The 240,012-nt window shown below is 39.0% G+C and overlaps 4 protein-coding genes and 1 non-coding gene across 8 annotated transcripts; 2 read left to right on the forward strand and 3 right to left on the reverse strand.

Moving 5' to 3' along the window:
• Positions 1-35,174: 35,174 nt before the first annotated feature.
• Positions 35,175-148,435, reverse strand: PARG (poly(ADP-ribose) glycohydrolase). 4 transcript variants are annotated; one of them, XM_046653786.1, is made up of 19 exons: positions 148,247-148,435; positions 142,195-142,261; positions 141,697-141,832; positions 140,575-141,561; positions 138,980-139,163; positions 134,434-134,556; positions 134,223-134,306; positions 129,204-129,278; positions 100,187-100,279; positions 96,161-96,318; positions 84,935-85,014; positions 81,106-81,166; positions 78,702-78,777; positions 73,524-73,671; positions 57,730-57,808; positions 56,088-56,196; positions 47,846-47,951; positions 37,047-37,175; positions 35,175-36,374 (listed from the first exon to the last, which is right to left on the reverse strand). In XM_046653786.1, the coding sequence occupies exons 3-19, from the start codon at positions 141,702-141,704 to the stop codon at positions 36,220-36,222; spliced, it is 2,655 nt and encodes an 884-aa protein (XP_046509742.1). In that variant the 5' UTR covers positions 141,705-141,832; positions 142,195-142,261; positions 148,247-148,435; the 3' UTR covers positions 35,175-36,219. The 4 variants fall into 4 exon arrangements, with proteins under 4 accessions (XP_046509742.1, XP_046509740.1, XP_046509739.1 ...); XM_046653784.1 differs by lacking the exon at positions 141,697-141,832; XM_046653783.1 differs by lacking the exon at positions 141,697-141,832 and having other exon boundaries at positions 147,967-148,435.
• Positions 148,436-148,521: 86 nt separating this feature from the next.
• On the forward strand, positions 148,522-183,247 carry LOC124234957 (mitochondrial import inner membrane translocase subunit Tim23). Its single transcript, XM_046652663.1, has 7 exons — positions 148,522-148,767; positions 151,081-151,139; positions 164,285-164,378; positions 164,600-164,684; positions 167,134-167,192; positions 169,029-169,139; positions 182,664-183,247. Exons 1-7 carry the CDS (start codon positions 148,662-148,664, stop codon positions 182,777-182,779), a joined length of 630 nt encoding a protein of 209 aa, XP_046508619.1. The 5' UTR covers positions 148,522-148,661; the 3' UTR covers positions 182,780-183,247.
• On the forward strand, positions 166,438-166,641 carry LOC124236590 (small nucleolar RNA SNORA74). The gene has a single exon (XR_006887813.1). It is a non-coding gene; the product is annotated as a small nucleolar RNA SNORA74 (small nucleolar RNA).
• Positions 183,248-183,801: 554 nt separating the features above from the next.
• On the reverse strand, positions 183,802-204,558 carry NCOA4 (nuclear receptor coactivator 4). Its single transcript, XM_046652662.1, has 10 exons — positions 204,330-204,558; positions 191,688-191,842; positions 190,408-190,548; positions 190,128-190,216; positions 189,722-189,830; positions 189,071-189,160; positions 188,414-188,557; positions 186,308-187,324; positions 185,742-185,882; positions 183,802-185,376 (listed from the first exon to the last, which is right to left on the reverse strand). The coding sequence occupies exons 1-10, from the start codon at positions 204,541-204,543 to the stop codon at positions 185,371-185,373; spliced, it is 2,106 nt and encodes a 701-aa protein (XP_046508618.1). The 5' UTR covers positions 204,544-204,558; the 3' UTR covers positions 183,802-185,370.
• A 2,201-nt stretch (positions 204,559-206,759) lies between these two features.
• On the reverse strand, positions 206,760-215,567 carry MSMB (microseminoprotein beta). Its single transcript, XM_046648575.1, has 4 exons — positions 215,461-215,567; positions 211,098-211,203; positions 210,075-210,180; positions 206,760-207,012 (listed from the first exon to the last, which is right to left on the reverse strand). The coding sequence occupies exons 1-4, from the start codon at positions 215,461-215,463 to the stop codon at positions 206,883-206,885; spliced, it is 345 nt and encodes a 114-aa protein (XP_046504531.1). The 5' UTR covers positions 215,464-215,567; the 3' UTR covers positions 206,760-206,882.
• Positions 215,568-240,012: the final 24,445 nt, after the last annotated feature.

Below are 240,012 nucleotides of genomic sequence, written 5' to 3' on the forward strand. Positions count from 1 at the left end.
TGACTGGCTTAAGCCAAAAAGGAGTTGATAGGAAGGTTGTCTGCAGGACAACTCACAGAATTAGAGGAAAGCTGAAAAATTAATCTCAGGACGCAGGGCTGAGCCAGAAATGGACTGTCTCTTCAGGCTTTTATGGTATTCACAATTCAAATTCCAGGAAGAGAGAAGCTAAATGATCTGACTTGGCCCGAAGTGGGGAATAGGAGACCTGGAGTCACCCATTTGAAACACACACGGATTGAGAATCAAGGCAAATGGTTTATGGGATGCTGGTACCACAAGAAATAGGAGTGAATGCTGGAGAGGAAAAATCAACACATGTGCACTAAAGACCTCCAGCAGGAAAGCACCATGTGCAAACGCAGAGTTGTATGAAGGGGATTGGGAACAGCCTGGGTGAGTACAGGGAACTGGTCCCCGAGGCCACGTGGGACCAAGCTTTATATGCCATATTAAGGGGGTTGGACTCTGTGCAATAGGTCATGAGACACCAGCAGCATCGTAAGCTGTGAAGCACATGGTCAGATTTGCTTTCATAAAGCTTCCTCTGGCAACTAGAGGGAGGATGGAGTGGTAAAAGATGAGAACAAAAATATATCCAGGTGAAAGGCAATAATGTGCTGGCAGTAGAGATAGAGAAAGGGGGACAGATCTGAGCGACATTTAGGAGTCAGTTCCATAGAGTTTTGTGGTTGACCAGGCATGAGTGGGGGGTGACAACTCACAAATTTCTGGCTTTAAGTGACTGGGGAGACAGTGGAACCTCTCAGTGATCTGGGAAAGAGGAGGAGATGCAGACTGGGGAGAATGACAGAAAAGTTTACAAGTTGGAACCACCAATCAGCCACTTAAGAAAGATGAAGAGTGTGACATGGAGCAGTAGGTAGGAACAAAGCCCTGGCAAACTGAAAGGCTCCACAGCCTCCCAATTGCCCACATCATCTTCAGCGTCAGGAGACACCCATGGAGGGAGAGAGAACCAGGCCGTGGAGGGAGGCTAAGTCACGGGACGGGTGGGGCAGACAAGGACAGAGCCACTGCTGTGGGAGCTCGCAGGGCTGGCAGGCCTTCCAGCCTAATTGATGCTCTGCTAATTACACTGATTAAAGCAAACATTTGGGGCAATCAAGGCCTCCATGAGGGTGGCTGCCATTCTTAGAAGACTGAGAGAGCTTGAGGCAGTGACTGCAGATCTTCAGAAAGCAGGCAAGTTTCTTTTCTTACTTGCCTTTGTGTGTGTGCGCGTGTGCGTGTGTGTGAGAACATGCAAGTTTGTATTTATTCTGGTTGTAGAGAATTTAAATAAAACAGAAGGAGACAGAACAAAACATGAAAATTTCCCTTCCACCTGCCCCAACCTCACCGTTGTCCTCCTCTAGAGATAACTTCGGGCCACAGTTTGGTGACTGTCTTTACAAAACTGTCTACATATTTACATACGTCTACTTTACAAGACAACACTTTTTAAAACATAAAATGGATCCACTAGACCATAGTTGTGCAATTTGCTTCTTTTTTCCCTTTGTCTTAAAGATCTTTATTTTAATCTCCGGACATGTAGGACCACCTCGTTCATCTTAATGCGTATAGTGTATTTGTTGTAGGGTGTATGACCAGATTTAACTTCTCCTATTGAATGGGCATTAACATTCTTTTTGACATTTTCAACAACAACAAAAAGTCTTCCTACACATATCGTTTTGCACACATGCAAATATTTTGGTAACATTGATTCCTAGAAGAAGTTAAAGGATATATATACAGTAAATTTTAATAGGTACTGTCTTCAGTAAGAATATTCCAATTTATGCTTCCCCATTAGCATTTGAGAGTTTCCACTTCCTTACATCCTTGCCAAGACTTATCATTATCAGTCTTTTTAATTTGTGCCAATCTGATCAATGAAAAAAACCTCACTTGGTTTTAGTGTGCATGAAACTTGATGAGCAAAGTTGCGAATCTCCTTATACGTTGATTCTTTTGTATTTTTCTCTTCTGTGAATTTCCCAGTTGTGTTCTTGGTCCGTTTTTCTATTGGGTTGTTTACATTTTTCTTATTGATTCATCCAAACTATATATTCTGGATAAGAATAATTTGCATGTTATAAATGTTGCAAATATTTATTTCTCCTCGTTTGTCACTTGTCTTTTAACTTCCTTTATGGATGTTTTAGCCATGTGGTAGTTTTTGCTTATCACAGGCTAAACTGTGTCTCCTCAAAATTCCTATGTTGCTGTCCAAACCTTCAGTGCCTCCGAATGTAATTGTATTTGGAGACAAAGAGGTAATTAAGTTAAAATGAGGTCTTTAGGATAGCTCCTAATCCAGTATGACTGATGTCCATGTAAGAAGAGGAAATTTGGACACAGACATCCGCACACACGGAGGGAAGAGCACGTGAGAACAGAGAAGGCAGCCATCCCCAAGGCAAGGACAGATGCCTCAGAAGAAACCAACCCTGAGGGCACCCTGATCTTGGATTTCTGGCCTCCAGAACTACAAGACAATAAATGTCTGTTGTTTAAGACTCCAAGTCTGGGGTACTTTGTTATGGCAGCCCAAGCAAATGCATACAGTGCTCTTGTGGGAGGCTCCATTCCCCGATTTGAGAACCGCTCAGGACTCCAGGGTTTCCCCTCAGTTCCAGCTTCTCCTGGGTTAGGGCTCCTTCTATCCTGAGGTGGGCTGGGGGTTGCCCCATTTACCCTCTCAGACAGCTCCCCACTAAAGTCTGCTTGCAGTTTACAGTACGCTTTTCTCCTTTTCCTCTCCCATCTCGTTATATTATTATTTCGAGGAGACATATCAAAGGCTTGGCTCATCACCCAGAGGCAAATACTTTTAGATTGGGGCAGATTTTATCCTGACTTTTTAAAATGTATCTTTTCTACACACAGGTGAGATAATACTCTATTTACTTAACAGGATAACTTAAGCATTTCCCATGTTATTAAATATTTATAAACCTGATTGACTGCAAGTATATAATGATATACTTTTTGGGGTGTTTACTCCAGTACAATATTTTTTAAATTCCACCATGAGCCATTCTCCATCTGTGGCCTCTGACCAGACCTCATGCTGTTTGCTTTGTTACCACCAAGATAACCACTCCCACCAGAGGGCCGGGTTAGGTGTCATCTCATTTAGTCTTCACAACATTTAAGAGATGAGGAAACTGCCACTTGCAGAGGGCACTTATAAACAACCTAGGCAGTGGAGGCAGAGTGAGGCTCTGTGTATCGATGACGAAATGTCAGAGCAGAACTCTGAGACTTCCAGCTCCAGTCTCAACACCATCTAATGGAGCTGGAAGCAGAGCGCCCATCAAGGTCCTGGTATTTGCACAGCATCACAGAACACAGCCAGATGCAAGGGCCTGGCCTCCTGCCTCTTCACCCCGGCTCTTTCCATGCACCAATCTGCCTTCTCACCTGCTTCCCACCCTCCCATAGAGAGGGCACAACGCAGCAGGCGCCGGCTCCTGAGGACTTCTCCTAACAAGAGGAGTCCGACCTGCCACCTCTCCAACTCTTTCCTTTGGGGGTTGATGGGTGGTGATCTATAGACGACAGCTTCATTAGTTCGGGTCACAAGAGTTCAGAATCAGTCTATCATCATTCCATTTCAAGAAATGTTCAAATTAACCTCAAGAATCTATGCACACAGTTATTTTAAAGCAAATGTATTAACATCAGTGATATGGCAAGAAGATATTTTTAAAATGAAACTTATTTTGAGAAAATTGTAGATTGATTTCTGGTTGTAAGAAATAACACAGAGAGATCCTGTGTATCCTTTACCCAGTTTTCCCCAGCGGTAACATCTTGCAAACCCATAGTACAATATCCCAACCAGGATATTGACATTGATACAGTCAAGATACAGAGCATTCCCGTCGCCACAAGAATCTCTCATGTTGCTCTTTTATAGGTACATTCGGTGTGGTCGCTATTTTTTTTAAATTTTAGCCATTCCAATAGGTGTACATCTGGGAATATCTCATTGTCATTTTATTCTGCACTTCCCTGATCGCTAAGGAACGTCTTTGCGTGTGCTTGTTTGCCATCTGTGTGTCTTCTTCAGGGAAATGTCTCTTCATGTCTTCTGGTCTTTTTCTCATTGGGTTGCCTAGTTTTCTACTGCTGAGTTCTGAGAGTCCTTTACACGCTCTAGGTACCAGTCCTTCGTCCCATATGTGGTTTGCAATTACTTTCTCCCAGTCTGCAGCTTGTCTTCTCATCTTCCTCACAGGGTCTTGCACTGAACAAACGTTTTCAATTCTGATGAAGACCCATTTATCCATTTTTCATTTTGTGTCTCCTGCCTTTGGTTTCTGGTCTTTTTTTTTTTTTTTTGCCCAGTCCTGGATCCTCAAGCTTTTCTCCTCCATTTTTTTCTTAAAGTTCTCTCCTTTTACAATTTATATTTAAGCCCGTCATCCATTTTGAGTTCATTTTTGTTTAAGGTCTGAGACTTAGGTTGAGGTTCATTTTCTCACTCGTGGATGCACAATTGCTCCAGCACCATTTGTTAAAGAGGCCATCCTTCCTCCACTAAATTGCGTCTACACCTTTGTCGGAACTCACCTGGTCATATTGGTGCGGCTCTGTCTTTGGGTTGAGCTTTACTGAGATATAATTCACATAGCATACAATTCACCCGTTAGAGTGAACCATTCCATAGTTTTTAGTATATTCCCAGAGTTGTGCAAACCATCACCACAATCAGTTTTAGAACATTTTATCACCCCCGAAAGAAACCAAAAGGGAAACTTTTAGCACCTTAAGAAAAACAAGTTGTTCCAAGACTTCTGGCATATTACGAATTATTTGTGTGTGCCCCAAAGTGGAGAACGGGCCCCTGAAAAACCAGGGATGCAGCGGAGTCTAGTTACAGGCCTGGAGTGGTCAGCTCTACCGGAAGGCCCCAGAAGCACTGTGACAAGTTCCCCACAGTCAGAGCTCCTCCCACAGGCCTCATCTGCCCCAGCATCGGGCTTTCGCCCCCAGCCTCCTGAGGAAAGCCAGAATTTTCATCCCCAGAAGATGGAAGCCCTGCTGCCGAGCCTCTGCATCAAGTCTCCACCTCCAGCTGGCCCTTTACACTCCACCCCAGGCCGCGTGGGCCGGACGGGGAGCCTGCGGTGGCTTGGGCTTCTGTTTGTGGCAGCAGGGTGACAAATACAAGCTCAGCCTCCAAACCCCTAAGCCTCCTCCCCTGCAGCAACTGAGACCACCCATCTCCCAGAGCAAGTGCCCAGGGGAGATCACAGCCAGGTTACTGCATGAAGGAAACAACCTTGCAGGCGTTGCTCTCCCTCCAGGCTCCAGCACCTGCTGCCAGGCCTTGCTCAGGCATCCCTGCCGGGTCCCCTCACAGGGGGCTGCACCTCGGGCCCCTCTGTCCTAGCCCTCGGGCTTCTGCTCCTTTGGGTCCTCTTCAGCAGAAGCTTCCCTCTGAGCAGGCCTGGGGCAGTCCCCTCCTGGGGCGTCTAGAGGGAATGGGGAGCCCGTGGCCCGTGGCAGGGCTCCCAGCCCACTCCCTCATCACCACCACTACCACTGGTGGCGTTTTCCTCTGCCACTCGGGGTGTGGACTCCGCGGGGCAGGCATCCTGCGGGTGAACCACTGTCATCTGGGACGAGCTCATGGCCGCCACCTACGTGCTGGTCTCAGGTGGGCCAACCGATATCAATCGGTGTAACCGGGAGCTCCGGGAGGCCCTTGTGGGATGAGGTGGGGTGGGGAGGTAAGAAGGCCTTTGGGCTGGGGCCCTGAACCGTGAGTAAGAGTTTTACAGGCGGTGTACCGGGCGAACGCAGGCAGAAGCAGCAAGAGGGAAAGAACCGGGTGGCGACCATGCCAGGCTGTTTAAAGGATGCTCGGTGGTTCCTGGAGCGCGGGTTTTGGAGGAGGAAGTGAAGGGATCGGAGGCTGTAAAGGCAAGTTGGGGTCACTCATTCCCTCCCCCACGTATGTGTGGAGGGACGCGATGCAGGGACACAGCTGCAGGCGGGCCGAGCCGCGGGGACCCGGGCTGGAACCCTGCGCGGCGCCTGGAGCTCTCTGGGGCCGGCCTCGGGCCCCCCCTGGCGGTGATGCGCCGCAGTGCGCCCGGGCCTCCAGAGCCCTGCGCCCCAGTGATGCCCCACCGTCCAAAGTAAAAAGACCCCTCCCCGCATTCCCGCTTCCCCCTCCTTCCCCTCCGCGTTCCCCCCACCAAGCGCGCCCGGAGGAGAGTGCCCCTCTGAGGATGCTCCGAGCGCGGGCCCCGGAACCACCGCGGCCGCGTGGCCCCCCAGCCTCACGTCGAGCCTCCGGGCCGCGCCGCAGCCCTCCCCGCTCCGAGCTGGGGGCGCCGCTTTGATGGGGGCGGGGACGGGGACGGGGACGGGGGCGGAAAGGTGCCGATCGCTCGTCGAAATGGAGGCAGCCTCGCGCCCACCCTGATGAGCTTCCTCAGGGGCTATCCCAGGAAGGTCCCATACAGGCCCCTGATGTGGGGGGACGTGGCCTCGCCTTCAGAAAGCCACGTCTCTCATAAAACGGGCCTGAGCTTCCTGGAAGCTTAAGATCCCGCACACCACGTGAGCACCTGGGTATGAGGTCCCTCCCCGGCGGGGCCAGACAGCCGGACCCTGAGCTTGCCCTCTTGGGACTGGGGGGTGAGGACAGATGTATCAGGGAGGGTTTCCCGGACAAGAAGGAAAGGATGCTGGAGCGAAGGGAAGCGTTGTGGGCAAAGGCCTGGATGGTGAGCGAGAGTCTGGCAGGTGAAGGGTCTGGGGTGGGGGTGGGGGTGGGGGTGTCTCCAGAGCAGGGCTTGGATTTAGAATGGAGCCCTACAAAGGGCCTCAGATGCTACCTGACACTGGAGACCGTAAAGCTCTGCGGAACCTCCTCAGGGTTTAAGTAGGAGGCACGGTCAGGTTTTATTTTAGAAAAATTATTCTGGAAGGTGGGGGAGGACTGGTAGGAAAGAAGGCAGAGGCGAGGAGGGGACCCTCAGTCGGGGAGAGGGCGCTTTGTCCCGTGTGAAACGCAGTTCCACGAGTGGGGCCCGGGGAGGAGGGACCCAGGCAGCGTGTAGATTGTGGGATGGAACAACCCAACATGAAGTATCGGACGTGCCTGGGGCATGAGAAAGATACTGTTTGTAGTCATTAAGATCTGATCACTGCTGCTGCGCATGGGTCGCAGATGTACGATGGCTTCTGCTTTGATGAATTACGGTTTTCTTTGCTATCTGAGAATATTGTAGCTTAGCTGTGTCTGAACACTAACGCCAATTTAAAAGATACATGAGTCATCGTGGAAGAGACCCGAAGAAGGAAAACAGGGCTTCATAAACTAGTTCCTGGGTTGGAGCCTAACAGCATCCTTCTCCAAAGGGCTGGCTAAGTCCGCAGCCAGCCATTAGTCATGACTGTTAACAGGCTGCCTGCGAAGGTGGAATGCCACCTGAACCCGCTGCGGCTCTCCTTTTCCTAACAAAGAGGTTCTCACTTTACTGAGCCTCAACTGCGTGCCAGATCCTGTGCTGGGGAGAGTGAACGTGACACGACCCCCGCCCTCAAAAGACTCACAGTCTGTGCCGGGGAGACAGATAAGTAAACAGAAATTATGACCCAGGATAAGTCACGTCTGATGGAAAGCGCAGGGTCCAGCGCCTGAGAAGGGAGGCGTTAAAGCTGGAGTAAAAGCCAGCAAGAGAGGAGTCAAGAGGGGAAGAACAATAGAAATCTTGAGTAAATGGTGAACCTAAAAAATAAAAAAAGGAAGAATCAGCTTGCAGAAGCCAAAAGGGACCCCAGAGTCCCCGAAGTGTAATGCAGGGGACTGGGCCTCACTATCAGATTCAGGAGCAAGGGCTTCGGATGCAGAAGGTGAGTTACTGGGGGTCCTGGTTTCAGGTCCTGGCTTGGATTTTCTCTCCGCCTGCTTTCTCTGGGTCAGTTTCTCCATCTGAAAATAGGTTTAAACCAGGTGATCTCTGCCAGCTTCTGCCCAGGAGGAACATCCTGCGGTTGCTTAATATTTACAGTGGGCAGAGCTGCCTCATCTCAAATGCTTCCTGCAAGTCATTTCCCTGTGTATGTTGTATCCCTTTATGACATAATTTAGCTTTGCTTGGGTACCCATTGCACAGATCAGACTACAAAGGTGTGCACGTACAAAAAGAAAAAGACAAGCCAGAGAGAAAAGGAGAAAGAGAATGGCTTGGGGATGAGACCTGGGGTGAAAAAATGAGACCCTTTAATTCTTGAGTGCTCACCATGCAAAGGGAACCCAAGACTGTCCCGGGACAGGAGAGATGAGGGGCAGTCATCCTTCACAAACGTTATCCTTCTTGCTCCATCCTCAGGGTACAACATCTAAAACCAGGATACACATTAGTTAACTGGAATCTAAGGAGGATGAAATCCAGGTCGCACCTCCATTGGATCCGAGCCATACTCACGCAGCAATGACAAAAGACATGAAGCAGGCGGAGTGAGAACTGAGCACGGAAATCGGGCGCTGGAATCTTGGAGGCACTCAGCAAAAGAAGCTGCCAGCCTCTTTATCTTAATAAAGCCTGCCAGACCAGGTGGTTTGTATCTTTTCTCTAAGTGTCTGTTTCCTGAGTTAAAAATCAACCAACGGCCTGTGTCTGCCTTAAAAATAAAGTGAACACCGAAAACGAAAGATGTGCCACGAAGAAAAAGAAGAAAGACAGTAGCATCAAAATCTATGAAGTGGTTGTAAAGATGGAGGAGGGGAAGCTGATGTTAGCACGTGTGACAGGGAAGAAGTTCTCATTCAACAAACACTTAGGGTTCTGCTGTATGCTCTGCGCTCAGTGCTGGGCACTCAGAGATGAAACAGCCAGTCTCTGTCTTGCTAAAGCAGAAAGAGGAGACACACAGATACATAAATAAGAATGAGAGCCTGTGCTGAGAACCTTAACCACTCAAAGAGTTGCCATGGACCAGCAGCATAGTGTCACCTGGAAGTCTGTTAGAAATGCTCCAGAATCACAATCCGCATTTTTACAGGAACCCCAAAGTTTTAGAAGCACTGGTCTATATGGTGGGGGGCTGTGGGGAGCATGGATTTGGGAGGAGAAGGGCTCACTCTGCCTAAGAATGTCAGGAAGGCTTCCCCGAGAAAGTCACATTTGGGCTGAATCTTCAAAGATGAGTAGGAACCTACTGGTTTGAAAAGAGGGGGAAGGAAATTCCAAGTAGCGGAATAGGTAGGATGAAAAGGCAGCGGACTGAAAGAGATAAAGCTGAACTGGAAACACAGGCTGGAATCTAATTTTGAAGATACTTATCCACCATATTAAAGAATTTATGTCTTTTTTTCCTAAGAATGGAAATCAAGGAAGGAGGGCGAACGTTCTCCAGGCAGCGTGCTGAGGTTAATCAGCGGACGTTGCAGATTAAACGTACTGATGACCTTGTTCACAGTGGAAATATGCTTTCAGGGGGAAAAAAATCAGAACAGACTAGTGCCCTCTAGGTTTGCTCACAGAGGGTGGAAGTGTCCATAAATTTGAAGGGAAACAGAATATTTCCATCTAAGGACTTTTTTTTCCTGAAAGCAATAAAGGCAAGGAAATGATCAATTCCTCTAAATGGTATTAAACCAAAACACGGTGCCAAGGGACTGGAAATTAATTTTTCTTAGAGGCAAAGTAGCAATTGTCGTCTTTTAAACAGCCTCAGGAAAAGCCAAGGCAGAGAGAGCGTGCTTGTGTCACTTTAGCTGAAACTTAGTTCTAACTCAGTCTGGTGTTCTGATGAGGACAGGCGATCAATGTGCCAGATCAATTGTTCAGTCATTGCCCAGGATCCTGGCTCTGGGTGTGATTACTACCCCCAGGCAGGCCCGGGCCTTCCTTTATCTTCCAACTGGCTGGATCCTCTCAGCAACGAGCCAGAGAAAGCCACGGGGCAGAAGACGTTCGTCCTACTTTGCTATTATAATGACTATTGATTTCTTAAGTGGTCCAATGTGTGTGGAATAAGATAGTGCATCAAATCTAGCGAGGGTAATTCAGATAGCTTCCACTTTTAGAGATAAACTTGTCTCGGCCTCTGAAGGCGCCTTAATGTAGCAAGTCCTTGGGCCACTGAGACTGTTAACTGGAGGATAAAGTGTGTGAGAAGTAAAAAGCAGAGCATTAGCAGGCAGGGCTAAATCTCGCTGCCATATGTAGAAGTGGCAAAAAAGTGGAGGCTTCTGGCACTAGCCCCCACTCGATGCTGGCACTAGGATGAATGCTTTACAGTGCTCACCTCTAATTCGTTCCATGGTCCTACCAGATAGCTGTCATTAGCCCCAGTTTCAATCGAGGAACCTGGGCCTCAGTGAACGTGGCTGTTAGGGCCCTGCAGCCCGGATGCCCAGAGCTGGGGTTCAAGTCTAGGTCAGACTCATTGTTGCCCATGGCCCACCACCCCCCACTTCTTGGAGTGAGCTGCACTGTCACTCAGCAGTCTCTAAGAGCCCGCAAGTTTGCTGCAAGTTTGTCTAGCCTTCAGGAAATTCATCAAAAGAACAAGACAGACAAAAATCCACACAGCTAAAACAGATTATTGAACAGTGATCATTAAAGTATATAAAATTTGTAAACTATATATAATCATATACAATAATGATCGTTTTACTTTTAAAAACTTCACATTACAAAAGGCTTCAGCATAGTTTTTACATACCCAGCTTCTAAATGCACTTAAGATCATCTGTTTACATATTTAGTTTGTCGTTTTTCCTGAACACAGTTTTCATGTCTCTGTTTTACAGGTGAATGAGGATTTCACATAAATGCAAATCTGTGGATGCATTTGGTTCCTTGAGACACCAGTAATAGTAACTCAGTAAGCATTTATCTATCACTTATTCTGTTAAAGATGCTGCGCCACATGCTGGAAGAGAAACAACGAGGGGCATAGGTCTACTGGAAAGAGGCCTCTCTCTGGCAGGGGAGACAAATCGGACAAGCGGAGAATTAAGTAAAAGAGGGTTTGGTTTAGTTTGTATTTTAATATTAGTGACAATAGGAAAAAAAATTAGAGAGAAAGAGAAGTAAAGGTTTTACCGGCCTAAATGGTATTCAGATGACACTCGTTATAGAGACTCAGAAAGGAGTAATGGGATCAGGTTAGGGAAAGCTTTGCAGAGCCAAGACTTGTTGCTGGGTCTAGAAAGGAAACAAAGGTTGAAAGGGAAAAAGAGAATGTATTTATCAGGCCCAAACAAAAGTATAGGGGAAGAGGTATTTAGGGAAGAGTTGGCAGACTAATTGGAATTTGAAGAAACATTTGTGAATGGATTAAAGACTTCAATCAGAAAAAGCAAGACCCAGTAGCAATCCGGATGGCTCTCTTTACATGTAGCAGCCACCAAAGGTGTTTTGTTTTGTTTTGTTTTCCAAATCCAGTATACCCCTTCACTCATTCCTTAGCCTATTTGTCATCTTTAAGTAGGACACATTTTTCTTTCTTATTTTTTCTGTTTTGTCTTATTTTTTTCACATACTTAGAATAAAATACCTTAAACTAACGGGAGAAAAGCAAATATTATCAACAGTAGCATTCTAAAGTTTGTCTTAAGACATTGTAGTAGCCTTACATGAACAGCTATCTCACATTTTTCTTTTTGTTTATGACTTTTCAGAATTACATTGATCTTTCCCTTCAGTCACCAAGATGTCTCAAGGGTTGCACTTCTTCCGTTTCTGAGGATGACTTCTCTCTGCTTCTCTTTACAGTGTTGGATTTCTCCTTTGCATCTCACACCTCTGTCTGATTTTAAGTCACATTGATTCTTTCATATGAATCAAAAATTTGCAGTTGACAACTATTAACCACATACGTTTTGGGTGGAAAATAATTCTGTCTTATAATGTGACTAAATTTTTCTTTTTGTTATTGTGTTGTAAGAGTTATTTATATATTCAAGATACAAATCCCTTATCAGAAATGATTTGCAAAATTCTCTCTCATTCTGTGCATTGTCTAATCACCTTCTTGATGGTGTCTTTTGAAACAGAAAAGTTTAAAAAATTTTTAACGTCATTGATCATCAAGAAAATGCAAATCGAAACTACACACCCAGGAGGATGTATAGAATCAAAAAGTCAGATAAGGAGTCAGCCCCGGTGGCCTAGTGGTTAAGCTTAGCATGCTCTGCTTTGGCCCAGATTTGGTTCCCGGGCATGGACCTACACCACTCTCTTAGTGGCCCTCCTGCACTGGTGGCCCACATACTAAAAAATAGAGGAAGATTGGCACAGATGTTAGCTCAGGGCTAATCTTCCTCAGCAAAAAAATTTCGTTTATGCATCTGTGAAAAGACTGTGAATTTGACAGTGCAAAGACATGTTTAAAATAGGCATCCGTATATGCTTTGAAGAGGACTTCACCTCCTGGAAAACTGCATGCTAGCAAGAGAAGCAGAACGCATTTGATACCAGCGGCTGGTAGATCTAAGAGGTAGATCTTACTTCGGGAATCCTTCTCAGCTGATTTACAGAGAATCTTGTTCTGAAAGAAATGCTTTATTTATTTATTTATTTATTTTTGAGGAAGATTAGCCCTGAGCTAACATCTGCCAATCCTCCTCTTTTTGCTGAGGAAGACTGGCCATGAGCTAACATCTGTGCCCATCTTCCTCTACTTTATATGTGGGATACCTGCCACAGCATGGCTTGATAAGCAGTGCGTAGGTCCACACCCGGGATCTGAACCGGCGAACCCCGGGCCCCTGAAGCAGCGCATGCAAACTTAACTGCTGTGCCACCAGGCCAACCCCAAAAGTTTAAATTTTGATGAAGTCCAACTTATCTGTTTTTTTCTTTTACTGTTATGACTTTTGTCATATCTGTTTTTTGTCAGATATGACAAAACTTTATGACTGCTTTGTCATAACTGAGAATCGTTTAGCACATCCAAGGTCATGAAGAATTTTTGAGTTCTCTTTCTGTAGGTTTGTTATTAAAGTATAGAAATGCAACTGACTTTTGTAAGTTGATTTTGTACCCTGCACCTTTAATTATTTCTAATAGTTTTCCAATGGATTCTTTGAGGTTTTCTATATATAAGATCATGTTGTCTGCAAACAGCGAGAGTTTCACTTCTTCCCTCCCTATTTGGATTCCTTTTATTCCTTTCTCTTGCCTAATTGCTCTGGTCAAAACCTCCAGTACTATGTTGAGTAAGAGTGGTGAGAGTGGGTATCCTTGTCTTGCTCCTGTTCTCAGGGGGATGGCGCTCAGTTTTTGCCATTGAGTATGATGTTGGCTGTGGGTTTGTCATATATGGCCTTTATTATGTTGAGGTAATTTCCTTCTATCCCCATTTTGTTAAGAGTTTTTATCATAAATAGTTGTTGGATCTTGTCAAATGCTTTCTCTGCATCTATTGAGATGATCATGTGGTAAGAAGTTTTCAATTTTATTTTTTTACTATGGTAAAATATACACAACATAAAACTTAGCGTTTTAACCATATTTTAAGCGTACGTTTCAGTGGCTTTAAGTACATTCATGTTGTTGTGCAACCATCACCACCATCCATCTCTAGGATTTTCTCAGCATCCCAAACTGAAACTTTGTCCTCATTAAACAGTAACTCCCTATGACCCTCAGCCCCCAGTCCCTGGTAAACACTGTTTTACATTCTGTGTCTATGCACTTGACTATTCTAGGTACCTCATATAAGTAGAATTGTACAATATTTGTCCTATTTACTTGGCTTATTTCACTTAGCATAATGTCCTCAAGTCTTATCTGTGTTGTAGCATATATGAGAATTCCTTACTTCTTAAAGCTGAATAATATTCCACTGTATGCATATATCACATTTTGTTGATCAGTTCATCCATTGATAGACATTTAGATTGTTTCCACTTTGTGGCTATTTTGAATAATGCTGCTGTGAACATTGTTGTACAAATATCTGTTTGAGTCCTTACTTTCAGTTCTTTTGTTTATATACCCAGAAATAGAATTGGTGGATCAAGTAGAAAATCAATGTTTAAGTTTTTGAGGAACTGCAAGGTCATCAAGCTTTACCCCTATATTTTCTTCTCAGAGTTTTATAGTTTTTGTTCTTTCATTTAGGTCTTGGATCCATTTTGAGTTAATTTTTATATATGGCGTGAGGTAAGGTTCCAGTTTCATTCTTTTGCATGTGGCTATTCAGTTGTCCCATCCCCGTTGTTGAAAAGACTATTCTTTCCCAACTTAATGGTACTGACACCCTTGCAGAAAATCGGTTGATCACAGATGCATGAATTTATTTCTGGACTTCCAATCTATTACATTGATCTATATATCTGCCCTGGTGCCAGTAAGTTTTCAAACTGGGAAATGTGAGTCCTCCTACTTTATTCTTCATTTTCAGGGTTGTTTTGACCATTCTGGTTCCCTTGCAATTCCATATGAATTTTAGAATCAGTGCATCAATTCCTATAAAGAAGTCAGCTAGGATTCTGATAGGGATTACAGTGAATCTGTGGATCAGTTTGGGGAGTACTGCTATCTTAACAATATCATCTTTCGATGGGAAGTTTTTCCATTTATTTAGATATTCTTTAATTTCTCTCAACAATGCATTGTATTTTCAGAGTATAAGTTTTGTACTTCTCTTGTTAAATTGATTCCTAAGTACTTTATTTTTTTTTGATGCTATTATAAAAAGAATTGCTTTCTTAATTTCACTTTCAAATTGATCATTGCAAGCATGGAGAAATACCTTTCATTTTTGCATATTGATCTTGTATCCTGCAACCTTGCTGAACTCATTTATTCATTCTAAAAGATTTTCAGTGGGTTCCTTAAAATTTACTACATACAAGATAATATCATCTGTGAACAGAAATAGTTGTACTTTTTTCTTTCCAATAAAATGTCTATTATTTCTTTTTCTTTCCTAATTGCCCTGGATAGAATCTCCTGTGAAATTTTGAATAGAAATGTTGAAAGAATACATCCTTGCCTTGTTCCTGATCTTAGAGGAAACCACCCTGTCTTTCACCATTAAGTATAATGTTACCTGTGGGGTTTTTGTAGATGTCCTTTATTAGGGTGAAGAAATACCCGTCTATTTCTAGTTTGTTGAGTACTTATAATTATGAAAGAGTGTTAGATTTTGTCATATGCTTTTTCTGCATCTATTGAGATGATCACATAATTTTTGTTTTTATTCTATTGATATGATGTATTACATTAATTGATTTTTAGATGTTAAACCAACATTGCATTCCTAGGATAAATCCGTCTTGGTCAGGGTGTGTAATTCATTTTATATGTTTGCTGGATTTGATTTGCTAGTATGACAATTTTTGCTTCCATATTCATAAGAGATATTGGTCTGAAGTTTTCTTGTACTGTCTTTGTCTGGCTTTAGTATTGGGGTAATACTTGCCTCAGAAGGATTTGGGAAATGTCACTGACTCATCTAGTTTTTGGAAGAGTTTGTGAAGAATTGGTGTTAATTCTTTGAATCTTTGGTAGAATTCAGCAGTGAAGCCGTCTGAGCCTGGGTTTATCTTTGTGGCTAGTTTTAAAAAATTATTCATTCAATCTTTCTACTTGTTTAGATCAATTCATATTGTCTATTTCTTCTTGAGTCAGTTTCACTAGTTTGTGTCTTTCTAGGAATTTGTCCATTTCATCTAAATTTTAATTTGAATCTTTTCTCTTTTTTCTTTGTCAAACTAGATAAGGGTTTGTCAATTACATTGATCTTTTCAAAAACCCAGCTTTTTGTCTCATTTTCTTTATTGTTTTTCTAGTCTCTATTTTATTTTGTCTGCTCTAATCTTTATTATTTCCTTCCTTTTACTTGTAGGTTTAGTTTGTTCTGCTTTTTCCAGTATCTTCAGGTGGAAGGTTAGGTTATTGATTTGAGATCTTTTTCCTTAGTGTAGGCCTTTATAGATATAAATCTGTCTGTAAGCACTACTTTAGCTTCATTTCATAAGTTTTGGTCTATTGCGTCTTGACTTTTATTCATCACAAAGTATTTTCTGTTTTTCCATTTGATTTCTTCTTTGACTCACTGGTTATTTAAGACCACTAATCATTTAGAAAATATCTATTTATATATTTCCATTCCTATTTCCATTCTTTGAATGATTATTCATGAAATTTTTTTTTTTTTTTTTTTTTTTAAAGATTTTTATTTTTTCCTTTTTCTCCCCAAAGCCCCCCGGTACATAGTTGTGTATTCTTCGTTGTGGGTTCCTCTAGTTGTGGCATGTGGGACGCTGCCTCAGCGTGGTCTGATGAGCAGTGCCATGTCCGCGCCCAGGATTCGAACCGACGAAACACTGGGCCGCCTGCAGCGGAGCGCGCGAACTTAACCACTCGGCCACGGGGCCAGCCCCTATTCATGAAATTTTTAACATACATATTAAACATGTCTCATACCACCACTTGAAAATACAAGAATGCCAGAACATTATTTCTGATCACTTCCCTCCAAAATTCCATGCTATTACTATCCAACATTTTACTTTAGTCTTTGTTTTTAACCTCACATGTTAGGCATTAATGTTATTCTTGTTATACCAACAATGTTTTTAAAGTTATATTTATACATACATTACTAGTTTATTTGTCCATCACGCCTTCTCGTACTTTGGACTATCCTTCTGAAATCATTTACTTCTTCCTAAAGTATATTATTTTACAAGGTGCTTTAGTAAAAGCATGACAGACAAACTCTTAATTTTTGTTTTATCTAAAAACGTCTTTATTTTCATTCTTGAAAGATGGTCAACTGGATTAACAATTTTTCCTCCAGCATTTAAAGATATTATTTCATTAATTTTATTCACTAATATATTATTCACTCATTATTATTATAATTTATTATATAGTTATGATAATTTGCAGTGAATAAATATCAAGACACAATATACCAAAACTTATTAAAATTAGAATAACACAAGTATAATTATATTATAATAATATTATTTCATTAATTTTTTTTCTTTATAGAGTATCACTCTTTTCTATCTTCCTGCTTTTAAGATGTGCTTTTAGTCTCTGTTATTTTGCAATTTCACTCTGATGTGTTTAGGTAGGTATTCATCAGTCCTAGAAGATTCCTGTCAAATATTGCCTCTTCTCCATTTTCCCTATTCTTTTCTGGAACTCTGATTAGACCTATTTTAGATTTCATTCTTTCCTACACTTACAAATGACGTTATACAAAGTAAAATCTGACTCACCGTGAGAAAACTGCTTACATTAATTAAATTTAAAATGTTTTTCCACATAAAATCTCAATTGCTTCCACTTGGTCCACATTTTGGCAAAGTGTCTGGGTGGTGTATAAGCAACTGCCCTGAGGATAAGGGCAGATGTTCAGGTGGAATCCCTGAGGCCAGGAGAATGCAGTAGTGCCCCTTGAAGGCCACTGAGTTCAGGAGGTCTTGAATCATGCTTGAAAGTGAGTCTTTCAAAGAGGGACCACCCAAGCTTGGCCAGTGGAGGTTGGTCGGGTAGACGCCCATCTTCTTTATGAGTTTCACTTCCTGCTTTAGGAAGTAGTTCTTCAGGAAGTCACACACATGAGGGGCTGTGCTGGCAGAGCCCAAGGAGGCAGTTCTAGCAGGGATAATTTCAGATTCTTCTCCAGAACCATGAAGCCCTCCAAGGCATCCAAAGTATAATCTGAGTCATAGTGAGAAATCTTCTGCTTATCCTCAAAGAAGGCACTGTCATCACACTGGTTTTGCAAGGAGGCACTTGATGCCCTTATTGTTTTGCCTTGCTAACTCAAAGAAGTGGCACACACCCTTTAGGGCCACATGTTGCAATTCAAATACTAGCCCAGAGAGAGTTAGATGTTGAAGGTTCATAAAAGCAGGTTGGCCAGGTAGTGAATAGTGGCCTTGGCCTCATATGAATAATTCCAAGAATCTGGAAGCTCTTGTTGGAGACAAGGCACTGACCACAAAATACAGTGTTAGCTGGTCTTGGAGGCACAGGCTGGTTGAGAGGTAATCTAGAGGCTGAGGCTGGACAGGAGATTAGAGGGTGGTCAGAACCTGGAAGGAGAATAGTCCTAGGCTACCTTCCATCCAAACACTGTTGAATCAAGAAACAAATCCATGGGGTCCTTCAAATGCACCATCTCTTAATTAATTAATTAAATCAATTATTTATTTAGGTCATAATAGTTTACAACATTGTGAAATTTCAGTTGTACATTATTTTTTGTCAGTCACCATACAAATGTTCCCCTTTACCTCTTATGCTCACCCCCCAAGCCCCTTCCCCTCGGGTAACCACTAATCTGTTCTCTTTGTTCATGTGTTAGTTTATCTTCCACATATGAGTGAAATCATATGGAGTTTGTCTTTTTGTTTGGTTTATTTCACTTAACACATTACCTTCAAAGTCCGTCCATGTTGTTGCAAATGGGACAATTTTGTCCTTTTTATGGCTGTGGTCGTATTCCATTGTATATGTATACCATATCTTCTTTATCCAGTCATCAGTCAATGGGCACTTGAGTTGCTTCCTTGTCTTGGCTATTGTGAATAATGCTGCAATGAACATAGGGGTGCATAAGTCTCTTTGAATCGTTGATTTCAAGCTCCTTGGATAAATACCCAGTAGTGGGATAGCTAGGTCACATATTATTTCTATTTTTAATTTTTTGAAAACTTTCCTTGCTATTTTCCATAGTGGCTGCACCAGTTTCCATTCCCACCGGCAGTGTATGAGGGTTCCCTTTTCTCTACATCCTCTCCAAGATTTGTTATTTTTTGTCTTGGTGATTGTAGCCATTATAACAGGTGTAAGGTGATATCTCAGTGTAGTTTTGATTTGCATTTCCCTGATGGTTAGTGATGTTGAACATCTTTTCATGTGCCTATTGGCCATCTGTATATCTTCTTTGGAAAAATGTCTGTTCAGATCCTCTGCCCATTTTTTGATCAGATTGTTGGGTTTTTTCTTGTTGAGTTGATGAGTTCCTTATATATTTTGGAGATTAACCCCTTGTCAGATATATGATTTGCGAATATTTTCTCCCAGTTGGAGGGTTTTCTTTTCGTTTTGTTCCTAGTTTCCTTTGCCTTGCAGAAGCTCCTTAGTCTGATGAAGTCCCATTTGTTTACTTTTTCCTTTGCTTCCCTTGTCCAAGTAGGCATTGTATTTGAAAAGATCCTTCTAAGACGGATGTCAAAGAGTGTACTGCCTATATTTTCTTCTAGGAGTTTTATAGTTTCATGTCTTACCTTCACACCTTTAACCCATTTTGAGTTAATTTTTGTGTATGGCAAAACATAATGGTCTACTTCCATTCTTTTGCATGTGGCTGTCCAGTTTTCCCCACATTTATTGAAGAGATTTTCCTTTCCCAATGTATGTTCTTAGCTCCTTTGTCAAAGATTAGCTGTCTGTAGATGTGTGATTTTCTTTCTGGGTTTACAGTTCTGTTCCATTGATCTGTGTGCTTGTTTTTTAACCAGTACCACTCTGTTTTGATTACTATAGATTTGTAGTATATTTTGAAGTCTGGAATTGTGATGCCTCCAGTTTTTTTTTTTTTCCCCCTCAGAATTGCTTTAGCTATTTGGGGTCTTTTGTTGCCCCATATGACTTTTAGGATTCTTTGTTCTATTTCCATGAAGAACGTCATTGGGATGCTGAGTGGGATTGCATTGAATCTGTAGATTGCTTTAGGTGGTATGGACATTTTAACTAAGTTTATTCTTCCAATCCATGTGCATGAAGTATCTTTCCATTTCTTCACGTCATCATCAATTTCTTCCAATAATGTCTTATAGTTTTCATTGTATAGGGCTTCCACCTCCTTGGTTAAATTTATTCCTAGATATTTTATTCTTTTTGTTGCAATTGTAAATGGGATTGTATTCTTGAGTTCTCTTTCTGTTAGCTTCTTACTAGAGTATAGAAATGCGACTGTTTGTTGTAAGTTGATTTTGTTCTCTGCAACTTTGCTGTAGTTGTTGATTATTTTTAATAGTTATCTGATGCACTCTTCAGTGTTTTCTATATATAAAATCATATTGTCTGCAAACAGCGAGAGTTTCACTTCTTCATTGCCAAGTTGGATACCCTTTCCTTTTCTTGCCTAACTGCTCTGACCAAAACCTCCAGTACTATATTGAATAAGAGTGGTGAGAGTGGGTATCCTTGTCTTGTTCCTGTGCTCAGAGGAATAGATTTCACTTTTTCACCATTGTGATGTTAGCTGTTGGTTGTTGTATATGGCCTTTATTATGTTGAGGTACTCTCCTTCTACACCCCCTTTATTCAGAGTTTTTGTCATACATGGATGTTGGATCTTGTCAAATGCTTTCTCTGCATCTATTGATATGATCATGTGGTTTTTATTCCTCATTTTGTTAATGTGGTGTATCACATTGATTGATTTGTGGATGTTGAACCATCCCCACATCCCTGGTATAAATCCCACTTGATCATGGTGTATGATTCTTTTAATGTATTGTTGTATTCAGTTTGCCAATATTTTGTTGAGGATTTTTGCATTTATGTTTATCAGCGATATTAGTCTGTAATTTTCCTTCTTTGTGCTGTCCTTGTCTAGTTTTGCAATCAGTGTGATGTTGGCCTCATAAAATGTGTTAGGAAATGTTCCATCTTCTTCAATTTTTTGGAATAATTTGAGAAAGATAGGTATTAAGTGTTCTTTGAATGTTTGGTAGAATTCTCCAGAGAAGCCATGTGGTCCTGGACTTTTATTTTTTGGGAGGTTTTTGATTAGTGTTTCAATCTCTTTATTTGTGATTGGTCTATTCAGATTCTCAATTTCTTCTTAATTCAGTTTTGGCAGGTTGTATGACTCTAAGAATTTATCCATTTCTTCTAGATTGTCCAATTTGTTGGCATATAGCTTTTCATAGTATTCTCTTATAATCTTTTGTGTTTCTGTGGTATCTATTCTAATTTCTCCTCTGTTGTTTCTAATTTTATTTATTTGAGCCCTCTCTCTTTTTTTTGTAGTGAGTCTGGCTAAGGGTTTGTCAATTTTGTTTATCTTCTCAAGAGCCAGCTCTCAGTTTCATTGATCCTTCCTATTGTTTTTTTTTTTTAAAGTTTCTATTTCTTTTATTTCTGCTCTAATTCTTATTATTTCCATCCTTCCACTCTCTTTGGGCTTTGTTTGTTCTTTTTCTAGTTCTGTTACATGTAGTTTAAGATTGCTTATTTGAGATTTTTCTTGTTTGTTAAGGTGGGTTGTATTGCTATGAATTTCCCTGTTAGCACTGCTTTTGCTATATCCCATATGAGCTGGTATGGTGTATTTTCATTTTCATTTATCTCCAGATACTTTTCGGTTTCTCCTTTAATTTCTTCAATGATCCATTTGTTGTTAAGTAGCGCATTGTTTAGTCTCCACATGTTTGTCACTTTCCCAGCTTTTTTCTTGTAGTTGCTTTCTAATTTCATAGCATTGTGGTCAGAAAAGATGCTTGATATGATTTCAATCTTCTTAAATTTATTGTGGCTTGCCTTGTTTCCTGATATATGGTCTAGCCTTGAGAAAGTTCCATGTGCATTTGAGAAAAATGTGTGTTCTGCTGTTTTTGGATATAGTGTTCTATATATATCTATTAAGTCCATCTGGTCTACCTTTTTGGTTAATTCTACTATTTCCTTGTTGACTTTCTGTCTGGATGATCTATCCATTGATGTAAGTGGGGTGTTAAGGTCCCCTACTGTTATTGTCTTGCTGTTAATATCTCCTTTTAGGTCTGTTAATGGTTGTTTTATGTACTTTGGTGCTCTTGTGTTAGGTGCATATATATTTATTAGTGTTATGCCCTCTTGGTGGTGTGTCCCTTTTATCATTATATACTGCCCCTCTTTGTCTTTCATTGCCATTTTTACCTTGAAGTCTACTTTGTCTGATATAATGATGGCAACACCTGCTTTCTTTTGTTTGCCATTAGCTTGGAGTATCATCTTCCATCCCTTCACTCTGAGCCTGTGTTTGTCTTCAGAGCTGAGATACGTTTCCCAGAGGCATACTGTCAGGTCTTGTTTTTTAATCCATCCAGCCACTCTGTGTCTTTTGATTGGAGAATTCAATCTATTTACATTTAGACTAATTACTCATATATGATGGCTTAATGCTGCCATTTTACCACTTGTTTTCTGCTTGTTCTGTATTTCCCTTGTTTCTTGTCCCATGTATTTCAGACTGTCAATGCAGTTTGGTAGTTCATTATGGTGGTCTTCTCAGTGTTCTCTTTATTTATCATTTGTGTCTCTGTTCTGATGATTTGTTTAGTGGTACTGTGAGGTTTGTATTTAAAAATCTCGTAAATAAGATAGTCCATTTTCTGACAGGCTTTTATTTCCTTAGTCTAAGCAGTTTCCATCCCTTGCCTCTTTCCATCCTAAGTTACTGTTGTCACAGCTTATTCCATTTTCTGTTGTGAGTTTGTGGTTAAAGTGATGAGATTACAGTTATTTTTGATGTTTTCCTTCCCCTTATTTCTAATGTTATAATTAAGTGCTTGCTAACCTATTCTGATAGACAGTTGCAATTTTCTGATTTTGTCTGCCTATTTATCTCCTTGCTCAACGCTTTATAAACCCTTTCTCTTTTTTTTTCAGGTATGAGGGCCTTCTTGATCATTTCTTATGGGGGTTAAGTCTTGTAGCAATGAACTCCCTCACCTTTTGTTTATCTGGGAAAATTTTTATTTCTCCGTCATACCTGAAGGATATTTTCATGGGATAGAGTATTCTTGGCTGAAAGGTTTTGTTTTTCAGAACTTTAAATATCCTTTTGTTGTTGTTGTTGAGGAAGATTGGCCCTGAGCTAAAAGCTGTTGCCACTCTTCCTTTTTTAATTATTTATTTAAAAATTTTTTTCTTCCCAAAGCCCCTGTACATAGTTGTATATCCTAGTTGTAGGTCTTTCTAGTTCTTCTGTGTTGGGTGCTGTCTCAGCATGGGTTGAGGAGTGGTGCTAGGTCTGCGCCCAAGATCCAAACTGGTGAACCCTGGGCCACTGAAGTGGAGCACAAGAACTTAATCACTACACCACCATGCTGTCCCATTCCCCTCCCCCCATAATTTTGAATATATCATTCCACTCTCTCTTAGCCTGTAAGGTTTCTGCCGAGAAATCCACTGAAAGCCTGATATGGGTTCCTCTGTAAGTAATTTTCTTCTGCCTCACTGCCCTTAATATTTTTTCTTTATCACTACTCCTGCCAGTTTTACTAATATATGCCTTGGAGAAGATCTTTTTAAATTGATGTAATTAGGAGTTCTACTAGCTTCTTTTACTTGTAATTCTAGTTTCTAACTTGGGTTTGGGAAGTTCTCAGCTATTATTTCTTTGAACAAGCTCTCTGCTTGTTTCTGTCTTTTCCCTCTGTAATACCTATTATCCTTATGTTGCGTTTCCTAACCGAGTAGGATATTTCTCAGAGAATTCCTTTCTTTTTAGTCTTACTTCTCTCTCCTCCTCCATCTGAAGCATTTCTATATTTCTGTCCTTCAAATTGCTAATTCTGTCGTCCATAATATCAGCTCTGTTATTCAAGGATCCAGATTTTTCTTTAACTTATTTATTGTGTTTTTTATCTCCCAACATTTCTGATTGCTTTCTCTTTATAGTTTCAATCTCTTTTGTGAAGAATTCCCTCTCTTCATTAATTTTATTACTGGTTTCATTAATCTGTCTTTCTGAATTTTCTTGTAACTCGTTGAGATTTTTATGATAGCTGTTTTGAATTCTGTCATTTAGATTGTAAATTTATGTGCCTTCAGGATTTACTTCTAGGTGCTCATAACTTTCCTTCTGGTCTCGAGTATTAATATACTTCTTCATACTATTTGATGTGCTGAATTTGTGCTTTTGCACAATGATAGAATCTGTATTCTGAGTCTGCTGCAATCCCTGGCTTCTACACCTGTCCTTTGGAATCTATGCTGAAAGGGCCTATCTGCAATTGCCTGCTCTCTGCTGCTGCTTCACAAACATATGTGCATGTGCTCTGGCAGGGGTCCCTTGCTCTGGCCGACTGGCTGAGCTGGTGTGCCGGGCAGGGGGAAGGGTTGCTTTCTTTCACATGCATGATTCCTGGGGCATTCTTGTTCTGCTCTCACTATCTTCCCTCCTGGGGTGCTGGCTTGATGAAGTGCTTGGCCTCCTCTGTGTGGAGCTTTCCCATGGCTGGTAGGCAACTTGGAGAGTGAAGGCATTTCTACAGACAGCTGCCCTTCCCCCCATCTCCTCTCAGAGTTGCACACAGTCCCATGCCCTAGGTTGCTGCCAGGGAGGGAGCGGAGATCCCCTTACCTCCTCCCACTTCTTTCCAGGGGTCCAGCACCTCCACCTTCAGATGTATGGCTGCATGGGTCTCTCAGATGTCTATTGTGTTGTGTGGATGCCCCGTGTTGGTTTATGGTCATTTTCAATGTATCTTAGGGGAGAGAGTCTAATGGAAGAATTCACTCCACCATGATGATGATGTCACTCATTTCTTATTTTTAATTTTTATCCATTCATTTGCTTCTCTGTATCTCACTTTGGGTAATTTGTTCAGATAAATCTGCCAGATCTCAAACCCTCTCTTCAACTGCATCTAAGCCATTATTTAAGCAATTTTCTTTTCCATTTCTTTTCTTGGTTTATTCTTTTTCTAATCTGCCTAGTCATTCCCACTTCCTCATTGGCCCAAAGTTTATTAATGTAAATTATATTGCAGTTATTGGCAACTGCCTGCAGGGCAATGCTGTCTCTCCCATTTGCTTACCATCTATTGTTCCTGGCTTTAGTTTTAACTCACTTGGGGGGAGATGGAAGGGAGGTGGGACTTTTCAAGAACAAAAAAGCTGTAAAGGTATGTTATATCTAGAATATAGCTGTTTTTAGCATTTACTCCAGAAGCAGAATTCTCTTGGTCCCTTCGTATCCCCGAGGTCTGGTAAACTCTAAAATCCAAGTATATGGAGTGAACGTTTATTGAATTTAGGCTTACTACTTTAAAAAAAAGGAAGGAGGAACTGACATTTTCATAGATACATAAAGGTACAGAGAACTACATTTCAATAGACTACTGAAAAAGTCTCATGACCTTTATCCTCATTACAAGGCCCAGAAATAGCAAGTGTTCAATCAAAGAACCTTGACACTGGGCACTTAAGTCCTATCAGTGTCTCCCCATTGTGCTTAGAGACTGAAATCTTCAATGCAGCTCAAAGCCATGCAAAGTCTGGACCCCAAATTAATTCATAGTATTCTCTCTTTTTTTAAAAAAGACTTTATTTTTGAGCAGTTTTAGGTTTACAAAAAGTTGAGCAGATAGTACACAGAGTTCCCATATCCCCTCCCCAGAGTTTCCCTTGTTCTTAGCATCTTGCATTAGTGTGGTATATTTGTAACTAATAACGATACATTATTATTAATAAACTCCATAGTTTACATTAGCCTTAGCTCTTTGTGTTGTACAGTTCTACAAGTTTTGACAAATGCATGATGTCATGTATCCACCATCAAATTATCATAAAGTATAGTCTTATTACTCTAAAAATCCCATGCTGCAACTTTCCCTTCTCTCCCCACTCCAAACTCCTGGCACCCACTGATCTTTTTACTATTTCTATAGTTTTAACTTTTCCAAAAGTCATATAATTGGAATCATACAATACACAGCATTTTCAGACTGACTTCTTTCATTTAGCAATGTGCGTTTAAAGTTCTTCCATGTCTTTTTGTGATTTGATAGCTATTTATTTTTATCACTGAATAATATTCCACTGTATGAATGTACCACAGTTTGTTTATCTATTCACATATTGAAGGACTTCTTGATTGCTTCCAGGTTTGGCAATCATGAATGAAGCTGCTATACACATTCACGTGCAGGATTTTCTGTGGATATAAGTTTTCATCTTGCTTGGGTAAATATCTAGGAATGTGACTGATTGCTGGATTGCATGGTAAGACTATGTTTACCCCTGTAAGAAACTGCCAAACTGTCTTCCAAAGTGGATGTACCATTTTGCATTCTTACCAGCAATGAATGAGAGTTCTTGTATTCCCATATCCTCACCAGCATTTGGTATTGTCAGTGTTGTGGATTTTAGCCATTCTAATACATGTGTAGCAGTATCTTGTTGTTTTAATTTCCAATCCCCTACTAATAAATAACATTGAGCATATTTTCATATGCTTATTGGCACCATCTGTGTACTTCTTTGGATTAGTGGTCTGTTTAGATCTTCTGCTCACTTTTGGGTTATTTTTTTTAATAGACTTTTTAGAGCAGTTTTAGGTTACAGCAAAATTGAGTGGAAGGTACATAGATTTCCCGTATACCCTCAAGTCCCCCCATATGCACAGTCTCCCCCTCTATCAACACCCTTCACCAGAATGGTACATTTGTTACAGTTGGTAAATTTACATTGACATATCATAATCACCCAAAGTCTATAGTTTACATTAGGGTTCATTCTTGGTGTTATACATTCTATGGGTTTTGACAAATGTATAATGGCATGTATCCACAATTACTGTATCATACAGAATAGTTTCACTGCCCTAAAAATCCACTGTGCTTCAACTATTCATCCCTCTCTCCCACTTAATCCCCGGCAACCACTGACCCTTTACTGTCTCCGTAGTTCAGCTTTTTCTAGAATATCGTATAATTGGAATCATGCAGTATGTACCTTTTCAGAGGGCCTTCTTTCATTAGTAATATATATTTAAGTTTCCTTCATGTCTTCTCATGGCTTGATAGCTCTTTCTTTATAATGCTGAATAATATTCTGTTGTCTGCATGTAGCACAGCATATTTATCCATTCACCTACTGAAGGACATCTTGCTTGCTTCCAGGTTTGGACAATTATGAATGAAGCTGCTATAAATATCCATGTGCAGGTTTTTCTGTGGACATAAGTTTTCGACTCCTTTGTGTAAACACCAAGGAGCATGATTGCGGGACCACATGGTAAGAGTATGTTTAGTTTTGTAAGAAATTGCCAAACTGTTTTCCAGAGTGGCTGTACCATTTGACATTCCCACCAGCAATGAATGAGAGTTCCTGTTGCTCCACATCCTCACCAACATTTGGTGTTGTCAGTGTTTGGGATTTTTGCCATTCTAACAGGTGTGTAGCAGTTCTCCCACCTACTTTTTAATTGGATTGTATTCTTACTGAGTTTTAAGAGTTCTTTGTACATTTTGGATACAACTTTTACCAGATATGTGTTTTGCAAATATTTTCTGCCGTCTGTGACTTGTCATTTCCTTTAGAGTGTCTTTCGCAGAGAAGAAATTGTTCATTTTAATGGGGTCCAACCTATTTATTCTTTTCTTTCATGGATGGTGCTTTTGTTTTTGGTATCTAAAAACACATCACCAAACCCAAACCACCTAGATTTTGGCCTGTGTTGTCTTCAAGAAATATGTTTTGTGTTTTACATTTAGTTTATGATCTAATTTTACATAATTTTTGTGAAAGGTGTAAGGTCAGTGTCTAGATTAATATTTTTGCATGTGAATGTCCAGCTGGACAGTTGTTGAAAAAACTATCCTTTCTCCATTGAACTGCCTTTGCTCCTTTGTCAAAGATCAGATGACTATATTTATGAGATTCTATCTCTGGGCTCTCTATTCTGTTCCATAGATCTATTAATCTGTTCTTTTGCATATATCACGCTGTCTTGATTACTGTACTTTATAGTAAGACTTGAAGTCAAGCACTGCCAGTCCTCTGATGTTGCTTGTCTTGTTCAGCATTGTGTTAGCTATTCTGGGTCTTTTGTCTTACTGTATAAACTTTAGAATTGGTTTATCTATATCCAAAATTATTACTGAGATTTTGATTGAGATTGTGTTGAATCTATAGATGAGGTTGTGTCATCTTAACAATATTGGGGTCTTCCTATTCATGAACATGGAATATCTCTCCATTCATTTAGACTGTCTTTGATTTGTTTCATCAGTTTTGTAATTTTCCTCAGACAGATCTTGTACATATTTTGTGAGACTTATACCTAAGTATTTTATTTTGGGGGTGCTAATGTAAATGGCATTGTTTTAATTTCACATTCCAATTGTTTATTGCTCGTATATACCAATGCAATTGATTTTTTAAAATATTAACCTTGTATCCTGCAATTTATAATAGCTTTTTAGTTCCAGAAATTTTTTTTATCATTTCTTTGGGATTTTCTATATAGATAATTAGGTCATTGGGAACAAAATCAGTTTGATTTCTTCTTTCCCAACCTATACTTTTTACTGTCATATTGCATTAGCTAGAACTTCCAATGTGACATGGAACACGAGTGGTAAGAGAGATCCTTGCCTTGTTCCTGATGTTGACAAGAAAGCACCTAGTTTCTCAATATTAACTATGATGTCAGCTGTAGATTTTTTTGTGTGTGCATAAAGTTGAGGAAGCACCCCTCCATTCCTAGTTTGCTGAGAGGATTTATCATGAATGTGTCTTAAATTTTGTCAAATGCTTTTTCTACATCTATTGATATGACTATATGACTTTTCTCCTTTAGCCTGTTGATGTGATAGATTACATTAATTGAACCAGCCTTGCATACCTGGGATAAATCCCATTTGGCCACAGTGTATAATTCTTTACTATATTGCTGAATTCTATTTGCCAATATTTTGTTAAGGATTTTGCATGCATATTCATGAGGGATACTTGTCTGTAGCTCTGTTTGTGTTTTCACTGTCTTTGTCTCGTTTTGGTATCAAGGTAATAAAATGAATTGGGAAGTTTTCCCTCCTTTTCTATTTTCAGGAGAAGATTATATAGACATGGTGTTAACTCTTCTTTAAATATGTGGTAGAATTCTCCAGTGAAATCATCTGCTTTACGAGAGTTATAAAATCACAAACTCAAATTCTTGAATACTTACATGGTTATTCAAATTATAAATTTGATATGGGTGAGTTGTAGTAGTTTTTAATTTTTGAGGAATTGGTCCATTTACTCTAAGTTGTCAGATACATGTGTAGAGTTGTTTGCAGTATTCCATTATTATCCTTTTAATGTCTGCAGGCTCTGTAGTGACATCCCTTATTTCACTCTCGATATTAGTAATTTGAGTCTCCTCTATGTTTTCTTTCAGTCTTGATAGGTTTGTCAATTTTATGGATCTTTTCAAAGAACCAGCCTTTTGTTTCCTTTGAGTTTCTCTTAATTTTTTTCTATTTCAGTCAGTTTTGTTCTTTATTAATTTCTGCATTCTGCTTGAGTTCTTTCCCCCTGGTTTCTTGAGGTAGGAGCTTAAATTGATTGAGATTTTTCCTCTTTAATATATGCATTTACTGTCATAAATTTCCCTTTCAGGACTGCTTTAGCAGTGTTCCACAAATTTTGATGTTATATTTTCATTTTCATTCAGTTTAACAGCATTAAAAAAAATTTCCCTTGAGACTTTAACCCATGGATTATTTAGAAGTGTGCTGTTTAGTTTCTATGTGTTAGGAAATTTTCCTTTTATCTTTCTGTTATTGATTTCTAATAGATTCCATTGTGGTCAGAGGACATATTTCATATGATTTCAATTCTTTTAAATTTGTTGAGGTTTGTTTTATGGGCCAGGAATGGTCTGCCTTAGCATATATTATCCCATAAGTACTTGAAAAGATTGTGCATTCTACTGTTGTCGAATGGAGTGTTCTATAAGTGTCATTTAGATCTTGTTGATTGATGGGATATTGTTGTTGAGTTCTATATCCTTGCTGATTTTTCTATCATAGTGTTCTATCAATGTTTAAGATGGGTGTTGAAGTCACTAAATGTAATTGTAGATTTGTCTATTTCCCTTCATTTCTATCAGTTTTTGCTTCACATATTTTGCAGCCCTATTGTGCATAAAGACTTAGGATTGCTGTCTTCTTGGTGGATTGACACTTTTATCATTACGAAATGTCCCTCTCTGCCCCTAATTTTCTTTGAAGTCTACTTTTTTTATATTAACATAGCCACTGCTGCTCTCTTCTAATATTTGCAAGGTATATCTTTTATTCCATCCTTTCACTTTGAACCTACCTATATCATTATATTTGAAGTGAGTTTCTTACAGACAGCATATAGTTCATATAGTTGCCATGTTTTTTATCCACTCTCCCAATCTCTTTTATATTTAATGTCTTTAAAGTTAATGTAAATATGATGTATTAGTGTTTAAGTCTGCCATTATTTTTTAATTTTCCTGTTGCTTTCTATGTTTAAATTTTTCCTTTTTATTTTCCTATCTGTGGGTTAACTGAACATTTAAAAAAATTCCCTTTTGATAAATCATAGTGTTTTTTATTTTTATTGTTTTGGTGAGGAAGATTGGCCCTGAGCTAACAATCTGTAGCCAATCTTACTCATTTCGCTTGAGGAATATTGCTTCTGAGCTAACATCCATGCCAATCTTCCTCCATCCTGCATGTGGGACACCCTCACAGTATGGCTTGATGAGCAGTGTGTAGGTCTGTGCCTGGGATCTGAACACGCAAACTCCAGGCCACTGAAGCAGAGCACACAAACCGAAACAGTACGCCACCAGGCTGGCCCCACTATAGTGTTTCTGAGTGTTGCTCTTTCTGTAGTCTTTAGATTGGTTGCCCTAGGGATTACATTATAAACACATAATCACATTATAATCACAATCTTTATGTCAACGTTTGAGTGAAGTATAGAAAACTCACCTCTTTATGCCCCTTCACTCTCCCATTTATAATTGTCTTAATTATTTCCTTAACATACATGAAAACCAGAAGTTAGTATTTTTGCTTCAATAATTTCAAAAACTCAAAAAAAGCGTATTGTATTTATCCATATTTTTACTCACTTCTTCCTTCCTGATATTCCAAGATTCCTTCTTTTATCATTTCCCTTATGTTTCAATAACTGCCTTTTATCATTCTTTTAGAGCAGATCTGCTGGAGACAAATTCTCTTAGTTTTCCTTCATCTGTGAATGTCTTGATTTCCCCTTCATTCCTGAAGCTTATGTTTGCTGGATATAGAATTGTTGGTTCCTTTCTTTCAACACGTGAAAAGTGTTGTGTCACTTCCTTCTGGCATTCACTGTTCCTGAGAGGAAATCCATTGTCATTTAAATTGTGTTTGTCTTATAGATAACGTGTTATTTTTCACTGCTTTCAAGACTTTTTCCTTTTCTTTGGTTTTCAGAAGTTTGACCATGTGCTTTGTTTGGCTTTTTGGGTTTCAACTCTCTTTGGAGTTCATTCAGCTTCTTGAATCTATAGGTTTATGTCTTTTGCTAAATTTGGGAAATTTTTAGAAATTATTTCTTCAATTTTTCAGCCCCTGTGCTTTCTTTCTCCTCTCCTTCTGTGACTCCAACGACATGAATGTTAGATCATTTTTTATAGTCTCAAATGTCTCTAAGGCTCTATTTATCATTACTTTTCAGTCTATTTTCTCTCTGTTGTTCAGATTGGCTAATTTCTATTGTTCTAGCTTCAAGTTCACTGATTCTTTCCTCTATCCTCCATATTTTGCTGTTGAGCTCATCCATGGAGATTATTTTTTTTTTCAATTTCAGTTATTGTAATTTTTAGTTCTAAAATTTCCATTTAGTTTTTCTTACATCTTCTATTTCTTTGTTGAGACTTTCGATTTCCTTGCTGAGACTTTTTCATCTGTTTCAAGAGTGTTCATAATTGCTTGTTGAAGCATTTTTATGATGACTACTTTAAAATCCTTGTCAGATAATTGTAACATCTGTGTCATGTCAGTGTTGCTATCTGTTGATTACCTTTCGTTATTCAAGTCAAGATCTTCCTAGTTCTTGGCATGATACATGATTTTTCATTTAAAGTTGAACATTTTGGATATTATGTTATGAGACTCCAGATATCATTAAATCTTGTGTTTTAGCAGACCACTTCTAATACCTGCTTCAGCTGGCCTCTGATACTGCTCCCCTTGGGGAATAAGACATTGCATTACAGCCAGCTGGAGATGGACGTTTCCTCTCTACCTCATTTGACATACAAAGGGCAGGGGTTCCTTGCCACTTCTGGGTAGAAGTTGGAGTTTAGGCTCCACAGCAGGCTATGTTGATATAATCCTGGCTAGGAAGAGGAGCACTGTTATCCCTCCCCATGTATCTTCCACTGACAATGCAGGATGGTGGATGGAAGTGTGTGAGAGGCCTCAGTTCTGCTGAGCAATGGTGAAAAGTCTCAGCTAGGCTTCCTCTGACAATGCCCATGGGAAGGGAGAGGGCATTTAATGGCAAGGGGGAGTAAAGCCCTGTTATCCCCAGATGGTGGTAGAAGTCCAATGTTCCCATGTGTTCTCCACTCACACTGCACTGGAGAGAGAACCTCTTTACTACACGACCAATTACAGCACTTTGTTATAATCTGGAGATGGGGGAAGTCTAGGCCCTACAGCTTGTCTTTGCTGGCGGGACCTCACTTTTTCCTGTGGTGTTTGGCTAGAGTAGAACAATTATTACATAAAAGCTTTCTGTCTTGTTAGGCTGCCTCTTTCCTTATCCTTTGGCTAGAGAAAGCAGACTTTTCTTGGGCCTTTATCTGCACTCAGAATTTCCAGGTTGCTGCCTTCTCCTGTAATCAGTATGGGATATATGGGATAATAAGGAAATCCAGGGAACTCACACTGTATTGTTCCTTAGTTCCCCAGATCCTCCTGGCCTTCTTCGCTTCCACCTTTCAGAGTCCTCTTGTTTGTATTTTATATCATATTCAGGATTTTAAGCTGTACTTAGCAGGAAGAATAGGGAAAACTCTGCCAACTCCATCTTTTGGACTCAGAAGTCCTTTATTATTCTAATGTGTATGTGTGTGTGATGATATTGTGGTACTGTCTTTTGGCGACATTGATTTACAGATGAAATATAATGTCTGGGATGAACTTCACAATAATTTGGGGTAGGTAATGGGTGGGAATATAGAGCAAGTGAGAATAGCTATGAATTGTTGAAGATTAGTGATGAATATAGAAAGGTTCATTACCCTATTTAATCTTTGCATATGTCTAAAGCTCTCCTTAAAAAGAAAACCATTTCCTGACTACCCACTCTAGTCATATTACAGGCTCTTGTCTGTGCTCTCTGCTACAGTACAAACTTGATGACAAGGACCCAGTCTATCTTGGTCACAGTTACAGCTCCAAAGCATTAAAGGGATGGCATATAGTTGGCATTCAAATTACCATGTTTCCTCAAATATAAGATGACAGATTATAAAATACCTTTATTTTCTGCACCATTTAAAAGATCACTGTAAATTAGACTATAGCATACCATCAATTCTTAGAAGTGTTTGGATTTCAGATGCTACAATGTGAAAAAAGTGTTCATTTTGGAATTAATGAAATACCATACCTGGAATAAATGAATACTCTGAAATATTGTGAGGTCAAGATTATTGTGAAGATGCTTCAGACATGTTCAAGAGCAGATAAGGGTATATTTTTAAGGCTGTTACCAATTCTACAGTGAATATATTTCTTCCTAAGTATTGAAATTCTATGTCCAAGTTTATAGGTTACTGTTATAAACCTTAATAGAAAATGCAACATTCTGACTTACTCTATCAGACCACCACAGAGTTGGCAGAGTAAGTCTCCTTTCATAATGAACTCCTGGAGGCTGAGATGGTATTCCCCAACCTCCAGGTTAACTCATGGGAAAAATGGGCTAAAGTAGGTAAAGCAACTAGTACAGTACCTAATACACAGTAGGTGCTCCATAAATGTTTCCTGACCTACTATAATAATTGACATTTATTGAGCACCAACTATATGCCAGATCCCACAATCACTGCTTTGTCTGTAGTACCTCCCGATAGGTGCTAATAGCCCATTTTCTACATGAGTTAAGTAAGGCTCAGAAATTCAGTATATTTAGAGAAAGTTAAAATGTTAGCTAGGAATGTGGCTAGCACCTGAACCCAGCCTGTCTGATTTAAAATCTCATGCCCTCTTCATTACTCCACAGCGCTTCCTTAAACTGTTATTGTATATTTGAGTGAGCCAGATAGAAAGTGAAGAGAAGTGAGTGATATTAAAAACCTAAGAATTCTAAACTAAAAATACCCTTTCATGCCTCAATAAATTAAAGAAAGAAGGGGTAAATGACATGAAATAAACAATAAACTCCAAACGAAAGAGAATAAAAAGGTGCTGTTAAATGTCTTAGAGTAGATACAAATGTTAATTAGATGTCTGGTTTTTTTTCTCTTTTTACAGAAGGCCTTTAAGAACAAAGTAATCATATTCTCTCCACCTTCCTCCCTCCTAAAAAAATGGATGTTAGTTCTCTTCACGTTCCATCTGATTAAACTGTTCCAATCCCAGAAGGTCCTGGGACAAAGAACTAGGCAGGTCTTATTCTTGGAAAGCCCTCCACAGCAAGAGCGGCAGACAGGCAGGTGGCCCAGTCTCTAAGCTTGTTCAGCACTAAGAGCTCAGTCTCAGATTCTACGTCTGGAATATTAGCTGGGTGATCTTCTTACCTGAACTTAACGATTTCTCTACCACATGAACCATCCTATACTGTTCATGCAATTGTTCACTTAGTCTTGGGGCTGAATAAGTGGGAAAGAATATGGAGACAGAAAAAAGAAAGAAAATACAACCATGAATGCTTACCAAAGTATAGAATGGGTTGGTAAGGAAAAAGAAGACCTCAGTACTAGCAGAAATAAAGCCAGACACGTTGGACTTAAGGAGACAATTAAAAATCTTAGTTACTATGGTAAAGAATGCCATCAATGGTAAGGGGCTGCCTTCAGGTGCCAAATTCCATTAACCTCTCAATCTCTGTATGAACAAAAACAGTTACAGACATTGGCCAAGGCCTCAATTTTTCTTGACAATACTGATACCAGGAGTTTGGACCAGCTACCAAAACTCCTTATTAATAGGATTTGACCTCCAATAGCTTTTCCTGACAGTTGACTGTAAACTAGAAACTTCAACAGTATGGTTTAGGATTATTTTAGAAACATGAATAAGTGCTTTTGCAATTAAACTCTACTTCAATTAACACAGAATTGGTATTCGCTTTTACTTTAACTTCCAAAAGACATTATTATTTATGTTTGCTGCCAGTTTTAAATGGACACAATTGTAAATAAAGGATTTAAACAGAGCCCCTGATACAGCCTAAACCTAATCATTTTCCACAAGTCCAGTTTTATTTAGATTTTATGTGCTTGTACATAGACACACTTAAAGAACATGTATTTATATATATAAAATATAGATGACATGGGAGTTTCTGACAAATGATTTGTTAATGAAAATTTATTAACTATATAACCTTTGAATACCAGAGAAACTTCAATATGTACAAATCAGCATGAAGTTCCCAGTTTCTAAACTTTGGTTATATGAATATGCCTCAAGCACCAAGGAATAAAACAATAATTCTAATTTAAAAAGAAAAAATCCCAAGGAACAAAAAAATTTTTCAACTCTCTTCAGTTTGTTTGTTTTTCTTTTAAACATCATTTGGGAAAACTCTCTTTTATTCTACTTTCCTTCCATCTTGGTTAGTTTCCAAAAACAGTATATTATCAGGGGAAAAAGGACAGTCAAACCATTACAGATAGAGATGATGTCTCAAAAGGACTATCTCTGGAAATTATTCTGTCTTAAATACAAAATTGTTTTAACCTAGGAGATTTGCATTATGTAACATGTGTGAAAAACACTCCAACTCTTAAATTTCAAAATTCAAAAACTTAAACAATGCAATTACAACAAGAGTTGGGGGTGAAAGACTCACAGGGAGATCTTTAGCAAACCCAGTTAAAAGAGATCTTGGATTTCAACTTCTTCCCTGGCATCACTGGTGTCTGCTAGCTGCAGAGGCAATTAATATATAGGCATCAAAACAGAGACCTGATGGGCTGACCACAACCTCTCATGAGATTTCACAAGAAATCTGATGGGCATAAGAAAGAAAAATCAAAGAATGAAGACTGAAACAGAAAAAACGGAAACTAAATACATCTAAGCCTGTGTAAGTCAGGATGGAGGGGGCTTAGATGCACAAACTGACAACTGCATGTATATGGAAGGGATTGCATCCTTGCCTACAAATGTGAATTATATACACATTTATATTAAGTTACGTCAGTTCATATATTACACCTGACAATTCAAACAGGATGTCTCTGGTGAGAAGTGGAAGGAGGTTCTATTCACTCGGTTCCTCAGGCCCCGGTCCTTTGTCCTGGCTGGCTGCTGGTCTCTGCACTGGACTCAACAGCATGGTATATGAATGGATAAAGCTTAATGTCTGGTCCAGGGGTGGAACAGTTTCTGCATTCTTCATTGTAATATCGTAGCAACAGCTTATATACTTCTCCTGGAGAGTAAAAGGCCAGACCGATTTGCACATTAAGATATGTAGATGGATAAAACTACTAAAGACTCCGGTTTTATCTTAATCTAGTAACATAAGCTCAAATTTGGCTTTTGAAAATAGAGCATGAATTTCATATGCCAGGAAGGCTTTCCTGACATAAAGTGAAACTTTTAAAAAACTCGCTAAAGAAACTACTTATGAGCTCATGATTACAGCAGGCTATACATGGTGCATCATGCACGTGTCGTTCTGGGAGTCTGTGGCAACTCTAGTTCTACATTCAGCTCCACGGGAGCGAGGCCTTTCACATCCAGCCGAAACACGGCAGACGAGCCTGCTGATATTATGACTCAGAGTGAGGCCTCTTAGGTTTGAACTTACCCTCCTATGCCTTCCCTCTTTTAGTTTTCTATATGCACAAAAGTAAAAACGGACACTAACTCCAGCTTCTTGACTTTAATAGGCTGACATACTCATTCAAGACTCCAAATGAAACTTTGCCAGAAAAAAAGATTCTGTAAATGTTGCCCCTCTAGGACTTTGTCCCCCTCTCTCAAAGTCATGCTCTCATTTTTTCTCATGCACTGTGATCCATTCAGATTTAGCAAGTGTTCCTCCTGGATGGTGTACAATCCATCTAGATACCATGTGTCAAGACTACCTCCTACTTACCAACAGTCAGTTTCCTTTCAGTAAGGAAAGTGTGCATGCTGTAAATGTCTCTCATCAATTCTGAGTCCCCAAAGGTGAAATAAACCACATCTCGCTCAGTTACAGCAGCTGCCAGTATCTGTATTAAGGCTGTAGCAAAGAGAAAAAACACAGCTATATTACGACACTTCCCATCAAGATACCTTTAGTTCTTTCAGCCAGCTAAATTATAGCTGGCGTGCCATAGCTTTACCTTGGATTAAAGATTTATAAACCTAATATATGTGTTATTAGAAATGGCAAATACAGGATGGGTATAAATCATCTAGTTGTGTGAGTTTCCAGACATGCTGCCAAGAATATCATGAAGCCACAGACTTCCTACACAGGCACCTTTTCTAGATCACAAATAAGGGAAGGTACATTTGAGTCAGCAGAGTCAAGGCACTAAGGTGATATTTTTTTCACTTAGACTCATCTGGAACTAAAATTTTTGTGTTTGCTTGCTTGATTTAATTATTTTGTCTTATTACTTAGTCGCTGGTCTTTTATATCAGAGGAGCTTCTGTGATTTTCTCTGACCAATGCACTGGGCAGGCTCTAATGCTCTAATGAACCCTACAGCAAGCATTCTCAAAATAGGTTAGAGAACACACCCTTGTGTGCTCCCTCCTACCCTCCCCCCTGCACCCAATCACTGCAGTGCAGAGTGAACGTTACTGAAGACACTGGACATTAACTCTAGTGTGCTGAAATGGCAAAATCATTGAGAACCACTTTCCCTAGGAATCAAAGTTACAAATCAACAAGCGTGATGCATGTTTCCAAAACTTAAGTTCTTTATAATCTTAATCTCAGTAGACAAAATTTATTTTGAATAGCAACAACAAAATTGAACATAGGTACAATAAATGCCCTTTTGCTAGTTATATATCTTTTCCTTCATAAAAGGGGAGGTGGGAATTAAATTAAAACATTACGGAGGACAAGTTTTGTTATGTTTTTGATTTTTGAGAGCATGTTAATATTCTATGTATTCAAAAAATAAAATTAAAACAATAAGAATGGGAATGGTGAGGAACCTATAATTGAAAGCAAACTAAAACAAACTGACTCTAATTTTAGTTCAAAAGTGTAACATAACTACACTGAGGGGAAAGGAAAAAGGAAGAATGAAACAAAGAACTAATCCAAGTAACTTATGAGCATAGTATTTGACTCATATCCTTAGTCTCGAGCAATGAGGAAAGAATTGCAAACAAACCCCCAATTCCTTTTACTAGGTTTGCTTAGCAGAATAGCAGAGGTGAAGCAGTTTTGAAACTAGTTTTAAATATATTATAGGATTGAGCAAATGAGTACATATGTTGATACTGTTGAGAGCTGGAGTTCTCACTGTGGAAGAGGGGACACACAAATGCAGAATGGGGAAGACAAAAAATAACTGTGGGGATGGACTGAAATGCAAGGAACTGGTGTGTACTCATGACTTCTAAAATATGTACATTACTATGTGTGAGAGTGTTTATGTGTAATGTATGCATTTCCTAGCTTGTCTGTTGAAAGGCCAAAAAGCAGACATTCCAGTAGCAATTAGCACACCTAGTGCCCAGATCTTGGTCTCTAATACCACTCTCCCTAAAAGGAACTGGATTCCTCAAGCAAATGCCTGGTTCCGTGGTTGAGTCAAGATAGGGATAAGATGAGCCCAGTGCTCAAAAAAAAGATGGGGGAAAAATAGATGGGAGCTAATAACACAGATATAGGAGCTAGGTCTGAAGGAGTTCCCATTAGCCAAATCTGGACAAGCTAACACCAAAATATTAAGCACAGTTATAAATTACAAACCATTGAAAAAATATGAATTCCTGAGTCCATAGTGATAATAGATAACAAATAAATAGAGCAGAGGAAGGAGGGCTCTTGCTCACAGGAGAAAGCTGAAGACTTAACTAATAAGTGTGGAGGGAGTGCCAGAAGAGGAAAATCCTCTTTTTGCAACCATTATGGTAAACATTGGGTCACATAAAAATCATTAAAGGAGTTAAATCTAGTGGAAATTTTGTCTTAAAATGTCTTCCTACAGAATGCTTATTAGCTACAAGGGAGAAAAAAACAATATCTATACAGTGGGCAAATTGGACAACACTTCGACTAGGTGATCAAAATTAACATCACCAATGGGGTCAGAGGGCCATCAAGTGCCTCTAGACAATATCATCTACGCACTACTCTAACAGAGAATGCATGACCTCAACCTAATTATAAGGAAACAGCAGACAAACTCAAAGAATGTTGTATTTTTCAAATATGTCAATGTCCTAAACGACAAAGAAAGGCTGTGGAAATACTCTGGATTCAAAAGGAGGCAAAATGACAACAACTAAATGCAATATCTGACCCTGGACCCTGTATTGGAGGGCAAAGAGGTAGCAAGATTTTATTAGGGCATGTGACAAAATTGGAACATAGATGACAGAGGCAGACAAAAATATTCTATCAATGCAGATTTATGAATTTAATAACTGTAATGGGTTTATATAAGAGAATATTTTATTCTTAGTAAACACACTGAAGTATTTAGGAAAAGAGGCACAATGTATGTAATTTAAGCTCAAATGGCCAGAAAAATATAGTGTGCATATGTATATACATACATATATATATACACATACAGTATTTTTACTTTTTGTAAATTTGAAATTCTTTTCAAATAAAAAGTTTTAAAAATTATGTAGGAAAGAAAAATACTTTTAAGTTGAACTAGTAAATTTGATAGAGTTGAGTATCCCCAGATTTGGAAAAGAATCTAAGACATTATAACACATGTGAGATTCTAAAACACCAAAGCATTTCCTAATTTCCAAACTAATATTTATTGAATATCCACAACATGTGAGGTACTATGACTAGGCCTTATTAATTTCAGAGTGTTGAAAGTAATTACTCTCAAAATAGAGATAAGTTTTAATTAAAACTGCTCAACCAATTTACGCGTACATTAAAGCTTCAGTACACACAATTTTAAAAGGTTCCTAATTAACCTAAGCAACATATAAAAATAGAAACTAATGAACTGTCATCTTCCTCTACCAAGAGGTATCATTTCTTACCTTTTAGTGAGAATGAAAATTTGGCTTTAAATATTTCCTACTAAAGTAGAGAGAGACTCAAAGGAAAGTCCTTTTAATCCTATTTCTTCCTTAAATACAGAAATACTAGATCACTGGTCATCTGCCATTTATGAAAATGAAATATTAATAAAAACATTTAAAATAAAAATTTAAATTTTATTAGTTTTAATTTTAAATTAAAATTTACTAAGTTTCAATTAAATTTTATCTCCCTATAGAATTTATTTTATAAATGCTTCCCAGGCCATTTTGTCACTGTGGATAGGCTCTTGGGTCTAAGCTTGTCAGAGCTACCAAAAAGATGCTGGATCCTGTTAAGAGAAAAGCAAAAAGTAAAACCAATTCAGATTACATTCTTTTTTTTGAGGAAGATTAGCCCTGAGCTAACATCTGCTGCCAATCCTCCTCTCTTTGCCGAGGAAGACTGGCCCTGAGCTCACATCCGTGCCCATCTTTCTCTACTTTATATGTGGGATGCCTGCCACAGCATGGCTTGCCAAGCAGTGCCATGTCCACACGCAGGATCTGAACTGGTGAACCCTGGGCCGCCCGAAGCGGAACATGCACACTTAACCAGTGCGCCACCAGGCCGGCTCCCAGATTACATTCTTGATTTCACACCCACTTCTGTTTGGGTGTACACTGTTAACATAAACATGTGCAGACAGGTTGGGACAAGAGGCAGGAGACCTGAGTTCAGTCCTCGCCCTCCAGTTAGCTATACAGCTCTAGGATTTTGGCCAACTCACTTAACTCTCTGCCCTCACTTTACCCAGCTATGCAATGAAGGAGTTAAATCAGATGGTCCCTGAAGACTCTTTCAAAGTGTAGAATTCCATAATCTCTGCTATAGCTTTTCTCCTTGCATTGGATATTAGACTATAAATAGACAAATGAAATTTTCAGAAATATAATTAATCTTGACCCTAGATACATCAGTAATCACTGACAAAAGATCATTTTAAACAGAACCATCATCCCCAAGACCTCTGCAAATCTAGAGAATTCTGTCTCTTGATTTAAGTGAACGCTCTTGCATCACAAGTTGGATGAGAATAAATCGCAAATCTAATAGAGGGTGTGGACTGACTCCAAGTATGATACAAAGCATCAAATTCTAACTTCCAGCACAACTAGGTGCCAAAATAATCACTTAAATTAACCCACAGGGAGCTTAGTTTTAATTTTCTTTTTTGGCATCAATGTCAAGCTATGAAGAAAATACAAATACATATGAATAACATCAAAAAACAACTCATAGTGTCCTCCTGCATCAAATGAACCAAACAACAAATGAGTAAAATGATGGATACTCACACCACAGGTGTGGTCTGAGGCCATCAGCATGTAATATTAGTAACAACTGCTGACGCTGGGCTCTTAGAGCATGCTGAACTGTTCTGGCAGCTTTATAAGCACTAACTCAAGACTTACAAGGACTAACTCACTAAATCTTTACAAAACCTGAATAAGGTAAATGTTAGTATAACCTCCATTGTGAAAATAAAGAAATACAGGCACTGAAAGGTTACGTAATTTGTCTAAGGTCACAGAGCCAGAAAGCAGTTGGAGGTGAGATTTGACCCCTAGCAGCCTGACTCAAGGACCACGGCCTCAGCCACTATGCTGTAACGCTGCCAGACCAAGCCATTCTGCTCTATGCCAAGGAACTGTACCATACGCCGGCCAGAAGAATTGCCTCAAAAAGTTTATACATTATTTAAATGCATGCTGGCAAGTAGGCTAAGATAGTATAGATTTAAAGTACCACCGAGGTCCTTCTAATGAACCCCAAGGTGTTTTGTGAGCTCTCATGCCCCTACGGCCCTGAAAGCTCAAGCACGGCTACCAGTCCCCAAAGCTCGTGCCCACTCTAATAGGCCAACTCTTATTCTCTAATTGGTCTTGTCCTCTGGCCACTGTTTTTAATCTTGACACCACCTGCCCCTTCAACCAAGGATATAACTAAAGGCTCAATCTTTGGTCCTTTTACTTGCTTTAAATGCACCCTCTCTTCAAGAATGCAACCACCATCTCTAGAATGGCAACTCTCAAATCTAGATCTAGACACAGAGTTTGTGGCCAATAACATAGTTAATAGCAAGAGCCCAGACACTGGGCTCTTGGGCATCAATCCCTCGTTTGAATCCTAGTCCTGCCACTTGCTATCTGTGTGACTTCAGGCTATTTACTCACCTCTTTATGTCCCAGTTATCTCAGCTATAAAGATAAAAATAAAACCTACCTAATAGGCTGCTATGAACTAATACGTGTAAGGAAAGCACTTACTACAATGTCCTGGAACACAGAATGCATTCAATACGTTCTCAACTAATAATAAAACATATATTGGTTTTTGAAGAAGACAAGCCGAGTTTGAATGTTGGTTCTGACACTTACTAGCTGTCTCTCTTTGGGCAGGCTATTAGCCTCTCTAGTTTGCCTTGGTTTCCTCATCTTAATGACGAGGCTACAAATTGGAGGGTAGCTATGCAAACCAAAGCAGAGAATGCAGTGATTCTTAAACCTGGCTCATCATCAGCAACTCCCAGAGTTAGGAAGACATTCCTAAAGCCATTTCCCAGATCCACCAACTCAGCAGCATCTCCGAGGTGCTGAAAACAACCATTCCACTCACTCCAGAGACCCTGAATGCACTATCATGTAAGACCCCATTCTAGGCACTGAGCCCACGGAAGAGGACAACGCGGAAGTGTTAAGGGAGGAATATTCTTCCTCAAGTGTGTAGGAGCATGGCCAAGAGAGAAACGGAGAGTGATAGAAGGAAGCAAAGTGACGAGGAACCTGTGGTAGACAAATTGAGGTGATCTGGCCCATAATTCTGTTCTTCTACCTTCAATTTTCTATTGATAGCCATATGTCTCACAAACCCCACCTAAAGGGATAGGCTAGGCCAACCACAGCATGATAGAAAACGATTCATCAGCATCGTCCAGGTTCCAACCCTTTCCAGATCAATGATTTTTCTGGAGTTTACCTATCTCGATTCCAAAACACCAAAACACCAGCAAAGATACTATTTAGGTTTGATATAAATGGGACATAGATTGTGAAAGAAAATGAATTTACAAAAAATTTCTGTAATCTCAGAAAACTTTTCACTTAATATAAATATGCAATAAAAATAAACTGGAAATCCTCTTAAACCTCATTAGAGGATGGTCAGTGTTTACTGACTCCCTTGGCTACCATGATTTGGTCCAAGGGACAGGAAACTGATCTAAATTGGTCCAATTAGAGTATTTCCATAGAATTTTTAAACTAAGGAGTCCTCCTTTCCTCTAGGGTCACTCAAGTGCAATACTATAAACTTGGAACTATTTGGTCCCAGCTCCTGCCAAGCAGAGATAACCAATGAAAATAGAAGAGAAGGAGGCCATCATCTTGGGAGAAGCAGGCAGGAGAGGAACCAACACACACAGACTAGAGGGAGCATCTGATCCCAGGACAGTCATCCCTGAGGCTCACCCCACTCTTCCCTTCGCAGCCACATCAGCTAATAATACCCTTTAGGCTTAAGTGATAAACTACATTAGTGTCTCTTGCAACTGAAAGAATCCTAACACAGAACTTTTTACAGGGGTCAGAGGGTTGGAGGGGAGAAGAGAGATTTTTTTGGAAGAGTTAACACTATAGTGGAGTCTTAAAGGAACAGAAAGAATTAGATAGATATAGATAGGCAGTTTCAGAACAAAGTGCAAAATCTTAGATTAATAAAGGCACACAGAGGTTGTTTAACAAATTTGTTAAATAGAAGTTCATTGAGCATATATTGTTTGCAAGTCATTTTTAGCTAGTGAAGGCATGGAATGGGGATAGAAAAGAAAATGTACAGGACTACAACATCAAGATAACTTTTAATTACGGTAAATTAGCAATGGCATAATCTTTTCACAAGTCAGGTAACATAGTATAGAGATGTATAAAAAATAAACACTGAAGGAAATGCAAGGAGAAATTGACAAGAACACAACAGAAAGAACTTTAGAGCACCACTCAGTTCCTTCACAACACAAGCAGATAAAATCTGAAGAATATAGGGTCTGATCCAACAGGTACAGAAGCTAATCGATATAGAATAAGTTCTACACCCTTCAGAGACTTACCATTTCAAGTGCCAACATAATACCTACGACAATGACTATGTTAGGCCACAAAGAGAAGCTCAAAAACCTCCAAAAAGCAGAAATATTATCTACATTCTTTGATTACAATGAAATAAAATTAGAAATGAGATAAAACAACATTTTTTTTAAACAGCCATTTAGAAATGGTTTTAAATTATCTCCTAAAAATCTCATGGGTGCCTGGCACCTGGTGGCACCCTTAGGGCAGGAGCTCACTCCACAGTCTCCACTGAGATGGGATGTAGAAAGCTGCAAAAACACTGCTTCCACCCAAACAATTAGAAAAGGTCAAGTAATCTACAGAATCATAACTTTTCCTCAGTCTAGCAGAGAGCAGAGTTTGCAAGGCAACCAAAGTATGACAAGACCCTCCGAGAAGAGACGAAATATATAAACTATTATCTTTGAAAGAGCACAGGAGAAAGAAGTGGCCACCATACAAATGGGTAAGAATAAATCAGCTAAAACTTTAAGGAAATTTTAAAAGCCAAGTGTGGACTAAGGGTCATTTTGGAGTAGCTAGGAGCACCAGAAATAAGGAGCGTGCACATTCACTCAAAAGTCCTTTCCCGTGGGCCTCTGCAAGGTGCTTAGAAAGATGGGGGGCCAGGCACCAAGCCCTTCCCTCTTCCCCATGTCCCTTCTTTCCTACCCTCTGGATCCTAGGGCCACTGGTTGCCTGAGGCAGAAAGTTGTTAGTAAATGTCTGTTGAATGAACGGATAAAGAAAATATTCTCTTAATAGCTGTCAGAATAATGCATTATAAAAGCAGTTCAAAATTAAATTGTTGTACATTGCAAAACTGATGCACAATTAGGCAACAAGCATATTAAAAAATATTTAGTCTTATTTCTAATAAAAGATATAAAACTTTAAGGATTTACACATGCCCATGTTTCTCCCTCCATGAAAATTTTTTGATAAGATTTTTGTAACAAAACAATAAATGCTTACAACAAAAAATACAGATTAAAAAGAAAATAAAGAACATTTCTTTTTCTCACCTAGAAACAGATAAAAATAGAGAACCTCAAGTGTGTGTGATATTTTTTATTCATAATTTATTTTTAAAATGGTAATATTGCATATATTATTTGTCAGCATTCCCAAAATATCCTCCCATGTCAGCAGATATATGTAGGCCTGCATATTTCATTACATAGATGTACCTTAATTTCTTCCTTTCCAAAATCAGTTTTAGTAAACAATCCCTCACTGAAGGACATTAAGACAACTTCTAATTTTTTAATGAGTATTCAAGCCAATGAAGGGGAGGGAGTTGTCAAAAAGTCACTCCAAAGTTTAAATCTCGATAGTTGAGAAAATAAATTACATAAAGAAAATCTTTGAATACTATGCTTGAGAGTCACCTGAGGAGCAAAGCTGCAGTCTGAGAGAAAGGCTTTTATGCCACAAAGAAAGAAACGAAACAAACACATTTATAAAGCTTCCCAAATTGTCCATCACAAATGACCACGGCTCATGGCAGACCTGACTTCTGGATTGATGATGTGAATCTACTCATTCATTTTACTTAAGAGAAAAACAGAAAAAAAGTATCTGTCATAAGATCAATAAGTCCTGAGTGAAAAACAGGTTTCCTCAAACAAATTCAGGATGATAAAGAATTTCATAAAATAAAAACCAGAAATTCTTTCTTCTACAGACTTTCAAAACACTAAAAATAGCACCATGCAGTTCTTGTTTTTGAAGATGAAGAAAATGTGGGTGAAAGTCTTTAGAATGAAGGAATAGGGAAGATTTTTCTAAGCATGCCACAGAAATGTGAACACATAAAAATTAATTCTGTATGACAACAACCCAACAAGCTGAAATAATTGAAAAAAACTGAAAAAACCTGTAACATAAGACAGTTTAATAATTAATATTTCTTAATATACAGTTATTACTAGCCAATGAAAAATCCAAACTACTTCCAAAGAGATAAATGGGCAGAAGACAAGCAAAGGAAATCAAAAAACAACTTGGGGTCTGCCCAGTGGCATAGTGAAGTTCATGCACTCTGCTTTGGTGGTCCAGGGTTCGAGCGTTTGGATCCTGGGTGCGGACCTACACACCGCTCATCCAGCCATGCTGTGGTGGCATCCCACACATAAAATAGAGGAAGATTGGCAAAGATGTTAGTTCAGGGACAATTTTCCACAAGCAAAACGAAGAAGAATGTCAACAGAAAGAAGAAGAAGATATTAGCTCAGGGCCAATCTTCCTCACCAAAAAACAAACAAAAACAAATAAAAATGGTCACTAAACATACACAAACTATTCAACCACAGAGAAATTACAAAGATTGACAAAATGCCATCTTGGTGAGGTTGCTCATGCAAAGACAATGTAAATTGATAACAGTCTTTCAGAAAGACAATTTGCAACAAGTGGTTGGTGAACACATTGATGTTCCAGGAGGTTAAGGTGCCCTGACACCCTGGGAAGAGGGCATGGAAGCTCTGTATTCCTTCCCAGGTCTCACCCTATGTGTATCCTTTATAATAAAACTGTAATAGCTCTGTCCTGAGTTCTGTGAGTCATTCTAGTGAATTATCAAACCTGAGAAGGGTAATGGGAACCTCCTGGGTTGGTAGCCAGTTAGTCAGAGGTATGGGTGGCCAGGGGAACCTCCTGCAGCTGGAGCCTGACAGAGGGACCATCTTGTGGAAGACTTTGCCCTTAACCCAAGGGGTCTGCACTAACTCCAGGTAGTTACTGTCAGGATTGTATTGCAGCACATACAATTGGTGCTGGACCAGTTTGGTTGACACAGAACATTAACCATCTCAAGTAATGGTAAAATATTATTTTCTATATAACTGACACTTTGGAGAGTAAAGCAAATGTCATAATCCGGTAAATGGCCAAATAGCTTATTGATCAGGTTTTGTGACTTTTCTACCATAAACAACAAAATGCAAGAAACGTTTATCCTTCTTGGGTATCCAAATGCCTCCTTATCTGTGCCACAGGCAGCTCTCTCAAGCTGAACTCCCATACACTGCGTGCCTCTATTAAAGCACTCATTACTGTGTGCTGCGTTTGTCTCTGCCTCTCTCACATGATGCACTGTGAATTCCAAAGCAGGGAGCACATCTTATTCACCTTTGTATTGTCAGAGCCCACCACAGCGCCTAGAGTATGGCAGATGCCCCATAAGTTTGGTGAATGAAGGAGTAAATAAAACAGCTCTGTCCACAAAAAGCACTCCCGTGAAGCAAAGTGCTTGAGTGGGTGCTTTGGTTTGAAACTTCAGTCATTTTGGACTCTTCCCTCTCCATATTTAGTTAAATACTGTGTCTGGTAGACCAAAGAGATAAGTGACCTCTGCAGGGAAATAGTAAGTAAAAATAAGAATTCCTTTAAACACAATAAGAAAAAGGAGGAGAGTGTCAAATATTTTTTTTCTCTTCTCTTAGATCTTTGTGATCTCTTATTATGATCGGACATGAGAAATCCAATATATGAAGGACTAAGTTTTCTTCCCAGTGAGAATGCTATTATCCTTTTTATGACAACTTATACACTCACCTTTTAACCTAGCATCGCCCCCAAAGGCACCACAGCCCCAGTTTCCCGTGGCCACTGCAGAAAGATTCTCTGAAGAAACTCCTGGACGGAGAAATCCACAGTAAGCCTGCAGGATAAGAGAAATAACAAGCACAAGAGTGACTAGACACTAGCAAGATTTCTGACTGATGTGCTAGGATCAGCATCCAGTATCAAGCTTATGTTATCCCTCTGTTTTTTTTTTCTCAGGGGCCAAAGTAGAGGGAAAAACAGAAAAGCCTCGGATTATACAAGGAAGAGAGTAAGAAAAGATCAATTCTAATATTTATTTGTTTTCATGCTGGGTAAATCAAAGCCCTTAAACCAATACATGATTCAGTTTCTTTTTCCAATTCAAACAAATATAAATGGAAATGCCAGATATTTCAAGAACTTATGGGATCCCAATTACAAACTACCCAGGAACTAAAGGGAGGAAAGGCACTTAAGACACTGTTTTATTTGAAGGCTTTTTGACCACCTTTCAATCAAGGTAAAGACTTATTACTATCATGCTTCCTCAGCATGCTCTCTGAATTACCTGGACTAGATTAATAACTGTGATTAGCTTTTAAATGTGCTTCCTGCCACCGAAATGCTCAACAATGAGCAAGCAACTATATATGAAAGGGATTCCTACACCTGGTTACAAAATAACCTTTAAGATCCCTTCTAGCTCCAGGATTCCCTAGTTTCACAGCTCCGTTTTCAGCTAGACTATTTAAGAATTTGCCAGTAACCTGAGAAAAGTACAATATATCCTGAGGATGCTGACTAAGTATTAACTAAACAAACAGCTCACTTTGCATATGAGAAGGCTGTGGGCCAAGGCCCCAGAGCTTCTGATCTCCATTTCTTTTTGTTAGTCTAGTTGGTCTTTCTGCCTCCTAAGGGTTCTTAGTTTTCTGAAACTATCAGACTACCTTAAAAGGTTTAATATAATAGCGAAGTGAAATCCCCTGGGTTCTCTCAAGTACCAAACAAAACCTAAAATATAGCTTATGTATAATAGTAAATAAAATGAAAAGAATGATCTATGACAAATGTTCCCAGAGAAAAAGCAAGGATAAAGAAAGAGGCTTCTATGAAACTCACACATAGAACTATAGTAAATTGCTCTCTGAAGTCTCCACAAAGGTATAAAAATTTATTTTACACACTGTCTGGATGGATTAACAAGGCTATTCCTTCCACCCCCATCCTAGGCTGTAAATCCTGAGAGATATTAATTATGAGTTGGCACCAGACCATCATTCAATGCTGTGCCACAGAGCTTACACTAGAACTCACAAATTACCTGTATAATCAGATGCACGGAGCTTCTGAAAATCTCTTTCAGGTCAAAAATATCAAGAAGCTGAATGTTTTGGAGCAGGCTCTTGAAAGATACAGAGTCTCTACCTTTATGCCAACAAAGGGGAGAACAAACTCTCCATCGGAACACACATAATTTTGCCACCTGGGATTCCTGCCCAATTCTCTTAACATGCCTAGATGAAGAGGAACATTGCTCGACTTCCCAGTTGTCGTCTCTGTTTCATACTGTCAGAATGGTTTTAGTCTCTTCTTCACTGCTGTCTCTACATATCTGGGTTAACTTTTCTTCAAAGAGTGAAAATACCTTAGTGAATCTAAAGTCTAACAACAGAGAATTTGAAATATTTAGATTATCAGAAGCAAAACCTAACATGAAGTATTAATCAACTTTATTAAAAAATCTATCTTGAAAAGTGGCAAAAACAAAAACATACTATAAAACTAAAATTAATCTGCATTTGGTGTTTTGATAAAAGAAAATCAAATTAAACTTTAAAAAGTTAATCAGATAGAAATTAAATGATATAAAATATTTACCTAGTAATTAGGTATAAAGAATAACTGTTTATAACGATTAAATACAAAATTCTTTTATTTTGTTAAAACCAAGCATTTCCAAGATCAGAAATAAGAGAGAAGCAGCAAGCTCCTCTGAGTCCCTTTTAGAGGGACAACTCAGGCTTCTCCCTTCCCCAGTAAGGAGAAAGATGCTCAAATGCTGGAGACCAGGGCAGGGCCATTAATCAGGGAATCATTTCCTTTTACAGTAGTAATTGAGCTCCTTTAGTAAGAAACAAAGATAAGGATAGAGATCTCAAAAAAGTTGCCAAGATCTCACTTCACAGGAAAAGGTACCAGGAGTTCTCAAGAGCTCCACATTGGCAACAAATACTTTCCTTTTTCCTCACCCTGAGCCAGAGCACTTGAGGCGATTAATCAGAGCAGTAAGAGTAAAAAAAGCCAGCTCAAACTCTAGCCACATCCTGGTCTGACATTTATCAATGACAGAGCTATTTATTTTTCTTAATAAACAACTCTAAAGGGGGAAAAAGAGGAAGCATTCATAGCTCAGGACAATAAGGAGAAGATATCAATGAACATTCACGTCACAGAATGAATTTTGACGGTGAGGGAAGCAGAGAGGGATGGCAAGGGTAATGCTGGAGTCCTGAGGTTGCAAAGGGGAGCTTTGAGAAGAGGCAGGAGGGAAATACTGGTATTTACAGTCAAAAACCAAAGACCGACCAGGCAGTGATGAAGATAGAGATGTAGGAAGGAAGCAAATAAAGTGAAAAAGGAAACAAAGAAAACAGTTGTAAAAACCTATAGGCCTTAAAGTGGGTCCAGGAAACAGGTGGCACTCAGGGGAATAGCCTGTCACAAACACCCATGTACACGTATGCATGAGCACACACACAGCCTTAAGTACGAACCGAGGCTTCAGCAGCAATTTTAGCAAGCCCAAGCACATATAATTAAACTTTGTCTTTCATTGTCATGTAAATAATTATACTGCTTGCTAGATTAATAATTTAACAATTACTGTTCCTAAAGAGTTACTTATTTATATGAAGTCAATCTACCACACTTGTCTAGCTTAAATTAATACACAATTGGTACTGATACTCATTTCCTGAAGTTTTAGAATATTGTGATTTCTTAAAAACAAACATAATATAAAAAGATACTTAATCTTTTGGAAGAGAATAATAATATTAATTAAAAGTCTTAAAATTATGCTAAGATTCAGTAATAATTCTGTAAATTTCTTTTGTTATTTGATTAACAACTGCACAAAGATGTTTATTACTACATTACATATTATAGAGGAAACCTTGGGATCACCTAATTGTTCAAAAACAGTAGTTAAGTCACAGTATGTCAGTCCAACCAATTTTATGGCCATTAAACATTTTATTATGAAGATTATGAGAAAGCATGAAAACATTTACAATATATAGTTAAATTAAATAGCTTAAATACAAACTTATGGGTAACTTCTGAGCACATTTATATGAAACTAAATATTCATGTAGAAAGAACTACAAAAATGAAAACTATTTGAGAGGTAGGATTATACATGACTTTTTGTCTTTAAAATAATTATAACAGTAAATTGCTTTTGCTTTTTAAAAATGCAATATAAAATGAAAGTACTATGCAGATCTTAATTTCCTCATGTGTGAAATCAAAAGACTGGATCAGGTATCTCTACGGTTACTCTAATTCTGTTTATTGAGAGACTTAAGGGAAAACTTACTAAGAAGGATACATTCTGAACTAATATTCCCAGAAAGTAAAGTGACATATATTTTAAGAAAAGATTATAAATGTTCCAATACTGAACTTCTTAGAAACATCAGGAGCAAGTAGTGATTGGTTTTGCTAATCAAGCTCTGGTTTAATAACAATCTCCTTCCACACCCGGTGATAGGTAACAACAAAAAAATCAATACACAAATCAATTTCTAAAAGGGTAGATGTTGGTGATCTTCTGCTGGGGTGATCTCTTCACTTTGTTAAATTTCTGATCCAGAAGCCTCCATGAAATATATTCATTACTTAATCTTAGCTGAATGAGTCTAACACGGGTAAATACAACTTTTCACAGATGATTTCTTTCTTCCCTTGCTGAGCTATTTCCCACTTTTGCAAGTTGGACTCATAAATCTTTCCAACCACAAAGATAATTCTCCTCTAGAATGTCACCCAGCTGATCTCTCACGGAATTAAACATTGCTTCACAGTATCAGTTAGATAAAAGGAGACTGACTCCTTCCTTTTAAAAACCAACTCTACTTGCGGGTCAAGATGCGGGTCCAAAAGGAGCGCTGGAGCGCGCATGGGGCAGACTGTTTCCAGAGGCAGTAAGGCACTCTGTGGAACTGCCCTTTCACTTATTATCTGGTGAGTGACGCCTAAAAGTAGCAAAGAGGACCCCAGAGTTCAGAGATCCACACTGAATTCTGGTGGTGAAAACTGGTGTTAGGCTCTGTTGCTTGATTTAGAAAAATAAAGTTTTTCTATTCCTGCCTACTTTCTCTCTGGTGTGCAAAAAAAAAGAGCAAAATCATGCAAGTCATCTCTAAAGTGATTTAATAAAGATTCTGCTTTAACTCTAAGTTTACAAAACACAAGGAGATGTAAAACCTTTAAGTCAATATTCTCTCCAGGTTGTGCTGTCAGCTTATGTAAACCCCCTTTTGCTCGTACTAAATTCCTAACTCTATTTCAGTAGGTAAATGTAACTAATACATGACAGAATGCTTTAATTTAGAAGGCCCAAAGTTACCTGGATTAGTTTTCTAACTAAATTGTCAATGACATTTAACAAAATCATTTGCTTTTTTCTTTTTTTTCAATGAAAGAATTAGAAAACTAATGCTTTGCTAAAAGAGCAAACGTTCTGGAATACAGTAGTGAATGAAACAACACGCATCTTTCAAATGCCTTCCCGTGCGCAGGCCCTGAACGAGGTGCTTTCTCAACACAGCCCATTTGTTGAGGGGCTACTTCGCACCTGGGCTACTTCACTGTCTCATGGGAATTTAAAAACAGGCTGGGGGGGAAAATCCTTAAATTTCCTTGAAAGAGTACAGCAAAACAGAAAGGAATATGGAGAAAAGTATTCCACTGGCAGTTTGCTCACAGTATAGGATTATGACTAAAAGAGAAGAGGTAACCCAGGCATACATGCTTATGGGAGATCACGTGTTAACCAAACGCAGGAATATTCTTAATGATTTAAGACCGAAACAGGTAAAAAGTCTGGAAAGACAGATCTAGTTAAAGTAATCTCTACGTGGGAGGAGCCACATTTTTAAAAAGTAATTTGAAAGCAGGGGAACCTAGATTCAAGTCCTGGCTTTGTCACTGCCTATCTGTGTGACCCGGGCAAGTTATTCAACTTCCCAGGGCTCAGTTCACTGTCTCTAAATTGGAGATAAGAACTGCATCTACATCTCCCTGGGTGGTTAGGATTAATCAGACCAAGCATTTAAAGTGTTAAGTAGAGTGCCTAGCATGTAGTAAATAATCATTTTATATTAGCAATTACTTTCACTATCATTACTTGTAAAATTAAAAAAAAATTCTACCTGCATTTGACTGAAAAAGTCTTTTATGAAATAGAAATCACACAAATGCATACTGACATAAATAATGGCAGGTTGAAAACAAATAGGTAACTGCATTACTATACATTGAAAATCAATCACTCTGCTTCCTATGGTATCATCTACTCCACGCCTGAAGTGACCCTGGACTTCTTAGGCTTTCTTTAGCACTTGAAGAGTATTTAGGAAATATTCATAAATCTATAACATTTTGAGTGATTTGAGATAACGTATTTATAGCTAAAAAGTTTATCTTAAAAAACTGTATTAGCAATATCTAGAAAGTTTAATTAATCATTGACTAGTTCATTTAACAAACATTTTTGAGAAGTGCCCAGAAGCAAAGCAATGTGCTACGCACTGAGTGACTCGAAAGAAATAAAAACTTCTGTTGCCAGGTTACTTAAAGACTCATTTTTTATTGTATAAAGTGTGTCTCATAAGGACTCTATATTCTACAAATAAATGTTTTTCAATGCTACATACAACTAACTACATTCTACAAATAAATGTATTTCAATGTTATTTACAACTAACCTAACCTATTCACACATACCAAGGCTTCACGTCTTTAAAATTCTCGTGTCTTTGAAGACAAATAAACTGAAGGTTAGTGCTATACAAGTAAATATAGAGAACATCAACTGGCCATGGGGAATTAAAAAAGAAAACACTTACTTATGTCCAGGATTATCTTTTAAAAAGATCATATTTGCAGATAATTTCTAAAAGTGAATGATCTAGTTCCTACAGAAAAGTATTTGGGGGAATATAGACTTTATCCATGAAAAAAGGGAAGCTTTAAATTTGTATTAATGTACGATTATGGTTAAACACATTTCCTTTTCATATACTTCTCTCCAAACTACCTACAACTTAAGTAAATATCTTCTAGATACATATCAATGACCATGTGACAAATTCATAACATACACATGTTTGATAAATAATATCTCATCAAAATCTAAAGATAAATCTTCCTATTCTACTTGATATGCTATATAATAAAAACATCACGTGCTTGGAGACAACTGCTTTAAGGTAAGAGTCCTGAACAGTGAAAGCAGGCTTACATTTAAAACGTACCTAATATAATAAAGATTATTATCAGCGCTGGCAAATCTCTGACTTCCAGAGTTAGGTAAAAGAGAAAAATTATAACTGTTGATATACCAAAGAATAGTCTTTCTGGATGGCTTACATCCAGAAAAGCTGGACAGCTTTTCCAAGGAATTACTTAAAAAAAAATTAAACATCTGTTATTTAAGTTCAACTTTGGAAAATAGTGCATTTATTCTTCAAACTTTTTAATGAGATTTCTTTGAGAACTCTAAACATTAAATACCCTAATGGGGACCAGCCCTGTGGCGTAGTGGTTAAGTTCAGCAGGCTCTGCTTTGGTGGCCTGGGTTCGCAGTTTCGGCTCTCGAGTGCAGACCTACACCACTTGTCAAGCCATGCTGTGGTGGTGACCTACATATAAAGTGGAGGAAGATGGGCAGGGATGTTAGCTCAAGGCTAATCTTCCTCAAGCAAAAAAAGAGGAATTTTGGCAACAGACGTTAGCTCAAGGTTAATCTTCCTCAGCAAATAAATAATTAAAATTAATTAATTAAAATAACCTAATAAATTATATATAAGAAAACATGTTCAACAATAAATTAGATTCTGAGGTAGATTACATAGAAGATAATACATGTAATTCAAAATATCTACTAAGTTGTAAGTGTAGTAGAAGCCTTCCTGGATTGGTTGGTTGTTTATATATACATATAATGTTTATAATATTACTAGCAATATGAGAGGCAAGGTGGTTGAGCTGGGATAAACAGAGCACCACAGACAGACTGCTCCTGTGGTGAGACCCCAGGAGATGTGAAGATGACATACTGAAGGCCACACGTGCTGATCCATAGGCACTCCCAAGCCCCTTGTAATGGTACACCCAGTGCTATCATTATCAGAAGTCTGGGACTGGCAAAGGTATAGCTATGTAAAACCACAAACCTCATTATCTTAACAAACAATCTCATAATCAAATCCTACTTGTGGGGGTTAACCAATGGTTTTTCAGAATTGGGTCAGTCTTCTTGACTGTGAGAGTAATCTGAAGAACTAAAGAAAATATCAACCGTTTTGGTAAGGTCCTAAATATAGAGAATAGAATCAGCACTCTATTGTATGATCAAGTTTATTTATTATGGTTAACAGTAGTGAAAATTTGAACTAACCATGGGTATGGCTCATTTTTGTATTTCTGTAATACAATAAAAAAAAAGAAAATGATTATAGGAGACAGCACTAAGCATCCCAGAAAATCACAGATTCCATCATAAATATGTCAAATTACCAAATCAATAAACAATTTACATGTGAATCTTATCTATAATAGAACAATATTAACTTGACTTTGATGGTTTATCTGTTTGAATCCTGATAGCATACCTTGCAGAGACAATGTCATTTGGCAAGTTCTGAAAAAAATTATCAGGGCTCATTCATTTTTATATGGTTTTACAATGATAATGTTCCAAAGCAGCTAAAAGTGTTTGATGAGATAAATGCCTGTGTGGGGCTTAATACCAAGCCACAGTCTATCTGGCATCAGTAATCAAACAATTACGAAATGGAAAGTACATCTTGTACAAGCTGACAGACCCATTAAATCAAGAGAGTTGTGGGCAGACATACTGACACTGCAAGAATTACCAGAAAGCATTAATTTCAGCATTAATAAAATGGCAGTGAATAGATGACAGCTGCCAGATGAACTAAGAAATAAGGTTACTGGCCTTGTTAAGCTCGCGTCTGATTTTCTCAGGCACAAACTGGTCGAGGGAGCGTCTGAAGTGAAGGGCATCGATGGCAACAATTTCAGTGCCGCGCCGCTGCCAGTCGTCCCTAGGTCAGGACAGAGGGGGGACCGATGAGGAACGGAGAAAGGCACTCACAAAATAAAACCCTCACGGGGCCGGAGTTTTCAGACATTGGCAGGGTTAAAATATTAAAAACAAACAAACCAACCAGTGGCTATAGGTCTCAGAAAAAAAGGAGGGCAGGAAACACCATTTTATTTTTAGATTCCAAAGCATACAGATTGTGGACTGCCAGGCATTAAACAGTAAAATAAAAAATTATCGAGACAACAAATATGACATATTGTAAACAGGTATACATCGTTTACAGTGAGTCTCAGAGGTTGAAGGATTTAGGGGCAAACAAGAGGAACTTAGTTCTTTGTTCTCCTCTAATGCTAAAGACCTGGCATTTGTATTTCTACAAGAGCTCATTCCTCCTTGGTTTTGAAAGACTTGCTCTAAGTCACTGGGTTTCTAACATTGCCATATATTGCCCAAGAAATAATCCCAGGAAGTCACGTTACAAAAAATGTGTAATGATTCAGTACAATATTCTACCTACTGTGCTCAACTGCTGGTGCCCAGAACTGTTTTTAAAAAGACAAAGATAGCAAAGCAGACAATAACATATTGCTTGTGGAAACAGGAATGACTAGGTGAGATGATGATTTTGGAAACATTAAATTCCAAATATTTCATCTCTCTATAAACTTGCACATAGTGATATACAAAGCAACTTTTCACACTGAAGAACAGCAGTAGAAACCTTCAGGTTAGTTTGTAAATAATTATCAGGAATTAAATATCCACATAGATAATTGTTGCAATCACATATTTTAACCAAAAGAAAGGGAAAGAGACCAGGGGCTGGGCTTGAGATATTACAAAGAATAAGTCTGTATGGGTACATGGGCAATAGCTGATTCTTTCTGCCATTAAAACACACAGACACACAAACACAGACACACACACACACAAGCTTTCAGGCACCACTTCTGTAAAAATTTACCTGTGGTAAACTAATTTAGTGGGGATGCAAAGATATCAAAGTATAAAAATATATTTCAATAAGAAAGAAAAGACAGCAGCAGCAGAGTTCATTGTAGGTTCTACTGTCAACTGTTTTGTGGCATGAGGCAAATTGTCCCAACATAGGCAAACTGTCCCAACATAGGTTCCCCCCACCTACCGAATCTCACAGAAAAGTTAAGGATAACTAAATAAAGGCTACTTAAAGGCTTTGAGCTCAAATTAGAACCTATTCTAAATAAGTTTGGCCTTGGAAGTTAACTTCCACTGACTGTTTACAAATGGCAGCTAAGAGGTAAAGAACTCTAGAGAGCTCTGCCCTTCTTGTTCTTGGTTTAGACTTCCGGCTTTTATTTCTCTGTTCTTCCCTTTGGTATATGGAAATGGTAATACTGTTTTAACTACTTATGAACTTGTAATACTGAATCTCAAAAGAAAGTTAAATTTCTGAAATAAGAGTAGATGGAAGACATAATGTACCAGGGTCAAGCACATAGACACTCCTTGGCTTTTGGCCATGTGATACTAAAGTCAGAAAGGAACTCACCTTTCACTCCCATCTTCATGGCTCCTGGCCCAACGATATGTTTCAGCATAGCCTGTGTATTCACTATACTGTTCAGTACCTGAAACAAATAATCTGCCAATATTATTTTTCAGAAAGATTTTCCTTAAAAGCTGTACCTTCTAAAGGGTCTTTGTTAATAAACTTATTCCTCCTTTGTGGAAATATCTCACTGGCAAATGTCAACTAAAAAACACAAAAAAACAAAAAAAAACCCCCAAAACACCACTGTCCTTAATGACTTATTATTTCCCACAGAGAAAAACTGATGCCTCCTAAAAGCCATCACCATGTTTGTAACACAGTGACTGAATGTCTCAATCAACATAGAAAACAAAACATGCCGTCATAGGAGTGACATGAGCATCATAGTGGAGTGAACTTTCCCAAGACTCTCCCCTCCAACATACAATGAATAGGAGCATCCATACTCCAACAGAGGACATCCTAACACAGCACAAAAAACGTTGGAGAGACTTGAAGCCACATGATGGAGGGTGGAGAGGCTGGACCCCCGCCCCCCCCAGAGGAGCTGGAACGGGGTAAGAGAGAACTTCGCTCCCTCCCCTAAAGACTGAGGTCGCTGCCCAGGGAGGCTCAGTGAAGGAAGGAGTGGGGGAGGGGTTGCTCATTTGCGGGATCACCAAGGACTCCCTAGGGCCCTTGCAGCCTAGAGGGAAGCCCCCTAACGGGGAAAAAGCTTTCGGGGGGGGGGGGGGGGGGGGGGTGACCTCATCAAGTCAACACTCCAGGAGACCAGAGAGCCAGAACGAGAGAACCCCGAGAGCACACAGGAGAAAGCACCCCTCCCCACACCCAACCAGCATGGCTCCACTGCCTGGGATCTCGGCTGGAGGCAGAGGGCTCGGAATACGCAGCTCTCAACCCCCACCCAGTGGTGATAGGTGGTAACTGCAACCAAATAATATCAGAATGCGTAAGACCCAACCTACCTCCTCTAACAACATCAGACACTACATCAAATATCCAGACCACAGAGAAAACGACAAGCACTCAGAATTCAGTCCTGAGGACACAGAAATATGTAAGCTAAATGACAATGAATTCAAAATAGCTGTCATCAAAAAACTCAACGAGGTAAAAGAGAAGGCAAAGAAACAATTCAACGAGTTCAGGAGCTACTTCACAAAAGAGATTGAAACTATAAAGAAGAATCAATCAGAAATATTGAGAGATGAAAGACAAAATGGAATACATAAAACAAAATACGGATTCCCTGAATGCTCTAGTGGACATAATAGAGGAGCATATCAGCATAAGCGAAGACAGACATGTTGAAATGCTCCAGGGGAGGAGAGAGAATGAAGGCTAAAAGAAATGAAGAAAGTGTCCAAAAAATATCCAACTCAATGAGGAAATGCAACATAAGAATTATAGGTATTTCAGGAGAATGGAGCAGAAAGCATGTTCAAATAATAGCAGAGAACTTTCCAAACCTAGGAAAAGAGAGGTAAATTTGTGTGCGAGAGGCTTCCAGATCTCCTAGATTTGTCAATGGAAAAAGACCTACTGCAAGGCATATAGTAGTAAAACTGGCAAGAATGAATGACAAAGGAAGAACACTAAGGGCAGCAAGGCAGAAGAAAATAACCTACAAAGGAACCCCTATCAGGCTTTCAGCAGATTTCTATGCAGAAACCTTACAAGCTGGGAGAGAATGGAATGACATATTCAAATCTTTAAAAGAAAAAATCTTCAGCCAAGAATACCTTATCCAGAAAAAATATCCTTCAGATATGAGGGAGAAATAAAAAATTTCCCAAACAAACAAAAGCTAAGGGACTTCACAACCATGAGACCTCTCCCCTACAAGAAATCCTAAAGAAGGCCCTCATACCTGGGGGAAAAAAAACAGAGCAAGGGGTCACAAAACACAGAGTAAGGAGATACATAGGTTTTCAGAATCAGATTAGGATAGCAAATACTCAAGAATAGCATTAAGCTAAAGGGAAGGAAAAGACCAAAAACAAAGATAATCCTGTCATTCTAAGCTCAAATTCACAACACAAGATGGAATAAGATATGAGAAAAACAACTTAGGAGGGAAGGAGGAAAGGGACTGAATTGGTTTAGACTAAGGAAATAGGAGGCCATCAGAAAACGGACTATCTTATACACCAGATTCTGAATACAAACCTCAGGGTAACCACTAAACAAAGAAGCAGAACAGAGAAACAAAGAATAAATAAGGAGAAAACAAAGAAACACATCATAAAAAACTACATAATTCAATGTTTAGACCAAAACACACAGGACGAGAAACAAAGGAAACGCAGCGTGGAAAACGAGTGATAAAATGACAGCATTAAGTCCTCATATATCAATAATCACCCTAAACGTAAATGGACTGAACTCTCCAATAAAAAGACACAGAGTGGTAAGAGGGATTAAAGAACAAGACCCAACAATATGCTGCCTCCAGGAAACACAGCTCAGCTCCAAGGACAAACACAGGCTCAGAGTGAAGGGATGGAAGACAATACTCCAAGCTAATGGCAAACAAAAGAAAGCGGGTGTCACAATACTTATATCAGACAAAGTAGACTTCAAGATGAGACAGGTAAAGAGAGACAAAGAGGGGCAATATATAATGATCAAAGGGACACTCCCTCAAGAATAAATAACATTTACAAATATCTATGCACCTAACACAGGAGCACCAATGTTCATAAAGCAACTATTAACAAACCTGAAAGAAGATATTACTAATAACACAATAATAGTAGGGACCTCAACACTCCACTCACATCAATGGATAGATAATCCAGACAGAAAATCAACACAGAAACAGTGGAATTAAATGAAAAGCTAATCTAGTTGGATTTAATAGACATATATAGAACACTCCATCCAAAAAGAGCAGAACACACATTCTTCTCAAGTGCACACAGAACATTCTCAAGGACAGACCATATGCTGGGAAACAAGGCAAGCCTCAATAAATTTTAAAAAATTGAAATAATAACAAGCATCTTCTCTGATCATAATGCTATAAAGCTAGAAATGAATTACAAAAAAAAGCTGAGAAAGGGACAAAGATGTGGAGCCTAAACATGATATTGAACAAGCAATGGATCACTGAATAAATTAAAAGAGAAATCAAAAAACATCTGGAGACAAATGAAAATGATAACCTACCATACCAACTCATACAGGATGCAGCAAAAGCTATATTAAGAGGGACATTCATCGCAATACAGGCACACTTTAAAAAACAAGAAAAATCTCAAATAAGCAATCTCAAATTACACCTAACTGAATTAGAAAAAGAACAAACAATGCCCAAAGTCAGCAGAAGGAGAGAAATAATAAAAATCAGAGCAGAAATAAATGCCACTGGAACAAAAAAGGCAGTAGAAAGGATCGATGAAACAAAGAGCAGGTTCTTTGAGACGATAAATAAAATTGACAAACCCCTACCCAGACTTACAAAGAAAAAAACAGAGAAAGCTCAGATAAAATTAGAAATGAAAGAGGTGAAATAACAGACACCACAGAAATGCAATAGATTATAAGAGAATACTACAAAAAACTATATGCCAACAAAATGGATAACCTAGAGGAAATGGATAAATTCTTAGACTCTTACAAGCTCCCAAAGCTGAATAAAGAAGAAACAGACAATCTGAATAGACCAATCACAAGGAAAGAGATTGAAATAGTACTCAAAAGTATCCCAAAGAATAAAACCCCAGGCCCAAACAGCTTCCCTGGGGAATTCTACCAAACTTTCAGAGATGATTTAATATCCATCCGTCTCAAGCTATTCCAAAAAGTTAGAGAAGATGGAATACTTTCTAACACATCTTACGAGGCCAACATCACTCTGATACCAAAGCCTGACAAGGACAGCACAAAAAAGGAGAACTACAGGCCAATACTGCTGATGAACATAGATGCAAAAATCCTCAACAAAATTCTGGCACCCTGAATTCAGCAATATATCAAAAGGATCATACATCATGATCAAGAGGGATTTATACCAGGGATGCAGGGATGGTTCAACATCTGCAAATCAATCAATGTGATATACCACATCAACAAATTGAGGAATAAAAACCACATGATCATCTCAATAGATGCAGAGAAAGCATTTGACAAGATCCAACAGCCATTTATGATAAAAACTCTTAACAAAATGGGGATAGAAGGAAATTACTTCAACATAATAAAGGCCGTATATGACAAACCCACAGCCAACATCATACTCAACATCAAAAACTGAATGCCATCCCCCTGAACACAGGAACAAGACAAGGATGCCCACTATCACCACTCTTATTCAACATAGTACTGGAGGTTTTGGCCAGAGCAATTAGGTAAAAGAAAGGAATAAAAGGAATCCTAATAGGGAGTGAAGAAGTGAAACTCTTGCTGTTTGCTGATGACATGATCTTATATATAGAAAACCACAAAGAATTAGAACCACAAAGAATCCATCAGAAAAATAATAGAAATAATTAACAACTACAGTAATGTTGCAGGGTACAAAATCAACTCACAAAAATCAGTTGCTTTTCTATACTCCAATAACGAACTTAGAGAAAGAGAATTCAAGAATACAATTCCATTTACAATTGCAACTAAAAGAGTAAAGTACATAGGAACAAATTTAGCCAAGGAGGTGAAGGATTTACACAATGAAAACTATAAGACATCACTGAAAGAAGTTGATAATGACATGAAGAGATGGAAAGAGATTCCATGCACATGGACTGGAAGAATAAACATAGTTAAAATGTCCATACTACCCAAAGCAACCTACAGATCCAATGCAATCCCAATCAGAATCCCAATGACATTCATTATGGAAATAGAACAAATAATCCTAAAATTCATTTGGGGCAACCAAAGACCCTGAATTACTAAGATAATCCTGAGAAAAAAGAACAAAGCTGTAGGTGTCACAATCCCTGACTTCAAAGTTTACTACAAAGCCATAGTGATCAAAACGGCATGGTACTGGTACAAAAACAGGCACACAGATCAATGGAACGGAACTGAAAGCCCAGAAATAAAACCGCACATCTACACACAGCTAATCTTCAACAAAGGTGAAAAGGACATACAATGGAGAAAAGACAGTATCTTCAATAAATGGTGTTGGGAAAAATGGACAGCCACATGCAAAAGAATGAAGGTAGACCATTATCTCACGCCATACACAAAAATAAACTCAAAATGGGTCAAAGACTTGAAGATAAGTCCTGAAACCATAAAACTCCTGGAAGATAATATAGGTAGTACACTCTTTGACATCGAACTTAAAAGGATCTTTTCGAATACATTTTCTCAAACAAGAGAAACAAAAGAAAAAATAAACAACTGGGAGTTCATCAAACTAAAGAGCCTCTGCAAGGCAAAATAAACTAGAATCAAAACAAAGAGACAACCCACCAATTGGGAGAAAATATTTGCAAATCATACATCTGACAAGGGGATAATCTTCATAATATATAAGGCACTCACACAACTGAACAATAAAAAAACAAACAACCTGATCAAAAAATGGGCAGAGGAGATGAACAAACATTTTGCCAAAGAAGATATAGAGATGGCCAATAAACACATGAAAAGATGTCCAACATCACTAATCATCAGGGAAATGCAAGTCAAAATTATGCTAAGATACCACCTTACACCTGTTAAAATGGCTATAATCACTAAGACTAAAAATAACAAATGTTGGAGAGGGTGTGGAGAGAAGGGAACACTCATACGCTGCTGGTGGGAATGTAAACTGGTGCAGTCACTATGGAAAACAGTTTGGAGATTCCTCAAAAAACTAAAAATAGAACTACCATATGACCCAGCTATCCCACTACTGGGTCAAATAATTTGAAATTTCAAACAATTTGAAATCAACAATCCAAAGTAACATACGCACCCCTAAGTTCATTGCAGTACTATTCACAATAGCCAAGACATGGAAACAATCCAAGTGCCCATCGACTGATGATTGGATAAAGAAGATGTGGTATATAGATACAATGGGACACTACTCAGCCATGAAAATAGACATTCATCCCATTTGCAACAACACAGAAGGACCTGGAGGGAATTATGCTAAGCGAAATAAGCCAGACTGAGAAAGACAAACACCAGATGATTTCACTCATACACGGAATATAAACAAACACATGGACAAAGAAAACAGTTCAGTGGTTACCAGCGGAAGGGGGTTGGGGGTGGGCGCAAGGGGTGAAGAAGAGCTCTTATGTAGTGACAGTCAAGAAATAATGTACAACTGATGCAAACTATTATGAACTCAATTAAAATTTCTCAGTACATAAAGACTGTTATATAGGGTCGACTGTCTTCAATGTAAGTAATCTGATGGTAATATTTAGTTCGAATTGTTGAGAAAAGAAATTTTACACAGACATTCCCTGCTAAGAAAACTGTCATTAAAATTAAGTCGAGGATTTGCCTGTCAACAGGTTAGGTACTTTAAAGGGCTTTGTAAAACCAGGATATTACGGCATAAGAAGAAAGAGAGGGAAAAAAAGCATAATTAACATTCATCTGAGGAGAACATGCACCAAGGTAGCTTGCCACATAACATGGATTTCTAATTCATCAGACCTGGACATATCAGGAGGGATGGTGTCAAAAGTGTTCCACTATTTAACTAAATAAGCTCATTTCAATTCCTATGGTCAATTCAGTAATCACTTGACTTGTCAAGAACCAACAAAACAGTAAAATGAAAAGCTAAAAACCTTGAGCAAGATACTACTTTTCATATATAAAAAAAGAAAAAAGAGGAAGAAACAAGACACCACTGAGAACTAAGATTAAAGACTATTTTTGAGTACAACTGCCCTAGTTTTGCCAGTAAATAAAATATAAGCAGACTGACTCTTTCAGGCAGCTGAACTACTTTTTGTTAACAAATGACCACTCACACAATAAAAGTCCAATACTGAAAATATTTATGACAAAGATGTAATATTCATGGGAAAAATGACTCCAGAAAATACAGTATTTAAGAAAATATAAATTTATAAAAAGAGGACATATTTAATAAAAATAAAAGAACACAAAATCAAATCATGACATGCTAATTATGAACTATCAGTTCTTTATCCAAAACCAATTTAATTTCATTTTGGGGGTCAGGTTAACTTTTTACATGTTTACTTAAACAACTCTGAAGCTTTGGTATACAAAGAATAATAATGTAGTGATCAAGATTACAAATGGCATCTACCTTTAACTATCAATTCATAGACAGAAAACAGAGAAACATGTTAATGATGGAGTTAAAAAAATTATCAATGTGTGCTAAAATTAGTGGGTGAAAGTTTGATGAGGGCAGGATATTTAATTTCAAAGTATATAAAATAATTACAGATTATAGTCATTCATTGCTTAATGACAGGGACATGTTCTGAGAAAAGCATTGTTAGGCAATTAAGTCATTGTGCAAATACAGACTGTACTTACACAAACCTAGATAGTGTAGCCTGCTACACAGCTAGGCTATATGGTACTAATCTTATGGGACCACTGCTGTATATACCATCCATCAGGGACCAAAACATTATCATGCAATGCATGACTGTGATTACAAAGGGAAAAAGAGTAAGTTGACAGTGGAGAAACCAGGCAGATTCCTTCTTAACTACAAGTCATAATACCTAATACCACAAATATTGGGACAAACAGGTATTACTTTCCTCCTCCAAAGATACACTAAGAGATATCACTTCAGTGGGATTCCTACCGGAATGAATAAACTGAATCTAGTTATGAAGAATCATTGGGAAAATCCCAAATAAGCGACATTCTAACAAGTATATTTATATACTTTAAATGTCAAGGTGAAAAAAACAAAAGGAAAGGTTGATAAACTGTCCCAGATTAAAGAATACATGACAACTATATTCAAGGTGTGATCCTGGATTGGATTGCAGACTCGGGGAAAAAAAATCACTACACATTAGGATATAATTAAGATAAGTGACAAAATTAGAATATTAACTAGGGATTAGCTAATAGTACTTTATCAATGTTAGACTTCCTGATTCTGATAACTGTGCTGTGCCGATGTAAGAGAATGTCCTAATTCTAAGGAAATAAACAACAAAATATTTGGGGTAAAAGGGCATAATGTCTCCAATGTACTCTTAGTTCAGGAAAAGAAAACAGAGAAAGAATGATAGAGCAGATGGGGGAGAAATGTAAACTGGTGAATCTGGGTGAAGATTATATGGAAATTCCTTGCGTTATTTTTGCAACTTTTCTATTAGTCTGGAATTTCCAAAATACACACAAATATAAAAATATATATACAATATAAATATTAAATAAAGCTATGAAAAATACAATTCTATTTTCACATATGATTAAAATTTTCCAGAATAAAGACTTAAAAGTTTTAAACTCAATACTAGAGTTTCTAGTCTGTTACTTAGCACACTGCTTCTGAAAAATTTTTCAAAAATTTAAAATAATTTATACCTTAATTGCTATAAATTCTTCTAGAATTTTGGGAAAGACATTCAACTAAAAATCAAGAAAATAACTACAAAATTCACGATGTTTCTTGTGCGAGCCTTCCTTGACACTTTTTATTCCTTCTCTGCGCCTCACAGTACTCTGCATGTACCATCAGTAGAGCAGTTGACATATTGAACTGCAATCTGAAAATCAATTATATTTCTACATAGTAGCAATGAACAATCAGAAACAGAAATTTTAAAAATACATTTACAATAGCAACAAAAAATATGAAATATTTAGGGATAAATCTGAGAAAACGTAAAAGAAGTGTACAATGAAAAGTATAAAATATTACTGAGAGAAATTAAAGACAAATAAACAGAGATATGTCATTCATGTGTCAAAGATTAAATATTAAGATGTCAATTTTCCCCCAATTGATCTATAGATTCAAAGCAGTCTTAGCTACAGTAATCAAAACAGAAATAACAAAAAGAATAAATTAATAAACTGTATTTCAAAGTCAGAAACTTCTGTTCTTTAAAAGTCACTGTAAAGATAATGAAAAGACACACACATACATTTGATAAAGGATTTGCATCCAAAATATATAAAGCACTTTTGAAACTCAACAATAAAAAAAAAAAAACTCAAAAACATGGGCAAAAGATGGTTTCATATGTGTAGCTATATGTCAAAATTTATCTAATTGTACACTTTAAATATATACAGTTTATTGCATGTCAATTATATCTCAATAAAGCTGTTAAAAAAATGTAATTGACTCCCTCACTAGACTGTGGGCTTCTCGAGGGCAGGGATTGTAAATTATTGACATTTGTATCTACATTAGCATCTTGTAATGGAAGAATATAGAAGAAGTTGAATAAGTACTTGCCACATAAATATAACTACCAGGCAAAACTGGAAGAACGTTGTATTAACTGAGGTTAAAATAATGAGACCAGAAATACTTAATCCGAAGGTACTATGTAATTTTTATTAAATATAAAAAATTCACATTTACAAAGACAGCATGCCGTGGTAAAAAGAACACTACACTGAGATTAGAGACATGAGGAAGCCACAGTGCATCCTTAAGTAACCAAATCTCACTGGACTTCATTTCATCATCTGAAAATTAGGCTTGTTAATTATTATCTTGTTTATCTCATAGAATTGTTTGGAAAACCAAATAAGATGAGTTGAAAATCCTTCAAAACCATAAAGCTGTTAGTTTTGGTGTCATTAGACTTAACTTTGTAAGGGGTTATAAGAACCAAGGGTATTTGATTCCATTTACGTGGGGCTTAAAAACAACCTGGTCTACTGGAGAGAGCCAGGAACCGTTTTCCTCTTTTTCTGTTTTCTGCCCTGCAGTGGACAAGCCTCATTTTTCCTACCAAAAAAAAAACCATGCCTACTCTGATCTCTTAACTACGAAAACACCTGTCTTTTTAAAAGAAAGGGGTTAAAAAATATAAAATATCAATTATCATATTTCTATTTCAAATTAGGATGGTTTCAATCTTCTTTCCTAAGAGAAACAAGATTAGCTTTATTTCCTTCAGGTGTGGGAAATCAAAAATGCGTATCTGGTGCTTGTGCTCTAAACAAATTAAATCCTGGGTTTTCTAAGTAGACATCTTTCAAAATTATGTCGACTGTCTTTTCTGAAAAATGGATGCCCTTAACTTGTTTTAAATTCAAATTTAATGATAAACTATGATGAAAATGCAAAGGTAAATAGTGAAAACAGCAGACACGAGACAGAAGATTGAAGGACTTTTGTGACAGCTCTCTCTAGGGATAGCCTAGAAGACTTCATGCTCAAAGACAAATCTTCACTTAAGGAAAAAACTAGAAGAAACTCATTAAAATGTTCTCAAAAGTTCATAACAACTTTATGAGTTTTTTAAAACATTTTTTATTTTATTTTTTTTTGGTGGGGAAGATTGTCCCTGAGCTAACATCTGTGCCAATCTTCATCTATTTTTTGTATGTGGGATGCCACCACAGCATGGCTTGATGAGTGGTGTGTAGGTCTGTGCCCGGGATCTGAACCTGTGAACACTGGGCCACTGAAGTGGAAAGCACAAACTTAACCACCACGCCACTGGGCTGGCCCCAACTTTATGAGTTTTTAGATTTAGTTGTAAGAAATATTCTTTATTTTTTAAAGATTGGCACCTGAGCTAACAACTGTTGCCAATCTTTTTTCTTTTTTTTTTTTTCTTTTGGCTTTTTCTCCCCAAATCCCCCCAGTACGTAGTTGTATATTTTAGTTGTGGATCCTTCTAGTTGTGACTCATGGGACACCGCCTCAGTGTGGCCTGATGAGTGGTGCCATGTCTGCGCCCAGGATCCGAACCAGCGAAACCCTGGGCCGCCGTAGTGGAGCGTGCAAACTTAACCACTCGGCCACAGGGCCAGCCCCAAGAAATATTCTTATTTTCTCTTACTAGTAATAAAAGTTTGTGACGAACACTGGAAAAACTATTTGGAGATAAAAAAAAATTCTACTTACCAATGAGTTGTATCCTTGGAAAGAAGGTTTGTAAGAAAGCCATCTATCCTGCTTTTATTAGTAGCACTCATACAGTGGTGACTCTGTATCAGATAGAACACTCTTACCTTTCATTTCCCTGATTAATAATAATTAAGAAAAGCCAAACTCCAACTGAATTTGGATCTTTCCCAATGAGCTCATGTCATTTAGTTAGCAATGGGCTGTTTTTGCACAGATGAGCTCCTCTAGTGTTGTTACTCTATAAAAAGCACCAGTACTATGAGGAACTGGTGTCCACTTTTGTCCTTTCTATCAGTCCTGCTGACACTCACAAAAGATGTAAGGAACTGTGATGCCTGGGATGATTTGGTTCACTAGAGGGCAGGTTTTATATTAAATGTACTAACATTCTGCTCAGTAAATTTCATGTCTAGGCATCTGCTTTTTGTGTTCACCACAAAGAAATGACAGAACAATCTTCCAGAACCACAGTAACACTCTTTGGTACTGAAGCTATTTACGGGATGTTGTAGAGGAACGCAAGAGAGGAAAAAAAGAGAAGATTGGAATTTTAATTCTTTCCCTCTATCTATACTTACTGAAAGGCTTTAACTCATGGTTGTCGTAGGGAGGATCACAGCAAATAGAGGGATGACACTGTCTGGATAAAAGTATTTTGCCTGTTTGCATGACCTGTTTCATATTCATTTAAAAGTCTGATACCAACCAGATGCCCCACAATGATGATAAATTTAATTTATTTCCAATTTCTCAAACTCTTCTACAGATTCAGGCAGCACAGTCACAGCCATTAGCTCACTGAGCCTGGATGAATCATTGAAGGAATGGAATTGATCAGGCAGATAGATTGCAGTGCATGGTTAAGAGTCTCCTAAGAAGGAAGATGGCAGAAATCCAACATCAAATAGATGATGAAATGGCCATTTCCATTAAGGGAACATCACATCACAGATATTAATTAGAAGGCACTATAATAGAGTTAAGTGGATGTGGGGAAAAAACGCTGAGTTAAAAGTCACCCCGGATGTCCTTAGCCTGAGGTAATTACAGATGTGAAGGTGAGTGATGGATCTACAATTTTCCATTCATTTCACAATGGCTGCAGGTAAGTTAGAGACCAGACATAAATTCAGAGTGATGATTTTTTTTTAGATTGGGGACAAACTAAAAAAAGAAAAAAACATTCTAATGTTCTCCTTTTACTATTCCAAGGGAAATTACATCCTTTATTTACAGCAACATTAATGGTAAATGGCGAAAGACTCACCACTTTCCTAGTACAAAAGAAAGGAAGCAAATCAAACAAAATTAGCTTTGAGTTTAAATGCCCAGCATTCCACCAACTTTTTTATTTCAAGGATGTAAAATCATCTTAAAAATTGATGAGCTATTTTGTTCTGAGTCTTCGGTTCAAATCTAGCTTAACTGCTAAAAGTTAAAAGTCTTTTAAAGTATTATTTGATACAGCCAAATGCTGGAGACAGTCAATTCCAGACCTTCAGAACTCTCTAAAACAGTATGTGACCAATATTCAAAGTATTTATTTGCCCAACAAGATTTATGACAGTTTAACTTTTTATTCTGTAATTCTTTGTCTTCTCTTCTCCCTAATACCTCCCAACTGCATCCTTCCTATCTGCATCATAATAAACAACAAATGCAGATGGATGACCAACATGTGAGTTAAGACAACACTGAGAATAAAAGGGTTTTACCTTTCCATTTAAGTACAATTTGTATAACAACTTTGGAATTCTGGACGAAATACTTCATGTTATTAACTCCCAGTAGCAGAGGCTCTCTCCTTTGCTGAGGTTCCCTTCTAATTTCCTACATAAACTCAGACAATTAAGTTTTTACTTTTTGCCTTACCTCACCAAAACAGCAAAATCATGGGGATATTATTAAAAAAAAAAAAAAAAAAGGATATCCAAATGATGTGAAATAACTCATTGAAAGCCCCTTTACCAACAAGTACTTATAAAAGATAAGGACACATCAGCAAAAGTGATGGAGTAAAAATCTCTGAAAATTCTCTCTCCCATAAAAGCAATGAGAACACTACTCATGAAAACTGTGAGAATCAACTTTTTCTGAACTGTGGGAATTAACCACAAGCTTGCAGCAGTCCAAGGAGTGTTTATTAAAGGAAAAATGGCTGAATTTTGGTAAAAACAGTGAATTTTGTGATGTTTTAACTTGCCCTATTCCTATGCTGCTCTCCCAAACGCCACAGAAGGCTTAAAAACCAACAGCCTGTAGTAACAGTGAAAACCAGCAGTTTAGTAGCCCCTAGAAGGGGCAGAAGAGGGCTGAAGCTCCTTCAAAGCCCTATTCTCAGAGAATTATCATCATTTGACCCATCTGGTGGTTCCCTGAAGACCTCACTTGCAGGGCTGTCTTTATCTGACTTGAAACTTGTCCAGAGTGAAAAGCCTAATCACCACAGGTGTTTGTTGAGAACAATTATAGGCAACTGTTTAAAAGTGTGGCTGCTGGAGACAGTAGATAACAGTTAGGGCAAACAATAGGCTAACCAAAAAGCTTCAAAGGAAAAGCTGAGAAATGAGATACCCATAAGGGGCTTTGTAAAGTTCTAAGTATCCCCAGGAATCTATAAGGCTACAGGCATGCCCATGGCAGTACATATGCTCAAGAAAGGCCTGAGATGGTCCTAAGCTCTCCACTCTGTCTGACCTTGAAGCTCTGAGCAAGCAGGAAGTGAAGTGTCAACTGCCTGGTGGAGTATTGAAGGTGAGCCCCGATATGCACATAGACTGAGAGACTTATTGTTATAGGCATTTAAGGAAATCTCTGACCAATCATTAGCTGACTGCTAATCTAAGCAAGCAGAGATTTTAGTGGCCACACATGAAAAAGAATATAGATTTTAAAGAATTAGTTTAGGAAAGTCACTAAACAAACAGCAACAAAAACTCTGGGGGAAGGGGAAAATCTGATTTTGAGAGTTGACATATTATTTAAAGTATCCAGTTTTAAACAAAAAGTTGAGACATGGAAAGAAACAAGAAAGTAGGGCCCATCCTCAGCAGAAAAAAAGTAGTCAATAGTAACAGTCCCTGAGGAGCCAGATGTTGGACTCACTAAACAGAGACTTTAATCAGTTATTTTAAATATGTTCAAAGAACTAAGGCAAATTATATCTAAAGAACTATATGAAAGTATGAGAATAATGCCTCAAAAATACAGAATCTTAACAGAGAGATAGAAATTATTTTAAAAAAGAACCAAATAGAAATTCTGGAGTTGAAAAGTACAATAATTCAAATAAAAATTTCACTGGAGGGATTCAAAAACAGATTAGAGGAGACAGAGGAAAGAATCAGTGAACTTGAAGATAGGTCAGTTGAGATTATCCAGTCTGAGGAAGAAAAAGAATAAAGAAGAAGAAAAGAAAAACAGAGCTTCAGAGACCAATGGGACACCATCAACTGTACCAAAATATGCATAATGGGAGCCCCAGGACAAGAGAAAAAGGAACAGAAAGAATATTTGAAGAAGTAATGGCCAAAAATTTACCAAATTTATCTAAACATTCAAGAAGCTCAATGAATTCCAAATAGGATAAAATCAAAGAGATCCACATCTAAATACATCATAGTCAAACTGTTGACAGAAAAAGACAAAAAAGACAAAGAGAGAATCTTGAAAGCAAATCATAAAAAACACAATTTAGATACTCTCCTGAAGGTTGCCTACAAATGTTTATGAGGCAGAGTGTGGCATCAAGATGAGACCTCAGAGTATTACCTCCATCACATACCTCTTGGAGGTAAATTAGTTGAGTATATATTTCATATAACTCATAGGGAATGGTTTTTCTTCCATTATAATCTCTGGGAGTAACAATCAACCAAAGTCTCCAACCAAGTTGAATGTTTAATCTCCTACACTAATCTCAAAGCTGCAAGAGATTCAAAGAGGAAATAAGAAATCCTCTTTTGCAGAAAGAAAAAAGTATCAGCAATTGGTGGCTGATTATGGTTTTTATGTACTGCTCTTTTAGGTACTCAAATAAAAGGCTTAACTTATCTATGGTGTCTGATTAAAAGTCTCTTAAGAGCTATGTGTTAATCATGAACTTTCTGTAGCCTATTTACAAGAAAATACTGTGATTTGGTAATATCTCAGTCTAAAGAAATTTAAATAAAGAAAAAAATTTAAATCTTGATAATAGACCTGTAAAATTTACTATATTTCCCTTTCTCCTCCTCCCACATTAACCTAAATCAAGGAGAAGCACTAAGATAATCACACTTTTTCTTTTAGGATTTTGAAATTAGAGTAAACATAAGGTAACTGATTTATTTCTCTTCTATAAAGCTCACTGTTGTACTGATTCTCTCCAAACACTGTAACTGTGCTTTTAATATTTATACAGTGTCTTCAGATTGAAGTACAACAAATCACTTTTGGAAATATAATGGAAGAATAGTAATAGAATACATGCTCAAAGACATATCATCATCTTCTTAAGGAGATTATATCATAAAATTTCAAACTAGAACATAACTGAACAGTTTTCACCCTTGTTCCTCAAAGATGCCAAGAAAGAAAAGGTGGGGATAAAACGTCTTACTCAAAATTAGAAAAAATAAATGATAATTTCGAAAAACCAAGTATAAATCAATACATAAAAATATTGGGACTAATGCCCATGGTAGAGAAAAGCTGTACCTGGGTGGCCTCTAGTCTTCCTGATAGATAGTCATAGATGGGGAAAACTACACCACTGTCTAGACTTCCCAAAACTAACCTGTGATGATAAGACATTCATTGTGATCCAGCACCTCAGTGAAGAGCCGTGAAACAATCAACTCAGGGTTAATTAAAAAGCGGATTTCTTCTTGCACCAGTCCTGCACTGGTTACACCACCTCCAACAAAACGGTTTGCAAAATCCACCTATTTGGGAAAATGTGGTATGTTAAATGAGGATCTAAAATACCTACATATATGATAAAGAAGTACACTTCCTCTAAGCTCTAATCTTCCTTTCCTTTCCCATATAAATCAATCCCCAAATTAGTAGTCTTCCCAGGTGGTTGATTGCACTCTTCCATCTCACTGCAGTTAATGTCTCTGCTTATTTCTTTGGATTCCAAAACTTTGTAAGGAACCTGGAAAATGGAGCTTTTAGGCAAAAGCCCCAATATCATTATATTGACTCTTGTTTATAAACCTTTTTTGTGCTCAAAGGACCACAGATCAAGAGAGGTTTTATCTGGAAAGGTTTCAAGGGCACTTCCCCATCATTCACTATTCAATTTCCATTTATCTATTTCATATGGCTTTAATATAATTACACCTTTCTTATCTAATATGGCAATCAAACACTTGTCCTTAAAGAACTGAATAGTAATAGACCTTTTTTGGATAATCTTTTCCTTCTGTGGAAGAATAAAAGGATGGAAATATCATCCTTTAAATTCAACTGGAAACCCCAAACTGCATGAACATTAAAATCTATTTTTTAAAAAACATACCTAAAGAGAAAAAATGAAGACATAAAACTTAGTTTAACAACAAAGATTCAACTAAATTAATATTTCCAATTTAGTTTAAAACTATACATAAGCTTTCTGTAGAATACTATGATGGGATCCCTAAGCTATTACTAATAAAGGTGAGTTACACAATCCTCAAGAGAAAGCAAACTCAACTTGCCAGCATTATTTGTTTCTCTTAAACTTACTAAGCACTCAAATGTGTCCAGCACTATGCTAGGCTCTATAGGGCAATATGTAAGAAATGGTTTCCAAGTGTGCCTTAGATTTACCCTATTTTATGAATTAGATTACACACATACACAACTTGTGTACATACATAGTCAAATACACAAAAAAACAGAACTTAGTAAGTAATGTAAAAGAGGCTTATATACACTATAGGAAAAACACACTCCCGTGTCTCTCCTTTACCCTTACACTACTACTGACACTCCCAATACTCCTGACACCAGATGTGTGGGTTTTCCACACAGCAAGCAATTCTGTGACACCAGCTGGCTGTCCTATAATTCAATTCAGTTCTGACACTATCCACCTGAAGTTAGCATCAGATCCCACAGGCTAAGGGTTCAGTCTCACAAGACTGCTCCACTTCAGGTGCCAATCACAAGTCCCAGGTTGTCACCTGTGCTTCTGCTTGACCAGCCATAAATTGGGGTTCCCATGACCCCCTCCTGGGGTTCAATAAATTTGCCAGAATAGCTCACAGCATTCAGTGTTTTACCGATTTATTAAAAAAGATACAATAAAGAATACAGATAAACATCTAGATGAAGAGATACATAGGGCAAGGTATGTATGTGGGAAGGGGCATGGAGCTGCCATGCCCTTTCCGGGCAAGTCATTCTCCCAGCACCTCCACATGTTCACCAAGCTGCAAGTTCTCTGAATCCCATACTTTTGGAATTTTTATGGAAGCTTCATCATATAGGCATGATTATCATTAACTCGGTCTTCAGTCCCTCTCCCTTTCTCAGAGGATGGAGGGGTGGGGTGGAAAGTTCCAAACTTCTAATCATGGCTTAGTCTTTTTGATGACCAGCCCCATCTTGAAGCTATCCAGGAGTGTCCCAAGAGTCACTCCATTAGAACAAAAGACAATCCTATCACCCAAGGCATTCCAAGGGATTTAGGAGCCTGTGTTGCTACTAGTGCTCTTATCAGTTAGTAAATTACAAAGGTTTTAGGAGTTCTGTGCCAACAACAAGGGGCAAGGAGCAATATATACCACATATATTTTTTTCCGTCATTTCACATATACTTTGAGACTATTATCAAATACAAGACTTCTTAAAACTTGTTTGTGTTCTCTAGAGCAATTATGATATTAAATGATATTCTGAAGCCTATTTTACAAAAGAGTAAAACAAGGATATGAATCTTTTGATATGTAAAAATACATGTGAAAAGGCAGAAATTAATAGAGAGTAAAGTAGTCTTCTTTCACTATAGAAGAACTTAGAAAATACAACTGGACAAGTTCTTGAAATGAGTCAACACAGAATCAAACATATTCGAGTTTATATTCTGGCATACTAAATCAATGCTAAAAAAAAAGAATACCTCTAGCTTATATAGAAAAATAATTTTGGTTAAACCAGCCCATTGATTAGAATTAGTTACCTACTACATATGAGGCCTTTATGCCTTGGGTGACTTATGGCTTAAACTGTTCAATTCAACAAATATTGACTGAATGTTGTTATGGGAACCATGGAATACAAAGATGAGTAAGACATGGTTCCTGGTTTCACAGCATTTAAACTCTAGATGGGAGTCAGGCACATAAGCAGAATGACAAAATGATTATTAAAGAACTTATAAGTATGTATTTGATATTTCCCAAATAATACAATTAACTAAAATTAGAACACGGGGAGGAGGATAGGGGAGCGTTACAAGAGGACGTGGCACTCAATCTAGATTTGCTGACATTCAGGTTGAGAGAATGGCTGCACAAAGACATAGGGAAAACCAAATGGAAAGAGCTGTATGAGTGATAAGGTAGTCTAGGGTCTAAGAAATTTTTACTTAATTCCAAAGGTTCTGGGAAACATTCTAAAAAGAAAAGCAACAACCAGACCTGTGTTTTAGGAAGATAATCCAGGATAGTGTTTAAAGAATGAGTTGGAAATGTGTAATATTAAAAGCAGAGAGGCTGGTTAGGTGATTGCTGAATAGTTTAGACAGGTACCACTAAAGTCTCAGGTCAGTGGGAAAGAAAGTGAAGGAAAGAGAGACCCAATAAAGAGAGAAAATGGACAGCATTCGAAAATTGAGAGATTGGCTAAGTATAATGGTATTACGAATACAAATGAGAAAGAAAGAAGGTTTGAGATCAGCTAAACTTAATTTTTACTGGAACAAGGTACATAACTAAAATAAAAAGATAAGCTTCATTCAACTTACGTACTACTTGGTAATGACAAATGAAATATATTCAATCTGTATGCTATTCTTCAGTCTTTGAATAAAAGGCCAACATATATTACTGGAAAGGTATGCATAGAAATAAATACATTAACTCAACATGTCTCTGAAAGCAGGAATCTTTTAGAAAATCAAAGTTTCTACTACTTAAACAAGTTCTTAATAAAAGGCTATTACAGGTGAGAAATGTGTTCCAGTACATAAAAACGATCTTATGAGCCCTTCTTTATTTTCAGCCAGTCATTTTCCAAATTCACCTTACTTCAAAGCTACTTGTTCAGATTACTCAGTTTCTGAATTATAACTTGATGAAAAGAGAGAAATGATAACACTCCTTAGAGAGGTTTTGTTGTTGTGACCATTCAGCATAATGTAATTTATATGCTGCCCGAGGAGCTCTGCAACATCGGAATACAATACTCCCTGATCTCCTGGGGATGCACAGCACGGGAGGGAGAACAATTAATAGAAGCCTTTATGGTATTCTTTTAATCTACAGAGGTTTCACATTTCATCTGTAATATATTCTAGGGAAGGGGGGAATCTCAACCTTGAATGTTGTTAAGTACTTCCTTGTCGAATTGTACTGTAACGAAAGGTCAGCACTCCTGCGGTGCTAATTAGCAGTAGCTTTGTTTATTTCAAGTGTATTAAGACTCCCTCAGTTAATCCAAGACTTTAATGTAGGAAAAACGTCATCAAAGTGGAAATGTGGGGAAGAAGTGATATTCATTTGAAACAAATTTTAACCATATTTCAAAATTAGTTTTAAATAGAAGAAAAGGTACTGATTAAATATAAATTTTTAAAAAAATTTAAGCTAAGTACAGGAGAAATATTCATTCGGTTATCCTAAGTGTTTCTGCTTATAATCTCAAATAATCACTGGGAGAAAGTGATTTAAAACAAAACATGGTTTGCCTCTTTGAAGATTTTACTTACAAATACGTCTAAATAAAACGCCATTCTAAAAGAATCTGTTTCATTAGGCACTTAGAGCATAAATATGTAATAACTAGCCAAATGCAAATCAGTCTAGCCATTTCACAATAAACGTTAAGTTATTCAAACAAATCAGTCTACTCCCAGGCAACTGCTTTATTTAGCTTCTGACCCAATATAAGCATCAAATAAGGATCTAAGAAGAAAAATCCAGCTATTTCCAGTATAAGATAAGATGATGTACAAGCTTCTTTCAAGGAAAACTGAGACTGCAATGCTCTTGTAAACAGGATAAGAACAGAAAATACTAACATTTTGTCTCTGATTAGTGATTTAAAAAAAGAGACCACTATAAAGTAAAAGGAAAACACATGCTCAGGTTAGGTGTCACAACAACTTAAAGCTAGATACACAGGGTTTTTTATTCGTTAACTCCTTTTTCCAGAAATATCTTAAGTAGAGGCAGTAACACAGATTAATAACAAAAATCGAGATATGGACAAAATTAACTGCTCTAAAACAGGGAAAAGACAGCAAGCATAGCTGGCTCACAGGCCTAAAACTATTACATATGGGAGAGAGGACTTTCTTATCAATCAGCTTTAGATGTCTGCCTCCTAGACCTAAACAAGGTTGGTGGCAGAAAAACATCTCAAGCTGGCCATCATTTAGGGCAGAACAAGAGCCTTTAAAGAAAAAGAACAAAACTGCCTGGTGACAGCTTGTCAAGACCATACCCTGGGAACTTCCTCTACTGTCAATCTACAGTCTGGGTCTGAACCAAGAGGCCTGATGTTGTCCAGATCTTGGGATTTTCTGTCAAAGGCTTTTTAAAGAGGCACATGTAAGAAACAGAGAACGTACACTGGCAAATAACAGTATTACCAAGGCTGTCAAGATGATCTGTTTGGTGCTTTTCTCCATTCTGCTATCATGCTTCTTTGCATTAAATCAGCTCAGGAGATAAATAAACAGCTTTTGAAATTTCCTTTGCTGTCAGAAGCTTGACAAGAGAAAGTCCCAGACACATACACACTGCTGCGACGCACCTACCTGTAGCATGCCTTGACCGTTTCCTTCTATGGTACCTTCGTAAGTGACATGCAATCGAGTCAGGGGCTTTTCACATCTACAATTTAAAAAGATATTCCCTCATTTATTTTTTTAATGACAAGTATTTCACTACAGAAAAATCTGAAAATATAGATTAACTATAAAAGAAAAATTGAAACCACTTCAAATTTCAAAAGCCAGAAACAAATGCCTACTGTTAACATTCTTGGTAAAGATTCTCCTGAACTTTTTCTTCATATATATATACATATACATACATATTTAAATTAAAATGGTATAACATACTGTTTTGAAACCTGTTTTTCCGCTACAAAATACCAAAGTTTCTCCTCTTTAAGAGCTGAAAAACTTCTCAAAATATTTAAAAAGTTAAGATTTATGAAATTTATTATTATGCTAGAGTTGGCAACCTAAGGAAAAATATAGAAAAAATTGGCAATAAATCATATGATTCTCAGATGGGCTCTATTTTCACTACTTTGATAACCATGTACGTGTTGGGGGGATGTTTTGATGAAAATACATGCTGTCGAAGTTCTGATCTATGGTATTTTATATGAATAAAATTGACAGATGAACCTAGTTCACGTAAGTCACAATTATTTTCTTTCCTTTTCATAAACCATGCTCACTGAGATGTCTATGGGGTTCAGGAAACACTACCCCAAAATACAGCCCCTTGGCATATTGAATAATTTAAGCTAAAGAAATTTGAGAAAACGGCAGAAGCAGGTCGGTGACTCTGACCTCCTCCCCATCTCGCCCTTCTTCCCTGAAACAGGCCATAGAATCCTCATGTGAGAGATGCTCTCCCAACATCTCCAAAGACAAACGGACGCCAAGAAGAATCCTAACAAACACGCCTGCTGCTTCCGCCAGTTTACTACAATTACCTCCTACTCCTTAACCCATCATATTCCTCCATGACTGTCCACTCTTCATCAAACCTAGATAAAAGGACATAGGTCTGTTTCTTTGGGTCTTCATTTCCTTATGAAGGCTTCCGTGTCACATAAACTTACATAAAATAAATTTGTACATGGAGGGGTGAATGTTAAAGAAAATTAGGTCCAGAAGGAAGAACTAGGAATGGAGGGGGGAGAATTATTTAGAAGACAGACTTTTAGTGAATAGAAGTATTAGATAATAACACAAGTGACCGACAATGGGATAGACCGATGTGCAACAGTGAATTTCCCATCACTGAAACTGTCTAGTCTCCATCTGTCACGGGTATTATAGAGTTGATTGATATTTTTAGTAGGCAGCTGGAGCAGATGACTTCCTGGGGCCCCTTTCATCTCTAATATGCCAGGACTCTAAAATGCTATACATGTTCTCTTCCTTTTTGGCTCAATTTTGTTTTTGTTTTGTTTTTTCTGCAGGTTGTTTAATCTTTTATCCACTTCACTCTATTAATAATCATCTCAGCCATGCAGTCAGCCTCCTAAAGTAAGTTCGTTTTTCTTTCACCTCACAAATAAACATCTTTGATGGACGAAAACACCATGGGAAAGCCACCTGAGAGCTATGCCTTCTCAAGTCAACTCCCTTAGGAGGGAGTCCCTTTCACTACTAATTCCAAACAAAACAACTACAGACTATGATAAAAATTATTAGAAAGTGAATACAAGAGGCGCTGGTTAACATGAATACAAATATGGACTCAGTATGTTTGACCATGTCCTCAAGTGCAATGGAAAAAGTTGATCTATTCTTCTTTAAGTGCTTTTTCAGTACTCTAGATTAGCAAATGTGTTAACTATTTCAGCACACTAAGGTACGTACAGATCTGAACGAACTCACACTGATTATTATCCCCCTCAGTATTTGCAGACAAATAATAAGAAAAAACCCCAGTATATTAACAACTTCCATAAGATCTGCTGACAGTACACACGGACAGCCAAACTTCAAAATTCTTGTCACTCAGATAAATGCTAGGTAATCACTTTAGATTTTAGTAAGTTAATTTACATTTTAGCTTAATAAAGAAACTTTTTCCAATCTTGTCCTCCAAAAAAAGACCTATTAAATATAAGCAAAAAAGGATGGTAAGGAGGAACATTAAACACCGGTGTCCTCTTTAGTATTAATTAGTGTCTTCACACACAAAACTGTCTAATTTTAAATAGGACTTTGTTTCAGAAGACAAAACTAAGGCAAGGAGTAGAAGTCAAAGGGTTGCAGACTTTGATTCCAAAGGCACGACCTTTCTAACAATGAGAGCTATCAATGGATCACTTATAAGAAGAAACTCCCCAGCACTAGGGCAATTAAGAGGTCAGGGAAACTGTCTTTCCAGGGGCTGTAAAATAGAGTCCTCTCATGGTAAAAGAGTCCTTCTAATTTCAAGATTCAGGATTATTTTTATTATTATTACCTTTCCCACTCTGGAAAATCTTCAAGACTCTGTCTTGTAAATGTCACCAACCCAGTAGGTTCTACAAAAGCAATAAAAGAAAAACACACCCAAAATAAGTTTGGATTTTGAAAAGATTATACATACTCAATTAAAAAAGGTGTCTAACAACGGCTATAAAATTAATCAGGAAATACCAAGTCTAGTGTTGGAATACAACAGAAGACTGATTTAAAATAATATTTTCCTTATAGTAGGAAGTCTTTTTTATAAAATAATAAGCCCTCATTGAAACACAAAACTATACAAATAACAGTACAACAGTGGGATCTGAGTGCTGGTACTTTTTGGTGAAGTTTTCTAAACTGAATATACTTTTTAAAAAATCCTTGAAAAACAGGATGCATAATGAGTTTAGCTTATACAATAAAAACAAAACTTAATTTTAATCTGTAGACTCCTTCTCCAAGAAAAGCCTTAACCCTACACGTAAAGACTGGTGAATGCCTACATATTTATGTGTCTTATAATAAAATAAAATGTCTAAGATTAAAAAAGAAAATTGTTGGCATGCCCTCTGAAGTTGACACAGCTAAGTCCAGGGCTTAGACAAGATGGAATTGCTCTACTTATAAGGCGCCTTAGCCGGAAGGAGGAATTACTGTGTTCAAGGAGGTTAGAGAATAAAGATGACATAGTTTTCAAGGAGCAATAGATGTGAGTGGATCAAAACGCAGTAAGTTTTAGAGGCTAAGACCCTTTTGTTAAGTTTACTTTTTTTTTTTTTTTAACTCGTAGCAAAAGCAACAAATAAATCATCTGGCCAAAAGTAATTTGTCTGATTCAAATCAAAGAACAAACTCAAAAGGCCAGGCCATTTGTTTGCTTCTGTTTTTTTTTTTTTAAAAAAAAAGCTCTTAAGCAAAGAGAGAGATGTCAGGAACCATTAGTGATAATGGTGGTAGAGTCTCAGCCAAAGTTTGGCAACCATTTCATTCCTTTGCATGATTCCACATTTCTCTGCTCTCAGTCACAAGTAGTAACAACTCAAAAATCATAAGGAGTAGTTATAGTAGACAACAGGATTTTGTTAACATAAGTTATAAAATAGTCTTTAGATGTCTTACTTTCTTTAAGACAAATGGATAACATATTTAAAACTCACAAGTAATTCAGAAGTCAAACAATTCAAACACTAGAGAAGCAATTCTATTAACAGGAAACTAATGGCAGTATCACCATTCTGTAACTTAGCAGAGATGTAAGAACATTAAATGACCTTCATACACTAGGAGAGACCAAGAGAAATTCATAAATGAATACTGCTGACAAAATAAGAGAAAAGGCAGAAGAACATGGTTCTTTATATATAATTAATAACAAAAATACCTTGAGAGCATGCCTACCATCTTTCTTCCATAAGAAGGCAACTTTCACACCAGAAGAGGTTATTTTGGTTAATCAAATATTTCCCTTAATAAAATCACAATATATACTGCATATGAATCAACAATTTTTAAATACTCCATCTGTAAGATACTTTAAAACTATATTAAAAACAATTTAATTCAGAAAGCTCTTTAAAATCTTTCAGTCTCTGTATTTCTTCATTACGAATATATAGATATGTGACAATATTGAAAAGTTGGTACTGGTGGAATTATATTTTATCAATTCTAAAAAGCATACTTTGTCATGTATTAAGTTTCTGAAACTAGATACATCTTTCATAGTCGAAGGTACCTAGCCATTGCTATTGACCTGGATTAAAGTCCAGTTCTTCCAGGGAAGATGTGCATCTGCTTCTGCCGTCTTCTGGGAGCACCACCAACCTAAGATCAGTCTAAACTAAATCCTCTGTTGCAGGCTTTTGTGGATCACACGGGTAGCATGACTTCAGACCTCAAACTTGGAGCTTGTGGTCCAAATTCTCAGGGGAGGTTTGTTTGTCCCCTCCCTACCCCACGCCAAGGCTGACACTTGCAGTTTCCTTGTTGTCCTTTTTCTGCATCGCCAGGTTAATTTCTCATTTATCATTAGACTAAGGGTATAGACCTTTGGTGTACCAGCTTTGTAGGGGAGGTCTCCTATGACTCCCTGACCTGAGTGTTTTTTCCTTCTTAGTGGTATATAACATAATGGCACTTCTTACCATCTACGATGTCCTAGATTCGATGAAACATGGTACCTTAAATAGGTTTCCATAGTTTCTATTCAGTAGACTCCAGAATTTTCAAATGCAAATGTCTTTTTTTCCACTTAGTACTTCCTCCTTAAGCCTATAGCTTTACATCCTAAAAACCTATAGCATGTTTCACTATATTTCTACAAAATACTAAATTACAGTGCTAAAGTGCAATGAATAAAGTAATACTAAAGTACAGTGAAAAAGCCAGAAAATAAAATGTTTAATTACAATTTATTTTTTCAGCCTAATTCCTAATACTTATCATGGTCTATACATTTTTGGTTGAAAAAAAAAGAATGTTAGCTTTTTCCCTCCAAGTATTTAAATCCTAAAACTTAGAAAGGCAAGTTAGCTTCTAGAGAAGACATCCATGACTTAACCTCAAGGACAGAAAAGTAACCTCTGAATTACTTAGGTATAATAATGGAATTCATTCTATTTAGATTTAAAATAGCAAAAAAACATACTCATCTTTCTAATAAATTATTACAAATTCTAATTTGGTTGTCTCATAAGCCCAAGTGAGCCTTCATTTTCCTTAATATTTCATTCAGTACAGAGCACAAAACTAAAAATAGATAGCTAAGAAATAAATAACCCTCTATCAAAAAAGCATATGATTTTTTCCCTTAAGTACCAAAATCCTGATAATTGATTTCCTTCCAAAAATCTGAACAATGTCCAATAGCAATACATTCAAAGGGAAAAAAATGCCAAGTACATTATAATGTGGGATTACTTACTAAAGGAAGGATATGAGAAAAATGACCTTTAAACAATTCAATGATGTGTTTTAAAAGAATCCACAATCTGGACGAGCAGAACTGAAAAGAACTCATTTCACTGGACCAGAGTTGACCTGCTCTATTTAGCAAAAGCAAACTTTTGAGATGTTCTGGTTTCCTTTATAATCAACTTGCAGGAAAGGCTACCCATTGATAATAGCTAACATTCATTGAGCAGGTAACATCTCATTTAATAATTATAACCACTCTATGAAGTAATTTATCATTATTCTTTTCTTTTACAGATGAGGAAACTGAGGCTTAGAGATGTTATGAAACTTGTCCATGGTCACAGCTCCTAGGATAAGAGCGATAATATCAATCTATTATTAGTTGGTCAAGAGCAGCACTGGTTAGACATTTACCACTATCGCCTCAGGTGCTGTGATTAGCCCCTGGGAAAACAAGATGGTCGAGGTCCAACAAAGGAAGACAGACATTGTTTCCTCTGTTTTATAAGACCTCTATGAACGGTGTAAAGAGGGCACAAAAAGAGAGTGATGGGTTGGTTGATCTCTGCAAATGAACTAATTTAATAGTCAATGCTTCTTTAAATAAGAACACCCAACATGTATTTCCTAGAAAATACACTTTCTTTTGAAAGTATTAATTTACTGTTTTTATTCATGAAAACTCATTAGAGTATGTTACATTGGTCTAATTTCAGAGTATATAAAACCCATACACATTCATAGCACACATTTATGTATATATATAACATACACACAAAATCTAGAGTGCAATATTGAATTATTGTTGTTTCAATGTGGTCTGGGCGAAAAGGTGTACTTTGAATACAAAATGTTTTTGACCTCCCACTTGATCTGAACTGTCTCCATCAGTGACAAAAATTATAGTTAGAATGAAAGGAATTTACTTTTCTCTGTGACTCTTCTAAAGTAGCAGAAGAGTGTTTTAAGCTTCTCTGGTTTCCTTGATGAACGTCCTTCAAACAATCTGAAAGAGACCAAAAATAAAGGAGGGTGAAGGATGATTTAAGATGCCTTAATGAGTCACAAAAAACTAAATCCATATAGTTACCAAGTAATGAAAGAAATAATTCTTCCAGAAGGCAATTCTGTAATGACAGAGAACCAGATCACTACTTGGACTCAAACGGCATCTGGAGAGGACTGAAACCAACTAGAACTAGGCTTCTCAAAAGTTGTTCAAGTCAGATGGTACTCTCGAACAACTGCGTTTCTCCAATCTATCTTCCTCCAGGGAGAAGGTACCATCTGGTCCCCAAAGTCAATTAGGGCAGTGAGTTAATGCTCGATCATTTTCCCAACGGCAAATACTATTTATAATTCATAATATTAGTAGGTAGTTAAATGATTGAACAAAAATGTTATCTGAAAAAAATCCACATGATTGTGTTGGGAGGGCAGCAACGAGGACAATGACTAGTGGGTATGACAAGATATTGGTGGACAGACCAATCCTTGGTAATTAAACAAATACACCCTTTGCATGGTAACCAAAACAGTGCCTACCCTATGACATCTAGTTCCCAGCAACCTGGACTTGCACTACTTAATTTAGTTTTCTTTGAAATGACGTGGCATTGTTATTGGTAACACATAATGCAATTTATCCTGAGGAAAGAAAAGCAGGGCTTTGGCAGCATATGACCTAAGTAAGTAGTTCACTAAAAGATTTCAAACACAAAAGCATGCTTTTGGGCACAAGATCTAGCTTTCCAAAGGCATTTAAAAATTATAGAGAAATTCTGTAGCTATAAATGATGAGGTATTATTCCTCTGCCTCTACTCTGGCTTTAAAACCAGAAACCCTTCAAGCAAAAATTCACTTTAATAAGTGCCAAAATGGGTAAAATTTTTCATGATTAGAAAAGCAAGCTTATATAACTATGCAGAGAGGAAAAAGTTAATTCCATGAGAAAATTCTATTGAGCAAGTGAAATGAATTAGGAAAAGGGAGGGAAATGCATATTTCAAATGATCCTGTTTTCAATGATCTGAAATTCTGTATTCAGGGCCAATTTCTGAGAAAACAATTTATATGAATACTTATTTCCTGAAAAGAATACTAATGCCAGAAAGTATTTTAACCAAAGTTAAAAACTGAATCTTAAAAATAGTTTGAGTGCCTGTGTGATAACTTTTACTCAACTAAAAGAACTTATTTTTCTAAAATGTTTATTACAAATACTCTTAAAATCCAGCTGCCTGCCAAAAGAAAGGCTCTTTGAGAGCGCAGGTTTCAGTTTGGTTTCTTCCGCAATATGTCAACCAGAACAGAGTTTGTTTAAATCAAAATGACAGTAAAAATGAAGAAGCCACTGGGCAGTTTAATTAAACATCGTGTGGCAAATAAATATGATTTACTAAATGAATACCTTGGGATCCATTGCAAAATCCCCTTCTAGGTTTACTACTTAGTAGAGGACGCAGTATGAACATAAAGGCAGCCACCACCTATTCTTAGAGATGAACTGATGTACTATACAATTCAATTAAGGGAATAAAGCTCCTCTTCCGCAGAGCTGGTGCTTAGTGAGGAGAAAATGGCTGTTGCCCTTAAGAAATAATTCCCCCAAACATAAACATAGTCAGCTGTTTGAAAAATCACATAAAAGTTCACATACTTCATAACCATGATGACAAATTATTAACCTTAGGAGCCTCTTGGGATCACGTATATTACCCTAGTGATATGGACTTTCCTGGAAGATTAAATGGCTGTTGTTATTACCTACTACGAACAAATGAGCACCACTGTTTATTTTGCAGGTCCAAACCTAATAGGTACAAATCAAGCAGAATCCCAAAAGTATTCTGCTTATCCGTTGCTCCAAGCCTAGTTCCAAATCACTATGTAACCAAATATGCTTTCCCATCTTCCCATGGAGCAGGAAAGTGTGTGTGTGGGGGTGGGGGGAGGAGGGTAGGGGGAGAGAAAGCTGGGGAAGCTGAAACAGGTTTAAAACCCTTGTGCTAATTCTTGACTTCCTTGTTGTGAAATTTTAAGTACTAACACCAAATAAGATGAATTATCCTGGTGTGAAAGCAAGTGAAAATAACATAAAGACCTAGGCAAACAGCATGAATGAAAGTCATTACAAGAGTGAGGTACTATCTAAGGGACAGCATTGAGAGAGAGAGGAGGAAGACAGAAGGACTGAGGATGGAGCCTGAGAAAGGAAGAGACACAGAAAGACAGGGCAGGGAAGATAAAGAGAAGAGAAAGAGATTGACAGAAATCTGGCTGGAGACAGAGGGAGAGTATGAGACAGAAACTCACAGAGCGAAAGACACTCAGAGAGACAAACAGAGAGAGACAGAGAACCAAAGAGAATAACAATCACGCACCAACCAATTTTTTAACTTGTGAACATGAATTTTTTTTTAATTTAGATTTCCCAGTCCTGGGTTTTGAGTCATCAGGCATGCATGTAAACATGCACACAACCTAGGCCATGATAACCCCTCTGCATGTAGGGAAGACATTTTGGCATGTAACTGAATGATAATTACCGATTACTAAAGAAAGCAAATAGAAAAAGTCAGTCAGGCAACCTCACTTTTGTTCTAAACAAAATTTTTTATTTTCAAGGGAATAAGTCCATCAAGGGTCAGATATTTATTAACTGGTGTTTTTCTCTCCATACATATAAAGAGAAACATAGTTTAATAAGATCTTTCCCTGAATGGAATATTGATAACATTACTGGAATTGGATTCTAGACACACACACACACACACCCCTCATGTGATTTCAAGTTAAGAATTAATCCCATTAGTATACAGTAAATCAAACCCACAGCACTATAACCTCCACTTTAAAATGGAAGCAAATGATCATCCGGAACCCAGCCAGAAAGTCGTTCTTGGCTTTTCTGTGCAGCACTCTGCCATATGGCCCCAGCCGCATTTTCAATCCAGGGAAGAGGCAGATGTAAAAGCCTCTTGGGCTGACCACTGCTGCAACCCACAATTAATCTCTGACCATCAGTTTCTAAGCAATCTCAGAAGCATCAATGCTAATCATATTGGAAGCCTTTATATGAATGTTTAGGCCCAGAAAGGCAAGCAGGGGAAAAGGTCAGGGGTATTTAACATAACTAAGCAGGGCTGGAAGAACACAACAATAAATAAAAAAAGGAAGACTTATTCAATTTACTGACGTCAGCCTCCTACCACATACTCTTACCATTTTTCTTATTCAATCGACTAGACAGCCATAGCTCTTTTAAGACTAAATACACACACACATACAACTCCCAACTGCCAGAAACTAAAATCATAAATAGCAACTAGACAAAAAAGAAAACAGAACAACAACAGAATGCTCCATAATCAGCTTACCAAATGGCTCATCAAATTAGGTACTTGATCTTTCACAAGCCACACAAAAAAGGGGACCTGTTGGTTGTTTTCCATTTCTGGAGTGCTCTCGGAGCATTCTGCTCTTGAGAGAAAGTGAGACATAACGAAAAGAGCACTGAGTTTGAACAGAAGACAATGTTCAAGTCCCAGTTCTGCTGACAAGTCATTTACTCTCACTGAACCTATTAGTACAGAACCTTCCCTAGCTAGAAACTTCCATTCACAGAAATCAAGATGAGCCGTCAACAGCCAGCATCACTGACCACATATAGTCATCGTTGCTGTTGTTTGCTAGTGTAGGCTTATGAACATACAAACGATCTCAGTGAGGAAAGTGCAGACATCCTGGCTTCTGAGATTCCCTAAATCAACTGTGGAGACTACCACAGGCTCTACTTGCCTTAATTAATTCCCAGTGTTCTGGTGACCAAAAGAACATCCATCAGCCAGGAAGATAAGAGTATGCCTCATTTAAAATCTTCAACAGACCTACTTAAACTCTTATTTGGTGAAAATGCTATTGGGATACCAAGAGCTTACATCGCTCACGGTCATCCCTCATGGTCACTCTGGGCTGATGAATGGCTTTGGTTCGTTTTCCAAATCAAGAATTATTTCTAAGGCGGGGCCAGCCCAGTGGCGCAGCAGTTAAGTTTGCATGTTCTGCTTCAGCAGTCCAGGGTTCTCCAGCTCGGATCCCGGGTGAGGACCCACGCACTGCTTGTCAAGCCATGCTGTCTGTGGCGGGCATCCCACATATAAAGTAGAAGAAGATGGGCACAGATGTTAGCTCAGGGCCAGTCTTCCTCAGCAAAAAGAGGAGGATTGGCAGCAGATGTTAGCTCAGGGCTAACCTTCCTCAAAAAAAAAAAAAAAGAAAAGAATTTCTAAGGATAGTTCGAATTTCTGACTAGCTACACAGTAAGTAGTATTAATCCAGTTCATTCAAAGGGAGGGGTGCATGGCAGAAGGGGTAAGAGATACAGCTTCTAGAGGCCGACAATATCCTGAGTTTGAATCCCAATTATACCAGTTAACTTGGTGAAGTAATCTACCCTCTATAAACCTCCACCTCCTCATCTGAAACATGAGAAAAACACGAATAGCTAATTTGTGAGATTGGTGTGAGGATTAAGTAAAAAACAATAGCACAGTGGCTGTTACATGGCAAGTACCTAATAAATATTAGCTATTGTTACTGAGAGATATTCTCATGCAAAAAAAAATTTCAGATAATGCTGAGTAAGCAAAGGTCCTTGGGCTGGAATAAGGCATTACTTAATGCCCAGCAAAAAAATCAACACTCATTTACATAAAATGTTTACATTGTTCTAATCCATAGTCCCTTCATTAAGAAAAATGGCTCAGCCTCACTTCCCATCAAGCCTAACATGCTGACACTCAGAGCCAACCAGCTCAGTCTTCAGGATAAACGACCATGAACAATGAAAAAGATAAAGGTGCCATTGACAAGAAGTCCCAGCATTCCCCTGTCAGAAGTTTAACTGAAAAACAAAGATGCTTTAAAATTAAAACATATATTAAAATTAATATAAATGGTGGCAGGAAATGAGAAGTCATGGAAGCCAAGGCTTCCCAAGACTCCTTGACTTCTACCTGTCAGCCATCCCAAACCCGTGTTCCATTTTACTATTGGGAAAAGGAGACTGCCAGCGTGGCAAGTGCCCGGCCCGAGGGCCCTGTGGGCTTGGGTTTCTTTTACATGCTGAACGGAAAAGTGAGGGTGAAGGGAGATAATGACACGGTGTCTGCGGGGCTATAATTAGGAAGGAAGAAGCTACCCACACTAGCTTTTCGAGAAAGGCTCAAAAAATCTGTGGGATTCCACTCGCAAAATCAAATTACAAAAATCATCACTCTTTTTATCAATTTTGTCTTCTGCTCCATTTCTGATCGTTGCTTGTTCCTCCTCTTAAGTAACTATTTTCTTCTGACTATAAAAGTAATATACACTCATTATAAACAACCCGATAAATATAGAAAAAGATGAACTGAAAGTGTTCAATGTTTTTCTCACCAGTCAATGGTAATCATATTTTGATGCATTTTCTTGTCAGTCTATTTTCCATGCTCATACATCTATATGTACAGATGTAAACACAGAAGTATATTAATAGATACAGATGTTTTAACATAATTGAGATTGTATTCTATATACAATTTTTTATTCCTTGTTAAAATCTACAATTGCTGATTCTAATCACGCTTAACTTTCTATCCCTTTCTTGTGCTTTTTCTTTTTTTACTGGTGGGGAATGCATATTTATAGTTATCCACAGAGAACCTTAAGCTTTTCTGAGGAAAGTGCTATAAACATTTAACCAAGATGTAGGACTAAAGTTCTCTGTGAAGAGTTTAAATATTGAATTCTTAATGAGCGAAACCATGTCTGGAATTTGCTTTAAAATATCCTATGAAAAAAATGTGGGGTTAGATAGGAGAAAAACAGAAGAAAAAAAACCAAACTGGTAAGTATTGAAGTTCGGTGATTAAAACATGGGTTCACCATACTGTACTCTTTATTTTTTAGAATGTTTGAAAGTACCCATAATACCATTGTCTTTTTTTTTAATAAGATTGGCACCTGAGCTAACAACTGTTGCCAATCTTCTTCTTCTTCTCTTTTTTTTTCTGCTTTATCTCCTTCAACCCCCTGTACATAGCTGTATATCTTAGTTGCAGGTCCTTTTAGTTGTGGCATGTGGGACACTGCCTCAACGTGGCCTGACGAGCGGGACCATATCCGCACCTAGGATCTGAACCAGCGAAACCCTGGGCTGCTGCAGTGGAGCATGCGAACTTAACCACTCAGCCACTGGGTCAGTCCCCCCATAATACTGTTTTTAAAAATAACATTTTTTAGAGAAGAGGTTTTCTGATACAATCTTAACTTAGTAAGAGAATGCACAGTTCTTATCCAAAAAATTAAAAATTTAAGAAGTTTACAACTGTTTGACTTAACTGTAATTGAGAAAGCTTGTAACTAAGACATCAAAGGTTTGTCTTAGAGACCATCGAGATACATGCACTAGCTGATTACTCATTCCACAAAAACAAATCGTAAGTAGCCATTGAAACACTAATTCTAAAGCATTATTAATTAGAGCTACTTCTTACCAAAACCAAAAACCAGGATAACAACCCCAAAACCACTGTCTTCTGAATTTTGGATAGAAATTTTATAATTTACAGCATGTCTGCCAGATCCTAGAGCTGAAAAATACTTATTCTGAATAAAACAGAGAGGCTATTTACTCTTTGGAGAATCCTTATTATTAATATAATACTCTTCATGGAAACAGATAATTGTATTTCTACAAAATTAAATTTCCACTTCTTTACTTACACACAAAATTTGACCATTTCCGTTTCTATATTAAAAAAGAAAACCTGTGAGGGATGCATAGCCCTTAACTACTAGTGAGTCTACTTGTATAGTAGAGAAAATTCTTAAATAACTTCTCAAATAAGCAAAAAAATATGTATTTAATAAACAGGTTCCTTATACAACTGCAATTGCAGATACCAATGCTATTTGTTTTCTCTCAATCTTACCCCAAATACTAAAGAAATTAAAGGTAAAAACTTTAATTATATGTGGCTTAAAAATAAAACATCTGGGGGCTGGCTTGGTGGCATAGCAGTTAAGTTTGTGTGCTCTGCTTCAGTGGCCTATGGTTCGTGTGTTTGGATCCCAGGCACGGACCTACACACCACTCGTCAAGCCATGCTGTAGCAGTGTCCCACATACAAAATAGAGGAGGACTGGTACAGATGTTAGCTCAGGGCCAATCTTCCTCACCAAAAAAACCAAAAAATCTCCCAATTCCTAAGAATAAGATGCAGTTTGAAAAGTAAGACAGCAGACTGAGAACGAAGAGTAAGTTACAGTCCTAGGACTCTGCCACTAACCAGTCACTTAATTTCTCAAATGTTTCATCTGTAAAATTTATTTTTATTCATTCAACAAGGATTTATGAAGGCCTACAATGCATGAGATTTTATGAAAACAACAAAGAACAGGACAGATATGATCTCTGTCCCACTGAAAGGATTAAACAAGCAATGATAACAAAGTAGGGTAGGCAGTACAGTAGAAAAAGTAGAGAGCGCTAAAGGCGCATGCCCGATGGCACAAACCTGGGAAGTACCCTGGATGCCTCTTTGTCAACCTGCCAATCCAGTCCTTCACCATCACACTGACTTGCCCTTCAAATGTCTCCACACCTCCACCTCCACCACTACACTATCCAGCTACCATCCTCTCTTTCCTGGTACATTACAATAGCCTCCCAACTGGGTAAAATCATTGTACTCTGGCCCCTTTGCAACGTGGTTCCCACACTGTAGTCAAAACAAACTTTAGAAAATGTAAATCTGAGCAGATGTACCAGCTTCCTCCCATCCCCCCATATCAATTCCTTTAATGACTTCCTCCTATTGCGAAGGATGGCCTACAGGCCCCCACCTACTTTTGCAGCTTCTCCTTTTTCTTCCAGTGCTACAGCCACACTGGTCTACTCTCAGTCCCTGGACATGTCGCGTGCTTCTCTCCATAGTGCCTTTGTACATGCTGTTCCCCCTGCCTAGAATGCAATCACTTCTCCTTTCCTCCTTGGTAAAAACTCCTCCCTACCTTCATATGCTTAGTTCAAAAGTTATTTCCTCAGCGAAGGCTTCCTTTATTAAATTATATCCTTATCTAATAGAGTGTCACAATAATGTGTACCTCTCCTTTATATAACAGGTACATACAGGCTGTCATAGGAAATCAGAGAAATAGCAAACCTATCCTGGCAGGATCAGAGCTGTCAGAAACAGTGATACGTGAAATGAGCCTTGAAGGAGGAACAAAAGCCACATGGAGGAGAGAAAGGCACGGAAGTCAGAAACTGGCCTGTCCTTTCTCTTGTACCCCAAGGCACTTAACACGCTGTGGAGAGTACTGTAATTGCTCATTGTATATTTGAACTAAACTGACTAAATACTATTCTCAAAACAAACTTAGCTAATGCACCGATTTTGAAAAAGAAGTTAAAAACATGCCCCTAACAACTGGTATTTACACAACCAAACAGGCTATGATATAAAATGGACAATGTTGCTGAGATTTTAAAGAAATTCTCTTACAAAGATGACATCATTTTTTGTTTGTTGCTACACTCCTCCTTAGTGTTGATAATGGAGAGTACTATATGTGATAACAAAGATTTTCATTGATATTTTAATGTTTGAAAGGCTTAAAAATATAGCCCAAGAATTACTACAGTCTAAAAGTAGTCTTACATTCAAATCATCTGCTATGCTTTCATTTACCAAATAAATAAAATAAAACACAATAAATGTACTGAAGTGGCTTAGTTTTAATAAAAATTTTTATTAGGTACTAACCAGCTGACCTAGAATTTTTCTCATCTTAAGAGAGAAAAGCATTCTACATTTCAAGAGGCTAAAAATAACGCTCTTTGGATGACAATTCTGCGTCACTGCAGAGAACTGTGAATCTATCTCTCCACTGCCTTCTGGAGTTGTCAGAAAAGTAAGTGGCACTTGAAACCATGACACTCTAGTAGCAATGAGCACAACTATCACCAGATCTTGGTCTCTAAATACCATTCTCCAATAAATCTTACGTTCAAGTTTCCTTGGAAAAATGGTTGATTCCAAAGCCGCATCATGGAAAACATAAGATGAGCCTGAAATATCTTGTGATGCCAGAAAGTTAGAAAATGCTCAAAACAAATGTTGGGGGCTTGTCAAAAGAACACAGAAGCCAAGCTGAAGGAGCCCTAGTGGCCAACGCTAGAATAATTTGAGCAGCAAAATAAATAACAGTGTTAAATTTTAACTGACGGACTAAAATAAATATCCATAAGTCTATTCTGATATAAAAAAATGAGAAGGGATAGCTCTTCCTTACAATCCAATTAATAAATGTGGAAGGAAAGAGGGAAATAGAAAAATCACAATAAGTAAATACTACAGTAGTAATGTTTGCAGACAAGATCCACCAATGGATACTAAAATTAAGGGGGGAAATGTGAGGCAAAACATTTGTATAGTGTCAACAGATCTCCCAAGATATTTACTGATCCCAAAGGAAAAGATAGTAATTATGCAGTGGAAAACCCAGCAGACATCATCTTACTGAGTCAGGTGATCACTAGTAAGAAGACACATCCACATCATGAGTTCACTCACGTGATGCACTGAGAAGGACACAACATGAGTTCTGTGATACTCCTGCCAAAGTGCATGACTTTACGCCATTTGTGAAAAAATGTCAGCGAAACCCAGACTAAGTAACATTCTATAACTGATGAGCAGTCTTCAAAAGTGTCAAAGTCATGAAAGAAAAGGAAAAACTAAGGAATGGGGTGGAGGAGACTAAGGAAACTAAATGCAACGTGGGATACTTGGAGGATCCTGGAACAGAAAAATACAGTAAAAAACCTGGTGGAATTCAAATAAGGTCTGTAGTTCAGTTAAAAGTATCACACCAATGTTAACTTCCTGCTTTTGATAATTTCACTGTGGCAACATAGTATGGTTACATAGTAATGTGACCATAAGGGTAAAGCTAGGTGAGTTGTACACAGGAATTCCAGGTACTATTTTTGCAACTTTCTTACACGTCTAAAATTAATTCAAAATAAAAAGTTTTAAAAGAAACAACATTAAAAGAGCAAACTAATATAAGTGACACTACTGCAACTTTGAAGACAAAAACAAAACGGCATACAAAACTGTCACTTCGCTCCCTGACTGCACCTCTTACTCTGCACCCTGCCCACACTGTCCCACCCACAGAGGCAGGAGTGGGGATAAGAGGAAGGTAGCGCAGGAGGACATTACACTCAACCTACTGGGAAAGAGGAGCATACTTTGTAGCAATTTTCTGAAGGCCCTCTCCTGACACTAGGGAAGAAAACTCACATTCTACTCAGAGTTGCCATAAAGATAATTCTCAGGTGGAAAAAGAAAGAGTAAACTTTAGGAGGGGGGAGTGGGAGAGAGGAAAAAAAATGATACTTATTTGCCAAGATTTTACACGTGTGTTTTGTGTAGATGACAGAGAGTTATCATTTGGGAAAATGGCTAGAATCTGAAACTTTATCAATACTTTCAAAATGTATTACTTTAGTCAAATAATTTAAGCATTCTTTTATTTTCTTTTTAAAATATTACATGGATAAATTAGTCATGTCTATAAAAAGTTAAAGTTAACTTTCACTTTTGCTTTTCATATTAACAAGTATATTTTTCAAGTCTCATAAGATAGTCAGCCTTGTAACTTTAAACTCATACTTCCAAGAAAGGAGGACTGGTACTTCAGCTTTAACATTGTTTCAGCATACAAATATTATAACATACAACAAATGTTCCTGTGACTAATCACATCTAACAAGTATAAAAACTCCAGGGCACTCAGAGGAGGACAATCCGACAGGGTGGAAAGAATGTGGGCCTTAGAGTAAGAGAGACCTGAGATTAAACCTCAGCTCTGAGACTTATTGGCTCCTGGATCCTAAACAATTTGCATAACCTCTGTGAACGTTTATCTCACCTGCAAAATGGCAAAAATATCACTTAACTCAACATATTATAAAGATTAAATTAGATAATTGTACACAAAAAGTTTGGCCTACGGCAAATCACTCAATAAATATTATTAATTCCTTCCACCCTTCTCTATTTCATTGGTAAAGAGGTGTTCTCTGAAAACATACCGATTGAAGTTAATGTCCGGGTAACTAGAATACTCTGATTTCATCTTAGCATTTCGCCGTGGAAACGTGCAGAAGAAAGCATTAGCTAAAAGACTGGCAATCTGTTCCTGTGACATTGTGATGGAATGATTCATCTTCTGTTTCAGGAGTGGTATTGGCTGATAGAGGAAACAAAAAATACAGACAAGATGAGCAATAATTAGTTTAGCAATTTCAAAAGCAGAGGCACCAAATTGCATTTGCTAAATTAAGGCAGGAATAATTTCAGGCCACTCTTAAATCCTTAAATCAGCAATACTGTTGAAGTCAAGGGCAGTTCATCAAGGATGATTGGAAAAATGTAGGTGTTTGACAAACTGCAGGTTTCTAGTCAATAATAATGATAGTGAAGAGAACACAAAACATTACTTGTTAGTGAAAAACAAGATTGCTTTAGCAAGTAAGAAAATAAAAACACATTATCTATGTAATGAAAATTAAAACAAAGGACGAAAGAGAAAAAGGCAATGTTGAGTTTAGTTATTATTGCATATGCTAAATTCTGTTCTCACTTATATTAAAGATGGTTGGACACTGTAATTTTTCTATTTCAGTTCTAAATAAAATGACCTAAGGAAAATATTTCAATAAGTGAGTCTTTTCCCGCTAATTCTGAGAAACAATTCACAGACAATTTCTTTATGAGACCCAAATCTAATTTTATTAAAGCAATTAATGGCATATGTGTATACAGATTTATGTTTAACTTGTAAGAAGACAGCCATTTCCTACATAATCATTCCAAATTAAGGAAGATGTAGGACATTTTTCCTTCAAATGTCTTATGTCTGAAATATCTTCTAGTTATATCAATCCGAAATTCACTGACCTTTTACTTTCAGTATAATCCACAGGACCTGAGTACTGTGTTCAGTAGGTTTTATTTATTTTAAATGTTTAAACTACATGTTTTTTTGTTTTTTTTTTGTTTTTTTAAAGATTTTTTTTTTATTTTTTCCTTTTTCTCCCCAAAGCCCCCCCCGGTACATAGTTGTGTATTCTTCGTTGTGGGTTCTTCTAGTTGTGGCATGTGGGACACTGCCTCAGCGTGGTCTGATGAGCAGTGCCATGTCCGCGCCCAGGATTCGAACTAACGAAACACTGGGCCGCCTACAGCGGAGCGCGCGAACTTAACCACTCGGCCACGGGGCCAGCCCCTTAAACTACATGTTTTTAAAGACATGAGAGTAAAGCCAAAGACCAACTGCCAGTTTCCACATCAGTTGTTAAGTTTCAAAATGGCCCAACATAATATCTAGAGGTGCTTCTCCTTCTCCCTTTCAATAAGACCCAGAACTAAGAATCCTGGATAACTGTATTAATCTCAAACCAGGATGCACAGAGAACAGTTTGATCAACTCTCAGAATCAACACTCAAAAGTAACAGAAAATACACATCACTGCTAGAATAAGAGTTTGCTAGAAAAAGATAAGGTTAAACTTGCATTTCAACTATTTCTCTTCGGAAAATACAAAGGTAAACAAGGGAAATGTAAAGAACTTATTTTCACTTTGGTATCCAAAATTCTCTCTCCTTTTAGGCCTTAGTGATTACCATCTCTAAGAAGGAGGAAATAGAGAGCTCATATTGATCTTCTTTACCCATCCCACACATTTATTTACAACCCAGCAATGAGTTTAGAAAAGGTGACAATGAGTCAATGGCTTAAAGCAAACTGTTACTTGATTTTAGTAAGAAATGAGTTTTTAACTACCATTTACCCAGTTATCTACAAAAATGATTTTAAAAATTAATGGTGATATTTTTAGGCTTAATGGACTTTAAACATAAACATTTCTTCTCCTCCAAATAACCAAATAATATAATTTTAAATAGAATAAACGATTTCTGTTCTCTTGGTGAGGAGAAACGCCTGAAAGCTCATACTCGGGGAAAACTAGAGATTGTAAATCTTTTCATAAAGTGCTCAGCTAGATGAATAAAATAAATGACTGGATAATATGAACCAAGATCTTTCAAAAAGTTCATGAACAAAATTTGTTTCCTTTAATTTCCTTTTTATAAATCTAAAATTTACTTTTTGGATTTGACCTAAAGAATGTTAATGTGATAAATTCATTAAATAACAATATATGCAATTTAACTCACCAGGAGGAGATAAGACATAAATTACAAACTGTGCTAAATACGATTTGAGCACTCCAGGACAGATTAACTTTGGCTGGCGGAGGTAGGGAAGGCTGCACAGGGGAAGTAAAAGTTAGGCAGAGCCTAAGAGGTAGTGAGAAACTTTACTAGGTAAGGGGAAAAGCAAGGAGGGAATGGGAAAAGAATGAACACAAAACATAATTAAGCAAATAACGTTCAACATAAACAAGAAGAGGATGAGTTTTAAAATACATTTTCCCTGCCCAATAGAAAAACTTATCTCAGATACAATGCACTAATGAGGTCAAATAAAATTGGAAATATGACGGTAAAATACTAAAAATATGGCATGATGAAAAACATTCAGTGGTTCTCAATTGAAGGTGGCATGGCCTTCAGGCACCTGGACATGTTTTTTAGTTGCCCCAACGACTGTGCTTGTTGGTTTTGGGGTGTCTCAGTGACAGACTGCAATGTGTGGGACCACCCAGAAATTGTTCACCCAAAATGTCCCTAGGGCCCCTGTGGAGCAACAGTATTAGCAGAACCCTGGATAGCATCCATGTGGCAAGGAGACAGCCCCGTGGCCCTGTGGTTAAGTTCAGGTGCTCTGCTTCGGCGGCCCAGGGTTTCACCAGTTCAGATCCTGGGCGCAGACATGGCACTGCTCGTCAGGCCATGCTGAGGTGGCGTCCCACAAAGCAAATCTAGAAGGACCTACAACTAGAATGTACAACTATGTACTGGGGGGCTGTGGGGAGAAGAAGGGAAAAAAAAAAGAAGATTGGCAACAGTTGTTAGCTCTGGTGCCAATCTTTAAAAAAAAAGACAGGCAAATTCAAACCACTGTTGTGAGACACATGGGAATAAAATTATGAAGAACAAACCAACAACCTCTTCAGGTGGTTTGAAAATATGTCCACACACTCTTTGACACTCCTTCCTTTAAGAGGCAGAGCCTAATTATCCTCTCCTTGAGTGTGCGCTAGATTTAGTGACTAATTTCCAATGAAAAAAAAACAGTGGAAGAGAGTGGGTACCCTCAGAAACTATCGTAAAAAAGGCACTGCCATTTCCTTGCTCTCTCCTTTGCGTGGCTTGTTTTGGGGAAGTTAGCAACCCTGTCATGAGGGCTTGCCCACGGAGAGGCAGATGACAAGAAATTGAGGCCTTCTGCCAACTGCCATGTGAGTGAGCCAGCTTGGAAGCGGCTCCTCCTTCTCAGTCAAACCTTCAGAGGACTGCAGCCCTCGCCTACATCCTGCCTGCAACCTCAAGAGAGACCCTGGGCCAGGACCACCCAGCTAAGCTGCTCCCGAATTCCCGACCGACAGAAACTGTGAGATACTAAATGCTTGTTGCTTTGAACCACTAAATTTTGAGATTGTTACATAGAAATAAATAATACACTCCAAACAAAATGAAATAATACCAGATCTTTTCTTTCATTTTTTAAAAGTTAATAAAGTACCAAGAAAGCTCACTTGTTATACAATATACCGCTTTGGGGGAGGGGGTAGGGAGTGGGCAGTATTAAGCCATTTTGAAGGTAAAATGTTCTAAATCCATTAGGATGTTTTGAAATAATGGCCACTTTTTTTTAAGTTAGAGATTGTTTAAACAAAAAAGAGAAAAAGAAATCTGAGCAAGCAAACATCAACAGTGTAAACTGAAGCTCAGAAATTGAATGCTGCATTTTTAATGTCCTTTTGCAGCCTTCTCTCCAGCCTCTAACCTTTTCTTTAGTATAGCAAAATCATCATACTCTGGCAAAAACTGTTTCCCTTCTCTCTCTTTGACCTTAGCCACTAGAGTTTAAAGGAAATTCAATTCTGAGTCTCAAGGAAGCTACTGAGGAAGAAGTTATTTCCACCAACCTGGGTGCAAATATTTGGCAGACACAGTGCAATTTTCACCATATCAGGCAAAATGGACTGATATAAATGTTGAGCTTCTGCTTCTTCAAGTACCTGAAAACCAATAAAATACGTTATTGGTGAATAATTACCAACGAACAAATGTTTGTTATGAAATTAAACTACATATCTGCTTTTCGTAGGATCCCATAATAAAGCACATTATCAGCATCATCAAACATGTACGAGCACATGAACAGGGTGCACTAAAGAACTTACAAACTCATTTCCAAATGTATGTAATTCACCTTAATGCCCTCTGAAAATGAATTAAGCATCCCAAATATGAAATATCTCTCACGTCAGCATTCACAACAAATAAAACACTTGCAAATGAAAAACAGTACATTCTGCCCTTGGTTACATCAACCAAAAGCTGCCAGACCACCAAGGACTTCTGAGACGCCCTCAAGGACCCATCTAGCTTCAACAGTCTGAAACTTAAACAAATCACCATTAAAGCCACACTAATTATTTCAGACCATATCATGTGTGTCAAATCTAACCTACTGGGTACTAAGTCTGATGACCTTACACTTTTCCATTTCCAGGCACCCTTGGGAAGTTAAAACCACAATTCCCATATCATAATTTGAAGTACAACAAAGATGACATTCATGGTCCATTTTTGTCTTCTATAATTTCCCATCTCCACAAGGCTTTCAAAATTACTTTGGGCCTTTTAATCCAATTTCTCTCTAAACACCAGGGTTATTCCTTTAAAAGTATTGAAAATGAAAACACTCTAATTTAGAGATACTACATACACAGTCAGGATCAAAGTAAAGCATTTATCTATCTGAAATCACATCTGAACTAGAAGAGGTCTCTACAGAGAAAAGAAAACTGGGGCCAAGGAGGTTATCTGATCATCCTAGATTGAGAAGGTCAATTAGCAATTAAATCAGAACTAGAACCCAAGTGTTCTGGCCTCTACTAAACGGCTCTCCCCACTTTCCTTTGTGACCAATGCTTGGGATTGATGAGGATACAGACTCTTTACAAATATCTATAGATTTCCTTTGCTATCAGGAGCTAACCTGAAATAAAAGAACATTCATTTGTCTATCTGCAGCTGGATGGGGTATGTGTGTAAACAGAAAAATTAACAAAGATAATTTACATTCACTCTGATTTTATTTTCCCTTCATTCCTGTGGGTCACTTGAGCATATTTTAAAATTTCATTTTTATTTATCTAGAGTGTTTTTGAGTACACCTCTTTGAACAGATTTTTTTTTACTGGCTGTTCTAGGCATTACATTATATATAACTTATCACTGTTTCCAGGGGTCAACTTTTTACCAGCTCCAGTAAAGTACAGAAACTTTACCTTTCTTTAAGTTCCTTTACCCTCCTCTATTTATAATATAATTTTATTCAATATTTCCCTATATAGATTGAGAACCACATTTGACAGTATTGTAATTTTTTTAAAAAGTGAAAGAGAAAATGTCAAACATAATTTCGAATACTCAAGAAGAAAAATTATATTTTTACTCTTTCTCTTGTTCTTTATTCCTTCCTGATGTTCAACGATTCCATCTTCTATCATTTCCTTTGTTTCAAGAAATTCCTTTAGGTTGGGTGGTTAAGTCAATTACTACTTAATAAACAAACCTGATTATAAATCAACATTGATTGTGCACCATTCCAATCTGGAATTGGTCTTTTCTGATCCTCTAAGCCATTGTTCTGGCACTTTCGGGAGAAAGAAGTAGTTCATCTATTAAGCAAGTAGGTAGCATATCTTCCCTCTGTACAATGGAACTATGAATTCAACGCATGTATCGTAGCCACTCTTTGCTTTGACATCCAGTGATTTGGACTCTGAAGAAATCCTTCATGGGATGTGTAAGTCCTAATCCGGAGGGTAACACTAAGTGCTAGACCTTGTAGAATCTCACTCAGATATGGCCACACTCCTGTCTCTGAGGACTTCTGCCAATGGCATATGCACTTTATGTTCTGAGTAGGATCCAAGCTACTTCCCTAGCACCTTGGCATAATAACTAATAAAAAATTTTTTTAGTTTCTGGTAAAAAGTTATTTCCAAACTTACTTGACTTCCTTTGGACATTCTTTTGGGACAGGTCGACTAATGACAAATTCTCTTCCTTTCCTTCATCTGAGAATGCCATGGTTCCCTTTCATTCTTGAAGGATATTTTCACTGGATATGGAATTCTCAGTTGACAGTTCATTTCTTTTAGTCTTTCAAAAATATTGTGTCACAGATAATTCTAACATCTGTATCTCATGGCCAGCGTCCGTTGATTGTCTTCTCTCATTTCAGTTGAGATTTTCTTGGTTCTTGGTGATGAATGATTTTTGATTGAATCTGGTTATTTGGGGTATTATAAGACTTTGGATCTTATTTAAATCTTGTTTTAGCAAGCCTTCTGTGACAGTGGAAGGGGACAGCCACCCCATTATTGCCAGTTAGGAGTGGAAACTCAGATTCTCTAGTCCACCTTTGTTGGCTCCCAGGGCAAAGAGTGGGAGAGGCATCTTGATACTGCTGGGTGGGTGTGAGAGTTCAGGCTGCCCACCAGGCCTCTGCTGATACCACCCTGGTGCAGTGTCTTCCTGAGGGCCCACAGACCCTAGCTGGTCAGTCTTCTCTCCACCTTTCAGAGTCTTCTTACGCTTATACAGTGTCCTGTATTTAGCAAAAGGGATAGGGAGAAGTGTCTATCCAAGCATTTTTAACCTTAAGACATTTAACCTTAAGTGTCTAAATAGGCTGACAGCTTCTTCTCCTTTGGGTACCTGTCCTTGTCTTTTAAAATTGACATATGAGTAGCTGCTGCCATGCTTTGCTGACTGTCACAAGCTTTAAAAGTTATTTATTTGATAAAATTTATTTATCTGATGAAACGTTACTACACTGGACTTCACAACTATCAGCATTTCAGACCTATGTCTAATGTTGCTTTGGAAACACAAATGAAAACATAAAAAAAGTGATCCAACTACTGTTTGAGATGGAATGCATAATTTAAAGAACTAGCCCTCTCTTATGCCCTCTCACATATTATTAGTATCTTTATGTAACCTTACTTTTTACAAATTTACTATTTATTAATCTCTAACTTATTAATCTCTACAATGCAAACCCAGATGTAAGTAGCAAACATTTTTAAATGTAAATCATTTCTTAACTTTAAGAGAGGGAAGAGCCTTAAATAATAAATAAGCATTTATTTATAATATATATATTATGTTATTGTAATGATGATGATGATGATGATGATGAAGAATAAGCATTTACATGACGGTAAAAAAGAAAGTTTCATTAAATTCTCCCACAAGAAGAGCCCTACTGGATAGCCTGCATAATTACATGTAGCAAGTGTTTCTGTGCATATGTCTGTGCATGTGTGTAGATAATGACCTTTTATTCTAGTCCCAAAAATTCCTTATGTGTATATTTCACCCAGAATTGATACAATGAGTTTCAAAATTATAATGCTATTTTGCCCTTTTCCTCTCTTTAGACTACAGATCTGTTCATTCATTCAATTGGCCAGTAAACAAATATTTGAGTATCTATTATGTGCCAGACACTGTGCCAGGAATGAAGACAGAACCATAAACAATCACATCCGTGATCACTGACCTCTTTCTGTGCTCTTTCTGTGACCCTCCCAATACATCAGCCCAACCTTGAAGGATAGTAATTACTGCAATCTCGTCAGTGACCATGGAGAAGCTATCTTTCTTTCTCCTATCAGCAGAGAGAAACATGGACAAACCACTAAAATCCAGTAACTAAATTTGTCAAATGTCAGAACGTTATAAATAATTTCAATATCTAGAAGCATACAAACAGAAGAGTTTACTTATTTCTTCTTTCTTAGAATACTTGATCAACTAAAACAATCTGTGACGTATGCTCTAATACTAAAGACATAATCATACATTACTAACTGCAGTACCTGACACACGGAAAGTACTAAATATTTACTACTGAACTTTGAGTGAATAAGTGAAACCTATAGCTGGTAAAATCAGAAAACTAGTGTATTTTAATAAATGAGGACACTTCCGTAGATCTGCTTCTTCAAACAGTTCATAGCAAACAGCTTTTTTTGGGCATATGTGAGGAAGATTGGCTCTGAGCTAACGTCTGTTGCCAATCTTCCTCTTTTTGCTTGAGGAAGATTGTCACTGAGCTAACATCTGTGCCAGTCTTCCTCTATTTTATGTGGGAAGCCACCACAGTGTGGTTTGACAAGCAGTGCTAGGTCCATGCTCAGGATCCAAACCTCCGAACCCCAGGCCACCGAAGCAGAGCAAGTGAACTTAACGACTACGCCACTGGGCCAGCCTTGCAGACAGCTTTTAAATAGTGACCAATCACAAATCGACAAATACAATAAACACCTCAAGCCTCTACATTTTATCTATTGGTGTAAACCTAATTAGATACTGGTGAAATTTTGAAAAGTTACTAACACTCTTCTTTAATAGGAATTTTCAAAAAATTTTATATAAAAGATATAGAACATTAAATTTCATTAAACAATTTTCAGGAGCCAGCCCGGTGGTGCAGCAGTTAAGTGTGCACGTTCCACTTTGGCGGCCCGGGGTTAGCCGGTTCAGATTCCGGGTGCAGACATGGCACAGCTTGGCACGCCATGCTATGGTAGGTGTCCCACATATAAAGTAGAGGAAGATGGGCACGATGTTAGCTCAGGACCAGACTTTCTCAGAGAAAAAGAGGAGGATTGGCAGCAGTTAGCTCAGGGCTAATCTTCCTCAAAAAACAAAAATTTTCAATATGAAAAGTATATCACCCCAAAATCTAAATAGGGAAGAGGAAAAAACTCATAATCCTATGATTCTGAAGTTAATATAACCATTTCAGTGTTTGTTACACTTAGGTGTTTGTTTTTCTTCTCACACAGAAAAAATCACTTGAAATCATGTTGCTCAAACAACTTTGTATATTTTTTTCATCTAATATGACAACAAAGAACTGGCCACTTTGCTATATAGTCTTCATAAACATCACAAGAACCAAAATGTTTTTTAAAAAGTGATGCATTTTCACTGTAGAAAATTAACATAAACAAAGTGAAAATAAATATCACCCATATACCCACTATCAAGATATCCTGCTAACATTTTGGGATATATCCTTCCAGGCTACTATCTATTAAAGTTTGCATCTTGTTTTCATTTACATAGTGGACAATTCCCCATGTAAATAAATAGAATCCTACATCACCATTTTTTAATTAAGGTTATGAAAGTTAACATCCTTGTGAAATTACAGTTGTACATCATTATGAGTCATGTTGTAGGTACACCACTTCACCCCTAGTGCCCTCCCCCCACCCCCCTTTCCCCTGGCAACCACTGATCAGTTCTCTTTGTCCATATGTTAACCACCACCTATGAGTGGAGTAATACAGAGTTCGTCTTTCTCTGTCTGGCTTATTTCACTCAACATAATACTCTCAAGGTATCCATGTTGTTGTGAATGGGACGACTTTGTCCTTTTTTATGGCTGAGTAGTATTCCACTGCATATATATACCATATCTTTTTTATCCAATCATCAGTTGCTGGGCACTTAGGTTGGTTCCATGACTTGGCTATTGTGAATAATGCTGCGATGAACATAGGGGTGCATGGAACTTTTGGAATTGCTGATTTCAGGTTCTTAGGCTAGATACCCAGTAGTGGGATGGCTGGGTCATAAGGTATTTCTATTCTTAACTTTTTGAGGAATCTCCATACTGTTTTCCATAGTGGTTGCACCAGTTTGCATTCCCACCAACAGTGTATGAGGGTTCCCCTTTCTCCACAGCCTCTCCAACATTTGTCACTCTTGGTTTTGGATATTTTTGCCATTCTAACAGGTGTAAGGTGATATCTTAGTGTAGTTTTGATTTGGATTTCCCTGCTGATTAGTGATGATGAGCATCTTTTCATGTGTCTATTGGCCATCCATGTATCTTCTTTGGAGAAATGTCTGTTCATGTCCCCTGCTCATTTTGTAATTGGGTTGTTCGATTTTTTATTGTTGAGTTGTGTGAGTTCTTTGCTACATCACCATTTTTAATAGCTGGGTATTATTCTACCATTTGGAAGCACCAAAATTTATTTCCCCAATTTTCTAATGATAGATTTATAGGTGGTTGTCAATTTTCCACTATTATAATTACCATTGCAATGAATATCCTTGTACATGCATCTTTGTGCATCTGTTTGAATATCTCTACAAGTGAAAATGCTGTATCAAAAAGCATAGGATTTTTTTTTAAGGCTTTTGCTGTATGCTGTCCAGTCACCTTCCAGAAAAGTTCTATCAGTGGATATTCTGGTGCTGTATAAGAAAGTATTCAACTCCATTCCTTACTAATACTGTGCATTCTCACATTCTTGTTATATTTGCAATTTGATAGGCTAAAATGACACTTCACTATTATTTTAATGTTTCTTTGATTACTAATGATGTTGAACTCTTTATTCCCACGTGTTCAAGCCCTTTTATTAAGAGCCTTTAACCCTTTTCTTCTATCAATTTTTAAGCAATACGTGAATGCATTCTTGCCTTAAAAATGTCAAATAATCCAGATGAAGTCAAAGCTCTCCTTGACTACAAATTCCCAGTTCCAAACAACTTCTCGGACATAAACAGATGCATGTCTCCTTCCCAGACTTCTTCCAAACATTTATATATACGTGCATGCAGAAACTTAGCTGTTTTGTTAATTTTTTAACTAAATGGTATACTATATTTTCCTGCAACTTGTTTTTTGCCTTAAGAGAAAGCCTTAGAAGTCTTTCCATGTAACAGAATGATGCTATACAGTATTCTGTAGGATGGATGTACAATAATTTTTTAACTATTCTCAATTGATGGTAAGCATTTTTCCTAACATGAAAAATTTCAAAAAATACAGCAAAGTGAAAATAACTATACAATGAACACCCAGATACTCACTACAACTAACATTTTACTACACGTACTTTTGTCACATATCTATCCATCCATCAATCCGCTTTCAGTGCATTTTGAAGTAAGTTGGGGGCAGAAGTACATTTCACTTCTGATCACTTTAACCTGCATATAAATATAGTTTAATATTTGTTTACAGGTGTTTTTCTTTTGAGGTAAAATTTACACTCAATGAAATAAACTAATCTTAGTGTATCATTCAATGAGATTTTACAAATGCATTCACCTGCATAACCCAAATCCCTATCAAGATAAAGGGTATTCCCATCACCCTAGAAAGTTCCTTCATGCCCCATCCCAGCCAACTCCTGCCCCTACACCTGAGAGACTACCATTGTTTCAAAATCTTTTCTACCACAGGTTAGCTTTGCCTCTTGTAAAACTTCATATATTGGAAATATATGATACACACTGTTTAGTGTAAGGATTTTCTTTTCTTAGCACAATGTTTTTGAGATGCATCTATGTTGTGTGTATCAGTGATCTTGTTCCCTTTTATTATTTTGTTTTATTGTATGAATATACCACAATTTGTTTATTCATTCTTCTGTTGATAGACAACTGGGCTATTTCCAGGTTTTGGCTATTATAAGTAAAGTTGTCGTAAACATTCTTCTTCAAACACAGGACTTTTTGTGTACACATATTTTCACTTTTCTTGGGTAGGTACAGAAAGCAATGGAATTAACGGGTCATACGGTAGGCACGTGCTTAGTTTACTAAAGAACTGCTAGACCTTTTTCCAATGTGGTGGTACCATATTACACTTCCCACAACAAAGTATGAGAGTTCTAGTGGCTCCACATCTCTACCTACATTCAGGTGTCCTAGTTTTAGCCTTTCTAGTGCCTGCATACTAATATCTCATTCTAGTTTTAATTGGTGTATCCCCAATGACAAATGATACTGAGCACTTTTTAATACGCTAATTGGCCATTTGTATACCTTTCTTTGTGATATGTCTTTTAAACTTTTTTTGCTCATTTTAAAATGAAGTTGCTTGTCTTTTTATTTTGAATTGAGTTCTTGACATATTCTAAATACAAGTCCTTTATCAGATAAATGTTTTGCAAATACAGTCATATGGCTGCATAATGGCAGTTCAGTCAACAACGGACCACACAGATGGACTGTACACAATGATGGTGGTCCCATAAGATTAGTACCATATAGCCTAGGTGTGTAGTAGGCTGTACCATCTAGGTCTGCGTAACTACACGCTACGATGTTCGCACAACAACGAAATCTCCTAACGAAGCCCTTCTCAGAACATCTCTCCATCGTTAAGTGACACATGCCTGTATTTTCTCCCTGTCTTTAGCTTGTCTATTTATTTTCTTAATGTCTCTTGATGACAAATTATTTTATCTATTATTTTATTGTATATGTATTATGTATAATTCTTTTATGCATTTTATGTATTATGTAATTATTATTTTTTTCTTTTATGGTTAATGCTTTCTGTGTCCTAAGAAATCTTTCCCTACCCCTAAGTCACAAAGATGCTTTCTTCCAGAAGCTTTATGGTTTTGGCTCTTGCATTTAGTTATCTTCTATGTATGTGTGCAAAGAGTTGACGTTCATTTTTCCCCCCATAAGGATATCCAGTTTTTCCAGCACGATTTGTTGAAAAGACGTCTCTTTCCCCATTGGATTGCTTTGGCACCTTTGTTGAAAATCAAATGACTGTAGAATCATAGGCCTACTTCTGGGTTTTCCATTGATCAATTTGGTTCTTACACCAGCATCACACTCTATTAGTTTCCCTGGGCTGCCAAAACAAAGTACCACAAACTGGGTGGCTTAAAATAACAAAAATTTATTCTCTCACAGTTCCTTAGACTAGAAATCCCAAATCAAGGTGCTTCCAGGATCATGCTCCCTCTGAAGGCTCTAGGGAAGCATACTTCCTTGCCTCTTCCTAGCTCCTGGTGGCTACTGTCAATCTTTGGGGTCCCTTGACTTTTACACGCTCTCAACGAATAGTAGCTACTATTATATTGATGATACATATTTTACCCTCTTGCTTATTTAACATTTTACTACAGTTAAACCACTAATTATGCATCAAGACTTAGTTCACATCTCCTTGTGAAGTCTTCCTTGACTTTGCTAATTGTTCCTTCCTCTGTGACTCTATAGTCACATGCACATACCTGTATTACAGCACTTATTATGGTTTATTGTAATTATTTATTTACATGTTTTTCTCCTCTCCTTCTCTAATCTGTGAAACACTGCAAAAGCAGGGACGGATTTTATACATCTTATATTTCAGTACCAAGCATAGATTTAGTACTCTTTATTATTTGCTGAATAGAGTTGACAAAAATAAAAAACATTACATTTTATCCTGAAAGTATCCCTGGAAAATAGGAAGCATAAGGATATCTGGAGACAGCTCAAAGAAGGTGAAGCGAGTTCCCACATTCAAACTTCGTGGCACACATGAGGACTAGATGCCAGGGCTTTCCTTCCCAGGTTCACAAGGAAAGGCATTTTAGAGAATGGAGCACAGGCCAAGAAACTGCAAGACTACAGTTAGAGAGCCAGATCTGCATTACTCTCTGTATTAACATGGAAAAATCCCTGAATACTTTATTTCCTGATCCATAATAAGGATAATTCTAACTCTGTTTAACTTACAGTTATGAAACCTCAGCTATAACAGTATTTAATGAATTCTAAAGCCCCCACATACAAATGCAAACTATTAGTGTCTAATGGCCAGTAATTCACCAACTTTCTGGAGCCGCCTCCTTCTTTCATCACCCCCACATCAATTAACTGCCAAGTCCTACTGATTCATCCAGCAGGACCTCACATATTCATTACCTCCTCTTCATCACCACTAAGCTCCCCTGACTCAGCCCCTCATCCAGCCTCATCAAGATCACCACAATGAGCTACCTGCTGCCCTGCTGCCAGCCCACCTTCCATTTCTGCCCAAGTACATCCTGGGGTGTCCCTGTTCCACTTGAAATCTTTCAATGGCTTTTTGTTGCCTTTTCAATACAGTACCAACTCCTTGAACTAACAATCAACCTATGTGGCTCTAGATGCTTGTCTAGTCTTATTTAGTGTGCACACAGGAACACACACACACTTTCTCTTGTGCATTTCACATAACAGGTAATACAGCAATTTACTCTTCTCTAGAACTCCCCTATGCTTCCAGATACAATTTGCACTACCCTAAGAACATCTTCCTACTCAACTCTACAACTTGCCTAACGTGTTAATGTCTTGCTTAAACAACACGCTGCTTCAAAGTCTATCCAAATGGACTCACCAGCTAGAAGGTAATTCTCCCTCTTGTAGTTTAACTGTACTTTTTTTTCACAAGACCCTTAAGGCTTCCTGTTTTATGTTGTGATTATTTATGGACATGCCTTCTAGTGCTTAGTAGAAGTTCCTTTAAGACAAGATTTATATTGATTCACTATGTCTAGAATATTAATATTCATATATGACATTTTCAATAAAAATATTTGTTAAAATAAATGATACTTTCTATTACACTTAAGTAATTTTACAAAGCTCATCCTCTTCCTCCTCTCCACTGCTTATCAGAATCTCCACTGCTTAGGACAAATACTAGAGGTTTGTCGCTTTTTTTTTAAAAGAAAAGTAAATTAAACTGCATATGGACTGAGCTTTCTATAATATACCTAAAACTTATGGGGGCTACCTCTAGCGCGTCCCAAGTCTGAGAGACAGGTTCACATTTCAAAAATTACACAGAAACAACATATGTCGGAATTATTAAGATCTTTCAGACCAACCTATTCTTCAGGCATGTTTTTAGACTACAAAAGTTAAACATTAGAGGGAAAAAAACAGTTACAGCACTAAATTATGTAAGGATAAAAAATCAACTGGAGAAGGTGAATGTTTCTAACATTTATTTGTGTGCAACTCAGGCTGACGCTTTGAAGAGAAGAATGTGACAGCCTACAAGAAAACAAACTCACTCATTCCTCTTAATTTCTGAAAGCTCATGCAAGTCTGACAAGCCAACCACAGAGTGATCTCTCATGTGTATCACCCATGACAATTATGGCTTCAATAAAAATGTTCTCCAAATTTTAATAAATTCCCATTTGTTTTCAAGAAATAGTCAGTCTAATATTTTCATATTTAAGAAGGCAGATTTCACAAATTAGCCAGCTAATTTGTGAACCTAAATAAGACTGTCCAAAAATTTTATCTTATGGCATCAAAAGAGGTACAAAATGAATGTGGCAGCAGAGGGTAAGGTGATATGAAATGCTGAGTGCTCATAGGGGTCAGCAGTGGTGACGCAGGAAAAATGGCTGTGCCGAGAAGCCACCCTGCCTTTCTGCCATCTTTCAATTTGGTTTGGTTTCCCTCTTCAAAGAGCTGTTAAGAATTTCTCTATGAATTTTCAAAGTACTATGACTCAAATCTGGGAAGCACTGATAAAAATCACAGCTCGTTATAAGCATTTGAAATGATTTGTTTTAAGGATAATACAAAAGAGACTCTAAAGTATTTGTCCTGTAACTTAACACTGGAAATAATCTGTATCTATCATTATATTAATTTGACAGTTGTTTAATATGAGATAAATCAGACTGCTATAGACACTTCCTTTTCCTCCCCATCACTGGCTGCCAGCAGAAGGAGAAAAAAAGGAGAAAGAGTGCTAAGCATTGGAATCTCCTTTTATTCTTACTCTCCAAACCCACAGCCAACCTCTTACTAGCCAGTCCAGGGAATAGAAGGAGGAACGAAGCTTCAAGAACGCTCCTGCCTGCCCTCACCGTAACTCCACCACCAGTCTCCCCCATGGCTGTTCTGTTTCTCATGACACAACTCTGCACTAGTTTCTCACTTTGGAAAACAAGCCAACAGTGGCTTAAAATTCACAGGCTTTTGTAGATGGGTGTGGAATTTCACTATTATGTTCTCCAAAATCCAAATAATTAACAACTAATCTGGGAACACAACCAATTTAGGAAGAATGCCTTCATCCAGTTCTTGAAACAAAATATGCTTCTTATCGAAAATGGCTACACTATTTCCTACACAAATTTCATTAGATTAAACACAAAGAAGAGAATTCTGTACGTTTATGAAACATGAAGGAAGCTCTTTTCAAGAGTATTTACTGATAATCACTATCTTTTTTCATGTTAATAATAAAAAGCTGAGTATCCTCACCTTAGAAAGGACAAAACATAATAACAACCTCATCATACTCTGTCTCCAAAGAAGAATTTTCTTCTCAGTCCTGTTATGGTAAATGATTGTTCTTTAGGGAATAACCCCACACTACCACAAGGTGTTCTGAGAGGTCCTTCTCATCTCTCACTTCTATTACTGCGTGACTACATGGCCATATCCATCAATCACTTTCGCAAGCACCAGCAAACCACAACGCTATTACATACAGGCCAACAGATATTTTCAACACCGTATAGTCACACTATTATCCATCTTTTATAGACAAGCAATCAAACTCAACATGACAAGATTTCAGAGAAATAGTTAACAGTAATGTAAGTTTCCTAGTCAGAAAAGCAAAAAGGACTGACTTTGTCCAAGAAATATAAGTGAGCAATAATTCCAATCTTTTACCATAGTTTACACTTTTAAATTTAATAAGAATATTTTTTGAACTATAAGATATCCTTTAAAACTACTTATTTTTACTTTTAAGTAATTATCAAGATAGTTCAATGATAGCTTCTCACACTCCCATCACTTGAAAAATAATTTGCCATACATACCAAATAATGTGCATACTTATATACTATAGTGCTTAATAATTTAATTCTTAAATTATCCAGTATGAATTAATAATCAATATTATAGTTCAAACTTCACTCATTAATAAGGGTGAAACAAACACAATTTTCCCCAAAAGGTTTGAGGGCACCCCCTGGTGGCAGATTCGTTGGAGAAAAAATAATAATGCAAGTGCATTAGTAGTTAAAACAAATGCTGTTACAATGAAAATATCTTTTTCAAAAATTGACCAAGTTTTACTCAATAACCCAATTACTTCAGGTAATATACAATCTAGAAAAAATTCTAAATGTGATCAAAGAATGTTGACAAATCTCTGAAGTTCCCTGTGAGATCTGACCAGCAGTAGCTTCTAGGTAGCCAGACTAGCAAGATGTCAGATGCAGAGAGAACCTTAGAGACGACCTGGACCAGTGTGGAGCAGAACTCTGTGCAGTCATGAAAACGTTCTATATCTGTGCTGTCCAAGATGGTAGCCACCAGCCACACCTGTTGACTGAGCATTTGAAATGTGGCTAGTGTGACCCGACAGCTGAATTGTAAATTTTATTTCACTTTAATTAATTTAATTTAAATAGCCATCTATGGCTAGTAGCTACTGTTGGGACAACAGAAATCTAGTCCTACTTGCTACTCCACTCCAATGAAATAGGCCCCAGAGCAATCCAAGGAAGGTTCAGAGGTTCCTAGACATATGTACAGCTGAATGGTACAAATACACACAACTAAATCTGTACCTCTTTGTTTGGGGATTTTTAAATGCACCTAATTTTATTCAGTTGCATCGGGCTACTTTTGGTAACTGCAATTCATTTTAAAATACAGATTAGCTTGAAAATGCTCAAATATCCTTTAGAAATAATTTTGGCTTTATAGCCTACATAAAACTGAAGACATGTGACAACTGATATAGCATTTACCTACATCAAATAAAACAGATTAAGAGCTCAGGCTCAATCTTCTGAGGCATTCATTCTTTTCTTACATGTAGTGAATAAAAAGGTTAAGTGGGACCCTGAACTGTGGACTAGCTGAGCTCAAAAATCCAAGAAAGAGAACAGCCCCATAGATCCAGCCTCTACTTTACACTTAACTTTAGCAGTATGTTGCTGTTTAGTTCAAGCATATATTCAGTGCCCACTTTGCCTAGGACATCATATTGAGTACTGTGAGGAGTAAACACAAAGGTAAAAATGCAAGGTCTCTGCCCTCTAGAAACTTACTATTTTTTAGGGTAAAAATATCATATAAACAGCCATAAGGGTTACGTGTACTGGCCTCATCTTTTCTCTCTACCAACTGCCAATCTCAAATGGTTAACTATCACTTTACTTCACACAAATAGTTCCTAAATCTTTCAGTAAGAGACTATGGCTTTAGACTTACACTTCTGTTTGTTGATCTACTCTCCTTGAATAATCTTGAAGTTAGTTCAAGAAACACTTACTGAGCACCAGCCACAAGCCAGAAAACATTAAGATGCCCTGAAGTAGTTCAGCCTCATGAAGGATGTAGACATTCCATAGACAGGTGATGCATTATTTGGCAAGTTCATGGAGGTATGCAGAGGTACTACTGCGAGCACAGAGAGAGGCTTTGATTAGAGGCTGAGAGGACAGAAAAGAGCTCCTGGAGAAGATAAAGACTGAGCTGAGTCTAGAAGGATAAATTAAGAGCAAGCAAGAGCATGACAGAGAACAATAAGCAATTCAGAGTCATTAGAATACCAGGTTTGGAGCAGGAAAGTGGCAAGAAATGATGCTGGAAAGGTGGGGAGAAGCAAGGCCATGGAATACATAAATTTCACCCAGAGCTGAAAATAGATGAGGTGCCACAGAAGGTTTTAAGAAACACGCTTCAGATAGCTCTCTATGTGTGAGCAGCACGAAAGACGGATTTGAAGGGAGCAACATTGTACACAGAGGTCAGCTGGATGACTCTGGCAATATAGCATCTGAGTCATGATGACGGCATGGATTAGACAAGTGTGATAGAAACAGTGGTGAGACTCAACAAGTGTTCAGGAAGTAAAATCATTGTGTCTTAATAAAAGAAGCCAACAGAGAGAGCTGAAGATAAAGATTTGAGTGTGCCCAGTATTAAATGGTATTTAAAGCTTGGCACTATGTGAAGTGATAGGGACATAACAAGGTACAAATCACAGCCTCCTTCAAGGAAGAGTATAGGAGATGGACAAGTAAAAGTCAAGTGACAGCTACACTAAACACTAACGGGCAAGCCAGCATTAACCAGGCTTGGGGGAAGACGGATGAGGCCAGAAAAGATACAATGACATATGTACCCTAAAGGATAATTCTGTTTTGGACATGCTGAGTTTAAGGAATGGATTAAGACTAGCTTTTCCTTTGAGATAACAAGAAAGAGATGAAGAATACTGAAAACCTAAAATGAAGGAACTCAAAGAATTTACCTTTTAGATGGTCTCAAATCTCTCAATGAGGTGTGAAGTAAGAGCAGTGGATAGGAGAGTGTGGGTGAGGACTAGAAAATAATGAAAAAGTTCAGAACCACAGAGTAAGGAGGAAATATATAAAAGATGGCAAAAAGAACCAAAGGCCAAGTTAAGATTCAATAACACAAACTCTCAGTGAGGCCTATCAGTAAGATTTATGTTTTATTTCCTGCCTTCCTCCCTCCCTCCCTTCCTTTTTTTCAGTATCATCCTCAACTTAAGAGCAAAGGAAGCACATAGCTGGATGCTATCAGAGCTGAAAACTAGCTGACAAGAACCGTCAAGAAGGATCTAGATGAAAAAGTAGACTATAGGTACCAGGCTGGACAGGAAGAGATAGGAAGGCAGAAATACATTACAACAGATTACAACTGTTTTGCAAGGTGTGTTCCATGGAATACTAGCTACCAGGGAAATCATAAGCTGTTACACAGAAAGCGGTTCTGTTTATAAGTAAGTTTGGAAAAATGTCTAGTTAACCAAAACTAAGCAGGGTTCTTTACTGTAAGACTTCTCAGAACCATTCCCAGTAGGAGGATATAATATGCAGCATACTAATTTGACCATTCAATCTTTTATTTACAAAGTATTTGAGAAAAACAACCTGGGAAACAGGGGCCCAGAAGAAAAGGGATAGAAGCAGTAGCCTTAAAAACAGTGAGGATAAGCAGAAGAAGAAGTGAGTAGAAAATTAAGGCTACAGTAGGAGAGAAATTCAGAACTCATGATCTTAGAGAAGGAACTGGCCTAGGGGGTCCAATCTGTGATCATACGTGGTCATACAGGTAAACACAGTAGCGGGTCTCACATACAGACTGGAGTCAGACTAGTACATGGGTCATCAACATGAATACCAACCAAAGCTGCCCAAGTTGATGTCAGGTAATAGGGCTGAGAGGAAAAGAGGCGTCAAAGATGGGCAGATAACATGAATGAGAAAAGGAGATACAACCAGATGGTGAAGGATTCAAAGGAACAGAGGCCAGTGGACCTTGGTAGGTGTCCTCCCTAAGTCAGTGCTTTTAAATGATACCAGATCTACGGCAACAGGCTACTAAAGCCACCTTTAGAGGATTTTTCTAAGCTCCTCTTCTTTGTACCTGTAATTCAAATCTTTGAACTTATCAGGCCTCCCTAGCTTTATTTAACTGGTTTCTATGATGATTCTGCCCCTTTCCCGAAACACTTCCAGCTGACCTAACATTTGGATGTTATGTCTGACTGACTCAGTTCCTCTCTAGGTGCTAAGCCAAGGGCTGGCTCTGACGGCATGCACCACAGTGCACAGATAAAAAGATGAGACCCACCTCAGCCCAGATCTACAAGTATCACCCTGGGTGTTCACAGATCTGAAACAGGGTTAAACAATTCAACAATGAACAGAAATCAGCAGCAGGGGGCTGAGGAAAGCAACAACTCCTCGTCATTCTAACAAGTCCCATTTGAGAAGGAAAAACTGCCAATAAGAAAAGCTCCTTCAGCTAAGGTAAGGAAGTTAAAGGACAGGTACTATTCAAGGAGAGATTTGAGAGAGATGTTAGAATGGAGCAGTGGTTCTCAAACTTTCAGGTACATCAGAATTAGCTGGGGGCTTGTGGAAACAGAGATGGCTGGGCCTTGCCCCCAGAGTTTCCAATTCAGTAGGTCTAGGTTGAGGCAGAAGAATTTACTTTTCTATCAAGTTCCCAGGTAACACTGTTGCTGCTGGTTCAAAGAGCACACCTTGAGAACCACTGTAGTAGAGAAGGGTTATTAGCTCTTGGCCTTTTGGGCTGGATAATTCTTTGTTATGGGGAGTGTCCTCCTGCTCACTGTAGGATGTTAATGGCATCCATGGCCTCTACCCACCAGAAGCCAGTAGCACCTCCCTCCCAGCTGTGAGAACCAAAAATGTCTCTAGGCATTGCCAAAAGTCCCCTGGGAAGCAGAATCACTCATGATGAGAACTACCACAATGGAGTACAGTAGTTAAGAGCTAGACTCTGGAATGAGAGGCACCCGGGTGGAAATCCTGGCTTCGTCACTTGGGCAAGTTACTCCAACTCTCTAAGCCTTGGTTTTCAGTTCTTCATTTGTAAAATGGAAATATTAATAATGTCTACCTAATGCAGTAGTTGTGAGAATTAAAGGAGATAAAATATACTGCTTAAATTGTACTTAGGAAATAGTAAAGCTCCTAATAATAAGCGCTTCCACTGTCTCTACCACAGATAACCAAATACAATGTTTTAGCAAACACTGAGGAGATTATCTACAAGAGGGATCTTGCAGAAGGGGTAAGTCTGAGAGGAGATAGGGCTAAGTCCAGAATGGATAAGAGTTTGCAAGTAAAGCAAAGCTGAAATGGTTTACAACTTAAAGAGTAAGCTAGGAAGAAGGAAAGAATTTTAAAGGGAGACAGAAGTCAACTATGGGGAAAGAGACTGATAAATGGCTGCTAAAGCCAGTAAGCTGTGACAGTAGCACTTTGAACATTCCACTCCCAAAGGAAAATTCCCTTGTGCTATAGACTGAATGTTTGTGTCCCCCACATTCATATGTTGAAACCTATTCCTCCTACGTGATGGTATTTGGAGGCAGGGCCTTTGGGAGGTGAGTAGGTCAGGAAGGTGAAGCCCTATGAATGAGATTAGTGCCCTTATAAAAGAGACCTCAGAGAGTTCCTTTGCTCCTCCTGCCTTGTGAGGACACTGCAAGAAGATAGCCATTTATGAATCAGGAAGCAGGTCCTCACCAGACGCCAAATCTGCCAATGTCTTGATCTTGGATTTGCCAGCCTCTAGAAGTGTGAGAAATAAATATCCGTTCTTTATAAGCCACGCAGTCTGTTGTGTTCTGCTACAGCAGCCTGAATGGATTAAGAAACCTTGTTTATCTCTGAGCTGGGCTTCCCAGGGCTGAGGTGAATTAGACCAGCAGCATCACTTGAGAGTTCACTTGAAAATATTCCATATTTCACAACACTGGAAATGGTTCTTGTTGCAGAAAATGTCTTTTTATAGTCCTTTTCATGTAATCAAAGGGCATTTGAGGCAACAAGGTACTATGCTCCTCAGGTTACTAAAAACTTCTTAAACACTATAAAGAATAATTGCTGACAGCTTGGAATCTGACTGCCTCTTGCAGTTAATCATCACCTGTCATTATCATGGCAATAAATCATGGATAAGTACTTTTCACGACTAGTACTAACAGTAAAATATGGAGAAGACTATTGGACCAGTCCTTAGTAGATAAAGCTACCACGGAACCACTATAGTAGGAGCTCCGTGTAGGAGCTCTCTTTTAGCTTCTACAGTTCTCAAGAATTAAATTAAATCAAACCGTAAAGCAATGCAGACCTTATTGATTCTAGAGACTGTGAGTCACCAAGGGAAGAAGTCCAAAAAGGTTAAATTTCCACTGAACTCCACATCAGAGGGTCGAAAGCTAGAGAGATAAAGACATTAGTCGTAGACTTATGAAACATTCAAGGCTGCTTTCATTTGATTAGGAATTTGCCACAGGCTCTTTATGACAAATGTAACAAGGACACTTTAAATCTTTTAAGCTTTGAAGAAAGATCCAAAAAATAGATTAGCTATGAAAAATTCCATTTGGAATTGGAAGCTAAAGAGTAATGTGTTTATATACATTCAGAAGCTTACTCCTGCATTTCCAAAAAAAAAAAACAAGGCTATTGTGGAAGGCCACAATCTTTACGGGCTATTGGCTAAAGAAATCTGTCCTGATTTGAAACAGTGGTTACAACAACCTGTTGCCTTATGTCAGTTTTTCCCAAACTATTCTAAAAACCACTACCATTCCATGAAATGTTTATAAGAGATTCTGATGGGGGGAGAGGGGAAGGAAGAAAGAAAAAAAACCCTCTAATATTTTTGCTCTAAAATTTTTAATACACAAAAAATACTAAGTACATTCGATAACAGTTATAATTAGATAAGCTGCCCATGAGAGTGTGCCACGCCCCAAAAGGCCAGGGAGACCACAGGGTACCACTTACACATGAACACACTGATGCTTAAGTGATGCAAAACATAAAACTATTATGTTTTATACTATTTAATGAAAGGTGATTTATGCTATGATTTTTGCCTAGTAATTTCAACATATTATATTTTAACTTTTTATCCCATAATAAATATATGAATCAAAACTCAATTTCTTCTAGCCATTACTTTATAAACATGAGACGACTTTTTTGGTTATCTATTTTAATACAAGCTTATATTTATTTTTTCTGAGTTTCTAATGATGTTCTGTCAATAATCATAATTTTCAAAGTTTCTCATGGTCACATGAGTTCAAAAATGTTATTTTAGTTAAATAGAGGTTTAACAGGACATGCCTCATTTGGGGGACAATGCATTCTGATGTACGTGTTTTTAAAATTTAAAATCACACATGAAGAACTCTGAAGGAAGAGATGACTTAGACATCATAATTTTCTCCACCTAGTTTACATTCTACAAAACTCAACAGGACCCCCATTTACCTTTTAAAATTAAGCAGCACATAAGCAAGAATGCAAGTTCATTACTGATAGATTTACATACCCTCATTTACAGGAAAAGAGGCTTTACACAGCCTTTCTCTGACAAATGATAGGCCACTAGCTGACAGGACAACTATATATTGTAGCAACTACAGCAAAGGCAAAAGACACACAATTTCTAAGTTGGAATGAAGAATTTATTGTACATGTATGACCTGAGGTATAGACTTCATGCTGTATTTTTTTTCTCCTAAATTGTGGCTTCCAAAGAGGAATATATTACTAGGCTAATCACAGCAACAAAACCTTTCTACTTTAAAGTCTAAATTTTTCTCTTTTTTATTTTTAAATGTCTTTTCATTCCTCTATTCCTATCTCTCACTCTCCACTTTCAGCAGCCACAGATGTAATAAAAAAAAAAAAAACCCAAACTCTCACTTTGTTATTTATGGCAGCCTTACTGGATAAACCAACAGAGGTGAGGAAAGAAGAGGCCTATTCATTCCTATCTTTTCTATTCCGGAAATTAAACTAAACATGGAAAGGAAGATGAAATAGTCACTAAAAACCTTAGGTTTCCTTTCAATAACTAATCTATTTGCTGAAAAAGTTTGCTATAGAAATCAACTTTAGAATTTAAAGCCCCTTATTTTGAATAAATTGTCACATTTATTGTGAAATATATATTCAAAAACTACATAACACATATATGCACGCACTAATGAATAATTATAAAGCAAACGTCCATTTTTCTAACTACCATCCAAGTCAAGAAATAGAAGCCAGGATCACAGAAACAGAAGTAACCTCTCTTAAACATACTTCTCCAACACCCCACTTCAATCACTGTGGCTTTAATGTGCTATGTAAATTTCACAAGTTCATTCACTGAGAATGAAAAGAAATAGTGCCAAAGGCGTTGTAAGATGGAAGTATTTAAAATACCTCTAAAACAGATTAATAGAGAACCTTTCTTAATATATAGAACATTTTGTTAAACTTTCCTGTGAAAAATGCCAGCAATAAGTATATCGGTCCATTTAGAATACAAATTATAGAAGTGTTTGAATTTAATTTTGTGGAACACCACACAGGAGGGCCATAAAACAGATTATTTGTTCCTAGCACTTCCAACAGCTGGCAGCGAGGAAGACCAATATTAGCACTCAAGATGCAAAAAAACACTAAATAACAGCTCGTTCAACTTAGTAGCACCTAAATATTTAACTATAAATTACAAAATAACAGATTGATCTCTGTGATCTTTGCTGGGCTCTGAGAAAAATAATAAAAGCCTAGGTAATACTCCTCACTTCCATGCCAAATAAGGATGCTCACGTACAGGACTACCTCTTGCACTAGATACCAGTGTATAGGTAATAACTGCAACATGGAATCACACTAAATGACTATCAATATTAATGACTCCTGTTCAAAGGTGGTTTGGTTACGAAATCTGTTACTCACAAAACTAGCCAAAGCAAGGGTTTTAAGGAGATATTAACAGCCTCAAAATAAATTTAACTGTAAAATATTAAAATTGATATGATGTTAAACTGGAAGTTCATTTTTTCCTTGGCAAAGTAAGCCACTCAGAGTTCAATATGACGTTTAAGTAAAAAATTTCCAAATACTGTTAATAAGCAACATTTAAGAACCCTTTTTAAGGAAGCACTCCTGCTCCAATATGTGGACAAAGATAATGCAAAGCAAATATAATTTATTTATAATGTAAAACATAGCCAAACAATTGTTTCCCTTACACCAAGATCTCCTTTTTCTCCTCCAATCCCACCCACATATATACCTAACCCTTACGTCTTCTCACTAACCACTGCAAGCCTGGGCAATGCTATCCCTGTGGGCTATGATGTGGTAAAGCTCTACAGTAATACCTTTGGGGACTGGATGAACAAGAAAACATACAACTGTATTAAACTTCCAAGGTCTTCCATTAAGCACACTGACAACGAGAGAATAAAAAACAGTCACAGGGAAGAATACCCCTGAATCTCTAGATATGCTTTACACAAATAGATTTCTTTCAATCTCTAACACTGCAATGGGTGAGCAAATGATATATCAATTTAATGGAATATTATGCAACCATTAAGACAAAAAATGAGAAAGCTATGTAACAGATTTTATAATATAGCATAAAATATTTTAAATATACTTTTATATCTAGATATAAAATATTATATATATGGGCAAAGACTTGAAGAAAACAATAGAAATAAATATTTAGCACAGTTGTGGGGACTTCTCCAACCCTCTGTATGTTTAGAAAGTAAATAAAAATCAGAAGGTCAAAAATGCAATGACTCCTCTCTCTAAAGAACTGTAAAAATATCATCAGCACCCTGGTAATCACCTCATATTTATGGTCTACACTAAACACACCAAAACTGGCTATATATTACCCTTACAGGAATGCTCTGGGCAAGGTCACCAGACAAAGGGGAAACAAGGTCCTGTCTGAGTAGTCTGATTAAGAGGAGGGAAAAAAATGACTACTTTACCTCATAGCAAGGGGACAGGTATTTTACCCAAAGTTGTGTTTTACTGCCAGCACAAGGTATCAAATCTAACATTACTTCTTACCAAAATTAACAACTGTATCCCATTTAAGCCCAGAAAAGTACAAAATGCAAAGAGACCATCTATATGTTATAACTTAAGTGACACAGATTATATCAGTTTGGTCACCTCATTGCATCAAAAATTACATCTCTGTGAGAGTGAGAGACGTCTAGATTCAAGGATATTCTGAAATAGGCATAATAAGGCTTGTGTTATTTACTTTATGCCTGCCTTTAAACATCATATGGGTCAAAAGCTCAATACAGTAACCCTGAAATTATTGGTCCTACCTCAAGATGCAGAATTACTTTGGATTCTATTAATATGATTATAAAAATTGCCCTTCACAGCTAACTTTTTTGCAGAAATTAACAAGCTATACCCTAAAATTTACATGTAAATGCAAAAGATCCAAAATTGCCAAAATAAACTAGAAAAAGAACAAAGTTGGAGGACTCACACTTCCCAATTTAAAACTTACAACAAAGCCACAGTAATCAAGATTGTGTGGTAATGGCATAAAGACAGACATACAGACAATAAAAACCATAAGGTCAATAGAATAGAATTGAGGGGCCAGAAATAAATCCTCACATTTATAGTCAACTGGTTTTTGAAAGGGTACCAAGACAACTGAATAGGGATGGAAAAGTCTTTTCAACAAACGGTGCAGGGACATGTTAAGTGAAATAAGCCAGTTAGAGAAGGATAATGTCTGTATGACTCCACTCATATGAGGAATTTAAAAATGTGGACAAAGAGAACAGATTAGTGGCTACCAGGGGAAAGGTGGGGTGGGGGGGGGTGGGCACAAAGGGTGAAATGGTGCACCTACAACACGAACGACAAACATTAATGCACAACTGAAGTTTCACAAGATTGTAACCTATCATTAACTCAATTCAAAAAAAAAAACCAAAAACAACAACAAATGGTGCAGGGACAACCAGATATCCACATGCAAAAACAGTACCTCTACTTCATATCATATATGAAAATTAACACCAAGTGGCTATTCATACACAAAACAATAAAACTGGACCACTAACTCACACCACATACAAAAATTCTCTCAAAATGGGTCATGGACCCATAAAAGCTACAACCATAAAATTCTTAGAAGAAAACACAGGAGTAAATCTTTGGCACCTTGGATTAGCTTCTTAGATATGAAATCAAAAACAAAAACCAAAGAAAAAAATAGATAAATTAGACTTCATCAAAATTAAAAACTTCTGTGCTTCAAAAGACACCATCAAGAAAATGAAAAAGACAACCCAGAAAATGAGGGAAAATATCTGCAAATCATTTATCTGATAAGGACCTCGTATCCAGAATATATAAACACTTAGAACTCAATAACAGAAAGACAAATTACCCAATTTTAAAGAGGGCAAAGGACTTAAATGGATATTGCTTGAAAGATATACAAACAGCCAGTAAGCACATGAAAAGATGCTCAACATCATTAGTTATTAGAGAAATGCAAATCAAACCACAATGAGATACTACTTCACACCAACTAGAATGGCTAAAATCAAAAGGAAACACATTAAAAGTAAGGATGTGGAGAAAGTGGAACCCTTGTGCATTGCTGGTAAGATTGTAAAATGATGCAGCCACTCTGGAAAACAGTTTGGCAGTTCCTTAAAATATTAAACAAAGAGTTACTACATAACCCAACAATTCCAAGAACTGAAACATATGCCCACACAAAAACCTGTACATGAATGTTCATAGCAGCATTACTGATAACAGCCAAAATGTGAAACAACCCAAACGTCCATCAACTGATGAACAGATAAACAACAAGTGGTATATCCATACAATGGAACATTATTTACCAATAAAAAGGAGTAAGTAGTGATATATGCTACCATATGGATGAATCTTGTAGAACATTATGCTAAATGAAAGGAGCGGGTGCATTCAACAGGCTATTTGTACAATATATTTCCTTCAACTATTTTTCCTCTATACATTTTACACTCTACCACACAAATATTATGTCCTCTATGCTTTTTGCCCAGTGACCCAAAATAAAACCTTTTGACCTTCTATGACCCACTAGACTCTACTAGAACATCTCTTTCGCTCTGCCTAATTGTTACAGTCATCTATGGACATGTCCAGTGTCCCCTGCTTTCTGACGATAAGACTGTCAATCAATTTTGTATCTTTTATAGTACAATGCCTTACATATAAGGGTGTTCACTGTTCTTTAAGGGATAAACATCATTACAACAAAAAGAACCTAGGCTGTGGAATCTAATAGTCCTTCATGTATTTAATGAGCAGTTACTGGTGACCTGTTTTGTGCTGGAACTGAACTGAGCTCAAATCCAGATTCACCCATTTAACCTGTCTAAATCTATTTTCCTCTCTAAATTGAACATGCTACCTACATTTTGCAAGTGTTTGAGGATTAAATTCAATGACATACTCCTTTTGGTACACATATGTCCTCAATAAATGCTATTTCCTTTTTTTCACGTTTCCTCAAAAGTAACTGAACACATTTCTTTACGTCTGTGAAAAAATATAGTATATAGAGGATATACCCAGGAGAAAAATGATCTCAAACTTGTAAGCAAGTAATTTCAAATTTATAATTTATATTATAAACCTCATATTTTGTTAGTAAAATTACCTATTCAGAGTCTGAGAAGTAACGTCCTTGAAGTTGGAGAACTCTCATAGCCCACGCTGACACCACTACAGTTGCTAGAAAATTATTTTATCCTAACCAAAATTTGCTTTTCCAAGAGGCACTTTCTTAGGCAAAAATTTAAGAATCACATTAAGCCCTCGCTCTGCAGAAGATACTGCACAAGATACTGATCACACTTGAAAGCAAATATACAGAAGAGGGCATGGTGATGTAGGACTCTCACAAACTCTGGTGAGAACTGAAAACCTGTACAATCTCCTAGGAAGGTAAGCTGGCAGTATACACAGTATCAAAGGCCTCAAAACCAACATACCTTCTGATCCACTAATTATACTCCTAGGAATCTATTCTGAGGAAACAGACAAAAAATTCAGGCACCAGATGCTCATTGTAAAATAATAACATTTGCCAAAACTCCACATTCAATATGCATAGGTGGCTAGAATTATATTTTTTTAAATATTAAGAGTGATTGTTTCTGGGTAGCAAAATCATGGTCAGTTTTTATTGCGTTACTTTTTTATATGTTCTAAGTCGTCTGCAATTCAGATGTGTTGATAAAAAAACTTTTTTTTTTTTGCTGAGGAAGATTCACCCTGAGCTAACATCTGTTGCCAATCTTCCTCTCTTATGTTTGTATGTGAGCCGCCACCACAGCACAGACACTGACAAGTGGTATAGGTCCACGCCCAGGAACTGAACTCAGGCTGCCTAAGTGGGGCACGCCAAACTTAACCACTAGGCCACCAGGGTTGGCCCTGAAAAAACGTTTTTTTTTAAAGCAGCAAAACAAACTATCGTCAGAGCTAAGAAAGTAATAACGTATTTGATTATCACTTTAGAATTTTAAAAGTGATTTCAGATACATAGCTGGATCTTTAAAACATGCCATTAAGGTGGATAAAGTGATTATTTTGTCAATTTAACAAATGAGGAAACGAAGGCTGAAGTCATGTCGCTTGCCCATGGTTACACTTAGTTGACAATAAGAATCCATGATTTTCATTTCTAATTCTATGCTCTTTTCTCCACCAGAAGTTCTCAAAGCATGGCCCCAGATCTGGCAGCAGCAGCACCACCTGGCAACCTGTTAGAAATATAAACTCTGAGGTCCCACCCCAGACCTCAATCAGAAACTCGGAGACGGTGGTGGGCAGCAATCCATGTTTTAAACAAGCCCTCCAGGATTCAGATGGATGATAAATCTGAGAGCCACTGCTGTGTATCACGCTGCCTCACAAACACATTATGAGATAATCAAAACAATTTTGGAAAAAAGGGAGTGGTGGTGTTATTTATACCTCTGTCAAGTGCATTTTCACATTTTCAGGCTCTTGCAAATCAACAGGAGGTAGTAATTATAATGATTCACAAAAATCTTAATGTTTGATTCCTGACAACGTAATTAACCAACTACTTTCTTTTGGATTACCACCAGCAGTCCCAGAGGACAGACAGATCTTCAGTACAGTAATGTTACAGGAAATGAACTGACGAGAACACTGGAACATCACTAGCTAAAAATGCTCAAGAAGAAAGAGTCTGTTATATTTAGGTGTGTTGTATGCGTGGGCAGGGAGTGGGGGCAGGAATCAGAAACATAACAATTTTTATTAACTTGAACCGTTACTTCTAGATAATATTCTTCTGACCTTTGTAACCCTGAAAACCAATATGATGACCTGATCTCCTGTTGAATCCAGTCCATAACCATTTACAGAGCACTCGCTATATGTAAGACATTGTACAAGTGCTAACGGAAACACAAAGCTAAGGAGACAGTTTCTGCCCCATGTAACTTACTTTTTTTTTTTTTTGGTGAGGAATATTGTCCCTGAGCTAACATCTGTGCCAATCTTCCTCTTTTTTGTATGTGGGATGCTGCCACAGCATGGCTTGATGAGCAGTGTGTAGATCTGTGCCTGGGATCTGAACCCATGAAGCCCGGGCCACCAAAGAAGAGCACATGAACTTAACCACTCCGCCACTGGGCCAGCCCTTGCCCTACATAACATTTAACCTACCAGAGGATGTCAATATTTCATCAAGAATAAAGCAAGGCAAAGAGAGGGAGTGCCACAAAACAAATTTAAAAATTTGTCATGGAAATTCAAAGAAAAGTGACATCTCACTTTGGAGGGAGTAGACAGGAAAATGTGAATCTGGGGAGACAGAATTTCAATAGAGAAAAGTGGAGGAAGGGGAAATATCAGTCTCTTATTACAGAGAAGATGAGGCAAGAAGTAGGAGGGGAGAGTGTGTGCAGAAGGACATCATACTGTGACTGCAGGCAATAGTGGAAAGACCAATCGGGTTACACTGTCCTGCCTGGGACTAACTATGTCACTCTGGCCAAGAAAGCCTACCTCTGAATCACAACTACTCATTTACGATAGGAATAGTAACAACTATCTTATTTACCTCACAGAGTTATTTACTTGAAAAAAAGGCCAGAGAGGGAAAGGCCTCAATATAAAAAAACACAGGACGTGTTCAAAGTTCAATAATTATTCCCTATTGGGTAAATCAAAAGTGTATAATATTGAAAATATTTCAGTGCAAAATGTTTCCATTTCAAAAATTACTTTGTTTCTATTATTAATAAGTGAATAAATAATCTGGATAACTAAAAATAATGTAAGCAGAAAAATCAAATTATAAAAATTTTTTTAAAATAGATTTTATATGAAAGTATCTTTTCTTGGGGAGGTTTACCTACCTAGCAATAGTATATTGGCAGTTTCTCCTGAAACTAAAAATACGTTTATCAAACAATTCAACAATTGGACTTTTGGCATTTATCCCAGAGAAATAAAAACTTACATTCATACAAAAATCTGCCTACAAAAGTTAAAAGCAGCTTTAGTTGTAACAGCCAAAAACTGGAAACAACTCACATGTCCTGAAATGCACCTATGGTTAAACAAATTATGATACATCTATATCACAGAATTAAAATGAATGAACTATTATTGCTGGATTCAAGGGAATTATGCTGAGTGACAAAAGGCAATTCGAAAAGGTTACACACTGTAACCTTTCTGAAATAAAATTACAGAGAGCTGGAGAACAGATTAGTGTTTGCCAGAGTGAGGAGAGAGCTGATGTGGCTAAAACGGGCAGCATGAGCGAGTACTGTGGTGATAGAACAGTTCCGTATCTTGACTGCAGTGGTGGCCACATGAAGCTACAGTTACATAACTACACACGTAAATGAGTACAAGTATAACTGGTAAAACCTAAATAAGCTCTTACATTATTTTCCTGGTTCTGATATTGTATTATACTTATTTGAGTGATCAACACTGGAGAAGGTGGGAGAAAGCATGCGTGGGACCTTCTTGTATATTTCTTTGCAATTTCTCATGAATCTATTATTATTCTAAAATAAAATGTTAAAAAGAAAGGTACACTGCCATTTTTTCTAAAGGGATGATGCCCATTCTTCTAACAGTACTATGAAAGTGGTATTCTTATCCACTGCTGATGGCATACTAAATTGCTACAGTCTCCTACGGAAAATGATTTTACAGTATAAATCCAGGGCCACAGAAGTTTTGTGCCCTTTGACCTAACCATCTAATTTCTTAGAATCACCTAAAGAAACACAATCAAATTTGGGAAAACATATATACATATACAGATGTATGTAAAGATATTACTACAGTGTAAATGAGAACAAAGCAAAACTGGATGCAACTTAGATGTTTGAGAATATGGAAATTATTAAATTCTCTAAATCTAGTCCTGAAATACTACGCAACCATTGATAAGGTTCACAATGATACAACAATATAACAGAAAATGCACATTATGAGAGAACAAAGAAAAATTCAAAATTAGCTCCTAAAACATGCATATAAAATAACAGGACATATTTTTCACAAAAATAAAAGACGATTGTGTTAGTGTGACACACTTATGGGTATTTTTCTCAAACTTTCTTAGAGCTGTCATAGTTAAAAGAGTTACAGAGTTTCATAGTTAAAGAAATAAGCATACTTTTACCTTATCCCAGAAATCAACCAAAGCTGTAAAGTCCCATTTCTTAGAATATGCCACATTGTATTTCAGAATAGCATCCTATGGAAAAAGCATAAACAAAATCTCATGATATAGTCAAGTGAATTATCTGTGAATAGCCTGTCTCCTCTATGAACTACTTCCAGTAAATCCCTTAACGCTGGACCAGCTTCCTCCTATCCTTAGCTACTCCACATCAGCATCAATGAACAAATAAAATGCATGCTAATTTATTATTCACTTAAGAAAAATGAGATTAGAAAGGTCAAGTAATAGTGGAAAAAATATCATCATTACTCTAAAGCATGCATTCGAAACAGAGGTGATACACTCCAAGTGGACAAAAATTGGATCTTGGGGATAAAAAAGTTTAAATATAATAATGCTTTCTGGCCCTCAATAGGGTCACATTATACATACAGATATACAGTGTATTTGTAGTATTAAAATTTCATGGGGAGAGTAAATTAGGAAAAAATGTCTAAAAAGGCTCCCTGGAAGAGAGGGCAATAATGAAAAAAAGATTGAGAAACATTGCCTTAAAGCATAAAACGGTCTTTTTTCCTTTATTACCAGCCATTTTTATAAACTACATATAAAATGCCTATCTTCCCCTGGCAGTTCACATGAATTAAATATTCACGTACAGTGAAAAGTCAAAATAGTATGCCATCTACTGGTGGAATGTTTAATTGTCTGAATAGGCAATACTCTTACCTGGTTACCAGAGTTACAAACAAGAAAAGCGGCCCAAAACGGAGTCACTCGCACTAAACCGCAACTCACCAAACCAACATTAATTTAACTACAGTTTCAGCCTCTCCCAGAAGTGGAATCTTAAACCAGTCAATCAGGAATCACCTGGTCAGCACTAATTAGGCCATCTGCCTGACAGACCCCTGCCATGCCCTAAACGAAAGTGATCTGGCCATAACCAATCTACCTTTTTTTTTTTTTGAGGAAGATTAGCCCTGAGCTAACATCTGCCGCCAATTCTCCTTTATTTGCTGAGCAAGACTGGCCCTGAACTAACATCTGTGCCCATCTTCCTCTACTTTACATGTGGGACGCCTGCCACAGCATGGCTTGACTAGCAGTGCATAGGTCTGCACCCGGGAAACGAACCGGCAAACCCCAGGCCACCAAAGTGGAACGTGTGAACTTAACCACTGTGCCAACAGGCCGGCCCCAAAACCAATCTACTTTTTGTTAATGTAACTTCTTTGTTCCTGCTCCCTTCTGCCTATAAAAGTCTTTCATTTAACACAGCAACTCGGAGCTTCTTTCTGTCTGCTAGATGGATGCTGCCCAATTCAAGAATCATTGAATAAAGCCAGTAAGATCTTTAAAATTTACTCAGTTGAATTGTTTTTTTTTTTTAACACCAGAATGGGGTATGCATAAGGCAATCCATTAGTTACAGAGAAAAAAATATTATTTATAATTATATTTCATCTCATCCTTTTAATTTCTATTTTGACTATATTTTATAATGTACATATTATATTAATAAAGTAACATGTAGAGTTTATAAACTATTTGCATTTGTAACACACACCCCAAAATTTTTTAAAAATATGTAAGTCTGAAAAACGCTGTTAAACTATTTAAACTTTCCAAATTTCCTCATCACTGAATAAGTTTTAAAAAAATTAATACTCTTGCCAAGGAGCTTCCTGAAACATCCTTCATCCCATATAAATAACCACAAAGTAACTAGGTTAAAAATTGAGCCAACAAAATCCATATTATTTACTTGGAGTTGTGGATAACCAAGTTTCTTCAAAAAGGAAAAGAAAAAGCACCAACCATAAAATAACATGGCAACAAAAGCTTTTATTTTTTTCTCACAGCCATAACATAAAAATTTCCATTAAAAAAGAAAAGATTTTAAGAATTTTTCTCTAATGACTGGTACCTGATTTCAGAACCTCACAGAAAGTATTAAATCACAGTGTCTATCAACAAGTGAGTGAACAAACAAGGCATATACTGCAACAAACCGCTGACACACTCAACAACATGGATGAAGCTCAACGATCCTCACTCTGAGTGAAAGAAGCCAGACACACTGCATACACACTATGTGACTCCATTCACGTAAAACGTAAGCTAACCTATAGTGAAAAAAGCGGATCACGAGCTGTCTGGGGCCAGTGCAGCAAGAGGAAGTGAACACAAAGGGGTAAGAAGAATCGTGGAGGGTAACAGGAACGTTCTGCGTCTGGACTGTAGTAGGGGCTTCTCAGGTACATGCAAACCTCATCAAACTGCATACTTTAAAAGGATGCATTTCCTCATATTTAAAGCATTCATCAAAGCTAGTAAGGAAAAAGATTTTAAATAGCATTTACACTCTAATTCTTTAATGGGGTTTTATAATTAGCATTAACTCCTAACTAGTATTTACTTTTCCATCAGTCTTCAAGTCTCAAAAGTAGTCTAACACGAGGTCTCTATCATCAGGAAAACTGGATACTATTCTGTATTCTTAGCTATCAACGACTAAATGAGGTTTTCCTAGCTCATAATTAACACAATTAGTTAAAGCACAAAGAAATCCATTCTTTGCAAATTATCAGGCACACCATTTAGAGAAACATCACTGTGTAATTCAACTTTTGAGGACACTGTTCCTTTTTCTTCAAAGATTTTATTTTTCCTTCTTCTCCCAAAGCCCCCCAGGACATAGCTGTATATTTTTTTAGTTGTGGGTCCTTCTAGTTGTGGCATGTGGGACACCACCTCAGCATGGCCTGATGAGCGGTGTCATGTCCACACCCTGGATCCGAACCGGCAAAACCCTGAGCCGCTGAGGCGGAGCTTGTGGACTTAACCACTTGGCCACCGGGCTGGCCCCGATACTGGTCCTTTTTTAAATTTTATCTTTTTTTTTTTGGTGAGGAAGACTGGCCCTGGGCTAACATCTGTGTCAATCTTCCTCCACTTTGTATGCGGGACACCACCACAGCATGGCCTGATGAGCCGTGTGCAGGTCTGCACCGGGGAACCAAACCCACGAATCCCTGGCAACCAAAGAAGAGCATGTGAACTTAACCACTACACCACCGGGCCAGCACCCTCCTTTTTTAAACTTAACATGTCGAATCCCTCCTAAGTCAACATCAAATGGCATAAAAACAGCAGAAAAGATGATTATATTCAGTAAGAGGGACTGAATGTTTCCCCCTCCCTCTCATAGTGTTCTTTCAGCAAAGGAAACAATTACCATAAGCAGATAGAAGAAAATCTCGATGGATTACTCTGCTCTGTTGAATCTACCATAAAATGAACAAGAAAGGGAAATTCAGATTAAAGCAATTACCCCTTCCTAAAGTAATCACGGCACAGTAAGGAACTGCTAAAGAGGTGAGCAGACAATGTAATTTAGAACAGTATGATTATTCTGTACTTACACTTAAATAAAAAATATGAAAATTCTTAATAATCCTATTTATAAGGCCATAAAAGCCCTAAGACAGGGTTTCTCAAATGGAGTCTGGATAGTATTTTCGGGTGGCCTGCTTCTGTGTTTGTCAGTTTATAATTGTGGTTTTGGGATACATGGGCCAAAAGACAATACACTGTAGAAAGGAAGGCTGGTACTTTAAAGAGATAAAAATGATGTAAAGATTGAGCCACCTAAGATACACTGCAGCACAGGAATGTCAAATTCTAAAGAACTTAGCCCAAAGTGGTCACTGTCATATTTATTTGAAAGCCGATGTTTTGTATACAGATCCCATCTTTGTATCTACCAACAGTCTATGATTAGTAAGAAAAGTAGTAAAGACAAAATGAAGAAGTTTTTCTTTATAGAGTATTTTTTAAAGTTCCTCAGCATACTATTCAGGGGTTCAGATCAGTGATTAAAAAACTTCTGTGCAAAAAGGGAATGGTAACTACAAATTGTTTTCACCGTGATAATGAGCACAACTCCAATGATGGTTCCTAACACTTAAAATGGAAAAAAATCAAACTGATAGAGCTGTACACTGTAAGTATAAAGAGTATGTATTTAGTTTTACGTTTGTACATATGTAATTAACATTATACTAATAAAAATAAGTAAACTCTGGCAGACCTTGAGAATTTCTTTCATTTAAAAGGAGTACAAGATTGAGAAACACTATCCCTAAGGATTGAAATTTTCAAAATACATTATGGTACAACATATCAATGTCTTTCGTGTTAAGAAAAAAAAACAAGGAGCTACAAAAAAGGTACAGAAAGTTTAAGGATAACCTGTAAGTATAAATGGAAAAACAGTATAAAACCTGAGAAACCGTACACAGCAAATTCAGTCTCAAAGAAAATGAAACCCATTTTCACAGAAGTATAGAAACATCTGTTAGTGTTTATAGTTATAAAAATTTTAAAAGCTTATATGGCCACAGTTCCAAAACTAAACATATACTCACTCATATTTCAGATATTAGAAAAACAATCTAATGGTTGCCCTTAGTCTTAAGTGAAATATTAAAAACATCAAAAACTAAATTATTGCCAAAGTATGATTAATAAATTATTAAACTGCTAGAAGCTATATTAAGAGCAATAAAAAATAGAATACTTAATGTATACTTTAATCATTAGGAAACTCAGCTTCCCTTTGGGCAAATATTGTTCAAGTCATAATTCTTTCTTGATTTACTTTTAAAGGCATTTCAGAAACATAATTCTAAAACAAAAATAAAAGAGAAACTTGGACTGAAGGAAATTGGATGGGGAATCAAGAAACAGAGGTCTTATTCCTGGTTCTCCAAATTACTCTGTGTGGCTCCAGGCAAGTCATTTACAACTCTCAATGCTTCTACTCATTTGCTAGTGATGGAGTGGAAACCAAGAATGTCTCTAAAGAGACTTCCTCAGCAAGCAAGCACTATTGCATATAAATAATGTTGTTACCTGAGTCTATTAAAGATCAAAAAATGTCTTTGAGGGAGGAGACACTGGTCCCATCTCTAAGACACGTAAGAGGCAACAGCAGCAAAAAGAACATACCTTCAGGTTTTGGGGTCGTGGGAATTTGTTGAGAAGTGCTGTCTGAATGAGCTCCCACCGGCTCCCCGCAGTTCGCTCACCATTCTTTAAGGAAAAGGAAAAACAAATGGGGAAACTACTCGAAGTTCTTTTGCATCACAGAATCATAAATCAAACGAGCGTGCACTAAAGTACCTTTCAGAGACTAAAAGAACATCAGTTTTGTTCTCACCTCATCTTCCACAGGGTACAAATTTTGTTCTGAACAAGGCATCTTAACATGTTTGTTGTCCCACAAATCTTTAAAATGTGTTGGAAAAGGTTTAGGAACTTCTCCTGCTCGCAAAAGATCTACCTGAAATAGAGGTAAACAAGAAAACTGTAGGCGCATAAAAACTAGGTGTATCTTTTACAAAATAATCCAAAGAAGGCAGCCAAAGCAGATGATATAAAATACAGACCAGCTCCTAGGCAAGAAAGTCTTCTTGAAAACTCAGACCTCAGAAGTCTTCAGCTGCTCCCACTCCTCGTCTCTATTTAATCAGTCTCCAAGTCTCCATGTCCTGGGCATTCTATCTCCATCCCACCTGGGTCCCTGGTCCTCTTACTCTTTGCCTGAATTTCTGCCAAGGGCCTTTTCTATCCCTCTCCGTAATATCAACTGATCCCAGACACATTCATACCCCATAGAACCCTTATCCCCACTTGGAAATAACATTATCTTTCTAAAGTATTCTCAGGCTTCTAATCCTATAATGGCTCCCCTCTGCCTATCCTCTGATTTCAAATGATGTTCCCAGTTTTTAACATCCTCTCTAACCCAAACACAATCTGGTTAAATATCTATTCTGACCTTCAATGCTTAGATCAATTTTTGTTGCCTCTAAGACGTCTTCAGAAACTTTTTAAAAGGCAGCTTATTCCATCTTATTTTATTAGATCATTATCATTCTAGAGCATACTTTTTTCCCTTCTCCCACTAGACTCTAAACTTCTTGAGAACAATAACCATATTAACTTTGTATTCTGAATATGTATGACAGAGCCTGGCATGTGTGTTTTTATACATATACGTGTATATGTATGAATATGCAAATATACACATGTATATATACACATATGCTACTTATAATAAGCATTAAATAAATATTTGAGGAAGGAGATATCTTAAAACACAAAAGTTTTCTATTTTGCTTATTTCAGACATTTCACATAAACGGAATCATATAATACATGGCCTTTTGTGTCTGGCCTCTTTCATTCAGCATAATGTTTTCAAGGTTCATCCATGTTGTAGCACTGATCAGTACTTCACTGCAGATAATCAAATAATCACATAAATAAATACAAAATTTCAACCGTAATATGCTATGAATGAGAGGTTCGTGGTGTTATGAGCATCTATTTCAGACAATTTTAACTTATCTGGTGAGCTTAGAGAAGAGTTCCTCGAGGAAGTGGTAATTGAGCCAAAGTCCAAAGGATAAAAAGAAGTTAGATAGGAAAAGAGGAAAGGAAAATTGTTCCTCAAAAAGGGAATAGCTTATGAGAAGGAAGCCTGTCAAATAGGCAGCTTCATAAAAAGTCCGGAACTCAAGAGAAATAAATTTATAGGCCATCTGTAGTGACCATTAAAACCCTAACTGTGGATGAGACCACTCAGAGAGAGAGGGAGAAGAAAAGAAGACCTATGAAAAAGCCTTGAGAAACTCCAACATTTAATGGCCATATAGAGAAGAGCTACAGAAACCTAAGAAGCTGCTAAGAAGGTGGAAAGAAAACTAGGATTATACGGTATCATGGAAGCCAAAGGATGAGAATATTCCGAGGAGGAAAGAATGGTCAAGAGTCAAAAGTGGCTGAATCATCAATTATGCCAAAAGTATTTTCACCTCCCAATGGAAGCCCCACAGGTGATTCTGTAATGTTCCATGTCATCTGAAGTGACAAAACAGGTACCAGTCCAGCTTCACACATAGGGGAATCGTACATGAGAAGATGTTTACTATGTGTCTGAAAGTGTGTGCATCTATGTTTGCATGTATGCGTATAAGTGTGTTTGTGTGTATGTTTGTGTGTGTTCATCTGTGTGTTTACAGATAATCAAGCACTGAGTGCTATGTCCATCCAATTTCAGATTGCCTTACATTTCTAATGCTAAATATCAGCTTTATTTTATTACTTCAAATTCTGTAACTACTAATATCTGCCATCTTACAAATGTAACTAAGGACTGTTTATTTAATAACTATTAGTTACACATATATCATATTACCATAATCAGGAAAAAGAATCTAGAAGAAAATACACCAAACTGTTAAACTCTGGGAATAGGACTAAGAGAGACTTGGGTTTTCTGAGTTATATACTTTCACATATAGTTGCTTTTTTTTTTTTTTTTTTTTTTACAATACCCTGCATTACTTTTATAATAAAATAAAGATTTTAAAAAGATTCTTAAAATGGGTCATTGGGTATCTAACAGTTATTACTGAGATTAAATAACAATGGTATAGGATGCTTTGGGTTTTCTTTGTGGGCAGTGGGAGAGAGGAAGGTGGAAAAGTAAAAATATCACTCATCTCCCCAATCAATTTTTCTCCAAATCTTCACCATTAACATCTTCTCAGTCATCTAACCTTTTCCTAATTTTACATGCATTCTCAATGCTTCCTTATCCCTTATCACCCATATTTAAGAATTCACCATGTCCTATCAATTTGACCTCAAAACAATGCAACCATCTATTTTCTCTTTTTTATTTCCACAATTATTACTCTAGCTCAGTAATTTTTCAACCTTTTTTAAATAGCAGAACTCTTTCTTCCCCCTAAAAAATTTGACATGTAATCATTATATTGAAATCAAATAAAGACTTTTATAAATATAATTTTTACAATAACTTTTACTTATTCTAACACCAATAAATGACAAATGAGACTGTCTTAAGAAATATAAAATTTGAAATTGGGAGTTAGAGATGACAGCTACAGCTTATATCAACCTACTATTTATGTTTATATCTCTTACACAGTATTAAGAAAACCCTACTCACAAACCTAAATACTTGCAAATGCTAACTCTTTTTAACTGTCATTTTAACGTTTAAGGAAACTCTTCAGTTAAACAGCAGTGACAAGAGAACTCTGACTCTATGGTCTGCACAAAAATGAGTTCTCTTGGTCAAATCTGCTGGTTAAAATATGGTATTAAGCATTTTCAAACTAAAGTGTGTTTGTTAGTTCTTTTATTACAGGTTGTTCATAGTTAAAAATATAATTTGGAAAAGAAACCTGAGTCAAATTTCAAAAGAACCCCTGACCCACTCCCACGCAGTGCCATTTGACAATTAACCGTCTCCTTACTTTTCATCTCTTATCTGAGCTCTTACACTACCCTTTCCTGTTTCCAGTGATCCTCACTTCAATTTTCCTTACAGACAGCTGTTTGATTAATCTTGCTACAGCACAACTGTTGTCTGCACAGGCATTTTAGTAATTTGCAATACCTGTGGACTCCAGTCCAGTGCCTGGCACCTGAAGCCCTCTACGATATGGACCCAATCCACTTTTCAAGTCTTCTCTTCCACCACTCCCCATCCTAATTCTAAGCTCTAGCAAACCAACTTTCCATTTCTCAAACAAATAATTTTCAACTACACAGCCTTTTCTTACAAAGGTTATATATCTGTCTGGAATTCTCTTGCCTTACTAACTCCACCTCAGAAATTTCCGCTCATTTTTAGAGCTCAGCTCAAACGCCACCACTCTGCTCAGTGTCACTTCCACCTCTAACCATGCTAAAGAATTCTGTACTTCAAAGTATTTAATCACATCTCGACTAAGTTGTACAATAAAAGGGAGTTTTTTTAAGTAGTCCCTGTGAAATCTAATACAGAGACTAACTAATAAATGAGATGACTATTTAAAATTACCCAATGAGTGGGAATCTTCTAAAATTGGATTATGATGATGGTTGCCTAACTCAGTAAATTAACTAAATATCACTGAATTGAGCACTTAAAATGGGTGAATTTTATATACCTCAATAAAGTTGTTTTTAAGAAAAAAGAATCCACAGAAAGTATAAAAGAGTTCATCAGGGGCTAGTAAGGAATGAGAAGTTACTGTTTAGTAAGTACAGAGTTTCTGCATGGGATAATGAAAAATTTCTGGAAATGGACAGTGGTGACAGTTGCACAATGTTGTGAATGTTCTTAATGCCACTGAAACGTTTGAAACGTTGAAAACTATTTAAAAAGAGTTAAAATGGTAATTTTATATTATGTATATTTTACCACAATAAAAAAAATAAGGTTGGTTTTGGACATGTAGAGTTTGAGATACCTGGGGAACAGTGATGGAGATGTCTGGAAGAATCTAAAGCTCAGAAAAGAGGGTAAAACTGGAGAATGGTTTGAGGATACTACACCATATGCAACTGTGAAATTTAGGGACTAACCCAGAACCCAACACATAGTAGGGGCTCAATAAATATTGTCAACTGAATATTAAAAAAAAGAATCCAATGAATTTTCTTAAAAATACATAAGAATTGCATTTCCTCCTCAGCTGACAATAATTCATCTTATGGATCTGTTAAGTACTGTATTAAGTAAGCTATCATTATACTTCTCCATTCTATGGATTTCTCAGTACTTTATAAATGGAAAAAAAAGAAGCACTTTCTACGCCTTGGTCTATTTTTCACTTGAGTAAGTATCATAATAAATCAAGACTTAGCATCTTCACTCTTTATGCCTAAGAGATAATACCTACCCGAATAGTTACTGTGTGATTGGCAGATGGTCTCAAGGGAGGCAGGCGGCTCCCACACCTAGGCATTCTTCTCATCTCCTCAATAGGAGTTCCAAGCCATTTCTTATCTGGAGAAAGGTGAGGCGGAATGTATTTAGGGATCTTCCTTTCTGTTCTTTGATGTTTGATTTCACATTGTTCTTTTCTAAGGTTAAAACAAACGTACTCAGTCACAAACCACTTACTGTTTAAATTCACTTGGATACACAAGTACAAGACTTACCCAGAATGTCACTGTTTAAAATGTGCCAAGCTTGCTCTCCCTTCTTGGTATTTACAAAACAAAAAACAAAAACACTTATAAAGCTTATAGGAGCTGTGGTTAAATTCGCACGCTCCGCTTCAGTGGCCCAGGGTTCACCAGTTCAGATCCTGGGCATGGACCTAGCACCACTCATTAGGCCATGGTGTGGTACCATCCCACATGGAAGAGCCAGAATGACCTACATCTAGGATATATAACTATGTACTGGGGCTTTGGGGAGGAAAAAGAAAAAAAGAGGAAGATTGGCAACAGACATTAGCTCAGGGCCAATCTTCCTCACCAAAAAAAGCATTTTAAAAAAAAAAAAGCTTATGCTTATTTTCAACAGTCAGCCGAAGGAACTTCCAAATACACATAAACCACCTTCTTAAAAAAGGGACCATGAAAGAATATGGACACTGCCAAAGAGTCATGGTTCATAGTATCAGCTATTTCTCAGGATTCTAGACAGCGATTTTCAAAGAAGTGCACTTACTATGGCATGCTTGGTAGATAAGATCACAGAAATTATGGAGAATGGGCTTTAAGATTCCATATGGGTTAACTGCAAAAATGTAATTTTTTACATTTTTTTTGTAATCACAGGCTGGTATTTAAATCCCAGCGTTACCACCCACAAGTTATATAATTTCAGAGACTTCTCTAACCCAAATCTCAGTTTTCTCTTTTGTGAAGTGAGTACAATACTACCTGCCTGCCCGTCAGAGCTTTAGAGAAAATGCAGTAAACAATGGCCTAGGAAAACGGTTAAATAAACAATAGCTACTATCAATCTAATACTTTGGGGGGGGGGGGCGGGATTAGCTCTGAGCTAACATCCACTGCCAATTCTCCTCTTTTTGCTGAGGAAGATTGGCCCTGAGCTAACATCCATGCCCATCTTTCCCCTACTTTATATGTGGGGCTCCTGCCACAGCATGGCTTGATAAGCGGTACAAAGGTCTGCACCCAGGATCTGAACTGGCAAACCCCAGACCACTGAAGCAGAGTATGCAATCTTAACCACCACGGTACTGGGCCAGCCCCTAATAATTTTATGTTCTGATAATTCCTATAAATTTCAGAAGGAAGCTCATGAAACTAAAACTCTGATTAACAGTATTTATTTATTTCTTGTATTCTGTTTCTGGCCTTTTTAGAACTTGAGTCTAGGGTTAAATTTAGCATAGTTAACAAGAAAGACAACTACTTCTCTGCTTCAGCATAAATCATAACTTTGCTAAACCCCCCCTTACAAAATTATAAAACATATTATTCTATTGGAGATACTCCTAATGGAAATAAAAAATACCTTTTGTCCTCTGCTTTGGGCAGTCTCATGAAATGATCTGTGATTTTAGAATCCTTTTTTCCATGTTGTTTGGAATTTCTGCATTCTACATTCAGGCTAGAAGTATTTCCAGGTAGTTTGGCATTTAAATCATTCATTCCAGTGCGACTCTCTCCTCCTTCAAACTGGAAATGCAATCGAATTTCACCTCCCTTAGCAGAGGACCGTTTCCTTGGCTCAGTGTCCGTTTCTCTTGCTTGGGACCCTGAAGATTTATTTGCTGTTTGGGAGGAACTGCTATCTTCTTGTTCATCAAAACCTGGACTTGTCTCTTCATCTGCTTCTGAATCCTGACAACTATTTTTGGAATTATCTACATCCATTGGTGACTCGGGTTCACTTTCTTTCTCAAATGGAGGAGAATTTCCTAGGCTACTCGCTTGTCTACTCAATTTGTTGGCATTTTTCAGTTCCGTACCAACATCCTCAGAGCCGACGTCTGACAAGGGACTCTCTGGCACCACGTCTATCTCTTCCTGCTGACAACCTGCACAGTCTTCCACAGGATGGCAAGACTTGCTGCACTTCTGGTGACTTCTGGTTTCTCTGTCCTGTTCATGTTCTGCAGTCTGCTTTGCATTTGCAAGCTTTACAGGTGTCAAAAATTGTTGATTATCTCTACTTTCCTCACTATCTGTGTCACTGTGATCATCATTTTGGGGTGACTGGTCAACATTAGCATTACTGAACTGCTCTGGTACCAGAGTTACTGTTGCAGGTTCACTTTCCAAAAGCCGCTCTGTGTGCTTCCCTTCATTTTGCCACTTACACTTGGCTGCAGTCTGATGTTGGTTCAAATACTGTGTACTTTTTTCAACTGGTGATTTATCCAGACTTAGCTGAGAAACATTTTCTAATTTTTCCATGTTATGTTGATAAAAGTTATCTTTTTGTACAGAACTCATCATGGATTCTACTCTCGTATTGTTGTTCTCTTTACCATGCAAACTACAAGAGAAGAGAAAGAACTAATGATACAACAGAACTTACGACACAATAGAAAGAACTTATGATACAAAAAAAATCACTTACCCAACCACGCTCCCACAATGTCACAGCAATAATTAAGCTACTTGTGATTACCTGAGCATACAGCACACTCTTGCATGTCTTCATGTCTTTGCACGTATGCCCATAATGCTCTTTCCGCAACTGTGTGGCTGGCAAACAATTGCCAAAGTGAAGTGTTAAACTTCACTCACTTCTTGTGTGGTCTTTCCTGCAAAGGTAAAGCTGATTGTTCTATAAGCTAACTGCCACTGTACCTTATTTTACACCTTTACTGTTGCATGTATCACACTATGTAATAATCATGTGTTTTTGCATCTGTCGCCATCACTACACTGCAAATATCTTAAAGACAGAGACTATTCCTCGTTCAACTCTGTATCTCAAGTATACAGGACAGTCCCTGGTACATGGAATACTTTAAAAACTTGTTATTTATAAATAGAGAGAATGAATAAATGTAAAATGTAAATAAAGAAAAATGGGAAAGAAAGAAGAAGAGAAAATAGCAAGAAGGAAGATAAAACATTCACATATCATAGTTCATTTTCCTATATAGGCATATTTCTGTACCTTTCTGATTCAGCTGTCTTGATTCCTTTAGTGTCCATCCAACTGGTAATAGTCTTTTGTTTGAAAACTGTAAAAACAAAAACCAAAGAAACAAAAACATTAACATATATGCACACATGCCTTCAAAGAGAAAATACCTACAGCAGCATATATATACGTAAGGTACTGTGCCAGGTTCTGTGTGTGAAACAAAGATTAATCACTCCTTCCACACTCAAGCAATGGGAGATAATACAGGAACATAAAGATAAATACATTTGGCATAGAGTAGAAAGTGACCAGCCCCTAAAAGAGTTAGTATGGCCTAAAGGATAAGAGCATAGGCTCTGGAATCAGACCACCTGGATTCAAATCCTGACTCTCCCACTGGATTCTTATGTGACTTTCTGAGGGGTCATTTCTCTATGTCTCAGATTATTTATCTGTAAAAATGCAAATTAATAGTATCTCTCCCGGGATTACTGTGAAGTTTAAATGAAATAAAATAATTACCCATGCAAAGTATTTAGGGTACATATCCAGCATATGCTCAGTAAGTGTCAGTTCTTAATTATATTTAGTATTAAAGGAGATCCTGATAAGGAATTAAGGTATTTCTGAGGAAAAGACAACTTTAGGGAACTGAGTTAAGTGGGATAATGTGATAAGCAGTGCTTGAATTGTGCCTTGAAGAACAAACATGTGGTCATATGAAGGGAAAATCAGAAGCAAAGGCACCAGTGGCAGGGGAAAATAAAGAACTTAAAAAGAAAGCAACAGAAAATATGGTTGAAAAGTCTGCTAGGACTATATCATAGAGGTCCTGAATGACCCACAAAAAGAGGTACAAAAAAGTGTCAAAAGTCACACTCAGAGCTGTAATTCCAGAATTCAAATCTAGGAGCCTCCCAGTCATGCAAGATACATAACCCAGAGGGCAAATCTGAAGGGGCAAGAAGGAAGAGCCTATAGGTAGAAACCAGTGAAGAAGCTATCACTCTAGGTCAGTGGTTCCCAAACCATTTCAAGCCTCAGGAGGATGGTAACAAATGGATCCCAGGTCCATGCCCAGACCTACTGAATCAGACTCTATATGCGTGATGATGGGGCATGAGGGGAGCTGGAAGGTGGTTTTTTTTTCAAACAGTGATTTTGATGATCAACTGGGTTGGAGAATTATTGGCCAAGGACCAAAACTAGTCCTTGCACGAATAGAGAATAAAAGTTGAGAAGTGAGAGTCATCACAGACTTCATAATGACAGAAATTAAAGGTGACACTAAACTAAAGGAGACTTGAAAGATGGTGACAACATTTAACAGAAACGTGGAATATAAGAATTGGATTTAGGGAAAAAATATGATTAAGTCAATTCTGAACACACTAAATTTAGATGCCAAAGAAATAATGGACAGAAATGACGAGTGGACAGTAGCAAAAGTAGAATTGATGGCTTAGTAGAGGGAGATTCAACACAAATAAATGGAAGCCACAATTTACACAAGCATTAGAAATAACATGCTTTCAAAATTTAATGTACTGCATATGGATTAAACATATATAATATTTTACTACAAGAAAACATACAATCTTGAACATTCTCAACTACTGTCTATATCGCAACGTAAGAATCTAGGAACCGTAAGTCACAGACTCACTCTTACTTACCTATGTCCCCTCAAACACTATAACATGAGCAAAACAGAGACTGTCCCAAATATATGAAAATCAACAGTTTATCACCATATTTGAGTGCCATATAATTTATACATTCCACAAATACTAACATTCCAACTGGTAAAAATCTTTGATTAGCATTTTAAAATAGCTTCTATCACAAAACGTTAATTATATGTGTATTTGATATTTCTTGTTAAATACCACTACTTTAGTGATTTTATTAAGTGAGTACTTCTACAGCAAATTAGGCTTCAGAGAAAAAATTAGTTTCAGTCAGAAAGGAGTAAGAGGATGAACCACTTGATTCTGAGGCTTTTTCTATAATTGCATCTTCTCTATTTAATTTCATTATGTCAAACACAGCAGTATAGAAAACCCTCAAATTACAAACAATGAGCATCTTTGGAGTCAAAGTAGAAGTTAAAACACCCTTTTCTATAAATGTAAGGATTCAATGATATGCAATGGCTAGGTTCCTATAATACACATGAAGCATAGTACTATGATGACAAGTCTGTGGGGCCAAAAGACTGCATATAACATCATGTCATAAAAACCTATGAAGAGTGTTCCAGTGCAGCTGACAGAAGGAGAGGGCTCTGACACTGAAAACATGTTCTCACTCTAGCTTCAGGCTTCCTACTATAACTCCTGAAGCCTGAGAACAGGATGAAGGAGGAGAAGCAAGAGGTGAGGAACCAATATTTCCTGCTAATAAAACATTCCTCAGTCCTTCTTAGGGTCCCAGAGAAAAGACTGCCTAATTCTCTTTCCAAAACCACTACTTCTGGCTTCCAAAGCTTTCTTTGTTTTTTTTTTTTTAAAGATTTTATTTTTTCCTTTTTCTCCCCAAAGCCCCCCCCGGTACATAGTTGTGTATTCTTCGTTGTGGGTTCTTCTAGCTGTGGCATGTGGGACGCCGCCTCAGCGTGGTTTGATGAGCAGTGCCATGTCCGCGCCCAGGATTCAAACCAACGAAACACTGGGCCGCCTGCAGCGGAGCGCGCGAACTTAACCACTCGGCCACGGGGCCAGCCCCCACTCAATCTCTTTTTTCACTGAGATCAGTATTCTCCAAATTTATTCTGACTTTACACCATTTACACACAATCTCATCAGTTGACATCACTCAGTAACCAGCATATTTCAACGAGCAAATCATTCAATTTGGTGCTATAGATAGAAGTAAAAGGCACAAAATGCAGTAAAATTCGCCTGATTTCAAAGGAACACCTTACGTCCACAGAAAGTCTCTTTCCTCCAGCAGCAGAAAGATAAGGTATGGGAAGGGAGGGTGTGGTGAGACCAAAGAGCAATGGACAGTGGGAGAGTTCTGAGATGAGGAAAGAGGTCTGAAGATGCTTTGGACAGCACTGAGGCTGAAAGAATGATAAGGGGAATGGGGGTCAAGCCAGCTCCTGTCACCCCACCCACCCACCACTGACCTTCACTTGGATCATCCCTGGAGTGGGGAGAGAAATTCTAGAGGCAGAAAAGGGGCGCTCCCATAGCAACGCAACTTGATAAACCATTTCCCATCAGAATGTGAACAGCGTGCTGAGTTCTGCCTAAATGCAAATTTGCGGATTTCAATCAAAATAAGAAATATGCCCAGGAAGATAAATAACACAAAATTTAGAGATACTGAATAAATATCCATTTCCCTATCTCACTTACTTCTCCTAGGATAACTATATAGAAAAATTTTAAATACAAGTTCCTAAAAGAAATCCAAAATTTGAAACAACAGCTTTTGGAACAAACTTAGACTTTGAATATTTTGTTAACTGGTGTCCTGTGCCAGGTATGTATACAGAAAACATTTACACATGTAAAGTAGAGCCAAGTATTAATTTGGTTCCTCTTCTGTAGAAACTCTTTCTGCAGAAACACAAGATCCAACCAGTGAGGACTGACTGTCCCACCACCTGCAACTAACTTCTCCTTTATATGCAAATTAAGTTAACAAGACCACAAATTAGCCTGCACAGAAGTCAGATTCAGTATTTGGAGGTCACCCTCAGTTCCCTCTCCCCTCCCCTCTCCTTCACCAAGTCCTCTGAAATTACACTCTAAATTTTAAACCCATCCCTTCCTCTCCATCTTCAAAATGGCACCAACGTTAAAAGAACAGGTACATCACTAATTGGCAACTGCATTTGTTTTCCTGCAACTGGTCCCCTTGTCTCTGGCCTTGACTTTCTCTAACCCAGTCTTTTACAAATGACCAACATTTTTTAATGAAATTAATACAGAGAACATAAGAATGCATTATACATAGTAATAGTAAACATAAGTGTTATTTCATGAAACATTTGTTTGCTTTAAACATGGCATATTTACCAGGTTACACGTATTTCTTACACTATATAACATGAAATTTATACTGTGGGTTGTAGTCAGAAAAGTACAAAGGCCACTGCCTAAGCCATCTTTTCTAAAATATTAACTAAATGATATCCCCCTTCTTAAAAGCCTTTTAGTCATTCCCCATTAGCCACAGAATAAAATCTAAACTCCTTGAAACGGCACTCAAGTTTGTCCATAAGCTCTTGCCCCTCTTCCCAGCCTCATCTGAGACTCCTGTCATTCTGTGGTCCAGTCCTACCACCTTTTGCACGTGCCATTCCTTCTGCCTATATAATTCTTTCTCTCCTTGATTTATATAGCAAAGGCTGCTCATCCTTTAACACTTAGTTCAGATCTGCTCCCCATTGTCTATGTCATGAGAGAACTAAGTGTACACCATTCACCAGAGGACCGCTGACCTCTGCCCAACCTCTTATACTATTGACCAAAGCATCCTTTTTGAAATGCTCTCTTGCCTGCATGACACAAAGAAAGCCAGGCTTTCCTCCTACTTCTCTGGCTGCTTCTCTTCAGTTTACTCTTAAATGCTGGTGTTCCTAAAGTTGCTGTCCTAGGTCACCTTTATTTTCTCTACATGCTTTATATGATCCAATCTACTCCTATAGCATCACTTATCATGTTCCTGCCAAGAACTTCCAAATCTTTATTTCCAGCACAGATATATTTCTCATGGGGTATAAACCCATGTATCCCATTCTCTCCTAAATGAATCCACTTCTCCCTTCTCTTCTGCCTGCAACCAAGTATAAACCGCCATTATCTCCTAGACTAACTCCTTGTCTTGGGCCTGCACCTCTGCTCCCTTTCAATCCTTTCTTTATTTTCCACGTACCAGCCACAGCGACCTTAAAAAAAAAAAAAAAAATATATATATATATATATTTATATATGATCAAGATACTCCCCCACTGAAAACCCTTTAATAGTTTCTCATTGCCCTTAAACTCTGAAACCCTCAGCACTGCCCATGTCCCAGTATAATCTATCTTTGCCTACCTCTCTGCAGCCCCCTCCCACTACTCTTCCCTGTTGATAGTATGCATCAGCTGCACTCCAGGAACACTTCCTTACTTCCTCTTCTTCTAACTCACTCATCATTCTTCAGTCCTCAGAATAAGCATCTTGTCTTCTGGGAGATTATCTCCAATCCCACAGGCTGGATTAGGTACTCCTGACTCCTACCATAAAGATCTGTCCCTCATCTATCCGAACATGCATTACTCATTATTATGTTGACTTCTGTAACTGTCTCTCTCCTGTTAGAGTTTACAGTCTGAAGACAGAGGCCAAGTTACCCTTGTGCAACACTGTACACGAGAGACAAGTACAATTCCAGCTGAGACTAACAGCCCTGCACTCGGGGACCTAAAACCTGAATTGAGGGAAGTTGTGACTTTCTTTGTAGCTTTCTTTCCAACCAGAGGCTGAAGCTTCACATAAACAATCAGACCTCCTTAACGACTAAAGCAATTTCTCAGTCAAACCCGAGGAAAGCAAACAGGTGGAGTCTGTTGTTGCCATTTCCAGCCCTATGAGTCACTACTCACGGCTTCTCACACCATCAATGGCAACGGGAAAAATATGGTCCATTTCCCCACTAGTATCCTTCGTGGCTCAGCAAGGGGACCTCAGAGTGGAACACACAAGACCATAATGGGGTGACTGAAGTCCCTGGTCCTTAGACAGAGATCAAGAAGAGGTTTGCGCCGAGGCGAATGACAAAGATCTTTATTTCCCCACGTACCAAGCGAGGTGGCGCTGCCTCTGTGCGGTCCCGCCCGCCCCGGGACGCAGCCTGACGAGGACGGCGGGGCCCTGAACTGCACGGGAGCGTCCTTGGGATCGAGGACGCGCCTCTGCCTGCCGGGGAAGCTCCGGGCGTCCAAGGCGGCCGGCGGAGAAGTTGCAGAGGTGACCCAGCGGGGTCGCTTGGTGCAGGGCTCACAGCCGGGGCCCGCACTCATGCTGGGACCCGCAGCGCACAGTCCCCGGGCCGGCCCGAGCGGAGAGCCTCATTCACTAACCCTGAGAGGGACGGACTGCGCCTTCTTCTCGGCGCCTCGCGGCACCATCCCCTCTCTGCCGTTGCCTGCTTCTGCAGTTGCCACTCCGCCGGCCTCCCGAGCCAGGCCCTGTCCAGTCGCCTGCCTTCCCTCTTCTCCTGGCACCCCACCTGCCTCAAGACGCGCCGCTTTGATCCCGGCTTCCTTCACTTTCCCACCACCGGAAGGCTGCCGTCAGGCGCTTCCGACTTCCGGGGCGTACACTGTCGCAAAGCGGAAGTGTGAGGCTTAGCGGGCGCCGGCGCCCAGAAGGTCAGCGTGTGGGGAAGGTGGTGGTAACGCGGGTCTCCCCGCTGTAGGCGAGGAGCTACGGCCGAGCCGACGACCCCAGCCTGAGGCGGCGGTGAGAAGCAGACGAGCGGCTTGCTGCGACACCATGGAGGGCGGCGGGGGAAGCGGCAACAAGACCACAGGGGGGTTGGCCGGCTTTTTCGGAGCCGGCGGAGCAGGCTACTCGCACGCGGATTTGGCCGGCGTCCCGCGTAAGTCTCGGGCCTAGCTTGCGAACATTTCTGCCTGGTTCTGGCGACCCGCCGGGCTTGCGGCGTACCCTGGGTTTTTTACTGGCGTCCCCAGCTTCATTGCGGGTGGTGGGGTTAGTGTGTCTGCGCGTCCACTCCGTTAAGACCGAACGAGTTTTTGGAGCTGTGGATCCTCGAGAAGCTCTGTGATTGAGCAGAACTCAGGAGATGTTGCCTCTTTTCTTCCTTTTTTATCCCAGCCTCGTGCCTTGTCTTTCGTTTCACACATTCCTGTATGTTGGGCTGTGTGCTTGGCCCTAGGTTAAGAGGAGAGAGCCCGGAGATGACTTTTCAGCACAAAGTCATATTTTAAACCACAAAGTAGCCGTCAGGGTAAAACTTTCAATAATAATGCATGTAGGCGAGAAAGAAATAGAGTTGGGACAGCTGGAGGAGCTGGGAAGTGAGCTGAGCTTTAAAGGTCATTGATAGGCATAAAGAAAGAAGTCAGGTAAGACTTTTAAGAAAGGAAATATGCGAGATCGACGGTGCAGAAGCCTTAATACCCTGCCTGTGCCCTCCCTCCGTCCTGTGAATGGGTAGTCCAGATCTTTGGGACTTTATAACTGAGAGTATTAAACTGGATGACTAGGACTTGGACTTAAAGATAGTAGGAAGTTGATGGAAGACCGCTTTGTAAAATAGCTTTCTGAGATCCTTGTACTGTTTTTCTAGGTCTTTTATGCTCAAGAATAAAAAAGCCCTTATAAGTTCCTACTGTCACCTGTGTCAAAACAATGTAGAACACAGTTTGTGTATAATAATAATAAGTCTTAGCTCTGAGTTATGGAGCACAAAGGACATTGCGGTAATATGACAAAGCATTGTTACATTATTTGATTAAGATTTAAAGATAAGTTGAGAGACTGAGGGGTGAACACCATTTGAGCACCCACAGTGGGCCAGCACCTTCTGGGTGCAGGACTACAGCAGTTAAATTTAAAAAGATGACTGCTGCTTTCGTGGAGTTTACATCCTATTGAAGTGAAGCAAAAACATTTCAGTTAGTGATGCCTGTGTGAAGGCAATAAAACATAATCGTAAGATGATGATGGGAACAGGTAACCATTTTAGAACAGATCAGGGAACACTATTCAGGGATGTTGACATTTGAGCTGTGACCTAAACAACATACAAATGCCTGGGGGAAGGCAGATGTATCAGGGAAAATGGCTAGTACACATGCCCTGAGAAAAAACAAACTTGGCGCATTTGATGAACAGCTGTTAGGTCAATGCGTCTACAGAGTTAGAAGGGAGTCAGAGAGGTAGGAGATAGAGATCGGAGGGGCAAGGAATGGCAGCTAATTTAGTGTTTTGTAAGCTGTGGTAAGGAGTTCGGATTTGATTACAAGTGTAAATGGAAGCTATTAAGGCTGATCTTCCTTTCTTAAAAGATCGCTAGTTGCCATGTGGAAAGTGAATTTTTAGAAGAAACTGAATTGAACGGACTAGAGCAAGTCAGGAGTCCAGTTAGGTAGAAGATTGTTACTGTAGTCTAGGTATATTTAATGGTTGGACTAGGATGGTAGCAATAAAAACGGTGATAAGTAACACAGTTCAAGATAGATGTTGAATGTAGAACTAATAGGACTTTCAGTTGCTGAAAAGACCAGTCACGGGTGATGAATAAATTTGTGAGCAAACAACTGAGATGCAGAAGAATCGAAAGATTACGTTTAACATGTGAGAAAATTGATCATTTTGGTAGATTTTTCTATCTTCAGACTTAGTGGAATTCAAAGTCTGGCCTTCTGAACGTTTCCATTTTCTTTTGCCCTGACCCCCATCCCTATGGTGATGACCCAAAAATTCTTTGTCCTGCCACGGTAAGTTAGTTCTGTCAGCAACTGTCAACACTAAAATCTAAGGGAACTGCCTTAAAATATTTATACACAACGCGTAACCCAAACATTGTTTTTCCCGTGGAATTGGTTGGTCTCTTGTCAGTCTTATTTTGCAATTTGTATAGTTGTCACACATTCTGGTAACAAAATAGAGGGAAATTATTGGGCTATGCTTCCTGCTACTTTGATTATTTGATCCATATTACTGCCAATATCTTTTTGGCGTGAGAGCCTGAGGAGGGCCCCAGAAGGGGACAGCCCCAAAACTGCCAGACGGAGGATAAGCGTAGAAAAGTGAGAAAATTTCACATTCAGTGAGCCTGTAAATCAAAACTGCGAAGCATGTGAAACAATCAAGAGCAGAATTAAGCTACATGAAATAACTTTGTAAAATTTTGTTGCAACATGATGCTTTGTTTTCTCTCTAGTAACTGGTATGAACCCTCTGTCTCCTTATTTAAATGTGGATCCACGATATCTTGTGCAGGTAAGATTAAGACTAGTCCTTTTATGGTTTTACTAGTTTGGTGCTTTATCTCACTGTTTAAAAAAATAATGCAAGTACTTATGCTGACTTGATCTATGATATGTACTTCTGGAGGCACCAAATCTCTTATCACCATTCCCCCTTTTTTCTTGCAAACCCTGGGGATTTGGCTTGTATCTCTCCCTGACACTAGTTGATTAATTCCCTTTTAAGGGTTTTGGAGTTTGTTTTTTGTTTTTTCCATTGTTTAAAGTTGTGGCAAAATACACTAACATAAAATTTACCATCTTACCCTTTTTTTAAGTGTACAGTTCAATGGTATTAAATACATTCATAATGTACAGCCGTCACCACCCTCCGTCTCCATATTGCTTTCATCTGGTAAAACTGACTACCCGTTAACCAGTAACTCCTCCTTCTGCCTTCCCTCCAGCCCCTGGCAATCACCCTTCTGCTTTCTGGCTCTGAATTTTGAATACTCTTATGTACCTTAAATAAGTGGAATCATACAGATTTGTCTTTTTGTGATTGGCTTATTTCATTTAGCATAATATCCTCAAGGTTCACCTATATTGTAGCGTGTGTCAGAATTCCTTTCCTTTTTAAGGCTGGATAGTATTTCATTGAATAATATTCCATTTTGCTTATCCATTCATCTGTCCATGGACGCTTGATTGCTTCCATGTTTTAGCTACTGTGAATAGTGAACATTGGTGTACAAATACCTCTTCCAGACCCCCCTTTCGATTCTTTTGGTTATATATCCAGGAGTAGAATTGCTAGATCATATGGTAATTTTGTTTTTAATTATCTGAGGAACTGCCATACTGTTTTCCACAGCAGCTGTACCATTTTACATTCCCACTACCAGTGCACAAGAGTTCCAGTTTCTCCACATCCTCATCAACACTTGTTATTTTCTGGGTTTTTGTGATAATAGCTATTCTAATGGATGTGAGACGGTGACTCATTGGAATTTTGATTTGCATTTCCCTAATGATTAGTGACATTGAACATCTTTTAATGTGCTTATTGGCCATTTGTCTATCTTTTGGAGAAATGTCTATTCAAGGCCTGTCCATTTTTGAATCAGGTCATTTTTATTGTTGTTGAGTTTTAGGAGTTCTCTGTATATTCTGAATATTAACCCCCTATTGGATAAATGTTATTCTCCCATTCTGTGCTTTGCCTTTTTGCTTTGTTGATACTGTCTTTTCATGCACAAAAATTTTAATTTTAATGAAGGCCAATTTTTCTATTTTTTCTTTTGTTACCTGTGCCTTTGGTGTCATATCCAAGAAATCATTGCCATGTCCACTGTCATGAGGCTTTTCTCCTATGTTTTCTTCTAAGAGTTTTATAGTTAATAGGTTTTATATTTAGGTCTTTGATCCATTTTGAGTTCATTTTTGTGTATAGTATTAGGTAAGGGTTTAAATTCCCTCTTTTTCATGTGAATATCCAGTTTTCACAGCACCGTTTGTTGAAAAGACTTATCTTTTCCCCCATGAAATGGTTTTGGCACTCTTGTTGAAAATCATTTGACAATTTATGTGAGATTTTATTTCTGGGCTCTCTATTCTATTTCATTGGTGTATATGTCGGCCTTTATGCCAGTACCACAATATTTTGACTACTGTGGCTTTGTACTAAGTTTTGAAATCAAGCAATGTGGGTCGTCCACCATTGTTCTTTTCCAAGGTTGTTTTGGCAACTTGCGGTGTGTTGAGATTCCATATGAATTTTAAGATGGGTTTTTCTATTTCTGCAAAAACGTCATTGGTATTTTGATAGGGATTGCATTGAATATGTAGATTGCCTTGGGTAGTATTGACATCTTAACAATATTAAGTCTTCCAACCCATGAACATGAGGTATGTTTCCATTTGTTTATGTCTTCAATTCTCTTGGCAAGTTTTGTAGTTTTTATTGTAGAAGACTTTTGCCGCCTTGGTTGAACTAATTCCTAAGTATTTTATTCGTTTTGATCCTGTTGTAAATGAAGCTGTTTTCATCATTTCCTTTTCAGATTGTTCATCGTCAGTATGTAGAAATGCATCTGGTTTTTTTGTATTGACTTTGTATCCTGCTACTTTGCTGAATTTGTTTATTAGTTTTAACAGGTATTTTTGTGCAGTCTTTAGGATTTTCTATATGTAAGATATCATCTACAAAGAAAGAATTACTACTTCTTTTCCAATTTGGATGTCTTTTATTTCTTCTTCTTGCCTAATTGCTCTGGCTAAAACATCTAGTATTACATTGAATAGAAGTGGTAAAAATGGGCATCCTTGGGGCTGGCCTGGTGGTATAGTGGTTAAGTTTGTGTGCTCCACTTCAACAGCCCAGGGTTCATGGTTTCAGATCCTCGGCACAGACCTACATACCACTCGTCGAGCCATGCTGTGGTGGCATCCCAATACCAAAAAATAGAGGAAGATTGGCACAGATGTTAGCTCAGGGAGAATCTTCCTCAAGGAAAAAGAGGAAGATTGGCAACAAATGTTAGCTCAGGGACAATCTTCCTCACCAAAAGAAAAAAAGCAGGGGAGGGGGAGCATCCTTGCCTTTTCCTGATCTTAGAGGGAAAGCTTTCCATCTTTCACCTCTGACTATGGTGTTTGCTATGGCTTTTTTCATATAGGGCTTTTATTATGTTGAAGTAGTTTCCTTCTATTCCTGGTTTGTTGAGTGTTTTTATCATGAAAGTGTGTTGGATGTTGTCAGATGCTTTTTCTGTATCAATTGAGGTGATGATGTGTTTTTTTCCTTCATTCTGTTAGAGTAATGTATTACATTGATTGGTTTTTGTATATCAGACCATCCTGCATTCCAGGAATAAGTCCTGCTTGCTTATGGGATATAATCCTTTTAATATGCAGCTGAATTGAGTTTCCTAGTATTTTGTTGAAGATTTTGCATCAGTTTTGATAAGGGATATTGATCTGTAGTTTTCTTAGTGTCTTTGTGTGGCTTTGGTATCAGGGTAATGCTGGCGTTATGCGAAGAGTTATGAAGTGTTCCAGGTACTCCCTCCACTTCAGTATTTTGAAAATAGTGAGAAGGGTTGGTGTCAGTTCTTCTTGAAGTGTTTGGTAAAATTCACCAGTGAAACCATCAGGTCCAGGGCTTTTCTTTGTTGTGAGATTTTTTTTATTACTGATTCAGTCTCCTTACTAGTTATAGGTCTGTTTGGATTTTCTATTTCTTGGTGAGTTTCATATTTCAAGGAATTTGTACGTTTCATTAAGGTCATCCAATTTGTTGGCATACAGTTGTTCATAGTACAGTCATGTATCACTGAACAGTGATGATATGTTCTGAGAAATGCATCATTGGGCACTTTCGTCCTGCAGACATCATAGAGTGTACTTAAACCTGGATAATTTAGCCTATCACACACCTACGCAAATGGTACTAATCTTATGGGACCACTGTTGTATATGCAGTCCATCATTCACCGAAACGTCATTATGCAGCACGTGACTGTACTTTCTTACCTTTTTTAATTCTGTTGATTTGGTAGTAGTGTCCTCATCTTCATTTCTGATTTTAGTAGAGTCTTCTCTCTTTTTTTCTTAGTCCATCTAGCTAAAGATTTTTCATTTTTTTTTTTTTATCTTTTCAAAGAACCAACTTTTGGTTTCATTGATATTTTTTTCTCTATTGTTTTTCTGTTCTCTATTTCAATTATCTCTGCTCTAGTATTTATTATGTTCTTTGTTCTGCTAGGTTTGAATTTAGTTTCTTCTTTTTCAAGTTCGTTATGTTGTAGAGTTAGGCTGTTGATCTGAGATCTTTCTTGTGTTTTAATGTAAGCATTTATAGCTATAAATTTCCCCCATAGCACCACTTTCACTGAGTCTCCTAAGTTTTGGTATGTTGTGTTTTCTTTTTTACTCATCTCTTAAGTATTTTCTCATTTTCTTTGTGATTTCTTCTTTGATGTGTTGGTTGTTTAAGGTCTTTTTTGATTTCTAAAAATTTGTGAATTTTCCAATTTTACTTTTTTTATTGATTTCTAACTCATCCTGTTGTGGTTGGAGAAGATACTTTGTATAGTATCTTTTAAAATCTATTGAGACTTAATATGTGGCCTGTCAAATGGTCTATCCTGGAAAGTGACCCACATGCACTTGAGAAGAATATGTATGTTGTTGTTATTGGGTAGGGTGTTTTGTGTATGTCATGTTAGATCTAGTTGATTTATTATTGTTTAAATCTTCTATTTCATTATTATCTTCTGTCTGGTTATAATGGTTACTGTCCATTATTGAGAGTGAAGTATTGAAGTCTCCAAATGTTGTAGAACTTTCTCTTTCTCCCTTTAATTCTGTCACTTTTGCTTAATGCATTTTGATGGTCTGTTATTAGGTAAGTAAATGTTTATAGTTGTTGTATCTTATTGCTGTATTGAAGCTTTTATTGACATAATGTTCATTTTTGCCTCTTGTAACCTATTTTGACTTAAAGTCCATATTTTCTGATAGGAGTATAGCCACCTGCTCTCTTATGGTTATTATTTGCATGGACTATCTTTTTCTATCCTTTTACTTTCCATCTTTTTGTGTCTTGGATCTAAAGTGAATTGCTATATGCTGGTAGACAGCATATAATTTGGTAATGGATTTATATAGAGAGTTTAATCCATTTACATGTAAAGTGATTTCTGATAAGGAGGGATTTCTGTCATTTTGCTATTCATCTTCTGTATGCCTTCTGGCTTCTTTGTCCCTCATTTCCTGCATTACTGTCTTCTTTTGTGTTTACTTGATTTTTTTGTAGTGAAATGTTAAATTTCTTTTTTCCTTTTGTATATATTCTATAGCTCTTTTCTTTGTGGTTACCATGGGGATTATATTTAACACCCTAAAGTTATAGCACTCTAATTTGAATTTATACCAGTTTAACTCCATAATGTACAAAAATGCTGCTCCTTTAACAGCTCTATTCTCACCCCTTTTGATTGTTGATGTCATAAAATTACATCTTTATACGTTGTATGCCCCAGAACGTACATTAATAATCTTGTAAGTGCTTTAGACTCTAAAATTATGTAGAAAACAAAATGTGGAGAATTACAAACCTAAGTTAAAATAATACTTTTATAATTGCCTATATGTTTGCTTTTGTTAATGTCTATATCTCTTCGTAAGGCTCTGAATTACTGTCTAGTGTCCTTCTCATTTCACTTTGCAGGACTCCCTTGATCGTATCTAGCAGGGCAGATCTAGTGGTCATGAACTTCCTCAGCTTTTGTTTATATAGAATTTCCTAGTATCTCTCCATCACTTTTGAAGAACCGTTTTCCTGGATATAGGATTCCTGGTTGACAGGTTGGGTTTTTTTTAGCACTTTAAATATATTGGCTAACTACCTCGTGGTCTCCAAAGTTTCTCTTGATAAATCTGCTGCTAATCTTGTTAAGGATCTCTTGATGTGACAAGTTGCTTCTCTCTTGCTGCTTTCAAGATTCTGTCTGTCTTTAGCTTTCAAAAGTTTGGTTTTAATGTGTCTCAGTGTGAGTCTCTTTGAATTTATCTTACTTGGGGTTCATTGAGCCTCTTGGATGTTCATATACATCTCTTTCATCAAATTTAGGAAGTTTTCAGCCATTATCTTTTCAAACATTCTCTCTTTCTCCTTCTGAGACTCCCGCAATCTGTACATTAGTCCACTTAATGGTGTCTCACAAGTCCTTTAGGCTCTACTCACTTTTATTCAATTGTTTTTCTTCCTGTTCCTAAGACTCAGTAATTTCGGTTGTGCTATCGTCAAATTCGATGATTCTTCACCCTGCTCAAATCTGCCTTTGAATCCCTCTAGTGAAGTTTTCAGTTATTGTACTTTTCAGCTCCAGAATTTCCTTTTGCATTCTTTTTAGGTTTTCTGCCTCTTTATTGATATTTCCACATCTCCTTTAGTCTTTGAGCATCTTTGAGACAGTCGTTTTAAAGTCTTTTCCTGGTAGATATACCATTAGTCATGGTCATGTCGTGAGTGTTTCTGTTTATTTATTTTTTTCCTTTGAATAGGCCATATTTTCCTTTTTCTTTATATGCATTGTGCTTTTTTTGGTTCTTATTGAAAACTGAACATTTGAATCTAGTAATGTGGTGACTCTGGAAATCAGACTCTCCCCCCTCCTCCAGGGTTTGCTTTTCTTTTTGGTTATTGTCTTGTGGTATTATTATTATTAATTATTATAGGCTGTCTCTGTGCCAAGGCGCAACCTGAGATGTAAACTTAAGCTCTTCTCAGTTCTTTTCGGAGCCTGCACTTTTTCCTGGGCATGTGTTGTCACTTTCTAATTTTCTCTTCATATGCAGTTGCTTTTGAATGCCCTAATCTTTAATGTCTGCCTCACAAAGGGGGAGAAAAGAGAAAAATGAAAGAGGAAGCAAAGGATAAGATCTTCATTAAAACCCCTGAAATAAGCAGGGTGGGCTGAGGTGGACATGCAACAACAGTGGCTGCCTGCTGTTTTGTCCACATCTCTGTAGTCAGAAGCAGCAGTCAGTGATCAGAGCACAAATTAAAGGTTTATTTTTAAAAGCAACAAGCAACATCTTCTCAGAGAAGGGACACAATAGAAAGAATAAACAAATGGGACTTCATCAGACTAAAGAGCTTCTTCAAGGCAAATGAAAACAGGATTGAAACAAAAAAACAACCCACTAACTGGGAAAAAATATTTCCAAGTCATACATCCAACAAAGGCTTAATATCCATAATATCTGAAGAACTCACAGAAGTCAACAACAAAAAATCAAACAACCTGATCAAAAAATGGGCAGGAGACATGAACAGACATTTCTCCAAAGAAGATATATGGATGGCCAGTAGGCACATGAAAAGATGCTCATCATCACTGATCATCAGGGAAATGCAAATCAAAACTACACTATTACATTACACCCGTTAGAATGACAAAAATATCTAAAACTAATAGTAACAAATGTTGGAGAGGTTGTGGAGACAAAGGAGCCCTCATACACTGCTGGTGGGAATGCAAACTGGTGCAGTCACTGTGGAAAACAGTATGGAGATTCCTCAAAAAATTAAAAATAGAACTACCATACAACCCAACTATCCCACTACTGGGTATCTATCCGAAGAGCTTGAAGTCAGCAATTCCAAAAGTCCCATGCACCCCAATGTTCATTGCAGCCTTATTTACAATAGCCAAGACGTGGAAGCAACCTGAGTACCCATCAACAGATTAATGGATAAAGAAGATGTGGTGTATATATACAATGGGATACTACTCAGCCGTAAAAAAGAACAAAATTGTCCCATTTGCAACAACGTGGATGGACCTTGAAGGAATTATGTTAAGTGAAATAGCCAGATAGAGAAGGACAATCTCTATATGACTCCACTCACATGAGGAATTTAAAAATGTAGACAAAAAGAACAGATTAGTGGCTACCAGGGAAGAGGTGGGGTGGGGGTGGGCACAAAGGGTGAAGGGGTGCACCTACAACACGACTGACAGACAGTAATGTACAACTGAAATTTCACAAGATTGTAACTTATCATTAACTCAATAAATAAATCTAAATAAATCTAAATAAATAAATCTAAAAATCATTAACTAAATAAATAAAGTTAAAAAAAAAAAAAGAAGCAACAGTTTTAAAAGCATCCCAATAAAAATACTGGAGTGAGTAGTTAGAAAATTATAAGAAATTGTTAATATTAAGTTAAATGTAAATGAGAGTGTAAAGCCTGGGTATCTTTTTAATGAAATCTTAAACCAGATTTCTACATATAATTTAAAAATGTAATTTACTACTTGAGTTTATTTTATTAGATCAGATTATTAATATTACTGAAAGTCTATGGAAATAAGAGAAGCGTAATGAAAACAAATATTTGAAATTGGAATTATACATTTTAAAGTTTATATTAGCCTCAGCATTTTGGTTTTTGGGGTTTTTTTGTTTGGTTTTTGGTTATTTGGAGAAGATGCTGATTCAACACAGGTAAAGGTGCAAATGACAGATTGTTTTAAATCTCAGTTTATAATATCGTTACTGGACTAAACTGATCAAGAAGCGTCAAGGAGTAGTTGTTGGTTATATCAGGAATGTAAGGTTGATTTGCCACCTGGAAATCAATGTGCTACGCCATAGCAATAAAGGACAGAACTTTATTCTACCGATTATCTCAATAGATGCAGGAAGTGTTTGACAAAATTCAACATCCCTTCATGATTGGAAAAAAACCCACTCAGTAAACTAGGCGTAAAAAAGAACTTCTTCAGCCTGATAATTGGCATCTACAGAATATCCAAAGCTGACATCATACTTAATGGTGAAAGACTGAATGCTTTCCCTCTAATAAGGAACAAGATAAGGATGTCCACTCTCTTCCCCTCTTAGTTATTATTGTATAACCAGGGCAATTAGGGAAGAGAATAAATAGCATCCAGATTGATCACAGAAAAAGTAAGACTGTTTGCAGATGACACGATCTTGTCTACAGAAAATCCTAAGGAAACCACAAAAAATTATTAGAATAAACAAGTTCGGCAAAGTTGCAGAATACAAGATCAATCTACATAATCAATTATATTTCTGTAGAGTAACAGTGGATGCTATAAAGATGAAGGTACAAAAACAATAGCATCAAAAAGAATAAAATATTTAGGAATAAATTCAACAGAAACGCAAAACTTATACTCTGAAAACTACAAGGCATTATTGCAAAAACACAGAAGACTTAAATAAGTTGGATGATATTCCACTGTCTGAGAAGATTTAATATTGTAAAGTAACAATAAGCTCCAGATTGACCTGCAGATTCAACATAGTCCCTATCAAAATCTCAGCTGGCTTTTTTGCGGAAATTGACTGGTCGATCCTAAAATTCACGTGGAAATTCAAGAGATGCAGAATAGCCAACAATCTTGAAAAAGAACAAATTGGAGCCCTCACACTTCCTGATTTCAAAACTTATTACTGAGCTACAGTAATTAAGACATTGTGGTGCTGGCATAAGGATGGATCTATAGGTCAATAAGACAAAATTGAGAATCCAGAAATAAACTCCCACGTTAACAGTTAGTTGGTTCTCACCAGGGGTACCAAGACAATTAAGTCTTTTCGACAAATGATGTTGGGACAACTGAATCCATATGCAAAAGAATGAAGTCAGACCCCAGCCACACACTACCTACAAATGTTAACCCAGAATGGATCAAAGATTTAAATATAAGAGCTAAAATTATAAACTCATAAGCAATTATAGGGGTAAATATTTTCGACCTTGAATTAGGCATTGATCTCTTAGATACGACACGAAAAGCACAAGTGATAAATAAAATCGATGTTAGATTAAATCAAAATTTAAAACTTTTGTGCATCAGACTGCAGACATCAAGAAAAGAAGACAGCCCACAAACTGGGAGAGAATATTTGTAAATCATGTATCTGACAAAACTTTTAACTCACTCATAAGACAAGCCAATTTAAAAATCGGTGAAGGATCTAAATAGACATTTCTCCAAAATGTATACAGATATCCAATAATCACATGAAAGATGTTTGATGTCATTAATTAGAGAAATGCAAATCACAAAACCACAATGAGATACCAATTCACACCCACTAGGATAGCTGTAATGAGAAGCCCAGGCAGTAACAAATGTTGTTGAGGATGTGGAGAAATGGGATCTTCATACATGTGGCTAGAAATGTAAAATTATAGAGCTGTGTTGGAAATAGTCTGGCAGTTTCTCCAATTATTAAAAATAGAATTACCATATGACCCAGTAATTCCAGTCATAGATAAATACCCAAAAGAATTGAAAACATGTCCACACAATAAATTTTACAATATTCATTGATTTTGTTTTAAAGGTAGCCCTCTGTCAGTTGTTTAATCAAAATGTCAAAACTAATCACATGTGTTTTACTTAAATGTTGAACCCAAACTTAAAGGTTGTAGTCTAGCTCTGTTTTAAAATACAGAAACATTGTGATCCTGCATTGCCAGGTGAGGCTTATTAAGTTAGATATAAAAGAAGATTCTGTATTTTTAAAAATTGTCATTTCTTGCTTAATCATAAGCACTTATAGTGGCATCTTCCATTTGAATGCTAGAGGGTCTTCAGAAGTCAAAAAGTTTTCTCAATCTCGTTGTTATAAATAACCATGGAAAGCCTAAATTTAAAGACTACACCTTAATAAAGATTGCATTTTGTGAAATATTTTTTCCATACTTTTGAAGGATGGAGACATGTTAAGTAGTACCTGTCAACTCACCGTATAGTGATTTTTGGCAGCAACTTTTATCTGAGGCACTATTTGTGGTTTCTCTTGCTATTGCTTTTGTATTATCACTACTTTTGCATCCTCACTGAAATATTAAAAATTATATTAAGTAGTCTTTCTCTTGTTAGGCCAGAAGAGCGAGTATAAAAACAAGGAGAATTTAAATATTTCCGACATCCGTAGTGTCATCTAGTTGAAATATAAAGATTTCATATAATGTTGGCCTTCTATTTCATCAAGTACAGTGATGCCCATTCTTGGATTCATTTCTCTTCTGTGTTAGTGAACAAATGGTACAGATAGTATTTTAGTGACACTAGTGTCCTAAGTGTCAGCAGCACATATTTTAACAGGAACTTTTCAGTATATCTTCCCTACTTGCATTGTTTCAAGATACTTTGATATCAACCTTGTTAGATGGTTGTTTCTTACAGTTTTAAATTTGGCTTGCAGAAGTTTTTTCTGTATAACCATAAACTGTTTATCTTTTCTTTTTAACTTGTTAAAAAATTTTATTGAGGTCATAAGTTAATAACATGAAATTTCAGTTGTACGTTATTATTTGTCAAGCACCGTATATATGTGCCCCTTTACCCTGTATGCCCACCCCCCAGCCCCCTTCCCCTCTGGTGACCACTACTCTGTTCTCTTTGTCCATGTTTATCTATCTTCAACATGTGAGTGAAATCACACTGTGTTTGTCTTTCTCTGTCTGGCTTATTTCACTTAACATAACACCCTCAAGGTCCATCCATGTTGTTGCAAATGGGATGCTTTTGTCTCTTTTTATGGCTGAGTAGTATTCCATTGTATGTATACCACACCTTCTTTATCCATTCATCAGTTGGTGGGCACTTGGGTTGCTTCCACGTCTTGGCTATTGTGAATAATGCTGCAATGAACATAGGTGTGCATAAGTCTCTTTGAATTGTTGATGTCAGGTTCTTTGGATAAATACCCAGTAGTGGGATAGCTGAGTCGTATGGTATTTCTATTTTTAATTTTTTGAGAACACTCCATACTGTTTTCCACAGTGACTGCACCAGTTTGCATTCCCACCAGCAGTGTATGAGGGTTCCCTTTTCTCCACATCCTCTCTGACATTTGTTATTTTTTTGTCTTGGTAATTATAGCCGTTCTAACAGGTGTAAGGTGGTATCTCCTTGTAGTTTTGGTTTATGTTTCCCTAATGATTAGTGACGTTGAACATCTTTTCATGTGCCTTTTGGCCATCTGTATATCTTTTTTGGAAAAATGTCTGTTCATATCCTCTGCCCATTTTTTGATTGGGTTTTTTGTTGTTCAGTTTATTAATCATATTTTTAAAGAAACCAAGAGCCTTAATTTTATGCGTTGTTTTTTGTTTTTGGGTCCCCGAAAGAATGAATGTAATTTGGCCAGGTTCCCCTCCCTCAAAAAATCTTAGCAAATTTTTGTTATTTTATAAATGTTGTATGGTACATTTTTATTGCCTTGAAAAGGTTAAGCCCCAATGACAAATAACCAATCACATTGTTTTCAAGTGGCTCTTTGTGTGAATTGATGTACATTTTCTTTCAACCCTTGTAGTGTTTTTTTATGGTTGACCCTACCTGAAGAGTGAATTGTGCTTACTAATGTTCATCACTACCATCTTTTTTTTTTCCTTATTGTAATTAGTGATCCATTTCTGGGTTGAAGGATAATAATTCACCTCATCAAATCACATGTAGCATTTCTAAAAACCTCAAACAGGAAGGACGCTTTAAATCTAAGTCATTAATTTAAAGCCAGGAAACAGCCCAAATTTGTAGAACTAAGTATAATAACTACATCATGACACAGGATCTATTCAGAGTTTGTTCATTATTGCCCAACAGACCATTTCTGTATGATGAGAGTAGATGCTTACTTATTTGTGCCATTTTGGGTAAGAATGTAGACACAATCCAGAAACCAAAAGCCAGTGCAGAGCTACTGTTTTCCTAGTGAGGATTGCATTCACCAAAGGTCAGTATACCCTTTGCCAAAGGGATGTGTACTTGTTAATGTTTTTTGCCAAGGGTGTATGCTCTCCTTTGGGGATTTATTTTAACCATTTTTGTATGGAAAGCTTGGCAAAAATGTATTGGATCTGTATTGTATTGTATCATAAAAGTGATTGTATTGCAAAATAGTCATATTGTGCTCTTACAGTATCATTTCTCAACCTAGGATTCTTAGGTGACCTTCAAGGGGTTCATACCAAATTCTGTGTATATAGTTACTGGAAAGAGGGTTTATAGATTTCTAAGATTGTCAAAGGAATATATGCCCCCTTAAGAATTATTAAGAAGGTAATTGTGCCCTTGCATAACTGATTTAAATGGTTGTGCTTGTATAGTTTCTGTTCATTTTTTTAATGATCATTTGGTCTTATACATAGTAAAATAGTACTTGATAAATAGTAGCTATAGAATGAAAGTTTTCTTTCACCTTCCAGACCAGTCTCCTATCCTCTGTTACTTCTCATAGCTTTCAGTTTACACTTCTCTCCTTCCTAAACTCTCTTGCATTTTAAATTTATCATTAAGAAGGCAAATTACATACAAACTATCAAACTTACATTGAGAAGCAAAGTTCTCTATGAGAATCCTCCTAAGAACTAATGAGCATAACTATATATGTTGTATTTTTCATTTCAGTTTGATTTAGGAGTTACTTTTGTTGAGCAAAATTTTATTTTTATTTAAAGAAAATTTTACTTTTGTTTGACTAGGTATAGTTGAGTTTTAGTTAATTTAGGTTTTACTTTCTGTGAAAAACTACTTTGAAAAATTAAAAAATGCTTTGCAAGTACTGTTTCTTGAGGGAAGCTCAGCTTGGGTTTTGTTGTTATCCCTTTAGGATACAGATGAGTTTATTTTACCAACTGGAGCTAATAAAACCCGAGGCAGATTTGAACTGGCCTTCTTTACCATTGGAGGATGTTGTATGACAGGTGGGTATAAGAGGTCTTTTTTAAATGTCTTCAATCCAGATAGTCAAAAGTGCTTTAAAATCAAAAGGGGTTAGAATATTGCTTTTGGGGTTGTTTTAAAACATCATTATATACATTTTTTAATCTTTTCCTATTAAATAAAAATGAAAAACAATCAGAAGTGCGGTTGTTTTTAATATAAACCTGTATTATTTGGATGACTTGTTACTGTCGTTTACTAGGGGCTGCATTTGGAGCAATGAACGGTCTCCGGCTTGGATTGAAGGAAACCCAGAACATGGCCTGGTCCAAACCAAGAAACGTGCAGTAAGTCTTATGCAATTATCCAATGTAGTGGTGTTTGAATATGAATCTCTACTTTGTTGGCTTGATGAGCACAATCTTGAGATTATAAATACTTAGAGTATTGATAATATGTTTTGGTCACTTTTTTTTTAATTCAAAATATAAGGAACCAAAGAATTAGGTTACTGTGAGTCTAAGCTTTCAAAAGGAGTGGTTTTCGAGTCAGTGTCCCTCAGCAGCTGGTGCTACCCCAACCTAACTTCTCAGCTGCACCTGTTCCATTCTATAGGCCTATATAACATGCTGTTCAAATTGTTAAATTACTAGTACATTATTTGGATTGTTCGAGGGACATGCAGAACCGTAGGACGTGTGTGGTAAGTGAAGAAATAAGAAGCATGTAAGAGTGATTACTAGGTCTGATGTCATTTGAATTGAACTGCTGACTTCACTTTCCATTTCTCATATGGAAAGCTGCAGAAAATTTAAATGAAAATCCTAGAATTTAGAGGTAGTTCCAAAAGAAATAAGACAGTCTTCGCTTAGGAAATTGAAGTTTGCAGAGAAGGGAAAGTACTATTTAGAAGGTCAGGAAGTGTATATAATGTATATCTTCACCCTGCTTAAGAAATAAACATGACCACTCCCTGTTGATACTCCCTAAATAATGTTATTTAATTTTGCATGTTTTTATACTTTATTAGAGTGGAATCACACAGTATGTATTCTTCGATGGCTCATGGTTTTGTTTCGGACACTTTAAACTCCATCTTGCTTAACCAGCAGATGGCAGCAGGTGTGCTAGAATTAGACCTTGGAAAAACCTGAAGGCCTGTCAAGTTTTCTTATTCCTGTTACTGTATGGGTTGCAGCTCTTGCTTTACTAGCCCAGATCCTTGCATATTTTTATATTCATATTCTTAATATTTGTTCCTTATCTAATAGGTTGTTTGTTTTTTACTTTTTGTATTATGGAGAATTTTGAACGTATACAAAAGTAAACAAAACAGTACAGTGATACACACATCCTTCAACAATCATCAACCAGGACCAAGACCAATTGTATCCCATCTCCTTCTCCCTTCCCATATTATTTTGAAACAAATCCCCAAGTCATAACATTAAATACCAATTTGAAAGTGGAAGGTCTCTTAGCAAAGACAACCTTTATGCCTTAAAACAATGATGGCTATTAATGTTTGGGGGAGAGGCAAATTGGTTTGCCTTGTTTAAATCATATTTTTAAAATCTTGTATACCATTTTTTAATATAGTCATTCTGATCTTCCTAAATAGGGAAACAGCATTTAAAAATGAAAAGAAGATAGGATTTGGGGACAGACAGATCTATGTAGTTTGAAAGTCTAGCTTCATTATGTACTGTTTTGTTTTCTTAGGTAAGCTTTCTGTGCTTTTTGCCTTTAAGAATTATTGAGAGATGATTAAAGTAAGAAGTAGATAAGGGCCCAATAAATGGAGGTATGTTGCCAAATTGCAGCCCAAAGAATTTTACCGGTTTGCAGTGCCGCCAGCAGTACAATAATGAAAATTAATAGTTTTAAAAGCTTGTTATAAATGAAAAGACAGTGTGGTGAACTTATAGTAAATATGCACCGTAATTAATCAGAAACAATATACTTCTCCATAATCATTGCTAATTTTTTTAAATAATCTTTTAGAGGTAATCCAGATTTTTGTTATTATTGGGCATTAATTTAAATGAGTTCTTAAATTAAATGAGCTCTTTTACTGTTCGTTGTTGTAATTCCACAATATCCAGCAGTAGTCAGCTGTCCGGACAGAATCATTCCTGTGATGGTGTTACACTGCTGGGAGAGGAATGTCCTGTCTTCTTCCTCCAGTTGCCTCTGCCACTGTTCTGGTGGCATCTGGCACTGGTGCAAGGCAGAACTGTGCTTCCTTGAGAGTGTGCTAAGCATTCACTTTGGCTGCTTAGTTCTAGTCTGGAAGCAGACACAGTGTGCTTTCTCCGTGTATTCTGGTTAGATAGCTTTTTCCTTCTCCTTGAGTAATCATCTTTAGTTCTGCTTTATACTCTATAATAGTCCATGCTTTGATTCTCTCTAATATTCAAAGTATATACTTCTCCCAGAAAAACTTAATGGAAAGCTACTTTGTTCATTATAATGGCTTTTATTTTCATGATCAGTTTCTGTAAACTTCTCTGTAAAATATATTCCAGACTGTCATTCAAAGCCTATATATATTTAATAATAATTTCCCCTACTCATTGCCCAAAAGTGTTGGAGGTTTTAACGTAACCTTCATTTATATTTATATAAAGTGAAACCATCCTTATTGAATTCTGAGGTATTAAGTTTTAAAATTAAGAAAACTTTGGGTATTGGGTTTATATGTTTTAAATAGCTAAAATTATGGTTTTTCAAATTACTAGTGAGCTAGTGATTCTAAATGCTGATTCTTTCTCTTTTCTCTTTCTGCCCTGCTAGGATTTTGAATATGGTAACTAGGCAAGGAGCGCTTTGGGCTAATACTCTAGGTTCTCTGGGTAAGTAGAGATCTCATTTGATAATAAATCATTAAATGCAAAGAAAGTAAGTACACATATGATGAACAATTTGATAGACCAAAATTCTGGTCCTTGGATATTAAAAATTATGTTTAAATCCACTCTAGTGAGTAGTGTAAATAGTACTTAGGAAAAGACCGTGAACTACATAATAAAATAATTCCCAATGCTGATACCCTTGTGAATACCATTTCTGAATGTTTTAAATCTTTGTAAACATTGCATCCTCTCCTGTCCGAGCGAGACACCAAATAAAATCATGTCTTAACTAAATGAAGTCCAGGTAATTTAGGTCCAAGGCAAATGGCTTTGTATGTTAGGAGAGGTTCAAGGTCCTGTACTTAGACATGATATTAATTCGGCCCTCTTGCTATCTTTTCCTAATAGCCCTTTCAGCATTCTGTCTACTTAAGCAGATTTCCCTGACTTAATTGCCAGAGTTGCAATAGGGCCTTTGTAGATAATGAAAATATTTGCAGAAACAAGGAGTAATTTAATAGTACTTAGTCAAGACCAAATGATTTCATACTATATTGTTCACGAATGATTGACTCTCTTGATTACTCATGACTTATAATAAGCCTACTTGTGGCACTTATGCCCTAACATCCAAGGTTTTCTTGGTGACTTAGTTGAAAGTCTGAAAACCTTTTAATTGTGGCAGATTAAGTAAGGGAAAATGTAGGCATCTCGTTGAAAAGATAGGAAAACCTCTGTTATGACAGACTAAGATCCTGGCGTTGTCCCAGGATGTGGGAGCAGTACGTTTTCACACTGTAAAGTCAGATTCACATTTTGGATCCTAATAAATGGCTGGTTCTGTATGCTGCTCCTGTCCTCATTGCCCCCACCCCCACACACACCCTCCTCTTTTGTTCTTATTTGATTGTTTATATACCTAGAGTGATCAGGCATCCTGGTCTGCCCGGGACTGTCTTAGTTTTAGCCCTGCAAGTCTCATGTTCCAGGAAACCCTCAGTCCTGGGCAAACTGGGATGGCCAATCACCCTGTATGTTCCTGTTGTAATATGATCAATCACAGTGTTCTGCTCAAGTTCAGTTTCAGTTAAATAAGTTGAAAAGGGAAGAGCCTTTATAGAAGTATAAAAACATTACAACAGAGGAGTGGTAAGGCCGAGCTTGATGTAAAGTTGACAGGGTCAGATGTGGCTATAATTTTAAGAGGGTAAGGGAAAGGATTAATGCGTTCACAGCTAATGGGAATCCTTACAGGCATAGAAGGAGGATGGTTTGGGGGAAGGGTCTTGTCATGACTAAATAGTGCTAGAGCTACAGTTTTTACACGTGCAGGAACCAAACCTCACTTTTTTTTTTAAGTTACATTTTTTATAATAGAAATACATGTGTTTTTGTTTCTAAATCCAAAGTATGGCTATGATAAACAAAATATGTGAAAATTAAAGATACTTTTTCTGGGACTCCCCAGTGGTGCTTTTCATAAATGGCTACTATTAGTGTTTCTTCTGAATCCTTCCCAACATATTCTTTGCATAGCCAGAGTAATACACACATGTGCCTACTTTACTTGTAAGTGAATATAGCTCTTCCTGCTTTTTAAGTGAGTGTATAGTATTTCATTATATGCAAAGTCCCTTTTTGGATCAGCTCCCTCTTGGTGAGCATTTTGTTTGTTGCCAGGCTTTTGCTGTTACAAACAATGTTCTAGTGATCATTCTTTGTATATCTTTGAATACTTTTAGAATGATGTCTGTGGGATAACATTTATCTAAATATAATTACCATACTGACATTCAGCCACTTATTTATTTCTGATCAGTTCCATTTCCCCTGTAGCTTTGCTTTATAGTGCATTTGGTGTCATCATTGAGAAAACACGAGGTGCAGAAGATGACCTCAACACAATAGCAGCCGGAACTATGACAGGCATGTTGTATAAATGTACAGGTGAGTACTGTTGAATGGAGAGCTCTCTCAATACACTTGACATATGCTTTTTATTCATAGTTTTCAAAGAAAACGTTAATGCATTTTTGCAGTGTAATCTAGGGTTCTCTGAAATGTCATGGTTATTTGGGGATTGTTTTTTTTTTTTTTAAAGATTTTATTTTATTTCCTTTTTCTCCCCAAAGCCCCCCCGTACATGGTTGTATATTCTTCGTTGTGGGTCCTTCTAGTTGTGGCATGTGGGACGCTGCCTCAGCGTGGTATGACGAGCAGTGCCATGTCCGCGCCCAGGATTCAAACCAACAAAACACTGGGCCGCCTGCAGCGGAGCGCGCGAACTTAACCACTCGGCCACGGGGCCAGCCCCTGGGGATTTTTTTTTATTTTGTTTTTTAATTTTGGTAAAATACACTTAAAAGTGTACAGTTCAGTAAAGTTAAGTACATTTACATTGTGGTGCAACCAGTCCTCAGAACTTTTCTTCATCTTGCAAAACTGAAAATATACCCATTAAACAGCAACTCCTATTTTCCCCCTTCCTTCAGCCACTGGCAACCAGCATTCCACTTTCTATCTTTATGAATTTGACTACTTTACGTACCATGTATAAGAGGAATCACACAGTATTTTTTTTTATGACTGGCTTATTTCATTTAGCATAATGTCGTCAAGGTTCATCGATGTTGTAGCATGTATCAGAATTTCCTTCCTCCTTAAGGCTGAATAATATTCCGTTGCACATATATACCACATTTTGTTTATCCATTCATCTATCAATGGACACTTGAGTTGCTTCACCTTTAGCTACTGTGAATAATGCTGTTACCTAACATGGGTGAACTTAAATACCGTTGAATTTTGAAAAAAATAATCAAAACTCTGTCCTTTCCAAGGGAAAGGGCAGAGGAAAAGGGACACACAATCCTGAAAACTGAGAAAGTTCCTTCAAATCAAGAGGGAAGGCAGGTCTTCACTTAGCACAGGTAAAACAAGTGTTGCTATTCTACTTACTTCTCAGAGAAAAGAGCAAGATCTGCCTACTTTTGGAGAGAGCTGCTATCTGATCTCTTTTCACCCTTGTGGCCAGAAGCACAGCACAGCCTCTGCTGAGCGTCTCAGGGTGCTGAAATCAAAGTATTGGCTGGGGTTGTGGTTCTTAACTGGGAGTCCAGGTCCTCTGCAAAGATAACTGATCATTTTCAGAATTCATTCCTTCTCTTGCTTTCCGTATGGACCTCTCCATCTTCAAGCCAGCAACAGCACATCAAACTCTTCTCATGCTTTGAATCTCTCTGACTTGTTCTTCTGCCTTTCCCTTTTGCTTTTAAAGCTTCATGTGAGTACATTGAACCAACCTAGTAATTCAGGATAATCTCCCCATCTTAAACTCAATATATTAGTAACCTTAATTCTCCCATAAAGTCCCTTTTGCCATGTAGACTAATGTATTCATGGGTGTAAGAGCAGGGAGCAAAAATCATGGAAGCCAAATTTCTGCTTACCGCAGTTAGATGATAACACTCCCATTTTATAAATAAGAGAGTTGAAATTTAGGAGGGATAAAGAGCTTGCCGTAAGTCACACAGATAGTAAATGGCAAAGCCAGAATGAAAGGCCAAGTGTATGTGAGTTCAGGCTCTGTGTTTCCCTTGACCCTGAAATTCCTCTGTTCCTGCCCACCGTTCATCTTAGACAAGTGATGCAGTTTATTTCTAATCAAACACAGCTGTGGAGGACATTTTTCTGTTTAACAGAGAAGAGAAAGACATGCTCATTGTACTTCACAAGCCCTCTGTTTCTTTCATCTTGATTTTTCTGTTTTAACCCTCACCTCACAAATGTTCCCCCCTCCTCAAAAATGAGAAATGGTTAGGGAGAGAATAATAAAGGGCATATAAAAAAAACAAACAAGGAAATACAAGAGGCAGAGGTACAACAGAAAAGAGAAAAAAGGGAAAAGAAAAAGTCAAGGCGAGGAGTTTTGGAAGATGGCAGGCTAGGAGGATCCTTAACTCACCTCTTCTATGGACACAACAAACCTACTGCCCGTGGAACAATTTCCTCTGAGAGAGATCTGGAAACTGGATAAAAAGAACCTCCACAACAAGGGACATCACAGACAGGGGTGAAAGAGGCAGAGATACAGCCCCACTGAGGAAAAAACCACATCCTAGCGGCAGTGCTTCACAGCCAGGAGCGATCTCAAAAGTACAGAGCTTGTCCTGGAGGAGTTGGGGATTTGAACTCCACATTAGGCAACCCAGCTCTTAGATCCAGCACGAGAGAGATGAGATCCCATAATAGTGGCTTTGCTGGCTTTGAAAACCAGTAGAGAATACACTCAGGAAAACTGTAGACCATCAGGGAAAGAAAAACCTGCTGTTAAAGGGACCGTGCATAGACTTAATCCAGAAACCAGCACAGAAACACCATATAGAAAAACGTATAGTCTTTTGGTAAAACAGACTTACTCAGCTCAGAGTGCATCCCAGAGAGGCAGGAGGTGGCTGGGCCCAACCCCAGGGACTGAGACGCTGACAGCAGCCATTATTGTCACCTGGTTCAGTCGAGTTAACATGGACCCTGGGAGTCGCCATTGGAATCCTTTTTCTAGTCTGTTAGTACGTGAGTCTGCCCTGCCCACTAGAGTACCCAAGGCAGTCAAACACAGCCAGGCAGCAGGCAGACCGCTCCAGGGACCAGCCCTGCCCACCAGTGAGCCCATGCGGACTTGTGAGCCCACAGGGGACTTGTCTTGCTAGCCATCACAAATGGCCACACAGAGGCTCTGCCCCACCTACCAACACCTGACAGGGTTGTGCACTCCTGTGGCTAGGGCCTGCCCCGCCCATCAGCGCTCCTGAGGGAGCTGTGCACTGCGGGGCAGCGAAGCTAGTTCTTACCAGAGGCCTGCCCTGCCCAAAAGCAAACTGACAACAGCCATGCGTCATGCAGCTAGCCTCACCTGAAGCCTGCACCACATACCAGAGCAGAGACAGCCGAGTGCTGCAGGAGCTCACCAGGGGCCCGTAGCAATCGTGTGCCCCCTGTCCTAGCATCCAGCCCTGCTGGGAGCCTGACTCACTTGTCAGCAAAACCACGGGAGATGTGTGCCTCCAGACCTGAAGCAGCTGTGCCGGGGGCTTGCCCCACCCAGTAAAGTGCCCATAGGAGATACGTGCAGCCAAGCTTCACAACCAGCTGACCCGGGGGCCATCCTAGCCTACCTGTATGCCTACAGCAAGAACAACCCCACCACAAAAGGACACACACAGCCCACACAGAACACTCCTGGAGCATTTGGCATGGGTGTGAAGAGGGGAGCACACTGCTAGGCCCCATAAAGCGTCTCTTACATAAGGCCACATTTCCAAGATTGGGAGACATAGCTCATCTACCTAATACATAAAAATAAGCACAGAGAAGTAGGCAAAATGAGACAAAGGAATATGTTCCAAATACAGAAACTGGACACAAATCCTCAGAAGAAAGAAGTAAATGAAACAGATGAACAATCTACCTGATAAAGAGTACAAACTAATAGTCAGAAACATGCTCCCTGATCTGGGGAGGAGAATAGATGAACACAGTGAGAACTTCAGCGAAGAATAGAAAATATAAAAAGGAACCAATCAGAGCTAAAGAATACAATAATTGAAATGAAAAATTCATTAGAGGGAATCAACAGCAGAGTAGATAACACAGAAGAATGGATCAGTGATCTGGACAAAACATTAGAGGAAATCATCCAAGCTGAACAGAAGAAAAATTTAAAAGAATGAGAGCAGTCTAAGGGACCTCTGGGACAACATCAAGCATACTAACATTGCATTATAGGTGTCCCAGAAGGAGCAGAGAGAGACAAAGGGGCAGAAAACTTTCTTGAAGAAATAATAGCTGTAAACTTCTCTAACCAGGAAGGAAACAGACATCCAAGTACAGGAATCACAGAGTACCAAACAAGATGAAAGCAACAAGGCCCACACCAGGACACATTATAACTAAAATTATAGAATTAAAGGGAGAATCCTAAAAGCTACAAGAGAAAACCAAGTTAACATACAAAGGAAACCTATAAGGCTATCAGCTGGTTTTTCAGCAGAAACCCTACCACCTAGACAGGAGTAGCACAATATACTCAAAGTTATGAAAGGAAAAAGCACACGACCAAGAATACTCTATCCGCAAGGTTACCATTTAGAATGGAAGGACAGAGTTTTCCAGACAAGCAAAAACTAAAGGAGTTTATCACCATTAAACTGGCCTTGAAAGAAATGTTACAGGCACTTATTTAAATGGAAAAGAAAAGCCACAAACAGGAATAAGAAAATTATCAAAAAAAAAATATCACTGGTAAGGCGAATACCACCTCTGAAACCAGTATTAAGGCCAAAACTCAAAGTACTAAAATTCTATCAATAAGAGGTTAAGGGATACACAAAAATAAAAGAGGTAAAATACGATATCAAAAACATAAAGCATTATAGTGGGAGAGTAAAAGTGTAAGTCTTTTAGTAAAAGGTCAGACTTAAGAGACCAGCGACTTAATATAGATTGCTATTTGTAGGTTATGATGTGTGATAATAAGGGCAACATTTCTTTATTGATCTTCTGTCTGGATGATATATTCATTGACGTAAGTGGAGTGTTAAAGTCCCCTATTATTACTTTGTTACTGACAATTTCTCTATTTGTCTGTTAATATCTGCTTTATGTATGTAGGTGCTCCTCTGTTGGCTGCATAGATATTTCCAAGTGTTATATGCTCTTATTGGATTGTTTCCTTTATCATTATGTAGTGTGCATTAGACCAGATGGACCTAACAGATATACACAGTTTTCCATCCAAACACTACAGAATACACATTCTTTTAAATACACACGCAACATTCTCCAGGATAACTCAACATGTTAGGCCACAACATAAGTCTCAATAAATCTAAGAAGACTGAAATAATATCAAGCATCTTTTCTGACCACAGCAATATGAAAATGTAAATCAACTACAAGAAGAAAACTAGAAAAGCCATAGATACATGGAGATTAAAACATGGCCTGGTGGCACAGCAGTCAAGTTCACATGTTCTGCTACAGCGGCCTGGGGTTGCCCGGTTTGGATCCCAGGTGCGGACTTACACACCGCTTGTCAAGCCATGCTGTGGCAGGCGTCCCACATAAAATAAAGGAAGATAGGCACAGATGTTAGCTCAGGGCCAGTCTTCCTCAGCAAAAAAAGGAGGATTGGCAGCAGATGTTAGCTCAGGGCTAATATTCCTCAAAAAAAAAACCTAAAAATACTTAGATGTTGAAAATCTTTAGGGTCAGACAAAAGAATTTCAAACTTTAATTGGCAGCACAAGGGTGGCATTCAACCAGCAAGAGTTTAGTTGGCCCAAACTATGTTTATAAAAGATCAAATTAATATTTTAAAACCTTAAGATTTCACACAAAAACCTGGAATTCCAGCTTCTTTTGAGTAAATAGAAGACACCAAGCCCACATTATTCATGGTGGCACATGGCTGGAGCCGAGTGGAGCTGCTTCTGCCCCACTGGATGGGCACTGGGGCTCCAGCTCAGTTCCCACCGCTTGCTGTTTTCTTCCTCAAGGTAAGCCCCTGGGGCATTTGCTGTGGTAAGCTCAGCCCTAAATATAAGAATGTACCGAGTTATCTAATTTAAGACGTACTGTATGTTTTTAAAAGATAGGAAAAAGGCAGAATACTTACTATTATCGAAAAAATGGGAGCCTAGCTACTTGTGTTAAGGACTTCCTTGTAGTAGTAGCATTTCTAACGCAGCTTATAAATTATGGAAGAGGAAGCTCTTGGCTCAGAAGAAAAGCAGAAAAGAATGTCCATTAACTCTGTCAGGTGACAAGTGGATTTCAGTTTCCATTGCATTTGCGAACATAGAGGAGGTAAATAATCTGCACGCCTACAGCTCCAACATTGGTTCACAGTTTCTGGCTGAACAATTTAGCTCAAGACATCAAAATCACTAACAAAGGCAATCAGTGTCTGTTATTGATTTCTGGTTTAGAATAAACTTAAGAAGACAAAGCACAGAATTAGGAATTTTGTGTGGCACGAATACAAATATAACTTCAACTTCCAGATCAAAGAGTTTGGAAAAGAGTTGAGGCACCCTTTTAGTGTAGAGCTAGCATAAACTGTTAAGGAAAGAAGTATACATTTAGGGAATGGCTAATTCCTGCCGACCTAAAATATTTCCAGTCCCAGTGTACTCTTCAGAAATAGAAAGTACACAAAAGGTAAGGAGTCTGGAATGAAAGCAGTATGACTCAACATAGGTATGGAGCTACTTTTGAGGAAAGAAAATTCATGAGGAAAAATACTTGAGAAAATGAGTAACTGTCAGACCAACAAGGGGATAAGTGTAAAGGAGTAATTCTGCTGATGTGATTTTAGTTCAGGTCTAATGCTTATTTAATGAGCTGTGTAAATATTTTTCAGAGGGTTTGAAATGTCATTATTAGATTTCCTGTGGGATATGAAACTCTGTTTAATAAGGACCAGTATTCTACCAGAACAAGAGCAGCTGTAGTTCTGCTATCATTCATAAGCTTAGGAATGTTTAAGAGGCCTGGTCACTTATCTTCAGGAAACAAAGCCTCGGAAACCAAAATGGGCGCCCCCTTCCCCTCGCAAATATCCTGAGATATCCTGTGCCTTCCATAGGAAAATCATCTTCTAAAAGCAAACTAAGTAAAAGGATGTACAAATCCAGTTCTTCAAATTAGCTAATTGTCATCTAGGTTATTGGTAAGCGTACTATTTATCAATGAATGCTAGGCCTTCAAAATTAAAGTTCATATGCCAAGAAGAGCCTCTTGGTGACTTCTTGATTTCTGTTACTGGCATCAGCATTCTTCCCGTAAACAGAAATGCATGTCACATGGGCAACAGGCAAAGGACTAACTGCCATAATATATAAAATAGTTCAGGGGCCGCCCTGTTGCCGAGTGGTTAAGTTCTCACGCTCCGCTTCAGCAGCCCAGGGTTTTGCCGGTTTGAATCCTGGGCGCGGACATGGCACCGCTCGTCAGGCCTTGCTGAGGGGCATCCCACATGCCACCAACTAGAAGGACCCACAACTAGAAATATACAATGGTACGGGGGCACTTTGGGGAGAAAAAGGAAAAATAAAATTGTAAAGAAATTCAACAAATCACTTGAACCAGTAACCCAATAAAAAATGGAGTATGGACGTGACACAGCACTTCAGGGAAAAATACAAATGACCACTAAATGATGAGAGTTGCTAAGTCTCACAAGCAACCAGGGAAAAGCAAAATAAAACATTAGGATAATACTTTTCACCAACTGGTTTTAAAAAAATGGTAGATGACACTAAATATTGGCAAAGGTAAGCAAGTATTTTGAAGGGCAATTTGGCATAATAAAGTTATTGGTACTTTAAATATGTAGATGCTTTGCTCAAGTAATCTTTCAGCAATTTATCCTACAGCAAACTGAGATGTACGTGCACAGCTGTATGTATCAAGGTGTGTAAGACAGGCTAAGGAGAAGGTGGTATTTGAACCAAGATAGACAGATGGGGGAGCATGTGAGGTGGGTGTCCGGAAGGAGCCATTTAGGTAAAGGTAACAGCAAGGACAAAGGCCCTAAAGTGGGAGTCAAAAGGCAATGGGGGGGGCTGGCCCTGTGGCCGAGTGGTTAGGTTCGAGCACTCCGCTGCAGGCGGCCCAGTGTTTCGTTGGTTCGAATCCTGGGCGTGGACATGGCACTGCTCGTCAGACCACACTGAGGCAGCGTCCCACATGCCACAACTAGAAGGACCCACGACGAAGAATATACAACTATGTACAGGGGGGCTTTGGGGAGAAAAAGGAAAAAAATAAATTCTTCTAAAAAAAAGGTAGTGGGAAGAGTAGTAGAATGTGCAGTCAGAAAAGTGGCAAGGGACCAAATCAAAGAGAAGATAGAGCTTCATGGGCCCTCGAAAAGAATTTGGCCTAACTGGACTTTGATTAGTTCTTATCTTCTAAATACTAGCATTTCCCTTTACTTATAAGCCTTAAATTGTTTTTTTGTAACTTCCAGAGAGTTAAACTTTCACCCTTCTCCTGAGAATAGAGTTTACAGCAGGAGGTATTAACTCAGGGTTTATAAACCCTCCAAAACTTCCATAAGATTCTCAAACGGGTCTCACTTCCTACCTCCTGCAAAAAAGCAACCACCAGAGAGACCAAGAATCTGGCCAAAAATAGTCCTCAAAGGGCCCAGTGATGTGGCGAGTCAACAACAACTCGTGTTTAGCGAGTCTGGCCCTGCCTGGGAGAACTGGGATTGCAGGGAGGGCTGGGTGCGGCGGCGGTGAGCAAAGCCAGCTGCTGTGCTCTTCAAAGTCACACATGTTGCTTCCACTCTGTAGCAGAGCAAAAAAGGAGAAGACAAGGCAACAGCCTTCTAGTGACCCAGTCACCTTTGATTGACCTTCCTCTCACCATCCCCCATTTCATCAGTTGTGAAGGTCACCACCAGTCACCTGAGTAGAAGCCCTGAACTTCTGTGACAGTATTTCTCGTTGGCCATTTTGACTTTAGGCTTCTACTGCTACAGTAATCTATCTTATCTGCTCTCTATTTCTAACTTAATCTTCCTTAGGGATGGTTCTGAGTCTAATACTCCCTGTCAAGAAACCTTTGATGATGACACGCTGCCTTTCAACCGAAATTTAAACTTCTCACTGTAGCTTTCCATGCTCTAATCCTAACCTGTCTTTCCAGACTTTTCTCTCAGACCTTTCTTATGCACATCCTGTGACCAAACAGATAAATTTGAAATCCAGTCCATCCCTAAGGCCGAGCTTAACTGTTATTAGCTTTGCAAGAAATTTTGCTGATTTTTCCTTTCTGTTTCCTGGAGGCATGGTGAAAAAGGCAGTGGGCTTTGGAGTCAGACTGGATCGACTTGATCACTAAAGAGCTTTGTGAACAGAGAGAACTTGTCTGGATTTCAGTTTCTTTGTCTGTAAAACAAAGGTGACCTCTGTTCCCTTCATAGAGCTGTAAAGGAGATAACCTATAGAAAGCAGTAACTTCCTTTTTTCACCATAAGCACATTTCATACGATTCTCACAAGACTTAACACAGTTTTCCTGGTAGGAAGTCAGTAGACAGTATCTAAGACTGAAAAATCAAGAAATAGGAAGATAATCATCTTGTTAAGAAACGTGAAGGTAACAGAGCAAAGAATTAAAGTAGTTGCCTTTGGGAGCTAGGAATTAGGATGAGGATGATGAGTGCAGCAGATTGTTGTGCATCGCTCAAATCTTTTAGTACCATCTTGACTTTTAAAATTATGTATATGGACTACTTTGATAAAAATAAAATTAAAAGTGAGCAAAGACGTATCAACATAAAAAATTAGGCATAATTAGACTGGGGAGGGGATAGTTAGTGTTTAATGGGTACATAGTTTGTTTCAGTTTTACAAGGTGGAAAAAGTTCTCTGGAGATGGATGGTGGTGTTGATAGCACGGCAGTGCCAATATGCTTAATGATACTGAACTGTCCATTTAAAAATGGTAAAGTTTATGTTATGTGTATTTTACTGCAATTTTTAAAAATAATAAATTTGACAAAATTTTTTAAAGTTAAATAGTGCAAAAGATTTTTGGTATTTAGTAGCCATCTCAGTGTGTAGGGAGCGCTATTCGTCTGCAGCAGTGGCCAACTCCTGCTGGCCAGATGTCTGGCTGTTCGCTGTCTGCAGGCTACAAATGTTTTACATTTTTAAGCAGTTAAATTTTAAATGGTTATGTAAGTCCCTACGTAATATCCTTTGGGCCTTCAAAGCCTAAAATTCTTACTTTTGGCTGTTTTAAGAAAAATTTGCTGATTCCTACCCTAAAGTAATTGTCAGTTTAATATGTTGGCTCTGCCAGTAACCAGCTTTATGTCCCACAAACAAAGCACCTTGAATATTCCGGGCCTCATCTTCCCGTGTTTAGAAGAGGGAATATTTGCCCTTTCTGGAAGAGTTGTGTAAGGATCCAAAAGATAGAAGGTGAAACTGTGAAGCATAAGTCTCGTGTTTATTTTGCTTTATAGAGATTGACCGTTGGCCTTATTTGGTTACTCTTTGTTCAAAGCAAGTGTGTTTGCTAATCACCTTCCTGTGCTCCGTTGGGCAGAAATTTGATTACAGAAAGCCTAAAGCCAAGGCCCTCAAACTTTTTTTTTTTTATTAAGTTAATGATAGGTTACAATCTTGTGAAATTTCAGTTGTACATTAATGTTTGTCAGTCGTGTTGTAGGTGCACCACTTCACCCTTTGTGCCCACCCCCACCCCACCTTTCCCCTGGTATCCACTAAACTGTTCTTAGTCCATAATTTTAAATTCCTCATATGAGTGGAGTCATACACAGATTATCCTTCTCTCGCTGGCTTATTTCACTTAGCATAATTCCCTCAAGGTCCATCCATGTTATTGCAAATGGAATGATTTTGTTCTGTTTTACAGCTGAGTAGTATTCCATTGTATGTATGTACCACATCTTCTTTATCCATTCGTCTGTTGATGGGCACTTAGGTTGCTTCCATGTCTTGGCTATTGTGAATAATGCTGCAATGAACGTTGGGGTGCATAGGACTTGTGGGATTGCTGACTTCAGGCTCTTTGGATAAATACCCAGTAGTGGGATGGCTGGATCGTATGGTATTTCTATTTTTAATTTTTTGAGGAATCTCCAAACTGTTTTCCATAGTGGCTGCACCAGTTTGCATTCCCACCAGCAGTGTATGATGGTTCCTTTGTCTCCACAACCTCTCCAACATTTGTTACTATTAGTTTTAGATATTTTTGTCATTTTCATGGGTGTAAGGTGATATCTTAGTGTAGTTTTGATTTGCATTTCCCTGATGATCAGCGATGATGAGCATCTTTTCATGTGCCTATTGAAGGCCCTCAAACTTAACACATCAACCAGTTGGAAAACTCTGGAGTTAATGGAAAGAGTTAAAACTAAAACATGGCTGGTATGTGATAAAAGGCTACCCTTGAGTCAGGATTAACTGTGCTTAGTAAATCAAAGACTATGTATGTTTGGTGTCTTGTTGCTGGAAATTACTTTCTTTGAAGACTAGAAAAAGTTACCTAATTCATTTGAACTAAGTTTGTTTCATTCTGGCCAGAAAGTAGAAAGCTTTCTGGGGGATAAATTATTCTTAAGGGAACCTTAATATGCCACTGATGTCCCAAAGATCTTAAAGCCTTACAGTTCTCAATGTCATTGTGTTACCCCTGGCACCTATGCCCAAGGAGGCTTGTTATTTGATAGCTGAGAACTAGTGTGAAAATCCTTCCAAAAGGGCCAAGTAGAAACCGTGTCCTTAGGACGCTCAAAGCAAAGGGCCCACTGGAAGGAACAGTGTGCGGCTCTTTCCAAACCAGCCGGCAGACTGGAGAGTCCTGTGGACCTGTACTCAACTACAGGCCGAGGGCAGTTAGTCTGAAGTTGAATGTTTGGTCCCAGGAAAGTGTCTGCAAAATTTTTCTTTCAATAACCTGCTCTCGATCATTTTTCTACTAACAAACAGCAGTAAGGCCACCTTAGCTTTTGCTTTGCTTTGTGTTGATTCAGAATGGAGTTAGAGTAGTGTTCTGTTGTAAGCTGCTTGAAAGAACCCTCATTACACTCAAAGTTTAGGTCTAATAACTGAGCCATAGTGATGCTGTTGCAGATAGCTGAGCTGCCTTTTTTTTTTTTTTTTTTTAAAGACTTCATTTTTCCTTTTTCGTCCCAAATCCCCCTGGTACATAGTTGTATATTTTAGTTGTGGGTCCTTCTAGTTGTGGCATGTGGGACTCCTCCTCAGCATGGCTTGATGAGCGGTACCATGTCCACGCCCAGGATTCGAACCAGTGAAACCCTGAGCTGCTGAAGCGGAGCACATGAACTCAACTACTTGGCCATGGGGCCGGCCCCCTGAGCCTTTTTTCTTTTGTGCTTCATAGTTTAGTTTTTCCATTTTTAGGTATTTGGTGTAATTATAGTTCACTTTCAGATCCTGCAACATTTTATTGACTTACTGGTCAAAGCAAGGTAGATCCTTATTAAACTGAACAGATTGTTGTGAGTGAGCAGGTTGAGTGCACATTACTTTTACAATTTTTCAACCACATTGAATGCAGTTGCAACTCAGCTGCCATGCCTAGTCTAAATATGGCAAGATGATACAAAGAAATGACGTGGACTTCAAGGAGATAGTTCCCATTTACTTCACTTTTTTAACGTTTGTCCCCGTCCCCCTCCCACATATTTGACAGCTGTTTATAGATGGTGTCTGCAGTTTCTTTGGGGTCTGTTTGATAGAGATAATTAGGGCACTTCATAGTGGAAGCCTAAGCAGGTCGGCTATCAGAAGTCTTCAGACTAGAGAGGCCCCTGTAGGGAGTGGCCCTTTAATCTATCAGCAGAAGCCACCTGGCAGGACAGTCATTGCAGAAATGGTTAGTCTGGAGTCTTCTAACTCGGTCACATCACTGAATTTCACAGAATTTACTCACTCATAGCTGCAGGGCCTCTAGTGGGGTAACCACTGGACCACAGCTCCAATCCACTTTGCTTTCCTAACACATGACTTGGAACAAGTACTCCATTGGCACAGTACAGACTGCCCGAAGTTCATGGTTCCTGCTTGTTTGTGAAACTGTAAGAAGTATTTCTTTAAAGCTGCTTTTGCTACCTCCGTTCCTCTTATTAGACTTGGGAGCTATTTTTCAGGTAACTGAAACATTTTTGTTTCTGCATTTCATATGAAATATCTATTACCAATCTTTTTCCACATGAAAAATTGTTTTGTTGTGAAGCAAAAGTAGTTCAAAGTCTAATCCTTGAATGTTTTTCAACTAGTATGATGATGCTAAGCGCCTCGCTGCCCATTAGTTGTGTTAGACTGTCTGACACAGTGTGGGAGAGAGCAGTGATCAGCTCCTGATTCAGAGCTTGCTTATACCCGTCTTATCACCACTGCTTCTTGAGTCTTCAAAGTTAATATTTAGAGGACCTGTCCAGAGTCCAAAGGCTGATAGTATTGTTTCCAGAGTGTGTCACCTTGTTGACACCGCAGCCTTCAATCAATCGACAATGCCAGTGAAGTTATAAACTATATGACCAGCAGGAAATTATTGATCTGGCTGGGATTTTAATAATAATAAGCATAAGATCTTGTGCAAAAGTGTTGTGGAAACAAGTTGGATGGGGAAAAATCAAGAAGTTATTAAAGATGATGATCTTAGGTACAAATTGTGAAAAGTGAAAAAAGGTTGTGAATATGAAAATAAACGTATTAAGTAATTTAGGGGATTTCTCTCCTAGTCTTGGTTTCCTACATTAAAACTTGTATTCTCTTGTTTGGGATTGAATACTTATAATCATGAATGGTGTGTCTCAATTTTGTGACACTCTTATTTAACCCTTTGATGCTAGAACACTACACAATGCAAGGCTGTTTCTTTTTTCTCTCTCCCCCAGGTGGTCTTCGAGGCGTAGCACGAGGTGGTCTAACAGGACTAACACTTACCAGCCTCTATGCTCTATATAACAACTGGGAGCACATGAAAGGCTCCTTGCTCCAACAGTCACTCTGAAAATTTTGCCAGCTTGTGAATGGAGGACACTTTAGTAGTTATCCAGATCAATTTATAAGTCAGTCTGGAGTTATTCTCTCTTCTGCCTACAATTAGTTTGAAAAATTGGGGATTCCAGTTTGCTGTGATGAAGACCATGGATGTTTGACCAGGACTGGCATGCCTTCCAGCCATTAATGAGTTGAAGCCAAAACCCTTTGGTGGCTGAGTAATGTGGTTCTCTTCTCCTTTGAAGAAGATCTTGCACCTGTTCTCTCCTACCCCCTGAACTGGACAGCCACTTACTCCCAGAGTTCAGGTCATGCTTGTCATCCATACTGTAATACCACGTTTGTTCATTTAATGATTCAAAAGTATAATATTGCCCTGTATTCCCAATAAAGGGTGAAAACAGAACCAAAGTCATAACTCCAACATAAACAAAGTGGGCATCTCCATTAAAAGATCTTTCTGGGTATAAAGTGAAAATTATTCTTTTCTTTTTGTATTTTTTCTGCCCCAGAGACTAAAACATGTCACGGTTGTGTTGAAATGAAGGGCTACCGACAGCATTAACAGCTAGGAGATTTTTCTCCAATAGAGTTGACAGTGAACAACCTCAAGATATTTCAGATTAACCATATTCCATTAGAGTAGTGTAGGAAACAACTGGTGGTGATTATGACTGGAAAAAGTCAACTAGGGCCCTTGTGGATGCATCTACTAAGAAGGAATTGGGCAGAAAAGCACTGAACCTTAGCTGAAGTCCTCTTGTTAAAAAAAAAAAAAAAATTTAATATATTTCATCTGCAACAGAGTAGATTAAAAATTAAAGAGTGGATGTGAAGAGTTTGCAGAAAAAGACTGAAAATGGGAGTCAGTAAAGATATACCTATTCTTTGCTAATTTTAGATTTGTAAAATACATTGATATTCCTCAATTTATGTTCAAGTTGAGCTGTACTCCTAAGCAACGGTTATCACGCTTATATAATATGATAGAACATTTTGTGACAGAGTCGTTTTACAGATACACACAACAACTGCGGCTGTTATGCTTTTAATGGAGGGAGGTACAAAATGCATCAATGCAAAAGAATGTTTTACATACTCATTAGCATAGTGATTAATGTAAATTTAGGACTACACAGTATATTAAAACAACTATAAAGTTTCCTGCAACCTAAGATAATGGAAAGGCTCCTTAAGTTTTTACCACCACCTTTATTTTTAAAGTTCTAAATAGGTATCTGGGGACACTGAAAAATAACAGGAGGCTCTTTTCAGCTGTGGTTCAAGAATTCTAATGAAGCTGAGTGGCAATGACACTGAGATTCGTAAGTTTCCCCAAAAGGGCATTCTAGATGAGCAAATCACAAACTTGAAAGTATTTCCAATAACATACACAAATTGACTGGCTTAATAGTTTAAAAGCCTGGAAAGCATCTAAGATATCGGAGAATTTAAAAACATTATAAATCTCATTTCTCTCCTACAGAAAAACTTTTTAAAGCATGGACATGACTTTAAGGATATTGAGAAAACATCAAGTTTTCATAAAGCTTCAATAAACACCCCAAGGCACAAGTGTTCACAACGGCCTGTTCACGAAAATATCACTGCATTCTACTTTTAGAGGTATATGTAGGCTCTGCTTGCAGTGAGAGGACATGAACTTTCTTCCTAGTTAAAAGCACCAGGTGTCAAGCTCAGCTCGCGTTTACACAGGATGCACCAATAACCCTTAGGCTAGTGAATAGTTCAAGTACTACATTTCCACCACGTCTTGCCTTTTGCTCTCTGATAGTCGCCCCTGGGGCTCTTCTGCCTGTAGTTCAGAGTATTTTGAAAGAGGCTAGGACTACCCTGAATATAGTCTTGAAGCAATACTGCACCCCTCTTAAAAGAGCTCGCTGGATACTTTACATTTAGAGAAGAGAATAAAGACAAAATTTGCAGTAGCTGAATTTCTTTCAAAAGAAGAAAAATAATGTAGAACCTAACATGTAGGCTAAAATGTTTTGTACTTAATAGCAAAAATTGCCAAGACTGTTACACACGTTTTGGTAAGAAAAACTCACTATATTGGTAAGGTTAATTATTTGTGTAACATATACTATATATTAATTATTAAACAGAAGAATCATTGTTTCCATCACTAACGGAAGAAAACCTACAGCAAGGGAAGCATCTAAAGGTCAAGGTTAGGGAAGTTGACTAGCTTTAGAATACCTCAACACACCCTGATTATAGAACTATTTCATTTTTGAAGCTACAGTGTTTTAATGTACTTCCAGTAACAACCCAATCTAAGGAGCCTTGGAGGCTTATGAAAAAGACCTATCCACCAAGATGCCGTGTTTCTAGAAGGGGTGAATTAATACTTCTGTAAGAAGGAAATGAATCACCTCAGCATCAACAAACAGCCTTTTTCTTTTACATGGTAACTCATGATTTGATGACTTATTCTCTTCACTAGTTCAAAATTAGGCAGGAAAGGAACGAAGCTGACTAGTCAGACCCAGAAACACAAAGCTTTGGCAAGCCACAGTCACTCGGCTCATGGATGTGATAATTTGCAGAAAAGTTGCTTGACAGTGGTACTCTGTTGCTTCACATCTGCAAAGAAAAGCCCACAGATGAAAAGTCACTCACAGTGGAATACAAGCACATTTCTCCCACCGTGAAGTTCTGACTCATTTCTCAATAAGCTATTAGAATCCACACAGGCTCTGAGAGCTACATCATTCCCCTGACAGCTACAGCATCTTGAAAGGTCATTTTCAAGTATGTCCTGGTTATTTCATAAAGCAAGTTCAAGCAAAATATGTGAACTTTTTATGATCTCCCTCCCACCCTCACTTCCCTAATGTACATACCATTAATAGGCATATGGTTTCATGGGCAAAGGATGGATTCACATATAAGACAGAACACATAAGGGGCTAAACTCTGTACTATTTACACTAGTGGCATATACCTACCTGTAGAGGAGTTCGATACAACCACTTTTCTTTGTCAACTTTAAGCTGCATACAGGCAAAGAGATCACAAACTGCTGGGAGGCCGTAACGCTCAGGGGGGAAGTTATGTTCCTCCTGCAGGGGGGAATGAAGTAATACTTCCTGCAAGAAGACAAAAAGGGTGGGTTGCAGGACAGCTGGCTGCGTGAGACCAACTTAACTCATCTCCCAAATAGTGTAATGTCTATAAACAATCATTTAAATGTTGACCATTCTCTCTAACAATCAAGAGCAAAAGTGACAATTGTTTTCTCTACCCCTAATCTTTTCCATAAATAGCAATAAAACAGGCTGAGTTTTTTTCTTTCCTGCAGGATGGGGGTTAGGGGCCTGGAAAATGCACAAAACTTTCAGTCTGAATAATCACAAATCCTCTATTCTGTTGCTAACATGGCACCAAAATTAATAGTTAAGCCAAAATTCACATTTAACATATTTAAGGATGTGGCCCACTTGCAAGGTATGGGATTAAGAAAGTAAAACTTTATTAAGTATATTTCAAATGCTGTTTTGATGTCTGTGCTCACCTTGGCCTTCTTTCGAAGTAGCCACTTGTCTTCTCCTGAGGATAACTGGCTGAGGCTTCCCATCTTCCTTCCTGGCAAGACCCAGTCAGCTGTATTAAAGGGACACCAGGAAGAGGCCACAGGGCTCGTGAGCTTTTGTTTGCCAGTTCTGTCCTCAGTACTAGGCACTTCCTTGGGACATCCTTCTTTGCATGAGGGCCTGCAGAGCCACTCCGACAAGGGACTGTTTCTTATGACTTGGAAGGAATCAGCGATTTTAGAAGAAGCCACTGCTTTTGGTGCCTTAGCTTGTTCTGTTCCCTCTTTTCTGGAAGGACAAAGCCACATATTCAGGGAATCTATATGCTTCTCAGGCTCAGGTTTTGGTTCCACAGGCATACCATTTTTATCCTTTCCTTCTTTCTTCAGAAGCCATTTACATAAAGCTTCCTTCTCACAATTTTCATCACACACACACTCTGCAAAGCTTGTACAGGGCTCGTTGGCTTTGCATACCTCCTCTACTTTATATGGGTCCTGATGGTTCTGGACAAGCCAATCCTCAGTAACCATGCTGGGGATGGACAAAGGTTTCTTGGCCTCCAAGTGGTCATTCAGGCACTTCAGATTGCCCAGGTTTTCAATCTCCACACCTTTGGGCTGGTTGCCCTGACAACTGGTACAGGAGTCAGGCTTTGCAAGCCAATCATTCACATTATAGGACTCCTGGAACACCTGGAACAAGAGCTTGAACTTCTCACTGGTGTCACAGCTGTCATTCCTGGACTTCTCCAGCTTATGGGATTCCTGGGGAGTCAGCAGCCAATCAGAAAGGTCCATGTCATCTTGCTCCAGCAGCTCTTCATCTCCAACCTTTTCCATCTCAGCAGAGGAAGAGCTGGTGGTAGAACAACTGTTAGACTGCTGATAACTTGGTTTCTCAGCAACTTCTTGTTGCTGACTCTTGTGGAGCCAGTTTTCCAAGCCCTTCAGGTTGCCCCAGACATTACTGAAGAAAGTGCAGGCTCTGGCAGAAGTCTACACAAGAAATACCCAGTATTAGTTCAACAGAACATTATGACTGCGCTGAGATTCAACAATAAAAGAGTTCTATTTGCATACTTACTGCACTGACCAATGTCTCTAAATTTATACAAAGCCAAGAGACAAGGGATTTCTCTGTTGAGATATTAAAATATATATTGGGCTACATAAAAAATTTAATTTTCTGCAGTTTTAAGGAAAGTGAAAAATATTAAAGATGAACTAGGAGAAAGCATTTGTAGCGTTTTTGGTAGAAAAGAGGTTAATAGTTCTATATAAAACATCTTTATGAATAAAGAAGACAAAAATAAGCAAAGGATATGATTAGGCAAGTCATCAAAGAAGGCTAAAACCTGAAAAATATTCAGCTTCCTTAGTAAAGTAGAAGTGCTATTTTGTGTCAAATTCAGAGAAAAAAAGAAACTTGTGACTACCACTATTAGAGAAGTTTCAAGGAAGCAGGTACCCCAATACTCTCCTGGTGGGAATAGAAACTGGTGTCAACTTCCTGGAAAGCCAAGTTGGCAATTCTGTATCAAAAGTCTTAAAGGGTATGCAGAATTGTAACCTAGAAATGCAATTTCTATGAATTTACTTCTAAGAAACTAATGAAGAATGTACACAAATAATTAGTTCCTGGATGTTCAGAGGAACTCTGTTTATATCCAGAAAAACTGGAGTCTAAGTCACAGTTAGTCAATGAAAAATTATATTCTATTAAGGATTTTATGGAAGAAATTAAATGACAGAGAAATATATTCAGGCTCTATTAGTGAAAAAAATCTGCTAACCAAAACAAGATTTACTGAAGGATTTTTTAAAAGTATATGTATGCATAGAAAAATGAAGTATATAAACAAAAATGTTACTGTGTCTGTCTCTGCATGTTGGGATTATGGGTTTGTATTTCTTTATACAGTTTTTTGTTTTCTAAACTTTCTATCTATAGTGAAGAGGTGTCACCACTGTAACAAAAAGTTATTAAAAACATGTTTCCAGACTAGACCTAAAAACTATTATCAGCAGTAACTAACCCCATCTGCTACTGTATCTACCTCAGAAACAATAAAGGCAGCAACACACCTGACTGTTCTCCAAGGTCTGCTTTTGAGGGAGCCAGTCCTGGAGGTTGGCGCTGGGTATGTAGGGAGCCTGACGAGCAGCGGCAGGTTTGCTTCCAAGGAGCCATTCGCTCAGAGGGACAGCTGTGGTGCTGGATGCTGACTTCTGCTAATCACATAATACTTTGCTGCTTAACTCAGTAGTGTGAAATGCAGCAGAAAGTTCACCAGAAAAGCAGGGGACCCAAGCTCGCTAATCTTGGCTTGCCTAAGCCTCCATTTTCACAACTATAAAACAAGGAGTATAGCTGATGTCCAGGGTTCTTCTCAACTCAAAACGTCTAGGATCCTATATTCACGCTGACTTTAGAAGTAAATCATCTAAATGAGTTATAAAGAGAAAGATTCCCAAAACAGAACTAAACTAATCAGAGGGCTAATGATAATTTCTTATGAACTAATCGATAACAATTACTTTCTCTCTTACTCAACTCCTATAAAACCTCTCAATTTCCATCTGACATTCAGTAAGAAGGGAAATATTTAATTGCATAAACTAACTCATTACCAATGGTGACTTTTTACAAATAAAAGGTCACAGGAAAAAAAAAAAAGCAATTTAATCAAAAAAAATATTAGCCAAGTTAACACAGTTACCAGAAACAAAATGACATTTTACCTGCTCTGGCAATGGGATACAGCCTCTTTTATCCAGGAAGGACCCAGTATTTGATGAACCAGCATGACCCATCAGGTGCTCAGGAATTTGCTATAAAATAAAGTCAAATTAATCATGTTATTAATGGTAAGCTTTCATACCACAAAAGTGAAATTTCAATCCCTAAATTTCAAAAGTATTAAAGCATTACAATTTCCCTAGAATAAATATTCTTTACACTAACTTCAATGACCTACGAGGTGACCTATAAGGTAGTTATCAAATCTGAGAATTCTCTATTACATAAATATCATCATCATAAGGAATCTTCACCAGAATTGGTAGTATTACTACTTTTCACAAAACCCGAATGAAATCATGTTTGGTTCTTTATATTAAAGACCATTCAAGCCATAAATTTTATAAGAAATATGTCAAAGGCATTTAAAAAGATACAAGATTAATGCTAGACACTATCAATGAGTCAATACCACATTCTAAGAACTAGCAGCCCAATACTGTATCAACTTAATCAGAACATGAAATTTCTGAAGCTTACCAAATTCTCAAGAAAGCCACTATTCATAGTAAAAACATGATGTTTTTAAGACCACCTGTGAGGCCACAGACGTAAGAAGCAAACTATGATCATCAGAGATCAACATTACTCACGATGGTCTTGAGGGACCCAAACGTGGTGATGGCCTGGCGCAGAGCAGTTGTGTCTGTTTCAAAGAGTAGGACAGTCGAATCTTCAGGTTTGAGGGTCAAACTGCCCAGTCTGGAGAAAAAAATGAACAAAGCCTGGCTATTTTTAAGGACTATCTCTTTCAACTTTACCCAAAACAAAAGCTAAATTGTAATTTGAAATGATTGTACTTTTCTAAGAAACTCAACCAAAGGTAGTGAGTTAACCATGCATGACCAAGTATATTAAATATAAAAAGAAGGATAATCTTATCACAGGAACAGAAAAGTCAACTTAAATCCAACACATGCAATGAGTTACAAAATTGACTTTTTTTAATACACCAAAGTCAAAGAGCCAAAAGTCAAAACGAGCCAAAAGGGTCTTTACCGTTCCAGGCACAGGGAGACTTGATAGGCTAGATCTTTGCTTTGGGCGCGCTCCAGCTGATGAATAAGACAGTTGAACTGACCCAGCAACTGTAAGAAAAAGGAAGCCATCCAAGCACAATGACACTAAAGGAACCCAAGTGTATCCGAGTTAGAAAACAGCAAATAGCACTTGGTATTAAACTTTGATCTGATCTATATCAATTCTGCATTACAAGACCGAAATTCCTTGGAAAACAGAAACCATGCTCAAAGCAACGATAGCTTCCTAGCCACCTTACCCAGTAGAGCTGTTGGGCCTGCTGCTGAAGTGTCTCCTCCTTAAGCTGATAGATGAGATCTACCTGTTCGTGAAGCCACACCTCACGGCTTCGAAGGCATTCCAGGTGACGGCTTATGCAGCTGTGAATCTGAGCTTTGACCTAGGAAACATACATGTAGCTTCATTAGTGTTATAAGCCCAAAGAATGGTGTTTCCCACAGACACTGAGGTTCTTAAACTTTTGGGGGTCACAAGTCCTCTTGGTTTAGTGTCCCAAAGCCCACCCATGGAACCACTAAAGCCCCAAGGACCCAGTATAAGGTTTCCAGCCATAAAGGCATAGCTAAGCTCTAAAATCCTCCTTCAATACCCCTCCTCCTAAGAGGATCAGGTTCATTTTGGGTGTCCTAAAGTAATCAAGAGGAAGTACAAGGACCGTTTGCGTGATATTGATCCCCTCAGTTTACCACATAATTTGAAAACCTATAGCTTTACAAATTTATCAGTGGAATAAAACAAAGTATTGGCTTAACAGCTATCCCTTATCTCACCCTACAAATGAGCAATCCATTTACAGTAGGCCAGTTTAGTAAAGAGACGCACCTCTACAGGTCAAAAGCCAAAGGACTGTTAGGGTAGACAGTTTAAGTAAAATTATAAACTAAATGTTTCTGGAAGCATAAATAGTAATTCACAAGGGAGATAAATATAAAAATCCTAAGGAAAAAAATCAATACAGCTATAAATTAACCATGAGATGCCACAAAAGAAATTATACTTTAAAACACATTTTTCTGTATAATAAAGTCGTATTTCAAAGTCATGTAATACTTGGTCACCACTCACCAACGGAATACTATTATGCTAATGGAACAGATTTCATTCTGTCTTGCTCTAACAGAAAAGTTATTTACAGAACCATGCCACCACCAGAACCATGCCACCATCAAGTTAGAAGATGGTAGGGGACATGCTGAAGCACACCAAGGATACAGCTGAGCAGTATGCTGCTCACTCATTTTGTTGTTTTATTGGTGGCAGAGCTTGGCACAGGGACCACAGAGAGGAGCAATCAAAAATGCATGTTAAACTGAATTCTCTAAAGTGGTACAAGGTTTTCCAGACTCTTCTAACATCTGCTTTATTTCCCTTTGGAAACAAAGGCACCAACATGGCAAGCAGACCCTTCCAGGCATGGGGTAAAACTTTTAAGTTGGCACTGAGAAGCCAAGCCCGTGGCCATGCCCATCAGCCCCGCGCTAGAGTCCAGACAAGGGAAGAGAAAAGTAGGCGTCACACCTCTCGCAAGTTATCTTTAATTTGCTGTTCAGCTCGGAGAACTTCCCCAATAGCAAGCTCCAAGTCCCTCCGTGCATCACAACACCTCAAAAGGGGTTCTCTATTACTGGAGCAGCCACTCTGGTCCTGTGAGGTACTCATCCTGCTCATTGTGCCTTTAAAAGAAAAAGAAAAACAATCCAAATTGCACCACAATTAGAACCAAAAACCACCTTTCAATCATCCCCCAAATGATTATTCCAACCAGCTCCCAGTTACTAAGTGGATCACTTCCAGCACAGGACCCGGCACGCAGTATACACTTAATAAGCACTGCCTCCTCCCTGTCCACCACCAGTGCTCCCGCCATACAATTCTATGCGTCTACTTTAGTGACACTTTACATGTGAAGGGGCATTTCTGAAAAAAAGACAATAATTCTCCTCAATTGACAGGACATAAAGCCTCCAAAAGTTAAAAGAACACTAGAGTGTTTCTATTTATAACACACTTCGAGTCATGGGGGGCACGTGTTCTTGTTTTACAGATTTAGAAGACTAAAAGGTCTAGAAGGATCCACAGTCACTTTGAAAAGAACCTGCAAACCAGTAACTTGATAAACAGAGTTCAGAACATTTTTTAGATCTAGTATTTACCTAATTTATTGGGAGGATGGAATTTTTATTTTTTTTTAGGTGGAATTATTTTTTAATTTAAGAAGAACTTAGGGATGGCTTCATAGCTAGGAAACTCTCAAGAATGTAAATCTAACAAAATAATTTCATAGGATTCTGAGATAAGGGAGGAACTTACAGAAACTGGTGTGGGAAACTAAAGAGGATTCTTTAATAAACTTAGGTTTACGAGAGAGAAGAAACAGAAGTGGAAAGAATAGTATATAACTAATGATACGATAGGAGACTGCAACAGAAGAGTACTGGAAAAGTAATGAAGTAAAGCTTGACAAAAGCCTCTTGGAAGAACAATTTGGTGTTTATGCTGGATAGATCTAGAATCAGAGGTGGCTTCTAAACACTTAGGAAAAAAGCAGCCATCACTGTAGCCCAGCATGGGTTCACTAAGGCCTGTGACACCAAAGTTATTTCCTTCTTGGATAGTTTTACTGAACTGGCCAGTCAACATAATGCTGTAGACACAATACATCTGGACAATAGTTAAGAATTATGATAAGGTTGTATGCTATCTTTGTAGACAAAGTGAATAGGGGCTAAACAGAAGTACAGCTCAATTCAATTATAAGATTATTTTTTACAAAGTTTCAAAGGATAATGGACTGAAGACAACATGTAAACTTTTTAGAGATATGTCCCTGTTTTCCCCAATTACTCAACTGTTTTCCCTAATTACTTGGATGAAAACAAAGAAGGGAGACGTTAAAGTTGGGGATAACATGAGGCTATGACAGAAACAGATTCCAAAATAACCTCTACAAAAGCTGTTAAATCTTAAAAAACAAAATGTAAATTTTTTGAACTTGAATGGGGGTGGATAAAGTGGAAGAGAATAAATGTTTTTAAAAGAATGGAGATTTTTAATTGAAAGTAAGCTCTACATGAGTTAGTGTGCTGGGTCTCAGGGAAAAATAACTTATACACTATTTGACTGCATTTACCAAAAGTACAGCACTGGTCACAGTACTAATCTGTTCCATGTTTATTAGACTAAATTTGAACTCTCTTTCTGAATAACATACTTAAGAAAGAGGCATTTAGAACAGGGAAAGAGGCCTCAAAACCATGAAATATTTCTCCAAGAAGGGAAGCTGTTTAGCCTAGATAAGAGAAGTCTCTGGGAGGATATGATTACTATCCTCCAATATTTGGAGACCTGTCCAATAGAAGAATCAGACTTGTTCAAAGTAACGTGAAGGGGAGGAGAAGGATTAATAGCAGACATCCGAGGCAATGTATGGAAGGCCTTCCGAACGGTCCCGAAGGCAACGACCTTCGCAGAGAAGGCAGCTTCTGGCTGAAGAGCAGCTACCCAGGGTCCAGTCCCCCAAATGGTAGACCGCTCATCAGAGATAAAGGGGACTCTGGCCTGGGCTGCATCTTTAAGCCTAGGTTTAGGGCCAGCGGGCTAGCTAGAAGCTGGAAAAGGACAAAAGTTGTGTAACCCCCACCCTCAGAAATAAAACGATGGGAGGAAGCAGCTTTCTTTTGACCATCTCAGCAAAAGACTCAGATTCAGGAACTACAGAGTTCCCAAAAGAAACTGAAGATTTCAGGAAACTTTCTAATTTCCCCTTGTTATTCTGTTCCCTCAGTCTGTTTCCCATAATGATCTCGAAAAAGGAACGGCTTCCTTAACTGGATCTGACGGGAACCCCTAAGGACATTTTTCAACCCTCAAAATACCAGCTGTAGCTACTCTGCTGCCGCCTTCTCCACACGGGAAGCTGCCCTGTTTTAAGCACAGGCATGAGTGTACACTTGCACACTGCAGGAACTCTGAAAATACCCCCGTAACAGGAGTGAAATGCTGGCTTATATTCGGAGAGCTGGAGTTTCACCTCACTACCACAGCTGCTTCACTTGGCACTTAAGGAAGGCCTGTTTAGCTGTCTTTCAAATATGTTAACCAACTTTCACCTGTGCCAATTTCCCCTTCTTACTGTCCTCACCAATCATGTGGAATGCCGCAATGCCTGTCACATTATAAAATGTGAGTGACAAAATTACACTAAAATATTGCTTCACAGTGTGAAAAGCCCCGAGCTCTAAATCACATGGGGACATATTGAAATGCACACTGCATTCAAGCGCGGAGCGGATTACTGGACCCCTCAAGTCAGTCTTCTCAATTCAACCACAAGCACTGTCCAATGGCCTAACAAGAACAGAGTATGGCACAATTACCCAAATTGGATTCTCCCCTTATCAGCCACGGACAGAACGTAAGATGAGATTTAAAAGTTAAAAAACTGATTTTCCCCCATGTATTTATCACGTTTCAAATTAAAATGGGTGTTATCCTTCAAAACAGTCATCTTGTCAGAACAGGGTCTTTAGAGCCCATTTGTGAGCCACTAAGAAAACCTCTTCCATTTCTTTATGGCTAGTCCAGGATGCTTGTCCCTTTGCTGCCCTTGGCTCTGCCCCTCTTCCTCCTTGTGGGGCAGTCAGCTTCCACAGCCCAGATCCCAAGAAAGGAGCTGTGCAAAGGTTTGCCTCCCTGTCCTGAGGTGAGGAAGCCTGAGCTGAAATCGAGAACTCCACCACGCTGGTGAACACAAAGCACAATGAGGTGAAGCTGGAGCTAAGTTTTATGCAATGTCACATCCAAAGAGACTTATACAAAGTAACCAGTTCATATGGCCGTTTTCAACAATTCACCATTTGGTTCAGGTTTGAGAGCCAGATGGTTAAGAGATTACTCTGGGGTCTGACAAACCGGAGTTCTGGCTGCCTCTGCCAGTTTGACCCATGAGCTAGTTGCTTAACTTCTCTGGGCCTCAATCTCCTGTGGAAAAATGGAGACAATGACAGCAGCAACAAAGGGCGGCAGTGAAGTTAAAGTGAGACATTATCTGCCTGTAAGCACGTACCCCAGCCCCTGCCCCCTGTACTGGTAACACTGCGGTGCTGGTGGTGGGGTTTAGCTGAGCTGTGGGGACCTTAGGAACCTCCACCTTTGGACTATAGACAGAAGCACTGACGCTAGAAAAGGCTTTGATGTGCGGAGGCCCTGAGGTAGAATCATTTCACCATTTATCAGTGCTGTGACCTTGGACCATTTGCCCTTTTTGAACCTAACATCCTAATTAGCTCATAAGTGAAGATAACAATACCTACCTCATAGACTTAGGGGTAAGGATGTGGTACTTGTTTAAAAACTATTAGCTCTTCATTTAGTCTTTCACTGTACAACATAGCAAAAGGCAAATTGTTTTTATGGCAAAAACTCAACAGTCTAAACCCTCCAATATGTACCAAATATGCAGACTTTTGCCTGTTTTCTCACCTGTAAAAAGACTGGACCAAATCAGCTCTAATTCTAAAATCTGAATCAATGAAAGACTATTAAAAGTGTCTTTTCATCTTCACCTTTGTAATCCAAACTACTGCCCTACCACCTTCAAAAAGATTGCCTTAAATGTATATTGTGTGCGACAAAGGCAAAAGATTAAGTGCTTTCTAAAACTTCCCTGCCACTAGGATTCCTGTCCCAGGTTTTGGGGTGGGGAGGAGGAGGAAACACACACATCCCTCAGACAAATAAAGCAAGCTCCGGGAAAACCTGAAGCTTTCCTCAAAGAGGACTCCTACAAACTATATATGCCAAATTCGCACAATGCTTTGCACAAATCTTGTTATGAAGTCTGAAGATCACGGAACCTGAATTGAGCAACTAATCACAAACAAAAGTAAGTCATTATCATATGGTTTAACCATAAAATTCCCAAATGGCTACAACCCTGTTGTGACTGACACAAACCACAATTTAAAGTGGAAAAACCCTTAGCCAACTCTTTTAATAGATTACTCTCATTTTATAGATGAAGCCACAAAGGCCCAGATCATTTAAATGACCCATCTAAAGAGCCACAGTCATCACAGGTAGACTTTGGTTTAGAACTAAGGTTTCTAAGATCCAGTCCTGGATTCTCTCCCTCCAAGCAGTCTGCTCTTCCTTTACTGTATTATCCCCGATAAATTATTTGTCAACACTACAGTTTAAAACCAACATTTAAAAAACATTCCAGTTACTACTGGAATAACTTCCATTAAGATTCTCAGAACGTTTTCATAATCCTCAATAATGACAATTTTTCAAAACCTTCCTCCTTGGATAATGCTAACAAAAATAACTAATACCCTTGCGTATCATGAGAGGCTCAGAATAATCAAAATACTGCCAAATCCTAGAGCCAAGTATGAAGGACAAGAGCTAGAGCCCTGGGTTCTGATCCCACGTCCGCATCACAGCCACCCCACATTCCCTCTGTATGAATGAAGCCTTAGTTAGACCCAGATTATCCCTAACTGCACCTTCCAGCTCGCACTGTCCCCCTCCCACGTGCTCCTCTCTCCTCTTCTCAAAAAATGATGCCCACTTTTTACTTATTTTCCTGGTATTGAATCATTGCTAGAAGCCCAAGCCCCTAGAAAACAATCCACAAGATACATATACGTTCTATGATTACCAAATTTGACATACTAACTGCCAATTTGATTATCTTTGATGAAACAATACTCATATTAGACTGTGCAAGTTTTCAGGAAAAAGAATTATAAATTATAAAACAATTTCTGCGTTCAATTTTACCTTGAGAGCTTTCTTCTTTATTCACACATTCTTTCTTCTCGTCAGTTTAAAAAGGGTTTTTAATATCACAATTCATTAACTCAAAAGTTATTTATATCATACCCCGGCCCCAGCCCACTTTTAATTCTTTATCAAAATAAGTAGTTTCTGAGATTCAGCATCTGATTCTCCGTAATTTTTTTTAAAACCACGCAAACAAAGGTTAACGCCTGAAGAGAAACAAAATAAAGTAATAATAAATTCACTAACGCGTATTTTAGGATCGTTTAACGCGTTAGAGCTGACTGCGCCCGACTCCGTCTACTCTCCCACCTGTAACTGAGGGCAATCACTCCAGCACAACAGCTTTCCCAAGCCGCGACTGAAAACCGACCAGAAAACTGGTCATTACCATCTAAGGCCAAGTAAAGCTTTTCTAGTTCAAAAGCAACAGTGACTCATGCGACTTTCCAGGTTCCCCAACACCTTCTAAGAGCACGGTCGCCCTTCGAAGCCTCCGTCCTGTGCTCCCTGCGCGCCGCGTCCCCCCTCGGCTTCGGGGCCACACGGTCACTGCCCTGCCCGCACGCGGGCGGCCCCGGACGAGGCCCCGGCCCGGCGAGCCCACCCCGAGGCTCCCGCTGCAGCCGGACATACCTTGCAGGCCAGGGCCCCGCGGTGCGAGCCGCCGGCCACCGCGACGCTGCTTTACCCAGGACCAGGGTGGCCAAGGTCCCCGGGCGGCCGGCCGCGCCCTGCCTCGCACGCGAGACGGGCGGCAGCCCCCGGCGGACGGGAGCGCGCACGTCGGCGCCGGGGCGGGGCGCGGCGGGAGGCTCCGCCCACTCGGGCGGCCCACTCGGCGTCCCGGCGGGGGAGGCCCCCACCCTCCCGCCAGGCTCGGGCACGGCTCCGCCGCCCCTGGGCCGGGGTCCCGCTCCCCGCCGGGCCGCTCGCGGCGAAGCTAGCCCGCGGAGCCCCGACACGGGCCAGGGGGAGGCTCCTCTGCAGCCTCTCGTCGGCCCACCTGCGCCAGCGCTTGGCCTGTGTCCACCCCGCTCCGCACCCCAAATGGTCAGGACGTCTATGACTTCAGGATTTTGCCGCTAATCACTGCAGAGAGATAACAAACGTGGGACAGGTCGAAGGCTTACCGAGTTAGGATTGGAATGTTCCTGGGCAACAGCTTGTGACGCCCTCTGAGATTACCACTGTCAGCCCAGCTGGAGTTCGGCCCTCGACTCTTGTTTCAGGCTCCCGGACATCTCCGCACAACTGTCACACACCTCTGCCTGGACCCCGTGTCTCTCTCTGTCTCCGTGTCCCTCTCTCACACACACACTCCCATACGGCCTCAGTCCAGTGATGCTTTAACACTCCTGGATGCTTTTCATTCAACAATAGTTGACTGAGCACCTACCAGAGGCCAAGCACTATTCTAGGTAGCAGTGAACAGGAGAGGCCGCCTGGAGAGGCAGTAAGTAATACACAGTAGTTAAGAGGATAGACTCTGGAGCTAGACCGTTTGGGTACAAAACCTGGCTCTGCCGCTCAGATGCTGTGTAACCTTAGGCAAGTCATTTAACCAATCTGTGCCTCAGTTTCCCCATCTGTAAACTGGGGACAATAATAATGGACCCAACTCAATGAGAATTCTATGAATTAATATATGTGAAATGTCTAGGACAGTGCCTGGCACGCAGTAAGTACTTCCTGTCTGATGAAGACCATGCTCGTGGTACTTCTAATTTGGTGCCCTTTTCTCCAAAAATAATCCTTATAGCCTGCATATCCAGTCAGGCCAGAAGACAAAATCTAGACAGCATTTCAATCAATTTTTTTGATGAAAAATACTTGCTCTTGCCTATTCACATGAAGCTATTTTTGTGAAAGAGTAAAGCAAAACCACTTGACCAAAAGCAAGGGGAACACTGAAGGCCATCACCCTCCATTGAGCACCTCGCAGATAGTTTTCAGTTGAACAGTTTGTGGAGGCGCCCGCTTTACCTGTGATGCACACAGCTTCTGGGATCCCATTTCAGGCATTCATTACCAAAAGTAATGAGAATACAATTTCTCTGTTAATTCAAAATACCTTCTTGGACAACATATTTTGTGAAGATACCAAAAAAAACTATACATACCTCTGAATGATGAAAGGCAAAATTTTATGGCCCTTTGTACTTTAAGTCAATGGCTGGAAAGAAAGAATTCTCAGTCTATTAAAATATAGCTGATGTCAACAACTTTCATCTCCCTTTTATGTGCTCCTATAAAATAGTCACACTGTAAACACAGTAGAAACTTTGTAGACCGTCGCCTACTCAACCAGCGGTCTCTATGTCCTTGCTCACAGATCCTGACCAATGCCCCACCCAGCACACTGAATGCTCCAGCTCTCTCTCACTTGAACTCCCACTGAGTCACACGGCTGGTGAGAGTCAGTGTTCATTCTGTCACTTACGCCAGCTTTAGTTGTGACTATAATGATGTGATTTATTAACTATTACATAAACATACAAAGACTGGGTAGGGAAAAACCTAGAAGAATTCTGCATTCAGACCACTTGGCAGACACCTTTTTACTCCCTTAAGCCTCATTTTTTTCCCCTTGAATCTTTATAAAATGTTTAGGTTCTAAAGGGGAAAAATTCATAAAGCATTTCACCTCTTTCCTGCTTCAGGATTTCTACGCTGTCTCAAAACAAGAGAACCATCCATTCCTGGTAGATTATCTCTTCTAAAGAGAGCATACACTATCACTCTCCAACGGCTCCCCACTTGCCTACAGAATAAAGTCCTCTATTTCCTGGCTTCAGCCTGACTCTCCTATCTCCCCAGAGCAGCCCCCTCACTGTGAGCTGCTGGATGGCTGTTCCATGAACAGTCCGGGCTGGTTCACCTTGTCCGGCTTGTCTCTCCCAGCTCTCTCTGCCAGCAATGCCAGTTCCTTCCCTTCTCCCTACCTGTCCACTTTTCTGACTATGCTCAAGTCACTGCCACTGCTAAGACTTTCCTGCCCAAGCATTCCACTCCTGAATAGTTTTGGCCAGCAGAGTTAGCTGCTGCCTCCTCTGGGCCCACTGTAATCCGTACAGGTTTCCAGCGTGACTCCTGTAACACATGTTACCCTTATTGTTACATGTCTGCCTCCTTAACCTGAGAGCTCCCTGAGAGAAGGGACCACATCTTATTTAGCTTAGTACACCCCGATGCTGACCAGACACCCTGGTATCAGCATCTTGGCGTGACCAACCTCCTTCACATTCCATGTGCTCGACTGAATTGACATAAAGAGAATGGTGTCCCTGGTCTTGTGCAATGCTGTGGCCCACACTCAACAGAAGCTTAATCCATGTTTGAAAAATGAATGGGTGAATAAATGATAAATGAATGCTCCAGTTCAGACCAGCCACAATAGTATAGTGTACTTTTGCTTTAAATATAGATAATGAACTTGACATCCCTCTAAGGCCTGCATTAATTCAGGAAGGTTTTCAGAGGTGGAAATGTTTCTAGCATAACTATTACTTTTAGTTTTGTTTCAAAGAAAACAAAAGTGGCAAGGGTATTGCCACTGAAACCACGATTCCAGGACAGCACTGAGATAAAGTGTCTTTCCCGATGCTAGACCCATTACAGCTCAGCTACACAGATTCACAAGCACCAGCAGGTTTCTGAGTTAAAGGGGAAACATTAAATGTATTTACTGCCAACTCTGGATTTTTTTCTCAGATTTTGCAGCACCACAGAAATTACAGCTGACGCTACAGAAGTTTGGTAGGTTTTTAGAACAGGGGCCATGCCCTTATCTTCAACTTGAAACTTCTCAGCATAATACAGTCAAGGATAGGAAAACATGTTGTTTATATACCACCACAGTAATACCATTTTATCCCTGACTTTTATATGGTAAACATCTTGTGATTTTCCCTACAGAAATAAACAAGTGATAAAATATTTTCACTTCTCTAAAGCCTGGGGGACTAGCAATAATGCCAAAATAAAACTCAAAATATACCCGAGATTATGTTCTTATGAAATTTGTAATTGTTCAAGTATTAAAAGACTTAACTTCTTATCTTTGACCAAACTGACAAGCAAAACCCTTTTAACCTACTTTGTCAGTTATTTACTCCTTCACTGAACTGAATTGTCACATTTGTAGAACACTCAAGGCAATGCTAGATAAGAGGAATATTAAGTCACAAAAGTGCCCCCAAACATACTCCAAGCCTCAAAGAAGAAAATCTTGTTTCCACTGCATAATGGAGCCAAGCAAAATCAGGGATGATGACTTGGGACAAGAATGGCTAAGACAGTTAGAATGAATCATTCACATCAGAAGTAAAAAGAGCACTCTCAAAATAACTATTCTGTTTACTTGCCAGTGAATCTATCTGATTCGAAGAGTAAAAATGATCTGCCAGGACATGAGATATTATAGGCTAGATGGGAAGTTTATAAATTATGCCTGCAATATTATGATTTAACAAGCAAAAAGAAGACAAGCTGAGAAGGACTAAAAGGGCAGCTCCTCTAACTGACAAGCAGAGAAACACTATCAAAGCTACTCGCTGGAGCAAAAGTGGTCAACTTGGCCCCCATCAGCCGAGGCCACCGCATTGTTCCTGCCTTCTATGTTGGAACAGTGTACTTAGACACACCTATAATGAAAACGAAGCCAAAATGAAAACCACACCAAAATGAAAACCACAGACAAAAATTTTAAGATGGCTAAAAAGTAGCAGTTAGAGTAATAAAAATGCCATGGACATCTACAGTTCCTTCACGAAACTGAACTTAACCCAATACATACCTATTGGTTGGTCCCTTATTATAGTCACTTCAGACTTGCAACCTAACTGGTGTGTATACAGAGACACTGAATTCACTGAATTCAGCAATGGCTCAGAAGGTGCTCTCTGAGCCAGTGGCACATTCTGTTGTATATCCTCCAGAGTGACAAGTCTTTATTCTGAGGCTGAGTATGCTTTTTTGGAAAGAGTCAAAGATTAACATATGTAAAATACTCAGAACAGTGCCTGACACATAGTAAGAGGTATATAAGTATTAGCCATTTTTATTACTTTCAGTCAGAGAATGGGGAGTGATAACAAAGGAAGACATTTTCTTATGCGGTCCATCAGTTTAATAAGTCACCATCATTTCTTTCCAGTATTCCTGCGGAAACCTCACGACTGCTGCCCGCTCCTTCCCGCCTCATCTACTCTCCTCTGCTTTGCTGGCTCAGTCCAGCCACAATCGCCTCTTTGCTGCTACTCCGACATACCAAAGATGCTTCCACCTCAGGGCTCTCGCACTTTCCTCCAGATATCCTCATGCCCACTCCTTCATTCCTTAGGGTGACTGTTCAAAGGTCAGCTTCTCGGGGAGGCCATTCCTCACTATCCTATATAAGTCCTCCTTCCACACACTCTTCTTTAACATATTTTATTTTTCTCCATAGCTCTCATCACAATGTGACATGCAGAAACCATTTATTTTATGACTCCACTTCAGAAAACACACTAGAAGGTAAGCTCCACGCAGGGAGGAGTTTTGTCTTTTTGTTTACTGTTACATGGCAAGTGTTTAAAATTTGGTGAGAGAATGAATTCAATAAGTATTTAATACATCTATGTGCCAAGACTTTTTTTTACACATTTTCTCATTTAGTCCTCACAAACCTTGGAGGTAAGTAGTATCATCACAATTTTAAAAACAAAGAAACTAAGGATTGACAAGGTTTAAAATACTACCTACAGTCACAAGAACCAAGATTTAATCCCAGTCTGAGTCTAAAGTCCTCAGCCACACAATGTATGTTAAAGGGATCATTCAGGTACTAAGATTTTATGTATTCAGTCAACAAATATTTATGGTGTGCCTAAGCCGACATGTACTGCAATGGTCCCTAAGGACACAACTGTAAACTTGCCATCTAGAGAATTTGTGCCATTGATTCACCAAAAACTAAGCAGAAAATACTAATTCTTTGAAATAAGAGACTGAGAGTTAAAAATCCATCCGCAGCAATGACTGGCTCTGAAAGTCTTCCATATGCTAACACTTATTCCACGAGGGAAATTATTATAAAACACTAGCCAAGGGGCTCTCAGATGGTGGGAGGAATATGTGTCAGAATACATGCCCTGTGCAGCTTCATGAAGTCCCTACACAGGTTCCTGAGGTTCTGGCACAGCTAAGCTGATTTAATAAAATGGGGGGTGCAGTGGGGGAGTCACATGAAATTCTAAAATATGGTTTCTCCTCCCCCTTTGAGAATCACATCTTCCTTTCCTGACACAGCTCACCATGCTTTTCCACTTTTGAAATACCTGTTTGCCCAAAAGTAATAATGCGATTGTAGAAGCTTATTTAGACACAAAATATTGTAAAGCTTTAGACCTCTAGGATTTTCCATAGCGGCCCGAGGACAAAAGTTCCATAGAAGAGGGAGAAGGAGAAGCCAAATAAATGTAAGAAATGCTATGGTGCTAGACTTTACATATATTATCTCTCTTACTATCTTAAATCTGCAGCTAGCAAACCTCGGAAAGAGCAAACCAAGTAACTCGCCTAGGTCACAAGGTACATGCACCCCGCCTCCACCTCCGCTGCAGTATCTGGGTAAAGGGTCCGATTCCTCAAGGGGCCTGATGTTCTTCAAAACTCAGAAATGTCACCCCAGGACTCCAGTGCAGAAACGAGCCAACTATGACCACCTGCCCCATCCTCACCCCAGGAAATAACTCAACCGTCATATTTCCAAATTACCAAGTGGGTGGTGGAAACACTTATGCTATGGAGCATCTTAGCCTGATTCGAAAACTACACACGATGATGAAAACTACACAACAACACGATGGAAAAGGCTCTGCGTTTGCGGCCAGATGGACTCCAGCACTCTGACTGAAGCCATTCCTGATCGCGTCACCCCTAGTTCTAAAACACGGCACTAGGAGTGTATGCTTTTGGTCGTCCCTGCCACAAGCATTTAGTTCCATGAAAACAAGGACTGTACCCATTTTTCCCATTGCTCCATCCCCAACAGCCTGAGCACAGAGGCACTGAAAAAACGAGGGTTGGAGGAATGCATCAAGGAATGAGCGAGCCTGGCTCTTATCTGCGAAAAGAGGATCGTCAAGAGAGCAAAACCCGGGAGCTGTGGCGCCGGGGGGAGGCGGCGGGCAGAAGGGGGCCCCTGGCGGAGCGTCGAGGGCGGGGAGGGGCGGACAGGCCCGGCCGGCTGGCGGGCGGAGGAGGTGACCCCCGGCCAGGCCAGGAAGGACAGGCCCAGGCCCGAGGGCAGCCGTCAAGACGCGTGGGCCCCGCCCGAGACGTGAGAGCCTGAGGAGGCGCGCCCGCCTCGCCGGCCGCTCCGGTTCTTACCGACTCCAAGCAACGCTCCGGGCGACCTGAGGGGACCCTCCGAGGACGACACACGGCCCAACACCAGCACAGGGACGAAAGGCAGAGTTCTCGCGGGAGCACACGTTTCCTCCCACGTCTCACGCCACACAGCTGACAGTCTCGCGAGATCTCTGCTCGGGGAGGCCCAAAGCACTTGTCCGCCCTCTAGAGGGCGCAGAGCGCAAGCGCACATTCTTCCTGGGTCTGGAGGTCAGTGTCCTCTCGCCCTTACTAAATAAATCAGGTTAAATGAAGCAAACGTCTATAGAAGGCAAACTCTGTGCCGAGGACTGTCTTAAGTGATTCTCTCACACAGAATGTCCTCATAAGGTACATATTATTTAGCCTTAACGTACAGATGGAAAAATAAATGTCAGAAGACACAAAAGAACAAATACTGTTTGATTCCACTTATATAAGGTACCTAAAGTCGTCAAATTCGTAGAGATAGAAGATAGGACGGTGGTTGCCACCGGCTTGGAGAGAGGAGTTTTTGTTCAATGAGTACAGAGTTTCAGTTTGGCATGATGAAAAGTTCTAGAGATGGATGGTGGTGATGTTTGCACGACACACGTGAATGTACTAACACTACTCAATTGTAAACTTAAAAGTGCTTAAAATGGTAAACTTTATGTTGTGTGTATTTTGCCACAATTTTTTTTAATTCAGTAAATAAATAAATTTTAGAGTCCAGATTCCAAGCCACATCATCTGAGTCCAGAGCATCTGTTTGTTTGCGCCACATCACACTGCACAATCTTCTGCACTCTGCATGCCACCCCTCTGTGCCTCCCCTCACAATCTGCCCAGTGTGGTATTATCCACATTGGAATTTTCCTGTTTATCTGTGACCAGATGTTAAAATAGGAATCTTTCTGTCTCAGTTTTGACAGAGGTCCCCCAAACTGGGTGCTAATTGCTTCCCATGCTTCCCAGCAAAGTGAAGGACCGTCTAAGCAGGATTTGCAAAGGAGAGGATCACGTTAGGGTTTTATAGATGCCACCCAAGGGTGACTCCTACGAGGGGCAAGGCAATCAGTGGAATTCAGCAGGGAACACAGCTGCAGATACAGAAGCTGAGAAGGCATCACACTTGTGAGTGGAAAGGGGGGCTGTGAAGGAAGAGGAGCGGTGGGGAAACTCGAAGAGGTCCACAAAAGCCCCATGAGGAAGTAAACCCCCCTAAATGCTCCCGCAGGCAGAGGAGTTAGGACTGCGTCATACTCTTAACTCTCCTGTCCCCTGTTCTCTCAGGTCAGATGCAGACTCTGAATTGAGACTTTTTGTAACTAAAAGTGACCAAAGCACTGTTTCATTATCTCAGGATAACCAAAAAAGCTAAAGGCTGCCTAGATTGCTCACCTAGTCCACAGAGCGTATTTGAAGAGGTAGGGTTAGGGGGCAGAGGGGGAATAAAGCTCTTCACCGACTGCCCACAGATTGTTCGACAGAGGACTGCGTGCTTGTTTGGGATCGGTCACATACACACGCACACCCGACTCTAAGCCCCAGCAAAGCAGGGACGTGGTCTCTCTGATTCACTGCTGCAGCCCCGAGCCCAGAGCACCGCCTGGCCCAGGCACTCAGCAAGGACCTGTTGAGCAAACAAAGGTTCTCTGACACAGAAACAGCACTGTCATTGTTCGAAATCCCTAAGTTTTGGGATGGTCTGTATGTAGCAAGAAACAACTGATTCTGGAGCCTTGTACCCAAGCCATCCCCCCATCCAGGAGGCAGAGCCCCTGGGCTTTTAATAGCCCATCAGGCAGTACCTGGTCCTGCAGGCACTTCTCCCAGGCTGACCTGCTCTTGCCTGCTCTAGCCTCAGGCAAACACAGATGCGTGTAAGGGACACAGCCTGAAGGACACTCCCTGAAGAAGAGGAAGGAAGGATAAACATGAAATCCTCAAAGAAAAGAAGGGACCTGACTCCATCGCAAAGACACATTTACTTTTTGAATTGTTCACCAGAGAGCAGAACACTGGGGCAGCAGGGTGCAGATATATCAGAAGCGACAGAAGTGGCAGTGGTCCCCTGAGTACAACGCACAGTGATCTACTGAAGTATAGGGGAAATAGTGTAACTTTTATTCAGATTTGTTTATTTATTTATTTTTATTTTTTTGTGTTTGTGAGGAAGATTGGCCCTGAGCTAACATACGTGCCAATCTTCCTCTATTTTATGTGGGATGCCACCACAGCATGACTTGATGAGCAGTGTTAGGTCCCTGCCTGGGATCCAAACCTGTGAATCTTGGCTGCCAAAGTGGAGCACGCGAACTTAACCACTTCACTACCAGGCCAGCCCCTATTCATATTTATTTTTTGTCTCCTCCTTTAAATGTTTGCATGCTTTACAATGTGCATCATATCAGTGTACACATAATTTCTAAATTAAAAACACACATATTCAAGTGGTTGCTCAAACATTTTTTACTGATAGGTAGGGTTACACCAGCATGGACTGTTAGAGGCCATAGGAGAATGAGGCCAGCCTGAGAAGACGTGAGCACCTGGCCTACTGGAAGCACATTACATTATCCACCCACTGACAGGACAGGTCTTTTCTGGGTCATTCCGCTCCACCACCTTGTAGCTGCAGGTCTTCTCGTTAAAGATTTTCTCGCACTTGGTTGTGTCATAATCCGCAGGTATAGCAACGCTGTCATTGAGACAAGAGCAAAGCTTGTTAGAAGGGATAGGATGCCCGGGCCTCCCCAGGGCCAGCTCTGTGCCGGAAGCAACCCACACTCTAGCTGTTTGGGATGCCCCTCACCAACTTAAGGTCACCCATCAGCTGGCAACCCCACGGTGCCACCTTCAGGACCCAAACACATAGAACCTGGACTATGAACACATAGACCATGTCTGACCTTGTTCCTGAATTCCAGGAACAATGTCAGGGCCTGGCAGCTTGTTCCCGCCTGGCTTTTCTTGCCCTCCCTGCACAGGAAGTGGCCAGGAATACTGCTGCTCAAATGTTGTCCCAACTCCCTCAAGGTTGTCCCAACCCTTGCTTGGAGGCCTGTTAGATTAGGAGCTGGCTCAGCCAACAGGAACAGAGTCACTCCAGGCTGGGATCATGGAGCCCAGGGAGAAGCTGATGAAAACTAGGGACCATCTCCCCAGGAAACTCCACCCACGCATTCAAGGGAGAAAACAGCTTTGGGCTCATTGCTCTCTTGAAACCCGTCCATAAACACCACATTTCAATTGCCCTCCCCCAAAGTGTACACAGAAGCAGCCATGCCCAGGGCCTTTCTGACAATGTTTCCTTGGAAAAGGTGACTCACTTTAACAAAAGAGGACGTTTCAATCCTCTTCCCCCAAAGGGTAATCTGGAAACCAAAATGAGTTGGAATAAGGTTTTCACAGGGCCCCTGGGTGCAGGCCTGGGTAGCACAGAGGCCAGAGCAGCCTGGCCCCGGGCCTCCAACCCCAGGCTCCATTGCCACTGGGCAGCTTGAGATCTGGACAGTGTCCCCTAGAGAGTGCAGTGGGTCAAAAAAATTCTCCCAGAGAAAATTCAATCAAAACCTGTATTTTTCCAGGGCAAACAAAGAAGTTCACGAGAAAAACTTGCCAGGCTGTGAGGCAATTACAAGGAAAAGGAGTTGGCTATGAACACAGGGAGAAATGCACACATTTGCTCCATGTGGATCCATGTGCCAAACAGGATAGGCAACATGGCAGAAAAGAGGAAGGGGCACCTTGAGCCCAGACTACGTGCCAGTTACTGTTCCAGGCTCGGGGAACACAGAACTGGCATACAGAAGGCATTAAATATTTTTTTGAGTTAATGAATTTGTATGTGGAATCTCGTTTAATTCTCACATCCGCCTGATTATCCTTATTTTACAGTGAGGAAACTGAGGCTCAGAGAGATTAAGAAACTTATCCAGGGTCACACAGCTGGTATGCAAGGGAATGGAGATTCAGACTCAGTGACTCTGACTCCAGCACTGAGGCTCTTCCCACATCACCTTTCTACACTAGGTCCACAGAACCCTAGAAGAGGGTTGTATTGATGTGGCTGTGATGACACAGCACTGACTGGGGTGCAGGGGTGTCAAATCCGAGTGACATGGATGCTTTGACCACTTTGGAGGTGCGCTCCCATGTCAGAGAGGAATGGCTCACTAGCCCTTAACCTGACCAGTACAATCACACTCCGGAGTCAGATTAACATGATGCGAAGACAATGGCAAATTTCTGGAGCCACAGAATCAAGGTTTAGTTGTAAGATGCAGTGACCCAGCCGGGGCAATCACTAGGAACCTGCTTCAGGGAACCAGCCAGGCCGTCTCCTGATGTGATATTCCTCTTGTTCCATGAAGCACTTAGCATGGGGCATGCTCAAGAAATATGTTCAGAACTTTCTGGACCCTTAACTTCAGCAGCGCTCGAATGTTCTAAGTCAAGTGCTCGCTCCTCTACTCATAAGACTCTCTGAAACACTTGTTAAAATTCAGATTCCTCAGCATCCTATAGATTCTGATTCCACAGGTTCTGGGGTGGGCCCCAGGAATCGGCATTTCATCAAGTTTCTCAGATGAGTTTGTGGTCAGGCAAGTTTGGGAAATGCTACTTTATGCCAACACTTCTGTCATCAAAGCCACTCCTGTTCTTGCAAAACTCTGAAGGCTAAGGCTGACATGAAAACATCAGATGGATTTGAGGTGGGAGGATGGGGAGTGGCTAGCATGGATGTAGATACTGAGGAAACAGGAAAATCAGGGCCACACTGCAGGTATTCTCTGTTCTATTGGCCTGAGTACAAGATCTTTGGCGTCCACAGTAACCTAGCAGAACACATCTGCACGACCTTCCAGCTGACTTGAGTTAACCTTGAGCAATGAAGCAACATAGGGTTTAGAGGACAAGGCGCACTACAGATCGTCCTTTACGCCTCACATCCATTCCCTCTGCGTGTGTTCAGATCCACTCCTCTTCTTGCAAATCACCACAGGCCAAGGCTGAAGTGAACTTCTAGAAGTGAAGTGAACTAGCAACTTCTAGAATAGCGTCAGACCATTGGGTACCCTTTCCTGTCTTCAACAACTATCTGGATATAGGTATTTAATAATAAAGATATTTATCAAGTTTCAAAAACCACTTAAAAGAAGTAAGATGGAGGTGGAAGCAACCCAAATGTCCATCAACAGATGAATGGATAAAACAATGTGATATATATCTCTATATATACAATGGAGCATTACTCAGCCTTAAAAAGGGAGGAAATTCTGAGACATGCTACAACATGGATGATCCTTGAGGATGTTACACTGAAATAAGCCAGTCGCAAAAGGACAAATACTATACGATTCCACTTAGAGTTGTCAAATTCATAAAGACAAAGAGTAGAATAGTGGTTACCAGGAACTGAGGGGAGGAGGGAATGGAGAGTTAGTGTTTAATGGGTACAGAGCTTCTGTTTGGGGAAATGAAAAAGTTCTGGAGGTGGGTGGTGGAGATAGTGGCACAAAAATGTGACTATACTCAATGCCACTGAATTTTATACTTAAAATGCTTAAAATGCTAAATTGTATGTTGAGTATGTTTTACCACAATAAAAAAAAAAAAAAAGAAAGAAAGAAAGAAAGAAATAGGACTGACAACTAAACCCCTTGCAGGATGGGATTTTGAAAGAGAGTAGCTGTTTCCCCATTGAGCAGCCCAACGCCAGCTGCATCCCCATCTAGGGTCTGCTGGTTTGAGACTTACGTGTTGCAACAGCTGATTCCATGTTGGTCACAAGAACACTCCTGACAGCTCTTAGTCTTCCACTTTGAGTTCATCGGGTGTGTGACTCCATCCAGATCCTTGCATTCTAAAATAAAACATGTGGCCTCGTCAGTGGAGTCCCCAGGGCATGCAACCAGAACAAGGCACAAAACCTGGGACAGTCTGAAGATGGAAACAAAAATTTCCAGATTTTGTTCCTGAACAGACATTTCACGAAAAACTAAGGGCCTCATCTTGAATCAAATAACTATTATGAGCCTGGAGGAACATGGGGCTAAGTTTTTCCCTGCTGGTTTATCTCTGGATAAATGCCTCATTTCTCAATTTCTCTTTGCTTTGGTCCTCAGCTCCAAATGCACATGTGAAACATCTTGGGTATTTGGGAAAAAAAAAATCTATGCTTGGGTCCCACACTAGAACAATGAAATCAGAATCTCTGGGCATGGGACCCAGGCACTATATTTTTAGTAAGCTCCTCAAGTGATTCAAATGTTCAGCCCAGGGGGACAACAACTGGTTTAGATCCTTGGACAACAACTGGTGGTTCCAGTGTGCCTAAGTGTCTAGAAGCATTGGCATCACCTGAGGCCGTATAGACTCCAGGCCCACAGAATCAGAACCTGTGTTTTAACAAGATTTTCAGAGGGTTTGCACGTTAAAGTTTGAGAAGTACTGCTTTGGAATAATCAATGGTTCTTGGCTCATGTAGGAGTCAGTTGAGAAGCTTTTAAACATGCAGCGCCTACCTCAAAGATTCTGATTTATCTGGTCTTGGATGGGGCCTGAGCATTGGTAAGTTTCAAAAATTTTCCAGGCAATTCTCACAGTTAGAGTTGAGAACCACTGTCTGATATAAATGGCAAATGGAAGGCCCTCATTTTACTTCTTTTCTCTCTCTGCCCTAACCCTCCTTCTCACGTAGATTCAAAGGCTGTCATCTGCCAACAGGTTACATCCACCAGGCTGCAATGACATAATAAACATAGAAAAGTAGGGACTTACCATTAGGTAAATTGCCTGGAATGTTCTCATGAGGTATGACGAAGCACTGGGCATTGCATACAGTCACAAAGGTGGCCAAAACCAGGAGGCTGCCCAGAAGAGCATTCTGTAAGGTAAAGAAGGGTCAGGAAGGAGAACAAATGAATTCAGATGGTAATCATTGACTGAGTGTCCTGTAGGGGGTCCCTGCTGGGCTGGAAATCGCAGACTGAGGGTCCTCTTCCAGGATCCCTGCTGGGCTCTGGCTGGTGGCGTAAAGGTGGGGCTTCCACTCTCAGGTTAGCTACCAAAGGAACGAGAGCTACACAAGTTACTAAGAAAAACTGCAGAAAGAGCTAAAGGTGAGTCAGAAGTAGCAGAGCCATGATGATAGGGTGCTATTTCATTACAGAGGAGTTCAGGAAACCCTGTGGAGAGTTTATTTTTAGCTGCTTTGCAGAGTATGTATAATTTAAAGGACAGAAATGAGGGAGTGGAAGAGAGTTTGGGGAAGATAATAAAACATTGACAAAGACACAGAGACAAAGAAAACACAGGAGGAGACTTGATGGAGCTAACTGGGTCGGTCAGTGGTCTTAGACTCTGAGGCTGAGAACTTCATTTTCCAGATGATCAAGGCATCATTGATGGCTGCATGAACATATCAGTCTATCTAGGCTGATACTGGATCTGTAGGACAGAGAAAAGTATCACATTGCTCTTATTGTCATTTTGAGATGAGAAAGCTAAATAAACAAACTTTAACGTGAGAATTTTTAGGAAACTTTTAAAAAGGAAGATGGGGTGAGGGTACTTGTTCTATAAATGACTAAAATTAATTATGACCTGATGCTAGTACATTACTGATATAAGAAGAGAAAGAAGATGAATAAAGGGAACAAAATAGAAAACCCGGGAAGTGTATTTACAAATATATATAAAAGTTTAATAAGGTAAACTTAGTCTTTTAAGTCTGTAGAGAATTACTATTCAATAAATGGCATTAGAACAAGTGGTGGGCTATTTGGGGAAGAAAGAAAGTTAATTTCCTACCTTCGTTCACACAATGAAATAAATTCTAAAAGGACTCAAAGGTTAAATTTTTACAATAAGATCATAAACTAATCACAGAAAATATAGGTAAATATTTAACTTATTCTATGCACAAAAGAAAAAGAAAAGAAATTGATTTGAATTGTAAAAGTTGTAAGTCCATACACAGAATTAAAAAGCAATTACCAAATTTGGAGAACAACATCATTATATGAAGTGTTTCTATATATCAATGAGAAAAAGAAAAACAGACTAGTAGAAAAATGGCAAAGGAAATAAAGTGGCATTTCACACACACACATACACAGACCCAAATAGAAATGATGAATAAACACATGAAAAAGTTAAATTCACTGATAACACAAGAAATGTAAATGTGTAAATAGAACCATCATGGGATAATGGCAAGAACAATTATTTAATTCCTAATATCTAGAGGGAAATAGAGGCATTTATGGGAAGTGAAATACAGAGGGATTGTTTATGTTGGAACAGTTTTGATGGAGAGCAATTTGATAGTGCGTATCCAAATTCTTAAAACTATTTACAACATCTGACTTCTCCTTTTCACTTCTAATACTTGATCCTAAGAAGAATGGCACAGAGACGGAGCTAGACTTCTCAAGAATGTTCACTGCAGGGGCAAAACGAAAATAATCAAAATGCCCAAGAACAGGGCTGGTTGAGAACATGGTGACTCAGAAAAAAAAGCTGGTAAGCTGAGGAGATAAGAGACTGTGAAATGACAAGAGCAAATGGTCACTATGTATCATTAAGTGAAATAACCCGGGTTACAAAACAGTTTGCATAGTGTGATTCCTGTGATGTAAAAAGATACAGATAGAAGGAGATGCTCAGAAACAGAGTGCACCAGAAGGTTTTGTACCAAATTTTAACAAGTCATTTTGAGCTATGGGGTTATGACCGTTTTCTTCTTTGGGCTTTTCCTCTTATTTTCTAAATTGTCTACAATGGAATGCGTTGGTTTATAACCAAAAGAAACACATCCACTTTTACAAGAAACCATGATACCCTTGACTCACACCAGGATTGAGGTTGCACCATTCTGTCTGTTTCATTCTTTTGCATAATCTTCAGCTTAAGATCATTGTGGAAACCTGAATTTTTTCTCAAAAAAAAAAAAAATCCAGACAGAATTTCCAATCCCTTTATCCACAGAGGGGGCACCTGGGGGGCATTGGTGTTCACAGGAATCTTGGAACTGAGTTATGGAACAGAGAAGACTATGGGGACGAGCCAGGGCTATGGGCCAGCGTGAGGAAGGGACACAGAATTCCCAGATGTCCCTCAGCTCTGAGAAGAGGCACCAGATTGAATGACTAGGGGATGGAGTTCAAACACGGTCATGGGGGAGAGCAAATTATTCAGTTTTGAGGTTCCCCAGTTAACAATGTCTCACAGCCTGCCGCTAGTGCGCGCTCTCTCTCTCTCTGGGCCTCAGTTTCCTCCTCTGTAAAAACAGAGCTTCTCCCACTTGGGTGGGCACCAGAACCACCGAGGGAGCTAACAAGGAACGCACAGTCTCAGGCTCATTGGAGAAGGACAGGTTCAGGGCCTTTGCATCTTTACCAAGTCCCCCAGGCAAGAAGAACAGGAAAACTATTAAAACCAGTGCTGCTTTAATGTGCACAGGACTCCCCAGCAGATCTTATTAAATAAAATGCAGATTCTGCTTGGTGGAACTTAAGAGTCTGCAATTCCAGCAAGCTCCTAGGTCATGCCAAAGCTGCTGGTCTGAGGACCACCCCTGAGCAGAGAGCCTCCAAAGTGCCTTCTTGTTCCCATAGTCTATTCTTTCACCTCCCTTCCCTCCCATCTTTGCTTCCTTTGCTGCATTCAGTAAACAGGAGCCCTGATACGTGCAGGCGCAGCAGACAGTGGAGCCATGAGGCAGGCATTTGTTATGGTTTCTAGCTGGTATGGCTTCGCGCCGGCCTTGGGGTAAAGCAAGCTGGCAATACCTCTAGAACTGTGTCCTTTTAATTAAGTTGCTACTCCTTGAAGGGTCTTGCCCTGCATGACCAAGAGTCAGGTGTCTTCAAGGGTCTCAAGCAGGGCAGCGGCATCGCTGGTCTACAGCTTACAAAGTTCCCACTGAGGCTCAAGGAGAGAGTCTGAGTGGAGCAGGGAGGACCCAGCCCCACGGTTTTTCTACCATTACCAGCTCTGTCGCAAGACAGTTTCCTAGGCGTGGCTGAGGGAAGCCTGGGGTCCATTCCCAAGGACCCTCTCCAACCTCACTTGCCTCCTCCTGGCCGCTAGCCGCTTCCTTCCTCTTCTCCTTTGCACCCCTGAGAGCAGCCAAGTTCATTCCCTTTTACTGGCTCTAGCAAAGGACATTTCGAGAAAGACCAACGTTGAATTAAAGACAGAAAGGAGGTCTAGATGGGTTTTTATAGATTTTGATGCAAATTTTTTTCTTAATACAACATGATACAGTGAAAAGGGCCTAGGGTGATGGTTCCCAAATTTTGCTAAACATTAAAATCACCTGGGCAGCTTTTGAAAACCAGCATTCTGGGGCTGGCCCTGTGGCATAGTGGCTGAGTTCACGTGTTCCACTTCAGCGGCCTGGGTTCGGATCCCTGGCACAGACCTCCACCACTTGTCGGCCATGCTGTGGTGGCGTCCCACATACAAAATAGAGGAAGATTGGCATAGATGTTAACTCAGGGCCAATCTTCCTCACTAACCACAAAAACAGAATTCTCAGCCCTCACTACAGACCAGCTAGATCAGAGTGTCTGAGGTGGGAGTCAGGTATCAGCATTTTTCCAAGATCTCCAGGTGATTCCACTATAAAGCCAAATTTGGCAGCCACTGGCCTGGGGAGAGAGACACCTGGGTTCATGTCTCAGCTTCCCCACAGGCCTGTGGTGAGACCCCCATGGCAGTGTATTTTCTTCCCTAGGCTCTGTTTCTTCATCTGTAAAATGATGCAGTGCTGTAGCTCTGAAATTATATTTAATTTCACAAATCACTTACTCAGGGCCCGAGAATTAGAGACACATAAGGAACATAACTGAATCCCAAAGTTATTGAAAGAAATAACAGCTTTGATCTTAGAGAACAGAAGTAGTGCTACATTCATTATGATTTCCCACACTCCCAGATGCTCATTACACTCTACACATTGAATTGCAAGTAATTTACAGAAGATTCATAACCAGGTCACATTTACTGTTAAATAGAATCCAGTACACAGCATACATCATGCAGGTAATACATACATTTAATACAGCATATTAAAATAAGGAATATGTATCTTTTTTTTCTTTTCTGGTCTTTATGTATGAAGCCAGTTACCTACCATTGTGAGGAGCAGGTGTCCTTCCAGGCATATGCATCCGGGGAAGGGCACACCAAACTTATATAGGAGACGGCAACCACACTTCTGGCATCATTAGGAAAGTGTTTACATAGTTAGCTATCAACAGGAAATTCTGGTTTCAGATGATGTATGAGTTGTTCATAAATCAGGTCTCCACCTCAATTCTATGTTTAAACTTGTCATCCACACCCCTGATATCCATTCCTCCTTGACAGGAAAGAGTGAAACCAGCAAACAGCCATTGATGATTAAGTATCTAGGTACTAAAGTTTTTTCCTTTTTGCAATTACTGATTATAGCTTTTCTCTGTTTAACCCACCCATTGTTAACTGGCTGCTTAGGCAATATGCTGTCTGACTCCCAGTAGGCTCCTACAGATAGCATCTCCCTGGAGCCTGGGTCACCATGGTAATGGGTGTGTGAGCTGTTTTCCAGGAATTAGAACTCCTTGCCCACTTCAGGCCGGTTGAGACCACCAGCTCATCAACTGGGCCCGTGCAGATGTCTGATAGATGACCTTTTGATGTCAAGAGGCTAAAAACTCCACCCTCAGATCATGCTAACACCCCCATTTTGTGAGCATGGGTCCTATGAAGAGGCATGGACTCTGACTATGCTTGCATAGATCATCAATGACCTCACCTCTCCTCACCTCCAATCACCTACCTCTACATTTCAGATTACTTTGTCCCCATGCCATAAATATCCAAGTCCTTATTTTCTGGGAAGCGAATTTGAGGCTCCTGCTCTCGCTTCCTCACCTAGCTGCGTTGTGAGTAAACCCTCTCTCTGCTGCAATCTTGTTGTCTCGGTGTTTGGCTTTCTGGGGGGCGGGCAAAAATGAACTGGTTTGGTAACAAGAACAGAGGAGAAGAGAACTCCCCTTTCCTGAGCCTTCACCTTATGCTGGATGGATGGTTGGGCACATGACATGTTATCTTATTTGATTTCACACACAAAGAAGCAGAGGCTGAGGGATGCCAATCACACAGCCAGGTAGTGAAGCTGACCTTTAAGAAGGCATAAGAATAGCTTACTGGGTCAGCCCAGCAGGGTCACCAGGGCACCACCTGTAAAGTTATTCTGAGAGAACAGAAATGCCCCAGGCCACCTTCCATGCAGGAGAGAGCAGCTCTGGGCAGCCTGGGTTTCCATTGACAAGCCCATGGGCTCAAACAGCTTGAACTTTCTAAAACTCTTCTTGAATCTTGAGTCTTTACTCCTTGCTTCATCAAACAAGCCTTCCTTCTCTTTGTTCAACAATGATCTTCCCAAAAACCCTGCTTGCCCTCCTCATGCCCGGGATGGCCTTTGGGAAACAGCAACAGGCAGAATCTCCTAGGATGTTTGAGAGAATTTGGATCAGTCAACATACTTGGGCCGCCTCAGACTGGGGGGGCTTAAACAACAGGAATGGATTGTTCTGGAAGCTAGAAGTCTGAGATCAGGGTGTCCTCAGGGTTGGTTTTTCCTCAGGCCTCTCTCCTTGGCTTGCCGACGGCTGCCTTCTCCCGCTGTTTTCACCTGGTCTTCCCTCCGTGTGCACAGATGTCTGTGTCCTAATTTCCTCTTCCCATATAGACACTAGTCGCAATGCCATACATAGGTTACAGCACCTTGTTATACAGGCTGCTTTTCTCATCTAGCAATGCCAGGGCCATCCTTGCATATCAATAAATACAGGTCTGATCACTATTTTAATGGCAACATTTTATTCCACGGGATGGCTGAGCCCTCATTTACTTGATCAATCTCCTCTTGTGGAACACTCATGTTGTTTCTGACTTTTTTTTTTAACTACGAAAACTAGGTTAGGAATTTTATCCTTTAGAGAAAAACTTCCCCACACTTATGCTAATTTCCTTAGGATAATCATAGAGATAGAATTTCTGTGTTAAATGTATTATTATTTCATTATTTGCTCATCTGATAGGTGGAAAATGTTATTTTGTTTTAATTTACTTTTCTTTGATGATTAGCAAGGCTGGTTATTTTTTGATGTATTTATCGGCCAACTGTATTTCTTCTGTGAGTAGCCCATTCACTCATGCCCTTTACTTATTTTTCTGTTTTAGGGTGTTTATATTTTTCTTCTGGATTAGTAAATACACTCTTAATATATCTAAGAGATATTAATCTTCAGCTGTCACATATGTAACAAATATTTTCCTTCCTTTTTTTTTCTCCCCAAAGCCCCAGTGTATGGTTGTACATTCTAGTTGTAAGTCCTTCTAGTTCTTCTCTGTGAGCCACCACACAGCATGGCTACTGACAGACGGGTGGTGCGGTTCCACGACTGGGAATGAACCTGGGCTGCTAACGCAGTGACAGCATGGAACTTTAAGCACTAGGCCATCAGGGCCGGCTCTTTTCTTCCTTTTCCATAGTCAGAACATTGACTCTGGAGTTAGATCTAAGTAATAAGAAATTTTCCTCATTTCTATTTTTATCTTTAAAGTAATATGCTTTAAAATATAGAGATCTTAAACTTTTACTTAGATCTATCAAGTAATTATTATACCGTTCCTGCATTTATTTATGTATAGTTAATAGCTAGAAAGGTCTTGAGGGCTCTTTCTGGGGTTCATCACATTCAAAACATTTTAATTCTAAATATGTAATACATGCGCACGATGAAAACATTTTTAAAAATCGCCTGTCTTCCACCTGTCTCCCAGTCTCTCAGTTCCTCTCATAGAGCTCACAACTGCTACTCTTTGACTATCTACCTTTCCAGAGATAGTCTACAGATACACGTGTGTGTGCACCTGCTTTTCAGAACACAATTCTGAAATCTTGCTTTCTTCTCTCAGTGCTCCATTCTTTCTGTGTTCACTTGCCTTTGAGCTCCATCCTCATTTTTTTAAAAGCTTTTTATCTTAAAATAATTGAAGATTCACAACAAGTTGCAAAAATAGTACAGAGCATTCTGTGTACCTTCACTCAGCTTCCGCAATGATAACATCTTAAATAATCATCGCACATTTTCAAAACCAGGAAATTGACGTTGGTCCGATAGCGCAATAGTGTTACTAAGCTACAGATCTCACTCTGATTTCATCAGCTTTTAGATGTGCCTTTGGTGTGTGCAGTTCCCATTTAACACCATTCCACTGGGCTTTCTGGGTCTTTCCACCCATTTTACTTTTGAAGCAGGGTGAGGTAAGTGGAGGCACACTGATACATGTGACATCTCACACTGGTTCTGTCACTTGCCCAAATTAACACCGGACATTGCCCAATCTCTTCATAATTGACAACCTTTTGGTGGTTTTTATAAAGGTCCCTGATACATTTTCTATTTATATCTGTGTGTGTGTGTGTGTGTGTTTGTGTAGTAAATCTGGTGTAGTAGGAAAAGTCTAGGATTCACACTACTTTTTAAATATTTTACATAATTGTCCCATACCTTTTCCCATAAAGATGGAAATGATAAAATATAAGCAAATATCAGAGATCAGTCCAAGAAAAAAAGACTTCAAATACTTACTTTGTGGAGCTTTTCTGAAAATTAAATAAGATAAAACATCCTAAAAGTAAGTTCAGATCCGGTATCTCCTAAACCAGCTTCTTGTCTTGCTCAGTGTCCCAGGGCCCATCAGCTCCTCCGTGACCTGTGTCCCCCTCACCCCTCTGGCCTCATCTCCCTTATGGGCCCCTCGTGCACTTCATCCCAGCTGTCCTCGCCCCCTTGCTGGTCCTCGGACACCTCTAGATCTTTACTCAAATGTCATCCTCTCGGTGGGTCCTTCCCCGAGCGACTCTACAACCTTGCACCCACACGCCAGCCCTCACACTCCCCTCCTCCCCACCTTCTCTGCCTTCTTTTTCTACAAAGCACAGACCAGCATGCACCTAAGACACAGTGACCTGTTTGTCATTGTCTGCCTCCACCACCTGGACCATCAGCTCCTTCAGAGCGGGCACTTTGACTCTTCTGCTCATGGCTTTATTCCCAACACTCACAAAAGTGCCTGGTACGTATTCGGGGCTCAACAAATACTTATAGAATGAATGACTGATCAAAAAGTGCTTCGCACAGTTCCTGACGCCCAACACGGGCACTCTAGACAGGAGCCATGGCTGCGCAGCTGCTGTTGCATGAGCTGAGAACAACAACAACAGCCAGCAGGCCTGCAGTGACATTTAAATTAGAGCATGTGGAAGGGGTGTAGAAACTGTAAAGTCTATGCAAACAGAGAGTGAGAGTTATTATTGCACGGCTGTTTGTTGATAACCTTTGTGTTCACTAGAGACGTTCTTCCTTGTTTGGACAAGTCCCGGGGTCTCCGCAGAGCTCCCAGCCTGTCACAGAATAACCACGCACAGATTAGCTTGTCCCCGACAGGATGCAAAGCTTCTGTTCCGTGGTCTGCCTGACCAGCTGACCATTATACACGCTTGTCGAGGCGCATGTGTGCTCCCCTCCTTGTCCCAGGTGTCTGTGCGCTCTATGCCAGCCTCTTCCTCCACTCAAGTCACCACTGGCCTCTGGGGGCATTTGCCACACCATCCCAGGCTCCAACCATCAAGAAAGAAAAGAGTCCATTCCCCTCCTTTGAAATGGATTTTCAAGGCAATGAGTGCTGTGCCAGTGGATAACATTGCTGTAGTTTAAAAGGACACAGTGAAGGAGCTCTCCTGGGAAGCTGGCTTTCTTGACAGCCAGGTGTTTACAGGGATGGGTAATGTCCTGGTGGGGTTAGTGTTCTAGAGCATGATCTCGGCGTGAGAAATCTGGGTATGTGGACAAAATCACCGCTGATCTGTGAACCCACAGCGTTGTACCAAACTCCCAGGAAGCCCATAGATGACTGTCGACCTAACAAGGTCCCTTCATCACCCGGGGGAGGAGAAGGGAACGTATGGAGAGGCCGCCCTGCAGCAGCACTGTAAGAAGGATTTTCCCCGCGATGTCTCTGAGTATTTCCACTCTACAGATGAGGAAGTGGAAGGCCTTCTCACTATCCCACAGTTCATAAATGAGGCCACCTGCTTTGGAGCTAAGATCTGCCGGCTCCAACCTTCACTCTCTCCTGTATCTCACTGTATCTGTCGACGACAGTCTCCTCTTTTAGAAAATGCAGCCTGAGGAGCTGGGTGAGTGCAGAATCAGAGCAAGAAGATTTAGTGTAGAGGCTAGGACAGAAGAAGGTTCTAAACCACATCGTGCCCCTAAATAGCTTTGTGACCTTTGGTAAGTTTCTTAACGTCTCCGATCCATGTTGTACTCATTTATTAAATAAGGATAATGATCTCCGCCTCAAAGGATTGGCATGAAAAATAAACAAGAAATGTGTCTAAAGTGTTCAGCCTAGTGCCAGATAAAAGGTGATGTCATCTTTTTTTTATAATGGCCAGTGCCACCCAACAGCAGTTTGCTGCCTCCTTTTCCCCCGGGAGTCTGGCGGCCAAAGCCTCCTCTACTCTGGGAAGTGGTAGAGATGCCCTACTCAGTTCTGTCTCTGTGATGTGCCATCTGCTTTCACAGTGGGGACAGTTCCACAAGCCACAAGCACGAGGCCACGCTTCCCTGGAAACACACACTTCTCTTCCCATCGTGTGGTCTGCAGCTGGTGATTCTGGGAAAAAGGGAAAGTGGGAGCACCCACCTTCTATGGGTGGGTGATTTCAGACACATGGGTTTTTCCTTGTTAATTTCCTTTCAGTTGTAGCGTCAACTTCACATTTTATGAGATACCTTGTGACATCTCATCATATCTGCTAGGTAAACACCTTTTCTGATGATGCCCAAATCTCGCTGCCTTCAGTGTGGTCCTCTTCTGTAATGTCACAGATGGGCCTTTGAGAAAAGATGAGTGAAGAATGGGCACGTGCAGGAGTTCTGATGCATTCGTTTGATGAATCTGTGTTCACTAAGTGCCCATTCAACACTTCTGATTGCACAAGAAATGCTTCCTTTTAGGTCCCCATTTAGGGTTATCTTATTTTCAGAAATACAGCTTTCCCTAACTTGATCCAGATGGATTCATGTTTGCTAAATTGATAGGTGGCTGGTCTTGTAACTAAATTAACAGAAATTCCTGCCTCCCATGGGAGACAGATGCTACAGAAAAGATATGTCTGGCCCTTTATGTGTATCTATTGTTTCTGCCCAGTCGGTTTTTACAAGTGAGCCTTTAAAATGTTTCATTGTAACAAACTGTATTATATCTGTTAAACAGCAACTGTTTAATCAGTAGCGTCTCAGAGGCGGAGGGGCCCTCGGAGGAGTGTGCGCTCTGACTTTACAAACAAGGACTGAGATTGGCGGAATCCATTGACTAGCTAGCAGATTGTGGATAGAGTTCCATACGTGGTCAGGGAGAAATGACTATAGTTCAGGGCAAAGGACAGATGAAGAATGAGAGTAAGTGACTTCAGGTCATCATCTAAAGTACAGAAATAGTAGGACCAACCTGCTTCACTCCCAGGGCTATTACGAAGACTCAGGGAGTTGACAGATGGCAAAGAGTGAATATAAAATACCCTATAAACTAGGCTTTTCTTGCTGTAATTATAACAAAGAATATTCGGGAATTCCTGGTGGACAATTACTGGTCTAATTTTTTTTTTTTTGAGGAAGATTAGCCCTGAGCTAACATCTGCCAATCCTCCTCTTTTTTTGCTGAGGAAGATTGGCCCTGAGCTAACATCCATGCGTATCTTCCCCTACTTTATATGTGGGATGCCTGCCACAGCATGGCTCTGCCAAGCAGTGCCATGTCCACACCCGAGATCCAAACCGGCGGACCCCAGGCCACCAAAGCAGAACGTGCGCCCTTAACCACCGCACCACTGGGCCAGCCCCACTGGTCTAATTTTTAATCTCTTAGGATGAGCTGTCTTTGAAATGGGGAATATTGTTTTGCCAGCAGAAGCTCAGTCCTGGTAACACTTGATTGAACAGGTGGCAATGGGAGAGAATATGCCATCCTCTGTCATCTCCTAAAACCTAATAAGCTGTTTTAAGATGGCCTAGGGAAGCCAGGTTTTGAAATGGAATCTTCACAATGGACATTGTTCCTGTGGATAATTTCTCATGGAGTCTAGAAAGCCAGACAAGAATGGTCAAGGCACATGTTCCCACCATGCCTTAGGCACACTCTTGTATTTTCTTTACTGTTTGTGGGACTTTGGGCTACTGTGGTGAGAGGCGTTACCTCCCCTGACTGCTGTTTGCCATACAAAGGAGGGCGGCCTCCGACAGCATGTCAGCCAGCATGTGAGGTCCTCAGCACCCCTCCCTCCACTGCACCAACCCTATCCCCACCTGTGGATTAGCCCTCCAAGCCGCCTGCCCCAGCTCTGCCCCACGGAGCTGCTCAGCATCCACAGAGCCACACAGCTCCCGGCGGATGCCACAGCAGGGCTGGGTTCCCAGCATCAGTGGGGCCCCTACTCACCAGTCTTCAAGCCAGTTATTGGACTCCCATCTGTGGCTCTCCAATCCTTCTCCAGAGCCTTTCCAAATTGTTATCACTTCTCTTAAACCTCCCACCCACCTGTGCCTCCTTCACACCCAGAAGATAATCTCACAGAGAAGAGAGGTGAGCGCTGCCCCACCCATTGCCTACACATTGACCTACATCTTCTCCTATTCCCTCAACTTTCCCTCTGGGTTCCTTCCCTGTCCCCGATGTGTCATCTTTTTTTTTTTTTTTTTTTTGAGGAAGATTAGCCCTGAGCTAACATCTGCTACCAATCCTCTTTTTTTTGCTGAGGAAGACTGGCCCTGAGCTCACACCCATGCCCATCTTCCTCTACTTTATACATGGGACATCTACCACAGCATGGCTTGCCAAGCATGCCATGTCCACACCCGGATCCAAACCCATGAATCCTGGGCCATGGAAGTGGAACATGCTGTGCCCCTGGGCCGCCCCCCAATGCACCCTCTTGATCCCATCCCGCACCCGTCCTCCAGCCTCACTGTTGACAAATGGGCTTGAAGGGGCAAATGGGAAAATATCCAGCCCCTGAGAATTGTCAAGTTCCCAGCCAGGGGAAGAGCGATCCTCCCTGAAGGGTGGTCCTCCCTGAGGCCCACCCAGCCCCCATCAACTTTCCACTCTAGAGTCTGATACTTGCCATACCCCATGGCAGGCCCAGCTTCTGCATTAGTCAGGATATTGTCAGCCGTGCTAGAAAAATGAACTCAAATGAGCATAGGCAAAAGGAAAGGATTTGGGTTCAAGAGTTCCGTTCAGAAGTGAACTAGCTTCTAGGTTTAGGGGCTCAGCCTATGTCAGGCCTTACAATATAGTTTTCACTCTCCAGAAACCAGAAAGATGGAGGCTGACACTGTTCCATGTATGAATTTATGCAAAATAAGTATTTCCATTTTCTTCAATGCAATAAGACGAATTCACGTCACATGCCAAAAGACACAGCAGAGGGTCTTTTACAGCATGAGGGATGCTGGGCATGGGTGGCAGTGAGACAGAGATTCTGCAGTTTCAACCAAAACTCACAGTGAGACTGTGATGCCACAGGTAGAACAGCAAGAACTGTCACAGGTGTGGGCTTCCTGGGCCATCCACAGACACCGTAGAGGCCATGAGCCATGTCTACCCTGGGCAGGTATCAAGGAATGTGCTTGAAGCTGACAAGCCAGGGACCACAAAGACTGCTGGTAAAAATAATCTTTCTTTTTTCTCTAAGGCAACTAGAAAGCTTATCTAGAAGAGTGTGAAAACAATAGGTAAAACACTGAAACAAAGAGATGGAGCTGAAGCAAACTGAGAAATCTGAGAAACAAACCCAGGTCTTGGTCCAGAGAACGGGGAGAGCTGGGCATTCCCATGGGGGCTCAGAAGTCTTGTTCATCAAGTGGATTAAAGGCTATTTGGTCAAGGGTGGTGTGTTTACAGCTTAGAGCAACTGCGCAAAGAACCCAGGAACGGCTGCCTCTCTGACCTTGATGGGAGTTGCCCCAAAGACTGCACCCTTTGTGAAGCTGATGTTTGCTTTCTTTTGAAGATAAGGCAATGACAGTGAGGCGTTAGTGACAGATGGTTTGTTCCTTCTTTCTGGGGTGGTTTTCAAGATATTGAACAACCAGCATGACTCGACCACTGACCTAGAGTACAGTTGCAAGCAGTCTGTCCGGGGGACCCTGCTGTGCCAGGTGTTACCTCCTCCGTCTCGGTGTCTGGTGAGGTCTGGAGGGGCTGGGATGTTCAGCATGGTGAGTGGAGGTGTTACGTTGCATGGTAATGCATTACAATGAGCTGCAGGGGCTATGTCAGGTCAAGTCAGGCTGCCATGTTGCCTTCACCCAGCTTTAACAGGTTTTGACTGTGTGTCTCAGCCGTCTCCTCCTTCCTCTTTGTGGTTTCCTGTAAGCTAAAGAGACCATGTTAAGCTCGTTCTGAGCAGGGCTACTGTTAATGTCTTATGGGGTCGGTGGGCTGGGTAACAGAGACACTCAGGGGTCTCAGGGCAGTAGCCATTTATCCACCAGTACATCTGAACTGATGCACACCAGCATCACCAGCCCTGATTCTCTCTCGTCATAGAGCACCACAAAGTAAATGCGGCCACAGAATCAGAAAGAAGAAAGTTAGCCAGCAACCTTCACAGTCTCACTACGAGCAGTGGCGGCCAGACCACCTCAGGACCGAGGGCTAAGAGGCAGGAGTAGGGCGGGAGCAACACATCAGGCCTCTTGTAGCTTACGTACATTACCTCATTGAGTTTTCACTGCAAAACTACAAAACAGGCATTCTTACATCTTGTGGCTTGGATAATTGAGCTTTAGAAGGATGGAGAAATCTATCCAAGGTTTCCAGGTGGTGAGAAAGAGGGAGAATTTGAACCCAAGCCTGCTGACTCAAGGCCTGGGCTCCTTTGGCTGATGCTGTGTACCTCACATCCCTCTGCCTGAAGGGCCAGCAGCAGCTGGATTCCATGAAAAGAACTAAGCACCATCAAGCGGGACCAGGATGGCAGCTGCCACCTGGATGAGACCTCAGGCCCGCGGAGTCCACTGCCCTCCTCCTTTCCTTCCTCTTCCCTTGACAATGAGTTTGAGCCTCCCATGAACTTTGCCCTCAGGAAATTCCAATAGATGCTAATCAGTCTAATAATTTAGGACAGGGTTAACAGCCCACATGTTTTCATTTTTATTTTTCAAACCCTCCCTTATAGGTATTCACTAGGAAAGTAAACACCTGGCAGACTTGGTTACTCATCTTTGCCATTGTGGGCACAGTGAAAAGAGTGTGCTGCCAATTTAATGCGAAACAGTGGGCAAGTCGCTCACCCTCTCCTGGTCTCATTTCGTCTTTGGCAAAGGAGGGAGTCGGCCCTCTATCGGGGTGGCAAGCTCAAATGCTTACAGGGGCAAGTCAGGCAACCTGACCCAGTGGAGTGGGTGTGGTATTCAGATATCAAACACAAGAGGAGAGCCTTCACTTCCCCAAATCAACCCTCTTTCTCCCTTTTCTCTTGAAATGCGTATCATTTCCAGTGTGTTTCGCTTTTTTGATAGAGACATATGTATAACAGATATGTTTTTACTGTAAAAGGAAATGAGGTGACCGTGAGGATAAATGCCTGTGGACGCAGCCCAGTTTCGGAAGACAGTAGGGGTGGTGGGTATTGTGCTGGCCCAGGGCGTGAGTCACCCTTGACTAAAGGGCCAGCACAAATGTCCCGAGGCCAATTGTTTCAAGACCTCAGTAATGCCAGACGAGGAGGAAATCCAGATTTTATGTGGTCTCCAACTGTTACATGATGGCAAATAATTCAATTATTTAAAAATTTCTTTGGGGCTAAACGAAATGTGTTTGTAGGCTAAATCCTGCTTGGGACATTTCGAGTTTGTGACCTCACTCCTAGGTCACCTCTAAGGCCCTGCCTGCCTGGGTTCTTTAGAAAGCAGAGAAAAAACTTTCCTGTTAACATTTTGTTGGGAATGCAATTCCAGAGAAACAAGAGTGAGGCAGGGAAGGAAGGAGAGAATGACACACGAGTGAGACAAGGAGCTGGTCACTTTGAAACAAATGAAGCCGATTTCTCTGTCTTGTGGGATGTCTTCAAAAAGTCTGCGTGAAACTCCTGTGTCTTGAAAGTGTCGAGGAGGGAGGGCATGGAGGAAGGGTGGGTAATGTATCTGCTAGCTTCTTCCCATCTCTTCTCTCCTGTTCGTCAAAATTGGAGTGAATTCTAGAACTAGCTTGTGGGCTGCAACCACCACCTGCCCAAGCAGCCGCTGGGGAAGACAGAGCTTCCATGGGTAAACTCCTGCACAGGTGCAGCTAGCTCTCCCTTTGGTGGGTAATGTGCGTGGGGCTCTTGGTATGTAGTGGTGGCAGCAGCAATGTCTTAAGCTTGATGACCACTAAAACAGCAGCGGACATCACTAGCATGGCTCCATCCAGAATGCAAGGAATGTGGCCCAGGCCAGAGTAGGGCGATTGGTAATGCCAGCAGATCTGGGATGGTGTGAACACTAAGTTCAATACAGGCCCCTGTCCATTACGACATCAAATAATTGAATATGAAATGGATCATTGGCCAGCATCTAAATTGCAACTCTACTCTTCCAATGAAAGCCATTTTCTTCTTCCTCACTGTCTGCATTCCTTCTCTACTTCATTGATATAACCTCAATATCCTTCAGATATATTTGTTCACGTGTACAAAGTAGGATATGCAAAGAGATTCATTACAATATTGTATCTGGTAGCTAATATTGGAAACAATCTGATCATCGAGTAATAGGAGACTTTTGAAGAAGTTTTGGACATAGACTTACAGAAATTTAAAGGACTATAAGGGAATAATATGAACAACTTTATGCCAACAAGTTAGGCAATTTAGATGAAATAGGCAATTCCTAGAAAGGCACAAATTAATAGAAAATCCAAATAGAACTAAATAAGTGAAGAAAAGAAGATCCAGGCCTAGATGGCTTCACTAGTGAATTCTATTAAAAATTTAAAAAAGAAACAATGTCAATCTTCACAAACTCTTTCAAAAAATAGAAGAGGAAAGAATATGTTCCAGCTCATTCAATGAGGTCAATGTTACCCTGATATAAAAGCCAGACAAACAGACCACAAGAAACAAAAATTACAGAACACTCTCCCTCATGCAAAAATATTCAATAAAATTTAGCAAGCAAAACCCATCAACATAAGTAAAATATTATATGTATGTCCAAGTGGGATTTATCCCAGGAATGCAAGGTTGGTGCAACATCTAAAAATCATTTAATGTAATACACCATATTAATAGAACAAAAGAAAAAAGCTACATGATCATCTCAATACATACAGAAGCATTTGACAATATCCAACATTCATTCGTGATAAAATCTCTCAAAAAGCTATGAATAAAATTTCATAGTTCTTCGACCTGATAAAGGGCAGCTACAAACAACCTACAGCTAACATATACTTGATGATGAAAGACTGAATGTTTGCCCCTCAACATTAGGAACCAGGTAAGAACGTCCACTCTTACTACTTCTATTCAACATCACAGTGGTGGTTCTTGACGTGGGGTCAGTAAGCCGAAGAATCGAAAGAAAGATTTCTTGGACTCTCAAGGTCTGGCAGTAGTGCTCTTTTATTTAGAGAATAGTATGGAATAGCATGGGGACAGGACCCATGGGCAGTCATTGCTGCTGATGCTGCCCTGAGTTGAGGGTTAGGGCTAAATTTATAAGGCACGGATACGTGACTTATTTTTACTGGAAAAAGAAAAGATGATGTAAAAAGTCATTAAATGATTTCAGTGCAGATGGGGTCTGGTTATTGTGTGGTCGTATAACTTTAGATACGAATCTGGTCATATAGATTGGCATGTAGGCCAGGTCACCTTGGGCTTCTCTACCTGGGGCAGCCTTGACCCACATCAGTTCTAACCAGGGAAATTAAAAAAAAGAAAGAAAGAAAAGGAGAAAAAGGGGGGAAAGACAAGAAGGAGAGAGAGAAAGAAACAAAAGGAAAGAAATTAAAGGTATCTAGAATGGAAAGGAAGAAGTGAAACTGTCTTTATTTGCAGACCACATGATCTGTATGTAGAAAATCTCAAGGACTCTACTCCAAAAGCATACTAGAACTAAAAATGAATTTAGCAAGGTTGCAGGATACAAGATCAATATATAAAAACCAATTTTATTTCTACATCCTAGTAATCAACAATCGGAAAATGAAATTAAGGAAACAATTCCATTCATAATAGCATCAAAATGAATAAAATGCTTAGGAATGAGTTTAACAAAAGAACTGCAAGACTTTTACACTGAAAATGATGAAACGTTGCTGAAAGAGATTAAAGGATATCTAAACCAGAGTCAGCAAACTATAGTCCTTGGGCCAAATCTGGCCCCCTGCTTGTTTTGTAAATAAAGGTTTATTGGAACTCAGCCATACCCCTTTGTTTATATATTATCTATAGCAGCTTTTACACTACAGTGGTAGAGTTGAATATTGCCCACAAAGCCAAAAATATTTACTATCTGGCTCTTTACAGAAAGTTTGCAGACCTCTGATCCAGATAAATCTATGTTCATAGAGTAAAAGCCTCAATATTGTCAACATGAAAATTCTCCTCAAATTGACCTATCAATTCAATGTCATTCTTATCAAATCCCAACAGACATTTTGTAGAAATTGATAAACTTCTGCTAAAATTTATATAGAAATGCAAAGGACCTAGAATAACCAAAATAATTTTGAAAAAGAAGAACAAAATTAAAGGATTTACGCTACCTGATTTCAAAACTTACTCTTGTTAAAGAAAACTTTTGCACCAAACTTGTTAAAAATGGCAAGACAGGTTTTATTCAGACAACTGCAGGAGGGGAGAGACACTCCAGTAAAAAATGAACTTGGCTCTTCCAAAAGGAAAGGCAAGAGGCTTTTTAAATGCTGGGATGCGCTAAAGGAAAAGTACTAAAGGACATAGGGGAGGGGGGCGATACGGTCAATGCAATCAGGCCGCCTGTGTTACTAACTGTGCTTATAGAAGCTAGGCTCCGACCCTCCCACAGAGATTGGGAGACAGAGATTGGGGCCCTTTCCTTCTTGATGATTACATTTCAAAGGGATAGCTCCCCAGTGCTTGAGAAAGAAATTCCTGGGTTATAGAAGACACACCTCAAAAAGGAAAAGATTTACAATTGCAAGTCTACTAAAGTAAATGCTCTAAGAAAAGGAGTGTCAGGGGCCTGTAGTCATGTTGTGACTGGAACTTCTTTTGGCAGCATTGAGCTTTCTCAGAGAGGAATTTAAGGGACCTGGGGTGATCATTCTAGGCATGCAGGCTGGAGCTGTTAGAAACTGTGCTAATGATCGTTCAAGTCTCATTGTGGAGTGGACGACATTGTGCTGAGAACTGCAGTTTTCATAGATCAAAGTTGAAGTCTATTCGAGAAGAGAGTTCAGAGGTAGTTGACTAAAGTTTGGTCAAGAAGAGAGTGTTTATAACCATAAAGCCGTGGTAATCAAGCCAGTGTGGTACCGGCATAAAGACAGACATACAGATCAACAAAACAGAATTGAGAGTTCAGAAATAAACTCTGCATGTGTGGTCACTTGACTTTGCCGTCCAGCAAATAGTTACTGAGCTCTGATCCCAAACAAAGCACGGTGCAAAGTACTGGGATTATTGAGATAATATCTGGCCTTTCTTGAATAACTTAGTTTTGTGAAGAGAATATTTTGTGTTAAGGGATGTGACAGAGACATAAGGAAAGTATGAAGCAGCCATCAATCTGCTTTGGAGTTTTCCCACCTATAAAGTGAGGAGGATGGATCCAATCGTTATTCTCAAACTTTAGAGTGCTCAGGAATCACCCAAGGAATCTCTGAAAATAGATTCCTAGGACCCCACCCTGGAGAGTCTAATCTCCTAGGTCTGGGGCCCAGGAATCTGCATTTTAGCTAGGCTCCTCACTTGATTCTGATGCAGGAGGTCCAGGGAGCACACGTTAGAAATATTGGCCTAAAATATCTTTGATTTCTGATATTTTATGACACTATTATTGTTTGTAAATGAAGCCACAGGCAATAACTATAAAACTTTAAAAATGCATGCATGTACCCTTTGGCAAAAGTATACCAAAACTATAAGCAAAATGATCATTGTAGCACTGTTTCTATTAGAAAAGAGAGAGACAAAGAGAATCTAAATGCCCATTTACAGGGAACTAGTTAAATAAATTATCATAATCACTATAAAGGACTACTACACAGCTGTTAATAAAAGTGAGGTAGTTCTCTATGTACTGATGTGAAAAAGAACTCCAAGTATATTTTTAAGAGTAAAAAGCAACATGCAAAACATTGTATGTGGCAAATTATACTTTCCAGATATGGCCATAAGAATATCTGCTCTTCTGTGATATAATCTTGTCTCCCTATCAAGAGGAAAGTCTGTTTCCCCTCCCCTTGAATCTGGGCTGGCTAAGTGACTTGCTTAGTCAATGGGATATGGCAGCTGGGATGTCCCGGGATTTCCAAGGCTAGGTGATGAGGAACCTTGCAGCTTCTGGCTTGTTCTAGTGAAATGCTTACTCTTGGGACCCTCCTTCTCAGAACCTACTATCCATGTCCGAGAAGCCCAAGACTCATGAAGAGATCATATGCCAACAGTCCCTCTGTCAACTTAGCTGAGCTCCCAGGGGACCGAGGCTGCATGTCTCGCACAGATCACTAGATAAATGTTTTTTGAACGAATGGATGGATGAAAAATGAATAAAGAATGTCTGGACAGCCCAATTTTCTCTTTTGTGTTTCTCAAAGAAGTTTCTTTGGACTCATTAGATCCTGGGACTCTTTTATGTAAGCATAATTAGGGAGTTAATAAGATGCTTTCTCATGGACCTGGCTCATTGAGTCTCATGTCAGAATGGGTAGATCGGTAGGGAAGGTATCATCTCATTGAGAAGTAAATAGTCTTGGAGAGAAAGTACAACTTACCTAAGTTTAGACATCTAGCTAGCAGTATTCAGGAGTATACAAAGAACAGGTCAAATGCATCAGACACAGCTGGGCTCAAATCTTGGCTCTGCTATATATGACTTTGGACAGGTAACAATATTTTTGAGCCCATTTCTTCATTTGTAAAATATGTGCATTTATGACTATTTCTCAGGGTTGTTGGGAAGGTTAAGATAATATTGGCAGAACTCCTACCCATTGCACCCCATAAATGTCACCTTTCTTTTCTTTCATTCTAACTCTTGAGTCCAATATCTTTCTGAGTATCAAGAGTGTCTCTTAGGGATGTGTTTAGAAGCTTCCACCAATGGAAGCCTGGGTATGTCAACAGCTGGGAAACTTTTAACATCAAATGCCTTTAACAAGAACACAAAGGCAAATAGAAATACACATAAAAATGAGGGTGTGCATCTCTGTGTAGGCAAGAGTACACAGGAGACGGCAAGTGGAGGTGATACTCCCTTTTATAAGTTCTAAGCCACTATGGCAGCATTTTAAGTATAGAAAGAGAAGTTGGGAGACCATTTCAAGCTTGTGAAGCATTTGTCTAGTATGAATAGCAAGGCGAGTTAAATTTATACAGTGCTTTATGGTTTCCTTTACTTTGTCTTTTTTTTTCTTCCCAAAGCCCCCCAGTACATAGTTGTAGATTCTAGCTGTTAGTGCCTCTGGCTGTGCTATGTGGGACGCCGCCTCAGCGCGGCCTGATGAGCCGTGCTGTGTCTGCGCTCAGGCTCCGAACCAGTGAAACCCTGGGCAGGTGAAACCCTGGGCCACAGAAGCAGAGCATGTGAACTTAACAACTCGGCCATGGGGCCAGCCCCTGCCTTTTTGTTTTAGTTCTGTAGTCCAGTTATACTCATTCTGCAGATGGCCATGCTGCATGACCTTTGAAAATGCCCAGCCAGTTAGGGACTCAAATCCAGTTTTAATTTTTTCCCAAATTAGGTCTCCTGTCAAATCTCAACCTGCCTCTCATCTATTACATCCAAGTGCATGGAGATCCTGTTTCCTCATACTGTTTAAAGGGATGCCCCAGATCTCACCACACAGAAATGAAACTATCACAGTCATGAGAATCACCAGAATCAAGCCTACACTCCTAAGGTCTGAGGTGGACACTGAGAAACTGTCTATAAAATTCTGGGAGAAGCTAAAATAGTGTTAGACTTATTATGTATTTATACATATATTATATTTACTGTACAACAAATGTCCCCAGGTTGAGATGCAGGTTGGGGACATGCCTCCTTTCCTCCCCAGTTAACCTCACACTGCTTGGTTACAGGTGCACCATCTTCCACACGGCTTGGCAAATCCTTCTCTTTCCCTTTGGGCCCAGGCCCTATGATCTACAAAGCCCAAACTCACGTCCCGGCACGGGATCTAATCCTTTATTGCTTTTTCTGGTCGTTTTACCTTTATGTCCTTTCCCACCTGCTACACTATCAGAGAAGAAAAATAAAGATATTTGCTTATCTGGTCTGTCCTGAAGTCAAAAGAAGGAGAGACCAAGGTAGATAAATATTTAATAAATATTCATTGTTCCCTGTGGTCAAAAATAGGAGGAACTAAAGTAGATAAATAATGTTAATGTTTAAGGTTGATAAGCATGAAGTCCTGCTTATTTGCCCCAAATCAACTGTACAATAATGCAATGATATTGACAAATATTAGTCAAGGAGGATTGTCCCTTCCTCCCACCCTACTCTACTTTCTGGTATCCCTGGGCTGAGGGGAGGGTACTTCCTGCAGTAATTTAGAAAGAAGTGACTCAATGTTCAACCTTTAACTTCGAAACGGACTTTCCCAGCCAATGTCAGAGACATATAGCTTTAGGAGAAAAAGGCTTTTAGGCCTTTGACAAATCCAATTCTTAGCCTGAACACTAAGCATAACAAAATACCCAACACCTGCCCAGACTAGAAAAAGTCCCATAGATCTGGGGAAAAGAGAGTTGGAGAGGAGAGCAATAAAATGAGGCAGTGATGTGGGTCCCTGAAAGGTAGATCTGTGTCCAGCCCACTACTCCACCTAGGGTGGGCAGCAAAGGAAAGTCTGCAGGCAATATAGCCCCAAGTAAGTGGGAGGGTCTTCAAGTAGGGGGAGGAAAGAGGAAAATTGTGCTTATTTCCTGAGGGCCCAGGGAGAGCAAGCGAGGTCTCGGAACATCCCCACACCACGGTGCATGGTGGCAGCAGCAGTGTGCAGCACCCAGCTGCTGCACCTCCTGGGCTCCCTGGGTGGTGAGAGAGCACATCTACAAGTGCCCCCATACCCTCTGAGAGGCCATCAGGCCTGCAAGAGCCTACGGTGAGGACAAGGAGAACTCCAAGTACGTGGAGGGATAGTTTGGGAAAATTTCTGTATCTGGAAACTTCTGGAAAATTTCCAGATATGTCTTCATGCCCTGTAAGTCCTGTTGCCTCATAGCCTCCCACCCATTGTGTCAGGGAGGTGATGGACGCCACCTTGAACAGAGACGTCGCTGTCTCCTTTGGGCCTCCACTGACTCTGTTTTGAGTTCTGACTAAGACAACAAAGCTCTTGAAGGTCAGGCCTAGTTCAGAAAGTGATTCAAAGTTTCTTAAGATTCGGATAGCTCATGTCTGGGTTTATGTCTGTCGTCCCACATTATTAGGAAGTGCCCTCTTTTGACTTTTTGGGGTGATGGAAATGTTCTAAATTTTTAATACGGTGGTGGTTATGTGACTCTATACATTTGTTAAAACTCATCCAACTGGACACTTAAAATAGTGAATTTTATTGTATGTAAATTAAATCTCAAAATTGATTTTTTAAAAACAGAGAGGATGGTGAAGCTAATGAATGAGAGTTTAATGAGGAACAGAATATTACATTATCTCAAAGAATCTCCCCTAAATTACTTAATAATTATAAAAGGAAAAATAATAATTTTTCAGTGGAGACTAGGTGATACCACCTTAACCAAGTAATCAAAACTAATCGCCAATGGATGGGGCAAAAATGAACCTCTTGCTATGATGCTCTGAGGACAAACATTCTTTTCTGGAGTTCCCGCCAACTCCACCCCCTGCATCACTTAATCTAATCACGGGGAAACTTCTCCAAAATAACTGCCCCATACTCTTCAAAAATATCAAGACCCTGAAAGATGAAGAAAAGCTGAGGAGCTGTTTCAGATTAGAGACAACTAAAGAAGTGTAACAACTAAATGCAATCTGTGATCCTGGATCGGATCCTGGAATATGGGGACAATTGGTGAGGTTCAAAGATGGACTGTGGATTAGATAATATCATTTTATCATTGTTAAGTTTCCTGATTTTGATAAATTACTGAGGTTATGTTTAAGAAAAAAGTCCTTGTTCTCAAGAAATTGACACAAGTATTCATGGATAAAGGGGCATGATGATTGCAAATTACTCTCAGATTGCTCAAAAAATGTGTGTGTATGTGCGTGTGTGTGTGTGTGTAGAGAGAGAGAGACAGAGAGAGGAAATGATAACTCAAATGGGACAAAAATGTTAGCAGTTGGTGAATCTGGGTGAAAGGTATATGAGAGTTTTTTTTTTTAACAATTCTATAACTTTTCTGTAAGTGTGAAACTATATCAAAATAAAAAATTTTTTAAAGTGTCTTCTTAATGGTCAATAAGCACAAGATGAGCAATATCATTAGTCATTAGGGAAATGCAATCACATTCACAATGAGATACCACTTCACACCCGTTAGAATGGCTAGACTCAGAAATTCAGATAACAGCAAGAGTTGTCAAGAATGTGAAGATATAGGAACTGGATGGCAGTTCCTTATATTGGGTTCAAGAGCAGGTGGTCCCAAAATATCCCACAACAGTATGAAGGGGTTCAGGACATGCTTTTCAAGATGTACTGCTTTAGGGCATGTGGATTATTTTGAGCTCAAGGTAATCAAGACCCTGTGGACTCAAGAGGAACTTTTACCTTCCCCATAAAGAATTTAAGTTGGGGGCCTTGACCATAATAAGAGTTATTACCAGACATAAACTTTTATGTCTGTGTGCCAGAGCAAATCTCTAATTACTGAACATCTGCTCTTGTTGTCCTGGGAATTACCCTCCTCCCCTCTGAAGTCTCAGCTGCTATCCAATGCCTTAGCTCAAGATGGCTTATTTTCCCTTTCTGTCTCTGAACCTCTTATGTATGTGGGGTCTCTGACCCTCCCATGCATATAGAGTTCCTGTACTTACACAATTAAATTCAATTTCCTCCTATTAATCTGTCTCATGTCAATTTAATTCCTAGATGAGCCAGAAGAACCCAGAAGGGTAGAGGAAAATTTATTCCTCCCTGATAGCATACTGATTATTTTGAATTAAAGTTACTTGAGAAGCGGAAAGGGCATTCTGACCTTCCTGTCTCTGTTCCCCCTGAAAAGAGGAAATACATCTCCCATGTGACAGGTGCTCTCCCTGTATCTTTCTCACCAGAGCTGGGGATTCAGGCACAAGAAGCCCATACAAACAAACCGCATGAATTTACTACCCTGAGCCTAAATTCTGCTTAAATTCCTCCCTAATTACCTCAAACCTAAGTTTCTTTGTCTTGTCATTCCTCACAAATTCATTGTTTCTTTACATAAAAGAGATATATACTGTCTGCTTTGTTCACTTTCCGAGCATCATTTTCATGATTCTCAAGGGTGCATGTAAATTGGGTTTTTCTCCTGTTAATCTGGTCTTGTGTCAATTTTATTATTAGTCCAGCTGTAAGAACACAAGGAGGGTAGAAGGGAGAATTTCTCCCCTCCTTCCCTTCCCCCTTCCTTGGAGAGCCAGCCAAGAGACCTTACGGGCTGGAAAATTGCTTTCTCCCTGAGGCTACTGCAAATAAAGAGATCCTGGGACATGTGACACAGAAACCAGTCAAAAGGTAAGCCTTCTCACCGTGTCAGCCTCCCAGATCTCTGTCTGTCTGTCCAAGGGGAAAAAAAGTGGTGAGATTTTCTTTTTTCTTTCTAAATTTAGATTAGCAGGAGAAAATGTTTGTGAAACGAGTTTCTTGGATGAAAGCAGCTCTAATGAAGATTTGAGATGAGTACTCTTGGTTTTGCTGATCTGGTTCCTCCCAGAGATGGTCTTTTATTTCTGCCAGCCTGAGGATGCATGTGCACCTGGCAGGCAGCCAGTAGGCTGTGGATCTGAGCTTAGGGAATCTAAAAACAGCTGGGTGAACTTTTGGCTTGGTAAGTCACCCTGTTCTGTTCAAAAGATATGCATAATTCCCTGTGTTTTGAAACGGCTGTTTAAAAGCAAGGCCCCTCATAGTTACTTTCTTAGACTAACTCTGGGAGTGAATTTCTTGGGTCTTGGGAGGGCTGCATCCTTTGCACTCTCCTTTGGGGACGTCTCTTGCGTCCGTGGTTAAGCTATGAAAAGGCTTATTGGTTTGAATGACTATTAAGATGCTGCTCATCAATGGCCAGATGATGAATCCTTTGAGTTGGAAAAACTTCTAAACTGAAAAAAATTTTTACAGAGCTCTCATATTGGTGTAACACCTAGCCCTTAAGACTCCCTTAATAAGATGGAAAGATAGAAATTACAGCAAAAACCAAAGTTCATTCAGACCCCTTCCTGTTTGCCTTCAGACATTTGCAGATATTGTAAAAGAAAAAAAAAATCAGGACGTTGGAAGTACAATTGTCCGGCACTTAAAAAGAAAAAGGAAAGAAATAATACAGACTTAGGGACTCCCTAACAAGATGAAAGAACGAAAATTTAGACTTAAAATGAAAATCCAATGTAAAACCCTTCTTAAAATCTGGCCCCATCTGCCTGTTTTAGCTTCCCTTTTCCCACAAAATTTACAGACAGCACTCCAGCCTCACCTCTAAGAGTATACAGGTTGCTCATGTAAATACTGAAGGTCAGAAAATGAATAAAGCAGATGCACCTGAGACAGGCAGGCGGGCTCGCTTCTCTGGGCTCTATAATCAAGCTCTGCCAGCTTCAGGCCTTCCTGTGCAACATCCTTTGCAGATATACCCTAGAATCCCCTCCCACGGAACTCATGTCCCCTGGACTAGAGCTCTTCTACCTCCAATCAATAGTCATTCTGTAATGCCTGGTCAAGAGAAAAAAAAAATAAGATTTCACATTATCCCTTCCTTTCTAAATCCAGACCCATTGGTTATTGATCCTTTCTCTCCCAGGGGTAACTATTACCTTCTTGCTTGTCTCATTTTGAGTTCTAAGGGCTTGGCTTAACTTTCTGCCTGCCTGGGACATGCAAGCTGTTGGTCCTTTCTTTGGCTATCTTTGGAAGTGACTCTGGATCTTGGGAAGACAGTAACGTTTGAAGAAGCCTCTTGGGTCCATAGAGCTGTTTAATACTGCCAGAGATATTTACTGTTTGCCCTGGGTGAAAATTGACAGGATATTTAGAAGGACCTTTTTTTTTTTTGTAGCTCTATGGTCAAATATTGGCCAAATTGGAAGCTAATATTCAGAGCCTAATATAAATCTTTTTACAGGCCTTCTTCCATAAGTTAAAACTGTGCCCACATCCTGGTGGTGTAGTGGTTAAGTTTGCACACTCTGCTTTGGGGGTTCACAGGTTTGGATCCTGGGCATGGGCCTACACACCACTCATTAAGCCATGATGCAGCAGTGTCCCACATACAAAATAGGGGAAGACTGGCATGGATGTTAGCTCAGGGCCAATGCTCCTCACCAAAAACACCCAAAAAACAAAACGATGTGCCCAGAGGGAAAGAAGAAAATTAGAGAAATGTATTTGGGCAGGTAAATCAATCTATTATGTCATTTAAGTTACAACCCAATTTCTGAGGAATTGAGAGCAACCACCATCTCTTACAAATCTTTGCAAAACTGGAAATGCAGCTCTAACAGCAGTTCAAATTCCACCCATTCCCTTTTACCAATCCCAAAACCTCCCCTATTTATCTCAAAAGGTTTGTAACCTCTCTGGGAACTCATATTTAGACCATCCCTAACTCCTAAGACTGAAGGAAAATTTTAAATTGCAATTAGCCCAAAACTCCTAGGAAAAAACTTGCATCTTTTTCAATCCTCTGAAGTTGCAAATTTTACCATGTCTTTAGAATGTAATTGACCCTGGAGACAACAGCCCACAATCACCTGAGACTAAACCTAGCTAACTCAATTAGCAAAGCCTGAGGTTAAATTAAAAAAAAGGGAAAAGTGTTTCATTTTAGAATTCTGCAACTAGATGTTTGGTAGTGAACATTATGTAGTCTACACAGAAGCTGAAATAGAATAATGGACACCTGAAATTTATATAATGTTATAAATCAATGTGACCTCAATAAAAAATTAATTGAATAGAAAGATGAAATTTGCTAGAGAGGCTCTCTTATTCAAGATCTAATTCACTGCTTCCTTGTCTAGGGCAAATATAAATCTTAAGTGTTCTCCACAAATATTAACCAAAAAAAAGCTTTTAAGCAAGTAACCTTAACTTGTTCCACCTGCTAGAGACACAATTACTTATAAACTTCTGAGGTTTGTATTGTACCTGGTTCATGGCTGAAACTTCTAAAATAAAACTATGAAATCTCTGTTTATGTTTGTCTCTATATATGTATGTATGTTATAGATGTGCTATTTTTCTACCTCTGGATGGTATCATCAAAATTAGTTTCTAAAGAGTTCTATTTAATGAACTTAAAGTAGGTGCTTAAATAAACTATTTCTAAATGTAATAGTTCTAAACGTAAAACTCAAATGTTTTTCAGGTTAATGTGATATAAAGTAACCTTTGGTAAATAAAAGCTTCTTTAAGTTCGTTGATTTCATTAAAATAGGCATGTCTTCAGAGTTACCAACAGTGGACACAATGCAAGCATGCAACTTTTAATTTACATGGGTTATTAGTCAAAAGAGCTCACGTTATGTCTGTTACTAAAATTTGTCAGCACAAAAGAAAAATTAACTTAAGATGATGGATAAATGCTTTAATGTCTCATGAAATTTTCGTGAATCTAAGTATGATTGTTAAGAACAAATGAATTATATGGATGTTAATGTAATAAGAATTTTTAGATGCAATAATTATGTTTTATGGTATGTGTATTTAAAAATAGCTTCCCCAAATCTTTTGGTAACTTGAAGGTTGGAGTTTTGCTAAATAAAATTAAATGATGAAAAATTCATTAAATATCTATATTATTTCCAGATAGGATAAAACAATGAAACATTAATTACTGGACAGAGATTTATATACTTTTGGCTTCTTATTACAGAGAAACTAAAAGATAAATTTGGGTCTGTTAATAAACATGTTTTGCACTTTATTTAAAGTTAGTTATTAAGTTAATAACTATTAATTATTAAAAGGTTAATGGAAGAGGAATCTTTGGAAAGGGATTTTATGTGTGGTCAGCTCAGGCTAAGATTGGAATGAATTTAAGTGAATGAGTTTTAATATCAAAAGTAAGCTGGTACAAAATTAAAATTTGGTTTTCTTTCTCTGTTAAAAGAAAAAAGAAAGAGAAAGAGAGAAAAAATCTTACCTTGTGTGGTCAAGTTAGCTAAAATTAAATTGTTGTTTTTTTTTTTTTTTTTTT

The sequence above is a fragment of the Equus quagga genome, chromosome 2 (assembly GCF_021613505.1).
Source record: "Equus quagga isolate Etosha38 chromosome 2, UCLA_HA_Equagga_1.0, whole genome shotgun sequence".
NCBI classification, from domain to species: domain Eukaryota; kingdom Metazoa; phylum Chordata; class Mammalia; order Perissodactyla; family Equidae; genus Equus; species Equus quagga.

Excerpts from the sequence above, each read along its gene's own strand:
- PARG (XM_046653783.1), bottom strand. The coding sequence starts at position 148,186 with ATGAGTGCGGGCCCCGGCTGTGAGCCCTGCACCAAGCGACCCCGCTGG. Across the intron at positions 134,557-138,979 it reads ATCACACAGTAACTATTCGG|GTAGATCTTTTGCGAGCAGG; the intron begins GTAGGTATTATC and ends CCTCTATTTCAG. Across the intron at positions 85,015-96,160 it reads CCGGACATTAACTTCAATCG|ATTGTTTGAAGGACGTTCAT; the intron begins GTATGTTTTCAG and ends GGTCTCTTTCAG.
- LOC124234957 (XM_046652663.1), top strand. The coding sequence starts at position 148,662 with ATGGAGGGCGGCGGGGGAAGCGGCAACAAGACCACAGGGGGGTTGGCC. Across the intron at positions 148,768-151,080 it reads GGATTTGGCCGGCGTCCCGC|TAACTGGTATGAACCCTCTG; the intron begins GTAAGTCTCGGG and ends TTTTCTCTCTAG. Across the intron at positions 169,140-182,663 it reads CATGTTGTATAAATGTACAG|GTGGTCTTCGAGGCGTAGCA; the intron begins GTGAGTACTGTT and ends TCTCTCCCCCAG.
- NCOA4 (XM_046652662.1), bottom strand. The coding sequence starts at position 204,543 with ATGTGCGCTTGCGCTCTGCGCCCTCTAGAGGGCGGACAAGTGCTTTGG. Across the intron at positions 191,843-204,329 it reads CGGAGCGTTGCTTGGAGTCG|GCACAATGAGCAGGATGAGT; the intron begins GTAAGAACCGGA and ends TTTCTTTTAAAG. Across the intron at positions 189,831-190,127 it reads GTCTCCCTGTGCCTGGAACG|ACTGGGCAGTTTGACCCTCA; the intron begins GTAAAGACCCTT and ends TTTTTTCTCCAG.
- MSMB (XM_046648575.1), bottom strand. Across the intron at positions 210,181-211,097 it reads TCCAGGCAATTTACCTAATG|AATGCAAGGATCTGGATGGA; the intron begins GTAAGTCCCTAC and ends GTTTTATTTTAG. Across the intron at positions 207,013-210,074 it reads GGAATCAGCTGTTGCAACAC|CGTTGCTATACCTGCGGATT; the intron begins GTAAGTCTCAAA and ends TCTCAATGACAG.